General features: G+C 41.2%; 1 protein-coding gene across 2 annotated transcripts; it reads right to left on the bottom strand.

Moving 5' to 3' along the window:
* Window positions 1-325: 325 nt before the first annotated feature.
* Window positions 326-142,940, bottom strand: BACH2 (BTB domain and CNC homolog 2). 2 transcript variants are annotated; one of them, XM_010987688.3, is made up of 5 exons: window positions 142,801-142,940; window positions 74,791-75,045; window positions 19,292-20,890; window positions 8,957-9,163; window positions 326-4,555 (listed from the first exon to the last, which is right to left on the bottom strand). In XM_010987688.3, the coding sequence occupies exons 2-5, from the start codon at window positions 75,031-75,033 to the stop codon at window positions 4,073-4,075; spliced, it is 2,532 nt and encodes an 843-aa protein (XP_010985990.3). In that variant the 5' UTR covers window positions 75,034-75,045; window positions 142,801-142,940; the 3' UTR covers window positions 326-4,072. The 2 variants fall into 2 exon arrangements, with proteins under 2 accessions (XP_010985990.3, XP_064342923.1); XM_064486853.1 differs by lacking the exon at window positions 142,801-142,940 and adding an exon at window positions 134,592-134,728.
* Window positions 142,941-217,774: the final 74,834 nt, after the last annotated feature.

The following is a 217,774-nucleotide window of genomic DNA, read 5'->3' as shown; positions in this document are numbered from 1 at the left end:
GTAGCCAATAGGGATTCAAAAGCACTTTGTGGGCTTTTACTCATTTTGAGAGGATTAGGAGAAACTTAGCACATGGATCAACTTGTAGGGGCAGGACTTCGTGTTTTCTGAAAAGGCGTATCATTTTCACACCTTGTTTGTTTCTTCTTCAAGAGCAATTATAAAGCATTAAAGGAGAAACTGTAGCCTTTAGACCTCTTGACAATAGCACTGGACTTCACAGTGTGCACACCTGGCTTTTAGCGGTCCCTTCATGCAGGTCCTGTCTCTGGTCCCTGCCCTCCTTTTCAAGGAGAAGTGGCAGGCGGCATACTAATCACCAGCCTTTTTTTTTTTTTTTTTTTTTTTTACTTCCTTGGGAAAGCAACACAAGGATTAAATCCAAAATCATAGTGCATCTTAAAAGCAGCATACCTTTAGAAAGACAGTTAATAAATTACTTGCACACTATACAAAATAACGTTTCCCCTGCAGCATCACCTCTGATGCCTGAGTCATTGTTATGAGACCCAGAAGAGAAGGAGCAGGTGGCCTAGTCACTTTGCCAGCTTTTTTTCTTTTTCCTTTTTTTTTTTTTTTTTGCTTGTTTTTGCAATGGTTTTGTTCCAGAATCAGTACGTAATGAAGTTCTTTTATTCAAGGCACCCCCAGATAACGCAGAGAAACAGACACATACAGCAAAAGCACACACCTGCCCAAGCCTGACCCACCTGAATGAAGTGAGGTTGTCTGGAGACACAAGTATAAGAGAGGCAGATCCAAGGGGAGGACTACTTTCAGGTGGATGTTAACCAACCACAGGGCCGCCTCCACTGTCCCCATCCCAACAGCCCACGCCTGCTCCAGCCCTTCGGAAACCCAACCCACTTGTGGCAGGGAGCCGCCTGAACATTCCATAGCTGGAGGGTTCTTTATTTTTGTAAGGATGGACACTTAAAGAGACAACTAAGTGTCACCATGCTGTGCAAACACTATTCCTTGCTGTTAACTTCCTTCTCCCTCTGTCTTCATCCAAAGACACGGGTTGCACTAAGGGATCCCGGGGAAAGGAGTTTTTAAAACTCCACTTGAGGCAACTCGGACTCTGGTCCTCAGCTAGTCCTCCCTTTGAATCAACTCAGAAACAGTTTTGCCAAGCACATGATTCAGAGCAGTAAGAGACAAAGAGACGCCACATAAACAATTGCACAAAGCCAGTTGCTGTTCATGGTGGGTAGTGAACAAAATCACAACAACTTGTTAAAATCTCTGAGAAATCGAAAGAGTTTCTCCAGCAGGGTTTTTAACCAGTTCCCACGGCAGGGGTGGCAGGGGTTTGGTTGGGGAAGGGGAAGACATGTGAGGCAGGGGTTGGCAGAAGGAGGAAGTGGGCTGAGTTAGGATGGAGAAAAATAGAGCCCCCTCCCCACTGGGAGGCCTGCTGCTCAGGACAGCAGAAAGGGGGACAGGTCGGAATGTGGTCAAGACTACCAGTTGCACATGAGTTGGTACCTGGGTAAATCACGCCAAAAGCTGGTTTGGATCTGGTTGTGATATGAGCAGAAAACATTCTTTTTTTTTTTTTTTTTTAAAGAAGAGGAGGTCACTTAAAAAAAAGGCAAAAAGAGAGTTAAAACAACAACAACAACAACAACAAAATACTGTTGGCTGACTCCTCCACCAGAACACATACCTGTGATGTATCACGTGATTCACATCAAGTTTAAATTCAAGCTTTCACCAGTTTTCCCCAAAGGTAAACCTCCCGGTGAAGCACAGAACTGTTCTACGAGGCCAAGAAATTCCAACAGCCACAAGAAGAATGGTAGCTCCGACACAAAGCTCTACCAAAATCTGTCTCAGACAAGCACACACACGTACATACACACATGAGAAAAAACAAAAACCCAGAGGCAGGTATTAAAAGTGGAACTATTTTTAAAGAAAAGCCTTTTTTTTTTTTTATCCTACGTCATGAACCAACAAATTTCTGGCATTCATACATATTTAAACATTTAGCACTAATATTTGTACAGAAAAAAGTTAATAATACTAAACCATATGTTACTATGATTTCACTTTTCGCCTACATCATATACTAATTTCCCCTTTTACATGCAGCTTTAATATCGTCCAAACAATGGCACAAATAAAGAAACAAAATCAACCACCTAGTCCCCACTGCCCACCACCCTATCCCCACATCAAACTGTTCGAGACTCTTCCCACAGCCGGGCTGTAGGGCCCACTGGAGGGAGGGAGCTGACCCCTCCTCTGCACAGGCTGCGGGACCTGGCACATCTTCCTGTAAACGTGGCCAGGAGCCAACATGCCCCCTGAGCCAAGGGAAGCTGCTCTCTGTGGGTTGCAAGCCAACCAGTTTTGCAGCAAGAGAAGGAAATTAACATCAAGTGAGGGGGGAGGATAGGTGTGTGGTGGAGATGGGAGGGGGCAGGGAGGAGTCCTGGCCTTATCACTGTCCAAATCTTCAGAATGAAATCTGCCTTCGGACCAGAGACCAGTGGAAAACCTCAGAATTCAACTCAAAGCATTTGGAGAAGGAAAGGAGAAAGAAATGCTTTTGCCTGGGTCAGGGACAGACCTGAGGTTAACATCTGTCCTGCTCTCTCTTACTCTGGGCAAGCTGCATGAACCCAGGACAGCCACTTAAAGGCAGGACCTCCAGGGCTGTGATTCACACCCCCTCGGGTGAGTCCTGGGAGGCGGGTCCTGGGCAGGGAAGCTGGGTGGCCAGGCAGCCAAGTCCTTCAAAGGAGAAGTTCCTACTGTCCTATACCTTCAAGAGCAAGCAGAGGCCTGGTGAAGGGTTGAAATGAAAGGGACTTAACTCCCTGGGTGAGAAAACAGTTCTAACTTGATATCTAGGAGCCAATGCTTGCTGAATTCTGGTCTAAAATCATGGATTCCTGCTGTCTTGTACTTTTGAGGGAGACGTCCAAACTCTTTCCCCATGTAGGAATCTGAACATCCAGCATCATCTGTGAACCATCTATCTGCATTTAAACTTTGCTTAGGGAAAGGTGGGAAGGAGGTGAAATATAAAAATATTCAAGCAGATTGTTGTCTACATCCTAGGATGAATTCATTATTTGGCAAGATTGTTTTTTCCTACATCATTATCACCTGAGTGCTTTTTACTTAGCTAAACTGTTTTACTTCTTAACTAAAAGCAAAGAATATACAGTATACTTGAGTTATACTGAAGTGACAACTTCATTTAAGAAAATAGGTTTGACCCAAAACTCAGTGCAAGTGGCAAAGTTGACCTGGACTGTACAGTATCTGCAAGAAAAAAACCAAACCCGCGATACTCAGCTGACACCATCTGATGGTGCCCAAATCAAACCAACCAACCAATTAAACAAACAAACAAAAAAAGGTCTGAAATAAAACCTCAAAGAAAGCTTCCAACATTGAGTTCTGTCCATAAATAAGCACAAATTGAAATTGAACTGTGAAGCAAGTAAAACGACCACGTTAACAGTTACCAAACTAGTTCTAGCATCAGAGACAAAAGAAGAGGAATGTTGGAACCTGTTTATAAATGAGAAACAAAGTTTCCAGTTTTAGGATGAGAAAATTGAGGCATGCAGGACTTTTGCATATGGAGAGAGATATATATTTTATATATATATTATATATAATATGTACAGTCTAGCTATAAAACTTTGATGTGTATAGAAGCTGTCTTCAATGAAAAAAATTGAACATTCAGAAGAAATTCCTGAGATAGGGTTTGTGACATGGGCCACTGAGAAAAAAAATCCGTGGTTGGGTCCTAGAGGTGTTATAGTCTATCCCTGTTAAGATTGAAATGAACCCACAGACAGACAGTATTCAGCACTGTCGTCTTTCCTCGCCTGAGCAAGGGGTAGCACCATTGTGAAGGTAACTATATATCGCTCCTGCTTGAAGGGAGGAGAGAATACTTAGAAACAGTATTGCTGCTAAGACTGCTGTAGTGTGCACCAAATTCCTTCTTGGTTCTTCCAGACAACAGATGAACAGCACCGCAGGCTGACGGAAGGACACCTGGGTGGGCGAGGTGTGAGAACTGGGAGGCAGGCCGTCACTAGGTGTAATCTTTCCTGGGCTGCTCATCCGTTGTACACTTATCAGTCATTTCCTGGCAGAAGTCCACGGTCACTGTTTGGCTCCTGGGTTCCAGAGGTGGTCCTCTCTCTGAGAAGGTTCCTGGGTCGGTGCCTTCCAGCCTCCTCGCAGAAGTACAGTTCTCTGAGGTGTTGCTGGGTGCCCAGGGGGGACCGGGGGGCGCTGCGCCCTGCTCCAAGCAGCAGGGGATGCTCTCCCCCACCGCACACTGGGGGGCGGCAAGGTTCTGCTCAACGCCCAAGGGCGCGGGGTTAACGCTGGAGGCTGTGGGGAGACCCATGGGTCTGAGGACAGGGCAGTACCGATGCAGGGCCTGGATCTGCTCGGGGCTCTGGATATCTCGGCAGACTTCCTGGGAAAGGCAGGAGAAGTTGTCCAACAGTTCCCCCATGCACGCTTTCAGCTGATTCCTCTCTGACAACAGCTTCTCTTTCTCACACACCTGGACAACGGAGAAAAAAGAGAAGGCCTGATCGAACCTGATTGAACCAAGACCCTGCTTTTGGGGGGTTTTCAACTTTGGTTTTGCATCCTACATTATAGTGTAACTCATGAATGACTAGGTCAGGATCTAGAAACTTAAATATATATACAGGGAGCTTGGACACACATTCCTGCCAAGTCTCCTGTATGAGCAGCCCATCCAGATGTGCCACCGATCTTGACCCCTTCCCCATGGCAGCTCTTTATCCTTCTCTGAGGCCTGGCCATGTGACCAGCAAGAGCATCACCAATTAGAAGACTGCAACAACTCAAGGGTCCAGTTTCCTGGAATTTGGGGTTTGCAGAGAATCAGCAGGAACACTCTCAGTTCCAAACCTTGTAGTTGAAAACCTCCCCCACATGTATTAGGCTGCCATTTCTGGAGGTCGAAAATAACTGACCAACTCCAACTATATGGCATTCTGTAAAAAGGCAAAACTACGGACTTTTTTTTACTTTAGTTTACTTTTTTTTAACTTAACATTTTTTACTATAGTAAAAAGATCAGTGGTTGGTAGGGGTGGAGGTGGGGGAGGGAGGGATGAATAGGTGAAGCATAGAAGGTTTTCAGGGCAATGAAACTACTCTATGACACTGTCACGGTGGGTACATGTCATTATATATTTGTCCAAATCCATGGAACATACAACACCAAGAGAGAGCCCTCAGGTGAATTATAGACTTTGGGTGATTGTGACGTGTCAGTATAGATTCATCAATTGTGTAACAAATGCACCACTCTGGAGGAGGCTGTGATTGTACAGGGGTATGTGGGAACTCTTTATTTTCCATTCAGTTTTGTTGTGAATCTAAACTTCTCTGAAAAAGAAAGTTAAAAAATTACAAAAAATAAAAAAATCAACCATTGGCAGTTTTACATGGTTCAGTCCAACATCAGCAGGCTCCCTGGCCTTTGTAGCAGATGACCTGAACTAAACGGATCCTCTTAGGGCAGTAGGGGACGGTACAGTGAGTCCCAAGGACAAGGGAAGGGTGGACAGAGGTGGGGAGACTGAGCCCTAGTGTACAAACTGAAGGTTTTGAGATGTTCTTAAACAAAACCCCACATAAGCTCTTGTGTTACTAAAATTGATCGCCCAATGGGAGAGACGAATTTAGCCAAGGCAAGGGAGACTAAAGTAGGTTTTGTTGGGGGGAGGGTATAGCTCAAACGGTAGAGCCCACGCTTAGCATCAATGAGGTCCTGGGTTAAATCCCTAGCATCTTCTCCAAAAATAAATAAACCTAATTATCTCACCCTGCCAAAATGGAAAAATAGTTAAATAATAATGAAAACATTAAAATAAAAAATAAAGTAGGTTTTACATAACTATCTTTGTGAGGAGAGAACGTAAGGAGGTGTCCAGAAGCACATGCAGAGAAATCGATGGAGAAACGGGACATCTGAAGCGTTGTGAAGTCAGTACTCAGACTTTGCAAGGAGAGATGGGAGAAGAAATGAAGAGAGGGGAGGGAGAGAGAAGCAAACGTGGGACAAGGGTGGTCTCCTACACGGGAGCTGCACATGCAGTAACACCAATGCAGTCTCGCTGGCACTGTGGGCATGTATGTCGGAGACTGATTTGCACGGGGAAAGGGCACCTGCTAAAATATTTATAAATTTATCGAGAAAACATGTTTTAAAAATGAAAAATAAACAGATGTACCAGTGCAACTTGAGAGAAATACAGTGGGCAAGTTTGCAAGATTGGAGCAGGGAGTGGGAGACAGCGTGGCAATGGGAGTGAGTGGGCGGGGCGCGGGACCCGCGGGGCGGGACCAGCCTGGACCAGCCTGCCCTTGTCTGCCCGTGAATGGACAGGGCACCGCAGAGTGGGGTGGGTCTGGGATAAAACACATCGGGAGGGCTCCTGGGGAAAAGAAATCTTAAACTCGTGGCTATGGAACCTGGTCTTCCTTCCCTGGACCTGGAAGTCTGCCAAATGAGAGGCAACACCAGTCCCAGAAGGGATCTCAGTCTCAATTCTGCCCCATCATCTTGGCCAAGCCACCGACTCCTCCACTGCTCTGCAAACTATTCTGGGCCACTTTCTAGGGGGAAGAAAAGGAAATGCTGCATGTGACAGCGCTTTGGCCCTCTGCAGGAAAGGCAGCGTATATCAAGGCCCTGGTTAAGAGCAAGATGCTCCAAGTCACAGATGTACATTGATGAACACGTGACACTCTCATTCATCAGGGAACACAGTATAGTATTTAAGGCGTTTCCAAAAAAGTAGAGGGAGAACCAGGCAATGCCTTCTTGGTTTTTCAACTGAACAATACTAGCAAAGTGCTTTTAGATAGCTGCCTGGTGTGTGGCTTAGACTTTACTATGTTCAGCATTACAAGATTACAGAGAAGAACGCTAATTACAAAAAATCAGGCATCTCTCAAATGTGGGCAATTAGAATTATTCTTGGATCTAAAAAAGAGTGCAGGGCCAGAATTACATAGACATGTGCTTAAGGCCGTGATGACTTATACTCAGCTGGCTCAGCCTTGCCTGGGTCCCTAAGCCCAGGGGTCTTTCAGAAGACCCACGTTCACCAGCAGCAGTATCTTGTTTCCTAGTTGGCTTATATTAAAAATTGTTGGGGGACGGATATAGCTCAGTGGTAGAGCTGCATGCTTAGCATGCACGAGGTCCTGGGTTCAATCGCCAGTACCTCCATTAAAAATTTTTTTTTAAATTGTGGTTGTTGTTAAAACAACATTAAAGAAAAATTTTGAAAAAGAAGGAATTTGTAATTTCATGACCCAGTCACAATTTTCAATAAATTTTGGGGTAATAGATATGTCCTGAGAGGTTTCAGTGAAGCTGCACTGGAGAATCAGAGATCATTGAGATGGTCCTTGTCGTGAGGAAGCTATAGTCTAGGGCCAGGGGCTGAGGAGACAGACACAAAAACAGATAATGCAAGACTAATGTAATAAGGACAAAGCCAGAGGTCAGATTGGAGCTCTGAGGACAGGTGCTTAGCTTCACCAGGGACTCAGGAAAAGGGCTTCCTGGAGGGGTGACCGTAACCTGACTCCTAAGGAACAAAGGATGCAGTCAGAGAAGAGAACAGCCAAGGACTGTCCAAGCTAGAGGAGAAACAGCAGAAGATAGAGCATGGGGGAAGTGCACCCAATTTGGTTTTATTAGGGGTCAAGTTCCAGGAAAGGAAAGGAAGGTGATGCTGGAGGGTAGATTGAATCATGGAGAGCACAGTGTGTACTTGCTTAGGAGCTTGGCCTTTATTTTGCAGGCGATGCCAGCCACTGAACATGGGCAAATTTTCCCTGTTTGATGGGCGCTGATTAAATTAAAAAAAAAAAAAAAGCCCCAAGTTCCAGGACTATCTCGATCACAGGTAACATTTACTCAGGCTTCTCAAATGTCTTATCTTGCTCATACGTTCTCATCGGGACACTGGCTTACCATGAAGCAAAGGACTGCCATATATAGTTCGAGGACCCAAACTTAGATCATGACCACAGTATGTGGCCTCCCTCTTCTTCAGCCTGACACAGACACAGCACCTGGGATGAGTTTCAGTATTTGGCTGGTAGAAAGGTTGAGCTGAATGAGGTTATGTTCATTGATTGCCTTCAAGGGTATAGTCAGGAACCAGAAGCCACCTGGATTTACTTCCTGTGGCTTTAGGTTATCAAAGAGAAAGAATTGCAGAGCTCTGAGTGAGGGGAAGTCTTGGAAGATGTGAGATTGTTCCCTGAGACAAAATACTCTCAGGCACAGGGAAGAGGTGACAGCCACTTTGAGACAGAATTGCAAAATTCAGGACCTGGGGTGCACAGCGCTTCAGGAGATCATGTGGCTGAGTGACCCCTGGTGGTAGGCTGGGTCCTACCTCTAACCTACACTCCTCTGTGGGAGGCGGGAAAACGCAGTGCAGTTAACACAAGATTGTTATCAGACAACTAGGTTTGCATTTACGCTCTGTCGCACAGCAGGGCGTTACCTAACCTCTCTGCTCTCTAGTTTCCTCCTCTGTAAATGGAGATAACATAGCACTTAAATCACAGGCTTGATCTGAGGATTATATGTGATCATCTACAGAAAGAGATTAGAATAATACCTGGCCCACATATGTGTGCAATAAATGTTAGCTCTTAGCACATGTTGAATGGAAAATAAAAAAGAACCACTTCTATATGAATGGCTGAAAGATATAAAATATCGATACCCAATCACACACCCGCACAGACATACACACTTTACAGATACAAAACTATTATTTTTGATGAGAAATTTGTTTAAAAATCAATGCAAACTTCCCTGAATGGTGTCCCTTCTCTCTGCTTCCCTGGCCTTCACTACCATAATTCTGCATCAGCGAAGGGTGGGCCGACTCACCAGTTTGCGGATTTCACATTCTAAGTTCTGAATACAGTCCAGCTTCCTCTTACGGCAGCGCTGGGCTGCGATGCGGTTCTTGCTGCGCCGGCGGACGTCATGAATGAACTCTAACTGCTCTGAGGTTAGCTTGTGCATCTTAATCATCATCTGGAAATCGTTCCTTGGAAGATCTGTGATTTGATCTACAGGAAAGGGAAGTTTGACCTGAAACCAAGAAGAACAGAACATGATGATGGCAGCTAGATTTTAGTTCTAATGCTGAAAGGAGGAACATCAAAAAGAAATGGTATGACCTCCTTTTTAAGATGACCAGGTACTGTGAAAACTACTGAAGCAAGCAGTGATTATTCTCTCTAGTTTTCAAACATAAGTAAGATGTAATATTCAGGTAATCAAACAGAATGCGAACATATATACACATCATGACGTGGTTATCATTCCTGAGATCTCTGAAGCAAACAGCATGGGAAATATTGAAAAACGTGTACATTTTCATTGCTACAGGACTTTTGTAAGAGGGACTCTATAATTAGTTGAGACCTACTTCCATTGAGCTCAACTTAATAAAATGACAATTTATAGATGGACATCATCTGAGGAATCATCTAAAACACGTGAATGAAAAGAGCACCATACACCTTGCAGGAAAGATGAAACAGTGTGATTCGTAGTCACAACAGCATAGGGGGTATGTGGGAGATAACGTGGAGAGGCTACACCAGCGTGATCTAGGGGATAGAAGCAAGCTTTAGTCCTTCCTCCCAGATGAGGGACCACAGGCTGGTTGGTTACTTTACTTCTCTGGGCCTCAATTTCTTCATCTATAAAATGAGGCATGCTTTTCAGCTGCACAGTGCTATAAATGCATTAGGCACTTTGTATTTTTGGAAAATTCAGTGGCCAACCCATTTCACATTTTCTTTTACAGAATGACGTTGACCTTCTTCTGTCAAGAGGTGGGATGCTTGTTTCTGTCTCTGGACCAACACAACACAGCAGCAGTAATGACATGCAACTTCTGAGGCTACGTTATAAAAGCCGTGCAGCTTTCTCTTAGGCCTCTTAGATTGTCCTCTCTGGAGGACACCAGCTGCCAGGCCTCAAAGACACTCAGGCAGCCCTGTGGAGAGGCCCACGTGTAGAAGAACTGAGGCCTCCAGCCAACAACCAACATATCCTGGCCGGTCACATGAATGAGCCACCCTGGAAGTGGATTCTCTGGGCCCAGGCACACCTTCAGAGGTTGCCCCAGCCAACATCTGACTTCAACCTCATGGGATATTCCGAGCCAGAAGTGTTCAGATGGGCCACTCCTGAATTCCTGACCCACAGAAATGGCAAGAAATGTTAAATGATTATCACTGTTTGAAGCCACAGAGTTTTGGGATGATTTGTTACACAGCAACAGATAACTGATGCAGATACTATTATCAGCAAGAGTCCTCTTTCAGACTCTTGACAACTCAAGGCAGGTAAGCATTATCCAGAGAGGACACTAGTCTCTTAAGGGACAGATCTGATCTGTGTCCTCCTCCTATTGTGTTAAATGCTTGTTTACAACCCTGTGGCAGTCTGAAATATTTCCTAAGGAAGAGAACTGCTGCTCTCTTGGGCCTCCTCGGCACCCACGAGGTGGAGAACCCGGGCCTTCCCCTTCCAGCAGTCTGCCACTGCCCTATCACAGACTCCTGCTGATGAGGCAGAGACGTCAGGGGTCAGCTCTAGGCTGGCTCAGAAGCTTCTAGAAGAGAAAGGTTGTGCATTGCTTGGCCAAGACATTTCTCGTGTTTCCCAGCTCAGAAGGCTGAACTCCTGCTCACACTGCTTTAGGCAGACCAGCAGATGGCACTATAAACTTAAACTTCCTTCAGCTCGGCGCTGTCCAGTGCAAACAACGTGAGCTGTGTGTGCGTGGGTGTGTTTCCATTTTCCAGTAGTCAAGTTAAAAGATGTGAAAAGAAACAGGTGAAATTGATTTTAATAATATGTTTAATTGAACCCACTGGAGCTAAAATATTTTCCCACATGTAATTAATATAAAAATTGGTGAGATATTTCATCTTTGGGGGGTATTACATTTTCAAAATCCAAGGCGTATTTTACACCTGGGATGCATCATGATTCAGACTAGCCTCATTTCCAGGGCTCAGTAGCTATAGTACCACTCTCGAAGAATCAACCAGTGGACTCGAGTGAACTTGAGTAACCAGACAGACAGGCAGGTCTGGGTGTCACTGATCAAAATATTTTGGGGTGAAGAAACTAGGTCCTTGTTAACATTCCGAAGCTGAGGTGTTAAGTTTGTGTTGTTCAGGGGAGTGCGAGTATTTTATCCCGAGCTCAGACTTTTGCTTTGGTTAAATGAGATGCAGGCAGACATGAGTCTGGATCCTGGCGTTTGTGATGAGTTAATCCCCATGTACAAAGGCAATCAGACTCAGTGATCACTGGCGTCTCTGTGGCTGGATGCAATGGCTTAGCTGGGCTACTTCACAGCTCTGAGCCTGCTAGACATGGCATCTGCTGAAGGCTCCCAATGGGTGCTTCCATAGGATGAACTCTGTCCCATGACATCTGTCAAATTCTGGCCCATGAGAGCAACATTGCAACACCACACATGACACCGCACAGCCCTGACTGCTAAAGACGGGCAGTCAGGACAAACAGCTCCTTGTTATGGGCCCGGGAAAAGGCTTTGTCCATGAGCTGTGTTTGCACAGGGCTTATAATGATATGAAAGAATGTTTGATTTCCCTTTTATACCTTTTGGATAACAAACAGACACTCAGATCCTGGACGGTGCCTAAACAACACAGAGGTCTGTCTGTTGTGAACACGGATGTTTCCACACCAGGCAGATGCCTTGTTTGCACAGCAGGGGTTACAGCACTTTGGGCCTCATGGCATCTCTCCCCTCTGCTGACAACAAAGCAATTCTGCTTCTGCTCTAAATTGTGTTTACCTCTTTTCAGAAAGAATATCTACCTATAGCTTAGGCCACAGGGAAAGTAAAAAAGCCTTCAACAGCTACTGTATTTAAAATCCTCTAGACAGCAAATATAAAACACTCCGGAAACAGGACAGAGGTTGACAGGAAAGAGGAAAAATCAACAATGCTAGTTTCAAAGTCCTTGAAGCAAAAGGCCATATAACATTTCAGCAGAGCTGATGCAACTCAAGCCGCTTTACAAAGAGGTCAAAGGAGAATTGTCAGCTCTAGACTTTCTTCCACACAAAAAAACCCCCGAGCCCTAGCTACTCTTGTGTCTTTTAAAAGGTGCTGCTACCCCTCTGGCAAGAGAGGGCTTCCCCAACTACCAAAGGGAAGCCAGCCCCTGACATGTTCTTGGAAAGGCATGGTGGTAAGCTCAGCAGTTCTTTGTTGATTTCAGGGTAGTAAGTTCCAAGCCGATGGGCATCTTCCCTGGAGATAAACAGCAGCCAGACCCACAATGGTGCTGGAAGAACATGCCTTTCTCTGGCTGGCAGGCACCCACCCATTGCCCAAAGGTGCTCAAAAGCTAACATGATTTGGCCTTGGACATCGAGAAGGCTGATGCCCTCCTGCCTTTCTTCTGGCAAATTCTTACAACCCAAATGGGCCCAATAGGGCTTCATAGCATATTTATTGTCCCTCCACACACTGATTCCTTCGGGACTTTACTCCTCAGCGGTGGCTTGGTTTCCATTCCCTGTACCTTCATATATAGTGACATGACAAGCTGGAGAGTCCTGCAAACCACCACCACCACCTGTGAACTGCCGGCCTACAGCTCCCGTCTGCTGGCCACACACGAGTGAGGCTAAGCGTAGAGGCATGTCAGGCTGGCCGGGGGGGGAGAAGGAGAAGGGCCCATGGGGTCGGGGGCCCAATGTCTCTAGACACGGGGCTGCCACACAGGTACTGCCCCAGCTTGGGTTCTCCGTGGAGACTCACTCAAGAATCAGGGGCAACCAGGGCTTGTCTGATCTGCTCTTGTCACTGTCACCTCTCACCAGTAGGGTGCACTCTCCTCCCTCCAGAGCACAACAGGAGGAACAGGGCAGAGGATGTTTCTCCCAGGTACCCACACTGGCCTGTTCAGTAGCGACCAGAGAAGGGCATTATACCTTCTGGGGTTTCCAGCTCTGGAGCCCCCAGTGAAATAAGTGGTCCCTGCAGTGCTGAGGAATCTCAGGCCCCAGGGGCTGATGAAAGGTGGGAGGACACTGTGACATCTGGACAATGAATGAAACCCCAACATTCCTCCTCGGGGGCCTGACCAGAGGATGCTGCTGGCTGGACCCCGGGTGCAGGTGCTGCTTTCTCACCAGACAGAAATCAGCTGCTCCCTTTCTCTATCCTGCCTACAGCCACCCTGGTTCTGCCGCCAAACCACATCCCCTCTCTCCCAGTTAAACCAAAATACCATTTAAAAATTATATGAGAAATAAAACTTAGAGCAGAAAATTCAATTATGAGACAAAAGAGGAGAAAAAAAATCCCCACTCCCGAACAATGACTCTCTTGCTCTGGCAGACTTCCCTGTGGTCTCTGTTTCCTCTGCATACTTTTTACAGGGTTGTAATCAGAAGGGACTAAGGCTCCCTCACCTCAATTTGCCTCTCAACACACACCTCACTCGCCTGGTGTCTTTGGTGTGTGGAATGGGGACTATCTGAGGAGTAGGATAGAGATGCAAATGTTGCAGACAAAGGTGAAAAGAAGCATCTATTTCCTCTAGAAATCCCCAACGGAAGCGGGTTTGTTGATTTTCTTTCTTATCTCCTTTCTTAGATTCACTACTAGATGTTGGGTAGAAGCCACAGAAGTTGGATCCTGCTAGCAGTACCCTGAGGACCTGAGAGTGCAGTCACCTCTCCAAAACCTTTAACCCTTATGCTCTTACAAGCGTATCCCTGCGCTTTGTCTGGGGACAAAGCAAGATGCCCATTGGGCTGAGTACAGTGCTGTTGGAATGGGGATAGCCAGCTCTGTGCTGAGCCAAAGCCAATAACTAAATCTCTCCTGCCAGGCTATGACATGCTTCCTACACAACTTCTAACCTCTGTCCTCATGGTCCAGTTTCTGGAGCAAACAGGACACCTGGAATTTAGTTGGTACTAAAGTAACACTGCACTTAATTAGCTGTGTGGTTTTCAGGCAAGTATTTCATTCTCTGCCCTGGAGTTCTTCGAGGATCTGCGAGTCAGAAAGAGATAATACTCAGCTTTTAGAGTTGTTATGAAGAATGAAATTGGATAATAGATGGGAGAAAGTGCTTTGAAAAGTTTGATTGCTTTATAAATATGAAGTATTATTATTATTTCTGCTTATCAGCCCTATCCTTCTTTGTCACCTCTTTTCTTCTTTCAGTCATACAGTAGCTTTGGAGTTCCAGATGCTAAGAGTCTTTCTAGACAACATGAAAACACTGTTTTAATTAGACATATGGCTGACTTCTATGCTGCCCAGCAAGGTTTTCTTTCTATTAAGCAGAGCAATTACAGATACTTTTAAAAAGATGCCTGATTCAACAAACCACAGAAACGACTGTAAAAATTTTAAATGCAACATATGTCTGGAAGTCCGTATTTGGGTGGAAGAGTTAAAGTCAGACATGATCCTCTATCACATTTCAGTGTTGCTCTGGACCTCATTTCTCCCTGCCCTACACATACACAAACACACATGGACACACACTGCCCTTACACACTTGTATCCCTCTTGACATGAAACATGTTAATAAAACAAGTCCAACTAATCAATACTTTTGATTATGCAAATCAACTGTCTTTCTAGTGCTTCTTTACTAAAACCTAAAATTAATTAGAAATGCTTGTGGTACAAAACTGTCTCACTAAAAGGCTTACTACTTGGAAAATACTTGTGACTTTTCTATAATTTTCAAATTTTAAAAACAAACCTTTATGGGGTAGAGGATACAGCTCAGTGGTAGAGCATGTGCCTAGCAAGCACAAGGTCCTGGGTTCAATCCCCAGTACCGCCATTTAAACAAACAAACAAACAAAGAAATAAAATTACCTACCCCCCCAAAAAAAAACCCATATACAGTGTTGTATGTGAATTATATCTCAATAAAACTGGAAGGAAAAAAATTAAAAAAAAAAAGAATCTGTAAACTACAGTGAGATACCACTTCACACCCACTAGAGTGCCTATAATAAAAAAAGGTGGACAACAACAAACACTGATGAGGAAGGAGAGAAATTGCCAGTGGGAATGTAAGACGGTTTAGTGTATCCTGGAAAACAGTCTCATAGTTCCTCAAAAGGTTAAACAAAGGGCTATCATATGATCTAGCAATTTCACTCCCTGGTATACAATGAAGACAACTGAAAACATGTCTATAAAAAACTTGTACACAAAAGCTCTAGGCAGCATTATAAATAATTGCCCCAAAGTGGAAATAACCCAAGTGTCCCTCAACTGATGAATGGAGCAACAAAATTGGTTTATCTCCACAGTAGAATATTATTCAGCAATAAAAAGGACTGAAGAAGCAATACGTGGTCATGTACCCAGTGGGTACATTGATGACAAAGAGGCACCCTGAAAACATTATGCTCAGTGAAAGGAGCCAGACACAAAAGGCCACATATGGTAAGATTCCATTGAAACGAAATGTCCAGAATAGGCAAATCTATAGGGACAGAAGGTGGATTAGTGATTTCGTGGGGTTAAGAGGAGAGGGCAATGAAAAGCGACTGCTGATGGATATGGTGTTTCTTTCATGGGGTGATAAAAATTTCTGGAATTAGACATGGGTGATGGTCATATAACTTCGCGAATCATTAAAAACCACTGACTTGTTCACTTTAACAGGGTGAATTTTACGGTATGTGAATTATATCTCAATTAAAAAAAAGAACCTGTGTGAGATAAACATATATAGAATTCAAACATTACAGAAATACATAGAAATAAGACTTTCCCTAGATCCTCTCTCTCTAATTTTGCCTCTCATTTTTATCTTATTCCTCTATACTCTTTTATTATTTATAATATGTTTCTTTACAAACTAAACTAGGACCTTGTTATAACAGACTGTTTATGTTACTTTTTTCACTAAATATGACCTGTCCATTTTTTCATCATTGGAAGAAAGAAAAAAAATCCCCAACTCTTTAAGTAACACAGCACTAAATATGTTCTTAAGAATGCTTACTGCATCAATGTCTATAAGAGGGAAAAAACTGGAAACTGGAAAGTCTATTAACAGGTGATAGCTGAGTAAATTGTGATTTATGGGAACCACAGATATTAAAGAAGCAAGTGTCAACCCTATGCGACTGAACTAGAGGCGTGTACATGGTAGGCAGCTATGTGCAAAAAGCAAGTTGCTTTGTAATTATATAGTACATGCTATCAAAATAAAACCCAAATCCCTAGAGATGTGAATGTGTTTGTACATTATTGAAGGCATGGAGCTAAGTTTGGTATGTTAGGGGCTGGGTATGCTGTGTTTGATTAGATGAAAAAAAAGGAACTTAAAAAGCTGATTGCTGATAAGGGACAATATTGTGCTTACTTAAGTTTTCTTCAAAGCTAGGGAATAGTCAGGATGAGAAGTCAATGTTGATGAGATGGGAGAGTTAAGAGGGTGTAATCAGAACATCTGATAGAATATAAAGTAAGTTAACACTTTTCTTTTGATCTAATATTTTGGCTCTTTACAGAGGTGGAGGAAGAGAGGTTGGAAGAAGCCTGGACTGTCGACTGAAGTACTGGACAGATGGGTGGCTGGAGATGGAAAATCTTTTTTTTGGTTTCTAGCTCTGGTGTCTCTTTGGGGTTCACTTGGAAGAGAAGTCACCTGGACCTATATAAGAGCAGATCCGGGCTGAATCAGCCCAAGAGACGTTGGCTTCTGGATCAGTTATGAATCCCTTTGTAAAGGGTCTGCCTTCAGTGTTCTTACTGGGGACCACACTTCCATTGGGGTCAAAGAAACTCCCCAAAGCAAATTATTAACTCAAAGAGGAACAGTCATGCTAAGTTCCTGAGACAGTTCTTGAAAAACCTAATCTCCTCTACTTTAGGAAAACTGAAAGTTCAAATAGCTTAGCTTAATTATAACAATCCTATCCAAAATGTACTACCAAGAAGGGCTAAATGTGATTCTTGAAATGGCAAAGAAATTTGGAAAATGTCTCTTCTTTTGAGACTGTTTACAAATGCAAAGAACAGAACTATCTTTTAAAAGTAAAAATAAAAATATTTTTTAAAAGTGGTATTTTTTGAGGGGAGACTAGTCCTGTTCATGACTATTTTGTAGGCTGAATGATTCCTCCTTTTAATTGATTCATTTAACACTAAAAAGTTATAAGGTAGACAAGTGCTCAGTCCTGAGCCCAGGAAAGATACATGGGCTCTTATTGGTGGCATTCACTTCCAGGAAGTGACCTTAAGTTCTCTTTGGGGTCGTTAGAGAGACAAAAGGAGATTTATCTGAAACTGACAGTTCTGTGGACACGGGCAAATATCAAAAACACACATCACCTTTTAGCTAATGGTGGGACTCTTCTTAAGGGAGAGATGGGAAAAAAAAAAAAAGACTCGAAGGCATTCACCCTTTTCTCGAGACACAGATCCTTGGAGAGGTAAATCACTCACTGTGCTGATGGACCCTGTGGCTATGCTTCTGCACGGGGGATATTTATGAATAATTTCGGGGGTAAAAAAGAAAACCTCCTAAAAGTTGTGATCAGAGGCAAAGAAATGAGCAAGGAAAGAGAGAGCACAACCTTTTACTGTTTTCATAAAACCTCAGTCCTCTCAGCTCAGGGACACAGCTGTGACGACACAGATGTGACTCTGGCTTGGGGCCCTGAGCCCTACCCTCTGTCCCAAGCCTGCAGGGACATGGTGTGTTCAAATAGCAATAGTTTCCATTCAAATTTCCTTTTTAATGGCTTTTAGCTAAATTAAATCCTTTCAATGTGTTTCTTTTTTTCATTTTTTCACCAGGCAGGAATGGAAGAGTGGGGACCAGGCTAGCAGCTAGAAAATGGGGAAGTGACCACAGGGCATTTCTGCAGCTGGCACAGGGAGCTCTGGAATCTATTTTCAAAACATGCCCAATCCAAACCTTCATGTGCTTCTCGCCAATCTCAGAGGCTGAATAAACCGCACGTGGCTGTGTGAAAAGCCACCTCACCCCGTGTGGCATTTCTGCTGTCTGGTTGGGTTAACGTCCCCGTTTGACTAGAGGCTAATACCCAGGGAGCACAGATGCGGATGGAGCACGCTGCTCTAATGAGGACCACGCTTCATTTCCTCCGAGTTTTTCAGAGAAGCCACTCTCAAGAGGGACTTCTCACCGGGCTCGCTCTCTCCTGCTCCCGAGGCAGGTCTGAGACACAGGTGGCAGCCTCACGTTGGTTCCTTGTCATCGGCAAGACAGTGCCAGATCACGACACAGGCTCCCTCAGATCTTTCTGGGGCCTCTCTTGTTGCAGGGGAAGGGGGGACATATGGGGCGTCTATTCTTTTCTCTCCTTGGCCATGTGAGTCTTGCTCACGAGGTGGCTGGCATTGTTCCTGCTCCCTCTCCCAGCATAGGGAAGACATGGGTGGAGCCTCTGGGAATTTTTACCTAGAAAGCACTTTGCTTTCAGAGTGGACAGAAACCGTTCCTCAACCCCACTGTTCCTCAAACTGATTCCCACTGCTTGTGGGAAGCCCGGGAAACGACATGTTATACAGTTATGTGTGACTGACAAGGGTGCTTCTTCAGTGACACTGGGACCAGGATGGATGCTGAGCTGTCCATCACCTGCATCACAATGGACAAGGGACAGCCCCAGGGTCCCCTGCTGACAAGGAAAACTCAAAGGTGCTGGGAAAGTACATGTTTAGTGTGGATCTATCTAATTTCAGTCAGTTTTGAAAGCGATTCTGTATTTTCCTTCACACTGAAGAGGTGAGGGGCAAGGATGAGGGTGATGAGTATAGCATCCTTTCAAAGCAGAGGAGGGGAGGAGAAAGGGATGGGGAGGGGGGATTCGAAGTACCAGCATGTGCTTTCCAGCATTAGACTTTTTACTTTCATTTCCTCCTGAGTTTTTCAGAGAAGCCGCTTTACCTCTGCTAGTTCAGTATTAAAATGTAGGTCAAATTTCAAGTGCCCTCTAGGATAAGAGTGGTTAATTTGGGATCACCTTGAAGCGTCCTGCCTCTCTGGATAGGGTAGGCGGTCCCTTTACCGTAACCTTTAATCTTGACAAACAAAAACAATCTTGCAGTGGTGGTGGGGGGCGGGGGGCGGGGAGAGTCCAGATAAAGGACTGAGGGTGGATCACATGCTTGAATTTATGCGCGTTCCCTACCTCCTGGCCCCTGTCCTGCACAGGACACGACTCACTGTCTGCTTCCGAGAACGATCCGGATTCGTCGCTGGAGTTGGTTCCGTAAGATTGCTCACATTTAATCTGGGGTCGGACTTGGTTGTACATTCCATCTCCCATCAGGCCTGGCTCCTGGTGTTCTGTGGCAAGGAATCTGGCTCCCTGGGAACAGGGCGAGGAGGAGAACTCGCAGAGAGGGAGGCTGCAGGGCGAGCCCCCACTCCCGTCCTCTGCGTAGGAATAGGAGGAGCACGAGCTGGAAGTCCTGGTCCTGGTCTCCAACGGGGGCGAGCGAGGGCAGACTTTGATTGGCACCGGGCAGCTAGTGTTGGGCCGCATCCTTCCTGGCAAATGGTCAGCCATCAGCCCACCGTGAGAGTAGGCCTGTGAGCTGGAGAGGGACTGGCCAGCCCCCACCCACAGGCCCTTTGGCACCGGCTCAGAGAGGTCTTTGTCCAGACTGCTTACCCCAGAATACGAGTGCACCGAGGTGCTCACTTGGTCACAAGCGCTGGAGGAGAAGATCACACTTCTCCGGTCCAGCTCTCCTTCCTGTTTACAGAGAGCCTCCAACCCAGGCCCTTTGTGGGGCGACCCCATTGTGAAGCTGGACGCGTCCTTCTGGCTCACGTGGGGCTGTCCGTAATTCCCCGTGAAAGGGGCGTAGTCAGTTTTAAGGTCACCCTGAGTGATCCCCTTGTCAAAAGGGCACGCGGAACTCCTGGCAAAGTGCTGCTGAGATGTACCGGGAAGGCCGGACAGCTCCACACTTTTTGTTATGCTGAATAGAGACCTTAAGCAGGAGGGGGAGGACGCGCTCCTGGATCGCTCCAGGCAGGCGGCCCCGGCAGGGGGGGCGGGGGCGGGCGCGGGGGCGGGGCTGGGCCGTTTCCGGTCCATTTCCACATCCCCCGCTCTGTCTTTGATGTCAGGCTCATCTCCGGACAGGCAGAGCGTGATGCTCTCTTCTTCGTTCTCTTCGCTGGGCGGCTCGCTTTTAATCTGCCCCATGGCAAGCCCCGGCTTGAGGCTGTTGCCAGAGTTATCTTCACTGAATGTGCTTGCAAAACCTGAGGTACTGTGTGATGATGCGTTATAGACATTCTTGGTACATGCAAGCTGGTATTTCTTGTATCTGGGGTACTGCGTTAACGCGTCCTTCGCCGAGCTCTCCTTGGTGTCCGTGGGCACGTCGGACTCGGGCAGTAAAACTTCTTCCTTCTCTGCTACTGGGATGGCAGTGGCCTCAAAGCTGATGGGGTCTGGCAGCAGCTGGTCCCTGGGGCAAGCCATCTTGCCCGTCTCCGAATCCATCGTCTCCTCTTCTTCCTCCTCCTCCTCTCCTGCGCTGTTCTCATGGGCCTCGTGCGGGCGCTGGCAAGCCGCGTCCTTCCGACACACAAACAGGCCATCCTCGCTGTTCAGGAGCTGGGTCTGCAGGAAGCTGAAGCAGGAGTCCTCCAGATTGTGCATGCGCAGGAACTCGGCACAGCGGATGACCTCGCGGATGTTTTCTCTGCTGAGTAACAGCTTGGCCGTGTAGGCGAACTGCAACAGCGGCCCAAACCCCCTGGCCGTGACCTGCAAAACAAACAGGGAAATTGCCGACCGTTACCATCAGCACTGCTATTGTCCCGAATCCCTCAACTGAAGCAAGATAACCAGACAGGGCTAATGTCCTAGGATAAAGACTGCAAAGGAGCAGTTAATCCCGTACTGGGTCAGCAATGATTCTGCTTCCAATAATTAGAGCCTGTCTCGTGCATGCCGCTGCTCTACGCCGTCACGACACACAGAATTGAAAATCACCAGGGTCAAGTGGCTAAACAAGATGACAACGGGTTCAGTGTTGACACTAATGAAATATCCTGGCAAAAATGCACGGTAACAATGGGAAGCCTATTAATCTCCCTCCCCGTCCGTCCTGTGGAGAGCCGTGGGACATCAGGAGTGCTGCGATACTTCTAGCCAGCTCGCACGAGTCAAAGAAAGCATTATCCTTTTCTCCTCAACTGCAAAACTAGCAATATGGCCCCGTTAAAAACCGAAAGTCCACGGGGTTTCAAAAATAGTTTTTCCTCACTTGGAAAGTTAAAGAGAGACATTAAAAGCAACTCCTGTTTTTTGCTCATTCATCATGGTTTTCAATTGGGACTTTTCAGTCATCATGTCATATCCCATCTTACAATGATACCAGAGATGATGACAATCCAAAGCAGTGTTCTCAGCAAGAAATTAACTCTTGGTCCACAAAGAAGGGGGGTTACAGAACTAAACAAACCGGCTGTCACTTAAACGGCTGAAGCTGCTGAATGGCACAGGACCTGGGCAATTCCTTCCCTAATTATAAGCAGCAGCTTTGCCATGCAGTGCAGCTGTCTTCTTTCCCGGTAAATCTTCAGGGGCTGAGCCTACTGTCATGTGCTGCTCATCCATTACATTTTATACAGATTGGAAACGTGCTGTTTATGCACAGCTTGTGTACATGCGCATGCGTGCATGCGCATATCCGCAGAGTGACTTAGACAGTTAGAAATATGTTGCCTAAGGCCAATTGTTTTCTCAGATGGGAATGGATTACATATGCTGGTGTTCAGGGCAGGCTTCCTTATCCTTTGCTCAAAACCATGCATCCTCTAGGTTCTTGCAAGCACTGCTGACCCCAGAGGAAGGGAAGGCAGGCAGGTCCATGAATCATTATGTACAAAACAAATGAAAGCAGTGGTCATGGGGTCCTTGCTGGAAGCCACAGTAGCAGTGATTAAAAAATGTCTGCTAGGGGAATAGGTGCAGAGCAAGATGAATCGGCAAGCTTTGTAGCTGACTGCCACATGGACTGAATGCAGCACAGCACCCAGAGCCCAAACTCTTGGGAGGATCTATATTTGTTGTTTGAGATTCAACTCGGACATCAGCTCCTCTGGGAGCTCTCTGCAAACCTCGTAGAGAGTGCATGACACCATCCTCTCAGACCCCATAGCCAGAGTAAAGAAATGCCCTGCGTTCCCCAGGGCAGAACTGATCGTACATCACTGCATTCTAAGGGAATGCAGAGTGAGGGAGAGTTCTTAGATACAGAGCTGAATGGAGTTTTAATTGTTAATATTTTTAAAGTACCTTAAATCAAATTTAAAAAAAAATTCTCCATCCTTAAATCAAATTTAAAAAAAAATTCTCCATCAAATGATGAGTCCTGAGACGTTTGGGTAAACAAACAAACAAAAAACAACAACAACAAAACCCCATGACTGCAAGACCCACATTAAAGTTCTACAAGGGCAATCACTGCTGTCTCCCTTTTACTGTACTTAATTGTGTCTGTTTCTACTGCTAGACAGCAAAGCTTTTTTAGATCAGCGACTGTTTCATTTCTTTTTGTCACCCCGCACCTAATGAGGGTCTCTAAACATCTGATAAAAGCTTGTATATTACTGAATATGTCAGAAGTCTAACTATGCCCTTACCATACAACTGCAGTGTTCAGAAGGTGACAACATAGTCTTATGGTGAGTGTTGTCTCAAATTACTTTGGAAGCAAGGTATTGTGTAAACCAACAAACTAAACCAATTAACTAATCAACGGCAGGCAGGAGGGCTTATTTGTCGTGTCCCCTAGTACCAGTAATGAAAGGGACCTTCACTTTTGTTCTACTAAGCTGACATGGCAATAGATTCAGCAAATGCCCGTTTTATGAAGTTTTCTCCCAGGAACCTTTAAAAGGAAGTATAGGGGGAGGGTATAGCTCAGTGGTAGAGCGCATACTTAGTATGTATGAGATCCTGGATTCAATCACCAATACCTCCATTAAAAAAAATAAAATAAAATAAAAGGGAATGTAAACTAAGGAAATGTATATTGATAAGTAACCAATGAAGGTTGATGAAAATGTCACACGACCCATTTCTTCATTGTAACATAGCTCCACCACAAAGTGAAAATGGCAGAATCAAGGCAGAGTTGACCTCTCCATCAGTCAGCATCTTCTGCTCTGCTTCAAGGCAATCTGCCAGTTGCTGAGTGGATAATACACATCTTGAGTTTTGGCAGATGTGCTCACTATACAGGAAATGGGGGAACCCATCTCTATGCGATTTATGTTTTGTATATAGTCCTCTTCATGACCATTTCTTTTTTACTTTGACACTTTTGGTCTCAGTAAGCCCTACCACTGTCCCTCACTATGGCTACTTTTAAACAAAATTCCTAAAGAAGCCAAGGGACACCCACGGGGATCATTAGATCAATCCTGGGAGTCACCACTTGCCTCGTGGCTGCAAGGAGCTGCAGAGAGCTTCTCCACGCAGGGACAAGCTCGTGCTTAAATGTATGAGTGGGTCCAGTCATGCCAGTGAGCACAGTCACCACATCCCAAATCAGATCACTGATCTTTTTGGGCTCAGGAGACATGATAAGCTTGAGATCATCATCACATGGTCATGAACGAGTCAGGAATAAAAACAGGGTTGTAAACTGTCATTCAAGTCCAGGTTAGAGGAAATAGTGTCCTCACCATGAAATTTCAGGAGTCCATAATTAGCTCTTCCCCCAGCGCCACCCCCGACAAGAATTTAAACCCTGCTTTGTCATATTCAATTCTGTTAAATTTTACTCAGCTTCTGTGTGCAGGGCTTTGCCTAATGAGTCAGTTACTATGCACCAAGCACCTTCTAGTGCCCAGTGCCATGCTAGCTGGCTCTCATAACATACTGCAAGGCAGGCATGTTTGCCTCTGTTTTGGAGATAAGGACGTTGAGAAGCAGTAAAGTGAAAGAATGCATCCAAAGTCACAGAGCTAGTTAAAGTGGAGAGGTGGGGTTCCATCCCATGTGCTATGAGGAACAGTTAAGTATAAGACTTAGCCCTGTGCTCAAGAAACCTACAATTTAGCCTGGAAGAAAAGATATGAACAATGACAAGTTAATTTTAAGTAACAATGTAAGTCAATGATGGAAGGGCTATCACAAGATTACATGATTAGAAATCCTCAACTGAGAAACCCCCACCAGTTCAGAAGAGGAGATTACTGAGGTTGGCTCGATCCCTTGAACACTGGTAAACAGGACCCCAGGCCCCAACTGGGTCTGATCTGGGTCAAGGGTTGCTTCGATACAATGGGTATCTTCTGAACTGCCACAGCTCTCTCTTCGCGGAACCCATTTCTGGTGCACTTCGGGCGAGTTGCACTAGCTCCAAATACACAAAACAGAAAGCAAGTGACCACCACACACGCAGGCCGGTGTTAAAACAGGCAGAGGCTTTCAGAATACTGGTTTAGCTTCCATCTTGAGTAGACTGTACTCTCTTTCCAGTTTGAGGAATCATTTAAAGTCACATTGTACTCAGAAAGCAAATATCCAAATACCAACGGGAAGCTGCACGTTTATGAAACTGTGGCCACAAGCCTGCATTGTCATTCACCTTCTGTTTTTACCAAGTATGGCTCTGATAACAGGAAAAAATAAGAGGGGGTAGGAGGTGGAGAATCACAACACAAAACTAATGATCCATAAAAATGTTGTTTAAAAAGGTAATGACGATTGAGTTTAAGTGGAATGAAGTGACGAGAAATAACAAGCCAGTTCCATCTCACTGGTGTTAATGGAGCTGTGTTTGACTGCTCTAACGGAAGCAAACATACCTAGGCTAAAATTCACTAGTCAGGAATGGCCTAAGACAATGATAAACACATGCAAAATATAGTACTAGGGACACCTGGGATAACAGTCTTGCATTTTGAATGGAATATTTTGGTTGGGTTAATTTTGACAGTTTTTTGTTTTTTTTTAAATCACGCTTCAATATGGAACTGGTTGGTCCCATAATGTGCGATACACATTGTGCTATCGATGAGGCTGGATCACACGCTGGGTAGAATGGAGTGTGCCCAGTGGGACTCAGCCCTGGGAGAGGACAGGAAATGATCCTGCCTTGCTCTCTGGTTGCTCCCAAGGAGGCAGTGACCTCATCCAGCAGTTGACATGCACAAGGTAAGTGGCACTGACCTTTGGGTTTTGGGTCTGAAAGAAACAGTCAGACTACCAGATTCATGCACTAGGGTGTGAGTCCATGTGCACTAAGGTCTTGAAAATTTGACCCACTGAAACTATGACTGTCAATCCTTTGTTCCCTTGGGTTCTGATGTCTCATCTCCCTGCTGTCGATGAAAGGAAGGTGAAATGATGAAAACGCAGCTGGCAGAGGGCACGCTGGGTGCTGCTGGCAGAGCTGGGGAGCTCACTGTCTCAGGAGATGCCCCATGTGCTGCTGGACAGAGCTTCTGAAAGGAAACTTCCAACAGTTTCGTCGCTCTGGATTATTATGGGGTCAGGCAGTGTGGTTTCAGGCATAAGTTGAAAATAGGGTTTGGGAATTTTTATGAGACTTGGAAGAGCACCTAAGTCACATGATGATGGTCTCCTCAGCCAGTCCTGGCAGTATTTATATTCACGGCTGTAGCGCTGAGCCCATCTGTGGAAGACTCATCAGATGGGTCAGGACATCTGGTGACTGTGCTCTAGGATATGAGTGGCACACTGCTCAAGGTCCCATAGTCACAGCCTTACCAAACATGGAATCTTTCACCCTCAGCTACATCGTCCTGATGAAGTTGGATCTTGCCTACACTGTAGGAGGAGGGACAAGGCGGTAACAGAGCTATGCTGATGGGCTTTTGAAAACACTGAGTTGGGTTGTATTTGCACAGAAAGGCACTTGTCAAAGAAAAAACAACACTGGTGACAACTCCCTCCTCCTCTCCACCCCCGCACTGCACGGCATCCCATTCTGCAGGATGAAGACTGATTTAGCCGTGAGGCATCACTTCTAATCTTAATTTTCTATAATTAATATCCATATGATCACACATTTCTTCCCAAAGCAGCATGCTATACCAGCATACTACATTCAGGATGTATTTGTTAAATTAACCTCACTATTTCAACAAAGCTTCTGGTTATTTGAGTATTAATTTTAGTTAAAGATAGAGCCAGAGAAATCAATCTTGTTTCCATCTCCAAAGTAACAATTCAAAAACTAAAGCAACATTCAAGTTGATTTATACATATGAGTGTATGATTTCATATGGTGGGTTTAAAAAAAAAAATCTGTGTTAGTGAATGTGGCTTTAAAGCATAACATTAAGTGTCTTTTCTTCCCTGTGCAGGCTTGAATTTGGGTTTGCAGCCACAACACAAAGTTCCTTTCCTATTTGTAAATCTGTCCCTGAGATTCTCTAGCTGATCATTCAATCACTGACTATTTTTCATTTACACATTCATTCACCAACCACGTACTGGGCCCTGACTCTGCAGTGTGTCTGAGGGAACCAGCTGGATTCAAATCCCAGCTTTACTATGGACCAGCTGGGGAACTTGGGCTGGTTATTTAATCTTTCTGTGCTTCACTTTCTCCAACTGCAAGACCAACAGTGCCTGCCTTGTCGTAAAGCCTTTGGAACAGGGTCTAGTGCTGAGTAACAGCTATTATTATTGCTGTTATTTCATAAGTGAATACTGTATTTCTCTAGGGAGCTAAGAGGTGACCAGAGAGACAGACGTTCAGTACAAATGTCTATAATGGAATCTAAGTATGTAACGGGTATTTGCAGGGAGATAAGGAAGGACCAAGCTGGAGGCTGTAACTACTAAGGGCATCAGTGTCACCTTCCTAGAAGAGGTGATCTTTGCCCCTAGTGTTGGAGGCTGAGTTGAAGTTCTTCAGAATAAGTCAAAGAAGGGCCTGGCACACCCTCTCATCACCTTCAGGCTCTTCCTCAAATGCCACCTGCTCAGTGAGGCCTTTCCTGGGCCTCTAATCACAACTTTCCTCTTCCACCCCAACACCAGGACTGGATTTGCAGGGCCCAATGAAAAGTGGAAAGGTGGTCCTCTTGTTCAGAGATTAAGAACTTCAAGATGATGACAGGGTCTTTCTGAGCATGGGGCCCTCAGCAACTGAATAGGTTGTAAGCTCATGAATCTGTTCCCATCAATACACACACACACACACACACGCACACACACATGCACATGCTACCTGTCCCATGCAGTTGAAATGGGCTCCCTGATCTCAGTGGGGGTGATGGCATGCTGGGGGAGAGGCAAACAGTGAACTCCATTTGAGTGAAACTCCAAAGACTAGCTGGCACAGCTACTTGGATCAGCAGTGTAGTCAGCAGTGACTGGCAGGATAATGGGTATTTGGACTGAAATACACAGTTAGCCCACTAAAGTACTTCTTAATTGGTTAAAAAAAAAAAAAAAGGAAAATTATGTAGGTTAAGTGGATGAAGCCCTGCTTAAGTCTCCATGATAGACAGTCATGATCCCAGACTTGAGTTCAGTTCACAGACCCAGACTCCCTGAAATTAATTCCCAGGAACTCTTGAGGAAGGACCTTATAATAATCCATGTTTTCACTATGATTTCTTCTGTCCACAGGGGTTTACAGAAATGCATATCTTGTAGTTTTCCTAAATCATGAACTAGTACAAACTTTTTAAAATTAAAATAAAAACTTTAACAAAAAATTACTCAGAAACTGTTTAGATCAGAATCAAATCTATCTATATTCTATCTCTACCTATCTGTAAATTGAAGTAGCACTACTTTATTTTTTAAGAACATTTATTTATTTATTTTCATTTTGTTGTTGTTTTTTATGTAGGTACTGAGGACTAAACTCAGGACCTTAGCATGCTAAGCATGCGCTCTACCACTGAGCTATACCCACCCGCCAGTAGCACTACTTTAATACAAACATAACAGGACAATCTGAATAGTCCTGACCAACTACGAACTTTGATTACTATCATTTAATTTTAGTCTGACATTATAAACTCATATGCTGGTTATTTACTACTGTCTCTCAGCCTCATGCCCACTCTTCTTTTGTTTTCCCTGCACTTTTATTGAGAAATAATTGACAAACACCACTGTATAAGTTTAAGGTTTGATTTACAAATACTATGAAATGATCACAATAGATTCAGCTAACATCCATCCATATAGATACAATAAAAAGAAAAAAAAAATTCTCCCCATAATCCTAGGATTTACTCGCTCAGCGACTTTCCTACATACCATATGCCATGCCTACTCTTCTGATGTTCCTCTGTAATGCTGAGGCTGGGAGTTTATAAATTATGTTTCCCACACTCCTCTGTTATTTGAATTACTCTGCCAATAGGGGGCACTGGTGGGAGGTCAGAGTCAGGAGGAAAGATGCTGTGGTTCCTTCTGCTTCTTGTTCTCTTTTTCTTTCCTCCCCTGGTGGGGTGCCTGGAAGCGGCTGTCTCCTCCCCAGGTGCAGCCCCTCCTCCGTGCTCTGAGGCCGCTTTTCTCCTCCAGCCCCAGGAGTGGGAGCTGCTTCCTGACGTGATTAATCACTGGGTTAATTCTCCTTCCACTTCCTGTTTTGGAAACTGTTCTTCCAGTTTTCCAACACCTGTGTAACCAATTCCCTATCTTATACCCTCTGTCTGAAACACCTGGCACGGTTTCTGTTTCCCTGACTCAATCCTCATCCATTTGACAGACAATGAAGCCAAATGAGGTGAAGCCCAGAAAGCCCAGAAAGGTGAAGGGATTTTCCCAAAGTTGCACGGCTGCTCAGCCAGCGCTTAACGCAAGTCTTCTGACTGCAGACTTTAACTCTCAAGCTCCTCTCCTACAGGTTGCTGTCTGTCTGAAGTGAACCAGAAAAAGAAATGGTATTTCATATGGAAACACATTATTGTGAGTTTAATTACACTCTATAAAACATTCAGTTTTAGACGGCTCTATCCAAGGGAGTCTGGCCAACTGGATGTGGTACTTCTGGGGGCAGGAAGACGGGTGAATCTCGCATTTGGTTCTATCGTTATTTACATTATTCAGATTCAGCGCCTAGATTTCTCCTGAAGGATGATGATAACTGCTAAGTCCTTTTCTTGCCTGACGATACTTGGTAAATCCAGGAAGCCCTTCGATCACATAGGAATTTGATAAATTAGCAGGCTCAGCTCAGCTTCAGTTCATGGAATCTGGAAGGCATCAAGCAGAAATGCCTTTCTGGTGGGGGCTATTTTGTTCTAGAGCTTTGTTCCAAACGAAAAGAGGCAGCCCAATAAAGCTGATGTTTAGGGGGCATGTCTTGTGGTCCTGTTTGTGTCAGTTGGCTATGAGTTATCATGGGGCTACGTAACAGCTGAAACTAGACCTTAGGTATCTGATTGTCTCAGGTTAATGAAAACAGAGAAGGAGGAATCAACATTCATTCTTGTCTTTTCTGGGAACCGGTAACACCTTGGCCCTGTGGAACCTTCATTTCGCCTGGGTGGTTTTACCCCCCTCATCTCACTCCTTCATGTGTGGCCTTAATTATTTTCTCATTCAGCTATAAATGGTTATAGTTCCCAGGTAAGTGACAGGCAAAAGTCATATGTGATGCAAGTGTAAGGTACTGTATTCATATTTACTCAAAAAGCTCACAATGAAAACAGAAAGTCTCTCTTCTGAAAGATTATATAATGAAACTCACAGAGTAATTTTAAAAAATTCAATTTCAGTATAAGTGTGTATCTTAAAATAGGTATAAAATAGTAGCGACTTTTTACATTTTTCAGTGTGAAATGAAAGTGAAAAGCATCCCACTCACTGGTGATGAAGTAGTAAAACCCGCATCTAGGTTTACAGTTTCATTTGAAAAACCACCTCCAACAGAAAATTATTTTTAAAAAGATTTTTAAAAAAATTACCTAATTTCCATTTTGAACGACCCTCTCTCCCCTCTTTCAGGAAACCTATGATTTTCACAGACCAGAATTTTCTTGAATCAAGGTTTGGTTTTACCTCCTAGACCCCACTAGTCATTTCCAACCAACCATCAAACATTTGATGTTCAACCAGAAAACAAAAATATTTTTTAAAGCGTCTAGTCTTGGGAGTTCAGTCCCCTCTCAGAGCCTCCCAATGGTTCTTCATAAGCCAAAATTCCCATCCCTGAAACCTAACCCATTATGAACTCCTATACCCTCCTCATTGCCCTCGTCTGAAATATCCTGAGTTTGACTACATCCCCAGCAGGGTACCTGGACTGAGTCAATGCTCCAGCCATTGGTACAGAGGACAGAACTATCACCTCCCTCAGTCTAGGTCCTATCTCCTAGCTGTGCTGATTGATTTCATTGCCACTTACTACTATGGCGCTGTCAGTTACCATCTCTGAGCTTTGTATTTTTTCAGAACGTGCTACTGATAAGTCACGTGTCCGTTTTAATCTTGCAGATTTGATTTCTTGACCCAAGAGTGTACACTTGTCTAAATATTCAGAAATTGCTATTATATAAATTGCTCTTTAGTCAGTTTTAAAGATCCAATTTCTCCCTTTTTATGGAAACTATAATGCCATTTTCTGATCTCTCAACTTCTGATGCTTTCCTGAGTTCTACAGTTCCTCAAAGATTTTGACCTTAACAAGTTGTACCATAATTATGTCTAATTTTTTTCCCTATACTTTGGGAGCTTTGCTTCATCCAGACTGGGAACTTAGGTGTTTTCGTCTACCTGGGGTTTCCATTCCCTTCTCCAAGTTTTTCTCAGTTTCCGATCTAACGGACATTTTCCATGACACAAAATATAGAGGTGACTTAGGACTCTTTGTCATCCTTGATACTAAATGGTCAGCCCCAAGGAGCAGCTGTTGGTTTCCTGGTCTTCTTGCTCCAAACAGAACCATAAATTTGTTTTCCTTGTCTGTGTCTCTTCGAAAGGTCTCCACTCATTTTGGGCTTGGGTTTCCTTGATACCGTTTTTTTGCAGTTCCATATATCTTTTCATAGTTGTTCATGTTTTTCTACCATTTAAAAAAATCTGAGTTAAACAGAGAACAGCTGGCACATTTGGGCATTTATTGCTTTCTGGAATCATCTTTCCCATCCATCATAATTTCTACATTTCTCTTCTTAAAAAAACTTTCAAAAGGTCTTGAACCCAAAACTATAAAACTCTTAAAAGAAAACAGAGGGGAAAAGCTTCATGGCACTGTATTTGGCAACAATTTCCTGGAAATGACACCAAAAGCACAGGCAGCAAAAACAAACATAGACAAACGGGATTACATCATACTTAAAAACTTTTGTACATCAAAGACACATCAGAATGAAAATGCAGCTTATGGAATGCGAGAAAATATTTGTGAATCCTGTATCTGATAAGGAGTTAGTATCCTGATTATATAAAGAACTCCTATAATTCAACAACAACAGTAAAATCAAATAAGCCAATTAAAAAGGGCAAAGGACTTAAATAGGCATTTTTCCAAAGAGATAAACAGACAGCCAACAAGCATATGAAAAGAAGCTCAACATCACTAATCATCAGAGAAATGCAAATCAAAACCACAGTAATATATCACCTCACACTCATTAGGAGAGGTGCTAGCAAAAAAACAGAAAATAAGTGTTCATGAAGATGTCGAGAAATGGGAAGCCTTGTGCACTGGTGGTGAGTTATGGGTGGGACTGTAAAATGCAACTGCTATGGAGAAACAGTATGAACATTCCTCAAAAAAATAAAAACATAACTACCATTTGATCCAGCAATCCCATTTCTGGGTATACATCCAAAAGAATCAAAAGTGAGGTCTGGAAGAGATTTTTGTACACACCCGTATTCATATTATCACGATTCACAATAGCCAAGAGATGGAAGCAGCCCATATGTCTATCGGTGGATGAATGGATAAACAAAATGTGGTATATACATACAATGGAATACTGTGCAGCCTTAAAAAGAAAGGAAATCCTGTCACAGGCTACGACATGGATAAACATTGAGGTCATTATACTAAGTGAAATAAGCCAGTCACAAAAAGACAAATACTGTATGATTCTGCTTATATGAGGTATCTAAAGTAGTCAAATTCATAGACATAGAAAGTAGAATGGGGGTTACAGGGGCTGGGGTCAGGAGGAAAAGGAGGTTGTTTAATGGGTATAGCGTTTCAAATTTGCAGGATTATAAGAGCTCTGAAGATCTGTTTCATAACAATGTGACTATGTTTACAGTAAGATGGATGTTTGATGGACATTCGTATAGGACACTTAAAAATGGTTAAGATGGTAAATTTCACGTGCTTTTTTAATCACAATAAAAAGAAAAGGGTCTTGAAATACTTTGGACCATGCTAAATCTCCTCTTTGACTATCACGTTATCTAAAATGACATGATCTAAGAATTCTCTCATGTATACTCTTGTCAATTTCTTTTAGTTAGTCAGTATTAGGACCAAAAGAGCAACTCGAGTCTTGAACTCTCTACTCTCTTAAAGGTGAAATTGCCAGTAAGGCAAATCAATAATCACTTAGGTATTTTTTTATTAGTTGAAGAGAACTCTGATAGCTATTTATATAGGTGAAGTTCTGAATTATGCCTCTCTTTTGCCCTAATTTTGTAAATGGGATTTGGAACACAGAATCTGTAATCGCTCTGTCTATGTAACCCATTAGGCGCTCCTTCTATACTATCGATTTTGTGTCTCTATCTTCTTACCTCCTAACACTCTTTGGAAGGCTCCTGCCCTCATGTTTCTTGACTTTCCTGTTTACAGAACTGCTGGATATACAGTGTTGCTCTTGCTTTTCTTCCCAGTTGGTTACATTTTCAACTTAGATACAGAATCCTTTCTCATAGCTGTATCTCAATGTGATGCGCTTTTGTTTGTCAGGTTCCTTGGGTGACCTAAGAAATTCTATTTATTACCCTGGCAATAATCTCCACTTCGGTTTGTTAATTACTCCTGCTTGACCCACTGATGGAAAGAAACTGGAAACCATAAGCATTGCTTCCGTCTTCCCCATCTCCTTGGTTTACCCAATGATTCACCAAATGCTTCACACTTTCGTATCAATGTCAAACCTGCTTGCTTCCGCAATAACTAGTGTCATGAGATTAGCAGGATATTTGTCTCCCTTCCCACCTCACCCCTTGCCTGCCTTCAGTTTAAAGCATGAGCCTTGTGCATTGTAGGTTCTCAATAACTATTAGCTGAACTGAATTGAGCTAACCCCTAGTAATGCCCGCTAGGGCAGGCAAACAATCTGAGTCCTTGTTTCACATGACAATCCATCACATATTTGAAGGCATCTGTCATGCCTGGTTAGGGAATTTTTTTTCCCTTCAAGAACTGAAGTCAGATTTTTCCATCTGAAATCAAAACTGAAGAACTGACAGATCACACATCTCTTATGGGAAATGTTATTTTCTCTTTGACCTCTAGAAGCAAGTAGGTTTACATTCCACTAATACTCCAACAGCCATGAGGACCCAGTGCCACCAGGGGAGGACCACTGGTCTTAAGTGGGGAAAGTAATCTGACCCTGACAACTTGAGCAATTTCCCCCCTTTCATTTGCAAAATAGGAATAAATAAATAGGGATGTGCTGAAGAAATTTAAATAATACATTTGAAAGGCTTTTGAGACACAAACACTAAAAATTCTAAGAAGATGCATATCATCCTCTCAAGCAGAGCTTTTCCGTTTGCAGTGGAAATGGGTGTTACTGTGCCTTACAGAAGGAACAAAGCTACGATTTTGCCTTACGGGCATAGTTTATTATACAACAGCAATACTGGTATTTCTGCAGTCCAGTTTCCTTCATCTAAGTCCTTTACTAACCACCCTATAACAGAAGCTGAGACACGCTGACTGAGTTACCCAGGACTGTACAGTAAGCCGGGGTAAATGCATACATGGAAACCAGACGTTTTGCAAAGAGATTGTATACTTCTGGTTTGTCCTCCCTTCTCCTGTTTCCACAATGGGCTCTGCCAGTGGGGGATAGTTAATGCTGATGCAATGCAGGCGCCATCTGTGCTCTGTGAGGACTTAAACAGTGGCCATCAACACAAAGCTTCCATATGTGAGTTGGACAATGGCTGCCCTGGAGCTATAGAACCAGCAGACGGAACACACAGCTCTGTAGTAATCAGGGCTGCAGAAATTGCTTATGACACAATACCCAAGCTCCTGGATTGGAGCATGAAGTTAAGTCTGTCACTCAGTCACTTCCCCACCTCTCCCCTCTAGTTCTAATCTTTTCTATAGGTGATTCCTGTCTTCAAGGGAGGGAATGAAGAGGGAGCTGATTCTGCTGTTTTTGCCTGGATCTGCTGGGCTTAGCCCTGTAGCCTTCCACAGCCTTTCCTGGGACACTAGGGTGCCATACTTGCGAGCGACATCAGTGGGGACTGGGAGCAAGCCTTTGCTGAGAAGAGCACTGTGTCCAGGACGACAGACCACTGGGGCATGAGGGCAGGGTCCTGTTTTGGACAATGGTATCTGTGGTAGCTCTGCTTCTGAAGCAGGTGAGGCAGGAATTTCCACCAGTGACTGGGCGGTTGTGTCCACTTTCTGTGGGGCTGAAACACACTTTTCATGCTAACTCAGGGGATGGCGAGAAATGGAAATAGGTCACAGGTGCATCCAGAAGGCACCCTGGAGGCTGTTCTGGGCCATCTATTTTGAATGTGACTTAGAGCTCCCAACTAGGAAAACACCTTTTCTACTATATGTAGAGATATCCAAACATCCTAAAAGGAAACTTTGGATTTCTGACAAATACCAAATCTCCAGAACACTAGGTGTTCTTGTTTTGGGTGAATCAAAGTATTTCTCAGTATACCTTTAAGGATGCAAGTGAAGGCTCCTATATTACCTGGGGGTGTTCCAGGATTTTGATGGGATTTCAGTCACTGAAGTCGGAAATCAGAAACCTAACAAACCATGATGGAAAACAAGCTAGTTTCCTCACACTACTATAGCAGGAAACATTTGGCTCTGGGGAGAGGGGGAACCTTAGAGTTCATCCACAGCAGATTACCAGCAGCTTTCCAGAGTGGTGTAGCTTTGAAAACCTCAACCAAGCTAGCAGGTGTCTGGACAGCACTGTCATTTCTTTCTTTGACAAGTGTAGGAGGCCAGGGCTTAAGAATCTCTAGGTAGAGTCATCGTTGTGGTAAAAGTACTGAGACTCAAAGCAAAAGGGAAAACTAACACCACTTCTCGGCTCACAACCATTCTCCTCTCTGTGGGTACCACCTCTCCTCTCTCCTCATCTTGATCTTTCCGGATCCTCAGTCACAAGGAGCCCGGGGAGCCCTTGGGTGAATGTTCCCGACATGGACTATGTTTTAAGCAGCGATGCCCTGCCTGAGACAGCAAACTTAATTCTCTTCTGTCTGACCTTCCCGATTTCCCCCCTATCAGCTCGCTTTTTAGTCTCATCTCCTGGGATCTCTGGTCTTGAGCCAGATTGCCAGCCTTTCTCTGGCCTGCTAGCATTTGCTCAAGCTGTGCTCACTGCCCGGGTGCATTCCTCACTTTGCTTTATCGAATCCAGCTGTGTCTGTGACATCCGTGGAGGACAGGCGAGGGGGTGTCCGTCAGTACGGAATGCAAGGGCCGGGGACGCCTTTGCAAGGGGGGTGGCAATTAAATAGGATGCCCCCTGAAACGTGGACAATAGCTGCTGCTTATAGACACGCCCCCCTGCCTGCCAGCCCGGCATTTAATCACAGTGCTGTTTTGCATTGTTATGTGAATGTTGTGCCTGCCTTGGTGAGAAATTCCTGATGGTCTGCTTTTCATGTGTCACCTACGTGTATTCTGAAACAATCTGGCAAATATCCAGATGTGTTGTGAAGAAGAGCTTGTTATTCCTCTTTAGAAAGCAGTAGTATTACACATTTAAAAAGAATTAACAAAGGGTCACATTTTCACGTCAATCAGACGGTACAGTATTCACAAAAGGTTCAATGAAAGGAAGTCATTAGATCACAGAGAAGTGCTGGGACCATGGGGATTTTTTGTGTGTACATCCTAGGAGTTTTCCATAAACAAGATGTGAGTCAGTAATCAATCCAAATATATTTACTTGAGCATTTGCTGCGTTGGGTACTGAGGTGAACTTGAAAGAAGCAAAAACTATAGATTTATTCTGGAGGAACTCACAGTGTATTAGCCACAGCTGTGGAGAATAACCAAACATTAAACTATCCATTGTTGAGACTCCGAGTACAACAGAAGATGAGAGAAGAGGGGCGGGAATGGGCTATCCAAGAGCACTGAGCCTGAACGGGAGCAGGCTGGAAGACAGGAGAGCACAAGACCCATGCGAGTGAACCTCTGCCCTCCAAATATTGTAATCCTGACCTTGGCAAATGTCAAAACCAGCCTCACAGTTTTCCGGAAAAGAATCTTCATAAGCACCTAGGATTTAACATCCTCGTCTGCTGGAGAGAAACCAGTGCCCTCTGCCCCATCTACATAAGTGAAACTTCAACTGTACCTTGTAAAAGGGATGCCTTGGTAGAAACAGAAATGATCTGTTGGGAAGAGGCTGATGGTGCATAGAAAACCATAGAGCAAAACAGATGGGGCTTCAGGAGGGCACACGTGTACTGTCGCTACAGGAGCTACAGGAGCTACAGGAGCTGGAGGCTGGTTTGAAAGCCAAGGCTGGGAGAGTTGAGTGGACCAGCCAACGGGTCCTCCTTAGCGTGCCGAGTGAGAATCACAGGAGTTTGTATCTGGAGGGGTGTGTGTGTGTGTGCGCGCGCGTGTGGAGGGATGCTTCTAGATTAGCCCGAGAAGAAGCAAACTCAAAATCCTCTTTTTTCACTAAAGGAAGAAAACAATGACACAGCAGGGAAGATATTTCAGAAGGGGAGAAAAAAAAAAGAATGTAAGGTAACCAGGTAAAATTATGAACTGTCTTAAGAAGCAACTGCAACAAGACAAAGATGCTGGGCAGGGTCAGAGTTCTCGGGGAGCTCCAGGGGACACTGAGGCACGAAGGCCACGTGACGTTGGGTCTCCTTCCCAAGGGCGTGTTGTCCCGGCAGCTTGGGGGTGGGGTCCTGTGCTGCCCGGTTACCAGCCTGGGCCCCTGCAGCAGAGCTCTGCCCCCCACCAGCTGCGAAGACCACGCCTTGTGATGCGAGGAGAAAACAGTCTTTTCTCCTCCCCGGTCACAGAGCAGACACCGGAACACTTTATCTGGCATATGGAAGGAACACAATGTCAAAGGGGTTTTTATTGCCCCGACCAGATAGTTAGGTAATTAGCACTGTTAACCGATAGGGCACACCCTACACGTATCTGTATTATCTCTAGGGAGGCCTATTTTCAAAAATGTACTCAAGTGTTTTTTATTATAATGTTTGTTTTGTTTTTTATTTCTGGAGAGCATTTCATTTCTCAAAAAGGATGCCAGGCACGTTTCTTTTCCATGCCAGCATGGCCCTTTTTCACTTCGTCAAGCTGGACTGCAAACCACGAAGAAGAAGTGAAGCTGTTTCTGAACCCACACGGGTCTTACAACAAGCCCCGCATTGCAGGCTGGCTCCCTCCTCCCTGCAAGGCCCCCACAGGAGGGGGGGGTGCCCAATTCTAGAAAAGTGGTCTTGCTGAAAAGCAGAATAGACCAGGAGAGGGAGCACAAGGACACAAGAGATGTACAGATCTGGGTCGCAGGGCCAGGTGGAGAAAGAGAACAAGGCAAAGAGAAGCCAGCTGCCTGAAGAAATATATGGAATCGGAATGCTGTATTTTGGGGGAGGGAGTGGGGAAAAGAGAATTGGAACCTGTTGGTTATTCATCACACAGAAAACATTTTTAGCTGATCAGAACGAAAGCAGACCTAAAAGGCCATTTAGTTCATTCTTTGTTTTTCCTGGATGATAGCGTTACTTTATGAACTGCTGAATCTGTCTGCGGTTAATACCACTTAATAGCTGGCCGTCCTCCCCTATTCGTTTTATTCCGCCTTTGCCACATGGTGATATGGGAGCATGTGTGGCAATATGGAGAGCATGCAGCCTCACTGGAGACCAGTGGATCCCAGTTCCACCTTAGCAGGAGCAGGTGTGTGGGCTGAGGAGTGTGTCACCCAGGATGAGGCAGGGAGACCAAGCGTTGTCTCCTATAGAGGCTTCACCCTCTGCGATGTGGCTGGTAATACAGAGTACAGATTCCTTTATGTCTTTCCCAAATGCATACTGGCCACCTCCCACAGTTCCACAGAGTCTCAGGTGCTAGGGGGATAAAACAATGACAAGGAAGAAAGGGTGCCTGGTCTGAAGTTTCTAGGTGGATGGGACAGAGACAAGTCAGCAGGTGGTCACAGCACAGCATGATAAGAGCTGGAGTGGGGAGGTCCTGATGCTGGCAGGAGGCATCTCACTCTGAGGTCATGCATGACAGGCAGAAGCCTGAGTGAGGATGAGCTAAGTACTGGGTGGGCACTGGTGGTGCCCGTGGAAGAAGAGGAATGTGCAAAGACACGGGAGAGCACCCAGCACACAGTGTGGGATGGCAGAAGTAGAGCTATGGGGGTGCCGGGGTGGTGGGCTTGTGGGGTACTGGGGTGGCCACAGGTGATGCTAGCGAGGTGACCAGGGGAGCAGCAGGAAGGTTGTTCTAGGTCATGTGGAGGAGACTGGTGGACAGTGGAGAGCCACTGGAATTTGTCTAAACAGGACAACAGTGGGGGGAATGACTCTGTTTGTATCTGGGGAACAACCTGGACAGGGGGCATTCTGCTCACAGGAGTCCAGGCAAGTGCCAGTTCTGGCCTGCACGCAGCAGTGATGGTGGGAGGGAGGTGTGGACAGATTAGAGAGACTGTTAGGAAGAACAGCTGGTGAGGTGTGAGAACCGAATTCAAGACTAAGAAGGATTACAAAAGGGTCACAGTGCTTCTAACTCACCAAAGCCATACCCTGGATTCCACACTGGTAAGAACAAGGTTCCCATTGGAAGCTATTTGGGACACTTTCCGGTGTGATGGTTACAGCAGGAATTAAAGTTCACAGGAATAACCAAGGCAGTTTAGGATTCAAAGTCATAAATTATTGAGAAGGCTGTGGCTCAGAATTCTGTAGCCTGGAGCTTTCTTTAAGGGAAGACAACCATTGATGCTAGTCAGTTATTTTAGCTACTGCATGATGTAGGATTGGTAAAAACAGCAAGCCTGCCCAACCCATCATTCTGATTTGGCAGTGAGAAAGAGATGAAGGCTCTTACAGAATGTGAGGAGTCCATTTTTTAAAAAATTTAAAGAAAGATGAATGGAAGAGAGAGGGACTGGTATAACTCGAGATGGCTCATTGAAAATAGCTATGGTCAGAGATGGGGAAAAGGCAAGGGAAAGGCAACCTTCCTGCCAGGTCCTGTCCATTGGTTTTGGTGATAACTGTGGCGCAGCTGACCAGGTCCATGGCCAGGCTCTCCATAGCATCGTCCATCGTCACTGGAGTGGACTTCCTTGCAAAGTGGACTTTCTCACTCTGACCCTCCTGCCTCCCTCTGATAAGAACTCTTGTGATTACACTGAACCCACATGGATAATCCAGGATGATCTCCCATCTCAAGATCATTAACTTCATCACATCTGCAAAGTCCATTTTGCCAAGTAAGGTAACACATTCACAGGTTTAGAGGATTAAGATGTGGACATCTTTGGGGGGTGTTACTCTGACTGCCACACTGGTTTATTACAAAATCTGTAAGAACTGGTTTCTTAGATGAGTCCTATGCCTCCAGTGCTTCAAAACTGAGCCTGCAGACAAAGGCATTTCCTCGTGGAAGCCAAGGTGACCTTGATATCAGGTCTTTATGTGGTCAAGTGATGTGAGGGGTCATCCATGGGTAAAGTGAAGAAAAAAATGAGAATTTCAGACTTCAGGTATTTTCTCTTTGCTATCATTTTACATTTTAATTTTTTTCAGCATCCTTTTCATTATTTCTTGTGGAAAGGCACATTTCTAGTGCTGAGTTTATGGGGACTTCCGTCTGGCACAGGGAAACCTTGAACAAGGGCCGGAGATACTTGCTGTCTCCATGCCTACAGATGACTGGCCTTATCTTCCCACCCGTCAAAAACCCGGCAAGAGCATCTTTAGTGAGTGTTACTACTGTCAGCAGCGAGGCAAGGGGTTAAGACCATGAGGCTCTGGAGTCAGGCTACCCAGGCTTATATTTGGGCTTCTTCATTTAGGAGCTGATCTTTGAGCAAGTTAATTATCTCTCTTGCCTCAGTTTCCTCATTTGGCACATGGGGAAAATAATGGTAGCAATCCCAGGGCGTCGATGAATTAAACATGTAAATTGCATGGAGCAGTACCTGGCGCCTAGTGAATGCTCAAGACAGATTTTTTTTATCGTCATCATCACCGTATCAGACATAAGGATGTACCCAAGATAAAATACAGCCTTTTTCCTTAGTGCTGGGTCAGATGATTTTTAAGACCAAGGTTTTATAGTTCCCAATATATCATAGAAGAAAAATATCCCCTTGACTTTCTTACTTCCCATGCATCCTGCTGCGCTAGCAAGATCTTTTCATATTTCTCCCTGCTGCCAATTAAGGGCACCAAGTCAAAACTGATATGTAAAAATTACTGCCCCATTATTATCTGCTGGCTTTGCTCATAAATCTTAGCTTAATGAAGCATATGGATCTTCTTAGAAGAACAGGACATAACCCAAACCAGAGAGATGTGGGCTGTAGCTTGTTTACAACAGCTTAAGAAAACTCTGTGCATAACTGCATGTCCATAAATACAAATGCTATAATTTTCTTGGATCAAAGATCATTTTCAAAGAGTAAGCACATACATATCTATACTCGTGGTAGGTTTCAAAGCAGGTTCTACGAGGTCCAACAAGTCAGTTTTGAGAGTAGGCCTTCAAACAGCTCTCTTCCACTTGAAATGTGAAGTGTGCGAAGTGGAGTGGATGTATATTTTACTGAAAGAGTCGGCAATAGAAAAGAGGACACTCACAGCTGTAGCAAGCCAGGAGGGATTTATACAGTGAGTTTTAAATCAGACTCAAAACTGGCTTGTGTTATCCACTGAAAGAATCCCATTGATTTGGGGCTCCCTGAGGATGTTTTCCGGGTGAGGCAGACCCTACGCTGAGAGCCAGGCAAAGCTTCAGCTGCAGACTTCTTCTCTGTTTTCAAAAATTGGAAGAGGTAGAAAGTTTGCTAACGGAATACAGAAACAAAAATGAGTATTACATTTCTACTTGCTAGCTCTGACTTAGTTCCGTCTTAGTGGCTGAGATTCTTCCATCTTATTACTACCTCTTTAGACAGTCTTTAATAACAGCTTCTTGTTTTTCTCCTGTTTCCCCCCCCCTTTCTTTCTTCTATTCAAACACTTCTATAAAACACAGTGATCCATTAAAAGAAAACCAACCGTGTAAGTCTCCTGAACGTCTTCTTTTGTTCCTCTGATACTAAAATCTTTATTGCTCAAATTATTTTCATATTCACAGACACACAATAGGTGCTCAATAAAGTTGGTTTCCTCCTTCCTTCTCTGCTTGGTCTCTATCTGTTGATGCATTTCTTCCTTTAGTCTTTGGTTTATAAGCCCCTTGCTGTACCATGGACTCCAAGAGTCTCCTTCAGACCCTCCATCAATTATTGGAAAGCTTAGCCCCAACTGAGATAACTCTTGTAAGACAGCTTGGAAATGAAAAGGTTTCAGAAAAGAACCAAGTCCCACTTATCAAAAACGAAATGCTTTTGTTCTCATTTCAGATCTGGTGGCAGAAGGGAAATAGCCTTCAGAAGTCCCCATGAAATATTTGACAAGATACGCAAAATGTTTTTCTTCATTTGGGCTGCTTGTTTCATAATACCTTCGATGTGTTTCAGGAGAAAAACAAGGTCAATTCAATTGATCAAACACGGTTTTGGCGACAGACAAACATACATATAAATGCTCACGCTCTCCCAGTTGTAACAACACTGAATCTAATTTAGAAACACAGGTAGGAAATTAAGAATTAATACTTAAACCCTATCCTTAATTCATTCTGTCATGCCTGAGTATCACTTCTCTCATAGCAAGCAAGATCACCCACTGTTCCGAGGTCACTAGACAGAGAATGAAACCAGCTATAACATTACTGTGTCACAATGCAGGGAATTAGGGATGAGCCCGGAGACAAGCTTGGGTGCTCTTTGTATGTGAGAACGGGAAACAGGACAGGAGGGAGAGAGAGGAAGGCAAAATGAAAAGAGTAGGAAAGCAGGCAGAGTAGCTGCAGGCAAGCTCCTGCCTGCCTTCCATCTCTTCCAACCCAGCGCGTCTTTAAGGCAGGGCAAGGACTCCTTACCCTCATGACAGCAGCACAATCATTAGCCGTCTAAACTCCCAAACAAACTTGAAAGAATAGATGAACCACAAGGATCATAGCTGATGGAATGCTCTGGTCTTACGCTCTCTCCTGCAGTTATGCATGTGGGCAGGAAAAGGCGGGGGGGGGGGGCTTCTCTTACTCAGCTGAAGTGCCCTTGGTTAGTTTATTTCAGGAATGGTTTGAATTACCGTTCTTTCAACAACATTATGGATCATATACCCACTAAAATGAAACAATTGTAAAATGTATTTCTTTATCATGAATCACTGTTTTAATTTTAAACCCAAGCCAGCAGGAAATCATGTGTTTACCCTATGTAACTTTCATTCAATCATGGAATTAATAAAATCTCTGTTACCTAACAGAAGAACCCATGGGACTATTTCAGGGCAATGACAAATTTAAGGAGGATATTACCCAGCTCCCCTTCTCTGATGCCTGCTTGGTTCTGGAGCAGTTAAAATCACACACAAAACAGCAAAAAGCAAATTTACTAACTTGCCTCCCACATTTACTACTTCACCAGGAGGAGGTCTGCTCTCTATTTATAAATTCGTTTTTCCTAAGACTTCCTCATCAGATCACTAGGTCTTGCCAATAAGTAATACTCTTAAATTGTCATCTGTCTATAAACTTTTAGAATGTTATTTTTTTATTTTTGCAATTTGGAAAATTTTATCATGCAGTGAGGATAGCTTGACGCTATCTGCTAATATGTACAATGAACTTCCTCCTTATCCTGTCTAAGGTACATCTCTCAGTGAGAAGAAGGACCTTACAAAATAAGAGTTCTTCTTGGATTTATTCAGAAAATACATACATATATTCATCATTAGGACTCTTCAGATTTATTGAAAAAATACCTATTTGAAACTAAAACATGTGCAGAAGGTTAGCTACTCTCTTAACCCTAAATTCCGCTATTATATTTCCATCACAGATGTTCTGTGCTGATAGAAAAGTCTGTGCTATTTGGATTTGCCAGCTTGGATTAATAACTACCCATCTCAAATCATTAATGATCCTGGTTCCAGTTCAGTGATTGAAATGGGTAAAAAAAAAAATTTCATTTTATTTTTTCCTTATGAAAGAGCTGTTGGCTTGGCAATGCATTTCTTTCTCGGAAAAAAAAAAAAGTCCTTTTGAAAGGGAAAGCACTAAAAACGGTGTACGAAGCACTCGAGAAGAATAGAAATTCATTTTAAAGCAGTGTACCATGTACAAATGCTGTCTTACAAACAGGATTATTTAATTTAAACCTTAGATCTGTCAAGCTCCATTACTTCAAATGGAGCCTGTCGTTTCTTGAGTTCATTATATATCGAGATGATATTACAATTTCTGTTAGGTTAAGTCATTGCTGAGATACAAGGCGGTTAAAAAAAATTACACAGCAGCGTCAGTAAATAGAGCAAAGTCACTGCAGTGTTGGGAAAGGCAAAAAGTCATCTTGCTAAATGAGGATCCAAGCTGTCCTGTATCGAGACTGCTACTAATAAATAAAAGGCCTCTGGGAAAAGTGCTGAGCGTGCGCTGGCTCTGTTTTCAGCTTGCATCAGCAGCTGCTGCCCCTGGGATCACATCTTTACGCGTACTCTACACCATATGTAATCACTCCAGTGCTGCAACCAGTAAGATAATGAAAGAGCATGGCATAAATCTATACTTGAGTGGAATGCTAAATGAGAAAAATAATACAAAAAAGGGGGAAATAAACCGCATTTTCAAGTCATTAGGAAGAAAGACTTTGACATATGAAGTGTTGCAACCATTAATAGCACTTATCATATAGAGTGGAGACAAAGAGACAAATTAATCAAACTGACAGAACTGGGACATTTTATGCTAATGCAGGCTCCTGGGTTTTAGTCTGTATTCCTCTGCGTCTGGAAAACTGATACCATTACAGGGCAGGAAATTGCATGAATAACATGCAACAGATCATAAAAATTCACACACCAACTGCAGAAACACTGCCAAAAGCTCTGTACAAACAAGGATGGAGACCTCAACAGAGAAACTACCAGCAAGTAATGAATGCAAATAAGTCTAGGAATATCTCCCATTCATGCATTGTAATTAACTTGAGGCTTCTCACTCCTAATTATAGTGGTGAAACCAAAGCCTAGAGAGAGAACTCTGCAGCCAGCCAGAGAGGCTGCCTGGCCCAGAGGCCAGGCTGTTTGCCATCAGCTGGGGCGAGTGCTGATCCCACCTAAATTTACTGGGCAGGTTGAGTTAGATTTTTAAAAATGCAAATAAACATGAAACATTAACTCACAACTTTAAAAGGGAGGAGGGAGAGACAGAACTTCGTAATGCAAAGAAAACCTAAGCAAAAATGTTCACGTATATTTGTGCGAGTGGTAGAAATAAAGAGAATCTGATACTGAAAGCATTTTTATAAAACACATGCTGGTCCTGATTAATAAACAGCCCCCACTTTAAGAATAAGCTAGACTTAAAAGTGAACGGCAGGCAAGCCCTCAGGAGGGCTCAGCCGAGAACAAACCTGCCCTTTGTTCGCCGACTGTGAACTCCTAGGGTAGTCGGTGGAGGCAGATCTACTAGTTCATTCATATCAATCCATACATCTCTATCCCTCCCAGAGGAAGCTCCTGCATCCTTGGCACTGGGAGGAGATGGGTTTCTCAGCTGGAACTCCAAAGAATTTTCCCATAAAACAATAACAATATGAATAGAGGTTAGGTGTGGCTGAAAAAAAAAGTGCATCAGAACTAGAATCCAATGAGAGCATCTTTGCTGGCGATCAGGCCTCTCGCCCTCAAAGATTCCATTCCAGTCTTTCCTCCTACTCCCACCTAATATACACTACACATTATCCTGCCTCTAGAACTTTCCTAAAGGATACCCTTCATTTATTTGACAAACGTTAACCAAATGGCTGCCATGTTGCCATGGTTCTAGATGGTCCATCTGCAGATTAAAAATAACATCACCACTACCACCACTCAGAAAACTTGCAGAAGGATCTTACTGTCTAAATGAGGAGACAGACAAGCAATAATTCAATTACAAGGCAGTGCACAAGCTGCCATGACCGAAATATAGAAAGGTGTGGCAGGCTTATACTGGAGGGACACTAAACTCGAGAGCCTTCTCCCACATATCGAAATCTTACACACACCTCCTCTCCTCCCCAAGGCCTTCTCTCATACTCTCATTAGAATTATCTACTCCTCCTTTGTAATATCATAATCTTTCACTTATTTGTAGACTATAGAATTAATTTCCTTCTCTTTGCATGATGATAAATATCTGTTCACTGAATATATAAAAACAAAAACAAAAGGTGATACAGATATGAGATTTGGGAGCTGATTTAGGAAACTAACTGCTATTCATAACCTGTTGCCAGAAAAAAAAGACACTCGAGGTTCAAACAACTAACTTCTTAACAAACTTTTGGAATGCAATTTATCTAAACTGCCTCTCCTAGCCTTTGGTCCTTGGCCACCGGGCCACCAAAAATGTAACCTGCATTTGCAGAGATCAGTGCATGAAACAATGGAAATGTTTCAAGTAGTGCAAACGTGAAGTGAAGATTCTTCTTACAGTCATGTAACTTGCATACTAGAGAAAAAAAAGTCAGTTTCAGGGGAGGACCCCCCTGCCTCATACCAGCCTTGGTAAAACGAAAAGTGAAAAGCACACCTGGTTTTACATATGAACATGGGGCTATGTGTAGCAATACTGTATATAAATGTGCTTAATAAGTACCCTGGGGTAATCTGTGCTTATGATTAGAATCATCAGGTTATGCCGTTCACAGTGGCAGGTCTGGGAATAGAGCTGGACCACTGGGGCTAACCCTTACTATCAGGTACCATGCCTGAGTGGCTACCCTCCAGAAGGGCCAGGTGTGGGTTTTTTTAAATGCCTTTCAGCCCTGAGGACACCTGCCTGAGAACCCAGACCTTAGGTATGTTAATCACTTAACAGTGTATCTGCATAACCCTGCGGGCCTCCACTGGAAGGTACTGAATCTTGGATTCGTACTGCTTCCTTCCCTTTTTTATGAAGTCTGTGTAACTTTTATTTCTTAATACCATAGAATTTTAAAATATATTACTTTCATTCTATGTATCTTTTGTGTAATTTTAGCATATTTACCATTTCACCCTTTAAGCATGCCTGAATTAGAATTAAAGTTTAAAGATGACAAATGGCATAAATTCTGATAGGCTTAATTATATGGTAATATTTGGGGAAGAAAAAAGATACAACCCAAATACAAGACAGAAAATAATTATTTAAGCTTATGTATGATGAATGCCACTAGGATATAGTGATTCCTGTCTTGAAATATGATTAGAAAGAGAACATGTTCTCAGGGAAGAAGAATACTGGGGAATACTATGGTAAAAGCTGAAAACCCATGTTCAGGTTCCCTGAATTGACGAGCATTTTTTAAATTGTTTACAGTTACAGCCCCTTATTTTAATAAGTATATTAAACTCAAAGAAATAAAATGACAAAAAGATCAGAAAAGAAGTCATATTTAAGAAAGTCTTGAAGAAATGGGATGATGTACTATGAGAAAATAATTCAGGTGGCACTGTAGTAACTATTTTCAACAGGAATATTGGATCTGGGGCACAGCTTGGAGAGCCTGACACACGGGCCAAATTTTGAGGCTTTCCTGTAAGTAGTTGTTACCTACGGGAAACATGTGATTTGATCCACCGCAGTCAATGTGATAGGATTTGACAGGGTTAGTAGAGCTCTCTGTCTGTGAACGGTGAGTGCAAGTGGAGTGATAACAACTCTTTGCTATCAGTCACAGAGAGTGAAGAAGGGCAGAAGGGGATGGGGCAGGAGGGAAAGTGGTGGTTCTGTGGGACCTGGGTTGCTGGAGATGTTTCTTAGGGGAAGGCCACAAAGGCTGCCAAAGTTCTGAGTTCACGGTTGCAGGGGTGGGGGAATGTTGGGGCTCAGTTCACGGGGAAAAGAGTCTAAAGATATTGCTAGGTTAGGAGGCCAAAGGCAGGGAAGGAAGATGGGGGAAGAGTGTGCAGGGCTGCAATGGCATGTGGGAGGTGGTCTTGGGCAAACAGGGAGGGGGAGGTAGCCACTGGATTATGAACTTCTGGCAACAAGCACTACTGAATCATAAGCTACTAGAAGGAAGTGGTGTTATCAGCTTTCTCAGAGTGTTGTTGCTTGTTTTTTTTGGTGGGGGGGGTAGGTAATTAGATTTATTTATTTATTTATTTTAATGGTACTGGGGATTGAACCCAGGACCTCATGCATGCTAAGCACACACTCTACCCCTGAGCTATACCCTCCCCTTTTTGAGCTTTTTATTTTTTTTAATATTGAGAGAGATAAAAGTCTTTTTTTTCTGATTGTTTCAGTCCTTTTTTGAATATAAGTGTGTAGAATTTGATGACTTCTTTTTCTGAGAGGCACATATCAGAATTGTATTTTAATGTCACTGTGCCTTTCAGACGTACATTCAGATATAACTCCCATGCATGTGTGAATTATAATAAACATCTCACTGGAACTTTACGGATTATAAAACACGAATTTTTCCTACTATTATGTCATTTCTTCCTCCCAACTTGCTAAGTGTTATGATTCTTATTCTCATTTTCTATGAAACTGTGATGCGTGGAGAGTTTAAGCACCTTGCCCATGTCACCAGGCTTGAGTCCTGAGCACCTCACTCCAGATCATGTGTGATCTCCCCCATATCTCTACAGCCATTCTAATAAAGCTGCTCTAACACATTTTCTTTTTTCTCATTCCTCCTAAGATATGTTTTACCATTTTGATTACTGCCTTTACATATTTCAAGAAAAAGCGTGGGTGTTGCGCATTGTAAGAGCCAGAAATGAAGACCAAGAAGGCTGGGACCACAGAACAGACCCTGATCTTGGATTTTCCCACCATATGGCTGACTTTCATCTATGATTTTGCTCCACCTACACATGCTGGGAGGTTCAGTTTAAACCTTTGGGAAATATCCTAAATGCCTATAGGAAATCTCCATCTTCCTCCTTCTTAAGTGGAGGCCAAAATTTTCCATAAAGAAGTATAGTGGTTTGCACAGGACATAATCCTTGCCTCCATTTTTATAGGGTTTCTTTTTATTTATTCATTCACCCATTAAGGACTTACCGAGCACCTATTATGTGCCAGATACTGTGAGGGGCTCTAGGGACAGAATGGCAAACAAGGCAAGCATGATGCTTGGAACCTGTACTCTTGTCCTGCACTGTTCAATATGGTGGTCCCTAGCCACACGTGACTGTTTACATTACCATTAAAATTAAAGCAAATTAAAAATTCAATTCCTTAGTCACTCTAGTCACATCTCAATTGCTTGACAGCCACGTGTGACTAGCAGCTACCATATTGGACAGTGCAGAACATTTCCGTCATCATAGAAAATGCTATTGGATAACACTGCTCTAGAGGAAGAAACAGGTAATAAACAAGTAAGTTGATGAATGTATAATTAAACACTACAATACAACTGTATGATTGGAATTGGTGGGAAAACATGTGTATATGTAAAAATACTTAGAAAAACTGACAGATAACAAATGTATTTTTATTTCTGAAGGCTAGAATTACATTACTAATATTTCTTTGTAATTGTTTATAATTTTGATAAAGAAGTTGTGGTATAGTTATACAATGGAATACTACTCAGCCATAAAAAATGTCATTTGCAGCAACATGGGTGAACCTGGAGATCATCATTCTAAGTGGAGTAAGCCAGAAAGAAAAAGAAAAATACCATACGATATCACTCATATGTGGAATCTAAAAAAAAGAAAAAAAAAAGACACCAATGGACTCATCTACAAAACAGAAACAGACTTGGAGACATAGTAAACAATCTTATGGTTACCTGGAGGAAAGGGGATGGGAAGGTATAAATTTGGGAGTTTGAGATTTGCAAATATGAACTACTATATATAAAAATAGATAAAAAACAAATTTCTTCTGTACAGCACAGGGAACTATATTCAATATCTTGTAATAATCTTTAATGAAAAAGAATATGAAAATGAATATATATATATATGTATATGTATGACTGAGACAGTATGCTGTACACCAGAAGTTGATACACTGTAACTGACTATACTTCAGTTAAAAAAATATATATATAATTTTTACATAAGGTAATAAAAATATATAGCATAGGCAAAAAACCACTATGATACAATTTTAGGTCTTTTCTGTTTTTCTTCAGTTTTTCAAAGTTATTTATCACTTTCTTTTCCAACAAACGTGCCTAATTTTATGGCCTTGGTTACTTCTTGTTGAGGCCACTGCCCAACAACCTGGTCATTGTCTCTTTCTCCCTGGGTCCCTCCTTGGTACTGCTGCTTGAGTTGTCTTCCTAGTGACAATCATTTTGTCAACCCGCTTCCTGTAGAATAAAAGCGGAGCCCCTCAAGCATGGCATTCAAAGCTCTTTATAATTGGGCTCAACTGACCTGTCCTGCCTCGCCTCCTGCTATGTCCCCTCTCTACCCTACATAACAGAAAGTGGGGTTATTGATATCAAATCCATCAGCCTCCATATCCATTCTTGGGAAGTTATATTTAAGTTAAGAGGATGTCCACAATAGCCAAACACATAGACCTTCTTTAGAAGTTCACTGAGTTGAAACGTGAAAAGAGCAGAAGGGAGGGAGGCAGAGGTGTGGTTCCAGAGAACTGAGAAAGGACACGTGGAAATCACCTAAGCGAGACCTGAAGAAACTCTCAGCACAAAGCAGTCGGCAGGGGGAGCATCGTCCTGTATCCTCACCCTGAGGAGGGGTACTGAAACAGGTGAGCAGTATACACGCTGAGGGACCCAAGCCAGAGAGCGAGACTATTTTGGAAGAAATATAACAATCAGAAAACCAAAAAACACATACAAAAGGTATTTTCATCTACATGTACTTAATACAAAAAGCCTTATATGTCGTTATATTTTACAGAAAACTTAGGAAAATAGGCATGACCCATATTCTTGATAAGATGCCACTGTGGCTTTCTTTGGGTAGGGACCGTACAAACCACCAGGACGAATGGACAGAAAAAGTACTGAATTATGGAGTGTTTCCCAAACTGCAGACACTTATGACCCACTGTCACAATTTAAAAAAATTTCTCTAAGGCAACTCACTTTCTTTTAAAAATAAATTTAGCTTAGAAAGAAAGTCATCCTAAGCAATACCGTCTGTGAAATCTCAGGTGTAACATGTAAGTTACACTTTTTTCTAATACATACTAAAATAAATACAGTGATTTCAAAAACAAGATTTTCATCTACCACTTGAAATCACTTCCCTTCCAAGTTGGGCTACAAATATTCAGATGGTGGGAAATACTGGGATTAGGAGGCTAAATAATTATTCTGGCCAAGTGCTGAGGTGGGAGACACCTGGACGTGGTCTCTCATATTTTCCTGCCTGAAACACGTGGAGAGGATATGCGTCACCCCCCCCCCCAACCGGCGGTGGCGAGGGGCTGCTCAAAAAGAGTGAAGCTGTGAAAGGTGACAAAGTGTTGGCAGATGTGGAGCGTTAAGCATTCATCAGCAACGTCATCAGGACCCTTCCCGGGGCTGGTGAGAATGAATGGATTAACACTGACAAGGAGCACAGAACTTTCCAAACGTATGCCATAGTTCTCAATCTTTTGTAGGGAAGAAGGCCACCTGGGAGCTTCACTGGCAGCAGTGGGCTCCTGGAGAGGCTGGTGGGGGTCTGGCTTTGTGGGTGGCCTCAGGGGGCCCTGGCAGCACCTTCCAGCCTCCGTGGTGACAGGCCATCTCCTCTGTGTCTAGTCCAGAGCTCCAGATGCTGCAGTGAGGTGGCTGCATTGAGGTGGCTGCAGCTCAGTGAGGGCAGGATGCTAAAATTCTCACAGCAAGGATGTACAGATGTCCCGTAATCCTTGATGTGCCCCTGAGAATGACACAGGGCCACCTCAGGGGCCATCATATGGGATCCTCCGAATTTGTCAGCCTCCAGAGGGACTCAGCCGGGTGGTGCCTTCTGTCAGAGGCTTAGTTTTCCTGCACAAAAGGGAGAAAAACCTGACTCCCCAGATGAAGGGGATTTTACGTAACTCTCCTGCCATTTTTCTCTCACCTCTCTGGTGGAGCTGAGCTCATAGAAAACTGGTGTTAAAGCATTTCAGCAAGAAGCCAGGGAATTGAAAGCCCCTTCTAACAGCTGTTAATGGTTGTCGACGAGACGAGTGAGCGGCAGACACCAGGGCTGGAGGGAAGAGAGCCAAAAATAACTCCATGGCGGTGTTTTTCAGGATTCAGGCATTTCTGATGCTGCAAAGAAGGGGCTTGATGAACCAATGTACAACGCTAGGGAAACAGAAGGGGTTGGAAGGACAAGGGCCCTGGGCTGCAGCATGCATGCAACTGTCTTGTGACAGCAGGACTTGTACGGCCTTCCTCAGAAACCTCGTATCTGAGAAAGACGAAGACAGGAAAACAGAAAGGAAGGAAGACTGATGTTGGAGGTGAAGTGAACTTGGTCTCCTGCATGTAGGGGATGGGCAGCAGGGGAGTTTTGTGACAAGGGTTCTTTTCAGTTTGTTTTTTGATCTGTGTTTCATTCTGTGGGATTTACACGCCCATTCCATCATCAGGACATCTTTCTCCTAAGTATCGTTCTCGTAAGGAACCCCCGCCACTGACTCCTAGCCTTGCCTGATGGCGTTGCCTTCTACCATCTTTCTGTTCACGTAACTTTCTCTCTATTAGAGATGTGTCGCACCATGGGCCCCAGGGACTCAAAGTTTTTGTTTTGTTTGTTTTCTCTAATATCCAGCTCCCCATTTCTGTTTTTAAACCATTTACCAATCTCATCAGCCTTTCGCCTCAAGAATCACAGTGACTTATGTTTCTGTTTTCTTTTCATTGTTATAGTGTATACACACAAGGGAGGGTTACTTTCCCTGACGTTTTCCTGTCACTCTACCCAGCTGTGCACGGGGCAGTTTTAAATCTTCCCACCGGCTCTCTGAAAGTTTCAATGCTCTTAGTTTAGTGAGTAAAACTAAGTTTTTGAATTCCATCTGAATTGTATGCTTGATCTTTTCTGGGCTTGGCAAACAACCCATCACCCACTCAGAACCTGGACGGGAAAGTAGCAGATGATTCAAGCTTCATTAGGAAGAAGTCATGCCAACATAACTTCATTTTTGGTTTTGATGGGATCACTGCTCAGAGAATGCAGCAGAAATAGCATCCCCGGATTTCAGCAAGGCAGCTGACATCTCTTAGGTCACTGTTTAAGTAATATGAAAAAATGGAGTCTAGAACATAGTAAAATTAAGCCGTCAGTGTCTGGGTGATGGATTAAGGTCAATTTCAACCTAAGGAAAAGTGTCTGGTGATGAGTCCCAGCCTTCTGTCTATGCTGTCATGCATAACTTCTATCTCTGACTTGGAAAAGATTCAGGTGGCAAGCTGGTAAGATATTCTAGGAGACAGAATCAAGACCCTACATGATGACCAAAGGCTGGTATTATGGAGTAAATGTATAAGGATGCAATTTTACAAAAATGGATGTCAATTCCTCTACTGGAATTTAAAAAGTCAAATTTGTAAGAATAGGATGAGGGAGTTCTGGCTTACTGAGTGGGTCCATACTGTGACACAGTTGCCAGGAAGCTTAACACAATGCTGGGCTCCATCAAGAGATGAATGCAGAGATGGGTTACAGCTTCACTCTACTCTTTACTGTTCAGATCACATTGAGACCCTTGTATTTAGTCCTAGTGCTGTATGTTAAGAACAAGCCAGAGCAAAAAGGATCATGATGGACACTGCATCCATGTCCCAGGTGGCGGCACAACCAGGAATGTGAAACCTGGAGAAAGGGAGACATAGGGGGCCCACGAAAGAGTTGTCCTTAGAGAGCTAATGGGCTATTGTGAAAAAGATAAGATGAGATCTGTTCTCTTCCATTCCAGAGGGTGTAAATAAAATAGATCACAGATGAAAATTTAAGGGAGGTAGATTTCTACTAAAACCAAGGAAGAATTTTCTAGTAATTATAGTTGTACAAATTGGAAGGGGCTCTCAAGTGGTGGTGGGCTCCCCTTTGCTGGATGTGTTCCAGCAGAGGCTGGAGAGCTACCTATGTCATTATCATAAAAGGATTACAAATTGGATGGGAGATTGGACTAAATGACTTATAACATGCCTTATCATTTAACCTTCAGTCCTTGACACTCCTCATTTTCTATCACAGTAATTGAGAGGAGTTATGGTTCTTAGTATTCCTTAAGCACTTTGTACAAAAATTGGGAAGAAAGACGAGGTTGACAGTATTTTCATTGACTCCGGATACCATTGGCAAAATATATGCACTTGTGAATTAACAAAGCAAACAGCTTTCCTGAACTTTCCCAAGTCTCCTGTAAGTCTATTCATGACACATCCTTCAAGCTACTTCAGTTTGGAATTCTGACCTAGTCCAACAAGTCTGTTGAGATCACAAACAAATTGCAGAGAACACAGAGAGCCTTGATAGAATGTAACGAAAGGCAGTATTAAAAAAATAAAGAAGCCAGTGATTTCCTAAGTATGTAAATTTTCAAAGGCCACCATATCTACTTAATAAAAATTCAACTGTACAGTTGCAGAACTTGGAAATTAAACACAAGCAGACTCAGTAGTCTGAATTTCAAGACATTTACACAGGCATTATTTCCAGGCGTGCTTTTCCCTTGCTGAACAAGTAAGCCCTTTTCTATTTAGACCTGTCAGGGGGGCAAGTGTAGTCCATCCCATGGAACCACAGTTTTGTTTGAATGGATAGCAGCATGCCCCATCTTGTATTTTTTCCTGGCCTGACATACTAAGAGCTGTTAAAAAATATCATAAAAGTTGCACACATCCTGCCATTCTGAACACTCTAAAATGGCAGGAGAAAATAGCCCAAAGCCCTTCCTCCTTAATAATCTCTTGGACAGGTTTTAGGACTGAACCAGGTAATCTCAAAATTTCTGCTGATGAGTGGAGAAGAAACCAGAAGATATGACTACAAGTAGGAAGAGATGGAGGACACAAGGCAATGTAATGAGTGAGATGAGGAGAAGGACAGACTCGAAAACTTGGCAACAAGTACTGTGATTAACTCAGAGTTGATATTCATTAAATATCCATAGTTTATCAAGAATGGTTACAACTTAGGAGAGAACATGGTTCGGTACAAGAAACCTGAGGCAAAGGCAGAAGAGATGCTCCTGCAGTGATGGGACTACTTGGAGGTTCTTGGAAGTCACTGTTCTAGCTCCTGTTTAGACATGTGTTTCCTGGGCTGATGGTTAGGACCTGACTCTGGGTTGGAATTTTTTAAATCATTCTCCCAGGTCTGTGACCTTTTCATCTAATCAGTGATTCAAGCTCAAATTCTAGACATGAAGTTGAGGTGGACAATTGAACTGGGCCTCATGTTGTGAAGCTGGCATTGGAGGGACCTTCTCTTGACACTGACCTTGATCACAGATGGCCAGGTCGGTGCAGAGGCATCCCCCTTCCCCCTAAGTTCCACAAGATAGAGCAAGGAAGGAAGCCTTCAATGGTAAGACAATCATGCGTTTTCAGACATCTTCTTTAACTCAAAGCAACTTACAATTACAAATAATATCATGTATTTTATTTCCAAAAAGGACTGAAGTGAATCCTAAGATCCAGAAACAACTGTTTAATACAGACTGAGCAACCAACAGAGGCCAGACTCCATAGGCCCCGGGGAATTACACAATTCGACAACTGATCAGAAAAGGGTTCCATGCAGTGTAGTGTATGAAGCACAAATGGAGTGGAATTTCAAGAAACTTCGGACCAAAAGACAATTGTATTTTAAGTACGTAATGATAGCATGAACTAGAATAGAAATTTGCCCCCAAGTGGAGCCGAACTGGCCTGCTAACTAACTACTTTGATATTAAATCTAGCAGAGGACGCACTGGGTAACTCAAGGGTGATTGTGAAGCCTTTTTCTGATGATGAAATGATGATAATAACCATAAATGGAAGACCGTACACATGCTACAAAATGCCAGCGTGCTTACCCACAAACACACACACACACACAGTACGTATGCATATCCAGAAAAATCACAGGGAGATGGACGAGAAACATCTACAGTTGTAACGTAAAAGCCTCACCCCATGGACTCAGCTTATTTGCTATGTTCTAAGACATTCAACTTTTTAGAACTTGTTTAATTTTCCTTTCATGAGAGTGATGCTGTTACTGTGGCTTTCAAAAAGTTGTAGTAAAAAAACCTGTAACATAAAATCTACCATCTCAATCATTTTTAAGGGTATAGTTCGGTAGTGTTCAGTATGTTCACATGGTTGTGAAACAGATATCCAGAACTTACCTTAAAAATCCCAAGTTTTGTAACCATTACACAACTCTCTTTTACTTTCTAGCACCCAGCCCCTGGTACCTACCATTCTATTTCTGCTTCTATGAATTTGGCTATTTTAGATACCTCATTTAAGTAGAATCATATAGTATTTACCTTTTTTGTGACGGACTTTTTGTGACTAATACGGCTTTTTAGAAACAATTTTATCTTTTTTTATTTTTAATTTTTTTGTTGAGGGGAGGTAATTAGGTGTATTTACTTATTTATTTATTTTTTAGTGGAGGAACTGGGGACTGAACCCACGACCTTGTGTATGCTAGGCATGCGCCCTACCACTGAGCTATACCCTTCCTCCTTAAATATGGCTTTTAAAATAAACGAAAGGAGGCAGGAAGAGAGGGTATGAAGAACGAGAGGGAGAGGGCAAATCCATCCCCTCCATGTTTTTGGCGTTGGCTAGATAGGGAAGTCTCTGGAGTGTTCTTTTGGGTTGGACTGCAGTTGGCAGGATGTGTTACAGTCGTGGAGAGAAGGTCCTCCCAGCAGAGTGGGTTTAAGGGCCATCCTCTCCATCAAAAAGCATCTACTGAGGGTGCTGTCAGAGTCCCCACTGCAAGGACACTCTCTGAAGTCCACAGAACCTCAGCAATCCTTCAAGAATTCTCACGAAAAGCTCTCAGCATCTCCCTGGGGGAGGAAGAATCTGAGTAAATAAAGCCTCATTATTTTAAGAGCAGCCTCTGTAGGAATCTTGGAGGGAGAGCAGAAGAGGCAATGGAATGTGAATGAATAGTCTCGGAGCTGCCAGAGCCTGCTCTTGAGGAACGAAATATGCTCAGAATGTGTGTCCCTCATGGATGCGGGCGTGGGGCATAGAAGCGAAAGAAATTTGCGTTCAAAACTGAAAGGCAGTCTGTGAAATGCAGTCACAAGTCAAAGGGGTCATTGGCAAAAAATGTCTGGGAACCACTGTGACACTCCTGCTGAACCTTGCAGGACCACTGCCACCACCACCACCTCACATGTCACTGGGAATAGAGCCACATCTTCAGCCCAAATTCCCCCTTTCCCACCGAAACTTCCATCCAGCGCCCAGAACAAGGGAGGCCTCCGAGAGCAACTCCACGTGGGAGCTAGACTCCCAGAGGCAGAAGACAGTGCAAAATGGGACTTAACCTTTTCATCTGAATGGATAGAGCTCAACTTACCAATAGGTTAATTTGTACATGAAAAAAAATTCTATGAAAAGACTTATCCAAGGCAATCCAAATTATCCTTGCATATGATCACTGTGAAATTCTCAGTAGATCGTCAAGCTTCTGCCTTTCCTTCTGCCTGGCTACTGACTGCCGCCCCCTCCCCAATCTTGCAGTCCACCCACCCTATCCCTTGTGTCCTCTCTTAAACCTGCTGTTCAGGCAGACTTTCTTTGCCACCTCAGTTCTGAGCAATTCCCGCCCTTCTGTTTTTTAGGGTCAAAACCCTCAGTCATCCTGGATTCTTTTCCTTCTGTCATATCCCACTTTCAATCAGCTAGTGGGAAGTCATGGCAGCTTTGCCTTTAAAATAAGAGTCGGATTCCAAACCTCTGCATTCCTTCCCTGCTACCACTCTTGACCAACCTACCTCTCACTTGAATTATTGCAGGAGACACCTAACTGGTATCCCTACGTCTGCTCTTGCCCCTTGGCAACCTATTCTCAAACCAGCATCCAGAGCCATCCTTCAGACAGATAGGCTGGATGATGTCACTGTTCTATCCAGAACCCTCCAAAAGATCCCATTTTTCTGAGTGAAAGCCAAAGTCATTAACATCCATGATCTGATTCCTCCCAACACCCCAGCTCTAGTCCTGTTCTCTGTCTGTCGCCTGCTTAGTGGGCCCTTTCCAAGCTGCCACATCTAAAATTTCAACTCCGGTCCTCACGAACTACTCCCCTTCCTGCTTTATTTCCCTCTGTAATGGTGATCACCAACTTCTGTATTCCTGTTCACTGTATGTAGCCCCTAATGGGAATGTGAGCTCTGTGAAGGCACTGGTTTTACTCATTTTGTTCCCTGCTAATCCGGTACCAAGAAGAGCACACAGAGTTGATGCTCAGTGCAAAACTGTTCAATGAATGAACGGCTCCTTCTGATCATTCAGGTCTCACCTAGAAAGTCTCCTCCTTGGAGAACTCTTCCCTGGCCACCCTATCTAATCTCACTTCTCCCTCACTGACTGTCTATCACATCACCCCCTTTTACTCTGCTTCTTGCACTCATCACAATTTAAGTTATCTTGTTTTCTTATTTGTCTTTTGCACTAAAGCATAGGCCCACGAGAGCACCAACTTACTCTGTCCTGTCCACAGCTATATCCCCAGCACTTAGAACAGGGCTTGGCACACAGTAGGTGCTCAGTTAATGCTTCTTGTGAATGGAGCACCTTCATGACAAAAATCAATCCAAATCTGCTATTTGTTTTCCCCAACTTTTTATCTTGAAAATGTCAACCTACAGAAAAGATGAAAGAAATGTATATCCCTATAGCTTTAATCTAGATTCACCAACTATTAAATCTTGTTAAATTTGGGTGCCCTCTTTCTATATCTTTATTATCTGTGTACACACATACACACACCCACACCCTCGCCCCACATATGCATTTCTTTCCAAAACCATTCAAAAGTAAATCATGACATTTCACTCCTAAATACTTAAGGATATATCTCTTAAGAACAAGCACATTCTACAGAACCAAAGCGCCTATTTCCTACCCAAGAAAAGTCATATGGACACAGTGTTATAAACTAATATACAGTCTACATTCAATCTCTAAATTGCTCCAAGGATGTCCTTTATAGATTTTTTTTTCAATCTGGGAGCCAATCAAGATCGCGTATTGCATTTGGTCCCATTTAATTCCCTTTGATCTAGGACAAAACCCCATCATTCTGTCTCTCGTGGCAGTGACATTTTTGAAAAGTTCAGGCCAGCTGTCTTGAAGAATGTCCCACAGAGGATGTCTACGTATAGGAATATGTTCAAAAGTTAACCTAATTTATTCCTTTATTCTGTGTGGTTAATTAACCAACTTAATATACAGTGAGTTTATATTTTCTAATGTTTTAAACTCTATTTGTTTTAAGCTTTCCATCATTTTTGATTAAATTTTAACTTCTTGACTAAGTAAAACATTTAAATGGTTCCAAAGTAAATACCAAATAAGAAGATACCTTCTCATCTCAAATCCTTTCACTGTTTTCACTCATTTTCCATAGGTCACCTTTTCATAGTTTTTTGCTTATCTTTCCTGTGTTTCTTTTAACAAAATATGCAAATGTGTGTATACTTTTACATATGCATTATAAATACATTTGTATTTCCTCTTGCTTCTTGATCAAAAGGAAACATTCTCTATCTAGTGTATGTACTCTTCTGCATCTTGTTTCTGCCTTTTAAATATATCCTGGAAATTACTCCATATCAGTTCATGGAGATCTTTTTTTCATCCATATGGCTGCACAGTAAGCGGTTGTGTTGTTGTATATATATGGAAAATCTTGCACATATGTTGTTTTGTTACTTGTATAAACCCATTATCTTTTAGTAGGTCATTATGAACTGAATTGTGTCTCCCAAAATTCATATGTTGAAGCCCCCACCCCCATTGGAGATAAGCCTTTAAGGAGGTAATTAAGGTTACATGAGGTCATAAGGGTCAGGCCATGAGCCGACAGAACTGGTGTCCTTGTTAGAGGCAGAGACACTGGCGTTCTCTTTCTCCGTGTACAGACGAAAGCCCATGTGAGGACAGTGGGAAGGCGGCCGTCTGCAAACCAAGGGGAGAGGCCTTAGGAGAAACCAAACTTGGACTTTTAGCCTCCACAACTATGAGAAAATACATTTTTGTTGTTTATGCCACATAGTCTTGTGGTATTTTGTAATGGCAGCTGGAGCAGACTAATATATGGGTATTAGAAGAGATTAATACTATAGATTTCCCATTAAAACAAGCTAAAGATTGATTTAAGAGATCACCTTTAAAAAAATTGTTTTTAAAAAAAGCATTTCTGGAGGTTCCTGAGGTGGAAGTAGGGAGCAATCAGCTTTCCACTGACCACAGAGTAGGAAGCAGTCTGCATTAAGGCGTTTTAAACACCAGTGTGAGCCTTACAGGTGCAGATCCACCAGAGCATCACTTCCTATTTTGACTCCCGCTTCTGGAATCTCAATCACACACGTGTCAGTTATCTTCTTCCAGACTTCAAGCATGATGGAGGGAATCCACCTCACTCCTGCAAGGCCCCTCCAATGCAGGGGAAATGTGGAGAGGGAGGGAAGTAGCACAAGTTCCCAGGACACCCATGGGTCCAGGATTTAACAAAGCCCAGTTGAGGAGGGAAGCAGCCTCTTTTACTCTGGGTTTTTAAAAATGTCATCATTCAGCTGATTAATAGAAAGACACATCCTTTGGACGGAACATTCTGACGCATCCTTGAAAGAGCAACTACCTGGAGATATTCTATGTATAACCAGAGCCAGAACATACATTTGTAGTTATTTATACACTTTTGAACATACCTATGAAAGGACTTTGCTTGTCTTCAATTTCAGCACCTGTAGACCAGGGTAACAGGAAAGGAGATACTCTCCACATCCACTACTTCCTTCATAGTTGTATGAAATGTGATTAGATGGTGAAGATTTCTTTCTCTCTTTGGGGACGCACAGGGTCAGAGACTTGGAAACTATCTGAGCTATTTTCACTGAAAATAACATGAATAATTTTCAGAGATGTAACTCTAGAGAACATACAGGAAGGAAGGGCATCTGTAGGTTTCAATGATCAAGTTAAATTTAAATATGAAAAAAGGTCTTAAACTTTTAATAGAAGGAACTAGAAGAAATCTATTCCCTTTACTGCCTTTTTTGGGTTGATTTTCATGTAACCACTGAGACTGTGAGGGCAAGTTCATTTGGTCCAAGTTAAGGACTCTAGACTCAGAAGAATGGAGGGTTCTGACCTGGAAGGAAGGGACCAGGGGGCATTGGCACAGCACTGGTGCTCCTGCAGAGAAAATTGATGAGGCCTATGGAACTTCCGAAATCACACGAAATGCCATACTGCAGACTTGTATTTTTTCCAGTATGGTGCTCCATATTCCACCTGATCTTCACTCCCTCCTTCCCTTCTAGCCACTCAACTGTTCAAATAACCTTTTCACTATTACAGAAATGTAATAATGTACACTGTAGGAAATGGGAAAATGCAGACAAGCAAAACAAAACCCATCACATTCCCCTCATTCACAGGTCACCACTCTTAACACTTCAGCACACGTCCCTTTGGCTCCTTCTTTACACACACACACACACACACACACACACACACTCATTCACTCACATTTGTATTTTTTTAATCAAACCAAGATCAGACTGGGCAGATTATTCCTGCCTTTTCCAATGATCACCACCCTTCCATTTCAGGAAAATTTCCTCTAATACTCAGGCCACATTTGGATTTCTCTGATTTCCTCTCCAAAGTCCTTTAATAACTGGTTCATCCAAATGAGTAACTATATGCAGGACCATATACTGCATCTGGTTTTTAATTTAGCCTAGTCCCATTTTTACAACATTGACTTATTGAAGAAATCAGGCTGTTACGTGTCCCGCAGAATGTCCCACCCTCTAGATTTGCCCTGTTGCTCCCTTATGGTGTTGTTAAGCTTGTTTTTCTAATCACTGGTTCTCCTCTAACTTGAAATTCTATCTGGAGGCTTTATGAGGTCAAGTTACACACTGAACACACCATTGGAAGGGGTGTGTATTTCATGAACATCATCAGAAGACATTTAGCACCTAGTTGACTTACCAGAGGTGATGCCTGGATTGTCCTAAAGTTTGTGTGAAGAGACTGCATGTGTTATTCCTTTGTGTCTGTGTGTGTTGCTTTGGTACTATACTAATGCCCATCACACATTCATCATAATGGTTTATGATCACCTTTGCCTGAATCTGTTCCTGGCATTTAAAAATACGTAGCACTGGATTACAAATACCCTTGAGGTAATTCTAGAGGCTTTGTCCTCTAGGAATTCAGTAACTCCTTACAGGTCCTCGCATCCATCTGTAAAAGTAAGGCTTATGCTTATCCCTTGGGAGGCATACTTCTTACAAGGGAACTTAGGGAGCACCTCTATATGTATCCTTAGTCTGATACATTTTTGGGGCTTAAATATTTCCTTAATACATGAAGATAGACTTAAAGCATGCAGTCCAGAGTAGACCTTGTTTGTAGTAGAGGAACCAGCAATGGAAGTCTGAGTGTAGGAGCTCAGTCTCAGCTCCCGCCCCTTTTTCTCTTCTCTTTTCTCAGAGGGATCGGCAATTTGCAGCGGTTGCAGCCACCATCTCTGGGCCCGTGTTCCTCATATCTGTATCTTCAGCTTTGCACTCTCAGTGCCTTGTGTACACATAAAGCACTAGAGATAAATATCAAAGCGTGATGGCTTCTTTCCCCACTATGAGCCCCACACCTAATTTTCAGGATCCCCAGTTCCTCACCCAGCACATATCCTCATCAGCCCATGCTAGGACCAGGGTGAGCCTCCTGGCCGTGCCTTCTGTTTGGAGTAGTTTGTGGTTCCACACATCAGACATTCCACTGCTAGACAGTTATTCCTTGAATTCTTCTTCATCACATCACTTTTTGGCTTACGACATTTCAGTGAATTCTGATTGCTTACTCAATCAAAGCTAAATTCTTTTGTCTAAACTTTTTTCTTTCATAGGAAGGCCCCTTGGAATCTGACCATATTTTGAATTATTCCCCCAAACCTACCATTTGTGCTGATCAGAGGCCCTGATCAGGCTGGCTTCTCAAGGCCCTGTGAGGGCTTCTTTCGGGACCCTTGTCACTCCGGTGTCCTCTCCTGGAGACTCTCTCCCCACTCATTCCCTAAGGAGGTCGGACTGAATAATCCTCTAACTACTGGTCGTAGGTGGTGGAAGGAAAATCCCATCCTCCTCCCATAGGGTCCTCTGTGGCACAAACAATGGCCAGCACAACTCGGCCTCTACAATAAGTGCCCTTGAATTGTTCCCCCTTGAGTTGATTCTTCAGCTCTACTGTAAGCTCTTCGGAGATGGTCTTGTTTTACATTTCTAAGTTAACCCCCCCAAAAGAAATGGTCTAAGAAGGGATCATGTGCTCCATTCCTCTGCTTCTAGATTGTGCTATACTTAAGCCATCTTGTCCTTTTTGACCCCCTTGTCCTTTAAACACACACACACAGATCTCCTCCATTTGTTTCTACTCTACCCCAGTGTCGAGCATCTTGCCCTGTTATAAAATTCTCCTTTAATATAGCTGAAATCCCTCACACATAGCCGGGATACTATTTCTTCTGTTAGTGAGTGAGAACATCTGGTCGACATCTACCGGTAACAGCCTCAAACAGGAGGCAGGGAGAGACTCTGTTACAAACGGAACTTTGAAAGGTCATCACATTTCTCTCCATGAAATTCCGATAGATTTGAGTCACCCCCTAAAATCCTCAGAGTTACAAAAGGTGTGCTTCGAATATCTTCTCTTAGAAGCCTGCATACTTCTTACCCTTGAATCCTGGTGGTCCATGTTTTTAATCTCCCCACTTTTCCTATTTGTAGGGTACAATTCCACTCCTGGGCTATTACAGCTCTACTTGGCAGAAAGAATAGCCGCACATAGTCTAAGGTGTTTATCGGGAAGGAAGAATGACAGTGCAAACGTGAACGTGTCTCCTGTGGTACCAGAGTGCTCATCTTTACACGGCAAGATCCTTGAGGGTCTCATCTTTCAGCAGATGTTTTCCTGGCCTTTTAGGAACTTCCCTGCCTTCCCACTCTCTCTTTTAGCAATGAATAAAGCAAGAATCATAAGTTGTGAGGTGTCAGAGGGCTTCTCTGGGCAGAACTTTGAAGTGATCTTCACACATAAGTCCATTCCAACCCACTTCACTTGGCACGGCTTGCCACACATGCATGGGGCCAGCTCTCCAAGACCTGCCTCATTCTACTCACTTCTGTTTGCTGATGCCACCTCTGTGAATAACATCACCCTTATACCACTCTGAGGAAGAATAATCTGTTATTTGGTTTTGCATACAGAGAATTAAAAAAAAATAAAGAAATCAACAAAACAACAGTGAAGACTCAGGAATAAAGAAATCAGGAGAAAAAATGAATAGTACAGGAAAAAATGAGTAGCAACAACATTTAATACTCCCTTTTATACAGCAGAAGATAAAATGAAATAGCTGTTCCTTCAGCAAGCTGGAGGCCTGTGATCATGACCTTCTGTATCCTTCCTTTGATTTTCTTCTAAATGCAGGAATCTTTTGTTGGCTAAATCCCAGCATTTTTTTTTTCACCCCCAGGCTATCTTTCTGGCTTGCTTGGAAACAGCTGCCAGTATTTCTCTCTGCTGCCAATCAGTCCAAAAATGTGTTCACATCGGAGGCCTGGCTCCATCCCACCCAGGGTGCTGAACGCCTTCACTTTTTCACACACAGCCTTTGCCTTCTGCACACAGAAGTCCATCTCAGACAGTAAAGCTCACTGCATCACCAGCAAGCTTGAAAGTGGTGCTAATGTCAGTGAGAGAGACTGTCAACATATTGTAGGAGTCTACGGCAAAGAGAGAGATTTTACTATGCGCCCCAAGTTAATGGAGAAAAAAACACTTCTGAAATCTCTGGAAACCAAAAGTGCAATTATTTAATTGCTCCACTCCTGAAAGCAAAAACAACCCAAACCTTTGCCCTGTGATTTGGTTAAGAACCCAAACAAACAAGGAAATAAACCGAAAGGGATTAACTGATGAGTGCCAACAATTATTTTACTTTCTTTGTGCTTCTAAGAACAGCCTTTACTACAGACAGCCACACACCACTCCAGCACCTGGATATGATCCCTTTTATTAAGGAATTCCTGAATCAATTTCCTGCTTTACAGCTTGTCCAACCAAGATTCCAGGTGTTCTCACCATAAAAAGGGTCCCTTTCAAAAAAGCTGTCTGCGTCTATAAAACCACACACCCTCCAGAAATGTCATGGACACCCCAACAATAGAGTGAAACCTGAAGCAGTCTGGGGACATTCCAAGTTTTTGAATGGAATGCGAACCCATTAAGATTATTAGGTAACTTTGCTGATATCCTCACATTTGTGCCAAGTGTTAGCGCTGCCAAAGAAAAGACAAAATAAAAACCGACTCTTGGATCCTAGCTCTGAGTATTTTGGTGTGGAGACTGTATTTTCTTGTAACTCATTTAAAAAATACACCATGCTTTCACTGTTTAATTGCAATCTCAGTTTTCAGGAAGCAAAGAGAAATGAGATCTATAATCAATGTTTCTCTTCTGTTCAGCTTTCAGCCTAAATGGTCCTGCGCTTTTTATTGGCAAAGTAGGGCAGGTAATAACAGCGAACAAGAAACCTATTCTGAGAAGCACTGGCTCAAGTGAAGTACCACTACATCATGAGTGACTCAGCCATGTACTCAAGAGTGATTACTCTGCATCGACGAAGCCATGCTAATTGGACCATGGCTTGCTGCCAGCTCATGTTGGCATGACCTACAATGTACCCTTGGCTGACAGCCATTATGTCTATCACACTTTTTTTTTTTTTTTTTGTAATCTGGCTGGGAAGTGAAATAATTTTTAAAAACTCTCCCAAGTGCTATTTAACTTCTTATCATGAATTAAAAGTTTAATTAAGTACCCTGTTAAAGGCCCAGGTTCTATGATTAAATATGACAAAATAATACTTATGATTACCGCTCAAGTGAGGAACTTTACGGCTCTGAACTTTGTCTTTAAAGCTATTACTAATTTTAATTGAAATAGCTAAGAGATTCCATAACAGGGGAAAGAAAGAAGCATAAGGGACATTTAATTCATACATCGAGAAGAGTTTCAGAACGAACAGATACATTGGTAACTGCTTTTATAAAATTTAATGCAAACAACTTTACTGTCAAAGGCTTTGTCATGAATCCATTTTAAAATGTTGCTTACTGTGGTCATCCTGCATTACACAGGGACAAATAGGTATAGTAAAAGAAACCCTTAAAACTGCCTTTGAAATCAGGTCACTTAAAAATAATTTTTAGATAGGTCTTAGTTTTTGTCTACTCAACTCCTTCTACTGGGCCAGAAGAGGAACACATCTCTGCATAAGTTCCTTAAATAGGACTTACTGGCCTCAGGATTTAGAAAAATGTAAGAGGTTTGGAAATAGCTTATATATTTCAGTTTTAAAATTAGCTATTGCTGCGGCTATCTTTACACCAGACTTCCCTCCCTCTGTATCAGCAGCACTGAGCAGCCTTCAGAGATGGAATCACAATAGTATTAGCTTCCCTTTTCATGGCTTTGCTTTATTGCACCCCTATCCGAGCCTGTGGCCCAGATTTCAGAGCTGGAAGTCACCTTTGCGTTACTATAAATAAGCTTTGCCTTTAGGCAGTTCAAAATTATCAGCGCAATCCCAGGACTTGAAAACTTCTTATTTGCCAGCAAGTAGTTACCTGGGATATTCTGACTTATTATTTATTTGCTTTTTTTTTTTTCTTCATCTGCTGCCAAGTCTCACTAACGCAACTTGGAAAATTGCACCATAGCTTTTAATGAGGATTCTGAGGTAAGAGCCATTTCATCAGAGAAGACTCTGTTTTCCTTTTATGGGAATAATAACACCTACTATTTATATAGCACCATTCTTCCAAGAAGTTTAACTTATCACGTGTCGTTAATCTGAACAGCAGCCCTGCAAGTAAAGCTGGTAACCAGTGTTGTTACTCTTGGCATATCCAGGTTGTGAAATGATTTTAATAATTTCTTTCAAGGTCCTAAAACCTTCTGAAACAGTTAGAGAGCAATGGTCTGCATCTTGACTACAATCTGCCTGTGTTCTAGGTTATCAAACAGCCCAGTGGTTCAACAGCTCTTGAATTGTCATTTCCCGTCAACTCCTGTAAAACCATTTCTGCAAAGTCAGGATTCACAAACAAAAATAAGACAAGTGAGCTCACTCCTCTTCTGAAGTCGGATGATTCTCTCCTATCCAGACCAGTCTGCTTCCCATCTCCATGGCCTTTCCCTACCTCTCAATCCAAACATCTCTCTTCACTTTCTGACCTGCAGGGTTTTTTCTCTCCCTCCAGCAGGAACCTAGAAAAGTTCATAGACCATAAACCTGCAGCACAGGCTAGGACTCCAGAGACCATCCAATCCAACTCCACCATCTGCCCAAAGGATGAGCCTTGCTCAGTTGAGTCTGCCCACCTGGTCAGTAGATCCTACCTTTTCTCAAGTACTCAAGAGCTTTCTGTTAGCTACTGGCCTTCTGTCTCCTGTATCAGCAAGCTTTCTCTTTCTTTTGGAACTTTCCCATCACCAAGTATGAGTCAGGATGGCCTCTGCTGTACAAACGAATAAACACCAAATTTTAATGGCTTAACATAAAAGTTTATTCTTCACTCATGTCAGAGTCTGATTTGAGTCAGATGGCTCTTCTCCAACAGTGACTCAAGAATCAGGGTTGCGGTTCCACCACCTAGGAGTTCTCTGACACCAGTTACATGGATGCAAAAGAACACGAAGAACTCATGCTTAACTTTTAAGTGCCTCAAGCCAGAAGTGACACCTGACTCCCACTTCCAGTTTATTGGCTGGATCTAGTTACACAGCACACCTGACTGTAAATGGGACCATCCTGTGTGTCCAGGAAGGAGAGGAAAATTGAATATGGGTGATTTCTGATCATCTTTACTATGGAGGGCAATGGGCTGGAATTTCTTCCTACTTAAAACAGAAACCCAAATGAAGCCTCTTTTGACTTGATTTCCCTCTAGCTATTGGTTCACCCCTCTGTTCTCTTTAACTCAAAAGGCCTCAAAAATGTAGCCTACATCATCTTCTTCAACTCTCTCTTCTCATTCTCTCTAGAACACAACCCAATTGATTTTCCTTCCTATTGCTCCTCTAAGGTGCTCGATGAAATCACAAATGGCTTTCAAATTGCTGGTGGTCAATTTTCAGCCTTCATCTTAACTGACTATCTGCATCCTTTGACATAGCTGATCACTCTCTCCACCTTGAGATACTTTCTTTACCTGGCTTCCAACGCAGTAGTTTTTTGTTTTGTTTTGTTTTGTTTTTTTGTTTTTTTGTTTTTCCTTCTACTTCAATAGTTGCTCCTTTTTGGTTGACACTGCTGCCTCCTCTTTATCTCCCTGACCTCTTAATTCTGGAAAGACCCAAGGATCAATCCTAAGACCTCTTTTTTTTTTTTTTTTTTTTTTTTTCCCTATCTACACTTATTCACTTGGTATTTGTATCCAGCCTCATGGCATTCAATACTCCCAATACCCTGGTATTAAAATTTCTATCTCCAGGCTTGATTTCTCCCATGAATTTCAGCCATGTATACCCTATTGTGTAATAAACGTCTCTACTTAGGTGTTAACAGGCAACTCAAAGTTAATATACACAAAAGAGAACTGCTAATCCTATCCTATCCCCTACCATCTCAAACCTATTTCCCTCAGCTTTCACCAGTCTCAGATACTGGCAACTCCATACTTCCAACAGCTTAGGCCCCAAAGTGCTATTTAACTTATTTCTTTCTCTTCCATCTTATATCCAATCTAAAAGAAAATCCCATAAGCTCTGCATTCAGAATGTTACCAGAATCTGCCACTGATCGCCACCCCAGCACCATCGCCCTGGTCTAGGTCATCAGGTCATGCCTGGTTTGCTGCTTTAGCATCTTAAGTGTCTGCCCTGCTTCTGCCCTTGCCGTTTTTCAATCTATTTTCCCAAAGCAGTCAAAATGATCTTTTCCTGAGAAACCCTCCAATGGCCTCCCAGCTCATTCTGAGGAAAGGTAACATGTTCACAAGGTGCCCAGCGTGGCCCCCACACTTCTCTGACGTGCCTCCTCCCATCTACCCCTTGTTCTGATTGTTGTCGTGTGTCACACAGGCCAGGCCCACTCCAGCCCCAGGGCCTCTTCCTTGCTAGGCCGTCTGCCTAGGTCACTCTTCCCCCAGATGTCAGCATGGCTGTCTCTCTCTCCTCCTTCAGTCTCTACTCAAAAGTCATCTCCCCAACAGGCCTTTCTTGCACACCCTCTTTAAAACTGCCACACCTGTACCCTGTTCCTTAACCCCCTTCTCTGTTTTATTTTCTTCAAGTGCATCTAACAAAGTACACGTTGTATTTATTTTCTGTCTCTCCTCCTTCTCTTCCCGCTGGAATGTAAGCTCTGTTTTGTTCACTAGGTTCATCCGGCACCTAGAACAGTGCCTCTTGGTACAGACTTTTGACACATATTTGTTGAATGAATGAATCAATGAATGAATGAGGAAAGCTCAAAGAGGTCGATTGGCTTGCTCAAGACCCCATATGCAGTTAGTGCCAAGGTCCTGGTGGTGGTTTTCCCAGCTCCTCATGGCTGAGGCTCCACAGTTACTAAAATTTGCCTATTCTTCTGCAGAGTCCTGTCTAGGCGATAAACGAGGGATGCCAAAAGGCTGGCTCTGTGCTTTGGGGTTGAGGAGTGCTTTACTCTTCTCATCCTGGTCATGCCCCTTCCCAAAGACCTCACCCACTACTTACCACCAAACCTCCCCTCCCCTCAGAGCTACACTCAGGCTCGGACTGCCGTTGGCATCCTGCGCGGTAGCCTTGAGCACTTTCTGTAGTACTGCATCTGAAAGGACTGTCCAAAGATAATCATGACTGTCTCATTGCTTCTTTAAAAGACTGGACCTAAGCCATCCCAGAGACATTAACAGCTTTCATATCCTCTAAAAACTTTCAGACAAGAAGATTCCATCATTTCCTTGTTGGCCCCTGTGCCTGGCAGAACCACGGCAGGAACATCCTTTATTGCACCCTGTGGTGGAGACTTAACAACACATTCCGTTTTTTGCAGAATCCTTCTGGGTCAGTTTTCCTTTTTGTTTAGCACTGCACAAACAAGATCTGTCACAAAACGTGGGGAGAGAGAGAGAAAGTGAGAGATAGAGGGAAAGCAAGAGACAGAGAAAGTGAGTGAGCAAAAGTCTGAAATATATTGATACTTCAGAAAGCATGAAGTCCACCTGAAGGAGCCACATGTACCCCGACCCTATAGCATTCCCTGCGCGAGCCCTTCCCCTTTTCTAGAGAGAGAACACGGGAGACCAGCCCAAAGGAAGGTGCTGGAGCCTTGGCAATAATTTCTCCCCTTCTTGTTTGTTTGTTTACTTGTGACAAATGAAAACTATACACATTTAAGGTATACAGTGTGATGTTTTGATATATGTGCACACTGTGAAATGATTACCACAATAAACGAATTAACATATCTGTCACCTCCTATAGTTGTCTTTGTGTGTGTGTGTGTGTGTGTGGTGAGAACACTTGAGATCTACTGTCTCAGCAAATTTCAAGTAGGTAATACATTATTATTAACTACAGTCACCATGCTGTACATTATGTTTCCAGAACTTATTCATCTGATAACTGAAAATTTATACCTTTTGATCTGTATCTCTCCTTTTGCCCTACCCCCCAGCTTCTGGTAACCACCCTTTTATTCTGTTACTATGAGTTTGACTTCTTTTTTTTCAGATGTCAGAAGTAAGTGAGAATATGCAATAATTGTCTATCTCTGCCTGGCTTATTTCATTTAGCATAATGTCCTCCAGGTTTATCCATATTGTGGCAAGTAGTAGAATTTCCTCTTTTCTTAATGCTGAATAATATTCCACTGTGTGTACGTATGGGTGTGCTTATATATACACCACATTTTCTTTATCTATTCCTCTGCTGACAGACATTTAGGCTGTTTCCATGTCTTGGCTAGTATGAATAATACAATGAACATGGGGGTACAGATATCTCTTTGAGATACTGATTTTATTTCCTTTGAACATACACTCAGAAGTGGGAATGCTGAATCATATGGTAATTCTATTTCTAATTTCTTGAGGAACTTGCATACTGTTTTCCACATTGGCCCTATCGATTTATATTCCTGCTGCAGCGCACAAGGGTTTCCTTTTCTCCACATCCTCACCAACAGTTGTTATGTTTTGACTTTGTGATAACAGACCTCGGCAATAACCTCCTTTCAGCCGCTCCTCCCTAGTGTCTGGAAGGGAACAGAGTGGCTCTTCAGAACGGGGTTGATGCAAAACCCATGGTGGGCTGCATGTCTTCTAAGGAAGAAGACCCTTTTCCTGCCCTCACAACTTGACATGCCGTGAGACTGAACCTCATGGCAGTGATGCCACTTCAAGCCTGGCCCACATCCAGCCTAGAACGGTCTCTATGACTATAGCTGAGGAGGTGTTGTGAGCCAGCTTTAACCCTATGGAGCAGTGCAAGAATGGCCTTGCCACACTAGGCACATCGACCACCTTCTCTTTACCTCCAGACATGAAATGCACTTACTAATTATAAATTAAATGATCTGTTTCATTATTTAATGAACGTACTGAGGACAATGCCTTATCTCCTACTATTGGCTGACACCTATTCCTGGATGTGCCTTTCAATGAGGAGCCAACACTCAAGTCATAGAAATCCTAGGGACTGTCTGTCATTCCATTTTAGAAAAAAAAAGTGCAAGATAATTCAATCACTCCTTGATTTCCAGACGAGGCCTCTATTTTTGTCACCTCCTCTTTTGAGTTAAGGGTGACACTGGGCACTGGGATTGGCTCTACTTTGCAGGTAATGGTGTTGCCCATCAGGGGTCAGGATTTGGGGAAGAGTTGCACAAGTGGACAGCAGCTGCAGGCCAGAGCTGGGTTTGGCCTGAACTGACTGAGCAGGGGAGCGGGAGGGGCAGCAGTTTGTACCTGGAAGTTTCGTAGTCTGAGGAGGAGCTCTCAGACTCAGCCATGGCAGCCTCTGCGGCTGGGAGGCCAGGCGCATAGAGGTGGGCCAAGTGTGAACAAAGCTGGGCAGGGCCAGAAGCTGATTTAAATTTGCTGATGGACAATGATGAAGTTTAAAGATTCCCAAGGAGCGAATCAGATGCTTTTTCTTACATCATATGAACCAAATGCCAGTTGTTCCTGGCAGCTACTTTCCAAGGTAGTGCTTGGGATGTTTCTTTATTCACCACTGAATTCAAATTCTTTAAGTCATGCACTGAGCTAAGTGCGACGATGATCACAGAGCCTGCAAGGACCTTCCAGTGTTCACACAGCATGAGAGACAACAATGCTTGGTGCCTGAGGCCAGGGGATGGGGCTCTGAGCAGAGGGAGACATTCTTGGAAGGAGGCCTCAGAGACAGTTATGGACCCACAAAGGAAAATGCCACTGGGGTATCTTCATCAGTGAGATACTTAGAGCTAGGTTACTGACAATATGAATTCATGTTTCATAGGAAGAAAAAAAAGTACCTAGTTATTTCTGAAGGTTTCAGGTACATGAGTAACTAGAATGTTTCAACGGTTTGGAAATACAGATGATGCAGGGACAGAAGTCACTTTACATGATGAGGAAGAAAGAAAATCAACACTTAGCAAATTCCCACTTAACTGGAACACAGTCCAAAAGGTCAAGTAGCAGATTTTTGTGTGACATCTATACAGTGTTCCTCTTACTTCACAGAGTGCCCAGTGCCAAGGAAAGAAGTGATTATTATGGATCTGATCTAAAAAGAAACTTTTAGGTTATGTTTTACTGCTTTGGTATTGTATTATGATGAATAATTTAAGGACTTCAGAATTTAAGGGGTTTTGGGGGGAGGGTATAGCCTCAGTGGTAGAGCACATGCTTAGCATGCATGAGGTTCTGGGTTCAATCCCCGGTACCTCCATTAAAAAAAACTACAAAAAAGGGATTTAACGGGTTTTTACAGGTAAGAATTGGGGCCCAGGGAGGTTCAGTGACTAGGTGAGGATCACAGAGCTAACCGGGGTCAGGGCAGGGCTGATGGCACACAATCCAGGGAGTCTCAAGATGGCACCAGCAGTCATGGAAGAGAGACTCAATTACATAAATTATGATTTTCATTCATCACTTATATTTTAATATAATCTACATTTTTGTGTTTTTTTTTTAATCATTAGAAAACATATAAACGAGGTGGCTCTCAAACAGATACAGATAATAAATTAACTGTAAATTCCATCCTCTCCCTGAAACCATTCTGGATAACTGGACATTTTTCAAATCTTTTCAGAGAATTCTAGAGTTAAAGGAAATTCAAAAGGCATTCTTGCTGCCCCTCTAGAGAAGAAGACAGGATCTTGCCTTTGATGAATATCTACTAGTTTAAATATAAACTGCTATATTTATGCTCTCACCTAACGATGGGTTAAGTAGTCACCCATTACTGCAGATGAGGAAAATTCAGCTCAGATCACTTGGTCACACTGTAGCTTCCATTCCTTTGTCTTCCCACATTACTTGGAACAGAAGCTTCCCTCCCCACCCCAGCCTCAATTACATTATCTTTGACTGATTTGTCCTCTTGCTCCTGTATTGGGATCTTTCCCGTTATCTACTTGCCAGTAGTGTGAGGAGTAGTCATGGAGCCTTTTACATGGGTCCATAACAAAGAACATTCACGTGAAAATGCTGAATGCCTTGTGTAGCCCTCACTTTGTCAGCTGGCCAGTCTCTTGCTCTGCAGGGGTAACAGCAGGCATTGCTTAACAAGAGACTGGATCTGGTGACTCCGCTGACTGCCATGTCTTGTTGGACTATTTGTTTTTTATGTTGAACTTGAATGAATGTCTTTCTGTGGAGCACGTGCTTGCCCCACCACTTCCTACCTCTTTATGCACAACCTGCTTTACTTATTTATATTATTTGTCAGGCCTGTAGAAGCACTGGGGCTGTGACCCCTGGTGTTTAATGCTAGTTGTACCCGTTAGCACCTCCCTCAGGGTGACTGGGTCTTTGGTGTCTCCGAGGGGTGTTGTGAAGAGTTGTTCTGTGGACCACCGCACAACTCTGGGCTCTCTTTGTACAGACTATGGATGTGAGTTGTAGTCCTGGGAGCTGTGCAGTGCACAGCCTGCACAACCATTGTTGGTGGTCCTAATATAGACTGTGCTGGTGTACAGGGAATGATTCTGACCCCGAACACAAAGCTTAAGGCTGCTCAGTGTTACCCTCAGTACCAGGAAAATGGAGGGGACTTAGGATGATGGAAGAAGAGGAACTGTATACACAGTTCAAAGAGTGATGGATTTAATGGTTTGACATTGTGAAACCCATCCTTTGAGTTCAAACCATCCAACTGAATGTCATCTCTGGACAGAACAAGTCCAACTACTAGTGTCCCCAAATACAGAAATGACTGGACTCCCTTAAGTAATTAAGAAACCTGAGTAGGGTATTTTCAACAATGGTGAGAAAAGCAAGTTTACACTTCTTAGAATCTTATTATATTAACTGAGAAAATTACCGCTTGCTTTTACTCCACCCCACCTCCCCGGCAAGGAAGGTGCTGTGAATACTTTCATTCTTTTACTCTCAAGGGAAATCAAGTGTTTCTTCAAGCATTTGAAAGACAAAAATCATAGCAACAGTCCCAGTGATTCAGATCCCACATCTAGGGCTGCATCAAACTTCAGTCGAACGACTCAAACCCTGAAGAGTCACTGAACTAGAAACTACAAGTGACGGTGAGCCGCAGGTGAGGTTCAGAGTCATGCCCCCGAGACTTTAAGTGCATCAAACAGAAACCAGCTATGCCACAAACCTAATGTGTGGGTGACTTGATCATCAGCCCCCGAGCGGGGACACGCACAAGGTCCACCTTCTCTGTCCTATTCAGCCAACTGCCTACAAGCCAATCAGCCTCCGTTAGCAACCACATGGACAAACCAAATGACTGTACCTCCTCAGGCAAGCTGACCACCAAGTCATTTTTCGTCTGTCCAACCAGCGCCTGCCAGAAGTATTCACTGCATGCGGCCAGCACAGCCCGGTGGGCCCGGAACTCCTTCCTCTCCACGATCAGAGTCACGTCACAGAGAATATCCTTTTTGCGCTGGTCATTGAGGCCCAGGAGGATGTTGGTGCAGTGGACTGTGGACTCATATACATACATGGGGGAGTCAGGCTTCTCATCCACAGACATGCCGTTCACACCCTGAAAGAAAGAAAGCAAGCCCTGGTCACCATGGCTCCATGAGTCAGAGATGCTGAGTAAGGACGCCGTGCTCCTGGGAACCGCTGCCCTGGGCCAGGCGGAAAGGAGCAGAACGGCCCGTTAGTGTCTTCATGTTGGGTTAGCACCGTGAGCTCAGAAAACATTTGGAAGGGCGTGTTCTATAGCTGACTTTCCTTCTCTCCACTTACCGCATCCTTTTACTCCATGAAAACAAAGCTAGGTCTTTTAATGGAACACCCCAAACATTCAAAACACATATATACTTTAAAAAGTGGTAGTTCTGATTTTGTTAGCTGACTGAAAGGGAACTTTCACACAGTCAGTCCCAATGCAAGTATTCATTTGGCTCTGTGTTAAGAGGAAATGAATCATTTTGACATATTGGCAATGCTCCCTTGATGAAGTGCATGTAAGTTCCTAGGCTGAAGTCTGGTTAAGATGCCAAGCAGGGTAAATACCTCATCACAATACGTAATTTAACACGTGGACTAAACTGCACGTGGGAAGAGTGGATACAGTCAGCTATTGCAATAGCCCTCCACCTCTTCAAGACAAAGCACGGCCACCATAACGCTATTGTTGCTCATGAAAAGTTCTTGAAGAGAAGTGGAAGTGTGCAGCTATTATCCCAGCAGACTGGATGTACATCCTCTTTAAGAGACACAATATATCCCATTAGGTGCCATAAAAAGATGTATTCAATGGTGAAGATTACTTTTACAAAAGGGTTCTTTGCTTTAAGAAGTGTCCACTGATGTATTTTAAAAAATAATTAATTTATATAATAGTTTTTCAGTAGTATGAATTTACCACTAGTATGAATTCCAATAGTGAGTCTTACTTTCTTTTGGGCTTTATTCTGATTTATTTTCATACAGTTTTAACATACAATAAGCTGCATATACTTACAGTATGCAGTTCGATATGTCTGGCACATACATGCAACTGGGAAACCATCATCACAATCAAGGCAGTGAACATATCCTTCACCACCAAAAATTTTTGTGCCCCTTAACAGTCTCTCCCTCGGAACTCTCTATTCAACTACTGATGGATATTTGGGTGTTTCCAGTTTTTAGCTATTACAAATAAAGCTGCTATGGATTAGTGTATAAATTTTTGTATGAACATACGGTTTTATTTCTCTCGTGTAAATACCTAGGGGTAGAATGGAAGAATCATTTAGCATGTGCAAGTCTAACTTTTAAAGAAACCTCCCCTGTTTTCTACAATGGTTGTGCAATTTCACATTTTCAAGGGCAGTGTATGAGAGTCCAGTTCCTTCCCATCCTTGACGCCATATAGCATGGTCAGTCTTTCTAATTTTGGCCATCCTAATGAGTACATTGTGGCATCTCTCTGTGATTTCCATTTGCTTTTCCCTAAAGACTGAAGATGTTAAGCATATTTCATGGGCTATTTGCCATCTATTTATCTTCTTTGGAGAGATATCTATTCAGATTCTTTGCCTTTTTTTTTTTTTTTTACTGAGTTGTTTCCTTACTATTGAGTTTTCAAAGTTCTTTATATATTCTTAATAAAAGTCTCTTATCAGATACATGATTTGTAAATGTTTTCTCCAAGTCTATAGCTTGTCTTTTTATTCTCTAAACAGTGTTTTTCAAAAAGCAGAGTCTTCATTTGATGAAGTCCAGTTGAACAATTTTTTTCTTTAATAGATCATGCTTTTGGTGTCATATCTGAAAAAATCTTTGGGTAAACCAAGGTCACATCTTTTGTTAGATTCACACCTAGATATTAATATTTTAATGTAATTATAAATGGTTTTGTTTTTTAACTTAAAATTTGATTTTTCATTTCTAGTATGTAGAAATAGAAATGCTTTTTGTGTATTGATCTTATATCCTGCAGCTTTGCCTAACTTGCTTGTAAGTTCCCCTAGCCATTTTTTGTGGAGGGGGAAGTAGATTCCACAGATTTTCTACATAAAAGGTAATGTTGTCTGTAAATGAAGACATTTTACTTTCTTCCAATCTGGAAGATTTCAATATCTTTTTCTCGCCTTACTGAATTGGCTAGAACCTCCATTACAGTGTTGAATATTAAGTGGTAAGAGCAAATATCCTTGCCTTGTTCCCAGTGTTGGGGGAACATACTCAGCCCTTCACTGCTATTTATGACAGTAACTATAGGTGTTTCATAGATTCCCCTATCTAGTTGAGGATGTTTCTTTCTATTGCTATTTTCCTGGGAGGTTTTTGGTATTGTTTTTTTCAAATCAGGAACAGATGCTGAATTTTGACAAGGGTTTTTTCTGCATTTACTGAGATAATCACACAGTTTTTCCTTTTTAGTATGTTAATATGGTGAATAACACTGATCAATTTTTGAATGTTAAGCCAAACTTGCTTTCCTAGGATAAACTCCACTTGATCATGATGTGTTTGCCTTGTCATACATTGCTGGACTCACTTTGCTAACATTTTGTTAAGAATTTTTGCATTTATGCTCATGAGTGATATTAGTGTATAGTTTTCTTGTCTTATATTTCTTAAACATGGTTTTATTAAGTGGGTAATACTGGTCTCACAAAATGAATTTGGAAGGATCTTCCTCTTCAATTTTCTAGAAGTGTTTGTGTAGAATTGATTTCATTTCTTCCTTAAATATCTGGTAGAATTTACCTATGAAGTCTTCCGGTTCTGCAGTTTTAATTACAAATTCACTTTTTAAAAAAATTTGTCAAATTTATTGGCATGAAGTTGTACATAATATTTCCTTGTTTTCCTTTTACTGTCAGTAGAATTTGTACTGATATCACCTCTCACATTCCTCATGTTGGGAATTCGTGTCATCCCTCTTTTTTTTTCCTGATCAGTTTGGCTAGAGGTTTATCAATTTTATTGAATTCTCAAAGGACTAGCTTTTTGTCAAATTGCTTTTCTTTATTGTTCTGTTTTCCATTACACTGATTTCTGCTCTCATTGCTATATCCCTTCTTCTGCTTTCTTTGGGTTTAATTTGCTCTTCTTTTTCCAGTTTCGTAAGGTGGAAGTGGAACTCACTGATCTGAGATCTTTCATCTTTTCTAATAAAAGCTTTAATGCTGTACATTTCCTTTAGCTACAGTTTTAGCAGCATCTCCGAAGTTTGAAATACTGAGTTTTATTTTCATTCAGTTCAAAATACTTTCTACTTTCCCTTCTCTTTTGGGGAACCCAGTTCCATGTATATTAGACCACCTGAAATTCTCACAGTTCACATATATATATTTTTTGCTAGTCTTTTTTTTTCTCTCCGTGTTTCATTTTGGATGGTTTTTATTGCTAAGACTTCAAGTTCACTAACCTTTTCTTGTGCAATATCTAATCTGCCATTAATTCCTTTCACAGTAATTTTCATGTCATGAGTTGCGGTTCTCATCTCTAAAAGTTCAGTTTGGGTCTTTTTTATATCTTTCATGACTCTACTTAAGATATTCGATTACTCCTATACTTATTAAACATTTGGAATAGAGTTATAATAACTATTTCTGTCTGTTAATTCTAACATCTGTGTCAGTTCTGGTTCAGTTTCAATTGATTGATAGTTCTCTTCATTTCTGCTTCTGTATGACTGGAAATTTCTGATTGGATGCCAGACATTGTGAGTTTTACCTTGCTGGATGCTTGATATTTTTGTGTTCCTACAAATATTTCTTAAGTTTTTTTCTAGGGCTCAGTTGAGCTATATGGAAACAGTTTAATACTTCCGGTTTTGCTTTTTGAGATATATTAGGTGGAAACAGCAGCATTTAATCTAGGGCCCCTTTTTTCCCACTACTGATTCAAGACACTTCCGAGTACTTTACCCAATGCCTCTCGAATTATATAGGTCATCTAGTCTCACTGGTAGGAACAGGCGTTACTCCTGGTCCTCTGTGAGCTCTAAGTACTGTTTCTTCTAGTTGTTTTGGGTGGTTCTGTCCCCATTGGGGGGGTTAGTTTCCTCACACACATGTGCTAATGAGTACTCTGCGGAATATTTAAGGGAAAACCCTCTGCAGATCTCTGGAGTTTCTGTCTGTTCAGCTCTCTCTTCTTTGCTACCCTGCTTTCTGAACTCCAGCCACCATAGTGTTTCCAGATTATTAGCTCTGTCTCCTGAACTCAGGGGTCAGCCAGGCTCTTCTTTGGTTCTTCATTCCTGTGCCATGGCCTGGAAACTCTCTCAAAATAGTAAGCTGGGCTCAGCTTGTTTTCCTTCTCTTGAGGATCAATGTCTTGCTTGGTGTCCAATGTCATGAAAACCATTATTTTATGTATTTTATCTGTTTTTATAGTTGTTTCAGGTAAGAGGACAGATCTAGTACCTACTACTCCACCTTGGCTGGAAACAAAAATCCTGGACTTATTATTTATATTATAGTTACCTTAAACACTTTACAAACAATAATTTATCACACTGTTTACCATATGGTATAAGTTTTGCTGTACTATAAATGATGGTTTTTAGTACATAATTACAAAAATGTACCTGCAAAGAAGGATTTTTAGTTCCTCGGTATTTTTTTTTTAAATTACAGTCAATTACAATGTGTCAGTTTCTGGTGTACAGCGCAATATCCCAGTCAGGCATATACATACATATATTCATTTAGTTCTTTGGTATTCTAATAAAAGATAAAATTATCTGTGAGCCTTATTATTTGGAGAAATTTTTAATTCAGTAAGAATGACACAAATTCAGCTATAATGACCATAAGCCATGGGGTAAGATAGAGTTTACATGACTTCTATCTACAACTAGCTAATTGTTGTTAAATTCTTAACTATCTAGTAAGAAGACAAACATTTTTCTATTGTGGTTCTCTTCCATGGAATGTTTTTAGAATTTTCTTATCTTCCACAGAAGGTCTCTTGTCTGATTTATTTTCTCCATTTTTAGCTTTCAAATTAGTGCTCTTTCTCCTAACACATTCCATTTTCTCAATTAGTCCGTGAAAATTTGTTTTGTTTTGTTTTTAAATCACAACAGCTTACATGTAGCAGACAATACTCAAAATTGGGTGGGACAATTAATATTCTAGGATGTGAAAAATCATAAAAAGCAGGAGGTTTATAAGAGACATCTCATTTTTCCAATACATTTATGAGTAATTCATATTAATGCACCTACACCAAGAAGAAAGGAGCTTACTATAATGGATACAAAGCCCTAAGTTCTTTAGTGAAATATGAAATGAAAGAAAATCAAAAGAAATGAAGTGAGATGCAGTGGAAAGAGTAGAAAGAGGAGTGGATCAGGGGTCTAGGGCTTTTGGTCCAGCTGTGGCACAGATCAGCTTTGTGGATTTTGGACAAATTGCCTAACTTTCTCTGGACCTACTTCCATGCTGGTAAAATGAGAAATCTGGACTAGGAGACTAGCAAAGTTCGTACACATCTACAGTTCTATGAGTCTAAGTCTGTACAAGAAATACCTACTTGATCATAGGGCATGGGATTCTGTCATTTTAGTTGAGAGAAGCTAGCATTCTTTGGCCTTATAAAGACCATTTATGTACCCTACTTTATAGTTTTTTTATGGCTTAAAAACCACCTCCCTAGAGCTGGTTACAGGAAATGGGGTGGACAATATACAGGAAGAAACCAAAGCCTTCTGGGAGAGAAGAAACCAAGACCCCAACCCCTGCTCCCTCAGGTTCCATTAAGTTAGAAAGATATGTGTGGACAGACCATGGTATCCCTGAGTAAATGGAGGGGAACAAGCCCCTTGAAGTGAAGTTACCTTTAGGAAATGGGGAAATCCAAACCTAGGACATGTTGGCACAATATGTGGAGCTGATGCCATCAGCTCCTCCAGTCCTGGATATCTTAGTCCAGAGGTTTGTTCTGGGAAACATGGTTGAGCAAGGGAATAAAAGCTAAAAGAATATGTCACCTGGGAACCCAGTGTGGAGCTCCACTGAGGTCCAAGTGAGGGATGACTGCTATATAGCAGCATTGGACAAGGGTCCATCCCAAAAGCCAGGAGCAGTCATCAATAGTGGTGGAGCCAATTCAGTGGATGGACTCTCAGACTCCACTTCACAAGTAAGATGGTCTCTTTCTGGCTCTAAGACAGCTTGGAGGCCTCAAGGAGAGACTCCACATCCTGCTAATAGGGCAGGTTTGGGAAAATACAGGAGATGTGGTAATATATGCACCCTGAGTTAATGAAGCTGGCTATGATAATAACACGAACATGGATGCCTGCTTTTTGGGCTAGACACCAGAGAGTTTTAGAAAACAGTTGAAACATATTAGATCTGTTCAGCAAATGATATAATCTAAAATTTATCATTCCCTCAACATCCATTTATGACAGAAACTCTCTAGAAAGCAGGCATAGAGGGAGCATACTTCAACATAGTAATGGGCATATATGACAAACTCATGGCTAACATCATACTCAACAGTGAAAAGCTGAGAGCATTTTGTTTAAGATCAGGAACAAGACAAGGATGCCCACTCTCACCACTTTTATTCAACATTGTATTGGAAGTCTAGCCACAGCAATCACACAATAAAAAGAAATAAAAGGAATCCAAGTTGGAAAGGAAGAAGCAAAACTGTCACTGTTTGCAGATGACATGATACTATACATAGGAAATCCTAAAGACACCAACAGAAAACCACTAGAGCTCATCAATGAATTCAGTAAAGTTGCAGGATACAAAATTAATATATATAAATCTGTTGCATTTCTATACACTAACAATGAAGAATTGGAAAGAGAAATTAAGGAAACAAACTCTTTTACCATTGCATCAAAAAGAATAAAATATCCAGGAATAAACCTACCCAAGGAGGTAAAAGACCTGTACTTGGAAAACTTATAAGACATTGATGAAAGAAACTGAGGACACAAACAGATGTAAAGCTATACCATGGTTATGGATTAGAAGAATTAACATTGTTAAAATGACTATACTACCCACATCAATCTAGAGATTCAGTGCAATCTCTATGAAAATAGCAATGGAGTTTTTCACAGAACTAGAAAAAATAATTTAAAATTTATATGGAAACACAAAAGAACACCAATAGCCAAAACAATCTTGAGACAGAAGAAAATGCTCCTTCACTTCACACTATACTACAAAGCTACAATAATGAAAACAGTATGGTACTTGCACAAAAACAGACACATAGATCAATGGAACAGTATAGACAGCCCAGAAATAAACCAACACGTGCATGGTCAATTAATCTATGACAAAGGAAACAAGAATATACAATGGAGAAAGGATAGTCTCTTCAGTAAACAATGCTGGGAAAGCTGGACAGCTACATGTAAACAAATGAAATTAGAACATTTTCTCACACCATATATAAAAATAAACTCAAAATAGGTTAAAGACCTAAATGTAAGACTGGAAAATATAAAATTCCTAGAAGAAAACATAGGCAGAACACTCTGACATAAATTGTAGCAATATTTTGGGGGGATTTGTCTCCTAAATAAAGGAAATAAAAGCAAAAATAAACAATTGGGACCTAATTAGACTTAAAAGCTTTTGCACAGCAAAGGAAACCATAGACAAAATGAAAAGACAAGGTACAGAAAAAAAGAAAATATTTGCAAATGATTGGATTGGCAAGGGGTTAATATCCAAAATATTTAAATCTATCATACAACTCAACATAAAAAAAAAGACAACCCAATTAAAAAGTGGGCAGAAGACCTGAACAGACATTTTTCCAAAGAAGACATACACAGATGCCCAACAGACACATGAAAAGATGCTCCACATCATTAATCATCAGAGAAACGCAAATTAAAACCACAATATCACCTCACACCTGTCAGAATGGCTATCATCAAAAAGACCACAAATAACTAATGTTGGCAAGGATGTGGAGAAAAGGAAACCCTTGTACATTGTTGGCAGGAATGTAAATTGGTGCAGTTACTGTGTAAAACAATATGGAGGTTTTGCAAAAAACTAAAATGAGGACTATCATATGATCCAGCAATTTCATTCCTGAGCATATATCTGAAAAAAACAAAAACACTAATTTGAAAAGATACATGCACCCCAATGTTCACAGCAGCATTATTTATAATGGCTAAGATACGGAAGCAACCTAAATGTCCATCAACAGATGAATGGATAAAGAAGATGTGGTATACAACGGAATACTACTCATCCATAGAAAGAACAAAATTTTACCATTTGCGGCAACATGGATGCACTTAGACAGTATTATGCTAAGTGAAGTAAGTCAGAGAAAGACAAATACTGTATGATATCACTTATATGTGGAATCTAAAAAATACAAATTAGTGAATATAACAAAAAGGAAAAAGAAATCTATCATTCCCATGAAGCTGTTGCTAGACTAATCTGTCAGAGAATTTTCTTGATTTTGTTACATTATTCCTGGGTAATCCTTCCTTATGCCATGCCAGCCCCACTCTATGCCTCTTGGCCTTTACACTCCTACCGGCTCTTATCACACCCCTCTCCACTGGCCCCTCTTCAAGCATAATGGAACATACTGTTTTCCTTCTTCTTCTGGAAATCAATCAGCCCTTTCCATGCTCCAGTTATGATAGGTGCCCTTCTAGGAACTCCCTCTAATTTGTCTGTTTTTGATTAACCAATGCTAAACTGAATTCTGTTTCTTCTATCATTGTATTATATCCTATTAAGTTTTTTTTTTTTTCCATTTGCCTTACTACTAATAAAAAAAAAAAACACCCCACCCCCCCACCCCTAATGCAGCAAATCCTGAACTCTGTAAGCAGGACCCATGGGATCTAAGAATGAAATACTTTGTAGTGTGTAACAGCTCAGAATAGCATGTAGGAGTCTGACAGCCAGTCTTTACGCTAAGCATTAGACAATGTGTTAAAGTGTGGAGACATTAGCTGAAATCAGATTGTAAGGAAGCTTTCCAAAGGTTCTGATTTGGGTTTTGGCTGGATCTCATTCTTCTTTTTGTAGGCCAAAAAACCCCAGCTGCACATGTACACACACATATACCCCAATCATCTTATCATATGGTTCGGCAGTAAAAGTTAATTCTTATCATTTTATCCTACTATACTCATCCCGTCAAAAAGCTACAGAGACTACAACTCTTTTATCAGTCAAAGATGTAGCGTTAATGAATACAGACTCACTTATTAATTCACTCATTCACTCTTCCCTCATTTTTGGGTCACATTCAGAAATTAAAATGTCTTACACTTAGTTCTGAAGGTAGCAGTATAAATCAAAAAGCAAAAAAGAAAGAACGAAAGAAAGAAAAAATCTACAGTGGGAAATCTGAAAAGCTGCAATTCACAAAAAGTAGAATGTTAAGTTTTTCAGACAACCTGTCATGTCTAGAATGTTTCAGATGAAAAGAAATGAATACGCTTTGCAGGTAATGAAAAAGACCAAATTATAAACCATTTCACTTGAAATTCCAACCACATGTCCCCTAGAAACAGTGCATTAAGTAAACACTTCTGTGAATCAAACACTAAATTATTTAGTAATTGCTGAGTAAATTTCTGCTCTTATCAAGCATGTTTTTCCCCCAAGGTATTTACCATGAAACCATAAGGGTTAGTTTTTATAAAAGAAAGTTATCAAGTCTATAGAAATTTTAGAGTGCATAGTGCCATTAAAATTACTAAGTTATTACTTTTGGATTGGAAACACTTTTCAATCGCATCAGGACTCAAACTTCTTACTTAAAGTGGAAAGCAATCCAATTTCGGTATTTTCTAATGGAATACTGCAGTGCCTGTCACTTAATGTCTCTAATGCCTTAGATAGCTAAAGGGAGGGCCTGACTTGCAGCTAAAACGTTCCCTGTTCTTTATTTACTCAAACACTCCATCTGCGTGCGTACTAGTTAGCGCCAAGGGAACTGAAATTTAAGGCTGTTGTTAGGAGGAAGCACTTGCAATTGTATCATCAAATCCTCAATAGCTGTGGATGGTTCTTGTCCTTCAGTATAAACTTCCATTTTCCTTGACCTTTCGGGAGGAAGTTCAATTTACTGACACAGTTTGTGACAACGGTTTTTAACTGCACGGTTGGAAAAAAAAAATTAGGAACAAACATAATAGGCCCTCATCTTGGGGTAATTTTTGCTATTGTTTAACTTATAAACAGATGAAAAAAAAATCCAAACTTCCAAAATATCCAGTAATAAAATACTAGTGACAACTACTAGCACCTCCATACTTAAAAGGAAATTGTTTGAGAGGGAGAGTATGATACAGAGGCTGAGCTAGAAGAAATATTAGAATGGTGGTAGCAGATGATATACAATAATCTAAAGGCAATAAAGAATTAAAGAGTTATCACATCTCCACCAAACTGGAGAGGGTTAGAAAGTTAGCCAACGTCAAGAGTTTGTGAAGGTGTAAAGCAGCAGGGACTCTCACACACTGATGGGTAGTTCATATTCTTTGGAAAACAGTTTGGCATTATCTACTGAAGTCGAAGATGATCACACAATAATTCCATTCCTAGGTTACACACAAGAGATGTTCCTGCATGTCTGTACCAGGAACTCTGTACAAGAGTGTCCACAGGAGTGTTGTTCAGCAAAACTCGTCATGGGAAACAACACAATGTCTGCAGCAGAATGAATACATACACTGAGGTATATTCATACATTCATATGATAGAATAATACAAAGAAAATTAGAGCCACAGGCAACATGGATGAATCCTACAAGCCTAATGTTGAGCGGTGAGCTACAGAAGCAAGGCACAAAATAATAACACAGTCGGATTCCATGTACATCAAGTTCAAAAAAAGGTAAAACTTCAAAAAAAGGCAAAACTTCAATATATACATGGGTGGTGAAATTAAAAAGGAAAGACTCAGACTAGAGGTTCCGGCTATGGGGAGAGAGTTACAGAAATTGGCACTGGGGTGTCTCAGGGGTGCTGTCACAAAGCTCTATTTCTTGACATCAGTGATAGGCAGATGTGTGTTCACTTTATGCTAAAGTATGCATTTGCTTATGCAGTTTTCTATATCTACGTTATATTTTATAAGTAAAAAAAAAAAAAAAAAAGAATCCCACCTCCTCCCAAATTGAAGATTGTAGGAAAGAGTTAACTCAAGTTACCTGCCGCAGGTTCAATGACTTAATTATAAAGGTCCTGGGGTAGACACTGGGTTTTAAAGGAAAACACATGCCCACAGCTTACAGCCTACAATTTAAGGTCTGAAGGGTCCCTACGGGTCATCAAATGTAACCAATCACAAGTTGTACGTTTTAAATAAACTGCAAAGAGGAGCAGAATAGGGATGTGGCCCTTTGGGAGGTGGTGAGACATCCGAGCCCAGGCTTTTGCTTCAGAACAAAACTCTTTTCAGAGGTCTCATGTTTCATCTTGTCTTATGAAAGCCAAATCACTTCAATGCACTTCCACTTCCTTATCTGTAAAATGAGGAAATGGACTAAGTGACCTGCAAGGTATTTCTAGTTCTAATTTCTATGGTTATGAAAGTACAGAAACTTTAGGAAAAACTTGAAACATGAACTTTTCTAACTATAGTCTTGAAAAAGCTTTTTTTTTTTTTTAAAGACATTAAAGATACTCAAAAGAACACAGCTGGCTGGAAAGGAGAAATGTCATCACGTAACTCTTGAGAGAGATGAAGAAGAGAGGAGGACCTGCCCAGTAACAATTTGAACCTTTCCCCCTTAAAAACAAGTCAACCCAAAGGAAGAATGAATCAAGGGCCGATTTGCTCATATCGATGGAACACAGAGCTCATGGGTACTGAGCAGATGTCCAACACTTTGCTCTCTTCCCACTTCTCTCCCCGCCAAGAGGGCTCTGCTGTGCAGGACAGGTTCTCAGAAGCTGCCTTGGATATGTGGCTATGGAATCAAGCGGGGTGTCCATCATCTCCTCCTGTCTGTGTCTCTGCCCAATGATGTCAGGTGAGACAACAATGTTCAGGGGCTCGGGGGGAAGCTACAGTTTGGATTTAACAATCACATAGTGCATACACCGTCATCTCAAAAGTATATGAAAGAATTACATGCTTTGAAATCAATGGATAAAAGAGACTCCATGCCAGGCTGTCCAAGATACATAATGATGATCAGTGGAGGTTGGGTGATGGTGGGGTGGGGGCGTGGGTGCAGGCAAGGGAGGAGGGTGGGCAGGGAGGAAGTGTGGAATTAGGGACTGGCAGGTTTGGATATACAGCCCTGCAATCATCTCCCCTGCTCTTCTTTTCTATATTTATGCTTACTTTTGGTTCTTGTGAGGTAACCTCCTGCCCCCAACTATGGGTGCAGCTGAAGCCCCTACTTATTCTACCGGGGTAGGTCCTTTTCTGCCCTTGGCAAGTTTTCGTTTCTGTCTTGTCACTTCCAGTTTGTGTCCTGTACTACTTCTTTGTATCTGTGTTCTCCATTGATATTCATTTCTCATACATCAATCTTTGCTTCCTATTAGCATTTGCCTCTTGCATATTAGGAGTTAGAGGACAGAGAGAAGTCATTTCTTTTCGACATTTTTCTTTATCAGGGCATCTGTGTGAAATGTTCTCTCCTGGTGTTTCCTTCCAGCCAGAGAAGTATTACCCTAGAGCTTCACACTGCTAATGTGAGAAGAAATTATGAACAGTGATTAGGAGGCTAAATGAGGGTGGTGGAACCTATTTACTTCATTAAGGTTCCTTCAGGGAAAACGCAAGAACGGGAAACTGAGAGATAAGGGTTAATACTAAAAGAATAAAAGATCCATTTGACTCAGAGCAATCTTCAGTCTGCCTGGATTCTATCAGACGCCCTTCTCCATGGGGAAATCATTACAGAGAAATGACATGCAAAGTGCACCATAAAGCATCTGAGTCAAACCAGAGGGAGGATGACTCAACGGATCGTTTTACGTTTTAATAGAAGGCACTGCAGATCTGTACCCAGTGCAGAGTTCAACACAGGGCGCACGTCCCCTCCCCAAAACTTCTGCATCGGGTGGGAGGGGAGTTCCCAGAACCCGACAGAAATTATTCTGTCTTAGAAAAGAACCAAGTCAAAACTCACAACAGAGAAGCAAAGACTAAGAAAAGACAACAGATAGTCAAATGCAGAAAAAAAGGGGAGACTGTAAGTCTGTCTCATTCCAACTTTAGCATTACTGTCAAACCTAAGGCTGTCAAAACCTGAACTCAGTAATTAGTGGACTTCAAATCTGATTAAGGGGGTGGGGGAAAGAGGAGGGGGAAAGAGAGAGAAGGAGGAAAGGGGAGGACAGAGGGGAGAGAGAGGTGAGAAGAAGGAACAGAAGATTTGTTGTAATTTAAAAATTTTGCTCCTTGAATTCACTTCAAAAGATACTGTGTAATTACTTTCAGGAGTTTACCCACCAGGTCAGTGACAATGCTGGGCTTGGGTGCTGATGTGAAAAAAAGGGTATCAGCAAAGCCAATGTTCCCAGCACTTTTTCTGGGCTAGTCATTGCTTGTAGGTGCTGACAGGTAGAGGTTGGATTATCAAACCTAACTCCTCTTTGGGGGTCACCTCCAGACACACCTTTGACAGAACAATCTGCCTGTACAGAAAGAATATCTACAGCTACGTGGCTGTTCGTCCTTGTGATCTCTAGCAATGCCTGTCCCACTTTCTGAGAGGAGATGCTGTTGACAGGGGGGAAAGAAAACAGAAGCGTGCATTTCTGAGGCTTGGCAGAAACACAGCTTTCACAGAAAAGGCTCTTAATAAATGGAAATTGGCTTCTTTCACGCACTGGGGTCTTTAGGACAACATGATTCTGTTCTGAAATATCTTCTTTGCAGGGATGCAAGCTGAGATGGACAAAGTTTCGACTGCAAGATGGTACACTTGGTAACTAAAACAATCAAAACTTGGCACCTATGGCAGGTAGTATCTAATTGGGGCATCCGGAAAGAGAAGTCATCTGGCTCAAAGGTCATTTTGGGAAATACTTCGGGAAAGGTTTGTGGATTTCCACTGAAGTCTGGGCACCCTCACTCCTGTTTTTCCATTTAAAAATGATTAAAATGATGAAGCTAAGACCACTGCCTGGCAGTCTGTTAAATCCCACATCAGGTAATAAAAGCACTTGGACCATCTGTCACCACAAAGGAGATCAAATGGAGCTGGCATTTTAACACACAGGTGAAGTGCTCTCCTGGGAGGATGGAGAAAAGGCAGGAGGTCACTGAAGAGAGATGAGGGGGAAAGGATACGCTTGGAACCTTCCAAGTCCCTGTCCCGTCCTTGGCAGCTTCTCAGAGTGATGATTACTGTTACCAGAAGGCAAGTACACAAATGCTTCATGACACTGGGTGTGCTGTTTAAAATATAAACCCCATTGTATGCCTGTACCACCACCACTCACACACACCATTGGTACCCACAGGGCGTGCTTCAGATAAAGCAAAGCATATTGAAGAAGAGATTATTTTCTAACTCACTCATTATAAAGAGTCAAAACGGCACTGCCATGGAGGAGAAAACACCCTCTTCTCCAAATGGTCAGGAAGGGGTGCATCCTGGTGGTAACAGAGAAACACAGAGAAGCACCAGGCAGGAAGAGACCTCTCAGTACTTTCTTGATTCCACAATAAACCTGCGTCCCATTTCTCCTACCATCCCTAGACAGAGGGTCCTTTGTTTGAGTCCCTGCCCTCCCATCTACTAGCCACAGGGTGATGGGTACATTAATTTGACCCTGTTACCCTTGGTTTTTCCTTCTGCAAAATGGCCACGTGAAGGTTAAATGAGATGAAGCAATATGGTATTTAGGATGGTCTATGTCTTACAGTAAACACTCCACAAATAGAAGCTATTACTATGAAAAGAAAGTTAATTTCCTTATACATTATTTAAATTGGCAATTCTGCACAGATTGAGAGTTTCTTATGTAAAGGTAAACGTGGACTGCACGAGGAGTGAGGCAGGCCTTTGTTCACCAGATTCTCCTGCTTAAACCTGGGGAAAGCCCAATTTGCTTCACCTCCATCCACGGCCTGTGAGAAAATGATGAGACAGTGCGTGGGATCTGGTGCTTTCTGGCAGCTTCGACCATGACACCACTGCAGCCTTCCCTCTAAAACATCCCTCAATGACCATGAAGGTCAAATCCAGCACTGGGGCTGAGAGCTCTCTGAGACGTACAGAGGACTCTGCTTGCATCAGGAATTATCCTCACCACCCTTTGACTAATTCTACACATAATTTATGTCAAGAATGTCTGTTCTTACGGGCACTTAACCCTGACATATTTCTCTTTCAGGCCAAGAGAAGGCGTCTGGCAGATGGCGGACAGTACTGATTCTCATCCAGCAACATTTCCAAAAGATTCTATCTCCTTATATTTGCTACAAGCACGTGCTCTGAAGAGCCCACCTTTCTGTGACAGGCTTTCCCTGCCTGTTCTCCCTGCTACCTTCTGCGTGTTTCATATGAATCAGAACCACCTTCGTTTTGAGAGGCAGTTTGGTGTTGCGGTGATGAGCCGGGCTCCGCCCGCATACTGACCATAAGCTCTCTGTAAGGAATCCTCATCTGCTATCCAGTTGTCATGAGGAGTAAGCAACATAAAGCACAAACACGCAAAGCACTTGGAACAATTCCTGGAGTGCAGTGAGCACGTACTGAGGACGGTATTCAGCCGGGCTCACAGAGGCAGGCCAGGGCCACGGGTGACGACGCAGCCTCTATGGCCAGATTGCCTGGCTCTGAATCCTGACTCTGCCACTCACCTCTGGCCAAAGATCTGGCAAGACACTTAGCTTTTCTGTGCCTCAGTTTCCTGATTTGTACAAAAAGGGTCTGATAAAGAGCACCTACCTCTCAGGGTCATGAGAATTAAAACACTCCCCATATTTTTTTGTTCATTATCTCACTCATTTAACGTGTAGTATGTGATCAATAAAATGAGCTATTTTTTTTTTCTCAACATGCCAACTTTCCATTTACTTTTCATTCCTGGACTGATGACAGCTTGGCCTTTCTTCACACTGGCATCTCCTACTTTCAGTCTTGCCTACAAAACTCTGACTTTGCCAGCCACCTTCCTATCTCTTGGAATTTTAACAGTCCTCACATTGCATGGATTGAGGGTAACTGGGGTGGGGCTGGGAATCTCCATTAACCCCCAGGGCAGCTGATCCAAGGCAGTCCTACAAACCAGGAAGGTCCTCCTGTCACTTCTAGAGCTGCAGGGCACGGGCAGCTCGCATGAGTTCTGTCTCCTCATATGTGAAAGGAAGATAAGACCCACCTCCTATGGGACTGTTTTGAGACTTAAATGTGTTGGATCACTCCTTGACATCCTTCAGGTCTTTGCTCAAATGTCACCTTCTCAGGAAGGCCTCCCTGATCACCCTGCTCAAAGCCCACCTCCAGCTGCCTATCTGTGCTCTCCATCCTTCTCCCCTACTTGATATTTTTTGTTTCTCCTGAGGCCTCCTTCAAACCTACTTATTTTCACATCTTCCTAGCTCTCTGGAGCTGCCCACCTTCCCTGGGCCACCAGGCTGCCTTAGTTATCTATTTACCCATGAAAAACTCAGTCCTTTCTGAGTTATCCAAATGTTAGAGGAAACTAACGATATAACCTCCAAGACAGCAACCAGGATAATCGAAAAGTACAGAAGTCACACGAAAAGCTCAGGCCGACACAGTAAAGGAAAAGCCAACATTTGTAGAGCTTCGCAGTGGAAGGGTCTTAAGTGTGCTTTACTTCCAAAGCTTTCTGGGCCCAACTATTCATGAACAGTGAAAGACAGTCTTTGTCGGTTGGTTCTATACAACATGGGCCCTTGAAGAGTATAATTTAGCTTTCTAGCCTGGTAAAAGCACGAAGGCTCTGATTCTCTCTCCTTAAGTTCACGGCCTCCCATCTCAAGCTGCTAAACACAAAAAAACAGACATATGGATCAATGAAACAGAATAGAGAGTCCAAAAATAAACCTACACACCTACGGTCAGTTAATCTTTGACAAAGGAGGCAAGAATATACAATGGAGAAAAAGTCTCTTTGACAAGTAGTGCTAAGAAAATCAAACAACTGCATGTAAATCAATGAAGCTAGAACACTCCCTCACACCATACACAAAAATTAACTCAAAATGGCTTAAAGACTTAAACATAAGACAAGACACTATCAACCTCCTAGAAGAGAACACAGACAAAACATTTTCTGACATAAATCACAGCAATATTTCCCTAGGGCAGTCCACCCAGGCAATGGAAATAAAAGCAAAAATAAACAAATGGGACCTAATTAAACTTATAAGCTCTTGCACAACAAAACAAACCATAAATAAAATGAAAAAGACAACCTATGGAATGGGAGAAAATATTTGCAAATAATGCAACAACAAGGGCTTAATTTCTAGAATATACAAACAGCTCATACAACTCAATAACAAAAAACCAAAGCATCCAATCCAAAAATGGGCAGAAGACTTAAATAGACATTTCTCTAATGAAGACATACAGATGGCCAATAGGCACATGAAAATATGCTCAATATCACATTACTAGAGAAATGCAAATCAAAACTACAATGAGGTATCACCTCACACCAGTGAGAATGGCCATAATTAAAAAGTCTATAAATGATAAATGCTGGAGAGGATGTAGAGAAAAGGCAACCCCCCTACACTGTTGGTGGGAATGTAGTTTGGTGCAGCCATTATGGAAAATGGTATGGGGATTCCTTAAAAAGCTGAAAACAGACTTATCCTATGGTTCAGCAATCCCACTCCTGGGCATATATCTGGAGGAAACTCTAATTTGAAAAAATTCATGCACCCCAATGTTCACAGCAGCACTATTTACAATAGCCAAGACATGGGAGCAACCTAAATGTCCATTGACAGATGACTGGATAAAGAGGTTGTGGGGTGTGTGTGTGTGTGTGTGTGTGTGTGTGTATATTTAAACATATATATATATATATGTATAAACTACTCAGCCTTAAAAAAAAATGCCATTTGCTGCAATGTAGATGGACCTGGAGATCGTCATACTGAGTAAGCCAGAAAGAGAAAGAAAAATACCATATGATAGCTTATACATGAAATCTAAAAAACCCAAAAAAACACAAATGAACTTATTTACAAAAGAGACAGACTCACAGACATAAAAAACAAATTTTTGTTTACCAGAGGGGAAAGGAAGTGGGGAGGGACAAATTAGGAATTTGGAATTTGCAGATAGTAACTACTATATATAAAATAGATAAGCAACAAGTTTCTACTGTATAGCACAGAGAACTGTATTCAATACTTTGTAAGGTCCTATAATGAAACAGAATATGGAAAGATCTATCTATCTATCTATCTATCTATCTATCTATCTATCTATGTGAATCACTGTGCTGTATACCAGAAATTAACACATTGTAAATTGACTGTACTTCAATTAAGAAAAACACAAAACAAAAACAAATTCAAACTGCTAAACAGAGGACCAATTATGCCCTTCCTTGCAGCAGCACCTAAGCCTCCAAGCCCTCAGAAGAAGATGGGCACAAAGGACCCTCAACTACATCCTCAGGACTATGTTCTCAGAGTCCGACTGAGCTCAGCGTGGCCATTATCTGAGCATCAGTTGCTCTGGGACTATACATGTCTCTTGGGGGCCTAGAATTGAGAGAAAGCCATGAGGAAGGTTTCTGAGGTTCACTCCAACATCAAACAAAGGCCAATGAGCAACTTCCCCCCATATGCTACAGGAATGCATCTTAGTACCACTCATAGTAGCTTAATGACAACCCCTTCTTTAATAATTTATAATATGTAATTGTAAGACACTGGAGCTGACACAGCCAATGTAAAAATAAACCACTATGATCTTTCTGGGCAAGTGAAGGTGTATTTGCACAGCAATCCCCAGGAACAATCCCCTGTGGCTGACTTTCTGATCAGCTTAGAAAGGGATTGATTAAAAAACAGCATATGCATTGTAAAGTGCCCTATCACAATGCCTTCAAAATTCTTTGGAAAGGAAAAAGATGTTCACCTGTTTAAAAAAAAAACAACAAAAAACTTGTATGTTTCTAAAGGAGACACTTGAAAACCAGAAAAAAGCATCACCTTCTTTTAAAAAAATCAAATAAAATGGCACAGCAGAAGTTCACATAAAATGCCCAACAATGTTTCCTTTCAATAGAACTCAGGCTGAGTGAAAGACATTCTCGGATTCTGAGCTTTGGCTGGTTACCTAGGTTGCAAAGGATACCAAAAGAGGCTCACACCAGGAATTCTTCGTTAGAATGCCAGTCAAGGAAAAGTTCATAATACTTTCAGATTGTAAATTCTGTGTGTCTGTGAGAAGGAAAACCATTTAGTATTTTGGACAATTGGAAAAGAAGATTAGACCAGACTTCATCTATAAAGATGTGCTACACTGTGGGTTACACTCTTCAAAGGCAGAGGGAAATGGCTTTTCAGGCTACAGCACTGTTATTCCCTTTTTGAAACTGTGGTTATATGGAGACTGCTGGTTGTTTAATTAGAATGGAAATTGATGTACAGAAAAGCTTACCAACTGTATCTAGCATATTAGCCTGATATTCATAATCAACAGCTGATTACTTAAAATTGACCAGATTTGAAATCTATTAAGATTTTAAAATTATTCGTATGTGCTCACAGTTCTTGCTTTCTTTTAAGAAAACTTGAAAGCTTAATGATTAATATAACCATTTCAAAAGCTTTTTCATACAGATTGGACTAGACTCTGTGGTCTTTATAGAATGATCATCACTTGGTTAATGAACTCAGCACGCTGAACATTTTCCCGCCACCTGAAACTCTCAAGTATTGTGTGAATTTTTGGCCAATTAATTATCAATTACAACATCATAAAACATTAGCACAAAAATAGGAATAATGAAATTTAATTATACATTATTCTTTGGAGTTGCTGCAAATCCTATACAAGGCTGATTCTGATTAATAATTCATTCAGCAATAAAGTATCAGGAAAGATAATTATGCAGTGCCACAATTCTCACACTGATTTCTATAATTACAGATTACAACAGTGTTAGCAATTTAAAAGGTTAGAGAGCTGGGGTAATTTGCTATGTCATCCTCAGCTATATTAATGTCTCCCTTTGAGCACCAAAGATAATTGAAAATATAATAACGGACCAAATCAGATGGCTTGCCCATGCTTTCCTCACCAAAAACATCTCCAACCTGAGTACTTTAGTAAAGTCAAGTCCTTGATAATTAGCCTCTTTGACTATTTAAGTAACCCCACTACTCATTCGAACGGAGGAAATACAGGTAGGTATATGTGCCAAAATATGCAAACACAGAAACATAATCTATAGAAAAGATACAACATGGAAACAACTACATTTGGTAAATAACTTACATCTGGTGTGACTATGGGAAAAAAAATGTCTGTATAATTATCCCTCAGGTAGTTAGACCTGCCAAGGAACCCACATGATGAAAGTTGAGTCTCTGTCTGTGGCAATATGGTTGAGCAATTAGCACGTAAGGAGACACCAAGTTTATCAAATTATCCTCTCTGGGTTGTGTATACATTGTGACACACCAAACTGCTCTTGCCTTGGAGGTCTGTTACACCCTGAGAATGAAAAGAGACACATCCCACTAGGAATACTTAATCTGTTTTGCTTTCAGTCCTTGGGGGAAATACCTGGCTCGCAATTGATAAGCCTCTTCCCATAATTAGTGTTTAAATAAAATGATCACCTGGGGAGAAGCCCAAGTAAACAAAACACAGATCTACACGTAGAAAAATCACTTTCTTCTCTGCTTTCGCCGGTATTTTTGGAAGAGATGTACTATAAGACATCGTGGCTTTCCTCTCCTGAATGCCTTACATATCCGACTAACTTCATGCCTGACTAATACAGAGGAATAAGTGGGAAATTCTCTGGGACTAAAATCTTACATGTTATTGAAATGAGCTCCTAGTAGAGTCTTTTGGGTGTCTTGTTGGGAAAGGGAGTTCTTCCTTCCAGAGTATGTGAGGGTCTGGATCCAAGATTTCTTTACAGCTGGGCCCCAAAAGATGGTATAGGAAGACATTGTAAAAAATAAAATAAAATTAAAAAAAAGCAAAGTTTCATTCTAGCACTGGAAGGGAATTGTAGATCATTTGATTGACTTTGCTCCTTTTACAACCATGAAAGTTTAAGTTCAAAGTGATTAGCTCAAGATCACAGAACTATTCAGTAACAGACACAGGGCAACCCAAGTATTTCAGACCCCCAGGTTTCTGCTGTACTGCATTAGAGAAAATTCAGGAGGAGGAGGGGCATGGGGAAGCACATAGAATTTCTGTTCCAAAATTAAACCCTTTACATTTAATTTCCACAAAAGGGATAAGTATAAGATTGGGGGCAGGTAGAGGAAGAGTAATTCTAAGAGAACATGATGGAATTGTAGCCCTTCATGTCTTTCTTCAAGTAAAAATAAAATGGGTTTCCTTTGCATCATGAGCTCAGTTATCAAACAAGGCATGTTTTGTTTTTTTTTTTTAATTGAGGTATAGTTGATTTACAATGTGTTAGTTTCAGGTCACAGCAAAGTGATTCAGTTATACATATTTACCTATTCGTTTTCAGATTCTTTTCCATTATATGTTATTACAAGAAGTTGAATATAGTTCCCTGTGCTATACAGTAGGTCCTTGTTGTTTATCTATTTTATATATAGTAGTGTGTATCCAAAACACTGTTTTTAATGGGGCCACATGTAGGCAGCTGGTATGAGATCGTAGTGTATGATGCCACGTTGAAATGTAATGTCCTCTGCCCTTTTTCAAAGCCTTATTCCCAACAGGGCAATACAATGGGTTCCCTGTGTATTCCTCTAAATTGGTTGTTGGGTTCACCAGAAGACTCTAAGCAGGCAATAATATTCCCAATTTTGAGCAGTGGACATTGAACCTTGTGACAGGGAATAAAAAATGGCAAGAAGTCCCTGGGCTCACATTTTCAAGGTCCTGAATGGTTTTGTACCTTGAATTTTTCTACCATTTTATTATGAAAAATTTCAAACTTCCAGGAAAGTGTCAAGAATTTTACACTGAACACCTATATACCCACATCTAGATGCTACCGTTAACTTTTTCTTGTTTATTACATTACAAATCTACCCATCCATATCCATCCCACTATCCACCTGTCAATCTGTATCAATGCATATCAAAGTTAACTGCAGACATCACCACACTTTCCCCTAAACACTTTAACAGACATATCATTTGCTGGAGTTCAAGATTTGTTTATAGTTTTTCTCTTCTGAGGTCTAATCTGCATACAATGAAGTGTATAAATCATAAGTGCACACTCTGAGTTTTGATAAACATAGATAACTGTGTAATCTGAACCTTATCAAGCTACAGAATATAACCGTCACCCCAGAAAGATTTCCCATCCCAGTTAATCCACCCCGACACCCACCAAGGTACCCACCTCTCTAATGTTTTTCTAACACAGACTAATTGTGCCTGTCCTAGAACAGTTGAATTTTGAAACAAGCAAAGGCCTCATTCGACAGTGAAGTGGCTAAATGTAGTTCTGTTTTCCTTCCTTCAGTCAACAAACACTCACTGAGCACCTACAACCAGCCACACACACTGGAACCCAGGGACAACAAAATAATTATTTCATTAAATCAGGGAAATAACTTCAATGGTGGTGAGGACTGTGGGATTAATTATATCTCAAGGGTGATTTGGATGCACAACCAAAAGGGAAGCCACACACCACACCCCGGGTGTGTTACTCATTTGGAAACTTACTGAGTCTTCGATAAAACCCATACCCATGCCCAGTGAAAAACAAGGGCTCTGCAGGATCCTTGGAGTGAATCTGGAACATGAGGAGGCTTTTTTAAAATGCCCATCTGCAGACCAACGTTATTGCCCTGTGATGAAGATGAAAGGTCCCTGGGAGCCAAGCCCTACCCCATAAAGACACAGCCCCTAGTTTTACAGAACTGTAAAATCAGGAAGGAGGCTACCAAAGGAGCCCCAAACCTCCTTGCATATTTTATTTTTCTTTAACCATGGGTAGGGAGTGGATTAGGCCTGTTTTTCCAGCAGCTGGGTGATTGACAAGGAGATGACACCCTTAGCAGTAACCAGAGCACTGGGTTACTTCTTTCTGCAAAAGCTCAACAATGGCACATTTCACAAATCAGCCACTAAAATGGGATTAATATATCCTTCTATAGCAACTCCATTACTCTTTAAAAATTCTCCATTAACCCTTGTTGTGAACTGATGGTCCCTCCCATCTAAAAAAGATACGTTGATGCCCTAACCTCCAGGATCTCAGAATGGGACCTAATTTGGAAAGAGTCACTGCAGATGTAAACAGTTAAGGTGAGGTCATATTGGAGTAGGGTGGGCCCCTAATTTACTATGACTGGAACTCCATGAGAAGACAGAGGAGGCAGTCAGAACACCAGTTAAAGATGGAGACAGAGATTACACTGATGCATCTATAAGCCAAAGAAGGCCAAGGACCAATAGAAACCAGGAAGAGGCAAGGATGGATTCTTTACAGGTTTCAGAGGGAACATGGCCCTGCAGACACCTTGATTTTGAACTTCTAGGAACTGGAACTTCGAGACAATACACTTCTATTGTTTTAAGCTGCCCAGTTTGTGGTACTTTGTTACTGCAGCCTTGGGAAATTAACACAACCCTCAAGATTTTTTTTTTTTTCCTTTTTGGTAATCTTTTAAAAACAGAAACACAATTTACATGGAGAAAAGTGTACCAACCATAAGGATACAGACCAATGAATTTTTTTCAAGTGAACATGCCCATGGAACCACCACCCAGATCAAGAATACACCAGCACCCAGAAGTCTCCTTCATGCCCCCTCAATCTTTATCTCCACCAAGATTTACTGCCATCTTACTTCCTTCATCAAAGATTAGTTTTGTCTCCCTTTTTTTGCCCAATGAAAAAAAAATTTTAATTAAAAAATTTTTTTTGGTGGGAGGAGGTTAATTAGATTTACTGATTTATTTGCTTTTAGAGAAGGTACTGGGGATTGAACCCAGGACCTTGTGTATGCTAAGCATGCACTCTACCACTGAGCTATACTCTCCCACCTTTGTCTCCTTTTAGCTTTACATATATGGGAAAATACACTGTACGTTTTTTTTTTTTTTAGGTGTACCTGGCTTCTTTTGCTTGTTATGTTTGTGAGATTCATCTGTGTGTGTAACACTGGTTTCTTCTGAAGACAATTTAAAAAAAAGTATTTTATTTTTTTTAGTTTGTTTTGGTTGATTCAAACTTCAGAAGGTACAAGTGGTATCTGATGCAAGTTGCCAAAATCTCCCCAATCCCACAGTTTCATTTCTTAGAGGCAACTCGTGTTAATTGCATATCCTTATAGAAGGATTTTACGCCTATTTACGCAAAGATATATACATTTATAGATTACTCTTCCTCCTCTTTTACACAAAACCTAACATAGTATACCACTATTAGTTTCCTTGCTCTTTCACTTAAAAATATTTTTTGGGCTTCATCCCATCCCAACACCAACATGTAAAGCCTTCCTCATCCTTGCTTTTTGGTTACACAGAATTCAACTATGAGGACATAATATAATGTGTATAACCATTTCTCTATTCATAGCCATTTGGGTTGTTGTCAGTCTTGTGTTATTATAAACAAGGCTGCAGTGTGTAACCTTGCAATATTGTGTATGTCATTTTGCACTTCTGTATTTTCCCCAAGGCAGAACTGTTGCATTAAAAGGATATAAGCTTTTGTAATTTTGATACTGCCAAACTGTTCTCCATTTAGATTATACCAATTTATTTATTTATTTTTATTATTATTTTTTTAGATTGTACCAGTTTAAACTCCTACCAGCAACATATAAGAGTATCTCTTTATCCATAGTACTGCTAATAGATTGTGTTTTCAAACTGTAAAAAAAAAAACTGCCTGTTTTGTAGGTAAAAATAGCATCTCATTATAGTTTTAATTTGCATTCTTTTTTTATTAATGAAGCTGGATATATTTAATACGTTTATCAGCAGCTATTTATACATCCTCTTCTGTAAATTCTCTGTCAATAGCCTATTTCTTTTTCTGTTGCACTGCTAGTCATTTTTCTTAGTGTCTTGTAGAGGCTCTTTACATATCAGAGAGATCAGCCCTTTCTCTTATATGAGTTGCAAAATATTTTTCCTAGTTTGTCACTTGTTGTTTACCTTTGTATACATTGGTGATTGCCCCTGAGGAATTTTTCATTTTATTGTAATTAACCTAATTTTATGGCTCTTTTCTTATGGCTTTTAGTTTTTATATCTTACTTTGAAAGGCTTTCCCCATTTGTGGATATAAACAATTTCCCCCTAAATTCTGTTAGTATTTTTAGGGTTTTTTTTTTTTTTAAGTGTAAGTCTGATTCATTTAGAATTTATTTTGGTATAAAATATTATCAATAAACTTCATTTTTTCCAGACAGCAATTAGTCATCCCAGCACTGTTTATTGAATAAGCCTTATCTAAGAAGACTTCTTTACTGTAAACTAAATTTTCAAATGTATTTAATATTATTCCTGGATTCCATACTCCATCATTGACTTATTTAATTAGTGCTCTAAATCAAATAAATATATTTGTAATATATTTTAATATCTAGACAGCAATTTTCTCTTATTGTTTTCTTTTTTATTCTAAACTATTTCTAATTAAAAACTTTTCTTTTTTCCATGTGAACTTCAGCACCAGCTCTTTTGATTACAAACAGTTCTGTTGTTATTTTTACTGGGATTGTGTTAAATCTGTAATGTTGAGATCTTCTATACAAGAATATGGATTGCTTTTCCATTTATTTACATATTTCCTTTTTTTCCTCTGCATCTCAGGAATTTTAAAAGCTTCATTTATTTATATGAATAAAGATTTATATCTCACAGATGCTTTGTGAAGTTCAATACCCGTGTTTATATGCATAATGTATTTACGTGTGTATTTACATTTATATTTGGATTTTTCCTTTTTGCTGTTGTAAACAGGATCTTTTCTTCCATTATACTAGCTGTTGATCTTACGAAGAATGTTCATTTTTACATAATAAATTGGTACTCAGCCACCTTACTGAGTTCTGTTATTGTTTGTAACAATTTTCCAGTTGATTCATAGAAACAAGCATACAGTCCAAGTAAATAATCATATGACCTGCAAATTACAAACATCAGTTCAATCTCTTCCTTTTGACTTTTTATGTTTTTAATTTCTTTCTCTTGTACTGCACTGGCTAGTACACTCAGAACAATGGATAATGATGGGCACCTTTGTCTTCATTCTTCCTGACATAATATGGCTTCTAACATTTCCCTAACGAGCACAGCACTCAGTTTTGGGTGTGATACATATATTTTATCATGTTATGGAGATAACCATCGTTCTTATTTTATAGTGTTCTTTCATGAAAAATGGGTGTTGAAGTACATCAATATCTTGCAGCATCCATGAAGACGACCAAATGAGTTTTTATAAAGATTTATTAATATGATAAATTATATACTAGATTTACCAATGTATTATTCTTGCAACCCTGAATGAACCTCATTTGGTTATGGTCCCCTGTTTTTTTCAAAATTCTGCTAAACTGTTGGCTAATATTTTATTTAGAGTTTTACTTTGGTGTTCTTCCATGACAGTTGTTCTGATGGATATTCCTTCTCTTTGAAAGTCAGAGCAGGTAAATTATATTTTATTAGACAATTATGTATTTTGTCTGGGTTTCCAAATTCTCTTGTACATTTTTTTGAGTAAAACAGACTTCTGTTTTTCACTCTTTTGTTAAATACACTTCATGACTCCTTAAAAAATTTTTTTTAATGGAGGTATTGGGGATGGAACCCAGGAGCTCTTGCATGCTAAGCATGTGCCTTACCTCTGAGCTATACCCACCCTCCATGATTCCCTTTTAATATACTTTATATTCATCTTATTTTCATTATCTCTCCTAGTTTTATTGATCAAGTTAACTAAAGTTTCCTCCATCTTGTTGTTCTCAAATAATGTTCTTTTTGCATTTGTTAATTAATTTTCAGTTTTTTAAATTCATGATTTTTGGCTTTAAATTTATTATTTCCTCCCTGTTATTTTTCTTAGTTTTGTTTTTATCATTCTTTTTCTAAATTTCTAAGTTAGATGCTTAATCTATTTCTCTTTTGCTTCTTTACCAAAATAAATATTTCAGACCATGACCTTTTTTCTGACTACTGCTTTAGCTCCATCTGCGAGATACTGATAAGAAGATACTCACTTAGACAGATGTGGTTGGTTTTGGGTAATAGATGTTTACCTAACCATCATATATAAAATAAACTTTAGGAAGTTGATCATTTTAAAAGGTGATAGGAAAGCATGAAAGAAATCCAGTAGTGGGTCTGTTGTAACATGGAAAATAATTTATTCACAGACATTTATGGTGTATTGAACACGTGCCATAAACGGTGCTGGATACCATGAGGCTAAGGATGAACGGTTCTCTGCCTTTTCATTTTTAAGGGGAAAACTCTACACAGGAGCACACAGTCACATACCATCATACCACAGAACCATAGGACAAGGCACACCAGTACAAAGAGGATACAAATTTTGACGTGAAAATAATTTCCTTCCTTGTACTCAAAACACGTATAATAACAACCTTCACTAGGCATCCATTGAGTTGATACTGATCTAAGCTGCTCTCCCAGTTTTAACTTAAAAGCAGTTCACAATGACAATGTTGGCTTTTCTGTGTGGAACATGGACTGTTGTGGGGTCAGAGAAGAAGCAGGGAGGTTTGTTGGAAGCAGGAGTCTAGGTGAGCAATGCTGGTGGTCTGGACTAGGGAGGGAGCAGCAGAGGTGGCGATTAGGAACTGAATTTGGCATATATTTGGAAGGGAGAGCTGACGGGATTGCTAATGGATTGGAAGTAGGATGTGAGAGGATGAAAAGAGTTAAGGATGACTTTGAGAATTTCATCACGAGCAGTTAAACAAATGGAGGCATCATTTACTGAAAGAGCAAACTCTAGAGGAGGATAATATGTGGGGGGCTAGGACTGGAATGAATGATTGCTTTCTGGAAGCTCATGGTCCAAACTCATCTCCTACAATTCTCCCATCAGTTGGTCATATTCAAGATCTTTGTCCTCTCCCAGCTCCCTGTGGCTGTATGTGCTATTTCCACACATCACATGCCCTTCCCACTCTTCTCTGTCTGGCAAACACCTGCTCATCCTTCAAGAATAATCTCACATGTCAGCTCCTCCAGTTACTTCCCGATTCCTGCAGGCACAGTTGAGAGATTCTTGCTCAAGCTTCCCCAGCCCCTCAGTCGTATCACTGTCACAGAATTGCTTATGTGTCTGTCTCTGCCACCCAGAGCCAGCCCCTGAAGGGCAGAAACCATACTTGTCTTCTTTTTCCTTTCCTGTAGCATAATGCCTGAAACAGAGCTGGCAACTCAATACGTGTTTTCAGTCCCTCAATCTGAACAGACTGAACAATTCTTGTGTACAGTACATGATGTCAATGCTCTGTTCTAGGTGCTTGAGGATACAGCAATGAACCCAGCAAAGTTGTGCTGTCAACGAGCTTACGTTCTATTGGGAGAGGTGGCAATATACAAATAAAAAGAGTCAGAATCAAATGTGCTAGAGAGAAAAAAACAAGGCAGGGCAAGATAATTGAAGGCTGAGAACAGAGGTCCTGCTTTAGACAGTATGGTCATGGAAAGTCTCATTTAAGCAGATTCTAAATGAAGTGAGAGAGTAAACTATGCAGATATCTGGGAGAAGAGCCTGCCTGGCAGACTAAAAAGCTAGTCCGAGTGCCTGGAAGGTGGGGCCAGAAGGCTGTCTCAGGACTTAGTTCAGACAGCGAAAGGCATACATTCAGGGTTGGAGTCTGGGTTTTATTCTAAGTACTGTGGGAAGCCACAGCAGGCAAGTGATAGAATCTGATTTTTATTTTTAAAAGATGACTTGGGCTTCTGTCTGGTAAGTGGGGTCAGACTGGGAGCATGTTGGGAGGCTCCTGCAGGCGAGCAAGGAGGACAGATTAGACTAGGGAAGGAGCAGAAAAAGCGGGGGCCACTGGCTGGATCTGGTGTTTATCTGGAAGGTAGGAGCTGATGAGACCTGCTAGTGGGTTGGATGTGGGTTGTGAGAGAACGAGTTAAGGATGGCTTCAAGGATTTCAACTTAATTGACCAGATGAATGGGGGTGTCATTTACTGAAATGGGAAACCTCAGGGGAGGATCAGGTGTGGGAGGTGGTGAGGGCAGAACAAGGGTCTATTTGGATGTGCTAAGTGTGAGGACAGCACTATGAGACAGCCCTACGGAGGTGTTACGTAAGCAGCTGAACACACAGCTTGAGATTCAGGGCAGGGTTGATTCTAGAGATATGAATTTGAGGTCATTAGTGTGGAGATGGTATTTAAAAGCCACAGTACTGGATGAGATCACCCAGGGAGTAAGCTCATGCGGTTTGAATGAATGGACAAGCAAGGTTATGTGCATGAAAGAGCATGTAAATAGGTTCACATAATCTGAGTCTATAGAGATTGGACAAAGAAATAAAACACAGAGGGATGAGAGTGCATAGGTGAAATTTTCTTTCTGTCTAGGTGGCCAATTCAGATTTTTTTCTCTCACATTCTCAAGGAAATACAACCTATATCCCAAATCATTTAGAGACAAAGTGGATCATAGGACTCTCTGGAGCAAGTTTCCACTGCTCAGCAGGTGGATAAGGTATGTCAACCTTCTTTTGCTTGGGAATTAAGCACCTCCCTTGGTGAGCACCCTGTCATAGCATGAGGGACAGGCTGGAATCAACAAGAGTGAGACATTACAGAAAGAAAAGAGATGAACAGATGTGCACCAAATATTTCAAATTAGAAAGGGAGAAAAGATCACAAATCCAACATCTGTAGACACCCTTCGTGGGCCACATGTCTCTACTGAAGAAACAGGCAGGCAACCTTTCACAATTAAGATAGAGGAATCTTTGCCAAAAACCCAGGATAAGTTTTGTAGAATTTGAGATGGTTAAATTGTATTTCTCAGAAGTCAAAAGCAGGTCAGTGGGTCCACCAGATTCTTTTGGTTACTTCAAGTATATCACCCCAAACCAATAACTTCTCAGGCCTGTAAGACTATAATCACATTTAAAAATACTAAAAAGGATGGTAATACAAGAGATATCCACTGTGAAAATTTCTTTTGCATACTTTCTAAGATTAATACTTCTTTTTAAAGTACATAGACATTTGTCTCTGCTTTTTTTTTAAATTGAAGCATAGTTGATTTGTAATGTGTTAGTTTCTGATGTTCAACATAGTGATTCAGTTATACATATATATATTCTTTTTCATAATAGGTTATTACAAGATATTGAATATAGTTCCCTGTGTTATAAGGCAGGACTACTTCTTGTAGTTTGTATCTGCAAATCTCAAACTCCTAATATTTTGCTTTTTAATCATGAGGCAGTAACAGTTTGTATTGAAAGGCTCCAGCTTCTTTTGACTTTTTTGATCTCCATCACTTCATCCTGTTCCAGCCTTTTTGCACTTAAAAATCATCAGCACATTGTTCATATCTGCTCCCCTGCCCCACTGTGATCATAAATATTCCTCCTATCTCTGCGTAATCCTCAAAATAGGAAATAAAGAGCCCAAATGAAATCTTATTATCTTGTGCCTTCTCAAGCATCCTATCTATGTCCCAAAGAGATAAAGCTTTGTTCTAGAATTACTGTTAACTACCAGTAAGAGCCAGTATGCTCTACTCTTAGCTGCTCAAACCACAAAAAAATCACTGTGGATATCTCGGTACCTTGAAATATGAAATATGACAAACTAAAACATTCAGATAAAAGTAAAGCCCTGTGGAACTTTGGAAAGATGGGAAGATTCAGTCATTCCTGCACCCAGGAAATGTTTAGTGGGTGTCTGCCAATGCCAGCCACTTAGCTAGGTGCTGGATTACAAGCACAAATAAGCCTCTGGACGTATAATACAGTGGTTGACCAGGCAAATAGATACCACGCCTCAAGGGCTGTTGTTGCAGATACTTCAGCACCGGTGGGACCCTCCCCATAAGGACAAAACCAGAACTGGATTCTCAAGGACAAAGCAGGAGTTATTTAAGAGAATGGGGAGAGGAAGATAAACTAAAATCTGCAAGGAAGAGTCAACTAATATTAATAGGTCCCTAACTATGTTTTCCCTCCTATGCCTGGTGCCAGGGAGACAAAGATGAATGTGGCACACCTCCTCCCAAGAAGAAGACACAGTAGCTATTTTCAAAATTTTAAGAAGCAAAGTGGAAAAAGCATAGGGACCAGACTTTTCTGGGTGGCCCTATGAGTGACAGAAACAGAGAAGGTACTGTGGAGGAGACTGCTGGAGAGCAGATTCAACAGCTTCTTTTGGATGTTTCTCCACTGACCTACAGAGATGCCTTTGTGAAAAAGATCAACTTTATGGACATTTAGAAACGGACTGATCAGAAACATTAGGATCTTTCCAATTAGGTCTACAAATGAGCTTAAGCATGATTATTAATGGTAATCAAGAGAATTCGGACACCAGGTAATTAAGCCTTTAAATATTAACATGAAAATATGACCCTGACCATTAACATCTTCAGGCAAAGATGGTCTGTGCCTGTGCACTGCAAGCCTGGGGCAGCTCTACATTAAAATTAAAAAAAAATTTTTAAAATTACTTCCTACGTTAAAAAAATTGAAATATAGTTGATATACAATACTGTGTTAGTTTCAGGTGTACAGCTAAATGATTCAGTTTTATATATGTGTGTGTATACATATACACACATATATATATTATAAAGGTTATTTTCCATTATAGGTTATTATAAGATATTAAACATCACTCCCTGTGCTATACAGTAAACTCTTGTTGCTTATCTATTTATGTCCATTTATGTATAGTAGTGTGTACCTGTTAAACTCATACTCTTAATTCATCCACCTTCTTCCCCTTTGGTAACCACAAGCTTGTTTTCTATGTCTGTGAGTCTGTTTTTGTTTTGCAAATAAATTCATTTGTATTATTTTTTAGATTTCACGTATAAGTGATATCATGTAACATTTATCTTTGTCTGACTTACTTCACTTCGTATGATAATCTCTAGGTCCATCCAGCAGCCCTACATTTTTATGGCTTGGTGCTTCCACTTCAGAAGCTAGAGACTCCTTAAACCTTGGCAGGATCTCAACAGATACTGAAGACACACACACACACACAAAAGGTTAATAAGTACTCTATAGTGGATCAAAACCTCGAGAGAAGTAGATAGTATAGAGAGAAGAAATTTATATGAAACACACTGGAGCAGTGACTCTCCATGGTGGGCATGCGCGGGAGTACAATACACGTCTGTTAATCTGGTATCACAAACTACAGACACTGTGTTGCTGCTGGGGATGTACACTAGATGAGTGAGTCAGCCCTCTAGAGAATTTGGGTTAAAAAAACTCAAGAAAACATCATATTAGACTATCGCTTTGTACACTTTGCAAATATTTCACCTATTGTGCTTAAAAGGTGATTATGTGACTGGTTTTTATACCATAATTACAAGAATGAAGGGAAGAGTGACCTCCAGATCAAGGAAGTCATTAGCAGAGGCCAAGCCCAGGCCTTGACAGACTGACCTTGTTGTTTCTAGAAATCATTATCTTCTGGCTGCTTTGAGGAAGTTACTGGGGCTGGGGTAATGGGAACAGGCAGGTTCCTCTCCTACTGCTGGTGAGAATCCAGTGTCAGCCAGAACTACATTGGCACATCTATGGTCCACCTTTGGAAAGATTGAGGGAAACAAAGGACTCCTTCCCTCCCCCTGTCTCCTGGACATCAGTGCTCTTCCACTGGACAGAACCCCTTACTTTGTCCCCCTTTTCCCCAAACCACTTCTCCCTCCCTTCTATTCTTCTCACCCTCCAGTTGCCTCCATAAAGCTGAGCACCCCTGAGTGTTTAGAATTTAGTTTTCAGAAAGTTGTGACTGACTTATAACCTCTCCTGATACTCTCAGGAGTATTTATATTCTAATTGAAGGTGAATTAATAGGTAATTGTGGACTTTCAGATGGGTGGAAAAGAAAGGCCTGCCAGCATCTACCGTAGTCCTACCACTAACCCCTGCAGGCGGGCTGGCCCTGAGTGCTCACAAGCAGCCTTCAAGAACAGAACCTGGATAGAACATTGGCATGCCACTTCATTTTTCACAAGTTATAGCTCTCAGGGCCTGCAAACACAATCTTAGGGAAGTGATTGTCAAAGGCCCCATATTTCTTGGTATCTAATGGGCTATTCTAGGAGGTCCCTTGAAAGACCCTTGGTAAATCTTTCCCAAGTATTAAAGATTAGACATACAACCTGAAGCAAACCAAGCATCTGTCTAGACAATAAGAGGCTTGACTCACATTCCATGTCCATTGCTGACTTCTGTGTGACCTGTAAAAATTTAGTCACAGCTTCTCGGTGGCATACTCTACCAAGTAAAGCTATAATCGCTGAGATTAGGGTCAGGCTTAAGTCTTCATGCTGACATGCATGATACCACATGTTACTGTACACTTGTTCCAGCCAGGAGGCAGGGCAAAGGAGAGGTCTTTGGTGTGAATGGAACACGAGAACTCCATGCTCATTTGCCAGTGCTACACACAGTTCCTACGAAAGACTATACAAAGGATGGGGCCAAACACTGAAGAAATGCAACGGTTTCTTGGGAATTAAAGGTTGAGGTAAACGTTTCTAAAATGTGCAAAGAAGTTAATTTTGAAAATTTGCCGCTCATTTATTATAACTTCAGAGTTTCAATTTTAATTTTTTAAAAAATTCCCTCTAACAAACACACTTTCTGAATGACTACTGCCTCATCATTGGCAGCCAGTTCTTGAAACCTTGGCACTCTGAGCAGTTTTGATAGGTCGGTCTCAATGTGCATCCACTGAACTACTGTTTCACCAGGGAGGAGGCTGAAGGATGGGTTCAATTTTTGGCTCAAACATTTATCAGATCTTTAGATTTAGAACAGTTCTTGTTGACCTTAAAATGCTTTTTCTATAAAAAGTGGCAAGTAATGCCTGCCTTTCAGGGTTCTTATGAAGATTGAGTTAATACATGTACAATGCAGAAATTAGAAGTCCTTTCTGTTATTATCCACAGAATCTAGAGTGAGCGCAAAATAGCCCTTCACAGCTGTGAGTCAGCCTGAGTGAGAAATGATGAGAGTCCTAGCTCCCTATGCCCCGTCTCAACGTGATTCAATCCTTCCTCAAACCTTTACTGAATGCTTAGGTACCAAGTAGTATTTTAGGTTTTGGAGACACAGTTATTACATTGAACATGACAGACAAGGTCCATACATTCTCAGGTCTTATAGTCCAGTCAGGGGAGATGGATACCAAACATAAATAAATAAACAGCATACTATCAAGTAGTGACAAGTGCTATGATAAAAGCAAAACAGGGTGATATGTTAGGGAGTCACTGGGGGCTACACAGAGCAGGGCTTTCTGAGGTCATGACATTTAAACTGAGATCTGAGTGACAGGAAGGAGAGAAGGACATGAAGGTCTATGGCGACTGACCCCAGGCATGGTCTGTGGAAACTCTGGGGATCCTGAGACCCTTTCAGAAAGTCAATGAAGTCACTGTTATTTTCATAATAATGTTAAGATGCTATTTGTCTTTTTCACAGGTTGACATCTGTGATGATGGTGCAAACGTAAGAGTGGGTACTGCTGGTCCCTCAGCACGACACAAGATAGCAGCACCAACGCTAATCAGTTCTTCACCACCAGATACTCATTTTAAGACAAAATGCTAGTTTCACTTAAGAATGTACTTGATCAAGCAGTAAGAACTATTATTTGTATTACATTTATATTACTGAGAAGGTTCTTTTTTTTGGTGGGGGAGGTAACTAGGTTTACACACACACACACACACACATATATATATATATATGTATATATGTATATATGTATATATATACAATGGAGGTACTGGGGATTGAACCCAGGACCTTGTGTGTGCTAAGCACACACTCTACCACTGAGCTATAACCTCTCCACTTACATTTATATTATATCTCAAAATTTGAGTACATGTCATTTCAACATTCTGTGTGACAAATATGCATAAAGAACTCTGATTGCACACTGAGGTATGACTGTTGTCTCAAGGAAAAATATTTGTGGGATTATCTAAACTGCAGGTTGAAAGAGCCACTTTCATGGAACAACACTTTTACTCAAAAGAATGCCTGACAAACTATGGTTATTCAGATTTAGGTATCTGGCAGATATTTTCTGGAAAATGAAAAAGGTGAGCTGTTACTTTGAAGGAAAACAACTGACAGAATTTGTTGCCAATGATAAAATTCAAGCTTCTAAAAATCAGATTTTTTTTTGAAGTGTGTAACTGCTACTGTGAGCTTGTCAGCTTCCCAAAACTTAAAAACTTTTCTGATGAGATTGAGAGTAATTTTAACATGTGAATTTTTTGGACATTGTAAAATGACATGTGTCACCATTCTGAAGATCTGTATAACGCAGTAAACCAATATTTTCCAAATAACCAATCATGGCTTTAAAAAGTCATGTGTTGGTAACAGATCCATTCAACATTTAAAGGAGACCAGTGAATTTTAATATAATGGAGTATGAAAAGTTCATTGAGATGGTCTAGATTCTGCACTACAGAACTTTTGGTGTAGTATCAAAGAAGAGCATCCACAATCATTTGTAAAGACTTAAAATATTCTGTCCTTTTCCAAATACATATCTGTATGAGGTAGAATTTTCATCTAACTTAACCAAAATAGCATATCACAATGGACTGACTACTGAAACAGATATAGAATCCACGTATCTTCTTCTCACTAATTTTTTTTTCTTAAAAGATACAGTTTTTTTCATAAAGGTATGCTATCTATGTTAATATGTAGTGAGCTTATTATTGTTATTTTAAAATTAATTAATGAGTACTCTAAATGTTCAGTTTTAATTTTTAATAAGGCAAATATGGATATATATAACTCAAATAAACAAAATCTCTTTGGGGTTCTCAGTAATTTTTAAGAGTATAAAGGGGTCCTGAGACCAAAAATTTGAAAACCACTGGTCTGAGAATGAGGCAAGTTAAACAATAAAGTTTACAGTTATTTACGTCTTGCACAAATTTGCAAGATTTTTTTTTTTATATTCTTAGGTACTTAAATTTATTTGTTGTTATTGTAAATTATAACTGTTAAAAACTTGCTTTTCTGTGTTACTTGTAGCAACTAATTTTTGTGTATTGGTCTTATATCCAGCCACTTTGCCAAACTTTGTCATTATTTTTTGTACATAAGTCTCACCATTAGTTCAGTGGATAATAAATTATGATCTATAGGCCAAAACTGTGCCACCAGTTTTTGTAAATAAAATTTTACTGGAACAGAGCCACACCTACTGATTTACATATCTATAACTGCTTTCACACTACAATGGCAGAACTGAATGACAGAGACGGTATTACCTACAGAGTCAAAAATATTTACTACCTGCATTTTTTTACAAAACTCTGTAATATAAACCCCATTCAAAGAACCAACTTTGGCTCTGTTGATCCCTTATATGGTATCTTTATTTTCAATTTAATTAATTTCTGTTCCCATCTTTATTCATCCTCCCTTCCTTTCTCCATCGTTTTTTACCTTCTCAAAGTTAGTTTAATTTTCACTTTTTTTTCCTTATAAAAGTACTTAAGGCTATAAATTTTCCTCTAAGTACAATTTTCATTGCATCTCATAAGTTTTGGTATGTAATATTTTCATTATCATTCAATTCTAAGTATTTAAAAATTTCCATTATGATATCTTTGATCAATGAGTTATTTAGAAATGTTTTAAAATTTCCAAATATAGGGGGAATTTTGTGAGGGGTTATCTTTCAGTTACTGATTTCTAATTTAATTGTATTATGATCAGAGAATGTGGTCATTATTATAGTGATTCTTGGAAATACAGTGAGACTTGTTTTGTGGCTTAGTATGAGGTCAATTTTTATAACCCTTCCTTGTGAAGAATATATGTATTCTAATTGTTTGGTGCAAAGTTTGTGTCCATGAATCAAGCTATTTAATTTTGCGTTCTAAATTTTATATCTTTACTCATTTGTTGTCTGCTTCACTGAGCAGCAACTTTGAGAAACATGAGAAATTTCTTTACAGTTTTATCAATTTTTATTTTTTATATTTTGAGGCTATTTTAGAAATGTTATACCTTTTCCAATTAATTAATATTTTCAATATATAATGCTATCTCTATCCTTAATAATGTCTTAAAATCTATTTTGACTGGTATCAATAAAGCTACCCTAGCTTCCTTCTGAGTAGTATTTTCTGGAATACATTTTTTTCCATCCCTTTACTTTGTCTTTTATCTTAGGAGTGTTTTTTCTAACACTGTAGAGCTGAATTATTATTATTTTAAAAATCTTAATTTTACCATACCTGTCTTTTAGCCAGAAAGTTTACATATTTTGTGATTACTGATATACTTTTATTTAGTTCTATAATCTTACTTTTGCTTTCTATTTGTCCTACTTTTTCTATGCTTTATTTTTGTTTTTATCCTTGCTTGACTTTTAAAAAACTGCCTTGGAAGTTATATACCATTTCTATCCTTTTAAGAGTTACCCTTGAAATCTAAAATTAATATCATAATCTCCTTCAGAACAATAAAAGGATCTTATAATGCTAACACTGGTATCTCCTCCTTGTGTACATGAAGTTTTGCCCAATATTTTAGTTTATCTTTTCTGCTATATTGGACATTATTACTTCAAACCAACAATATTTGCTCCTATTTACCTACATGCTTACCAATTTCTTTGCTTATCATTTCTTCCTGTATCTAAGCCTTTTCTTTTGCCATCCTTGTCCTTTTTCTGAAGTATATCTTTGGGGGGGAGGGGCAGAAGGGGATAGGAGGTAATTAGGTTTATTTATTTATTTCTTGATTGAGGTACTGGGAATTGAACCCAGGATCTTGTGCATGCTAAGCACTGTGCTCTAGCACTGAGCTATACCCTGCCCCTCTGAAGCATATCTTTGAAATTTCTTCAATTTAAGTCTGCTGGTGGTAAACTCTTGTAGGTTTCCCTCTTACGAAAACAGTATTTCACTCTCATTTCTGAAGGTCACTTTTGCTGAGTACACAATTTTAGGTTGACAATTATTTTCTCTCAGAACCTTGAAAATATTATCTCAGTCTCCTAGCTTCAACTGTTGCTGTTGAGAAATCTGCTGTCAGTCTAATTATTGTTCTTTGGTGAATGTGATTTGTGTTTTCTCTATGGCTCCTTTTAAGAATAAAACCTTGTCTTCACTGATCCTCAGTCTTACTACATTGTAAAAGGTTATGTAGGCGTTTTTATTTGTCTGCTTAGTATATACTGCTTCATATATCTTTGGATCCATTTTTCTCATCTTATTTGGAAAATTCTCAGCCACAAATTCTTCACTGTCTCACCCTCATCTTGCATATTCTTTTCCTTTGTGACTCTGAATTGGCTTATGTTAGTCCTTCTTACTCTGCCCTCCATACTATTAACCTCTCTTCCTTATATTTCCATCTCCTCACCTATTTGTGCTCTAGTGCATAAAACTACTTTAGTTCTATTTTCCAGTTCATGAATTCATCTATTATTAATGAGTATATCCACTTATTTTTTGTTAGCCAATATTTTTTTTCATTTCTAAAAGCTATCTTCAGTTCTTTTTCAGAAGTGTCTGGTGATTTTGATAGCTTATGTTGCTTGCTAATTTTTGTATTCTATCTTTAACTTAAAGTTTAAAAACATGTAGAGGTAGTCTTTTTTCTTTGTTTAACCTGATAATTCAAACAACCAAAGTCCTTGCTGGAGAAGGAGTACTCAATGCATTATTTGTTGCTTGTGCTGATTTTCACTCATGGTGGTTTGTTTCCTTGTTTGACAATCTTTTGTTCAGAATTCATAAGATCTTAATATGTTTTGGATGTTAAATTTGAAATGATTATCAAACATCCAAATGCATATGTCAAATACACCACTGGATATGAGCCTGATACTCAGGGGAGAGATCAGGGCTGGAAATGTAAACTGGGGAATTAGGACCATGAAGTTTTGGAAGCAGCTGAGGTATCAAGTGAAAGTTCAGAGAGAGGTAAGATGAGGCTCAGGGCTGTGCCCCAGGGTACACCAGTCAGACACTGAGCAGAGGAGAAGATAGCAGTAGTGATTGAGGAAGAGCAAAATCCAGAAGATGCTTGTTATGTCAAGCCCAGAGAATAGTGGGTTTTAGGAAGAATGGACTGGTTGACTGTGCCGGATGCTATTGAGAAGCTGAGGAAGATGAGGCAATAAGGAGGTCATGGTGGCTTTGATAGGAACAGTTTTGGTAGCATAGTAGGGTCAGATGAGGGAGTAGAAATAACACCTGTAGATAAGAAGTTCACGACATTTTGTGTGAAAGGGAGCAGTAAAGTAAGATAGAGGCTAGAGGAAGGTGTGGCATAAGAAATTTTTTTCCATTGGGTGATATTAAAGATTTTATATAGCTATGGGAAAGACTGAGTACAAAAGGAGAAAATAATCATACAAAAAAAGGGGGCTATTTTCAGGAGCAATATTCTTGAAAACGCCAAGTGCCCAAAAGTCTTTTAAGATGTGACGTGAAACGTGTGTGTGGCATGAGTCATGTACATGACCTACAGGACAGAAAGTGTAGTCCTTATATATATATTATAAACTCAGGGACTATGTAATCTTAACTTCTCATGAGTGGTACCACATCCTAGCTTCAAATTTACCCATGCCACAGCAGCCAGTGGTAAAAGTTATAGGACATACCTGATAGTCATGATCCAAATGTTGTTTGGGGTAGTTACAAAAGTAGATTAACTCAATCATAGTGCTGAAGAGGCCTTAAGAGACTTTCTAATTTGGTCTCCTATCCATTTTAGGCAAGTGAATCCTAAAGGTCTTAGAATGGACACCTCGCTGTGGTATCCCTTGGGAACTACGTCTAGAACTTGGTCACCATGTAATGTGCCCAACACAAACTGAAGCCAATTTCCTCTTATTTTGTGCTTCGTGGTCATAAGGTAAAGCTGAACTATTATTTTCTTTACCAAAATAACCCTTATGCATTTAAGATAGAAATTAACATCACTTTTTCTTCTCTAAACTAAAAAACCTCTTTTTCTTAATTTCCCGGCACAGATCCTATTTTGTATCAACTGGCTAGTCTTCCTGACTTTTTTCCCTGTCTCCAACTGCTTTTTTTTTTTTTTTTTAATGCAGTGACAAGAAATTGACAAGCTACTCAAATAAAGTCTGAGTAATCCTGAGAACACTGGGGGGATTTTAACACATCTCCCTTGGACGGATGAAAGGCAGAATTGACTCTGCCAAGACTTGAACACACTCCAGTTCCTGCTGATCTGGGGAGACTCTTTCACTTGGGTTTTTCTTATTGCACCTAGCAATCCGAAGAAAATGAAAATACAACCAGACATGCATAAGAAAGAATTTTTAGTGTCCTTGTTCTGGAAAATCAGTTTGATACCTACATAAGTCAAAATCTGCCCATACCAATTCCTTCTAAAGTATCACAAATATCTAAACTTACTAATAAAAAAATGCTGTGTCTCCTAACTGTATATTCCAGAGAGTGCTTTCTGAAAATCCAAAAGTAAGTATTCAGATGAAGTAATTAATTAAGTGAAGTGTTGGGTTTGGAAAGCCTTCCACTATTTTGAGGCTAATAGATGACTGAGAAGCTCCTATGGGTGTGTGTGAGAGAGAGATTCTGCCTGCTAATTACTTCCCAAGAAAGTCTAAGCATCCAACAATCATTCTAATTTTTGCTAAGCAGCATGAAATATCACATCCCATTACACTATGTTATGTCAAGTAACAGGATGTTCCTGGGGTAACATGACAAAACAATACAGCTGGGAAAAAACAAACTGAAAGGCCAACTGATGTGCAATGTAATTTGAAAGGAAAGAAAATGGTACGTGTTGATAATTAAAGCTAGAGCTGACTTAAGGGTTTTGATATCCACAGGTGATTTTAGGAAGGTAGCCATGTCTCACCCACAGGACTTGGCTCCCTTATTTACAGTATTTGTTTCACTCTGAATTAGTATTGCAGCCTCTTTGAACTTTAACTTTTTCCTCTGTAAAATGGGAATAATACTTAACTATCCTACCTCTCTTATATGGTTGTTGTGAGATTCTAATGGCTGGCACATTTAGGTGCTTTATAAATATCTAAACTGGATGCCTGTATCTACCTGAATTGGATTTACTATTCTGTATTTCACTGATTCTAGGATGTACAATTTCCCACATAGTAATATTTCAGAAATTAGGATATATCTTAAAACTGATAGCTTATTATAGTTTGGTATTTTTTTCTTTTAATTGAAGTACAGTTGACATACAATGTTAGTTAGTTTCAGGTGTAAAACATAGTGATCCAACAATCAAATACATTATGACACGATGACCACAGTAAGTCTGTCACCTTACAAAATTATTACAGTATTACTGACTACATTCCTTATGCTATATATTCCATCTTTGTGACTTCTTTATTTTGTAGCTGGAGGTCTGTATGTCTTAATCGCCTTTACCTATTTTGCCTACCCTGCCCCACCAGCCATCTGTTTGCTCTCTGTATTTGTGTCTGTCACTGTGTTGTTTGGTTTCTTTGGTTTTTATAGATTGCATATATAAGTGAGATCATATGGTACTTGTCTTTCTGACTTACTTCATTTAGGATAATAATCTCTAATAATGAGATTATTCATGTTGTCACAAATGGCATTATTTTATTCTTTTTTATGGTTAAGTACTATTCAAGTGTGTGTGTGTGTGTGTGTGTGTGTGTGTGTGTGTGTGTGTATCTTCTTATCCATTCATCTATTGATGGATATTCAGGTTGCTTCCGTATCTTGACTATTGTGAATAACCCTGCAGTGAAGGCATGGGTGCATATATCTTTTCAAATTAGTGTCTTGTGTTCTTTCAGTTAATACCTAGAAGTAGAATTGCTGGATTTTACAGTAGTTCTATTTTTAATTTTTTGAGGAACCTCCATACTGTTTTCCACAGTGGCTGCACTAATTTATATTCCCATCAACAGTACTCAGGGCTCCTTTTCCTCCACATCCTTACCAACACTTCTTACTTGTCTTTTTGATGATAGCCATTCTGACAGGTATAAGGTGATATCTCATTGTGGTTTTGATTTGCATCTCCCTAGCATTTTTTTCTTTCTTAGTGGTACATAAAATACTATATTTAAATCAATGATCTCTTAGAAATACAGCAGATAAAAGTGTTTAGAAATAGTAAGACGTCAATTATTTATCTATTCTAAAACAAGCTTTTACTAAAAGTCTCCCTTGTGCAAGGCATTCAGAAAGAAATGAAAATCCATAAGATCCAATGCTTAATCTCAAGGAGGATGCAATGCATGAGGCAGGTGAGGCAGGATCAAATGCCATACAGTATGTGCCATGTGCCATTTGAGTTACATTCCATAGTTGGCACCCTGTGGGTGTGGAAGAGGAAATGACTTTAAATAGGGGCAATCATGGAGGCAGCCTGGAGGAGGTGACACCTAGGCCTGGCCTTGATAGATGCATAGTATCTCAAAAGGCACATTTGGGAATGGACATAAGAATGCACAGTGTGCATTCAGAGAACAGCAAGAAATGTAGGCAAGGAGTTGTTTAGGGACTGTGTTGAAGTGCCTGCTTAGGACATTAAAGATCCTGAGCTCTATCTGGAGGATCCATAAGGCTTCTGAGCAAGGAGCAGACTGATGAAAGTGAGGCCTTAGGAGGATCAGCTGGTTGGTGATGCTCAGAAGGAAGGGGGAGAAAGAGGCTGGAAGCAGGGGCATCCTAAAGCAAGTTGTGTGTAGGCTTAAGAAGTCCAGATAATGGTAGGTCGTAGGGGGAGAAGGAGTGTTTGTTAAGCCACTATGTTTGGGGTGGGTATTTTGTTACACAGCAGGTGCAAACTGATAAAGCTGGTATGAAACATAGAAGGCACAGGCCTTGTTTCAAGACACTGAAGATCCATTTGTGGAAGTAGGACACGTGCAAGGAAATGCTTAAATAACAATGAGGCAGTATGTGATTAAATGTCAAAATGCACGGCAGCAGATAATTAGGAGAAAAATTAATTTGGTCAAAAAATAGACTCAGATAGATCTTAAGATCTAATGGATGGGTAGAATGTGACAGCTACCCAAACAATTATGTTTCTCTTTCATTGAATTTTTTATGCTGTTGGCTTTCGAGACTCTACACTTCCACAAACTGAGAGCCCCACCAAGGGGAGGAGATGTTTATTCTCTATTTCCTGTGTTCCCAGAGCCTAGTACAGTGCTCAGTTCACAGCACGGTTTCATGTGTACTCACTGAACAAACCAATAAACCCAGAGTGGAGAGGAGGAAGGGCATTTCTGGGGAAAAATCAAACCTCGCAACTAAAGGGATTTAGATTGGGGGAATGTCGAGATACAGCAGGACGCATGACTCTGGATTTTGGTGACAAGGCAGAGTGAAGGACCTGGAAAGCCAGGCCTGAGTTTAAATCAAATGCTACTGGAGCAAAGGGTCAAGGTGATATTTATGAAGGTGAGTTTGGTGGCAGAGGGTAAGGTGGATCCCAGGCAAGAACAGTTAGGACAATTTTGTTATCCAGGAGTGAGAAAATAGACTTGTCCAGGAGTCAGTGAGAATAGTAAGCCTAAAGAACTGAGTGACCATCTGAAAAGAAAAGAACAAAAAATACATATGTGTGTATATGTATAACTGAATCACTTTGCTGTACACCTGAAACTAGTACTGTAAAGCAACCACACTGCAATACAAAAATTAAAAAAAGAAAAAGAACAGAGTGACCTACCAAAACTAGAATAAAGTGGTAGTTAAATCACCTTAAAGGCGATCTGAGGGAGGTCAGGTTAGGGGCGACATCCTGGAGGAGGTGGCCCACCAGATGTGCCAGGTAGATGAAGAGGAGAGGGTTCAAGAGAGAGGTGAGGGTGTGAAGATGTAAAGCCACGGGGAACAGAAATTTCAAACGGCTTGGTATGGCCACAGGGCAAGGTGTGCGTGTGTGTGTGTGTCCGTATGTGTGTGTGTCCGTGTCCATCTACATCTCCCACTGCCCAGCTCTGAGCCACTGGTCTCCTCTCTCAAACACATCACACAGATTCCTACTTCTGCCTTCACTGGTTAGGTTTCCCATTTAAGTGCTCCTCCTCCGCTCAGCTGGGGGTTTACTGGTTCATTCAGGAAATGTGCGTTGAATCCAGGCAATGTGGGGAAAGCCTGGGAACTTAGAAATGAATATGGAGTGGCAGGAGATGAAACTAGAGAAACTTTCAGGGATCAGACATGCAGGGGGTTAGAGGAGGTTAAGGGACAAGCTGAAGAGTTTAGAATCTATGGGTTCATGTTGGTGTTTCGGGAAGATCACTTCTCTGTGGACAGCAGAGGGGAGGAGGAGGGAAAGGCGTAAGGACTGGAGCAGTGGCTGCAGACGGCCAGGATCAGAGAGCTTTAAAGTCGTGTGGACGGATTCAGAGACTCCTTAGATCTAGAGCACATAGAAGAAGCATGACTCATGGGTTGTCTGATGAGTGGAAATGAAGGGATAATTCTTGTCAGAGGGGATGGGAGGGTGAAACAATGAGTGCCAGTCTGGACAGACTGCCTAGGAAATCCAGCAGGCAGTTTACTCTAAAGCACTGGAGAGACTGGGGCCTGTAGATAAGATATAGTCAAGTTCTTGGCACTTAGGTGGTAGGTGAAATTCTGCAGGTGCCTGTGGAGCCCCAACCTTTATGAGGGGGAGGAGAGGAAATGCAAAGGAAACTGGATTAGGAAAGATGCTGTAAAGAATAATTTCAGACCAGCAACAGCTGTTCTTACGTGGCCACCTTGGAAGTCTGATGTGCACTTTTATTCTGAATGCAACCTGCAGCACAGACTGCATTCGGAGCTTTTCATGAGCCTCTACTACCTGGGAAACTTAACAATTTAGAACGAAAGTTGGTAAAACAAATGAAAAGGACGAGTAACAAAAACTGACTGACCTTTGATATTTCTTGTTTCAAGGTAATAACAAAAACAAAAACACTTAAATAATAGAAAAATAATTATTTTTGCATATCTTTGTCATGACTTTTCCACACTCCACAATAACTGTTGTCTTCATGTGTATGTCTTCCTCGTCAGGGTACAGGGTTCCTGGGACAAAGACCATATGCCTTACTCATCTTCCTGGTCCCTCGAGTCTACTATAGGATGCAGCACATTCATTCATTCATTTGACAAATATTTATTAAGCACCGACTGCACACCAAGCATAGTTATAATACCTGGGGTCACATCCAAGAATTTAACAACTATTTCTGCAGCAACAGAGCTTATGGATTCTAGTAAAGAATGGGGAAAATCTAGCAAATCTAGCAGTCAGTATGTTAGTGGCTAAATCACGGTACCGTATAGGCTGCTGGGTGAAAGGAGCTTCTGTTATCTAAATCCGACAAAAGGACAACCCGATTACACAGGGAAACAGGCCTTCTAGCAGCCAGTTCTGCTGCAGGGAGTTTCTAGAAATATCTCTGCATTTGACTTGTACTCCAAGTGTAAACAAAAATCACTTTCCTTATTCAGACTAGAATCTTCTAGAAGTCCTCCTGAAGTCAGCATGTGTTTGTTTTCTTCCCCCCAGAGTTGAAAAAAAATACTTATTCTAGGAAGGTTCAAAATGATGTGTACATAAGTTACTGAGTTTTTTTTTTTTTTAATGGGGGTATTGATTTGGAGGCTGAAATTTTGCATGAGATGGTGCAGAATATATTTGCTCAAACTACCATTCCCTAAGACCTACTATTTGTAAGCTCACATGAGGCATCACCAAATACAGTAGTGATGAACCAGGAAGTTCCAGTTCTCAGGATCCTGGGATATAATAAGAGGGGTAAGACAAACACAAGAGATGATATGGGAAGACAATACGAAGGATTCTTGAATGTGCTTTTTCTTTTTCTCCTTATCCTGCTCAAAAAGTTACTCACCTCTAGCAGATCTGTCCTTACTCCCAGCTCTCCCTAGCACATGCCTGGCACCTGGCACCTGCTACCTACATTGCAGCTGCTGGTGTACGGCGTACCTCCCGTGCTAGACTGTGAACTCTGGGGGTGGGGACTGAGTTTTTACACAACCCTGCACACGCAGTGTTGGGGGCACTGGAGACAGAAACAAAGTGGCGTGGAAATCGGGGGAGGGGAAGTTTAAAGCTCAAATATCTTTGCACTGGTTTATGAAAATATATCACGTGCATATTTGTGAACAAGACAAAGGTCCAGAGAACTTTCTGGAAAAAAAAAAAAGGAGAAAATGATTTCTCTTTTAGGACAGTGCAAGTTTCTTTAAAATGGAATTTGGCAGTCGACTAAATCGCAGACAGCAAATGACCTCAAGTGTTATGCTAAGATTTTAGAAACACACACATGTACTGTGAAAAATAAAGCTGACATCCTTATATTTCGCAACAAAATTCTTTACATATTTAGCACCTGCATTTTCAACGTGCTTTTGTATAAAACTCTTCTCAAGTGACTGTGGAGACGACCCAGGGTTGCGTACAGGCAGGCAAGCCTCCTCCCGCCCCTCCCATGAAGACGCTGAGGTGCAGGGAAAGGGGTGTCTCATTTTGCACCTGCTGAGGCTTAGTCTGATCTGAGAACTAAGAGCATCGCTCCTTGCACCAGGTCAATGGCCCCAGAGAAACACTATCGGCAAAGAGCAGTGGGGTGGGATGGGGGGGGGGAGAGAGATTGTTCTTCAGTTTCCTTGGAAGGAAAAGATTTCAGTATTCTGGTTTAAAAATCAGAAAAGACTGGAAGGGTAAAATTGCAGTCTTCTGCTAAATAAAAAGTGACCTCGCTTAGTGAGAGGAAAATTAGGAGAAATGTGTGTCCTAGAGGATGTACCCAGAGAATGTACAGCTTCCATTTTGACTTCTACATGGATGCAGATCATTAGCATCACTTCCCTGTAAATTTTAGTCAAATTTCCACACGCAGCAATGTTTCCCTGGATTCTTATTGCAATCATGAAATAGCACTTAGAGTGTGTACTGACCTACACTCCTGGCACTATATATAATACAATTTCCTTTCTTCCTTTGACAATTTTCCTTCCTTCATTCTTTGAGGGCAGGGGTCCTATCACTCAACTCATGCCTGCCCAGGACCTTACGCTGGGTCTTAGACAAGGACCTGCTTCCTGAACGTTTAGTGGATGGATAGATGGATGAGATGTCTGAATCTGGAGGGCAGGGCCCCAATTTCCAACTCAGCAAACTTGTTGGAACTTCCCTCCCCTGCCCATTGCCTTTCCTATTTCAGCAACCCCCTTTCCAAGGGAGAGGATGGGAACCAGAGGATCAAACTGGCATTCTTGAGCTCTTTGTTTAGCAATTTGCTCTGTCTGAGTTAACATATGGGTTAGGTTTCCTGTGAAGGACACTTTCCCAACTCCAGCCATGTCACAGAGACACTCAGCAGCTGTGTGTCTGGCAAGTTGATGACTACAAGCCTAAGGGATGGGGGACTGGGGAAATGTTAATATTAAAAAAAAAAAAAAAAACTTTAAGCAAATTCAGAAGAAAATGAAAAAGGCTCTCAGCTCCAACCCAAAGCTACCTAAAACCTCTTGTTTGGAACAAAAAAAATACTGAAGATAGTATTTTAAACTTTGTGCTCATCAGAACAGTCCTCCACAGGATGCAGAAAAGAAGCCAGAGAGGGAAGCTAGCTGGAGAAAAGGAAGACAAGAATATTAGGAAGAGAAGGAAACAGAGGAGGAAAGAAGAAAAAGAAAGAGGAAGCGGAGAAGGTGGCTTGATGCTGAGATGACAGGGGGACAGGAGGGCATGTGAGCATCAGTCAGGTCTCCAGGGAAGGTCAAAGAGCACCTGCTGAGGACCTGACCAGCAGAGGTGTGTGAGAGGACATCGTCTCCCAGTCCTCCCAGGAGCAGAGGGTGAAATGAGGCTACCGATACCGAACATCTGCTCCGCAGCAGGCACCGTGCTGGGGGCTTTTATATGCAACGTTTTATCCAGTCATCCAGCTCATATGAACCCTGCAAGGAAGGCAGTTCTGTCCCTTGTACAGGTGACAACCCTCAGAAGTCGTCAGTGGTGGAAGCCGGGGCTCTGGGCAAGCACCCACCCAAGGACAGCACATTGCTGTCCACAGGGGACTCCTTCACCGTGCTTAAGCCTCAAGGCAACTCTGTGAAATGAACAATATTATTTCCATGTTACATGGAAAGAAATGGAAGCATTGAAACTTTGAGGGAACCACTCACATGGCCACGCAGAGAGCAAGAGGCCAGGATGTGCGTGAACTGGGATGCAGTCCAGGGTTCTTTTTGCTTCACTGAACAGACTCCTGGAGGAAGAAGCCAGCTTCCTTCCCCCGACCCCATCCCAACTTTCATCCCATAACCTGTGGGCCGATGAAGACGGAGTACCAGACCCACCAGGTTCCATGTGGAGGTTGGGGCTGATGTCCCACGGTCATCCTGACTGGGGATGACTTCATCCTGACTTCAAAGTAACATAAGGGTTATCTGGTTTGTGCTGCCATGCAGTGCCACATCTTATCTCTAACAGCTCCCAAATGGGGCCCTAAAAGATAATGATTCTCATTCTAGTAACAGGGAGGTTAATTGTTCCAAATTGGGCCACTGGTTTCACTCTGGGTTGGCTCCAGCTGCCAGAAAATTCTTGTTCTGAGCCCAAATTGCTTTCTCTATAACATGTACCTTTTGGTTCTGCTTTTTCTGGAATAACCATGTCTTTTGTGTATCTAAATACAGCTACTGTGTCTCTCCTTTTTCGCTTCCCCTGGTCAACCTTCCTTAGTTCCTTCAACCACTGGTTGTAAGACACACTCTCTGATGGTGACTCGGACCCTGATCTCTGTTCACAAAGGGACATCAATGTCCCTGATCAAATGTGCTGTCAAAAATCGATCATAATACCCTTAAAGCTCTCTAAGTACTGCAGAGTCCCATGAAATCATCACTTCTCTTTCCCTGGGCATGACACCTCTGCTGTCCCAAGTAGGATAATGTTAGCTTTTTCAGCAACCACTTTGTCGGGAAGAAAGAAAAGTGAACAAGGTCTTGTAGGACGACACAATAAGCGCCATGAAGGAGGTGGGCCCTGCACTATGGGCCCCAGAGGAGAGGCAGCTAATTCTGCCCGAAAGGAGCAAAGCAAGCTTCTTGGAGGAGATGATGATTGGACAACTCACAGGAAGAGTTAACCAGGGGCAGAGAGCGGAAGTGCTTTCCAAGTGGATGAAAAAGGTTCTGCAGAGCTGAGCTGGCATGAGAGAACATGGCAGTCCTGCTTCCCTGGACCCCGGACCCTGTTTCTCCACTTTTCAGTGCCTTTCTCCAGTTCTTCCTGGCATGGCTTCCTTCCCTCATGTTCTCTTCTGTCAAGGCCTGGGATACACCAAGTCCTCCTGTTTGAAGAACTATCCATGGTGTGGAGTGTAAAGCTCTTCACACAACACCTGTGTGCTGCAAGGATTCAGCGAGCATTAAATGGCCAAAGCCCTGGTGATGTCATTGTCACGAGTACTTTGAGCCTACTTTTTTTGGAGCCTGTACCTATACCTCAGTGGACTGTGTGATGAAGGCAGAAAACTGAAAGGTGCCTCAAGTATCAGAAGGCAGCCAAGGGTCCCTGAGAGCAACGAGCGGGCCAACGGTGTTTGGGTAGAACAGCACAGGGGTCAGAGGTCTTCGCTCCTTTATCAGCTGACCTGGTTTTCTCTTTAATGCCTCTAGCCTGTCGTGTCTGCAACAGGCATCCCAAATTCCTGTTTCTGAGGTTATGATTCACAAACTCTTACCTAGGCAGCTCTCTCAGGCTGGAGAGCAGTCAGGCTAGGAGCCTCACCTTTGCAGGGGAGTCCAAGAAACTCACCACGCGACCGTTCACTCACACACCTGTTGTTTCCTCCCGTTTACCCTTCTCTGCCTTCAGCCTCTCAGTCAACCCAACCCCCACCTCTGTGAAAAGTGCATAATGTCTCAAGGCTTCCCCGTAACCCCTGACGGGTGGACGAAGAGAAACACCTTTCACAAATCCATGCTATCAAAGGGTGGGAGAACAGAACCTTCAGTAAAGAACCCGAAACATCCCACCAGAAAGTCCCAAACAACCCTGAAAAGTGAGAATAAAACTACCAAAAGCTGACAGAGGGTAACAAGCCTTATTTCCAACCCACATTTGTCCTTCTAAAAAAAGCCAACCAACTACTGAAAAAAAAAAAAAAACCCTGAAATGTATGAAATCTAACATCGTTAACATATTTCCTGTCCTCACATAGCTTATAAAAAATGTTTCTGAGCTTTTCCCTGGCTCATTTACAACGATGAGAGGGAGCAAAAAGGAAATGCAACAGATGGGACCACCATCCTCTCTCACAGGAATTTATCGCTACTTGAGGTAGCTTGGGCAAGGTTTCAAACGTCTTTCAGATGTACCAAGAGCTGATTCCTGCTCAGGAACAATGAAGATGAGGCTCCTTAAAAAGGCTGCAGGTTATAAGCCATGTTTACTACAGCCTATTTTTGTTGTTTCTATAAGAGATCACCCCAGCTTCCCCCCAACCCTCCCCAAACTGACTCCATGAGGCTCTAATCTGGTACTGATTTAGAGCTGACAGGTGGCACATGAATAATTAAAGCTGACCTAACAAGAATGCTCTCATTCCTGGCATGTTATCAGACACTTAAGCAAAGCAATTATCAGTAGGCAATCTCTTCTGTCAACAGAGAGGGAGATGAAACATTTCTTCAATTAAGAGGATTCTGCAAGGATGCTGTATATCTATCCATCTGCAAATACTTGAAAGTCTTTAGAGTTTAATACTAAGTCAGCTCAGTGAGCACCTTTGGCCAGTGAAGTCGGGTTTTTTTTCTCCCCGCTCTCTTCCCGGAAGGTCACATTTTAAACATCAGAATCATCAAAATAGAAACAATTTGGGGACACCGTCAGAGATCCTGATCCAAGCTGACAAGGAAGTTTCTGCATTTTCCTGCCATGGGCCTGCTGGGGTTTACAAATATACCAAGCCTTCTTTAAAGGCTCAAAGCAAAAAATTTTTTTAAAAAAAGGGCTACGTTTCAAATAAAAGTAAATTCAATTAAAAATCTCCTTTAAAGCAGGATTATTCCCTCCCCACACTTCACCAATGTCAGAGGATTTAGAGAATTACTGTCAAGCCTTAAAACTTCATCTTGAATCTAAGTGATACAAAGGATTTTTTTTTTTCATTTTGAAGAAATAAATACTATTCAAAGGAAGAAAGGTCTTGACCAAATGATGGATTTCCCATCTCAGGTGAAGGAGGGAAGAGGCACTACACTTCCTAATAGAGCCCTGTATTTTTTTTTTTTTTATAAATTACAGTGCATGTACTTTACACAAATGAATGCATTTTAGCTTTCCTTAGAACAGAAATTGCTTTAATGCTATAGCGAGACAAGTGATTTTCTTTTCTTTCTTTTTTTTAAGGGTGGTTTATACATTAATGGGTTTTTTTGAAGCCCATGTAAAAACCGGCTTCCTTCAGACAGAGAACTTCACAACCTTCGTGGTGCATATTTGGCTGCATTTCACAAGAGGTCTTATTGTTTAAATTCTTATATCCTTATGTCATCTGCGAACAAATGGCCTTATTGTTCATTTGAACGTGTCTTTATAGGATCTCTGGTGGTAGGGCTGGTGTTGTTGTTTGCATTTTTTTTCCTCATCGAGTCAGAACAAAAGTCTCTTTTTCAGCAGCACTGGGAACTCGGGAACACGGAGTGCGTGGCTGCAGTTGTCAGCTGGAAACACCATAATGATCGTGTAAGTGAAGTGCTCACATTAATGGGCTGACTTCTGACAAGTAAATCAAGATGTATAGGAAAGTTTCCTCCACACAGCAGACTTCAAGGTAATGCAAAATAGAAGCATTTTATAGGACAACTAAGATTCATCCAGTGAACTATTCAAGAGCCAGGCCCGCTGGGCGGCAGGACCCCAGTTCCTTCTGAGATGTGTTTTGCGTGGGAGAGGCTCCATTCAGAATATTAGAGAAAAACGACCAGGAGTCTTTGGGGACAACATAATCAGGTGGAGAGGTGGTGGTGATGGCAGCATCATTCATGGGAGATTCAGCAGGACTCAAAGCTCAAGTTCATTATATTTCCTAGAACTAAGAATAGCTTCTGAATGAGTACTCACAATTCTCCATAGACCTATTTCTCCTAAGGAGCTTCCCCTTCCTCCCTTTCCAATTTTAATGTTTAGAAAAAGAGAAGAGAATATAGGCAGACATGGATAGGTAGGCAGGAACAAAGGAATCTCTACAGAATGGAGGGGCATCTAAACCTGCTCCACTTTCAGATGCTGTTAAACATCTTCCAACAGGATTCAATTCAGAAAAACTCAAAGGTATAGTTTGATAGCATGCTGCACCAAGAGGCCAGGACAAAGAAACATGTCGCATGTGTACCATTGCAGCGAATGACCAATTGATTTCATGGATGAAAAGAAAACATAGGTCACATACTACCATCAAAATGAACATAATGCAAAAGCAAAAAATTCTAATGAGTTTAGTTAGGGAGAGACTCGTTTCCCGTACAGCCTAAGAGTCCCAGACTTTTAGCATAGCTTTAGTAAATAAAGCAACGTCCATAAGCACAGTCCTTGTGTGCGGAGGATGGCATGTGATGCTCAGACGTTTTACATCATGCCTTGTACACTTAGTTATTATTTTAGAATCATCAACAACAAAAACTGTTGTTATGGGGATGGTACCTGACAAAACAGAAATATCAACCACCTTATTATGAACCAAAATTTTTTCTATCTACCCTCAAAACTAGTTTTCCAAATATTTTGGTTTTACTAAGCTTTATGCTTGTGTGAATGAAATAAGACTGTTACTATGGCTACAAAATGAAGACTAAATTACAATACCCTGATATGGATCAAGTATTATTTTGGAAAGGATAAAAGACAAATCCAAGATATCATTGTCACTGCTATCTCTTTGTGTCCTCTGTTTCAGAAGGTTGCTCAAAATCTGCCATTGAGAACCCTTTTAAGGACATTCTGCAGAATACCATGTGTTTTCCTTGTTAACCGATTATCAGAGATGCTTCTGAGGTTTATCTCGCTAAGGACAAAATGTCATACGTATTTAAGAAAGTCAGAATGGATGCTGTGTCCAATCTCTATCCATTCAGAGAGGACTTTTGCTTTCTGGTTAAGAAATGACTGTGACTAATTCTGGAGCCCTTAGTACCAGCTTTTTCAAGAACTGGCACTGGAAGTCCAGGTGGATGAAGTGCCCAGCACTCCTCCAGTGACCAATAAGGCAGTGGCACAACTGATGCTCTTATTTTCTTCTCCTAATACTTCCCCCCCAAAAGTGACCTCACTTCACAGCAAGGAGACAAAAGACAATAGAAAAAGTGAAAGAATAGTTTTTCTCCACACACTGCACTCTAGGAATTAACTGTTCTCAACTTGGAACTCTTTCACAAAATGAAATGTTCAGTGCCGGTACAATTTGTTTCCCTTTGGGACAGGAGGTGATGAGAGGAAATGAGGGTAAGGAGAGGATTAAAGAAACATATGTTATTATTAAGGCAGGGCTGGAAAAGAAACAGAGAGTAGGATGATTACATCCTAATAATGTATGTTGGATCTTCACGAAAAGAAAATAAAACAGGGGCTAGCTTATAGATGAACATCGAGTATCCCACAGTCGCAAATGATGAGAAAGGGAATCCAGCACTAACCATTTTATACAAATCAACTTACATTTATTCCCCTGTGGTCAACTGAAACCTACACCCCAGTCGACATGATGCACTTTCACAGGTACACACCTGTAACCTCTGAAAACTACTTAACAAAGGAGAATACAAAACCGCCAGGTATCAGGGAAAACTGTGACTTCCACCCCTGCAGCCAGCTGTGCTGTAATATCTTCCACTTGGTGCTGACAGCCTCCTCTTCCCTCCTCTCATTCTGACACAATGCCTTCAGGTCTGTCTAAGTAATGTAATTTACTGGAGTGGAATTCCCTTGATATCCTGTGCAGCACTTGGTGACAGTATCATTTATACTCCCCAGTGTCATGGCCTGACACTGATCCATCGGCCGGCATGCCTCATTCATAACGGAGCGTGCAATTTCACCTTCCGCTGTGCCCTTCTGGGTGTGCGTGTAAAAATTTACTCCATTCAGCCCTAATTACAAACCTCGGTTGAAATGCTCTCATTAGATTTCTATTTCTCACTCCAAATGTCAATCTTATTGAAAATGCCGATTTTCCTGAGGATTCATCCATTAGCAATAAACTCTAAAGCATTCCACGACTGAGTGCATTAAATCGGCAATGCGGACATGCACTTAAAATACATCATTAAAGTAAATCTCCATTGCAAATGCTTTACATTATTCAACCAAAGGAATAATGAGCCCAGCCCGGCCGGTACCCTCAAATTGCACATGAAGGATAGGTTAAAACCGGCTGTTTTGCAGGAAGAAGCACGCGGTATATCAGCGAGATGAATTTCAGAATCTCTGTCATTCCTTATGAAGGTGTGGGAGGAAATCACAGCCAGAGCCTAATTTATCACCTTCTTTTGCCTATGATTTTTGCAGTAACGTCAGTCTGTGGCAAAGTGCAATAAGGCAGGCAAAGATAACAGGGAGTGTGTGTGTTCATGGAGGGAACTGAAGCTGTATTTGCAATGCGAGGAACTTGTTAGTAACCTAGAATGATTCGCTCTGCCTAAAAAGCATTCTTCTATTTTGCTCAACAGAAAAAAAAAGAAAAAGAAAAAAGAAAAAAGTAGCGCTATCTGGATGCACTGAAAGAACCTGGGTACCATTCTAATAGAAGAGAGGTTGTACTGGTGGAGTGGACCAGAGAAGTTTCTCCACCCCAGACTGATGGGTCGTAACACGAAAAACCCAGAAAACCCTGACTGGGTTGGTAGGACAGACTGTGAAAAGTATAATTCAGAGAAAAACAAAAAAATTTTTTTTTTTTTTTTTTTTTTTTTGCCGTCTCTCTCAAGGCCGTATTTAATGATGGGACCGAAGAATAGTTTATATCGAGATTTAATGTGGTTTCCACTCTTAAGTGGAGTGTAATTCGTCATTGGGGTAATGTGACTCCCAACATACTGGGAAAAGGTCTTGTGGTCCACAGCACCATACCCTTGGCTCAGTATTTGCTTTAAGATGAGGAACATCCAGGCTTCCTAAATCTAGTTCTGTTCAGTGCTGAGAGTAACTACCAGGGTTCTCACAGAGAGAACTGAGCCTCAGAGAAGACACTGAGGAACTTTTCTTTCAGACTATACATCCAAATCTGCCTACTTCTCACCGCCTCCAACACTGCCAGCCTGTCCAAGCCACCTCACTTGGGTTATCCCAGAAGCCTCCTCATTGTTCTTCGTCCTTGCTCCCCCTTCAGACTATTCCACACGCAGAAGCCTGAGGGATCTTTTAGGTTTTTTCTTTAGTTAAAATTCACATAAGATAAAATTAAACAAGTGCACAGTTCAGTGGTTTTTAGTACATTCACCATGTTCTGCAACCATCACCTCTGTCTTGCTCTAAAACATTTCATCATCCCAAAAGGAAATTCATACCCATTAAGCAGTCATTGCTCATTCTCCTTGTCTCTCACCTTTTGGCTACTGCTAATCTGCTTTTTTATCTTTGGATCTGCCCATGCTGGACATTTCATTTAAATGGAATCATATAATATGTGACCTTTTTTTGCCTGGCTTCTTTCACTTAGTATGTTTTTATGTCTCATCTATGTTACAGCACATATCAGCATTTCATTCTTTTTTTAAAAAAATTCTTTCTTTTTTGTAGTTTTCTGTTTTGTTTTGTTTCGGGGGGTAGGTAATAAGGTTCATTTATTTATTTATTTTTTTAATGGAAGTTCTGGGGATTAAACCCAGGACCTTGTGCATGTTAAGCATGCACTCTACCACTGAGCTATACCCTCTCTCTTTCATTCTTTTTTATAACTCAGCAATACTCCAATGTGTGGATAGACCACATTTTTTGTTTATCTATTCATCAGCTGATGGACATTTAGTTGTTTCCACTTTTTGACTACTAAGACAGAAATTTTAAAAAACTAGCAAAATACATCAATTTGATAAAACCAAGCCAGCAGTGTTTTATACCTGTACCATGTTTTAATTTCTTAGCTTACTGGTCCCATTTATCACTTCTTGTCAGGTCCCAGGTGAGGCCAAATCAGAGTGCAGTCATAATTCCTTTTCTAATTTGATAAATGAAGAAACTGTATCTCAGGAAGGTTATGGAGGAGATTGAAGGAAGAGTCTGATGTGAACTCTTAGCATCTAATTCTAAAGGTTAACCAAGAAAGTTAAGTGATACCTACAGTGATGACCTTATTATGAAATACACAATATATTTACTTAATGTAAAACTTTGGGGCAGAAAAAAAGACTCCTAGAAGGGCAGGTACACATTACATTATACAGAAAACAATTTGCAAAAAAAAAAAAAAAGTAAAAGCAGCAACAGTAATTGTTTTCTGCTTGTCAGCATCTGGTTATCCACAGGATTGATTAGTAACCAGAATTTTAAAAGAGATGTGATATTTTCTGTAGGGAATTATACCACCATGGAAGCTAACTGCTCCTCAAGTTTTACTTGTTCTCACCCAAAATATTTAAAACCTTACTTGATTACAACATTAGCACTCTCTCATAATGTACATCGGCAGGTACTGCAATTAACATGCACAGATGTCAGAACTGAAATATCCATGTTTAAATAAAAAACACAGTGAGAAGGTAAAAATAACAGAATACGCTCAACACAGTGCTTCTCTCAAGAGGAAAGAGAGGCTTTCATGGTGCTAATTTAATGACAAAAAATTGAGCCCCCGGATAGCATCAGTAGCCTATGAAAAACCAAACTATTTGGTAAATGACCCATCATCGTCTGACTGAGAAACACTGAACAAGAGGCTGCTCTTGTGTCCATTTAACTCCAAAATTTGTACTCCCAGCATCGTGGGGAACCCCCCAAATGCCCTGAAATTCTCCACCACACTTTTATGATGCAACAGCATGAATACACAGCACCATCATCATTTTACTGAGTCCTGGCTTTGTGCTTCACCTCCGTTGCCTCATTTACTCCCCACCACCACTCTAGGAGGTAGTCACTATCCTTGTTCCAATTTTCAAGTAAAGATATCCAGGCCTAGAAGAGGTTCAGCAAAATAGACCAAGGTCAATAGGTAGCTAAGCAAAGATCTGATGCTGAGTCCTCTGGCACCCAAAGCTCTTATCTCACTTTAATCACCATGCCTTGCTGTCTGCCGAGGGTGGAGACACCAGTGGGGAATGTGATTTGCAGTCTTCAATTTCCAGAGGCTTCTGGAATGACTGCCCTCTTGACTCATCTTATTTCACAAATTACATCAAACTGAAAGGCTCACAACCCTTGCAGATGTTCTCATTCTTTGGAAATGCCACAGCCACTTAGCCAGTGGAACGGGGACAGCACCATCACTGGGATCACGGAGGTACAAATTTCCCTGCCAACGATGACGCCACTTCACTTTGGTGCTTCTTCAAGCCTTAAACGGACACGTTATCACTGACTGTGGTTGCAAGAGACTCAGCAGTCAGATGAAGGGGAGTTTTTACTTGGTTAACTGCCCCTCCAGCATCTGTGTCCACAGTGGGACTCTAGAGCAGGCATGTGCCCACCCTTGTCCCCTCTCCCCACCACCCCATCCCTACACAAACAAAAGAGCTTGCTAAACTCTCAGCAACACCACTAAGACATCCTTCCCTTGCTGGTCCTATGAGTCTACAGGACACAACTTTCTAACAATGAGCCAAGAAGATGGAGGTTGTACAATAGCATTTCAACCATGGCAATAACTCCTCAAAAAAGATTCAAGGATTCTATCGCTTGTTCTTTCAGCCTCCCATCAACACAATTTGTTTATGTATGTGTTGTGTCTTTCTTCCTTTAGAAGGGGAAATGCTGATAAACTATCACAGGCAGACATCGCCCAAACCTGGCTGCCTTTTTGCTACTTAAACACAGACACATTTGTTTCCCCAATGCACCACTTACCAGACAGATGCAAAGATGTGGGCAAGCCAGTCATCAGAATTAACAGAGTGATTGTGCTTGCACTACATATTCTGATTTGTATGAATCTTATTTTTAGCCACGCACAAAGGGCAATAAATGGAAAATCTTATTCTAACTGCTACTTTTTCTGGGCCACCCACACTGCTCCACCTACCGCACAAGTTCACAAATGTTAAAAAAAAAAACCCAACCCAGGGTTTGCCCTAACAAGGGATGCAAAGCGGCTAAAATGTGTGACATTTTTTCCAGTTACTGTTTGTACTTTCATTCTTTTTCTGCATCAGGACTTTCAGGGAAAACAACGTTGACTTATCCCTGGGCATTTTCAAAGACTCTGTGGTGGTTGGTCAGGTGGCACACGGGCAAGTGTGATCCGCCAGGCACCGCCACCACCCTGCCACAAGCGTGATCCGCCAGGCACTGCCACCACTCTGCCGCAAGCGTGATCCGCCAGGCACCGCCACCACCCTGCCGCAAGCCCTACGTCAATCAGCTTCCAGCCAAGAAATACACTCAAAAAAGTTTCTGTCAATTTGGGAAGATAAAAATCTATAACCTTTGGTTTTGAAACAAAGACGATGTTTGAAAAGTTCTTCAAACGAACAAAAGTGACATCAGAAACATCAACACTGCTAAAACAAAGCAGGCTGTCAGGAATGATTTTGCCAATGTCAGGGCAATAGCGCTTGTCTTAAATCTGCTCTCAGGGTGCTATGGGACACAGCTCACCGAGGTATAGCATCCTCTTACCATCTCCCTTCCCTTCTGTGCATTTTTGTCTCCTGTCTGCTCTGTCCAGTCACCCCCCAAGCCTGCAGCTCACCGAGCATGAACTCACACACACTCTCGCGGCTAAACGGAGCACCTGATGCTGAGAAGCAACCACCTTGAGAGCAAATAAGAAAAAAAAAAATTGAGGAAGAGGATGTTTTCTGGAGGCAGAAAGAGGACAGATATGAGAGTCTATTTTTGATCACTATCTCTTTAGACTTTTAATAAAAAGTTAAGTGACGAAGGTCCCTGGGTACCAATCAAAATGCTTGTTCCCCTGAGCCCCCTGCAAAACATGACAGCAAATATGCGCAGGTAAGTGATTGATATTTAAAAGCCAGTTCTACAAAGTAATTAAGACACGAAAAGAGTCAACGCTGAAGAAGGCATCTTTACCTGTGTGCTTGCTCATTATCCAGAAACCAGAGGAAATGCTGTCATCCTTGGTAGTTACACGCCCTGCAGAGCTTACACCTTCTTCGGAAGACCCACGATACGGGAGCAGGGCTGATGAGCTGGGTGAGTAAACCTTCTGGGGCTTACAATCCACTATCGTCAGAATCTCTGACTAGTGTTGTAAAAACACGGGTAATTAAGTGTTACGAAAAAGTGGGTCATACACGACTGAGGTACAACCACACCACCCCACACTAGACTCCAAATGACTGTGCTATGACAGGGTGGGCGGGGTCTGAACACAACGAAAGCAAAACTTTTATGTGGTGAGGAGCGTTTTAGTTTTCACTGGTTTAGGTTAGAGAAAGTTAATCTCAATGTCAATTGCAAGCCAACTAAACTTTTAGCACGTTCGTGAGATTTTATGACAAATGCCGGCTATTCATGTCATGGGAAATTCAGCGACCATGTCACAAACAGTCCGAAGAACAGTCTCAGGCTTCAGTGACATATCCGTCGCCAACGAGCGAACACCGTGACTCAGGGAAGCAAGGAGGGTCAAATCGAAACTGAAGGCAAAGTTCTCACTATCTTCCTGAGCATCTCCTTCTCCAAGGGAGGATCAAAGGACCGCAGACCACTTCCCACACGGGTACCCCACCCAGGCATTCCACACAATTGTGGGCATTTATCAAAGCACCTTTTGACTGCTGTCGGAAGAAGGCAGAATGTACACCTGGACTGAGAGCATTCATTCATCTGTCACTCAACAGTCACCAAAATTTAAATTCAAGTCAATACATACCACATCCCTATTACATACAAGGACACAAAGGATGTGAAAGGATGCAGAGGGAAGAAACTAGAAGGACCTGCTTCCAAAGAACCTAAGTCTTGTACAGAGGATGGTGAGACCTCGTCACACCCAATGCCTAATACGGATCATTTTTGAAAAACAAAATCTCTTCTTGCAGCTGCTTCCTCTACACTTTCCAGTCTACTGACACAAGGTTTGCGGAGAACACTCCTGCAGCCTTTCTCAGGTGAATCCTTTAACAATCCCTTTAATTTTTACCTGGGTTTTCTTCCAGTACTCAAAGCCCCTCCTAACTTTGGCTGAGTGTTAGGATTCATCCTGATCCAAAGTCAAGCTCTCTCCAAAGCAAAGCAGAGAGATGTCACTCCCACCCCCTGCAGCCCTAACACCACACCAGAGGAATGTGAAGAGCAGCTTCTTTGAAAGGGGATAAAGGATGCAAAGGTGAAGGAAAACGCTCTGGTTCAAAGCACACAAAGGGATATATCTGAATATAAAATTAGAACTTTACTGGAGCTCATATTGTTTGGAGTATGGATGGGGCGGCAGTGGGGGGACTCGGCTAATCAATCTCCCCCACTTCTGCCAAATTGCCTTGGAGTGTGTCAATTGCGAATTTCTAAACATCTAAAACACAATCAGTCGATTTAACACAAAAACCATCTTGTACAACATCAAATCTTTCTTTTATGATTTCAGAGGCCACTCAATAATCAATTTTTATTGATAGAAAGCAGAAATTTTAAAAAGACAGTTAATAGAGATTTCCACTTGATAAAGATACTGATAAGTCAACACAGGTATCTGTTCTTGCAAGAGTTGATTAATGCGATTTGAAGGGGGAAAAATAAGCAACGAGATCACTGTCCTACAAAATGATATCTAAAGTCATCATTCCTGAACTCCATCAACTTGTGGGATGTCATCAGTCCAGAGTACTGCTTGTAAATTTGGAATTAGTTGATAAGAATGAAAAAACTCTGGAAAAATACACAAAAGTATGAACTAACAGATAGACTGTATCTGGGTTGCTGGATTAAAGATAAAATTTTATTCTATTCTGTTATTTTACAAATTTTGTACAATAACCACATATTACTTTTACAATCAAGAAAATTGAGTTACTTCTGTTCTGATAATAGGAAACAATTATTTGATTCTGTACTTTCTAATAATAAAGAAAACTTGATACATGAAATCCAGTATAATAATCTGGCCTTGTGACAAATCAGACATGAAATACAGGAAAAATCTGCTAGAAACAATAGATTATAGCTTCTAGTTAAGCACTACAAGGACTCTCGGAATCCTGCTACACTGCAGAGCTTTGCAAACACTGTCCTTCCTCACCATGACCTGGGCACTCTCCAGCTGCAACAGAGCTCCAAGCTCCGGGAGCCTCGTAATAATCAGGGTAACAGGGGTGTCCTTGGAAAAGCGTGGCTATCCCTTGGGTTAAATTACAGCTCAGAGAGAGGTGTCACTTCATTAGTACAGACACATCCCAAAAAGAGCACACACATGATTTCTAAAAAGCAACAGACTGGAAATTATTAGAATAAGTTGATAAACTATTGATAAACTACAACTGACATCACTTGGTAAGCAGCTTGATCATGTGCGTGGCTGAGTTTACTTGGAGACTCATAGGGAATACCATCTGAAATTTTTGACCTATATATTACCATGCTGGTAACATCACCCCTACATGTACTGTTAGAGTATACGCAGAGAATGAAAGTTAGTTTTGATGATGTCTTGAGCAGAACATAATTGTGAAACAATATTATAAATAATCATACACATTCTTTAAAAAAAACAACAAAATTAGCTTCAAAACTATGCCAATGATTCCCCAGTGAAAACAGGCGCTAAACATATACGTTTATGAAATTATTTTATATACTACTCTTTTAAAAATCTTTTCTTTTTACCAAAGTATAGTTGATTGACAAAGTTGTATTAGTTTCAAGCATACAGCAAAATGATTCCGTTATCTACCTATCTATCTATCTTCTTTTTCAGATTCTTTTCCATTATATGTTATCACAAGATAGTGAATACAGTCCCCTGTACTATACAGTAGGTCCTTGTTATCTAGCTATTTTACATATAGTAGTGTTATTTGACACTCTTAGCATCATTAACATCACAACTTTTAGTGTGCCTCCAAACATAATAAACAGAATAAATGTAAACAGAATATCTGAGATATAAACGCTGGCACTGGAAAGGTGGTAAAAACCAAAACTTGCAGTTTCTCAAGAATAAAAATGAATGGTATATTTTTCTACTGGAAGCCTGTGCTTTTAGATTATTATTAGGGCACAAAAATAGGTACAATGAAATCTGAGTTAGAGTATTTGAGGACAAGATTTTTTGGTTTGTTTCAATTTTCTGGTGAATTGAAAGACTTAGAAAATGCTTTTCTGATGAAAATCTTTCCAAAGTGGTTTCTCTTCCTAGTTATAAAGTGCCTAACCGTTCTCAGTGATTCAGCAGGTCAGTGTCAGCAGCTATAGATACCCTCTGGGGTACATTCTCCACCTTTACTAAACCAAAGCTATCTTGTTTTCTGAATCTTTGTCACTGAAAAAGGGAAGTGGGATATGTGTGGTAGGGTGGGGTGTGGGGTGTGGGGTGGGGTGGGGTGGGAGTAGGCAGTAAGAGGCTAGTTAATTCAGGGCTCTGGTTAGGTGGGTCCAGGTAGCTGAGACATCACAAAACATGGATTCAGCATCCAGAACCGGGAGAGCCCCCAAGGGTCCTTGTTGGTTTTCTCTACTCCGCGTCATTCCCTCTAGGTGACTACTGGGGGAAACCTGTGTCAGGATGTCCATCCAAATATTACAATCTCTGAACTCGTGGGGCTGAATGTGCTTGATTAGAGTCTATATTCACGTCATTTCAGTGCAAGCGTAGGGTGCTGGTAGCTACAAGTTCTGTCAAAGATGAATAAGCACTTATTTCTCTCTCTCTCAAACATGCTGACCTGGATTTTCTTTTCTATAAAAAGCTTTAATTCCAGTTGTTTTGGTATCTTAACAGCTCGCTATGGCAGATGGCTCTGAAACTTTTGTTGCCGTGCAATGTTCCCTGTCACCTAAGTGAAAAGCAGGGAGAGCTGATTTCTAAGCAGGTTTGGAAAGTCTGGGGTGGGTTAAGGGGACTGGTTTCTGTCTGTTGTACTTCAGCTTTGTTGGCTTTATTTACCTCTTTTTCTCGTTATACCTTTTTCCTTGAGCCAAATATATACATACACATTATATGTGTATATATATACATAAAATGCACACACACGCACACTCACGTATATAAATAATGTTGATGTCTTAAGGAGGAAGCGGGATAGTTTAGGACAGAGGATTCGACCTCTTTGAATCCTTATGCACTGCTCCTCAGGAATTACAACCCCTGGTCAGACCCAGGGGCGGAGCCTGAAGGAAGTTAAGTGAGGAGACCTGAGGAAAACACTGCTACCAGGCCCCATGGGAATTCACCGATTGTTCTCCAAAGCCAACTTTCTAGAAACATAGAATAAAAAACAACCCCCCTCCTCGCCAAAGTGGGGCCCAAATGGACTGACTTAGTGGGTTCAGTCCTGCATATTCCTCACAGGTCAGCAGGTCACTCATTCAGTTGTTCTGTGATTTACAGGGACAGTTATACCCAGTATTAAAGAGATGTGGTGATGGGGTGAACGATACTTCATTTGGAGTCTGTCAAACAGGTATTGTAAGTAGAAGCCCTGTTGCCGAAGAATTATTTTGCTACTAATTTTCTTTCAAAGTTTCCACTTTCTACTAGGTTTCAATCTCTGGCAAGTCTACATTCCTTGGTTCCTGCCTCCACCAACAAGACCTGTCACCATTCCGCTGCTCTGTACACGAACTCGCTTTGAACATTCACTTCAGATGAACCACAGCGGCCACACTGCAGGAGCACAGGTGGGTACGTGTCCCCTCCATCCCAGAGAAGCAGCTTTCCTGCCCGTGTCAATGGCATTTTGGTAGAGATGATGGCTGTTCATAGCAAATTTCCCTAGTAGTTTCAGAGAAGTATGCCCTTGTCCCGATGGGACACCCATTCCTAGGACTGAAGTCTAGCATTCTGCAGGTCCCTTACCCTTGCCCAAAGGGCACCAGGAGAAGAGTTGGGTGAGAGGTGCAGTCATCTCTGCTTACTCCGCCCTCCCAAACGATAGCATCTCTGTCGAGCACTACTTACTTATTCTGCCCAGCGTTCTTGGATGGAAAGTGGGCTTTGGTATTCAGGGTTTTGTTTTTTTTTATTGTTGTTGTTTTTTGGGGTTTTTTTTTGGTGTGTGGTAAAATACACATAATATAGCATTTACCATTTAAATCATTTTTAAGTGTACAGTTCAGTGGCCTTGAGTACACTCGCATTGTTGTGCAACCAGCACCACCATCCATCTCCAGAACTTTTTCATCTTCCCAAAGCAAAACTCTGTACCCATTAAACACAAACTCCCCATCCAGCTTGTTCCTAGCCCCTGGCAATCACCACTCTACTTTCTGACTATGACTGACCATTCTAGGTACTTCATCTAAGTTTTCATTTTGTGTCTGGCTTATTTCACTTGGTATCTGCAAGGTTCATCCATGTTGTAGCGTGTGTCCAAATTTCATATTTCTAAGACTGAATAATACTCCATTGTAAGTAGAGACCACGTTTTCTTTATTCATTCATTGTTGATAGAAACTTGAGTTGCTTCCACCTTTGGGCTATGGTGACTCATGCTATATGAACATGGGTCTACAAATATGTTCAAGTTCCTGCTTTCACTTCTTTTAGGTACATACCCAGAAGTGGAATTTCTGGATCTTATGATAGTTCTATGTTTAATTTTTTGAGGAATCATCATACTGTTTGGTATTTAGGCTTTTTAAATTAATAAACTTTATGTTTTAGTGCAGTTTTAGCATCACAGCAAAACTGAGGGGAAAGCACAGAGGGTTCCCCCATACCCCTCATCCCCACAGGCATATTTTTATGGAGATGTGCCAGGCACTCGGTGCCTTGAGTGCTTCACCCAAGGCTGCAAGGACAGATCCAGGTAGACTGCACCAGGGCCGGCAGGAGTTTGAAGCTCCAAGTCACCTGAGGCCTCATAGCAGCCTTCCACCTGCCCTGGCCTGTAGTTATTAAACTGACTGATGTCAAAGGTCAGCTAAGGAAAATCTGATGCATAAATGTGGACACTCACAGATGCCAAAGCAGGAGGGAGATGAAGGAGCATTTGATCCAACCCACTTCTTTTACTTCATGGTGGAGATGCTTCATAAACTGAAAACCTCCCGTCCAAGGATGCTGTGCAGAATAACCAATCAGTGTTTGACAGAGATGTTACAGTTTGTAATGGCAGAGTGATAATAGGTAATTACATCGTTCACAACTCTGTCCACCCTAATACTGGCCCTGTTACCCTTTGGGCAGAAAACAGCTCTGGATTAATTCCTTATAGGACTCTTTCATCATGTATCGCTTTTTTGGTTTTATTTTTCTGATTTTGTGATTTTTAAATTTTATTTATTTTATTTTATTTTATTTTTTAACCTTTTTTTTATTGAGTTATAGTCATTTTACAATGTTGTGTCAAATTCCAGTATAGAGCACAATTTTTCAGTTATACATGAACATACATATATTCATTGTCACTTTTTTTTTTTTTGCTGTGAGCTACCACAAGATCTTGAATATATTTCCCTGTGCTATACAGTATAATCCCAAGCAGATATGTAATGAAGGAGTGTATCACTGCCTGAACATTAACAGAACCAAAAATTCTGGAGATAGTTTACGTGCATGTGTTTAAAATTATGCACGTAAACTATCTCCAGGATTTTTGGTTCTGTTAATGTTCAGGCAGTGATACACTCCTTCATTACACATCTGCTTGGGAAATGCTTGATTAGAAGTGATTATTCTCAATTTCAGAGAGTTCTAATAAAAGAACCATTCAGTCCTAAGTGCTACTTTGAATGATAATATGTACCACATCCAAGTAAAATGTTATAAATCACAATGCTTATCCACCGATTGAAAACACCCAGAAATTTCTGAAACATTTCCTGGACAGCATCACTCAGACTATTTTTACACTTACACTGACTGACTCAATGAAACAAAAGAAAACATGTTGTTTAAAATGCCTACATTGAAAGCTTAAAAATGTGCAAAATGCATATAGATTCCCAGGCACATCTGTACATTTGCATGTTTGCTCACATACACCCAAGTGTGCGCTGGTTGAGCCAGACCCTTCTGCTCCTTTCTATTCGCACGGAGTAAATTGCTCTTGTCCGCAGCGGAGACGTGACTGGCTTCTTCCAAAGCTAACACAATAATATGCTCATCCTCCAGACATGTCAGTCCTGAGAACGTCAAACCCACAAAAACCTGGACTTGCTGGCTTGGACTATTTATTAGAGATGCCCCTTCCTTCCCGTATGTGTTTTGTAAATCAAGTCACAATTTAAGTGTATTTTTTTGCATTTTACCATATTTTAATTATACCTCAATCAAAATTTTATAAATATTAAAGCAGGTATACGAAAACTGTCAGCCAAACTTCTTTAGGTCACACTTATTTGAAAACAATAACACAAAAACCCTGATCTGATACAAATCCCCCAGAAATCATACTGGGGTGATTCACTTTGAAAGGAAACAATGTATTTCCCAACCCAGGGGAAAAAAAGAGTGTCCCTTTTGAGTGTACTTAAAAGCCTGATAAGCACACCTGCAAAAGGACTGTAGCTGTCAGTTTAGCCTGTTAACAGCACTGTTAGTCACCTCTGTTGAAAGTCAAGGGCAAACGACGCCTAGTACTCGAGACTCTGGAGTCAAGCCTGCGCAGAATAATGACATCGACTTGGCTGGACTTTCAAAGGTGACAATACTGAGAAGCCCTTAACTTTCTCTTTTCTAAGTATCAGTCCCTGTATTAAGTAAAGCACTAAATCTCTTAATTTAGTGACATTTCATGCTGAATATTTAACCCACGTGTCTACCTTTATCATTTCTCCTTTCAGTCACACGTGAGTTAGAGCAGTGATTTTCAGAGTGGGGGTCCCTGACTCCACTGCAGCAGCATCACATAGAAACTTGTCAGGAAAGCAAATTCCCACCCCCCCGATCCCCTGACTCAGACACTCTGGTCACAGGCCCAGCGAGCTGCACTTCAGCAAGCCCTCCAGGTGACTCTGAAGCAAGCTAATGTGTAACATCCACTGAGTTGACTCACCAGGACGCAGAGTCGAACCCCTGCACCCTTCCTCAACGATGATTCTCAAGATATGTTGTTATTATCACCTCAGAAAATTCTTAGCATTGTTTGACTTGGAAAAAGAAACTTTAGTTAAAACTTACATGTAATTTTTCCAGGTCCTGTGCTGGCTTCGAGTCTTAGGATGCAGGGAACTGGGCGAAGGGAGAGAAGAGAAATCTACAGCAATCCATTCAGACATGGACCCCAAAGCTTTGTGGGGCAGCCTTGGGACAGGTCAGTGAGTGTCCACCTGATTGGGGAGGAAGACCGTCATTAGCAGAGGAAACCTTGCACGTTAACGTCTCCCCCTCTTTCCTGCTATCCTGCTACACCCACCCCTACCCCCGGCCTAACTGACTGTGCCTCCTGGCCAGTCCACCTAAACAGAATACGACAAAGTAATCCAGGTGTCAACACCTGGGCTCAGCCGACGTGGGCGCTCTCCTGAACGCAAAGCAGTTTGGACATAGGTCAAGGTCCAATCAGTTTTCTCTCCATTTCATCTCGTGAATGTTTTCTTTCAACAAATCAGAACGCCTTGGTTCAAAAGACACATGTGGCTGTATTAACAAGAAGATACAGAAAGCAAACAATAAATTTGGACTGAAATGAGATCATTCTCTGATGCCTTGAATATGTTTTGTTTTAAATTAATAGTACTTATTTTTTTCTGAGCATAAATTAATACATGCTTATTGTAGAACACCTGGAAAACACAGAAAAGCATAAAGAAAAAATAAGCATCAACCATAACCTTGACACTGATAAATCACTAATGATATTTTGATTTCTAGGTCCATGACTCCTTACAAAACTCCTGGGCAAGATACACTTCAGAGTTCAGAACTGCCTGGATTTTAAAGAGTATTATGATGCCAAACTACCACTTATTATATAAAGCCCCATCAGACGAGATCGGGCATGTTCAGGGTGGTATGGCCGTAGACTATAAAGCCCCATCAGAATCTGTAACAGCACCCCATAATCAAACACACTAAATATCTCTGTAGCAAAACAGATGCATATTCTTATTTAGTCAGATAAAACAGAGACTCACATTAATTCAGGTCAGGTTTTTCTACCAGAGAAGTCACCAGGAGACCTTTGTGATTTTTGAACCGAAAGGATTCAGAATTGGGGATAAGGATTGTGACCAGTATTCTTTTCAAATACACAAAAATAGAGTTGTGTTTCTACTTTTTAATTCAACATTGTATGAATGTGAGCATTTCCCCCAAGTTATTAAAAATTCTCCAGAAACATGCTTTTCCATGTCTATGTAATATTCACCCCATAGAAAAAAGTTTTGTTTGATTTTATTTAATTATTTTTCTCATTTTTGGAATTACATGTTTTCTTTTCTTTTGTTACTGCACACAACACTTTGAAAGCTGTATCTGAATGTTGGATTGTCTGTATTTTTGAGTATTTTCCTAGGTACATATCTAGAAAAAGAATTATGGGGTCAAATGGCATGAGCTTTAAAGGTCTGGGCAACTTTTCAGAAAAGCTGTACCAACTTACACTCCTGCCTCAGCATGAGTGTTTGGTTAATTTGTTTAATCACCCACTTTATCACAGGCACAGAAAAAATACACTTGCCCTTCACACATCTCAACAAAATTCTAATCAGTGACAACCTCATTTAGTCAGACTGTATTTTTGTTTTTCTTATGCAGAAAATAGAGAACAGCTTGCTGGTTTTCACATAACAAGAGAGAAATGGGAATAAGGTAAGTTTACCATCAAGTTGCCCTCATTAGAACAGACTGAATCGGATCTGAGCGAGGGAGAAGGTGCGCCTTGTCTGTGGGGTCCTTGCTTGGGAAAGGGTATGGGGTGGGTATGGAAATTACTTCACACAACATCATGAGTAGAGAAACCATCATTTTTATTTGTGGGCTGATAAATTCTGTTTCTGGATGACGGAGGCCTTGGGTTTCCCTTCCATTCAGGATTTTCCTATTTCTTGGACATTTCACTGTTCCTCAGCATGGCCATCAGAGAGCAGAAAGATGTGAAGACAAAGTCAAATTAGGCAAGGTGATCATAACGGCCAACCCTCCCGCGTGCTTACGACGTGCCCACCCTGGTGCCGGCATGCCCTGCCAGAGTTTTCTCATGGAACGCCGAGTGGACTGGTACAGAAACCAGCGGGGGGTGAAGTTGGAAAGTGCTCATCAATCCCCTTTCCACCCCAGTCTAAGTCTGGAGGAATTAAAGGTTTGGAATTTCAAAGATCTCTTCAGGCTTAGCATCTTGAATGACTCTAGGACAATCCAATGACTTGAGGACTCCAAGTCTGGCTGTAAATCACAGACGTTACCTTTACGCCTTTTCACCAGCACCTCCAACAGTATCTGCACCAACCAGGGAAAATGGCGTAAATGAAATCCAAGAAAATTCTAGATAATCAAACACTTTGAAGGTCCAAACTGACAAGAGGGAGGCTGCATCTCTGATTTATATGGAGTATAATTGAGAGTTGAGTTTGTTATAGCTAACACAAAACAGGGTATACACAGGGAAGAATGAAGACACAATCATAGCACATACTTTAAAAACAACCAAATATTCAAACATGTTCTTCCCAAATCTGCCTACAAATTAGTAACGCTAAATCCGGGTTTACAACCCCAAAGCTCCTTTCCATTTATAGGTTTTGCTAATACATTTTTTTTCTCTCTTTCCTTTATACATTTAACCTTACAGGATAACTGATGGAGAGAAGGCCACAATTTTCAGACACTAATAAAAGAAAATGGAAGAGTTTTTTTTTTTTGTTACATGAAATGAAATAGCCTCACTGTTTCCCATCTCTAGAAACTCACTTTCTGCATAATAGCATGTAGTATATACTGTAAAACGGCTGCAGTTCATGGACATAAAGAGAGAGAGGCAAAATCGATTCAATTTTATTTTGGGAGTGAGTTAAAGACAATCTACTAAGGGATGTTTCTATTAAATTTATTAAAAGACCGAAAGACAAAAGATATATCAAGAACTGGACCATTTCCTCCACTGTGGCTTCCCTTCATACTTTATTTTTATTTTTTGAGTGGGGAAGGGGTGGTTAGGTTGATTTATCTTATTCTTAATGGAGGTACTGGGGATGGAACCCAGGACCTCACGCATGCTAAGCATGCATGCACTCTACCACTGAGCTATACCCTCCCCCATCTCTTCATACTTTAAATAGCATTCTCCTGATAATTATGTGTCAAGTGGGTAGGACAGCTTCTGAGTGATTTTTCTTTGCCACAATCAGATATATGGTGAATTTTCTAAGTACAGGGCTTACAGGGTGTGAAAAATAAAGTGGTGATAGAGGAAATGACCCCTCACCCTCAAAGAACACATTTTGTTTTTTCCAAAGGGCCTAATTACTTGGGGTGGTAGGGGCAATACAAAAAAATAAACCAACAGTACATAAATGTAAACTAGAAAAATTATGTGCAGTATATTGTGTATATGTATTTACATGCAATATATTGTATATGTGCAGTTAAACTGTAACAATTCTACCTAATAAAACTGAAAAATGGAAAAAAAAAACCCAAAAACCAACTACCACTAGTAACAGAAATGATCACCAGAAGCTCTTTAGCCACTCAAACTGCACAAGTAGCATTGTAAAAACTAATTACAACTTTGGATTCTCTCACTTTAAAAATATACTTTGAAGCAGCCCATTTCTGTTTTAATGCTCAACCAAAGTCTGTGCAATTGGCACATTATCAAAGTTAAAAAAAAAAAAGCGTTGCTTAAACCAACTTACACTTTCAATGTCACTAAATCTTGAACTGCAAAATACCACAAGCTAAAAACTAGTAATGCCATGTGGTTATGTTATCTTACGTTTCCAAGAGACTTTATAGTTTCCTAAGCCCTCAGAGTCTTAGACTGCGGCCCCTCCCAGTAGCTCTGCTGTCTCAGGCAGGTCATTCCCTGCCTCTGAGCCTGACACCTTTCGCAGGTTCCTGTAAGGATTAAACGAGAATGCGTACAAGAGAGCTTTTCCAGATTCTTAAGTCATAACACAAAATGCTGGGCTCATTATTCTTTTTACTAACAACTTTGTGAGGCATGAAGATACTAATCCCCATTTCACTGTTAAGGAAACTAACAAACAACAGGAAGATAGAACAAACAAAAAAAAAGTACCGAGTTAGGAGAGTTTCATCTCTGAGTTGGCCACAAACTAGCTAAGTGACTTTCTGGACTTGCTTTCTTCAGTAAAATGAGGGGGTTAGATGAGATGCTTTTAACGGGCTCCTTGAGGCTAAGGGTTCTGTGATCTGGGACTTGGCCACAGTAGTGATGGGGCGGCCTTTACAAATGACTCGGACTTAGAAAGTGGCCCCTCCTGGAAGCCAAGGGCAGCACCTACCACTCTGAGGCCTGCAGTGCTGGGGCAGGGTCCCTGGGCAGCCTCCCACCCCTAGGGAGGGGACAGGCATTAACTAACTCATTTTTCTGGATTAAGGGGAGGCAAGGGGCACCCTAGGTGAATAGCCAGGGCTTCTGGGGCATAGGAAGGAGGTCCTGGAAGAGCCTGAAACAGCAGCTCTTTACTAACTGGTATGAATATTTCACTATTCTAACAATGAGTGTAGCCAAATAATTGTAGACCACTGGCTGTAACAGTCTGGCTAACAGCTCCACTGCTGTTGGGCTCTCAGTTTTAAAGAAACAGCCACCTCTGTGGGCCCCCCACCTTGCCTGACTGAGTTCCAACAGTGTCGAGAGAGAGAGACATCAAAGGCCTACTTTTTGTAGGATGAGTGCACATCATGGCCCCAGGGGAATTTGACTTCAAAAGGACTGGGGGCGCTAACACTGGCTTCTACTAATGCTGTTCTACCAGTGCTGTGTAATACAACTTTCTGTGATGAGGGAAATGTTCAATATCTGTGCTGTCCAAAATGGTAGCCACCAGCCACATGTGACTATTGAGAACTTAAAATGTTCCTAGGCAGATTGAATTTTTAATTATAATCAATTTAAATTAATTGAAATTTAAATAGGCATATGTGGTTAGTGGTGACCTTATTGGACTGGGCTGTTCCAGGCTGCCTCACCTACTAGTTTTCTTGACTGTATTTTGGACCCCAGAAACTCATAGGACAATACACAATCAATTCCTTCAACAAGGATTTACTGACTTCCTCCTGGGCGTTGGGCACCATATAGGTGTTTCAAAAAAAAAAAAAATAGTGAATAAGATTGCCATGGCTACTCCCTGCCCTCATGGTGTTTCTCAGCTAGGCTGATTTCCAAAGACCTCACCAAATCTTGAGATGGTTCACCAGACTGCTCTTAGGAAAAGGCAGGTGAGGAGATATGGTAATGCTACACCAAGCATGAAAGCACTGCTTTTTCATTTCTTCATATTGACTGTTAGAGAAGCTACGGGAAAGTTTAAAAAAGAGATAACTGAATGGTTACTGTTCATTCACTTACACATAAAGTAACGTATCCCAGACGAGGGAAATTATCTGTAAGTAATTCCCTCTTGCACAAACTTAAATATACTTAAAGGAGAAAGTCAGTGGGACCTGCATTCTTAAGCTAAGAAAAAGTAAATGGTTTTTAATTACAGCAACAGTCAGAAAAAAAGTACAAGTGGGTCTCCAGCTGCAAGCACTGGGCAAGAGAACGTTTATACTAATTAGCTGTGAAATGATCAGGCTTTCTACAAGGTACTTCTTGTATAAGTAAGGCTGATTGCATTCTTTATCCCTACAACTCAACTCTGAGCTGAGACTTTCATAGTGGCTTGAATGGGATTTGATGAGCAAAGCCCTATTTGCTTGTCCCCAGGAAACCACAGGTGGAGGTATTTTTACCTGCATCACAAATCTAATACCAACATTGTTTCTAAGAAACATAAAAATGGTTTGGTTTAATGGTTTTCTGATTTCCAATAGTGCTTCCCAAGTTCTCCTGTTGTCAGTTTTCTCCTATCCTAATCACCTCTTCCTACCTTGCTGGGATTTAGATTGACAAAAAGAAAACAAAACAAAATATTCAGAAGTGTTTCACGCTCTTGTTCGAACCTGAATCCAGGTTTGCCAAAATTTAAAAGGACAGGGACATCATGCTCTGGGATACAGTGTTTTTATGCTAATTCTCTCCATTTTATTTATATTATTTCACCTGAGACAAAAGATTCACCAAGCAGAACAGCCTGATTTTGCTCAGCATCCCAATGCGGTTGTACTTAGAAGACACTGTTGAGCCAGTATGACTTCCTAGCTTGAAAATGCCACTCTGCTCCTGCTGTGCTAAGTCACATTATTGATTTTTAAGGTTAATAAATAACTCCTGCACACCTACACACACACACACACACACACACACACACACACTCCATCACTTTTGCCCTCTGGATTGAGTAGAAAGGTAAATTACAGTGGTCAGAAAACAAGAAAAGAGTTTAAAACTTAGCTCCAAAATTACAAATTGCATTTTGAGACTATCATCTGCTGGAAAAGGTCAAGTCCCAAATGTTCTGCTGGTCCCAAGCTGTATAAAAAATATTACTAAAAATTTGATGACAGCTTTAGCAATAAACATGCTCACTGGTGAGTGGCCCTGGAGTCCTTATTCATATTCAGAAAGACTAAATTGAGTTGTCACACACCATTCTATGATCAGAAGGGCTTTAAAAAGAAAGGGGTCCATTGACGTTAGTTTTTTGGAAATTACAGAGATGAATTTTTTAAAATCTACATTTTAAGCAGAATTTAAACAGTCAGTTGTATGAGGCAGAAGACCTTTGAATCAGAGATCTTGTGGCTTTTGTGTTTTGTTCTACTGGCATGGGAAGGTGATGCAAAGAAATGTGCTTTTTTTTTGCTGCAGCAGAGAAAGAACCGGGGAGCAACCATTTCAGACAGGATGGAGAAAATTAATTATGCTAAAACATTTCTGAAAGTTTCCATTTACGCATTTCAGATGCGGGGACCAAGTTATTCTAGTTGGACAACCCCAGCTAGAAAACTCACTTCTGTGATAGTCAATGTGTTTAAGTTCCCAAAATATAGTGGAGCACTCATTCAGGTTTCCACCTGCCTCCTAAGAGGATGGTGCAATCAGAATTACTCACCATTGACAATTCAGAAAAGAAGACGCTGAAAAGAAACAAGTGTTGAAAATATACAAGCTGAAATAAGTTGGGGGTTTCTATTGACATCATTAAAAAATGGAATACTGGGCTGTCTTCATACAGAGTAATAAGAATAATTTCTGTTTACTAAATACTTCCACGTGCCAGGAACCCTGCTAGGAATTTTACAGGTATTATTAGCCCACCTGGTGGATGAGAGAACCATGGCTCAGAGAGGCAACGTGCCTGGCCCAAGGTCACATTGGAGGAGAGGAGAGGGGATGACATGCAATCTGTATCTACGCCCATCTGACTCCAAAGGTTACCACTTTCCTATGCAACACCGCCATCCACCCCACTTTGGGGAGACTACATCCCTCTTCCCAAAGGAAACATGACCACTTTTCCACGTGCTACCAACAAAATGTCAAAGTAAAGTGACAAAGCTGTGGGTCTACAGCAATTTAATTCTTTGTGTAAAAAGAGTTGATTAGCTTGTTAGCACTAAAATGGTTATACTTCATGAAGTATATTAAAATTAAATTATTTTTCTGTCATAGTTTCTTAAAAGTACTATCAGGTACCGTATTTAAAAATGACCTGATCATTCTCTACAGGTGAATTAAGCATAGGATACCTATCCTTAGTCAAGAGACACGGCAGTGAAAACACGGTGTCCGGTATCTCATTCTGGCTCCCAATCTTTGAAGAGCATCACCATCTCTAGTAATGCCCAAACAGAAAACACTCAAAACAGATTCTGATGTGGCATTTAGGGCTCATGTCACCATATTTTCCACCCTTATGTCAAAGACCTCCAGGCAATCAGGCAGTTGGTGACTAAGTTCTTCTGTAGGAGTGCAAATGGGCACACATGGAGCAGCTGCCTGATAACTTAGTGAAGGGCAGTTTCCCGAGAAGTCGGATGGGCATCAATAGTGCCATGACTCTTTTCAGGTTCTGTACTTAGTCTTGGTTCTTGAGGGCTCTCTGCCTCCTTCACCCTACCTGAGAACTTTGCTTCTCCCTGTGCATCATCGATCAGCCAGAAAAACCTGCAATTTTCTACCCCTTTGTGGGGAGCTGCACATGCCTGCCAGCCTCATCTGCAGGGACAGGCACCCCTTGACTTCCAGGATATACAGGGGTGGGTGCCAAGCAGGTCTCACACAAGACAAGGTGCTGCTGGGTCGTCCCCATTTGAGGCAGGTAGGGTCAGCAGAGCTGACTGCTGCAGCAAGGGCGAGGGCTGCAAGTCTGGCCAAGGACCTTGAAGACAGGTAAGGGACGTCTAAGAAGGATGTGATGCACCATTTCAGGAAAACGCATTGCCACTGACCCAGCTGTTCCAGCCAAAACCATTTGTTTTGCTACTCTCCTCCTCACTTCTAACATCTTCTCCATCAGCAAGTGCTTTGACTCTACCTTCAGCTTAGAATCTCAAATCCATCGATACTTCTCCGACTCTGCTGCCATCACCATCATTTCTCACCTAACCCACTGCTCCAGTCATGGTAAATGGCCACTCTGTTCTCAATTCCCCCTGACATCGAGGGTCCCCAAGATAATCTCAGGTTGGGTGATTTGCTAAGTGACTCACAGGACTCAGCACACAGTCATCCTCACGGCTACGATTTATTACAGTCATCTGCTCCCAGCTCCAGCCCTGACCGGAGTCTGGCCACATGCCAGCCCTCCAGCCACCCTCTCCCCACAGCCTCTTCTTCCCCCCAGATGCTCTGCTTCCTGCTGTTACTTCCTTACATGACAAACTCAGCTTCTCTCTCTGGATTTACAGTCTCCTATTCCTGTCACCATCTGCCTTGGATAAAAATCAACTGTGCTTAACCCTGCTGTGGTCATATACCCTTCGGAGGATCTCAGGCCATGGCCCTGAGTCCTGCTGTGCCCTTAACCACGTGGCACCGTTAGCGTGAACTCCATCGAGCCTTGCTCCAGTCCCCAAAGTGGCCCGATGTCCACCGCCGGGCTCCCCGTCCCAGGCCTCCCACTCGGGGACCTCAATCCTTTCTCCTCCCGCCCATTTCCCAGCTCAGCGTGGATCGTGGATCGGGGCAGGCTGAGGGAGAGAGAGAACAGGGAGCAGAGGAGAGTGAAAGTCAGACTCAGCAGGAGCTGCTGTGTGTACGCAGGGGGGCTGCATTTGTCCACGTGGATTTTATACTCCTCTGCAGACCTTTAAACCAAAAACTTTCCTACATAATTTTTCAACCAAAAATTTTTTTTCATAAGCCACAGATCAGCAGAGCTAACAGGGACCTTGGAGATCACCGAATTCAACCTCTTCCTTTTACTGATTAGAAAACCGAAGTGTGAGGAGAGGAAGGGAGGAAGGAGAAAGCAGCGTTTACTGAGGTCACATCATCTGCTCTGGATGTACCATCCCAGGTCCCACAGCTAGTGAGCAGCAGAATTGGGACCACACAGCGCTTCAATGAGTATTTTCATCCCACACAAGCTTTTGCCTCTTACTTACACATTCATATCACACACAGGAAAAAGCTTGACATTTAACATATAAAGATACTTGGAATTCCCATCTCAAAAGGCTAATGGGTTTTCTCTCTGTATTATCCAATACAATTTTTTTATCATGGTAAAATATGCAAAACATAACATTGACCATTTTCACCATCTGCCAGCGTACAGTTCAGTGGAATTAAGTGCATTCACTTTGTTGTGCAACCACACAACAATCATCACTACCCATCCAATACATTTTTAAGTGAGTTTATTCTGAATAGTAAATTTAAAATAAGACCAAAGGACACCAAAAAAAAAAAAAAAAAAAAAGGCTGAAGGAAAAGACATGGAGAAAATAAACTTTCGGGAGTTACATTTCACCCAGCAAAACCATTCATACACATAAGGTTTCCTGTGACATTTTTCATTATTCTCCCAGTTTTGAAACCAAAACTGTGAATGCTGGTCACCAGGTGAAAAGGCAGCTTTTGTCGTTTCTTTAGGATCTATACTAGCTGTATCCATTTACAAAAATGTTACACAACTCAGGACATCACCAACTTCCACGCCTCCACCATAAAAGGACAAGTAAAACAGTATTTCTTGGAAAGAGAGGCATTTACCAACACACTGTATCTAGATGGAGCTGTCTCCGCCACTCTGGTCTGCTTCAAAGGGTTTAAACGTGTTGGTACAGAGCACAAAGAACGTTCCTTAGTTATTCAGCATTTAGTTCAACTCCACAATATATTTAGCAAGATTTCTTCCCCCTTCTTCCCTTCTTGGTTTAATGACCTCAAATGTACCAACATCCTGTCTTACCTAATCCCCAAACAAGTTCTATCAAATGCCAGGACAGAATCAGACAGCACTGCAGGCAGTGAGATCATTTGCTAAGAATTCATTCTTATTCCAAAAATTAGGAGTGCCAGACCATTTAACCCAATCTATCACATGGCCAGAAAATGAGTCTGGCTGGCACTTTAAGAGAAACGCCTCATTTTTTTTTTTAAACCTTTCTCCTGTCCTAGCACCTTTAACAACCTGATGACTCTCTCCCCAGAAAAAGATCTACAAATAAAACCTTTCCACAAAACGGGAAGGGTTCAAGGGCCCTTTGAAGCCTAAGAATCCATGCTCCCTAGGTGAAAATCCCCTGCTGTAAATGAATTCCACAAAGAGTTCACTTTGTGCACAGGTCTCTGTGCTGGATGCTGGTTCCTGGAGCATCCCGAGGGGACTTCCTCTGATGTCACTTTAGTCTCTGGATGAGAAACGACCTTTCTGGTTTTGAACGTCCCCATCTGGCTTCTGATCAGAGTTACTGTGAACGTGACTGCGCCTCTTACCAGCCAGCCGGCCGCCCTGGGGATGCTCATCTCTCCCCAGTCGCTGATGTCCTTGCCTTATCCTGACGGTATTGGGCTCTGCTCTTTGATTTGCTGTCATGATTCCTGCTGTCCCCTCTCTATGCCTGTCACTTTCCTTCTTGGCCCTCTGTGCACTCTTACAACAGAAAAAACTAAATTTGATTTTCTTTCTTTACCATGAAAGTAACAATCTCTATTTTGTATTTAACTCCTTTGCTTTTCCTCCAAAAGCACTCTTCCACCTTTCATCCCTGTGCCCCTTGGGATTAATCTGCCCACCACTCTCAGCAACAGGCCCTGTGGTCTCTGTCCAGCTGGGACAGGGTTTCTCCTCCAGGAGCAGTGGGCGTTCAGTAACCCTGAAGTCAGACAGATGCGGGTCCAATCACATTTTACTAGCTGACAGACTTCGGCCAACTATTTCAAATGAAGGCTCAATTTTCTAATATGGAAACATAAGGATGGTACCAACCTGTAGGTTTTTTTTTTTTAAAGGATAATTAAATGAGCTGATATATGCACAGTTCCTGAAACATAGAAGATGCCTAGTAAATGGTGGTTCCCATTTCCTCCTCTAACTCTTTAAGGGATTCAGCATACATCCTGCGCTTTAGAAGCCACACTTGCTGCTGTCTATTAAGTAGCCAGGACCACTTACCTTTGGAGTCTGAATTATCTTTTTAAACTTGTTCAATTTTATGGTACGTGAGATCTAATTCACGTACCATAAAATTCACACTTTTTGAAGTGTACAATTCAATGGTTTTTAGCATATTCACAGAGTTGTGCCATTGTCACCACCATCTAGTTTCAGAACATTTTCATCACCCCGAAAAGAAATCCTGTACCCATTAGCAGTTTCTCCTCATTTTCCCCTCCCCCCAGCCCTTGGCAATCACTAATCTGCTTGCTGTCTTCTGTGGATTTGCCTAGTCTGCAATTTCATATAAATGAAATCATACAGTATGTAGCCTTAGCCTTTCCTATCTGGCTTCTTTCACTTGGTATAATGTTTTCAAGGTTCATCCCTATTGCAGTATGTATTAATACTTATTCTTTTTTTGTGGCTGATTAATAATCCATTGTATGTATGTATCACAGTCTGTTTATCCATTTATTAGATGATTGACATTTGGGTTGTTTCCACTTTTTGGCTATTATGCTGCTATGAGCATTTAGGTACAGCTGGGTATATGCAGACATATGTTCTCAATTCTGATGAATGACTTTATGCACCAACTTTGTTAGGCCATGGTACCCATATATTTGGTTGAACAGTCTAAGTATTGCTATAAAAGTATTTTTTTTAAACGAGATTAACATCTATACCAGCAGGTTTGAGTAAAGCAGATTATGCTTCTTAATGTGGGTGGGCCTTACCTAATCAGTTGAAGACCTTAAGAAAAAAACTGACCTCTCCGAAGGAAGAAGAAATTCTGACAGCTGACAGCCTTTGGACTTGAACTGCAACATCAGCTCTTCCCTGAGTCTTTCACCTAGCTGAAATTTGGACTTTCCAGTCTTCACAGTTGTGTGAGACAACTCCTTAAAAGAAATCTCTCTCTTTCTATATATATATACACACACATTTTATGGGTTCTGTTTCTCCGGAGAACCCTGACCAATACACTGAGACATGCGGTAACTCTATGTTTAACATTCTCAGGATTCGCCAAACTGTTTTCCAAAACAGCTGTTACAATTCCACCAGCAGTGCGTAAGGGTTCCGATTATTCCACATTCTTACCAACACTTACTGCTATCTGCCTTTTTGTCTTTAGCCTTCCTGGTGGGGATAAAGTGATGTTTCATTGTAGTTTTGATTTGTATTTCCCTAGTGACTAATGATGCTGAGCATCTTTTCATGCATGTATTGGCTATTTGCGTCTTTTGCGGAGAAATGCCTATTTTAATAATTGGGTTATTTGTCTTTTGACTATTAAACTGTAAGAATTCTTTATATAGTCTGCATACAAATATTTGATCAGATATATGATTTGTAAATATCCTCTCCTATTCCGTGGTTTCTTTTTATTTTCTTAACTGTTTCCTTTGAAGCATAGAAGAATTTTATGAAGTTACATTTATCAATTTTTTCTTTTGTCTCTTGTACTTTTGGTGTCATATCTAAGAAACTGCCTAATCGAAGATTGCCTAATCCAAGGTCATAAAGATTTATTCCTGTGTTTTATTCTAAGAGTTTTATAGTTTCAGCTCATATTTAATTTATGATCCAATTTGAGTTTTTGTATGTAATGTAACATAGGGGTCCAACTTTATTCTTTTACATGTGAATATCCAGTTATTGCAGAACTATTTGTTGAAAAGACTTCTTTCCTCATCACATAGGTCTGGTGCCCTTGTTGAAAACTGACCACAAACATGAGTTTATTTCTAGACTTTTGATTCTATTCCATTGTCCATCCTATGACTACACTGTCTTGATTACTGGAGCTTTGTAGTACAATGAAATCACAAAGTGTGAGTTCTCCAACTTTCTTCTTCTTTTTCAAGATTGATTTACATTCTAGGTCTCTTGCATTTCCGTTTAATTTTAACATTAGCTTGTCTCAATATCTTGTAGTATATAACGAAAAAGAATCTGAAAAAAATCATGTATATAAAAACTGAATCACTTTGCTGTATATCAGAAACTAACACAACATTGTAAATCAACTATACTTCAATTTTTAAAAAGCCTGTCAATTTCTGCAAAAAGCTAGCTGTGATTTTGATAAGGATCGTGTTGAATATGCATGTTTTATCAGTTTTATGGTACTCTCATCTTTAATATTAAGTCTTCTTAACATCTATGAACACTGGATCTCTTTCCATTTATTCAGGTCTTCTAAATTTCTTTCCATAGTGTTTTGTAGTTTTCAGTGTATAAATCGTCTTGCCCTTCTTTTGTTAAATTATTCCTGAGTATTTCATTCTTTTTGTGCTGTTGTAATCAGAGTTGTTTTCTTAATTTTATTTTCAGCATGTTTCATTGCTAGTGTATAGAAATAAAATTGATCTTTGTACATTGATCTTTTATCCTATACCCTTTTAAGAAACCTTGCATTCTACCATCCCAGGCTTGTTTGTTAGTTGTAGCTTTGTGTGTGTGTGTTTTGGGTGTGTGTCTTAACTATTTTGGGGTATTCTAAAGCAAAAGTAGATCTCAGCACATTAATCCAGCACATAAATTGCGCTGCAGATACTAAGAGTCCCTCCTCCCTTGGCACTGGGTGATGCTCCTGCTCTGGGGCTTTGGGGCTCCTGCTAGTCTTAGTGGCATTCCTACTCTCGCTGACAGCCCATACAATGATTTGGAGAGAGATGTTCCTGGGACTCCAGGATACATGTTGAAACATGAGCCTATTTTCTACAGCAGTGCTGTTATAAAGACAAGTTCTCAGTCTGTCCCCTTAGGTCTATTGAAGCGGGTATCACTAAGTAAGGATGGCATAGGTCTGGCCTCACCATTCCCAGAGGAGCAGAATTTATAGTTTTGTTTCTGTGGGAAACTACATCCTAAAGAAGTTTTGAATGAACCTTTATAATAGAACCTCTCCATCAACAGAGACTTATTGTGGGTTTTCACGAAGACACTTCTAACCTACACGTTTCCACCTCAGGACAGACTCACAATGTATATTACTTTGAGGGACACTGGTGGTTATTTTGACAAAAATTGCTAAACTTGACACAAGTTACAATTTTATTTTTTACTCAATTATATTTTGCTTCAGGTTTAAAAACTGATTTCCAGCCAGCCGGCAGTCAGAGACCTACTTTGCATCTTGATCCATGAGTCACTGATTTAAGCATGCAGAACACCCAGGCATGTGAAAGGATCAAAATACCACACTTTGATTGATTCAGAAAGTTATTTTCTACCACCATGCGCAGTCTGAGGGTTTCTATGCTACGTCTGACTAATTGGGGAGGTAGAGATGCTGAGAGCCAGGAGTCACTGAGCTGAAGACCTTGTCCTTCTCAGGCACCAAGATCCCTGGAAGTGAAAACCCCAGCTCTCCATGGCAAACCGGATCCACATGACGTTCATCTGAGCGTAATACGGGTATCGGAGTCATCTTTTGAAGGGATCCTGGTATTTCGGTTTGACAAAAATCGAGAAACATTGTAGAAAGAAAATCGGATTTGTGTGTAAATGAAGAATATTCCTGAAAAGAAACTCTGTTATGAAACTGAAATCTGGAGACCGCGGTGGTGCTAAGTTGAGTCATCAGTTCCCTTTACACCCTAATAATTGACGGCACTTTGATCACAATGACTGCTCTGGGTGATGCTTTTTTGTTTGCTTTTTAAAGTACTTCCTTGTGTAAACAGGTTGTCTTACTATCATCTTGCAAACATGTTTACATTTGGGGGATCATGGGGAACATCTGTTAGAAACAGATTTCACGCTTTTCTGTCAATTTAGGGAAATCTGAATCATATTTCTTGGTAATATAAAAAAAGCTCTTGGAGAGTTAAATGAAGTTCTACTGGAAGGGGGCTTGATGGGATATTTTGATTGCTTTTCAGTATATGGACTTAGAAATCTGTCCTGAAAACATCCATTTGAAGTAGTTAGAAACAGGCATTAATTATTATCCCATTTTTGTAAATGGGAACAAGACGTTATAAAGAGGCTAAGGGGCTTGGTCAGTGATGGAGAGAGTGGCGTAAGTGGGGGCCACACACCCCACCTGCCTCTGGATTGACAATCCTCAGGTATCAAGGGCCCTGCGATTTTATTTCCACAAAGTGTTCCAGTTCCTTGCAATTATTAAGAAGGTCACTGGTTCTGGAGAGGACAAAAGGAAGGGCTGAGTGGTGGATTCTGGACAAGAGCAGTTTCTAAATCTGGGTCCCAGGTCAGAGATCTAGGTGTGTGTGGAGAGGAGGGGGCACACAGAAGGGAACAGGAACAAAGCTCAAAGGAGAGTCTGAACAAACAAGACTTCAGGCAAAATTGGTCAAAATGCTCTACTCAACCTCAGTGCTGAGCCTGCCCTGGCAACCGCCCAGAAGCAAGATGCCCCTCTCAAAGACCTCGCTCTGGCCCTGAGAGTCTAGGCAGGAACCACACAGAGGTTTACGGAGATGTGGATGTACTCTGGCTGTACGAGCTGGGGTGTCCACTGCCTGCATCCAGGCCCCTGCAGAGTGGGATGGAGTTGAGGGGTGGGAGGACAAAGGGCAGCAAAGGAGAGGCAGGGTGTTCACCGACTCTCCCTGTACCACCGAGCTCTGGCTCGGAACTCCAAGGAGCCTGTGAATTCTAACTTCAAAGCCGGCCTTCTGAAAGGTCATTGTGTCCAGGTAGAAGGATAGAACATATTTCATGCAACCAGTTTGTTAGCCTGATTTATCACATTTTAATACTTAAACATATGGTACATAAACTTCAGTTGTGCCCTTGCTCCACGCCGTACAAATGTTAGGGCCCTCCTGGGGGTCACCAGGATCAGGACTGGGCAGCCTGCAGACTAGGTGGGCACTTGTGGGTTATGCACCCCAATACTGCAGTCACTGCCCTCAGGATGAGGAAGTTGAGGTGGCTGTGAGGGGCTTTCAGAGTATCAAGGTGCTGACACAACAAAGGTTCCCTTCACTGTTGTTTTGGGGAGACAATGCTGAAAGTGGTTAGCTACAGCCTTTCCCACCCAGCTGCTCTGCAGCCAGATACAGCAGGCCCTTGCTATGGGCCGAAAGAGAAAATCCTAATTAAAAAAAAAGAACACCCTATTCTTTCATCTCTTGCGGTTTCTTTTTTCCATACATACTTTGTAACACCTTTACAGCACCTAGTTTAACAACTTGATGGTACCAGTGGGAACCAACCCAACAACAGTTAAGACACATCAAGGAAGGCTCCAGTGGAGCCAGGAGAAGTGAAATGCCAACAAACGTTAGGCTGAACTGCAAGAAATAATTAAGTAGCTGTACACCAACTGCATAAATATGATTCATTTTTAAAGGCCCACGCACGTTACACCCACTTTCAGGAGTTTCCCAAAGTAACTTAAACCTATTTGATGCTGCTTCCTGTTTTTCAGTCCTTTTATCTGTTGATGGGGGTGGCAATTCTACTGCTACCAACTGAACGAGAAGAAAAGCAAAGGATGGGGCAAGTTTCCTGTTTTAGTCATCAAAATCTGCTTTAAAAGGCCTCATTTTTAGATTTTAAATTTCCAAATTTGGGGCTCTAAGCTTTAAAGTAATTAAGACCTATCTCGTATGATAACCATAGGTTGCGCCAACTTTTTCACTTAGCCTTAACAAACTTACATCTAATTCGGGCTTCCTGCTCTCTCCAAAGCTCCCCACTAAAGGAACTGGTCTTCAGAAGACGGGGCAGAAAACAGGGTGGAAGTTCACTGGCCTGGGTCTATAGTCAGTACATTTCCCCATTTCTTCCCTGAGATAAGGACTGACCAGAAAAAGACCCTTTCATATTTTGAACCCAGGGTTTCAGAAACATCTGAACATCTCATAGATATTTATTCCATAAAATTATCCTCAGGTCCCAATAGCAGCTCTGGAGGAGTGGCCACCTCCTCTTATTTGGCCTATAGCTCATTATCTTAATCAAGTAGATGGTTAATAAAAAGCAAATCTACGCTCTCCATGAAATAAACTCACATCAACACCACAGCAGGGTGAGAGGCATTTTCAGGGCTGGGGGGGGGGTACAAACTGCCTTCAAAGGCTTGACCAAGGCCAAGTGATTGGTTCTGATTAATCACCACCAACAAAAAGAAAGATGCTATCTTCTAAACAGCCAAGTTCAGTTACATGCATGATGTCACTGCATATATCATTAGAGTCCCCTCTCGGGCAAATCTGCCTTCCTGTAACCTAAAAACACTTGTCTGCCCTCCAGGAACACTGGAGCAAAGATAACACCCACACATGTGTTAGGGAACAGTCATGGCTCCATTTCTTTGGACCCCAAGTCTCTTCTCCAGGTAACTGTTTCTAGTTCCTTCAAATGTCACTTGGGACAAGGTTTCAAGTTTTCTCACTATCATTGCCTTAGGCCATTATCTTTTAGGAAAAAACAAAAAAGCTCTAAGTTAAAAAATAACTATTTAAAGTTAATACATGATAACCAACAAAACATTTGCCAATTTATCTATCCAAATGTGGTCTCCAACACAGCTCAATTTTAACAGTGAGGAGCAGACAGAACTATCTATCACCTTCTTAGTCCTACAATGCAAATCACAAACTCATTAACGTCTTGGGCAGCTCCTTCCCACCGATGACGAGGACTGAGCTTGGGGAAAGTCAGTCCTATGAGGATTTTTTTTTGTGGATTGCCATTGCCTTTTATTTCCCACATTCTCTCTTTGTGAAGCTGGTTTCTTTTTTGAATACAACTGTAGGTCTTGACATTGACTTCTATTATTAAATGTCAGCTCTCTCAGGTTGAGTCCCCTTTTTTTTCCCCCTTCTTTCTTGTGTTCTTCAGTGGCAAAAGAATGCATGAAAGAGAACTGTGCTCAAGAGAATTTTTTTTATCCTGAAATTGTACTAGGCTTACAAAGCGATGGGCAGTCAGGGTGAAAACTAACTCAATAAACAATACCCTTTAGGAATTGGTTCAGTGTGTGTGTTGTGTAGAATCCTCCTTGGTCAATTCCAAGAGGAAACTCAGAATAAATATTTACCATATTTATTTATTTCTTCTACTGAGAACTATCTAAGACAAGAGGATGTTTAATGACGAAAAGAGATTTCAAGATTTCTGCTCTGCTGTGTCCTGTTCATGGGGCATGAGGACAGATACAGGTCCCAGCTTCATAATGAAACCAGACACAGTTCACTTCCTTTTTTTCTGAAACCACCCCCTCACCTGGGGAATGTCTTGAGATGACACAGAGTTAGTCATGTGTCACTAACCTGAGATGATTAAGTGAATGATTGGTACTCATGATCATGGGCAACAATAATATTTAAAACATCCTCTTGGGAAGATGGACAGCATTTGCTTGAGATGGAATATAGCCCCGACTAAGCTTTCCGGTTCCAGCTGCTGATCCCTATGATCCCCAAGGGAGAAAGGAGACATTTCAACTGCAGAGCTCTTTTCTCTTATAATTGACATAAGAAGGAGAGGTCAGGAAGTGTCCAGCCAGATGAGGGGACATGGAGCTACCCCTCCACAGCTTGCTACTGAATATGAACAACCAAGAAATCACAGGCGTTTTTGTCCAACCCGCCCTCCCACATCCCCAGCTTTTGGGAGACAGCCTGATCACTGGAGATCAGAGAAAGGAGGCCAGTCCAGTACACAACGTGGTTATTGGGTGGGCCCTCCTGTCCCGCAGCCTGGAGGAAGAGGACCAAAGGCTGGGGAGGTGGAGAGTGCCTGCCATCTCTCCAGACAAGGGGGAACCCCCCCCCCCAAAACCCAAATCCAATGTAGAAGCTCGACTGTTCTTGTCTTAGGGACCCCCAAGAAATGTCTTCAGCTTGGCTTTTTTCTACTGTCAACCTTTCAGTTGAGGATGTAGAGGTGACGTGCCCCATCCCTGGCTTCCCGTCTGCTCTTCCTCCTCCTCCTATCAGGAATCAATCACTGTTCTTGAGCTCTAGATCCTGTGCCACATTCTCACTTAAGGAATTTGACCTTGCATTTATCCTTACTCTTCCTGGGACATCAGTGTCTCTCTCTCCAGGACGACTGACATCTAAGCACTCATCTTGAAAGCCTTGAAATAGTTCTCATCTTAAAGTCCTTTCTGGCATCCATAACTTCTCCAGGTACTACCCCCTTTCTCTGCCCTGATTTTAAAGGAAGACCCTCAACCCTCAAAAGCATTGTCTAGATTTGCTGCCTTTGTTTTCGGATTTCTCATTTCCAACTTGGCCTGTTGTAAGTAGGTTTTGTGTTACTTCAGAGAAACTGCTTTTATCAAGGTCACCAAGGATTCTATCTTCCCCATTTCATGCTTTTTTCCCCTCTTACATGACTTCTAAGCATCATTTGACTCTTGGCCCACTTCCTCCACGGGAGGATCAACTTCTTCCCGTGGCTTCAGTGGGATCATGTTGTCCCGGCTTCTCGCCTGGCCTTCTCATCTCACCTGTGACGCCTTCCCAGCTCCTTGGCTGGCTCCTCTTCTTAATGTTAGCATGTGTCAGGGCTCCAACCTTGAACTTTTTCTCTTCTCTATCCACACTCACTCCCAGGTCTCTGGCTTCTGTTACCTGTCTGCTAAGAGCTTCCAAATCTATTCTATCTTGCCCCAAACTCTTCCCTGATTTCCATTTCCAATCGCCCACTCAGCATCTGAATTGTACATCCAACATGCATCTCAAATATTACATGGCCAAAACAGAATTCTTGTTACCACCCTCTCTGCATCACTCTCTTGAGTGCAACCTTTCCTTTAGACTTTGAGCTGCTCTTATAATAGAATACAAGGATCCAAGGTCCCTCCTTAGGCCTGCAAGGTCCTCCCTGATCCTCTCTCCTCATTTGTTTCCATCCTCCTCTTCTTCCCTCTTCTCCAGTCACTTTACCCTGTGGGCCATTCCTCCACCCACATCTTGTCTGCTTCAGTGCTTTTGCATCTTCCCTTGCCTTGGCCTGGAAGGTGCTTTCCTTAGCATGGGAAGGTCCTTCTCTCCCATGGCAGGCATTACCTGACCTTCCCATACACACCTCCCTATGATCGCCCTCCTGCTTATCACATTGCTCCATTTTATTATCTTTCTAGCACTTATCACTCTCTGAAATTATCTTGTTGATGAACACAGTTGCTAGTTTATAGTCTGTATTCCTGAAACAGAATGTGAATCCTCACTAGAGTAGGAATCTTATTTCTTGTGCTCCGCTCTATGCCTACCATTCGGGACAGTACTTAGAATACAGCAGGTGATTAATTCATATTTGCCGAATGGATGCAAGCATGTGTGAGTAACAATGGGTGGTATGATACCAGGCAGGAAGGTCCTCTGCATATTGCAACATATGTACACTTAAGGTAAGATAAATAACATGCTACCATTAGTCCAGACTCTGCCTTCTCAAACAAGTCATCGACATTATCACTCTATGGACTTCTGCCATCTTGACTCCATTTTCAGCAGGTGAAACAAAATAAGAGTCCAAGTTCTCATCGTCTCTCACCAGACCACAGACTGATTTCCTTGCTGCCAGTCTTCTCTTCCAGGTCATCTTGTACATGTAGGGATGGACACCTGATCGTGTCACTTCCCTGCTTCCCAGTGATTTTAGGAGGAAGCTCGAATACAGCTTCCAAGTTTGCTGAGGAAGCTGGTCCCTCTCAAGCCTCATCTTTTGCCACTGCTGCCACCTTGCCCTCTGCCCTAGCTGTGCTGAGATTTAGTTCTGTGAAAGCACCAGGCATTGTCATCTCAGGACTCGCACGGTCCTTCACTCTCCTACCGCTGACCCAGCTAACTCATCTTTCAGGTGTAAGATGGGAGGGCATTTCCTCTGGGGACTTTTTCTGACCCTCCCTGTCCAGGTTAGGTTTGCTTCTTTTCTAATTCGACAGCGTCTGGTCATAGCCTTGGTCACTCCTGTGCTGATTACTCACTTTTACATCTCCTCCACTCCTTCGCAAGCTCCTTGAGGGCAAGAACTATGCTCTCCTGTCCATCTCTGAGTCCCAGCAGTAGGTGCTCAAGAATAATTACAGAATCAACGAACAAATGGATGAATGTGTGATTCCCAAAAGAGAATTCTAGAGCGTGTATATGTAGTTAGTTACCTTTGAGTTTTCTCTTTAGTCTCTTGACTCTTCCCAATTCTTGCACTTTATTTTCAACAGTCTTGCTTTTAGCTTTCTTTTCTTTACTTCTATTTTGAATCAACATACACCTCTCTATTGTTTTGTGTTTTTCATACCAAGCAGGAGTAAACACTTACTCTTTATCTTACCTAAGCTTAGGCCCTTTCTTCTAAAGTCTTTTTCATCTTTGCTTTCTTCTACTCCATCCCATGTTTACAAGCATCCACGTTACACATTAAAGTACTCTGCAGTGTTTACTGTTGACTATGATAGTTTTATGATTCATTATCGTTTCATTTATTATACAGCTATGCTTAAGGACAGTGAAGTCTAACAGACAATGTAAAGTTCCTTAGAGCAATTAAAATTTCAAGCTAATAAGCTTTCAAGCATTTTTGAGGACATTCTATGGACATTTTCCAAGAGTGTAATGCTAATCAAGAAACCTGAAGGAGAACCATCTACTATTTAAAGGCAAGGGGGCAGTGGCTTCACACAGCTGACTTTTCTGTGCTACTGACCAGCTTTTTCAGCTCTGTGGAGATACAGAGAAGATGAAAGGACCCTGATATTCCATGAGTAAATAACTCTTTTAAGCACATGGATTGCAAGTTAGAAAAAAAATTACTCTCCAGTGATTAAAACAGCTTTCTAGGAGCCCAGATTATTGCATCCAAGTATGTCCCTAGTTCCACTGGGGAAGTTCATTCCTTTGAAAGATCTAGACACACAGTTGATAAGAGTTTTGATAAATAACTTCATTGTATCTATATCTACCTTCTGTTAATACAGGCATATCAATGATCAGTACACAAGAGCTACAACAAACCCATTAATGTTAATATAGTCTCATTAATTCAAAAGAAATGCATTTGATTTATTCGTCATGGAAAGACCAATATGCACTCTTAAGAAACGCTGACAACATTAAGCCAAGAGGGTCACCGTAAGTCTTTAAAGTAAAAGTGGAACAAACAAAGGATCATTTGTTCTTCTTTGCAGGGACCCAAACAGGGAGCAGCAGAGTATAGTCATTAAGAATGTGGACTCTGGGGCCAAACCAGACGTGGGTTTGGTTCCAAATTCTGCTATTTACTCCCTAGAAGTTATCTAGAAAGTTACTTAATCCCTTTAAACCCGATACTATAAAATGGGAATAACAGAAAATATCTAAATTAATTATGGGAATTAGAAAATATCTAAATTAACTGTTTTTTTTTTTAATTTTGTTTTTTATTGAAGTGTAGTTGATGTACAGTGTTAGTTTCAGGTGTACAGCAAAGCAATTCAGTTATACATATATATATATATATATTTTTTTTTTAGATTCTTTCCCATTATATGCTATTATAAGAAACTGAATATAGCTCCCTATGCTATACAGTAGCATTTTGTTTATCCATTTTATACACAGTAGTTAGTATCTGTTAATCCTAAACTCCTAATTTATCCCTCCCCCGCCATTTCCCCTTCAGTAACCATTAACTATTTTATCTTTCAATAACTACCCTTTGTACAAACATGTGACATTCCATCATATAAAATGTAAAACTTTATTTATATGTAATGCTTCACGTAATACTTGTAAGCCTCTATATGCATATGACGTTTAGGAACTTTTATCTATGTGCTGTTGGAACTGTTTGAATTTGTATCTGTCGTGTACATGGAGCTACGTCTAGTGATGGTGACTAAGTCATGATCCTTCCAGAGTCTCCAGTGGGTGCAGCCCTTCTTGATTTAACTTTATTATCTTAGTTGCAATCAACAACTAAAATATGAAGACTTAATGAAGAGACTGTACATAAGATAAATTCACACATGCCAAAAATAAACTTAAGTGCATTAACATAATGTCCAAAATTCATTATTTTTAAAATATGGTACACATTATAGAGAAATGCTTAATGGTAGGTCAACCTACCACTTGATTTGTGATGGAGGTTTACTGAGTTAACAATTTAAACTAAAGAGCCTGAAATTCCAATATACAGAAGAGATGAGCAGCTGCAGAAACAACCTTCTAAAAATATATAATATTATCTAACAGCTGGAAAATGAATTATTTATTGAAAATATTCAGGATTTGGTATCACCCAATAGCTGCAAAAGCTGCTACAAAGAAATAATTAACATTTGCTGAAGATTCTTAGTGGGTGAAAATGTTTTAAATAACAAACATTTAGTATTTTTTGTTACTGGCAAAAATAATCTCTAAAAACATAATGTTCATTCACCTTGAAAAGAAAACTAGTAACTTTGACATTTCCTAGATAATCATGAAGCCAAATTTAAAAAATCAACTGTACTTCAATTAAAAAAGTCTCGGATGTGTGTGAAAACATTAACATCTGCCTATCATTGAAACACTAATTTGGTCAAAATTGAGAGTTGCTCATCTTGCTTTGTATTATTTGTCACAATCTGTCTGTGACTAGATAAATGAGTCTTGCTCAGATCTGGGGAACACTAAGGACCCAGAAAAGCCAGCATAGCAATAAATCCTGATGTCACAGAAGCACACAGTATGAAGATCTTGCTCAAACCACAATTCTACCCTTTGCTAGTTGTGTCATTCATTCATTCACCTATTCCAGGCATTGGGGATATCAACGGACAAGACAGATATGCCCCTCGGAGAGCTCATTCAATAAGGCTTACTAGCACTCTAAAAATGGGGAGGACCACAAAGATGGCAAGGAATTTTAACCCGGCATCACATTTTCGTGGACTACATAGTCTTTGGGTCTGTTTCTTTGTCCACATAACAGAACAGGAATAGAAACTCCTGCTCTCTCTACGTCAGTAAGGTTCAAACTCTGTGAGCACTTTTTATGTTGTACACATTTGAAATTAAAAGAAAAAAACACTACCTTATCAGAATAAATCATTAGGAAAAACAATTCTCTGAAGTTTAAGGTTCTCAGAACAAAGCTTGCCTATTTCACAATATCTTCACTGACACATTTATTCACCTTTCAGAAGAAGCCAAATATTTGCATAACTATAAAGACTTTTTCAAATATCTTTAGTCTTGGTGCAGACCTTAATATCCCTAAGTGGGTCCCTATGTTTGGCAGAGAACTCTTCAAACCATTTTAAGGCTACTTGCTTTTATGAGTTTCTTGGAGTGATTCAGCATATATCCAGTAGAAAGTCTCTTAACTGATGGCCCTTAATTGACGGGATGGATTAATCAACCATCTCCACCTCCTCTATAAAACATACTGACCGACACTGTGGTCAAATGAAGGCTGGAGGCTGCCCTCTGGTACCCTGGAGCGCTCAGCTCCTTCCGGAGAACTGCATGCTTAAACTGTTAACGCCACTGTACTTGTTATTGTAATTACATAATAGATACATATACGTATCTTACTTATATGGATATATACGTTTAAATATCATGTTGGCCAAAGAAATATGAGTGTGAAAATTAAGTTATTTTTCTAAAAGTTTAGTGAAATCAAATGAAAGAAGCAAGCTGCTGAAGGAAATTTGCTATTGTATTAGCTATGAATAAGGCAATTGAAATATTGGGGAAATACTAAAAATTTACAATGATCTTGCACTCAGATTGTATAGCAAGTGTCTTTAAAAACTCTTCCACTTTAAAGAGACTGAAAATGAAAATCTCCCAATAATGTGCATAGAGAATGACACAGAATTCTAATCAGCAGACCCAAACTCCAAGGGCTTGGGCTCATAATGTAAGATTGGCAAATAACTGTTCATGTGTAGCTTTAAGTTAAATACATTATTTAGGCTACGTATTTTTTTTTAAGGATTCACCCTTTAGCTGATTTTTCAACTAACCAGAAAACATGTGGTCCCAATCACGTTAGCTAAGAGGGCTGTGACTGTACAACCAGTTACGAACCCCGTGAATCTCTAGGAATATGGAGTTTATTCTATTCACTTTTTCTGATTTTATGTTTATTGCTTATTTAATTAAAAACAATATTTTTAATTAAAAATATGTATACATAAATTTCAGGTGTCCTGGAGCAAACAGAAAAAGGTCAAATATTTTGGTTCATGTGTTGTTTATTTAGTTAGTCATTTTAATTTTGCCTTTTGCCTCTCTGCTTCCAGTGTGAGGACACTTACTTATTTGTAAAATTAGTTTAATGGGGGTTCAATGAACATGAACCTCCCAGTAACAAAAGCTGGACCTTTCCAATGTGAAGGTTAATTCTGGGCCAGCAGAACCCTCCCATGTGTGAACAAGGTTTCCTCTTACTAATCTGGTCCTCCTCCTGTGTATTTTGGGAAATGACACAAGTCCAGGCGAAGCACATCATGGGACAAGCGCACATCTCTGCCTGGGCCTTAGAGGGACTGTGACTCAAAGCATTTCGCTGGGGATGCCCAGGGGTTGTGCATGACCAGACACTGGCAAAACATTTTTGAGAAACCTCCTCCTCAACTGAGAAACCCACTGTGAGAAACTTGTAGCTTGTACCAAACAAGAATCAAGTCAGTAAAACACCAAAAAAGATAGGTCTGTGTCAGTCTCAGGTCACTCTCCCTTACCAGAACAATCACAACAGCCAAAAAAAAAGAAAAAAAAAAAGAAAAGGTTTACAGGAAAGGACCACTGGAAGGCAGTAAGGTGGGATGTCTGGCTAGACTCGTTTTTGCCTTTTCTTTTCTCTTTCTCCCTGTGGGTGGGGGCGGGGAAAACTGGCCCTGAACCTGTTCAAAGTCCAGTTCAACAGGCAAAGACTTCTGGGGATGTTTCTTGAAAATGTCTGCTGAGACATCCAATTTCCTTCCTCAGTAAACATGTCTCTAACTTCCACATCCCAGGAGAGCCTGGGCAGAGAACGATGTGGGATCCCACCTCCATCACAGTGCAGGCAAGGAGTCTGAGATCCTCAGAGAGAGTGCTGGGTGCGCCTGGCTCTCCCAGGCCCTCTCACAGCTGGCAGACTGCCGGACAAGAAGGGGACCCACTGGGACAGGACCCTGAGCTCTAAAGGCATCCGCATCTCTAGTGAAGACACTGCCCATGGCAACCCTTCAATGTTTCTCATGGAAGCGCTTCCTATAGCTATACCTAAAAAAGGGAAATCAACCCCCAAACTCAACCTCAGAGAAAAATAAGATGGCAAATCTAGGTCTGGCTTAACTTCAAAACTGTTGTTGAACCACTCAGAAGGTGTAGTGTGTGGAACTGTGGCCCCCCAAGAAGCTACATTATGTCCTAATTCCCAGAACCCGTGAATGTGGCCTTATTTTGAGAAAGGGTCTTTGCAGGTAAATTAAGTTGAAGACCCAAGATGAAATCATGCCAGATCAATTGGGTGGGTCCTAAATCCAATGACAAGTGTCCTTATAAGACACAAGAGAGGACACAGAAGAGAAAGCCATGTGAAGATGGAAGCCGAGACTGGGCATACAAAGCCACTTGCAACCCCCGGAGAACCCCCAGAAGCTGGAGGAGGCAAGGAAGGAGTCTCCTCTAAAGACCTGGGAGGAAGGTGGGACTTCCGACCTTCAGAACGTGAGAGAATACATTTCTGTTGTTCTAGACCACCTGGTTTTCCCTGGCAGCCCTAGGAAGGTAACAGGGAGGGCTAGGTAGAACAGCATATCAGGGGACTGGTGGGAAAACTTCAAGAAACATCTACTGTGGACACCAAGATCACTCCCCTACGCCCAGAGCACTATTCCAAAGGGAGAAGGGAGCAAGAAAGAGGGTGGAAATCTCCTCCGAATGCGTGCTTGGGCCCCAAATCTGACGCTTAAGAATTTAAAGGCCGGATCAGTCATCAGACCTGGTCTGTGTTAAAATCACCTGGAGAACTCAAAAAAAAAAAAAAAAAGTGCTGATTTCACTTGGGGATGGTTGAATCAGAATTTCCAGGGGTCAGGTTTGAGAATCTGTGGTTTTAAAGTTTCCCATGGGATTTTAATAAACCATTCTTCTTAAAAATGACTGGCCCAAGTGGTCTACCTCTCCCTTAAGTCTGAAGTCAACTTCTCTTAAAAAGACATGTTTTTAACAGGCTAGGTTTTACTTAAAAATCGGTTCTATTGTTTATGTGAAGCCGATAGGGATGCATTATAAAGTATTCAACAGTAAAGGAAAGCAAAAGTTGAGAGTAAAAATCACCCAGATTCATCCTCTTGCGGAACCTTCCATGCATTTGTTCCAAGCATAGAATTTACTGGCACACAGATGTATGTGTATAGTTTAACCTTGCCACCCCAAGTGTTGGCCACAGGCCAGCAGCACTGGCGACACTGGGAAACTGTCAGCAGGTTCAGAATCTCTGATCCCACCCCAGTCTCTGTGAGTAGGAATCTGTATTTGCATATAAGTATTTGAGAAGCACTGGTTTAATATAACTGAAAACATACAATTTTCCTTGTTCTGTAGCTTGCTTTTTTTTTTTTCACACATCAAGGTGTTATAAATATCTGCCCTCAGCAATAAACACAGGCCTATTTGATCTTTCTTAATGGATATGTGGTATTCCTTTATGTGCCAGAATTTATTTCATCAGTCCCCCTTGGATGATTTCTGTTTTGCCGTTTTTCCCGCACAACTGCAAACAGAACTGATATAAGAACCCTCAAGAATACCTATTCCGTTTGGCCAGTACTATTTTGGGGTACCTCCCTAGACATGTGTTTGAAAAGTCAAATGATACGCACACTTTTATCATTTGGATGCATAATGCCAGATGCCTTCCCCAAATACTGCACCAGCCCACAGCCTGTACACTGGCTTCCTCACACCCCTACCAACACAGGAGTTTTCACAATAGTTTTAACCTTTGTCTATCCGATCCTTAAACATGACAGTTCACTGATTTTTTTCCCTGCATTTTTCTAAAAACTATCAAAAAGCGAGATATCTTTTCACACATTTATTGGCCATCTGTGTTACTCCCTTTGTGAACTGTCCAGAGTAATTTTTGGTTATTTAAAATAACACTTATAGAAGAATCTGCAGAATTACAGTTTTGAAATATGGTTCAATCACAATGAAAAGACAAGAAGACGAAAAAAAGTAGGAAGGGGGCAGAAAATGTGCCATAAAAAAGGATAATCAAAAGATTAGTTTGTGTGTTTATTTATAGGCACTGGTTACAGCAATCCAGTGATTAGGCAAATTAATGCAGCTGTGTATGATCACAGTTCTGGGATCAGCCCCCACATCCTTTTCAAATGATGCCACCTGTCACTTAAGTATTTTGCATTTGCCTTTTATGTTACATACGTTTCATGATGACTCCCATTTTAAAAACATCATTCATTAACTCTTTGGAGGCTGGCATGGTATGGATTCTTCCCTAGCATCTCTCTGACAGTCAGAAGGGGAGAGCAGACTTCCCTCCTGCGTAGGCAGGAGAAACAGCACGTTTGTCTCTCAAAAAGAACACTCCTCTCCTGATGTTCACTTTTGAGGAAAGAGAACAGTTGTATCCACTTTGCTGGGTGTGAAACTGGTTCCCAGATCAGAACTAATTGAAAGAATGGGGGTGAGATGTCATGGACTGGACTGGACTTGAGCAGGACGTGTAGACCACACCTCATTCTGCAGATTATCAGTTCAACACATTAAGGCTCTCCTCCAGTCTGAAGGCCTAACTGCCTAGTGGTCAAAAGAGACAAAAATCACAAGATGGGTATGGTGGCAAATTTCTGCTCCTCAAACCCCCTCCAACTGACTGGCCAGGGAGGAGGCATCTTCTGTTCCCTCCCTTCCCCACCTTTTACAGGAGGGGACAGGGAGCTGCTGACAACTCTTACTACACAAAGAGTTGTTAACACTGCAAAAGTGTTTACTGCTCACAAGTGCCACTCAAAATTAATTCACAGCGGCAACACCAGCAGAAAGCTTTGACAGACTGTCTTATGTGTTGACACAGTTATAAGTTGTTAGATAAAAAAAGTAACACACTTTCCCTCTTTTCCAGCCCATACAACACCAAAGATGCTTCCAAGAGAAAACATAAACCGTGTCTGAGATGGTGAATGCCGTTCTACAGGTGAGGACGCTGGTTCTGGGGATGATGGCTTGGGGTGTGGGAAGAAGGTGGACCTGGGTTTGGAGGGGGAGTGGGGCAGCGAGCCTCTTACCCAGCTTCAGTTACAACTGGTCACGGTGGTTGTTTTCCCTTCAAGAGCACTTCCCTCTAGGGTGAGCCTCAGGCCCGGCTGGGAAGCAGGGCTGGGCCACGCCTGGGCCTTCTCTGCAGGCAGAGGGCTGCTGATGTAGCAGCTTTCACAGGACACAAACAATTCATCTCTCTGATTCTTTTAAAACAACACTTCTTTTTTAAATTGAAGTGCAGTTGGTTTACAATGTTGCGTTAGTTTCAGGTGTATAGCAAAGTGATTTAGTTATACATATATATATATTCTTTTTTTCAGATTCTTTTCATTGTATGTTATTACAAGATATTGAATGTAGGTCCCTGTGCTATACAGTAGGTCCTTGTTGTTTATCAGTTAACCCCAAACACCTCCTTTATCCACCCCCTTCCCGTTTGGTACTCAATAGCTCAGAGATGATTTACATTACAAAGCCAGAAGGAATGCAGTGTTATTCAATGATCTCAAGTCACTTGAGATAATTAGAGCAAAAAAAAAAAAAAAAAAGAAAAAGCAGCAGCAGGCAGGTGGGACAGCAGACATTCGGCCTTTTCTCCCTGATGTTTTACAGAGTCCCACTCAGCTGTGTCCTGGGTGGCTGTGCTGTGTGTGTGTGGCCAAGGTACTGTGTTCGAAGATTATTTTTTTGTCAAGGAGAGTGTCCTTTCTGTGAGGAGTCACGGGCCTTGGAAAATGAAGACTCCCACAGTCGGCTCTCTGGTTAAGCGGGTTCTGCGTCCAGGGTCAACCAACTGCATATTGAATATATTAAAAAAAATTCCAGAAAGTTCCCCAAAAGCAAGCCTTGAATTTGCCATGTGCTGGCCACTATTTACATAGCATTGACATCGTGTAAGGTATTACAAGTAATCGAGAGATGATTTAAAGTTTACGGGAAGGTGCACATAGTATTTGTATATAATGCAAATACTATGCCATTTTACGTAAGGGACTTGAGTATCCAGCACCTGTGAATTCTGGTATCTGAAGGAGTCCTGGAACCGACCCCCGAGGATACCGAGGGACAACTGTCACTGTACTGCCCGGGGTCAGAAGTTGCCACTCACACCAAAACCAAGCGGTACAAGGGCTGTCCTAACTGTGTCAACACGTAAGACAGTCTGTCAAAGCTTTCTACTGGTGTTGAAAATAAAGTTTGTACAGCGCTGACCCAAAGGAAAACTGTGAATCAGACAATTTCTCTGACTCCCTATCAATTTTTCTACAGACGCTCCCCCCTTCTCCACTGCCCCCAGCCATGGTCCACAGGTGCTCAGAGAGCTCTTCTGGCTTTGTTCCTCACCCTGTCCTGGCCCGTCCTTCTCCCACCCTCTCATTCTTCGTCATCACCAAACCCCCCTTTCATTTGGTATAAGGAAGAAGGCAGAGGAAAGAGTCCATATTAAGAGATGAACGACTGGTGGAATACGGCAGTCATCCTCCTAAGGCTCTGGGGGTTTCTGAGGGTGCACCTCAAGTTGGCAGAATCCCTGCTGTTGGATGAGACACTGTCTTAAAACACTGAGGACAGAAGGGATCACGGGGTACCTGGAAATCTAGGATAAAGGAGGTCTACTTTACCTGTATAGCCCTGCCCAGCATTCAGGTGTTTAAATCCATAGCCAGGAGGAGGGTCAACCTGACCAAGAATGCCACGTGTTAGCAAGCACTGGGCCCACTGACGCTGACCAGGCACTAACCTCCTGGAGTGTGTCCTCTGTGCTAGGCATTGCACTGCGTGCTTTTATGTATGTGGTCTCATCCAATATGGGCACACTGGTTTACTGCACTTCCTTTTATTGTCCTTTGCAGATATTGCTTTTTCTTTCTTTCTTTTTTTAACAAATTAAAGGTTTGTGGCAACCTTGTGTTGTCAGATGGTTGTTAGCATTTTTTTTAATAGCAATAAAGGAGTCTTTAGTTAAAACGTGTACATTGTTTCATTAGACATAATGCTATTGCACACTTAATAGGCTACAATATAGTGTAAACATAACTTACATATCCTGGGAAACCAAAAAAATGGTGTGACTCGTGTCATTGCGATATTCCTTTGTTGCAGTGGTCTGGAACCGAATCCGTAATATCTCTGAGGTCTGCCTGTACTCCACAACCTTGAGAGCGTGTACCTTCAAAGAGGTTAGGTAACTTGCTTAAGGCTACAGGAGCGAACAAAAAGGGCACAACTGGAATTGAGACCAACTGAGTCTGGAGCCAGTACCCTACTGTTGTGTCCAGCATTTTCACTCCAGTGTAAACCACCTACTGTGAACAGCCAGCTCAAGCCAGCACCCCAGTTTACTGCTGTGGAATACCGAGAGCCCACGCCCCAGATGCAAAAGGCTCCTATGTGAATGAAGAGGAGTAAGGACGTGGAATCTGAATGCAGATAAATCTGGTTAGAATCCTGGCCTTCTGACTGGCGAGCTTTACGACCTGGGGTAAACCTCTGAACTTTCAGTTTCCTCATCTATAGAGTTAATCTGATACTACCTGGTTCACAGAGTTTGTGAGTATTGAATAAAGGAATACACTTGAAAAATATTTTCAGAAGCATAAACTGCTAGATGTTACTATTACTGTTAATATGGTCTTTTTTTAGATTGAAGTATAGCTGATTTACAATGCTGTGTTATTTTCTGGTGTACAGCATAGTGATTCAGTCATACACATATATATATATATATATATATTCTTTTTCATTATAGATTAATATCATCTCTTATTGGGGACAGCTGTTCCTTTGAGCAAAAGACTGACCTTCACATAGGTACAAACTAGCCCAACCTGACAGAATCCAGGAGAAGGTTCTCAGGATGACCACTGGGGAAAAGGAAGTGGAAGCAGCTTATTAGACTGGCATTTACCTGTAATAATGAAGTGTGACCTTAAGAGCCAACACAGAGATGGATTCTGTGACACATGGATGACAAACGTTAATGTTCAATGAATTCAGAACAGGTGATATTTTCCCCATTCACAATCTGCTTGGAGACCTACGTGTCAGCTGCTGAACTAGACATGTATGAAGCATCCTTTTCTATTGGTGATTACACTTATGCTTTGTACACTGCAGACTGGGTTCAAAAGAAAGGGTCACCTTTGTGTAGTCGACTCCTCATTTTGTAATAATTCCAAAATGCAGTAGCTTCTCCCAAAGTAGTTCAAAGACACCAATCTGCTGAGACCCAGGGGCAGCCATTAGGGTACCAAATGCTTCTAAAGGCCTAAATCTCAGCGAATACCTTTGAATAGACAGGCGGACTCCAGAAGGACAGTCAGTGGTTATTAATCTAACCCTTTATTAGGGAGAGTCTCCATCCTTTTTCTATCCATGAGCTCACCCTTCAAACCACCACATTCGTGGTCACTTTGGGGGGCGATGAACCAATATTTAAAGCATTATGTCATTGTAAACAAACAATCACATGTAGCGTGACTCTGTGGAAAATACAGCATTTCACTTTTGTGGTGTTGGTTCTGTTACAGGAACAGGGAATCCAAGTGATGAGGTCAGTGGGCCAGCTGCCACACAAAAGAGGATGCCAAGTCCACGTACACAGAGCAAGCTGCCTTCACTCACAACTAAAAAATGAAGCTCATTATTGTTAGCTGAGCCAACCGAAGCAACTGCTCTCCTAAATTAAATGGAAACAGAGCTTCAGAGATTGCTTCTCCTTGGCATTACATTCATGTCAGGAGGTCAAGAGGGCCGTTGCCCTCCCTAATGATGGACACGGCCACATCCAGGCTGGATGATGTCTAGGCACACTGCTGGCTAATAAAAAGTAGTTGAAAACCTGCTACTGTGACTTAGCAGCACGAATGGAGGTGAGAGAGTACTACGTGGTAAGTGGGGAAGTTATCTAAATCCTGGACACCTTACCCAGTCAAAGAGGGTAAATCACTCCTCTCCAAGTGGCTATTCCAGTTGCAAGCAATGGGTGAACATCTATGAATACTGTTACGTAGGTCAACCTGACTTGGTCTTCATCTATTTTTTCCTAAGGCAGAACATTATTCTTCCAGCATGCAGTGGAGCTGGGCACAGCCCCTACACGGGTTTTTAGCAAATCTCATGGAAGCATGAGAACAAGCCTGGGGTATACACCAGCCACGCACCTCACCTTCCCATGTCCACCAACCATTCTTGCAGGAATCCAGACTTAGAGCCCCTGGGTCTTCTCTGATTTCTAGCTCTCTCAATTCTGTCCCGACTCCATCAATATGCATATTCAGTATGCACCAAAGTCCCACTGATTACTCCTTTGATATGTGCCTAGAGTTTATCTCCACCTCTCTACTTCTACTGTCACTATTTTTGTGCAAGGTCCTTCCCCCTCCTCCTGCCCCTCCACCCATGACTACACCATCACATGAAATTCCTGCAAGCTCTGGCTTCTTCCCCACCAGTCTGTCCAGGCTACTACCACCCGTAACAGCCTTTCGGGACTTATGGGGGCAACTCAACTCAAAACTTGTATTCATGGCTGTCAACAACTTGGTACCCAACCTGCCTCTCAATCCTACTTTCCACTTCTGCCCTGCTCTACTCCCCTCCCCTGTCCACATCCAAGCCTTTTCCCGTAATCTTTTCCCACCCAAATTCCCCCTTCTAGCTGGCTACCCGCCAAGGCCCAGGTTAGGCATGTTTCCTCCAGGAAGACAGCTCTGACCCCTCCAGGAGAATGTGCAACCCTGATCCGATATCTCACTTGGTGACAAGCAGTGTACCTCCTCGTGACCTTTTAGTGTTTATTGCTTTTATTGATATGCAAATGCAAATCGGTTAATTTCTTATCTCTTCAGCTAGATTTATCCTGACTCCCAGAAGACTATACTTTCTGCTTTTTTATCATCTCTGCCTACCCCATCCTTAGTCCTTCTCCTCCTCTTCCACAACCCATGTAGCAACAGCAATGAATAAGGACTTTTAAAATTTATATCCTTAGGAGAAATCAAGAAGGGAATCTAAATGAAATGCAAGACTAGACTCAGCAGAGATGTAACTGGCCCCCTCAGGGTGGATGACACAACAGAATTCAGTATACCTAGAATTAAGTATTCCTGCTGTCAGCAAACCGGCAACACTGCCAAACACCCTCACTGATGTAAAATCTAGTAATAACTCTGGGGTTGAGATATAATTCAGCAAGTAAAGGAGAGAGACGAAGAAATAAAAGAATTCCCCTACAGGAATGCATTTTTCCCTAAACACTAAACACATGCCTTCATTTTTTAACCAGTTTTTTGTTTTTTAGATTTTTTTTTTTTTTGTATTTGTTTGTTTGGAAGGGGCGGTAATTAGGTTTACTTATTTATTTTTGGAGGAGGTACTGGGGATTGAACTAGGCGTGCAGTCTACCACTTGAGCTATATCCTCCCCTCGCCTTAACCAGTTTTTATTTAGAAATATTTCACATGGTACAGTACTTTTTTCCTGATGGTCCACACCACTGCCCTGATTAGGGTTAGTATCAGTGTGGGCATGGAGAGAGATGAGGACAGTTTTTTCTTAAACTGAAGTATAACTGATTTACAATGTTGGGTTAGTTTCTGGTGCACAGCATAGTGATTCAGTCATACATATATAGATATTCTTTTTCATTATAGGTTATTACTAGCTATTGAATATAACTGAATATAGTTGAATGAATTGAACACAGTTCTCTGCCACTCCTGGGCATATATCCGGAGGGCAGTTCTTTTTTCACAAAAGGATGGACAGGCGGGAGTCCTTCCCAGTGGATGGGGTTTATCGAGGCAGGAGTCAGTGGTGGAGCTGGGCTCACAGGATGTAGCATTCAGGTGGTCAGGGCTCCAGGGTCGCGTTTTGCTGGGAGAGCAATTGTTATGCAGCAGGGTGGCCAGTGCACAGGAGGATCATCTACACGGCAACCATCTCCAGAATGGTGGCTTCCAGAGTGAAGCTTTTCACATTACAGAGCCCAGATCTTATTCCAGAAAGGAAGGGGGGCTTTGCTAGAGGAGTTGGTATTTAGGTTTAAATTGAGAGTTGTGTGCTCTGGCTGGATGGAAGCCTTGTGCAGAGGACGGTGTTCGCTTTGGTCGAGGCCTTTGAGGGAGAGGGAAAGAGCTAGGCCAGTTCCTCCCCATCCACTTAGTTAGAAGGGCAATGTGGGGATCTGGGGCCCTGGGTTTCCAACAATCAATTATTGGGATATACAGTAGATACATACACAGAGCAGGTGGTATGGAAGGGGGAATAAATAGGTCCAGACCTTAGCAGTGGCCCTGAGATTTATGCTTCTAGAATAATTTCAACAGCATCCTTACTTTTGGATCTTTTGTCTCCTCCCCCAGTGGATCGATGCCCTTGCAACACCATCACCTCTCAGGCACCACTGCTGTGTCCACCCTTTTGCAAAAATAAGACTGAAATTAAGGAATGAAGGGTTCCGAAGCAGCCCTGACTTCCTTCAAAGTCATCTTCTCGTCCTACTAAAATTTTCTTTACTGCTGCTGCCACTGTCCGCCAACCCAACACCACCAACTAGAACAGTACCTCTGGCTTGCTCTTCATAAACACAGAGAAGCTCTATTCCCTCCTGGTCTCCTCTGCCCATCTCTTAACATCAGATTTTGAGAATCTGCACCAGAAGTTCAGAAAATGATGCTGCTTCTGTGCCAGTGACCCCAGGCTACACTCCTCCTCCAAGTTTTACTGAATGTTTGGTGTTGATTGGAATTCGGGTCACAAACAACCTTTAAATTAGAGGATGAAATGCTATGATCAAGATTACTAAGAAGGCTCGTGTTCTCTCACATTAACCTCTTCTCCTGTTTATTCCCTCACTCACCAAACATTTATGACTCAGGTCTCTTGGCCAGTGGGGCGCTGACGATGCAGAGTCTCCATAACGAGCTCCCCAAACCAATTCCACTGTCAGTGGGCCTGTGGCTCCTTCCAGTGGGGCTTCTCTCTTTGCCACCATCACCAGATCCCCCCGACTTTTCACCTTGGCTGCTCCTTGCTTTCCAGGGCTCTGCTCCCTCTCTTTTCTCTCTCATCACTTCACCCAAGCATCCCGAATTTCTCTAAGACTAGTGACTCTCCTACAGACATCAGAGGGGAAGAGGACCTTTTCCTCCAGCCCCGCAAGCGCAGTCCCCGGCTGAACCTCTCAGTGCATTTTGCTGTTGCTAACCCTATTGTTAAGGCTGTGTTTCTTCACCTCCAGAGGTACCTATCTTACTTTCTTATGGGTTTTTTTTTTTTTTTTTAACTTTCAGGATCAGTTCTACTATAGCTATATTAGACTGTTAACACAGGCAAACGCTGTGTGAATGTGGCCATGTGGGAAGTGCCCGGCTTTGGAGTCAGAGAGATCTGGTTTTAAATCCTGATCAGTTGCAGTAGGATATGTAGTGCCTTTGGCAAGTCATTTACCTCTTCTTGCTTCTCACTGCCACATTTGCAAAATGGAGATGACAATTCTCACGTAAGATGTTTGTTTTGATAAGGATTCAATACATAAAATGGCTTATATACAGAAGGCACCCGACAAATAAATGTTCCTCCACTGACTTACCCCTTTCATCCCCCCTACACAGGTGATACAGACGATGGCTACAGTCAATAGGAGGGAGAGGTGATGTCACCAGCAAAATTAAGCAAAGCTGATAATAATTAACAGATTAACTTCAAATGACACCTAATAGTACCAGGGCTGTTCTATTACAGAGTTTAAAGATTAAGATTTTTTTTTAAAGTAGCTAAATTAGTTTTACAGAAGCAGCAAAAAGCAGAAGAAAGAAGTTGCCAAATGTGAACCCAACAGTCAGGCCCGAAAACAAAATGAGCACTAAGTCATGTTGGTTTTTTTTTTTTTAAGTGTCCTGTAAAGAAACAGGATATAAGGAAACTAGTGTGTGAGAAAGACTAGGCCTTATGCTCAGAGCTGACAAATATGCAAAAACCTAGACCAGATTCCCATTTTAAACAGGAACTTGCAGAGTAACTGAACCACTTCTGAAAAATGAGGCAGTTCTTGGATGCCAAGTCATCCTGTGACCCCAGTACTGTGACACACACACAGCGCCTGCCTGAATGAAGCCAGGAGGAGAGCCATGCATCACAGGCAGACAGAGGACCAGGCGGGCCTGGCCTCCACTGGCCGTTTGCAAACTCCAGACACAAGATCACCTACAGAATAGGCACACTAACAGCTTCTTTGACTTTTCCCCTGTGGCCAGGAGAGTAAAGTGCGAGGCTCCCCACACTCTGCTGTCTGAGAGGTAGACGAGGTCTCTGCCAACACCCAAGCAGAGCATTTAGATGTTTCTGCCGGAGTGAGGAGCACTGGTGTTCGAGTGAAATGTGATCGCCTTCCACTGGACCAAGGTGCCATAAATCTATGAGGTTGAGCTTCAAAGAAGCAAATTCTGAGAAAACTGAACATCAGGGCGGGGCCAGGAGAACGGGATCCACACCATTTCTCGGCTCCTTCCCAGAAAAACCCTGGGCACCAAACCAGGCAGCAGTCTCTTTCCTCTCCCGATGTTTCCTCCTTGCCACACTTTTGAAAATAGCTTCTACACAGTTCTCTCTCTGGACAGATTCTGAGTCAAGTCTGCGGTTAAACACTACTCCGTAAGCTCATTTTTCTATGATTTGTTGGATATTTTAATGCAGCTTTTACTGAGAACAGTTTAAAGTGAATGATCTTGGAGAAGCCTGTGGGATTCTATAATTCTCTGGTGCTCCTTCCCATCAGGATGATATATTCCAGGGCAATTCTAAACCAGGAAGGACTTGATGCCCAGACTTCTAATGAGCTTCGGCTACTGTCTTGCGGAGCCAGGCTGTGTGAGACAGCGGGAAGGACAAGTCGGTAGAGGCTTAAATCTACTCTGTGTGATGGGGACAAATGACCCCACCTCTCTGGGAGGTGACTGTGAAATGTTTGAGGTGGTGATGTTTTCTGAGACTCTCCAAGCCCTGATACTCTGTGATGTTCTGACTTCTACTCTTACCGAACATAGACATATGCTATAAAGCCCAGAACACATATTCTCAAAACCAAAAGCTTGTTCTAGATTTAATCAAAGAGACAAATGGGAGAAACACAGACCTGAGCTGGGCAGTGAAAGTCCATTTAAATCACCAGGAACATACAGACAAGGATAATAATGGGTAGGAAAAATGATCTACTTAAGCCTCTCCCATGAAAAAAATCCTTGAAAAATCACTACTCTAGCTTGGAGACTACCTACAAGCCAATACGAATAATGGAGGTGAATTCATTAAACACGCTAGAGGACACTCACCTAGGAACTAGAACCTATCAATCTAAAAAAGCCTTTTCTCGACTCACCCCTCCAGCTCCACCACCTCCTTATCACTAAATAATAACCCTCAAGCTCTATCAGGAAATGAAACACACACTGAAGTAGGACATAGTAAACGCAGTGCCCGTAACCCACTTCAGTGCCTGTGTTAACTCACATACCATGTGATCTAGTAATAAGAAAGCAAGGCTGGGAAGACTGGTCCACTGTAGTTAATCCTGCTGACTCGAGTAGGAGGTGCCAGAGTGAGGGCGGGTTTGCATTTTGGAAGGAATGCTCTGTCTGCTCCATCAGCTTCCCCTGCACACACACTTCACAAGACGAATAAACAGGATATGCCCGCTCGGCTTCCTTGCTTGTTCTCAAGGTGACTTCACTGAAAAAGAGGCATCAAAGGCCTTTCTTGCTACATCACCAGATTTTTTTGAAGTCTGTTTACAAGTAATACTGTACGTCCGGGGTTGAAATCTGGAATTTTCTCATCTTCTCGCCTTTCTGCACCCTTTCTCTTCTATCTTCTTTATTTATTTATCTCTTGCCATGATTCTTACAATTCAACTTTGTAATATGTAATGTTCTGTGTAAAAAGCTGTGTGCCTTGAGCTGTTTGGTGCAAGAACTAGATAAGTCTAATACTCAGAGATAACGTTAGTTAAGAAAAGCGAGGGCGGAGGCAGAGAAATGCAGCCCTCAGCACGTTCACAGCCACGATGCCAGATCCGTGAAGACGCGCAGGCTCACTGTATGGAGCTGTCACTTACAGCGAACTGCTGCCTCATGCTCCCAGAGGCCGCAGCCCCACCTACTTTCTGATAGAGCAGAGCCCTGGTTAGTTCTGCACATGGACCTCCCTTCCCTTCTCTTCTCGGGGGAAAGAGGAGGAAGGGAAGGGACATCCAACAAACCAACCGGCCTCAAATAGCATGTGTAAATGAACATGGTACACGTGACTGTGGAATGCACTGTTCTGATGCTACCGTCATTTGCCATAAGAACAATACCCACTGTAACTCCACATGGATGGGGGGCCTCTACATCTGTTAAATCCCTTTTAGTTAATGAGACAAGACAAAGAAAATGAATATAGGAAAGATAATAGGAATACAAAAGGCCATAAAATTGATAAGATCATTGTTTTGGACAGGATTAAGCCAGACTCCAGGTAATAGAAACCCCCAAAATAGGGGTTTAAATAACAGAGAAGTTTATTTCTCTTTCATATAAAAGAAGTCAGGGGCAAGCAGGACTGTATGGAGGCTCCTCATTAACCAGGACCCAAGCTCTTTCCAGCTTTCCTTTCCATCATTTCTACAGTGTGGTCCTCCTCCTCTAAGTCCAAAATGGTGTTGGTGCTCCAGCCATCACACTTACATTCAAGGAATAATATGGAGGAAGGGGTGAAGAAGGGGGGGGGTCTATCCTTTTTAAGACTTCCTAGAACTCACACACCCACTTCTTACATGTCATTGGACATAACCTAACCACTTGGTCTGGGAGGTTGGGGAACATGATTTTTAGTTAGCAGCAATGTGGCTTTCTGGCTAGCAGCTCAAATACAAAAGGGAATCAGTTAACTGGTGAGCAAGGAGAAGGCGGCTCTTTGGTGGCCAACTAGCAGTCTCTGATATAATGAAGGCTTTGTAAGCTTCCTTATTTTCTGAGACAGTATAATATGAAGGTTAGCAACATATGCAAATGAAAACAAACAAAAAAACACCATTATGGTAAAGTACTGTAATAGGATTCTACTGAATTTAAGAAAAATCATATGGATTCTCTATCTCATAAAATTCAGTGATGTTTTCTAATGATGTAACATCATTCACAGGAAAGGGGTAATATATCACAGGGTGCTACAGAGACACCTCACTAAGCCCAGTGGTAGCAAATATTTTCAATCAATAGGTTTGGACAATGAAATAGACATGAAATCCTCTAACCTGTATTTAACAGTAATCCAGTGATATGAGGCATGAGGAAGGAGGGAGACAGAACAAACATTTTGGATAGAAAAAAAAAATCATGCTGAAGAGTTACTAAGAATTAATTAAGATACTGTCACAAGAGGACAATAATTGAATAATCCCCTAAGATGTAATGAAAGTATTACTGGTTGGTGCAACCTAGCAATTTTTACTAAATACCTTAAAATCTAACAAGAGGGGACTGGTTGAATAAATGCTGATCCACCTATTCTAATGTAGCCACTGCAAATGAGATGGTTAAGAAAATTAAGTCATGGAAAACAGTCATAATTCTATAAAGCATAAAAAATAAGTTACAAAACAAAGCATATAGTGTGATCCTATTTTTTGTTTAAAAAAATCAAAATACATATATTACCATATAGACCTGAATATAAGGTAGCCTGAAACAAAAGATCTCCCATTTTACCAATGAGAATACGAAAGCAAAAAACAAAAGAGTTTTGCTAACTTGAATTTATAAACTTTCAGAAATGTGATGAAATAATGATCTCCTCATGATACTGACTTCATATTCATATTTCAAATTACATTTATACAAGATAATAGATTGATTTGTAAATTGTTTGGGAATCATATTTTATGCAACAATTTTTTCTAAATGTTTTGCGTTCATCTTTGACGTTGTCATCATCAGTAGAATCCCTTTCTCATTGTCTCTTATTGTCAGAGATAGAATCTTTGATTTAGTATGTGATGCTGTCTCTAAACATTTGATCCTGGGTGAGAAATACCCGTTTGCATCATAGTGAGAAAGCTGGTGCTATCATTTGATCTGTATGTGACCTCCACTATGCAACCACTTACTGAATGGCTCTTAAAAGTGCTTTTTAAAAGGACGTGTTCCTGATGGTATCCAACCCAGGCAGTGAGGTCATGCTTTTAAGTGGGATGGCTAATTTTCCATTACATTTCATTACGAACTTTTATAGCAATTCTATCAGGTGACTTCTACAAAGACCTTGCACTGACTAAGGTGATCTCAGGATATTAAGTCTTTGCCCAAATAGTACTTTGTTGTTCAAAATAAAATTATAAGAGAATGCTCATAACCTGAGAGATTTTGTCTGAACTTGATCATAAGATGACACCCACATTTATGAAGGATAATATCTGGCCAAACAAAATCCCCTTCTTGCCTTATGGAGGTATTTCATGGACATCTAGAGAAAAAAGATAGGAAGGACAATATAAAATCTTCAGAGGTTACAGCTGGGTAGGGAGATTATTCTGAGAGATTGAAACTTTCTTCTGCTCGCTTCTCTGTATTTTCTACAGTTTCCTCAATGAACTAGAACGACTGTTATAATTAGAAAAATAGTGTTAAGAATAAAAAGGAACCAAAGAAGAGGCATTTTATAAATACCACTCGGAGCATGAGCAGAGGCAGGCTACGTCAGCCACAGGAGTGATTTCAGCTCGAAAACAGTTCCCTCTTGGCTTGGAATTTGTCACTCAGCTAGCGGCAAAGTAGTTAAAATGTAGATGTGTTTTCTAGAAAGGTAACTCATTCATCTACTACCCTCCTCCCTTCATTTAAATTCATTTATGAGTCGTTAATGTGCCTGGACAGAGTCCTTGGGGAACAAGTCAGGGACAGGGACAGGTCAGTCATATGTGAAGAGAGATGATCAGAAAGGTCAGGCACAGGGTACCCCTTTCTCTCCTGCTCCCCACAAAATCTTGGCAGCTAGGGAGCCGGGGAATAGGGCAGAGACAGTACAATGAAGGATAAGAATAACTGCTAACACCTAGAGGCAGTGCAGCCTCTGGAGCTTGCCTGCTGGGTTCAAATCCCACCTCTGCCCACGATGGGGTGAGCAACCTAGGGCAAGTCACCTACCCTCTCTGTGCCTCAGTTTCCTCACCTGCAGGATAAGGATGATAACCCTTTCTACTTCATGAGGTTATTGTGAAGCCTAAGTAAGTCCATGTAAAGCCTTGGTATGAGTTCAATAAATGCTGGTCATTATTACCTGCTGCGGCCACACTAAGCGCTTAGACCAACACTATCTCAGTTAATTCTCACAACAGTCCTATCAAGTCCATACAACTCTGCCTGTTTTACAGATGCAGAAACTGAGGCATGGGGAGATAAAGCAACTTGCAGGAGTTTGTAGAGCTAGTAAATGGGGGGAATGAGGGTCCTTTAAAAGCTGCAGTTACTCTTGCCTCCTCTTTGACGTGGAATAAGCCTGCAGCTCTTCCCAAGTTTGTTTCCCTCTTTTCCACGCTGACTGCCCTGGTTGGACCCTTCCCCGACCCTCTCCCAGGTTTCCTCTCCCTAGTTTCTCCCTACTTAAGAGAACATCCTGTGCCAGGCAGGGTGGCCAAGGGGGTTTCCTAAACCCAGGTCTGATGTAACTTCACTGCTCAAAACCCATCAAAGTCTCCCCACTCTGCTGAACACTAGGAAAAAGGCTAAAGCCTTCAAATTGACTTCCACAGTCTGGCCCCACTCTCCCCTTTCTGGAACCCTCTTTCTAAGTGCCTTCAGGGGCACCCTGCTGCTCTCATGAGCCCCTCGGGCACCTCCACCTCTTCCATCTTTGCTCACACTCTGTCTGGAATGTGCTCCTCCCACTACAGAAGGTTCTCCTCCACTTTTCTGGTACAGTTAAAATGTCGCCCCCCCTTAATAGGCCCTGACTGAGGGCTCATCCCGTTGGTTGGACAACAAACACTTATTCCAGGCCTACTGTCAGGCACTGTGTCATGCTCTCTGATACGGCTGTGCATAAAACCATTGTCCCCTCCCTGCTCAGTGCTCCTAGTCCCTCACCTCCAAGTGTGTCCCCCACCCCCAAGGTCTGCTATGTCACTAACACACACTTCATAGAGCTCTTTCCTCAGTTGCAACATGAGTCTTTGGAGTAAGGGACCATGTCCCACCTTGCTTTATATTTCGTGGGTCTGGCATAGAGCTGGGCACACTTGGCAGTTAAGAAATACTTGATGGATGAATGTTGTCCTGAAAAATCTTCATGCTAGAACATACTCACCGATAACTACTTTGTGGGCAACCCTATCTAGAAATATGGAGCTGATTCAGCCAAAGATGTTTTCCCCTTTATTTAGGAAAATTGGTTCCTATGGCTTGCCTTTTGGAAAAATCCCACTTGTCATTTATGAATAACACAAAATAAGGTCTATTTATTTAGCTCTGGATTCCTGGGACCTTGTACAGTGCGAGGTGTTCAGCAGGCACTCAATAAATGTTTGCTGGAGGAATGGAAGGAAGAAGTACAGGGAGAAAGGAAAAGAAGGAGGGAGGAGAGACGGGAGGAAGAAAGAGAGAAAAATCAAAGTTTGGTGCCAAGAGAAGAGTGGAAGTAAAAGACCATTATCCTGGAGGTTAGCAGTGTCAGGCCAAGAAAGGGACATGGTGGCCAGGCCTGTTACACCTGGGCAGGTTTATCTTCTAGGGCAGGGAAAGCAGCTCCGGAAACACTATTGTACTGGAATGACAGGTCTGAGATACTTAAACTCTGACTGGGTGAGTAAGCCCCATTGGGGAGAGTAATAAAACCAATTTCTTACAAATACTCAAGAAGCAACCGTAAATAAATCAGTAATCCTTCCTGACACACTCCATTTGGCAAATTGAGTCTCCTATTCACCTACAATGCAGGTGAACAAACACAGATTTTTTTTTTAAAAGAAACAGAAACAAATTCATGTTGAAACTTCCCAGAGCGCTATCATCCTTGATTACACAGCACTCTTGCTCATAACCAACCAGACAAATGAAGATGGAAGCACCAATTCTCCTACAGATCACCAATAAAGATGGATGGACCACCCGGAGAGTATGACCTCTCTTCCCTCCACCTGCAACCCCCCTGCCCCAGACCCCACCCCAGCTCACACTTAGATTACAGTGGTGATTCAAGGTATAGATTCAAGGGAAGAAGAGATTAAATTAGACCGTGTCTGTGGGATTGATGAGCCCAGGCTGCCTGACACATAGTGGGTCCTCTTGAAAATGTTTTTTTAAAAAAACAACAAAGGAAAGAACAGCTCACCTAATCTATACTTGGAATTTCTCAAATTACTCATAAGAGCACTTAAAAAATTCCAGAAAGACAGAGAGTATGCAACCCCTGTCAAAATAGTATTAAGTCCTGAAATGCAGACAAAGATAGGCAATTAACTGCTACCAGCTTAGATGAAAATGTCTGCAATCTTGTTTAAGTGCTTGGGTGATATGAAGCGTTTGGAGATAAACTTAGGAAGATGTGCAGGGTAGGGAGAAAAAGGTGTTTACAAAACCAGCACGCAGTCAGTTTTTTAGAAAGCTGGTTCACACAAAAGATTTTTGAAGTGTAAGACACCTAAAATATGTTCAAAACTCTCTCAGAATGATAGAAAAATGCTTGACATGGTTCCCTGAAGGTCCTCAGAGGGTCTGTCTGCAGGTGTATCCTTCAAAAAGTGCAGGCAGTGGCACTCTCCTAAATATGATTGATGAGCCAGCACCTAAAATCAAATCATTTATGTTAAAATATATGAATTCATCAATAAGTCTCCCTCAGACAAATTTGGACCTTTTGATCCACTCAGCTGTAAGGAATGGTAACTCCAAGAAAAAAGAATATCATCTTACAATAGGTTATAAATGGATGTGCATATAGAGGGAAACATCTAGGTGTAAGCAAGAAGAAAAGATACGGTGTGTGCAGAAGGCAAATGGGGAGAAACTGGTGGAAACTGAAAGGTCCTGAGTGACTGGCTAAGCCATTTTGTGACCTTTTCTCTTTAACTTCCAACACATTTTCAGCTGTGGAATTTCCAGCATGGAATCAGGAACAAGAGAAACTTGAGTAAGAGTTTGACATTAAAACTTTGCTTTAAAAATTTTACGTTAAAGTCTATGTATCGACAGTGCACAGAAGGGGAATTCCAAGAAGTTGAAAGACGAAGGATTTTTTTTAAAAAAAGAATATAATCTTAAATGTGAATGTAATTAGGGGTACTGAATTTGGGGTTACATTTTACTAGGCTGGAAGCAATATTCTCATGTTACCGTGTGTGATCACAGAAACATAGAAGTGATGCTATAACACTGTGTTCAACTCTATTAAGTCACAGTGCACTGACCCAGCCGTGACTGTGTGTGTGAGCATGAACGTATGTGTGTGTGTGAGTGTGTGTGTATGTGCGTGCGCGCGCGCAGGGTAACCCTTGTTTTCCAGTGGTATCTGCCCTCAAGGACTGGAGCTGACGGTTTTATAATGGGGCACTGATTCTGTCATTGACGGGGGAGAAAGTTTTCTAAGTGAAATACCCATACAGAAGGGTCTACAGTGGCCGTAACCACCCCATGATTCAAAGCTGATGGGCAACACTTCCAAAACCTTGTTCTAAACTAGATGGCCATGTGTACTTAAATAGACAACTGGTCTCAACACAGAAAGAAATGGAAAACTGAAAAAAGGAGATGAATTATTTCAGCCTGAATCATCAAATACTTCACTATTTTCAGGTAAACAAACCATTTTTGAGTTCTATTTGTTGTTTTTAAGCACCCAGGAAGGATATGAGTGTTGAGATTTACTAAAAGACCAGATAATGTTAAATAATGTGACTCGGAGAGTGAACAATAAAGAAGGATGTATAAAACCAGCCAAAAAATGGTTTGGGAAGGAAGATTTTAAAATTTCAGAATTCAGAGCCAATGACAGTAGAAGAAATCAAAAGGCCTTCTATGGCCACCAAAAGATACGTCAAAGGGAACACAGCATAGTTTGTCCTCTATCTCACATTTCTAGTGCTACTTTAAAAAAAAGGGGGGGGGGAGAAAAAAAAATGACAAAAAAGAATTTTTCCCTATGGCAAAATACAAATATCAAATCCAGAAAAAAGAGGAAGTTAAGTCCCTTTACGTAGAAATGGATGGCTCTCTATATGTGATATTAAAAACTGCCATGACAAGAATGGGGTGGTCATAACAACAAATTATTTCCCTTTTTGCAAAGCATGCGAGGGTGCACCCAAACTGCCAGAGAAACGAGGAAGCACTCCTCTCATAGTATCCTCGAACGTGATTTCATAACTCATCCCTTCTCGGGTGCCCTTTATCTGCCGTGTCCCTGCTCTCTGCTCATCAGCTGTCCTCTCACCAAGCTCCTCAATTAAATTATCTCACGTTTTTCTCCGATATGCTATTCACAGCTTGTCACATCACTCCACCAGAAGCCTTCCCACAAGTCGCTGAAACAGGACCCGAGGAGAGCAGCGTTTCTCTCTCCAGCTGCTCCCCAGGTCCTGGATGCCGGGTGAGAGGTGGGTGGGTTCTCTGACCCACAGACTCTTCCTCTACGGAGCCTCTGAATTCACATCCTCACAACATTATGAAACGTGGTACGGTTAACCTACCGAAGCCACAAACTGCATCCCACAGAGTCGATTAGAAAAAAAAATTAAAATTGTGCTCATCCTTATCCTGTTGGATAAGAAAACAGGCAGTTTTCTCCGGAGCACTTGGAATGCCAAGACTCAGGTTGCAGAGTTCCCACAAGTGCCCGGCTTTTCACCTCTGCATTTCTGCCAAGTAAATATAATGGTTAATCCTTTGACTCGGTTAAGACTGTTTTCACAAAACAATGTTTCAAAAAATTTTTACTGAATATTCAATCTAGACCGGCATGAATTATCCAAAACAGTGATACAGAGAACCTACATGCCAAATTAAAGCAGTAAATCAAAAGGCCAATAACTGAGAAAAGAGAAAAATACTGTTGCGAAATGAGATGAGATTAAAGAAAGAGACTCAGATGAGAGTCTCCAGTTTGATGAGACAGAGGTGCAGGAAGGCTTTTCCCAGAGGGTCAACACTTCAAAAGAACAGCACGTTGATTTAAAGGTGGAAATTTAGAGGAGGCAGAGGAAGCTGGCAGCCAATAAATAAGAATCTCACTCGAGCCAGGGAGACGCCCTCTTCAAGGAGAATTTAAAAACATAGACTTGGAACTAGATCCACACATGAGTAGGAAAGGGGGCTATTTTTTCCCTCTCTCTCTTTCTTTCACTATTTTTTTCTCAAGTAGGACCACTGGTCCCAACAGGAACCAGGAGGTCCAAGCCTCATGTGCCCTAATGGGAGGAGAAAATAGATCCATCGTTTTAATAGGGTAACTTGACAATATGTACCAAAACCCTTAAAAATGTGCATGTTTTTGATCTGGTAATTCCTTTTCAAGGATATGTGAAAAGTTATATGCATGAGGATGCTATTTGCTGTTCTTTCTATAATGTTCTACCTTGATTTTAATAGCGGGGAAAAAAGCAGAAACAGCCTCAATGTCCAATAATAAATCAGAATACATTCATACATGGCATTCTAGACAGACATCTGAAGTGATGCTGCCGAGGAATATTTAGTGACATCGAAAAATATTCAAGAAATTATGATATTTAGGAAGGATGTTACCAAAAAGTGAGAATGATTAGGTTTCTGTCTTACACACACACACACACACACACACACACACACACACTCAGGATTGTAAGATATAGTAAGGATGCACACATGAGTTTCTAGGGATGGTAATAGCATGAGTGCTTTAATTTCTTCCTTATCTGCTTCTTTTTGAAAACATCTTTAATAAAAATGTGTTTTTTTTGATAAAGCTAAAAACTAATAAATGTTTTTTTAAAAAGGAATAAAATCAGGTGGTGGTCTTATAGACAGAAATCTACCAAGTGCTGGAGCTGGAAGGGTCTTGAGCTCCCCAAGTCACCCTCTTCATTTATAGACGAGGAACCAAAAGTGTGAAGAACAGGAAGGCTCTGACCTCAGAAACATTCAGGAAAGGAAGTAAGGCAGTCACAGCAAGAAAGGGAAAAGAGACGGCCGCAGGTTGCTCCCGCAAGGCTGAGTAGGTAGGAGTGATGAACACGGAAGATTTGGGAGTCGAGGTTCAGCAGAGTTGAGAGCCCCAGGTGATGGGTTTTGGAACAATAACGAATGGGTACTTAAGAGAATTGGAAGGCTAGAGATATGCGGGCACAGAACTAACATCTTTCCAGCACCTGCATATAAAAGGCTCATGTTTACTCATGCAATCCTCTAAATAATGCAGAAAATAGCAGTGCTCCCATTTTACAGATAAGCATACTGCAGTTAAAATAACTAGCGCTGGTCACAGATCTAGCAAGTAACAGAGCTATGATCTGCTCTCTGGATGGACTCCAAGTCCCTCCTCTTTCTCCCATGCTACACATTTACCACCTTTGTTGTATCTCTTGAGAGAAAGAACTCAATTTGTACAGATTACTTAACAGTGGAGACACCTGGAGTTTCAACTGCATCAAAAATCTCAGCTGGTGAGTCCATGATGTGGGAGTAGCCTGTGGTGAGCCCAGAACAAACTCCCCATCCAAAGGGGTACATCCTAGAACTAAAAATGCCAGCTCCTCCCATCCCCTGAGCAGGAGCAGGGCAAGGGGATGGGGAGGAGGGAAAGAATAGTGTCTCCGAAGTCTTCTTTCTGGATCTACAGGCACATGAATGTCTTTTTATCCTGCCCTTACAAATATCAAGAAATCTGCTCCTTTCCTTCTCATACATCCCTCAGAGTTCCAATTAGTGCTCTCCTTGAACTACTGGGACTCCTCAGCTCTGACCTTATCTACTAGCAGTGCTATTCTGGCTCTTATTTGTAGGCAAACATAATAGCAGGCATTGCAATACGTCCTCTCTTTTGGCCTGGGGAAGGGACAACAGACAGTCCAGCTGCTGTTAAACGGTAGGTCTTCACCACCTATTAGCTACTTGCAGAAACCATGACGTGATCACTCTCTTTCAAGCCTAAAGCGCTTTTCTCGTTGCAGGGTTAGTGGAAATATTCAGCCTCTCCCTCCTTCCTTTCTTCCTGCTATGATCACCTCACAGGGGTCTGATTAGGATCACAGACTTCTCTGTGGTTATCCCTGATGACAGCGCTCCTCCAGCCAACCCACTGGCTTCCTTACAAGTAAGTCATATAGTAGAGCAGGCATTTGTGAATCAAAGCATAAACTCTAACTCTGCAGTGATTATTAATTACTTAGTACTTTGAGATTTAGGTGATATTTCTAAATGGTAGCCACTCGCCACAGGTGACCATTCAAATTTAGATTGAATAAAGTTAAAAGTTCCTCAGTCACGCTCGTCACATTTCAGCGGCCATTATATCTAGGGCCCTTGCATGAGTTCACGTCACCGAGAAGCAGACACTAACATGGGATTAGATAGGCAAGGGATTTCTTGGGGAGGGGAGAGGAGTAGACAGGGAAAGCCTGCAGACCAAGATGTCAGTGTGGCCCGTGGGAAGGAGAGGAGGAGGGCGGGGATTGGAAAGCATCTTCGAGTGCAGCATGGTTCCAAGAAAGGTTCAGCCGTGCCAATGGGAAATCCTTGAGCCAACGCTGCTCAGTGGAGGACCTCCATGTCTTGCTGGAATGGGCATGCCTAGGGTTCCTACTGGGCACAAACCTGGCTGGGTGTAGAGTGGAAGAGGGTGCTGTTAATAATTACACTGGGACAACAGGTCAACCCAGGGACCATCCTAGGAAAACTGGAATTTATGGTCCCCCTACAACAACTTAGGCATCAGCGAGCCTACCAATCTTCATTAGTCCAGATCTTTCCACTTTTAGGGCATTCCTTCAGTCTGGAACTGCTTTATAACCCAAAATGTGGCTACAGAAATCTCAGGCATTGGTTAAAACTGACCTCCATACCACCTTCTAAAAGTTATTTCTGCCTCCTTGGAACCACTTCATCTGTACCTTTCTTGTAATACTGATCCTTTCCTGTTATATATTTTAATTAATTTTGAATTATCTATTCCTGTCATCAGACAGTAAGATCCTTAAGGGCAGGGATGATTTTTTTTCATCTTTGCCTTCCCTTCAATGACTAGCACAATCTCACCCTATAGTAGGCACCACCAGTAGTGCTCTTAACTCCACTGAGAACTCCAACACCAACTTTCTTATGGCTTTTCTATCCTAAAACAAATACTTGTATTATCCTATATTTCTTAAATGCAATGTTTTCCATGTATTTATAGTTCAGAGGATTCAACTACCAGCCAACCTTGATGAATGAATTCTTTTACAATTTGCTAATTACTTTGTCCTTTTTCTGCTGAAAGCCTACACTGAATTACTTCAACTTTGCCTCAAAAGAGGACTAACAAATTGCTGAATATAATTTGCTCTTTAAACAGTAAAGCTATTAATGGCATTTTAGCAAGAACACCCATTATTTTCTTCGCAGCCATAAATCAGCATTTCATCTGTTATAAACTGCTTGGTCAGCGTCAAATGGCTTCAGAATAAATCTCTTTCTCCTTTGTGCCTCTGCTGTCTGTGATAAAGAAAGGAGGCAGAAGGTAGCCCTGTGTTCTGCATTCCCTGGCATATCATTTTCATGCTGCATGACTCTGTAATTTATTTCCAGGGATAAACCTTTTGTAGTCCTACACTGACTGATGCTCACATATGTCCAGATACACACAGGAAGACATAGGTACCTCTTTAACATTAACGCTGAAATGAAGGGGCTTCCAGGTGAGGGGCTCAAGGACCATGCACAGTAGAATTGTGATGCCTACTACACATTTTAGTAATGGGCCAGCTATACAAATAAAACGGAATGTTCTAATCATTAGACTTTTTTCCAGCCCCACCTCCAAATGTGGTTATAAACACTACAGGGTCATTAGATAGGACATAGAGTTATCCTTGTAAATTATGCTATTCCACCCTCACATTGCTAAGAAATATACCTAATAAGTTCTACTTTTAAAAAATCTCTTGCCTTGAAATCATCTGGACTCTATGATTTATCTTTTTTTTTTTTTTTGGTACTTTTGAACATAGCACAACATCACAAAGTAGGTGCCTAATAAATGTTTAAGTGAATGAGTTAATAGATGAATGCTTTTCATTTAGTCTTCTTAAGCCACATTAGTTAAAAGTATTATTCATTCATCAAAATTAAATACTACTATGTCATCTACATTTATTATAGCTAGTCTCTGCTATTTTAAAATTTACTGATATTTAGGATAGTTATGTTTGCTGTCAGTTATAGAGCTAACATTTCAAATACATGAAGAACTTTATGAATATTGTTATGGATAATGGTGATTAGTTGCTTTTAATATCTCAGACAGAATGAGAGAAAACAGACTTAAGCTACAGCACAAAAAATTTAAGCCAGACAAGAAAGAGTGTTCTGGCATCAGATCTAGTTAAATAGTGGAGTGGAGTGGATTAATGAGAGAAATTATGAAATCTTCCTTCCTGGAACTCTTTAAAAATACGATGGAATCTCATCAATACATGCGCAATTAAGAATGTGCCAATATAAAAATGGAGGAATTGGTTCCAATATTCTTTGAGAAATAGGTTATCTTTATTAAGGATATATCTAAATTATATAATTTTCTGGAGTCTGGGCATTTCACATAAGATATTGGTGTCAATTCATAACCAAGGACGTGAACTATATATCAAAGCAGTAACTACTAGTTCTAGTCACTCATATATTATATGGCTTTGGGCCACTGTACCTCTAAGATAAAGATTCTTTTCTAATTAAATAGGAATAATCCTATTCCTAAGGGTCTATTCTTCAAAATAAATTACATAAGGCCTTGTTGGGTAACATATTCTGAATAAATAAGCAGTAGGAATATCTGATTCCTACAATTTAAAATGAGTTTAATACTACATCTTCATTTATTATTCTGAAGTAAATTACACTATATATTATAAAGAAGAAAGTTTATCACACTGATAACAATTAGAAATGAGATACTGATAGATAAATTTTAGATTGTGGCAATTATGTGAACAGCAATCTGACACAGGATTTACTTTTAAAATCCAGGTGCGTTAACGTATTTATACCAATCTCCCTTCATGTTGATATGCTTATTGTGAAACTTTATTATTAGACCATGAATCTATCATTTCAAAATTCCCAGCCACAAGGCATTCAGAAAATGAAACATGCTCTGTGTTTCAGAATTTAGAGAAAATAATGCTTTCTTAACCATTGGAGTATATTTTCCTCAAGGTTTGTATGACAAATTTTGAAAAACTTATGGTGCAGAGTATGCAAGTTGTGTGTAAGTGCTGTAACTGTTTTTGTATTAGGATTCACAATATGAGAAAATTCACCATATATTACCTTTCTACTGCTTAGATATAGATCTATTTTGACTGTGGTCAATGGAGCCTATACAACCTAAAAAGAATATGGAATTCCATTCTCTTGTTTCGTTTAAAATAGAGACTTTGGGCTACAACATGTTTTTCTCAACAGCCCAACTCCCTGCTCAGGGATACCAATGCGGACACAGTATTCCACATGAATAATGAATAAAACGAATTCATGGGGAGAATTAGGTAAGGATAAAGTGTGAAGGGATGGAAAAGCCCAACCATGTCAAAAAGGCTAACTCTTAGAAGGACAGTCAATATCATCCTTGAGAATGTTAGCCATGGAAGCAATCTTGAAGTCATTTGGAAATGAATCTTCCCCTTTTACAGCTGAGGAAACTGAGGCTTAGAGAGAGTATGTGACTTTCTCAAGGTCACTCCGTCCTAGGTGACAGAAGGGCACTGCACAATTCAGAACATGAGTGGCAGATTCAGATCTTGCCATGAGCCAGGGTAGCTGCCCATCCCCTCTGGATGACCCGCTCTCTAAGCTTTGTTCCCACGGATCACTAAATCCTCTGAATCTATGAGTAATGGGGGACAACAGAAGAGAAATGAAAGGACATCGGCCAGCCCTCAAAACACAATCACTCCGATGGCCTGAGCTCCAGTTTTCCTCTTTTCCTATTTTTTTTCCCTTTTCTTCTTTTTTTTAATTGAAGTACAGTCAGTTACAATGTGTCAATTTCTGGTGTACAGCACAATGTCCCAGTCACGCATATACATACATATATTCATTTTCATATTCCTTTCAGTTTCCCTCTTGAAGATCACCATCCTGGTTGGTACTAGACAGAAGGCAAAGCAAGTGTGATCCTGACATGGTCCTGCCCCCTGAGGGAGATCCACCCGAAAGCCTCAGCACTAGAGGCTCAATGGGAGGGGCCCCATGCCAGCCCCTCCCACTACTTTCCGGGAAAAAAACAAGGCAGCACATAGCCAAGGGCAGGGCAGACAAGCTGGCCTGGGAGCGGGTGCACATACACAAAACCCTGAACCTTGAAGGAGGCTCATCTACGCTCCAGGTCACACAGCAGACGTGGGGAGAAGGAGCTCTGTGCAAGGAGATGATACAAACAGTGCTATTCTGGGCAGGGCTGTCTGTGATCTGTAACTTGTATGGATATGATAAGCTCCATGCCTAAGACACAACAGCCCCAAACCACCACCACCAAAACACAAAACATGTGTTTAAAGGGGAGAATTATCCACAACATTAGGGTTTTCCCACGTGGCTCAACCAGGATGGTTGCAAAAATCTATCATGGTTATGGGCTGGAAAGCCAACCAGGCAAGCCTTCTTAGAACTTCTGAAGGGAAGTATTTTGGATGAGCCTCTTGGTTTTGTAGGAAAGACGGCTAGCTACGTTTAACCAAAAACACATGGCAGTAGGTGTCAGAGATTTGCTCCATTAGAAGGCTATATAAAATAAACACTGTTTTTGGAAAAAGCAGCTACCCTGAGATAACCTGAGAATTCCAGACAAGGGCTAGTGCACTTTCCCACAACTTTCTCAAGCATTTTGCAATCAGATTTAGCCTTCAGCTGCACACCTTTCATTTCAGGCAATACTTAATTTATGCAGACGATTCATTTGCAATATTAAATCATTACAACATTCTGTAAGAACAACAACAAAAGACTAGAAATACAGGAGGCCTTCTGTGACTACCTAACTTAAAATGCAACCTCTCCCTATCCCCAAAATGACACTCCTCTTACCCTGCTCTATTTTTTTTTTATAGCAATTATCATCTATCTCCAAACATACTATAATTTGCTTATTTGCTTACTGCTTTTTTTCTGTTTTCCTCCAGCAGAATATAAAATCCAAGAGGGCAGGAATGTTTGTCTGTTTTATCTAGAACAATGCAGTAGGTGTGCAAAAATGCTGGCTGACCAAAGCAAAACAAGACGTGGTGGAGCTGTCAAAATTGTATGATGCTATTCTCTCGGATAACAATGAAGTTGCCTTATCATTAAATCCAAGAAAAATATATATATATTTCAATATAAATCACCAAGGTTAAAAAAAACCCATCCAATTCAGAGGTCAGCAGGAGAGTTCTGCTATCAAAAGAAACAGGTGACTCTAAAGGTTCCAGGGTAACTAATCCCCCTTGTATGTGAAGCCACGCTGATGACCTGCTTCTGCATCTCCTTGAGGGTAGGGAGGGAAGCCGAGGTAGGTGCTGAACTGGGTCGAAAGATACTTCACAAGGGTTTGTCTCGATAGCCTTATAATGCGAATCCTTTTATACAGCCCTTCCGTGGGACACCTTCCTCGACTCTCATAACAACCTTTTGAGGCAGTGAGGATTATCTTCTGAATCTTGGAGAGTGTGTGACTTGCCTAGGGTGGTGGGCCAAAGTGGATCATTCCTAGCTGGGTTTAAAAAAACAGTACGAATGCAGTACTTTTTTCATGTGGCATGGCCAAAAGTAATGCTCTCACAGATCAGTTACCTAGCTGCCCACCTTCCATGGCCTAATACCAGGAAGACGTTTTACAAAAGTGGGTGATTGCCTAGTCTCTGTTGCCACAGTCCTGGGAGATCAAGTCATGAGAGAACACTGAAGTCACTGCTACCAAACAAGTAGGCTCTTTGGGTGATATGTATTTAAGACTCCGCATTTCTTCGGTTATGATGGAGGTCTGCGAAAAAGAAAGGCAGCCGATTCACGAGGATCATTTAAAGCTCCACCTCACGCTATTTACGACAGCTAAGACATGGAAACAACCTAAATGTCCATCAATGGAGTGCTCGATAAAGAAGCTGCAGTATATTTATACAACAGAATACTACCCAGCCATAAAAAAGAATAAAATAATGCCATTGGCAGCAACATGGATGGACCTGGAGATTGTCATTCTAAGTGAAGTAAGCCAAAAAGTGAAAGAAAAATACCACATGAGATCATTTATATGTGGAATCTAAAAAAAAAAAAAAAAAAAAAGGCAAATGAACTTATTTACAAAACAGAAACAGACTCACACATAGAAAACAAACTTATGGTTACCAGGGCAGGAAGGGGCTGGGAAGGGATAAATCGGGAGTTTGAGATTTGCAGATACTACTTAATATATATAAAATAGCTAAACAACAAGTTTGTACTGTATAGCACAGGGAACTATATTCTGTATCTTGTAGTAACTTGTGGTGAAAAAGAATATGAAAATGAATATATGTATGTTCCTTTATGACTGAAGCATTGTGCTGTACACCAGAAACTGACACATTGTAAACTGACTATACTTCAATAAAATATATATATTAAAAAAAAAAATAAATAAAGCTCTGCCTTAGCAACAACAGCAATAACAAACAACTACAAAACAGACAGAACTCTCCAGTGTGGAAACTGTTTCGTAACAGTGGAGAAGGGGGGCGAGGGGGCTCAAATGCAACTTGCCCCATCCCAGAAAAGATGCCGGATGCATGGAATGGGCAGTTCTCGAGAACCTCATCCCCATCCAGAGAGAAGCTGTGCAGCATCCAGAGAGAAGAGACGGTACAGTAGCTGGGGAGAATTAACTATCGAAGGAGATGAATCAGCTCAGCGTCTGAAAACACCTACAGGTTCTGTCAGACCTGCCCGCACTCTTCAAGAGCTTCAAGGCTCACAAACAGGAAACCACTGGGTAGGACTTAACCTGACTCTCAATCTCTTTAGAGAGGAGCTCGTCCCCAAAAGTGATGAACCAAGTGTGGAGCCAAAGGGTGAGAGGTGAAGGAGAACATGAGTTCAAGTTCAGGGTATGGGGCACTGAGTGAAAGGAAACCCTCTTCTAAACATAGAGGGGTTATTTGGGGTTCAGCATTGGGCTCGGTGCTGGCTGACATCTTCATGAGCAACTCGTCATAGAAATGAAGACAGAGGAAACTGAATTACAAAGGGACTGGTGAAGATGCGAGATTAATTTGTTCATTATTCATGGGTTCACTCGCTCATGACATTCTGTATCAGGATATTTTCACATACAGAAAACTCTAAATTGACCTAAACAAATAAGAGGATTGATTATCTCCCACAATAGAGTTGCCTGGATACAGCAGAGCTGTCCCAGGATGCTGGTTTATATAGCAGCTCAACAACATCATCTAGGAGCTAGGTTCTTCCCAGCTTTCTGTCCATTTTGATTTGCTTAGATTTACACAAAATTCACCCCCTGGATCAGGGACTGGGGCTGGGCCGGGGCCAGCTACCCTAGAGCAGCTGGAAGAGTATAAATACTTCACCCAACTCGGGTTTGAGTTAGCAAGAAAGGAGCTAATTGCCATTGGGTGGGCCCCCATAGATATGTACAGATGGTCACTCAACAGTATTTATTGAAAACCTAGTAGGTGTCCATTCCTGTGCTGGTCACTGGAAACAGGGAGATAAGGAGCTCCCTCCCTGTAGGAGCTTAGAGATTAAGGGTGGAAACAGATATTAATGAAATAACCACGCTAATAAAGATAAGACTGTAACTGTAATAAGTGCTCTGTTGAAAAGGCACATGGTACCTTGGTACCATAACAGGGGACCTAGGTTAGATGAGGGGGAGGTGAGGCCCCTCTGAAAAAGGGACACTGGCGCTATTGGGATAAGGGATGGAGAAACCTGTCAGACAGAGGGAGCGTATGGAGTGGCCAAGTGGAAGGATGGACTATGACACATTTAAAAACTGTCCCCAGATGGAGAACAGTCAGGGAGGGTGAGCCTGGAGCAAGATGGAGCTGAAGAGGTAACGCAGGAGCCAGGCCATCGGAGTTGTACACAACAGCAGAAAATATTAACACATACGTATTTTTTTAACTGCTAAGACCTTTGGTTCACATCAAGTTTGATGCAAAATAGAACTCTGAAACGACTTGGTGCACAGACGCTCTGAGAATATTAAATGGTCATTCTCTGTCCTTTTGGAATAAATACTTCCAGTCACTTTGCTTAGATGTGCCCCACAGGAAGAAAACCGGGGGTGAGGGGATGAGGGGCAAGGCATGGGTAGACCTGGAGCCTGGATTGAAAGGTGAAGCCGCATGGTTGTGACTGATGGAGAAAGAAAGGACATCATTAAAGAGGCCAAGACAGAAAAAGGATGTAGAGGAAGACTGTGGCTTTGAGACAGGGTTGCATGGGATCAAGGGCGTGGATAAGGGTGTGTAGTGACAAGAGATGGGTGGTTGGGCTGGGGGATGCGGGAAGACCCAGAAGCCCAGTGAATGGAGGGACCCTGCTGAGGGGCGATCTTACCTCCACCCTACACCTTCAGCGAAGAGTCTAGCATTTATTCTCTTCCAATATCCTGGGAAGGTAACAACAGTGAGACTGTAGAACTCAGGCTACACTCTGTGCTTTTTAGGGGTGTGCCTGCTTGCTGAGCAAGAGATTGTGCAAAAATTATTAAAGGTAAAGTGCCACAGAGTCCTCTTCCTGCAAGTGAAAATACACTTTAGGAATAAACAACACTACTACTTCCTCATGGGGCCAAAAAAATATTATCTCTTACTTTGGTTTCTTATCATTATAAACGAACTCATAATCTCTCAATAGCTGAGCATAAACGGTCTAATTAACCATCTTCTGCCCTTCAAATACTTCAGAATTTCCATGGTGACTAACCATGCGTTTCTTCTACCACATGGATGAGCATGTAGCTAAATGGGCTCTCATCCTCTAAAGCAGACATTTAGAGTGTGACAAAGTCATCTCAGAGAAACTTGGTCCTTTTGAAATGAGATACCTAATTACCCAGTGAAAAGGCAGACTTTTCCCCACTGGGAAATCAACTACATGGTCTAGTAGAAGGAAAGGCAAGGACCATGGCAAATCAGGTCTGCAAAAACAGTAAACAAAATAAGCCACAGGACAATTAACACATGCGGGAAAGGCAGACAGCACCAGCCACACAGCTGATTTGATTTTAAGAAAACTGAATCTGTGTTTCAGAAAGAAAGGGAAAAGAATGAAAATACACAAAAGTATTAAGAAAGAAACAAAACACCCCAAGAACAAAGCAAGACAACTAAAAGCAAACTAACGCTCATATACCCAGACCTCATAGATCACAAATTACTCTGTCTTGAATTATCCTACAAAATTAGGAAATGGTCCTTATACAGGTATTTTATCTCCCAAGAATACAGCCATAGCTCTTCCAGAATCCCAACTGCTAACAAAGACAAAGCGTTGAATCAGAGACGGCCCTCCTCTCAAAAGAGGGGCATAAGCTATTTTCTCTACATCAGATGTAGCTGGTAGCTGAGAACCCATATATACTGTAGCAACACAGAGAAAAAGAAATGGATGGTGAAAGCAAATTCAATTCAATGTACATTATAATGTCCAAAACTGGGAAGAGAGGGGGACAGACCGAAAATACACACACAGTGCCTACTTGGTCCCTTTTTAGTTTTGTCAAATTGTATATGTATTTGCAATGAAAAAATGACAGTAAAAGGTTATCCACAAGGTACGTTGGTCTTCAGTTAAGTGTCAAGCACAAAAAGAATCCTGATTGCTCTCAAGGAGCTTTCAAACTGGGAGTGCTCTTGACATCTGCTGATGAACTACAGTTTCCTCTTCTTCAAAACTCAAAGCTTCTCTAAATTAAACATAAGCTTGTTTTCGGTGTCTGCAAAATATATGTGGATAAAATTCAAAGTTTTAGAAGCGGAGTTGCCATAGAAACCCACAACTCCCTAAAAGAGCTATCCGTCATCTCTTAAGGGGACCCGTCATCACAGAGATTTATTCAGTGTCTGTGCACACGCACAAGGCTGCAGACAATGCATAAAGGACAGTCAGCACACACACGCTGGACAAATACACAAAAGAAATAAGTTAAGTACTTTAGGTACGGGGCCATGAGCTGTGTGTGTGTGTGTGTGAGTGTGTGGTGGGGGGAGGAATCATGTGAGCTGAACCCTGTAGTACAGCTGAAATGCAGCCATCATGAAAAGATTTATTCAAAACACAATTCTGCAACAATCTGGGCACTGCACACAGTTAAGGACTGTCTTCTGTGAATTCTTTGAAAATGTAGATGTAAGTACTAGAAGTAGCACTTACAAAAATAGCTTTATTTTTACTAGTGGAGTAGACTCAAGCTAAAAATAAACCAAATGGGAATTTTGTACTGCCAAGTTTTCAAAAACATAGTGTCAGTATACCTAAGACAAACACCACCTCTTCACTAGAAACTTCTGTGCAGCATTCCAAAAATGCCACCCAATTTTTAGCCAGACTAGAGTTCTTCAAACTTGGTCTTTCTTGAGACAAAGGAGCCCCATGGAGAAAACATCTACATTAGAGTCTTAAATCAAACCACTCACTGGTCCTTAGGGAGGGATTTCTCCTCCCAGGCTCTCACCAGCAGAGGCCAAATTATCCTACAACCCTTTGGCAATGGGATGGTCCTAACTGGGAGGAAGCAAAATAGATATTTTTGAGGAACTGTGACCCAAAACACTCTGCAATAAAAATTTGTGATTAAAAGAAGTTAAGGCTATCTAAGTCATGATTTGTGTGAAAATGTTATCTTTTCTCTAGTTGTATTCCTCTATGGTTAGCACTAATGATTTGCAAATCATATGAACAACCATAATAATGATATTTCTAATGAAACACATGCATTCCATAAACATTAAATATTTAATCTCTAATAGGTAAATTAGAGCTACTGCTAACCAAATCTGACCAATGGGAGAACCACTCATATTTGCCCCAAATCACAGATGACTAACTTCTGAATTTATTTAAATAAATATAAACAATAAAGTACACAGTGCTTATTTACATATGTAAATAAAGTATCATGATTAGGCACAGTTATATAACTGATTAAAAAGTCATTCAAAGGCCGACTCAAAAATCAATCAAGCTACATCTAGGTAGCATGGCCCTAGTATCATCAACTGGCATTATTCTTAAAAAAAAAATGTTTAAAATCTCTCCTTTCTATGCTAAATATAACAGATGAAAATCCAATAGTGGTTAGTGGACCATGAGGCAATGGTACAACTAGCTTCTGGGTGTCAGTTGCAGGTCTGAAAATGTGCACTGGAAGAAGTAGAGCACCTGGCCAAATGAACATAATCTACTTGGATTTCACAGGAGAAGTACTCTGACTTCTACTCATCCTTTAAGATTCAGACCAGCCAGGAGCTCCTTTGGGAAGTTTCTCTGAGGCCAAGGACTGTTCCAAAGATGTCCTGAATCTTCACTATAGCACCTCTTCACTGATTTTCAGCCACTGGCTTTCTTGAAGGCTTCCCGATTCAATCACAAACTTCTTAAGGGCAGTGACCATATCTATCTTGCTCATCTGTGGGGCCCAGAATTGGTGGCGTTCCATAAATGTTTGTTGAATGAATGAATGAGTGTTAAGGACTGAATTTATTTAAGTTACTTGTGCCCTTATCCATCAGATAATGTATTAATTTGATAAAGACCTGATAAAAATGCTGTGGGGTTCAAAGAAATAACGTTTCTGGTTATCTCGAAAAATTCAGACACCAGAGATCTGTCCATTAACATGTATTTATTTTCATTTCCTATGGACAAGAAAGCAAAGAATGATCATGACATTCTGTACTTACAACCTGAAGGGTTAAGGAACTGTGCACACATCACTGATGTTGGTTTTTCAAAAATAACAAAAGAGAACAATGCTGGTCAAGTACAGAACAACTGACTGATATGGCCTTCAAATTCTCCTAAATTTCTGAAAAGCTTATTTTTCCTAACCAGACAGGTCACAAACAAAGGCGGAAATTCATCTCTCTCTGAATACAACCAACTTCCCTAAGGTGACATGTACATACAAACCAGACTCTGGGAGAATTCTCTAGTAGGGATTTAAAAGGAAGTAACTTGGAGCAGTGGAGTCACATGGACGCTTCCAACAGGTCAGATATTCTCCATCAACACAAAGAGGGGAAGGTCCTCCATCCTTCCACTGTTAGATAAACATACAATAGTGGTCTTTTTACTTCTGATATTAAGTGAAAAATAGCTTCTTGGTGGTATGTCTTGAAGGCATCCTGTACAGGCAATGAAGTGATGAGTGTTTATAACACAGATTTAATTTTTCTGTATCAAAATTTCTGCATTAAGTAGGATCATCTTACTTCATATGTTGTCCCACGAATTTTTACTTCTATTTGAAAAGAGTGAAATGTGAATGTCTAAAAGAATTCAGTCACTTTTTTAGAATCTGTTACCTAAGCACTAATTTTTTAAAAAATGGCTTCAGATTGCTAGTTTAATAGCAGTGCTTATAAAATTGTTTAGGAAAAAAATTTTAAACCAAGATCCAAAGTGGATGTTTTCTTCATCTTAAAAAGAGTAAGACACATTAGCATCATGTGAATTACAAAGAAATCTTAGCCATTCATGCTGTTTTGGGAATGAATCTTTCTATAAGGCTTAGTTTCCCAGAGAGCTGCAGGGCTCCAGAGGTTATTTAAAATAGAATTATTTCCAAAATGTACCACATATCTTTCTGCCTCCACGATCAGAGCCTACAGACATATACTTTTTTCTTTGGCAACTTATAATTGAAAATACCAGCTCATTTGTCTAAATTGAATGTAGTTCAAAATGCGATACATATGTAGTTGTAGACAGACCATGGAACAGGAAGGATCCCATTTGACCCTCAAGAGTACTCTGAAATCTGTCCACTCAAAAGAAAATTCCTGATGTCAACTTCTCGTTTGGACATCTGCCTCTTTCCCATGGAGGCAGGGTGAAAGTCATGCAGCGTAGTATGACTTTCTGGAGATCACGACGTCATTTTGAAAAACTAGTTAGTGAACCAAAAGCTAAAGAAGTCACCTGACAAATGGCTTTTCTGTTCTCTAAGTGGGTGTCTGCTTGGATGTTGCCATCAGCTACCTCTGACTTCAGCTGAAGACTGCAGCCTGAAAGGCTCCCAAGTGCTCTGGGCAAGCAGGCACTTACCCCAGTTTTTCACTGGCACTAACTTTACTTAATGGCTGGGGAAGAGGAATACCCTTGACCAATTCACAAATCTAAGTTCCGATGGTTGGGAGTTCTCCAATGCTTCACTTCTTTAAACTGGGGTGTTCTTATAAACTGTTCGTAGATTGAAATTGGCACAATCTCTTTGAAAGGGCAATTTGACGTTCTCGCTCCCTCTCTCTCTGAATAGCAAAGTATAAAAAAGTACATATTCTTCGACCCAGCAAATTGCTTTCTAGGAATCTAGCCTACGGAAATCATTGGATACATAAACAAAGAAGATATGCAAAGAGGTTGACCACACCACTGATTACAAAAGTAAAGTTCTGCTAACTTCTAACATTAGGGAATTGGGTAATAAAATAATGAAGTCAAACTACAGAAAACTATTATGACATTAAAATTTTAAAATAATGATGCAGACCTATATTAATTGAAACATAAAGATTTCCACCAGATATTGTTAAGTGAAAAAAAAATTTCAAAAATATGTATGCTATATATAGGGAAAAGACTGGAAGGACATATATTAGAGGTTCCCAAATGATTCTGGAAGCTCTTAGAATCTCAGTAATTTTTTAACAGTGCCTCCAGGCCCAAGGAGGTATCAAACCGTGCTGTTTGTTCAGTAGCTACACCCAAACAATTCAGTAAGTATTTACACCCTAATGTCTTAGTAGTTATTTGGAAAAAAAACACACATCAATTAAAAGAAAAGTACTATCTCTTCCTTTCTTAAATAACCTCCCAATAACTTATCAACAGAATGTGTGTACCCGTTGGGCAATGCATAACTTCAGATCTTGGAATCAGATTGGACACTGCTATCCTCACTTCCTCTTTCACACTGGTTTTCACATGGCACTCACTTTTCACCATTAAAAACTCAACAATCTCTGAAAACCTGCTTTTGCCAAGACATGATACCATCAGAGGAACGTAGTACAATCTAATATGGGACATGTGAATTACCTCCAACATGGTGTTGGACAAGATGTATTTCCCTTGATGACGGAAGATAGCCTGTGGCAACCTCATGAATTTGCTATGCTGCCCCAGCGCACCTTGGCATATAGCTTGGGAGCTGCAGATCCATAACAGTATTAACAGCTGCTTTCTCTTGGGTATGGGTGATTAAAAAAAAAAAAAAGATGTTCTTAATCTTTTCCCAATAAACATCTGTTACTTCTTACAGTGAGAAAAACCATTAAACTGATCCACATTTTTTAAAAGTTTTTTTTTTTTCCTTTAGCCTTAATAAGAAACATTTATTTCTCACTGGCTCTGTCAATTAGGTGTCTGGTGATGACTTCTTCCTAGCACATAGATGGCTGTCTTCTAGCTGTGAGAAGTTTTTTTGTCCCTTAAAATTAGATAAGATACTCTGCTGTCCTCAATTTTTGACTCTTAAAAAAGTCTCAGCATAAACATTAAAACTTGAAACTCTTGGATGATGCCTGAATGATAGAAAACTCACTCATGCATAACCTTCTGTAATAACTCTTACTATTCTGAACCCTTCCTTGATACCTGTACAGATGGGATGGATAACATCACTGGTGTCAGGACACTAACCCAGACACCCTACTTCCTGCAGGTAGCCACTACAATCGTGTGACAACGGACTCTCTGTCCCTCAGCTGATGTGCTTGCCACAGAGCATGGCCCTGCCCTTGTGGGAACTCAGCTGCAAACGGGCCTCTGCCCTTGGTCTGCAGCGCTTTCGTCTCCGGATTAACGGTGCTCCTTTTAAAACAGTGCCTGCTGCTTCTCACCCTGGTGTCCACTGCCGCTGCCTTCAAAGGTCTCCCCTGCTCGCTTTGTTCCTTTCTGGTTACTTCTGCCCTGGTTGTCAGTTTTCACACTAAAGAAATCAATGGCCTTTTATAACTTCACCAATTGGGACTTTCAGAACCAGCCAGAGTGAGTTAAGTATAACGCATATTTAGCTGCCTTTGGTATTTAGTTGTTAGTATTTTGTTTGTTTTAATCCTTGTGGGAATTGATGGGTAAAAAGGAATCGTTTCCAGTTTAAAGCTATTTTTTTTAACTTTTTAAAAATCAAAAAAAAAAAATTTAAACACCTAAAGCTATTTTTATAAATGAAGGATTTAAAAAGTTTTGGTGTTTAAGTTTTATTGTGGTCAATATATTCTATTCATTTATTTTCTTACTCAAGAATGACCAAGGAATTATTTAAAAAAAAATTATTTTTCCAATTTAGGAACATCTACAAACGTGTCCATCATTTTCAACTTAACATTTACAAATTTAGGTTAGAATTAATACTGTAGTAGCAGTGTTTAAAGTAACTTTTTGCATAAACTTTCATGGAAATGGCCCCTAACAATCTTAAATATATTCTTTTAAAAATGAAGAATAAGATTGTCCAGTCCTCCTTTACCTGCCTAATTGGTCCCTACAGTACTTACCACCTTTTAATATACTACAGTTGATCTTTGACTAACACAGGTTTGAAATGCAGGAGGCCAACTGATATGCAGATTTTCCCTAATAAATACAGTATGTACTTTCACTTTATAGATCTTTAAATTAACTAAGTGTGAGAAAACATTTATGTTCAATTAGAGATCACAATATGTGGACTCAAAAGAACTTAGGTTGGAGGTCTGATTCTATCCAAACTGTTTCAGCTTCCTGCCCTTGGGTTGAGTCACTCATCAATTCCTTTGTTTTTGAAGCAAAGATGGCAGTACACAGATTTTCAACAGTAAGGGTGGAGGGGTTTGGTCCAGGCTCCTAACATCTGGGTTGTTCAGGGGTCAACTGTATATACTTTACCTACTTATGTTGCTAATTGTCTGTCTCCTCCAATTGGAATGTAAGCTCACTAGGGGTAGGTTTTTCATCTGTTTCAATCACTGATGCACCTAAAACAGCCCAGCAAAATGTAGGTATTCAATAAGTATTTGCTGAAAGGTAAATGAGAGAGTGACTGATTCTGAAAACCTTTTATAATTCCATTTCAGAGGGCCAAAGAAGAGGAAATCTTAAAAAATGAACATTAATGTTTATGTAAACCAACTACTACTTTTTTGAAAGTAAAAATCAAAGTCAACCTTTGATTTCAGTAAAATCCACAAATCACAGGATCTAACTAAATTATTATGGCTCCCCTTCTGGGAAACATTTCCACTTTCAAGTTAACAGGACTTCCTATTGCTCAAGTATAGCAAATCCATGTACAACATCTAAAATTGCTCGGGTGAGCATTAAAAGCATTTTTTTTTTAATTCATGGCTAAACTGCAAGAAAATAACAACAATTGTTTAAGGTTGGAAATGACAGCTATTAGAAGCCAGGGAGGTAGGTAAGTAATCCCTGAGCTGGCATGTACCCTGGAGTCACAGGCTAATCCCTAGTAGCAGTTTTAAGAGGCAAGGTGACTATGGGAGAGGAGACAGCCCTAACGCATACACAGGGTGTGAGGGTTGAGGCCCATGCCCCTGAAAGTTGAAATCCTCAGTGGGTAAATTTAAAAAATCTCCCCAGGAGCAGATGAAAGAAAAGATAAGCCTTTGTCTTTGATGATGAGAGAGGGGGTTAAAAAAAGCAAAAGTTTCCTCCAAAAATTCCAAGCTAACTCTTGCACTGTTTAGGATCAGAAATTACATATCCTCTCCCAAACACAAACATTTAGAGTAAAAAATGTCCTAGGTTGGCAGTACCCCAAAACACACAGCAGAAGCAAATTTGAGGCCTGTCTAGAATAATGAACTTTAAATCTAAGTTTCAAAGGATTTTCATGCATAGAATTCCAAGTAACTGAGTTCACAATCAAAAATCTCAAAACACAAAGGGAAGCAAGCTGCCATGAACAAGAGTGAGAAAAAAACAAACAGCAGATTTGAATCCTCAGAGGATGCAGATACTGCATGTATCATATACAGAATTTAAACAGATATGTTTAATGTATTTAAAGAAAGAAACAGGATCTTAAAATATGAAAAAATAAGATTTCAAAAATTATTAGACGTATTTGAGAAAGAACCAAAAATAACTTCTAGAAATGAAAATAATTACAATTAGAGATTCATTGGATGAGTCCAATACCAAATCAGATACAACTGAAAAGAGCATTAGTGATTTGGTAGATAGATATAAAGAAATTAAACATAATCTTATACAGAGATGGAAAAAAGATAAAAATATGAAAAAAAAGATGAAAAGTTATGGAGGGTCGAGTATGAGGGAAAATACAGAGAATGAGGGAAAGGCAGCATTAGAAATGATTACATTTGAGGTTTTCCAGAACTATCAGTCATCAAATTCGTGAAGCCAAATGCATGCCAAGGATGCTAAATAAAAAGAAATATTCACCCAGATAAAGCCTGGCAAAACTACAGAACACCATCATCAAAAAAGATCTTCAGGATTGTCAGAGAAAAAAAGAAGATTATCTACAAGTAAGTGATAACTAGATTGACAGTTGATTTCACAAGAGAAGAAGAGAAATCTGGAGAAGACAGATTTAAAATACTGAGAGAAAATTATATTGATCATAGAACTGTATACTCAGCAAAACTACCCTCCACAAACAAGGGCAAATAAAGGCATTTTCAGTCAAATAAAAAATAAGAAAGCTTATTTACAAAAATATTAATTAAAGGAACTTCTGAAGGACATGCTTCAGAAAAAAGCAAAGTTATCTGATATGAAAGAGGATGGTGAGCAAAGAAAATAGTAAACATAGGACTAAAAGGAACCAGGCTATGTAAAACAAATGCTGACTACACATAAACTATAATAATGTCTAATATAAAAAATAAGATAAAACTGAAAACTGGGCAACAATGGCATAATAGGTTGAAAAAGAATGATCAGAATGAAAGAATTCTGATTCCTGAACTGTTTGGGAGAAGAGAGAAAACACTGTAGTCTAAAACTTCATTAAATTAAATAGAATGCTAACATCTCTAAGGGAAGCACTGAAAGAAAACAGTGTGTACAACTGCCAAACTAGTAGAAGAAAAAACATGAAATTATAAAAACAAAAACAAAGCAAAACTCATTCTACTCAAATGAAGGCAGTAATGAACAAATAAAGTACAGAAAAAGGAGGGCAAATAGAAAGCAAAAAATGAGATGATCAAAACAAATACAAATGGAGGGGGAGGATACAGCTCAGTGGTGGAGTGCATGCGGAGCATGCACAAGGTCCTGGGTTCAATCCCTAGTACTTCTGTTTAAAAAGATAAACAAATAAACCTAAAATTATCTCCCCCTTAAGAAAAAAAGGAAAACAAATAAAAAAACAAAGAAACACAAATGTGTTAGTACTCTGTCTGAAAATGCAAATATAATCAATGCAATCTAATAAACAATAGAAATTGACTACATTTTCTTGTCAAAAGACAGACTGTCTGGTTGAATTAAAAAACAGAAAACGTGTCCACCCAAACACTTGAATGTGAATGTTCACAGAAGCTTTGTTCATAATAGCCCCAAACTGGAAACAACCCAAATTCCATCAACTGAAAAATGGTTAAACAAACTGTGGTATATCCATACAACAGGACAATATTCACAAATGAAAATGAATGAAATAATGATACATGTTGCAACATGGATGAATCTCAAAGTATTTTGTTAAATTGAAGAAATCAAACACCAAATGCTACATACTGTATATTCCCATTTATATGACATTCTAGAGAAGACAATACTACTGTGATAAATAAACAGATCAGTGGTTTCTTGGGACCAGAGGTGAGGGAAAGAAACTGCAAAAGGGCACGAGGAACTTTCTGGTGTGACGGAAATGATCTATATCTTTATTGCAGAGTTGGTTACATGACATACACTTATCAAAATTCATCAAACTGTACACTTAAAATGTTTGAGCTTTAGTGTAGGTAAATTATACCTTGGTAAAACTAATAAGAAAGACAAAATCTAGTTATGTGATTTACAAAAGACGTTTTGTAAATCTAAAACCTTTTGTGTCATTGAAAAAAGGAAGTTGGAGAAAGATACTTGCACGCAAATACCCAGAAATCTGGTTTAGCTAAATTAAACCTATACAAAATTAATTTTAGGCAAAGAGATGAAAAGGGTCATGACATTGTAACAAAAACATTTAATCCACCAGAAAGACATAATAATACTATATGCCTAATAACATCTTCAAAATGTATAAAAACAAAGTTCACAGAACCACAAGGAGAAACTGATCATAAGGTAATCTTATTTGTGAACCTCAATGCAAAAATCTTGAACAAAATATTAGCAATTCAAATACAGTAATGTATAAAGAAAAATGACATGCCTAAGTTTGAGTTATTCCCATAATCCACGATTGCTTCAGTATCAATGTTATTCATCACATTAGCAGATTAAAGAAAAAAAACAATAAACACACCATCTCAAAGGATGCAGAAAAAGCATTCAATAAAATATAACAACCATTCATGATTAAAACTCTGAGTAAACAAGAAACAGAAGAAAACTTCCTCAACTGAGTAAACGGTATTCACAAAATAATCTTGTCATCTAGCAAACATCATACTTAGGGGTGAAACTTCAAGTCATTGCCTGTGAAGTCAATGAAAAGATAAAGTTTGCTATTTATTACCACTTCTGTTCAACATCAGAGGCCCTAGCCAGTTGAATAAAACAAGAAAAGGGAGTTACCATTATATAGATTGGAAAGGAAAAAAAAACCAAAGCTATCATTTCTTATAAATGATATAATAATCTATGTAGAAAAACCTAAAGAATCTACAAATTATTTTTATTGATAAGGAGGCCAATAAGGTTACCATATACATGATAAAATACAGGGCACTTCAATAGTGAAATGGTGAAATAAACTGTATTACAATAAATACAGTGCAAAACAGCAGTGACAATGCATGAACTAAAGAAGTTACATGTATCAATATAGATGAATCGCAGAACATACTGTTTTTGCAGGAGCAAGTCAGAAAATAACCAGTATGATCCTATTTACATACAGGTTAAAATAATACAGTACATTGTTTAGGGATACACACGTATGTGGTAAAACTAGAGAAAAGCAAGAGAGTGATTAATCTAGGAAAGGAACTGGGGAGAGGAGGAGGCAACAGGAGAAAAGTACACAAGGATTTCAATAGCAGAGATCATGTTCTTGAGATGAGTAGGAAAAAAGTGGATGTCTCTTATATTTTATTTTTTAAAATGTACCAATATATTATATATTCCTTTCTACATGTGTGCTATACTTACTAATTCAAAGGAGTAAATGAACCTCAGTAAACTTTGTCTAAACGTGCATTTTAAAGTACTTTAATTCTACTTCAAGTGGGAAAACATAGGCACTTGGTAAGTTATTTTTTCTGTATCTGAATTTATAAATTAATATTTTTTTTACTCATTTATAAGAAAGTTGAGAGTCCTCGTTCATATGATAATTTTCCTAATGCACTGAATCATAAGGAATTCTGCTGATTATTTTTTCTGGACTAGCTGTTTATTTTTTTATTGAGGTATAATTGACATATAACATTATAGAAGTTTCAGGTGTAAAATGTAATGATTTGGTATTTGTACATATTGCAAAATGATCACCACTCTCTTGATAGGTTTTAAAGGTACACAGCAAAATTACTGTGTTTTCATTACTGCCTGCATAAGACAGAAGAAAAACAACAAATGAACACATGATAAGGAAAGAATATTCACTAATAAGAAATGCCCAAAAGACTTGAATTCTTATATTAAAAACAACTTTTCAGTGGAAAAGACCTAATCCCTTCTTTTAGAGGAGAATTCTTTGAAAGAGAAATTTTGTTCAGGCAAAAAAGTAGATCAATGTCAGAAAGAGTTGAAAATATTTTCCCTTCTCATAAAATGTTTTTAAGTTGCCGATATAATTAAAATGATATTAATGATCCAGCCATCCAGATGCCCCCCACAAAATATCCCAAATGGCACTCATCACCTACCCTTCCAAATCAGGCTTAGGTGACAGGGTCCAGTCATCCAAGCCAGATCCAAAGCCTCATTATCTCCAGCCCGTCCACATGCTCCCCTCTCCTCCAATTCATCCTCCACCTGTCCGCAGAGGAATCTTTACAGAACACGCACATCACAATGTTACCTCCCAGCTTAATAATCTTCTATTATTGACCCATCCCAACACAGACTTGCCTCTAAGCCATTGAGAATATGGCCCCCTTTCTACGGTCTTTTCCAGCTGCTCTGTGCGAGCACTTTTGATCACAGCATTGTAAACCAACTGCAGCTCTACGGTAATATTATGTTAATTAATACATTAATATCAAAATACTTATTTCATGGGTCCATACGTTAGCATACTGTATGTTCTTCTTTTTTAATGTATATTTTTAATGAAGTATAATCAGTTTACAATGTTGTGTTGATTTCTGGTGTATGTATGCTCTTCTTGAAAAAACCTTGCCTGCATCAAAATTATTATTCATCTTCAAAACCTGTGATGCAGCTCCATTCTGAAGGATTCCCAAACCACTCCAGTCTGCCATCTTTATGTGCCTGGTTAATGTCATTCTACTGAACACGTGCTGCTTTTTTAAATCTATATGTCCGTCCTCCCAGCTGCACTGCAAACTACCTGAGTACAGGAATGGTATCTTATTTTTCCTTATATCACCAGCATTTAGCACCGTGCTGGTCCCCCCACCCAGAGCTATCATCTGTTGAGCACCTGCTGTATACTAGCCCTTGTACCCAGCTTTTCACATCGTTGTCCCATTGAACTCCCATGACAACTCAATGAACTATTATTAGCTCTTTTTTATAAACAATGAAAGTGAGATTTAGGGGTTAACATCCCCAGGACCCTCCAGTTAGTAAGTGGTGGAATTCTGATGAGAACTTGGGTCTCTGGGACTCCATAGCCTAAGCCAGCATTTGGCACCTCTGTTGACATGTAATACACAAAGTGAAACAGGTCATGTGCCCTCTCACCCAACACCCACCCTGTGAAGTTTATGGAGCTCCTGGAGGAGGTGTCAGGACCCCTGGGTTCTCTGGTTTTGCCACTTATCAACTGTGACTCAGGGCTGTCCCAGGCTTTCTTGGGGCCTCCCCTGCCTCACTAGGGAGGATTCTATACTTAACAGATTCCACATCACAGGCTTACTCTTCTGACTCTCTAAAGCTGATAGGAGTCTTGTGGATTGTAAATCTAGGCATCCTTCTAGTTACTGGCCTTGAAACATCCCTTCATTTACTGAAAAACTGTTTCCGAAGAAAGGATGCTAGAAGCCATTTCTGGGCAGGGTCAGGAAAGTGTCCACTTTGGTTCTCGCCCCCGAGCAGGCACCTGGATACCCGACACCCCATCCCTTCCTTAAGGGCTGTGGACCAGAAGAGCAGCCACCGGCACGAAGTCACCCAAAGACATGACTTCTGTAAGCACTCTCTGCAGAAGAGAAAATGAACAACTTCGTGTTTAAATAATGTGCAGGGTGTGATACCAACCAAACCTCCCCACTCCTTCCTGGGGAAATGCAGAGTTAGCTGTGGCCTTTTCAGAAACCTCGGAGAGGATGAAATGTCAGCTGTAGCTGAATTTCCTGGCTTCATTCCACTTACCTCACCACCTTACTGTTATCGAAAATGACATTTTGGATATTCATATGCTACATCTAAACATCAGCCCTCGCTCAGACATCACGGTACAAACAAACAGCTGACTTCTACAGCTGTGCCTGCTAGAAACAAAAAGATTCTCAACATTTTTGAAGGGATAAAGTCTGTTTGTTCACAGAGGTCTCACCAGCCATGTTTATGGGGGCTTTTCTATCAGCTATGGCGCTCCTATTTACATATGCTACTGGTTTTAAGTAACCACTCCTTCCCATCTCCCAAAAAAGACAGCTAAAAAAACAATGTTTGCTTGGAGGAAGAGAAACTAAAATTCTTTTCACTGTTCCTCTCAATCAAACCCTTGCAGGAACAAAAGCATTCACTGTGGTTTATACACTTGTCACTCAAAACAGTGGTACCTAGAAATGCCATGAGCCTTCCTATAATTTCACTTCTACTTAAGGAGTTGTATCAATACTTGCTCTGGGCACAAAATGCAGAATAGTGGAATGGCATTTTTGGCAATGGTGTAGATGAAAACTATTTGAAAAAAATATATCCCACCCCTTTTATCTCTGGGGGACATGCTAACGTGTTCCTACTCAGCAGGGTCAGCCTAGTGCCCTGGGGACCACACATGTACATGCATGTACCTAGCCCTTGCTGTCAGCTACATGCTGTGCTAAATGGATTACATTTATGAAACGGGCCTTAGGCAGTAGGTATATTCTCCCACATTTGACAGATGAGGAAACTAAGTGCTACAAGAATTCGCTTAAATCACAGTCAGTAAATTTGCTAAACTGGAATTTGAACAGTAAATCAGACCCAGAGTATGTAACACAGACATTCTTTCAGGGAACCAAGGAAACAGTATTCATTCTTTCACAGCCCTTGGATACAGTCTATTGTGTGTTTCTAATTCAACAAAAAAAATCAGAGGAAATTGATCATGGATAAAATATAACCATCAAACCTTAATAAAGATTTCAATGATCAAACAAATAAACCAAAACTTTATTAAGCTTATTAACTGTAATTAAGGCATTAAAAATGTCAAAAAATATATATATATGGCTCTTAAAAGAGGCAGGGGGTGTGAATATTTAAGAAAACAAATGTATTTCAACTACTGCCCTCTTCTGGTGGTATAACCAAAGGTATGTGTCCTTTTCTTAATTCAGTCAATTTAGAAGATTTTTTATCTAACTGATCTATCAAAGCCAAACATGCAGGTAAAGAAAGATTGTATGGGGCTTCCTCAGGATAAGATCTGGTTCTAGACTGAAGTCAAGTACTTTCTACCTGGGTAACAATATGATAAACCATTTAGCTTCTCTGTATCTCGATTTTCTAATCAGTAAAATGGGAATAATAATATCTACTCTGCCTACAAAGGTCATAGTGAACACCAAAGATAATACATGTGGATGTGCTTTTCAAATACTCTAAAACTGAAGGCATTCTTATTAATCAACTAAAGCCATTCATAGCAATATCCATTACAACTAAAATTACAGTTGACCCTTGAACAAGTTGGGGGTTAGGGACACCAATACTTCATGCAGTTGAAAATCCGAAAATAACTTATAGTCGGTGCTCCATATGCAAAATTCCTCCATATCAATGGTTCCACATCTGTGGATTCAACCAACCATGGATTGTGTATTACTGCAGTATTTACTATTGAAAAAAATCTTACTGTAAGTGGATCCACACAGTTCAAACTCATGTTGTTCAAGGGTCAACTGTATATCTACTATTCAATGTTGCAGTCCTATTTCTGGAAACCAATGCCATAGAAATACCAATATTTCTTTGCAAGGTTATGTACAGAGATGTTATGACTATAATGTTGATAATGGCAAAAAGAGGGGAGGGCAGGACCAAGATAAATATCCATCTATAGTGTAATGGTAAAATGAATGATAATAATTACACTATAGAATATTACGCAGCCATTAAAAGGAATGAACTAGAGCTTTATAAACTGAATAAAGAGATTTCAACGTGGCTTTTTGAGAAAGCAGGATGTTAAGAAAAGTGTGATGAAGAGTCCCAAATGTCTTAGTGTAGTTACTTTTAAGCTTTAATAATTTTAGAAGTATTAATGCTACATAATTAGAAAAACAACACAAAAGATTCATCATTTAACATTTTAAAATAC

This window comes from Camelus dromedarius, chromosome 6 (assembly GCF_036321535.1).
Source record: "Camelus dromedarius isolate mCamDro1 chromosome 6, mCamDro1.pat, whole genome shotgun sequence".
Taxonomy (NCBI): domain Eukaryota; kingdom Metazoa; phylum Chordata; class Mammalia; order Artiodactyla; family Camelidae; genus Camelus; species Camelus dromedarius.
This window is presented reverse-complemented; position numbering and strand designations above follow the sequence as displayed.

Excerpts from the sequence above, each read along its gene's own strand:
- BACH2 (XM_010987688.3), bottom strand. The coding sequence starts at position 75,033 with ATGTCTGTGGATGAGAAGCCTGACTCCCCCATGTATGTATATGAGTCC. Across the intron at positions 9,164-19,291 it reads TGCAGGACAGGGGCCAGGAG|GTCAAACTTCCCTTTCCTGT; the intron begins GTAGGGAACGCG and ends TCTTGGTTTCAG. Across the intron at positions 4,556-8,956 it reads AATGTGAAATCCGCAAACTG|GTGTGTGAGAAAGAGAAGCT; the intron begins GTGAGTCGGCCC and ends TCCGTTGTCCAG.